This window comes from Falco punctatus, assembly GCF_963210335.1.
Source record: "Falco punctatus genome assembly, chromosome: 3".
Classification (NCBI taxonomy): Eukaryota; Metazoa; Chordata; class Aves; order Falconiformes; family Falconidae; genus Falco; species Falco punctatus.
Window position 1 is genome coordinate 78,278,618 of NC_137582.1, and position 288,358 is coordinate 78,566,975.

The 288,358-nt window shown below is 37.3% G+C and overlaps 1 long non-coding RNA gene across 1 annotated transcript; it reads right to left on the reverse strand.

Moving 5' to 3' along the window:
- Positions 1 to 5,301: 5,301 nt before the first annotated feature.
- On the reverse strand, positions 5,302 to 214,934 carry LOC308060844. The gene is made up of 2 exons (XR_013926932.1): positions 214,859 to 214,934; positions 5,302 to 22,216 (listed from the first exon to the last, which is right to left on the reverse strand). It is a non-coding gene; the product is annotated as an uncharacterized lncRNA (long non-coding RNA).
- Positions 214,935 to 288,358: the final 73,424 nt, after the last annotated feature.

Below are 288,358 nucleotides of genomic sequence, written 5' to 3' on the forward strand. Positions count from 1 at the left end.
CTCTCAACCTGCATTGATTAACCACAGGTTTTGCAAACTCCCTGTGTTGTGGAGTTAGCTCTTTTGTGACCTGGAATGGGGGATAGTTTATGTTGCAGGCATGGTGAGACAGCTCTGTGAGAACAGGAATAAAAGAGGCTGGAGAAGAAATGTCTTCTGTTAGACAGGTGGATATCAATGGAGCAACAAACCAGGTGCCAGACAGTGACTTCTTCAGGTCTGCAATAGAAGCAGCCAATGTGAAATGAAATTCAGCTTTTCTGTCACTACCCAGATTTGTTGACTTGTAGAATAGCTCCAAGATACAATTCTCAGTGTAGCAATTTTAGCTAGATTTAGACTGAGCAGTTAGCAAACATAACTACCTCTCCTGTGATCCTCATTTCCTTGTTGCCCATAACCCCCTGCAATAAGCTGCAGCTCTCCTGAGGGAATCGAGGCAGGTGATGAAGGACAACTGCCTGCCATGGCCAGGCCTCCCACTGCAGGGAGCCACAGTGCCAGTGGAAGGCATGGCTGATAGCAAGCACTTGGAAGCACTCCAAGGCCCTGGAGTTTCTCAGGTCCTATTTCATGGTCATCCTTTGCATGGGGAGACAAATTCACCTGCAGTGCAGGATGCACCTGCTAGACCACATGTTTGCACACAACTTGTGAGTTCAGAGAGAAGCTGTAGCAGGGCAGGGACCAGAAACTGGGGTTTCTGTCTTGCATTTCTGTTTTTACGGCTTCTTATTTCTGCAGGGTGCACAGGCTATTCATCACGTGCTTCAACATGTGAGATTCTTCTGTTTCTGAAGTAGCATATCAAAGTTCATTTTTGGTTGCCTAAATACAGGCTTCCAGCACCATTTTAAATGATCTGACATATCCCTCCTGACCTACAGCTGTTTTCCCTAAAGGGTACAGGTCTCTTGGAGGTTCTGGATGATGACTGCAAGCCCTTTGTTGATGTCTTTAGGGCTTTAGGGTGTTTTCAATGTCACTCAGCATCCCTACCTAGACACCAGAACTGTCCTCTGTCTGAACTGCTGAGGCACCATTTGCTTATTTGGTTTTTTTTCTTCCTGTAAAAAATATAATTATTTTTCAGTAAAGCCATACCATTCAGTTCAAGCATGGCATCCTGCTTCTGTGAAGCTTGTTGTAACAGCATTGAACCAGTGTTCTCTACGCAATCACTCCCCCGTTGAGTACCACCTAGGTAAAACCTAAATGGTTTTGTGGGTGATAGTGCAAGTCCATCCTAACCGAAATAAAGTAGAAACAGTTTCTAGTTTCACAGAGAGTGGCTATGGAGTTTGGAGGTTAATCCTGTCGAGGAATGAAGGCAGTGGGTTGATTAGGTGTAGTATGGTCTGGCCTCTGGAGGAAGGAGAAACAGCATAGAGAGTAGAATCTGACTGACAGTAAAAGGCTTGTTGCAGTGTGATAGTTTGCTTGTGCTGCAACAACTGGCACCCCACGTGAGGCTGACACTCAGACTGCAACAACTGGCACCCAATGTAGCTGAGACAAATGTGAGAACCTGCAATCCATAACAGACACTGAGGTGAGCCGTTGACTCAATATGGGTGTATTGCAATATTTGTTGCCCATCTTAACTCAGATTGCAGCTTTTGGTGCCCAATGTAGATGGGGACTAATTATTATGGGTGCAGAAGAAGAAGAAAATTCTATGTTAACAATGCTTATAGATATATTTTAAAAAAGAAGCATAAAATATAGAAGGCAATAAGAACTTCACTAGGATGATGCAGAGTAAATGATGTGCTAGTTACGCCAAAAAATGTCTCATGTGTTCAGACATGGCAAAGCACTGGAAAACTACTTTTTGAGGCTGCCTTGAGGGGGGATAAAATTGCAACAACATCGCTAACAACATGGAGATTAGTCTTAGACTTACTAGAACAATTAAAAGTGGACAGGGAGACAAATTCTATATTTGCAATGCTTATGGATATATTTGAAGAAAGAGGTGTAAAGTATGATAAAACAGCAATAAGAATTCTGCTAGTGTGGTATCAAAAGTGTGATTTGCCAGTTATGGTGAAAAAGGTTTTCAGCATTCAGACATTGCAAAGCGTTGGAAAGGTACTTGAGGCTGCCTCGAGGGGAGACAGAATTGCTACAGCCTCATTAACAAAATGGAGATTGATCATAGATTTGCAAGAACAATCAGAAGTGGACAGAGAGACAAACCCTATATTAACAATGCTAATCAACCTACTGACTTCATTCCTCTACAAATCCGATTCTTTGTAACATAAAATATCTACGAAGGTCAGTCAATTTCCTTTTATATTGGTTTCTTATTTTTGTAGACATGAGTACTGAAAAAAAATCTGACCAAATTTGATTGCACAGTTTATCCGTGGGTTATTTGACTTATTGCTGTGGTTTAATTCCAGTTGGCAGCTAAGTACCATTGCAGCGATTCACTCGTACTCCCCCCGGCAGTGGGATCGGAAAGAGAACCAGAAAAAGGTATAACCCATGGATTGCAATAATAACAGTTTAATAGTTGAAATAAATTAAAATATACTAATAATAATTTCAGTGAAAAGGGAGATAAAAAAAAGAAAATGAAGTAAAACTCAAGGCAAAAAAAAAAAAAAAAAAAACAAAACAACAAACAAACCAAAAAAAAAACCCAAGTGATGCACAATACAACTAATCACCACCTGCTGACTGATACCTAGCCAGTCCCCAAGCAATGACCCCCACCCAAGCTAACTCCCCCCACTTTATACATTGAGTGTGATGTTGTATGGCATGAAATATCTCTTTGGTCAGTTTGAATCAGTTGTCCTGGCTGTGTCCCTGCTCAGTTTGTTGTGCCCCTCCAGCTCTCTCACTGGCAGGGTCTGAGAACATGAAAAGTCTCTGACTTAGTAAAAACGTTACTTGGCAACAACTAAAACCATCAACATGCTATCAACATTATTCTCATACTAAATCCAAAACACAGCACTACAGCAGAACTGGGAAGAAAATTAACTCTATCCTAGCTGAAACCAGGGTAGTTATGTAAGTTACTTGTTCTTTCTTAATTATGCTCTGAGGTTGGTTACTTAATTTAGATGTCAATAAATTTATTGGTGGCAGAAACCTCTCCAATGGAAGACTGATCACTAGCAAGCGTTGCCTGGCTCACAGTGGACTCTAAATAATGTATACATCTGACTGTGCAGAAATAACCCCGTTACATGTAAATCAGCATCGTAGCAGGAGAAACAATCATTCTCCAAACGTTTGTACAAACAAAAAGGAAGCTCCAATTTGTAAAAGGAAAATGTAGCATTTCTGCAGTGACTACCTGACATTAACCACTGTGTGTTTTCTGCTTGCTTTGGATAAGTGCTACTTTTTTGTGGTTTGGGCTGCCTGTGAGCTTGTGGTTGAAGTTTTGGGTTGTGTTGTGGTTTTGTTTTTTTTTTTTTTTTTTTTCCTTTTCACTGACTATCTTGAATCATTTTTATTATCTTTTCCATGTTATGCTTCTGACTGGCTGGTTGCCTTCTAGCTATCTTATTTCAATTTTGAAAGCACCCTTGTATTTTTTGATGGGTATTAGACAAGTGTTATATCTAAGAAAAGCCACTGCAGTGCACTGTCTTTACATGAAACCATTCATTCTGTCTTACGCAATATCCCAGCATAAACTTTATTTCAGCAGACTTATTCTTGATTTATACTGGTGTAAGTGAGAAAAGAATGTGCAATACATCGGGGTCTAAACCCTCAAAATAAATACCTGATCGGGGGGGGGGGCGGGGGGGGGGGGGAAGCTGGAATTTTTGGAGGTGCTTGGATTGGTTTGCTTATTTCCTAGTTGAAATTCCGTAGGTTTTGTGCATATAGAGCTACGCTGCATTTTCTGAATGTACATATACAAAGTTCTAAGGTGGATGTCTGGCCCTCTGGACTAAATGGCATTAACATTAACCAGAAATTCCCCATGGGGTCAGCCAGCACACAATTGTATATGCATGTGCACATGATGTTTATTAATACTAGCTTTGCTTTCAGACCAGAGTGTTAACTTTAACTAGCAGAATGCTCTAAGAAATTTTCAAGCTTTTTCTGGTGCCTATTTCTCTATAATTTTTTTTTTTGGATCATGCCTGGAAGAAATGGTTAGAGAAGAGTGAGACCTCTTTGGGAGCATCAGTTCCCTCCAGTAGTTGTGTGCAGGGGAAGCAACAGAGAAAAACCAGCAGCTGCTGCATGATGCTGAATACCTCTCAGGTGCAACTTGTGCTTGTCTGGGAAAGCAGCTCTCTTCCACTTGTCCAATGCACAGAAAGACGAGTCAGCTTAAGACATCTGTGGCCTGACTAGGTTGAAACTGAGGTGTATCAATAATCTCAGCTAGGAGGTCACAGATATTGCACTTCGCTGGAATTTAGTGCCCATAGGTCGTCAGAGGAATGCAAGTGTTCACCACCCAAGACAACTGTGTGAAAGTCAATTCCTCTGCTTTTCTGAAGACTGGAATAGTAAAGTAGTTTTCATGTAGTCCAGTCTGCTGTCAGAAAAGAAATGGCAGCTGCCTCTAGCAAGCCATTTGGCTGCAATACTTCACTTTCAGTGTGTTTTCTAATTAGGATACAGCAGTGAGGGTTAGATCATTGCCTGACCCATCTCTTTGGCCTTGGGCCGAATTCAAACATACAATATATATATACCTAGAAAACTGAACTTTAAAGGCATAGATTTACTCAATAGATCTGTTTGTCAAAAAACGAGTAGAGTAATCCTAAACAGATACTCTCAAAATAAATTGCCTTTTTCCCTCAAAATGATATGATTTCAATAAGATTACCAGAGTAAAAGGTTTCTACTGTTTGAAACATTAGTGTTGCAATGTTTGCTGTTGATTTGTTGTACTCCTTTTTGATCCATTTCCCTCCAGCTTCAATATATACACAAGTATGTCAGGAATAATGTTTCCTGTGCTATTTCTTTGCATTGCATTTTTTTGCTTTGTATTGAAGTATTAAAAATGCATTGCATTTAAAATCAGTATCAGTTTTTAAATGGGTACCAAATCCTAGGAAAAAGCTTCAAATTATCTGTGGACTCCCCTCTCTCCATGAAAAATAAAGGTGAGGATTTGCAGTCTTTACCTTTGCAACTGCATTAGGGATTAGGATAATGAGCACTAGCATTGCAGACTGTAGAAACGTGTTTGTTTTGACTAAAGAAACAGCATGGAAAAAAATAAATTAATCAGCAAAGGGAGTACCTTGTTGAAGTCATGCACTGGAAATTCCCACTCATCAAAAATGTTTGATATTTATTTCTTAATAAAATAGCAATTTCTTCTTTTCATTTAAGTATATAATAAAAAAGTGATTAGTTTGAGGCTTTACCTGTGTTATACTCAGAAACGTCCAAGGACAGGATTTGGGCTACAGCTGAAAGGTCTTTTTCAGTCTAACTCTACTGGCTCTACTTACAGGTGTAAGTAATCTGCCTGGGAGCTATTCAGGCTGTACTTCTACAAACATCACAGCTGAGCTGGCAGGCATGTTACTGGAGGTATTGTTATTGCTGGAGTCATATCCCTTCCCTCTGCTTACTGCACTCACTTTATCCTGAGAGGAGACCAGAGGCTTCACTGCTCCCTTGTGTTGTGTTTCTTTCAGGAGACTCAGAGGCTGATGGTCTCATCTTTATTTTAGTTGTGGACTGACACAATTAACCAAGGGTACCCTTAAATAACTTCTGAAAAGGAAAGGAGACTTAACTTTTCTTTCTGCAGTTTTTATCTGCTCTAAAAATCCTGTTCACAAGGATTCCAGCACTGTTGCTTGACCTGAGTTCAGCTGTGTGAGAAGCCATTAGATCTCTGCCCTCCTCTGCTGAAAGCCTTCACCACTCGACAGCTTCTCAATAGGCAATCCCCCGTGGTGCTCAGTCATGGAGAAGTACCAAGAGTGAATGAGCAGATGAGCAACAGAAAGGAATGAAATAAACATGCTTTGGCTCCAGAAAGTATTTAGCTGAGCAGTATTTTTGTGAATAATAAGCTTTAGTATCGGTTAAATCAATATTTCCAGGAGGATTATAATTTCTGTATTATTCAGGCATTTTAATTATTCTACAGAAAATAGCCCAAATGTTATCATAGAATTGTTGGGGTTGGAAGGGAACTTAAAGATCAGCTAGTCCAAACCCCCTTCCATGGGCAGGGACACCTTCCACTAGACCAGGTTGCTCAAAGCCCCATCCAGCCTGGCCTTGAACACTGCCGGGGATGGGGCATCCACAGCTTCTCCGGGAAACCTGTTCCAGTGTCTTGCCACGCTCACAGTAAACGTTTTCTTCCTAATATCTAATCTAAACCTACCCTCTTTCAGCTTAGCCCCCCTTCACCTTTCCTGTAGGCCCCCTTTAGGTCCTGGAAGGTTGCTATAAGGTCTCCTTGGAGTCTTCTCTTCTCCAGGCTGAACAACCCCAACTCTCCCAGCCTCTCTTCATAGAAGAGGTGTTCCAGCCCTCTGATTGTCTTTGTGGCCCTCCTCTGGACTCACTTCAACAGGTTCTCATGTTGGGGGCCCCAGAGCGGAATGGAGCACTCCGGGTGGGGTCTCATGAGAGCCAAGCAGAGGTCGAGAATCACCTTCCTTGACCTGCTGGCCATGCTTCTTTTCATGCAGCCCAGGATTCAGTTGGCTTTCTGGGCTGCAAGCGCACATTGCCAGGCCATGCTGAGCTTCTCATCTGCCAACAAGACCGAGTCTATCTCCTCAGGGCTGCTTTTAATCCATCCTTCATACAGCCTGTATTTTTGATTGGAATTCCCTCAACACACGTGCAGGATCTTGCACTTGGCCTTGTTGAACTTCATGAGATTTGTATGGGCCCACCTCTCAAGCCTGTCAGGGTCCCTCTGGACGGTATTCCTTACCTCCAGTGTGCTGACCACACCACAATCTTGGTGTTGATTGCAAACTTGCTGAGGGTGTACTTAATTCCACTGTTGTTGCCAACAAAGTTGTTAAACAGCAATGGTCCAAATACCACCCCACGAGGAAATCCACTCATCACCAGTCTCCACCTGGACATTGAGCCGTTGACTGCAACTCTTTTTGTATGACCATCCAGGCAATTCCTTGCCCACTGAGTAGTCCATCCATCAAATTGATGTCTCTCGAATTTAGAGACAAGGTTGTGCAGGTCAATGTTAAATGCTTTGCACAAGTCCAGGTGGATGGGTGTCAACAGAAAGGCAATAACGTTTTACTGTCACACTCATAGTGTCACATGTTCAAATAGGTGCTAGTAACAATTAATAAGTGTAGTAGACTTCTTTTAGAAGAAGATCTTTCTAGGTATCAGCCATGTTAGCTGATTTGCTTTGTGAGAGCAGGGATGTGAAAAGGAAGCTTAACGCTGTATGTTCTGCTGTTATTATTCTGTTCCTGATAGAAATGGGATAGAAAAGATCTTGACACTTATAAGTCCACCAGATTCCTCCTGAACTACAGCAAATAACAGGCCACGTCAGAGCCCATTTAATGTTTCCATCCTCAGGGCACTGGAGTTCAGGAATCAACAGGTACAGGGATGGTTATGATACAAGGGAATTTCAATGCTGCTGTCCTTTTCCAGCCTATAACTGATGGAGAATAAAAGCAACTTTGTTAGCCCTGTGCCTCCAACATCACATTACAATGGTTCCTCCAGTAAAGAAATCTCTTAAAGATGATGAGGTTTTTTAGCACTGTCAGGGTGTCGTGGTGTTGGGGAGTAGGAAATGGATGGATTCTTTTTGTAACGTTTGGCCACTTTCCAACAAGTAAACAATATACATGTTGAACATGGACAAAGGCTAAGGGCAGCCAAGAAACTGGCAAGAAACTAGCAGCGTAGGGTGGTTTTCATTTTTATTGTGGCATTTTAATGAAAGTCAGAAGGGATAAGACATTGTTGAAGCAGGAAAAGGAAGGGAAAGGCAAATGAGAAAAAGGGAATGTGCACAGGGGGCTTGAGCCTGCCTTTTGATGCCATTAACTTTCATCAGACTTCATCACCACCCTGGGTGAGGGCTTTACAGTAAGCCAACGTTTACGATAAGCTAGGAATCACTTTGAGGAATGCGGAGAACCACAGTCAGTTCAGTACAGCATGGGGACTAAGAACATCTGTAGGCTGATGACTTCTTGCTTATAAAGGCAGGTACTACTGCTGTTCTCCCTGCACTGTGTGTTTGCTATGGCTGTAAAAATGTTCCACTGAACGTGGAACTCAAAGGCAGAGAGAAAATGTGCTACAAATTTTGCCTTATTCATCAGCTGATTTTGCACATAATGGCTGGCAACTGCAGAGTGTGAATCATTCTCCAGTTATGGTCTTTAGCTAAGAAAAACTTGATACTTAAAGGATTTATTTGAAAATAACTTTTTCAAAGTAATGTTTGTTTATTTTTGAGTTGTCTTCAGGTCAGTATCAGTCACTGAGAAGTTAAGAGCAAGACAGAAATCTAGGAAACCTAGAGCAGGTCTGGGGATCTCAAAGTGACAATGGAAGACCCTACAAGTAGACAGTAAAGCCTCCTTCAGACACATTCTGCCCTTCCTACGAGTTCTTCAAGTCTTTTTGTTTCTATCAGTGGAGCAACCACAAGCATTTTGTTTTGGGTGGACCAGCTCCTTTGGTCAGCTTTTCAAGGAGGGCTGGGAAGGGCACTGACCTCTCCCTTACAGACTTTCTCACAGTCTAATGGGAAATGTTCATGAAAGACTGGAAGCATGGTAGAAAGGGGTATTCTTTTTCTTCCACTGAAGATAAGTAAGAAGGCAAGGGGTAGCAAGAACTTACTTAGTACAGTAGGCTCTTTGAAATGTATGTCTGCGTGACGCTGGCAAGAAAAGTCAGTCTCGTACATTTGTTAGATGGATCAGCTGTAAGCATGTGTTTTATATATATAATATATGTAAATATTACTTAGGTAAACTCTCTTCTAGAAGCTTTTATTCTAGGAGTCATGAAATCAGTAAAGATTTTGACCTTCTCCAGACCATTATTACAACGATCACTGTATCATTATTTTTACTCAGAAATTAATTTACACTGTTAATCATGATTTATCTCCAGTTAAATACACTTGGCAGTTGCATATGTACGCACTCATATATTTTGAGATACTTTATCATTATGGTGCAGGTCTGGAGGTTTTGTCTGCAGGTTTGTTCATGACCTTTGTTGAGAGAGACGATGTTCTGCTTACTCAGCTAAAATTAGAAGTTTTAAAGCTAGATGTTAGGTAAGTATTAGTTCATCATTTTCAGACCGAGCAGATATAGTTGAGTCCAGGCCTGAACTTTAGCTTGTTCAATGTTTAATGTCTTAAAGATACCTTATTCCCAAAGGCTATCTTTTTGCATTTGAGTCAACGTTCTAGTCACCCAGGTCCTACAGGGAGGAAAAAAACCCAACCATCAGCCTTAAATTGGAAGTTTTAGCAAAAGCTGTATGCACCATTCATAGGTCTCCAATCCTCACCATGGCCTAGACCTCTTTCTGTATAATCCATTTAACTCTGGGAGCCAAAATTGACAAGGTAAAGCAAAACATTTTTAAAGCATTTGGAAGTATTTGAGTGTCATTAACTTTGCTTGATTTAGAAAACTTCACATTCTGCAGTTCAATATCTCAAAAATTCATTAACTGGTAATTAATTCAAGCTTTCTACTTTTGATAACCCACAGTGCTTGATATAATAAAACAAAGAAAGCACTGTTAATCATTGAAATGCCCTATAAATTGATACTGTTACATATTAAACATTTGACTCAGGAGAGCTAATTACTAAATGTCTGCTATAGCCTTTGGTTACTGAAATCCTGCCTATGTATTTGCATGAACTATTGATTTCACGGTTACAGAAAGCTTCTGTAGGCTTCCTATTTTCTGTACATATTTTTCTCAGAACCCCTGCCAGCACTGACTGGAACAGGAGAATTCAGTCATGCAACATAATATTTAACTCAGTAAACCAACAACTGGCGAATATCCAATATGTGACTCTTGTTTTAATGCTAGGTTCAACAGAGGGTTCTCTTCATCAGAACAGGTGAGCAGCGCTGCCTGGTTAGCCTGGATGAGTGTTTCCTATTTGCCACTGCTACTGGTTCCAGTACACAGTTGAGGACAAGGTGGTCAGTGCATAAACTACTCAATTTTGATAGAAATATTCATACTTACAGAAAACACACTTTATAAAACATTGATTGTGAAAAAGTATTTATCCCTTGATCTTTTCTGCTGCAAGATTTTGTGTGCATACAGATTTTAAGTACTATGTAAATTAAGGAAAAAACCATCTTATATTGGCTAAACGTACTTTCAATGATACAAACACCCTTAGTGTTTTTATCTTTTGAAAAGGAAAAAAAACCCAAACCAACAAACCAACTTCTGTGGATGTTTAAAAAAGTATTTCCATCCAGAATACTCTTTTATAGTTGTCCTTCCCATACGTCAAAAACTTCCACACTCAGATGTAATTACTTCTGTCTTTGCAAAAGCCTCACAGACTTTAATTTCTTTGCTTGGATGCTCTCCAATGTTGTCTAAAGGGAAATATGAATTTTCTATGTGTTTTTTTAACATTCTTACAGGCTACTGTGAAATTGTAATAAATAAATAAATAAATAAATAAATGGCAGTCTAGCTGTTGTTCATATATGCCACATGCAGGATGCCATACAGTCCCAGTGCATGCTGCTGTCTAATGAGAGCTGAAGGTAGCTCCTACCTTGAGGGAAGCTCTGCTCCAGGGCAAAACTAAAACATTGCTGTATATCCATGCTGAGAGCTCTGTTTACTTATTTTCCAATTCTAATAAGGAAGCAAACCCAATTAAGTGGAATAAGCCACACAATTATGCTACGGAAGATTTTAAACTGAATATCTTAAAAGGGGCTTAGGGAGCTGGGTGGCTAAGCTACCTTACCAGAACTACCATGGTTCTCAGCATATTGCATGCATCACCCTATCTGTTTGACACAAATCTAGTCTCACAATTGACATATGCAAATGGCAGATCTATTTCCAAGGACACATTAGCTATTTTACCTTAAATACACCACAGCAGAGAACTGGTGTGTAACAGCTGTGGAAAAGGAATGAGTGGTTGTGTTGCTTGCTTCTGGAGTTATTAAGGCTGGATGACTTTAATTTCCAAAGTAGCTGCAGTTAGGTGCAAGTAAGTGCAATTCTCATATTTTGATTAAGACTGTAGGAGACTGTTCACTGCAGTGGCCTTAGCACTATTCATCACTATGACCTTAATTGTTGGGTTGGGTGGTGTTTTTTTTTTTATAAATAGGAACATTTTTGTTCATTATTATCTTGTTACGGGATAATCTATTTTGCAATTAAATCCACAGGAAACTAAAATTCTGTCCTTAGAAAACTTTCATGAGAACAAAACCATAATGTATTTAAAGATTATTTTTTAATGAACCCCCCCCCCCCCAAAATACTGTGAACAATTGTAGATGGCGCATTTGTTTTTCTTCGCAATTTTTAATAGAACACATCTATTAACCAAGATAATGTTATTAAAGACAGTATCCTGTTTGATCAACATTTTTTCAATGTAGAGAAACAAAGGAGGAAAGTCCTAAGCAAAAAAGAAAGCAAAGGAAACCTTTGTGTAGTTAACATTTCCTTTAAAAACCCCACAACATTAAACAAAAAGACTTACAGTACCTGTAATTTTTGCCTTATTTCATTACAAAAATAGATACAAGTGAAATAAAGAGAGCAGAAATATAAATGAGATACTTTTTTCGTTTAAAGAAGATACAAGTGAAAGATGCAACTAAATTTTTAAACATTGGTAGCACTAGTTCTACACTTCATTAAATAGGTAATATTTAGTATTGAGACTTTCATGAAAAAAAATCAGATTTTTTTTTCCATACAACAGTAAATGAAACATTTATAATTTTGACTAACTCTAGTGTTAAAGAGAAAATCTATCTCTAGAAGTCAAAGTATAATGTATAATCTGTTGCATGATACTTCAGTAAAAACCCAGATTTCTCTTGCATCATAGTCCAGTACAAAATTGGTAAATAGTGTATGTTTTGAAGTTTTACTTCCTACTTTCATTGATATATTTTAATATTGTGAAGCTGTAAATTGGAGTTCACGTGGTGTTTGAAGCTAAATAAGATGTTCTGGTTTTCCCAACAAACAGGCATGCTATCTTTCAAAGGAATGTTTGACTGGTGGCTAATGACAGGTTATTTTGTAATGATGCCAATACATTTCAGATGTAGATTTATTTTTGGTTTATGCAGTATAGATTAACACAGATAGCTGTTGGTCAGCCGACAGTCATCTTCAAATAAAAGTGCTTGAAATCGTGTGTGTCTCCACATGTCTTCACTCTTGCTCAGAAATATTCAAGAATTTCAAGACTCCACTTGCAATGCCTTTCAAAATCACAATTCCAAGACACCTGGGGTCAAAGCAATTACCACTAATAACTGCAGTGACATACTAGTTTCTAATGTATAGATGCAACACCAACAGGGATATTTAATCTAGTGAGTCTACCTTCTTCATGCAGGAATCTGTGTTTTCAAAAGTCATCTTGGTACAATGAGTAAGTGTGAGAAGTGCAGCACTTCTGTTATTAATGCTTGATGAAAAGTTAGACTTTATATTTTCTAGGCTGCCTTTGCCATTGTCTTAAAGTAATTGCCATGTTCCAGTCTTTCTTTTGGCTGCATTCATTACCTTGGAACTAAGTCTAATTATGTTCTGTGGAATACGTGTTTGTGTCCCTTTTGGTAAGCACCATAGCAGGTTCCCTGTGCCCACCCACCATTCATGGCATGTTAGGATAGGACTCCTCTAGCTGAGGCAGAAGTTCGGTGACTTCTGTCTTTGAGTGTAATACTTCTGAATATATTTCTAAAGCTATATCTACATATTGAAGTCTAGTTAGACACATCTCAATTTTTTGCTTGGACTTTGTTTTAGGGTGCCCTCACGCACACACCTCCTGCCTCCCTTTCTGTTCCTCTTAACAGCATGGTAACTAAAGCAAGACCTTGTATAGTCTGTTTTCATGGCCAGATCATGCTCTATGAAAGTGTAATTCAGGCTTCCACAAAACCTTAGTAGAACTTGTTGGGCAGTTTGTAGGAATTTGACATACATCTCTTGGGAAAAGCAGGAGAAGCCCTTTATTCAGACCTTTGCACATCCTTCCATCACTTGCACTTCCCTTAGCTGCATTCTGGGGCCTCGTGGAGGAGCTATAGGATAGCGTGGGGAAATCGATGGTGGTTTGAATAGCTCTAGTGGTGGCTATTGCAGAATTTAATTGGGATGATAAAAACTGGCATATATACTTCAGGCACTGTTTCCCAGCTATGTAGAACTGAAAGGGTTTTTAACTTTTCTGGAAAAGAAAAACAAAAAGCCTGTGGACAAGCTAACATAGTTTAGAAAAGAGTAAACTTGGAATATTTGTTTCTTAGATCTTTTCTGGTATGCTTTATATTTTGCAGTCATCTCCCAGACTGCCATTTGATGTCCAGTGAATTATCAGTTTCATAGGCTAAAGATTAGGGTGTGCTTGTATAACTTATGTAGTAACAATCAAAAATATCTGTCAGTTCTTAATAATGTTTCAACTGTGCCCTTGTGGAAGAAATGGTAAGAAACAGGTAGCTGTTTTGGGGGATAAAGAGTTACTGAAGTAATTAGTCTAAGCTGTAAATATCTGTGTACTATCTGTGGTTAAACTTCTCTCTTTGAAAAATTCTAACTTCATGTGACTAACATAGACCTAAGACAGCCAGAGTGAACTGTTTTTTTTAAAAAGTATATGAAAAAAACATCAGATCAATAAAAATGGACAAAATGCCAAACCGGAAGGAAACTCAAAGGAATCTCTAAGGAAACTGAAAAGGTTAATGAAATCTAGCCATATAATGCTGAGCTAGTTTCTGTGTTGCTTCATAGTTCTTGACTTCGCTGGTGCATAGGGAGAATTTATCAGGTGCCTGAAAGGGTGAATGTTCTCTTTCTCCATTAACATTATGTAAGGTTGAAAGACTGGAAAAGTGGATAGGCCAGGGTGCGTGTCACTTGTGACATCTGCTTTGCTGCCAAGGCCAGTAAAATGTCGCTGAGCTAAAATATTTGTCTGTGTAATTTAATGTAGCCAGGAAAGAGTAAAAATCTGACCGCACAACAAATGAGCAGAAAACAAATCTATTGCATATAATTAGCTGTCATACCATTTTACTGAAGTCCTTCGAGGTTGTATTATAAGAATTAGTACCAGACATGTTAATTCAAATAGCTTTGTATTCCAATGCCTTGAGGGCTGGGGGAGATGGGGAGGGAAGTGCTGAAAGTAATAGGTCAGGTTGTTTCTTTACTGATGGCTAGGTTGAAATATTTATGTCAAGTACTTGCAGGGATGTATTCGTATCATTGCACCATTTGCCTTTTTGCAAGGCATTGGGGTAGGTATGTTTCCATCCTGACAAGATTCATGTTATTGTCAACACTTAAAGGCCTTCCTTTCCCTTAAATTCTCCAGCAAACACAATTGGTTATAGAAAATAAAATTTATTCTTGAAGAAGCCTTTTGTTCCATGTTTTTCTATTACTATGACTAATTTTTGTCTCAAAGGGTTTTATTTTCTTGGTTTTATTTCATGTTTTTGGACCTTTTTTTATTTTCTGTCATTAGGACAGTGCTAATACTAGGTCCTATACTAGAATCATCAAACTGAAATCCAAAGCTTCGATATCAAATGATATTAAATTAAAATTTATATTATATTAAATTTTATTAAATTATATTAAAATTATATTAAAAATAGTTCAGCTTCCACAAACGTTTTTGCCTTATTTGTGACCTTTCATATATGGTCATTCATATCCAAGCACAAATTCAGATAAAAGTTGTTTATTCATGCTGTGTGCAAAAGAGAGAAAAAATCCTGAGTGAAATTATTAATAAAGAAAAAAAGAGGTAAAACACTGAGTCAGTCATCTGATCAAGAAACTTATCACAAAACAAGGCTAAGGGTTTAGATACTAAGAATTAGCACGTTTGCTAATTGCTAACCTCTGCAGTGTCAGGCAAATATGGAAGCATGTTTATTTTCACTAAAATAGATACAGAAGGAATTATGCAAATCTGTCTTTTTTCGAATTTGCATGATCAGTTACGTAATCAAATTGTTTTTTATAGAATATCTAAAGAGTTATAAAGGTAAGTTTTGTCATGTGTTACCTTATTTCTTAATTACATTTTCTGGATAACATTATATTCACATCAAGTACAAAACGCTAGGAGATATTTTAGTGCCTGCAACCTACATGCTTCTCTGGCTCCTGCTATTGCCTTCTGCTTCAAACTGCCTATGCAAACAAACCTACAGTCGTTCCCTCTGGGCCACTGCAAAACAGGCACACAGCCACAGTTAACCACAATTAACTGCTTTCCTCAGAAATTCTTGGGCTGTGTTAGCCCCTTTGCCTAGCTATGGCTTTTTCATTTAAAAGTAGATTCTTTTAATTATGTAACAGAAGATCTGCTTTATGTATTGGGACATAATTCTTTTTAATGGAATCTAAACTCCAACACAAACAGAGCAGTCTGGACAGTATTTGTGACAAGATAATATAAGATTCTATATAAATGGGAGAAAAACCTGCATAAAACTTATATAAATACATAAATTCAACTTTCACGCTTTCAAATGTTTCACAGGTATTACCTAACAGTAAGAAAATAATAATAATAATAAAAAAACCAAAACCCCAAATGACAATAAAATGGTTTTTCCACAACTGATAATAAAAGTATTGATTTTATATCCCGTACAACTCTCAAAATTGCATCTTTATATTTTCTAAGAAGCAGAATGATTACAGCTGTGTCTGAGATGCAGGCTATTGTGAAACTGAACGAGTTATATGTATTCTTTTCTGTGTTGTACTCAGAATTTATAGCCTCTGCTATTTGAAATTCACACCAGATTTCTGATTGAGGCTTCTCATCCTAAAAATCCATAGGTCAACAGAAGTTCTGAAATGATTTTTTTTGAACAATATCTAGAAAGCTTCATGGAAAAAAACCTGGTAATATCTGATGTCTGCACTTGTTTCATGTTTCTGAACCCTTTCTTGAGATTCAAAATTACCTTTAAATTTAATTTCTTCTTGATTTGTTCCTCTGATTGGCTGGACACAAGGCAAGACTCCTCTGTAAAACACCAGAGCAGAAGGTGTTTGGAAAGAGTTCAGGAATTTTATTGGGCAGCACCTTCTATCAGGCACTGAGACTTAGCAGCAAGCTCAACTAGCATCAGCCTTCTTGACCATGCCTCCATTTTTTTTTCATGGCTTTGCTTTATCCCTTGAATGACAGGCACATTTCCTTATCTTTCTCTCCTTTCTTCTTACATACTTAAGGAGAACCTGTGAAGAGAATAAGATGTTTCCTTTCATCTCTGTAGGCTTCTTGAAATCATGTGGAAGCAAGATTTTTTTTCTGTGGATGAGTCAATATATTTACTGTGGTTGCTGAATATCATTCTCGGGTAGTTATGCTTGATATGGTGTGTCCAGTAAGGGCAAACGAAATGCAATAATAAATAGTAAAAAAATAACCATGCTGGTTTGTAGTTGTAGCCTCTTTCTCACAATTCTGGGCTGGATGTCTCAGTAGATGGATGATTCACTACATCCTGAAGCAGGTAATTGCTTTTCCCAAAAGTGATGCACTCTTAGGAGTACCACTGGCTGCTTCTCTGAAAAAGGCTCAGAAAGGCAAACATCAGAGGAATGAGTAAAGGAGGCCTACTTTCCTTCTAGCAAAATTCTGAATTCACTTCATGAATTTTTATTCACTTGGTTGACATTAAGAGTTTCCTTGCCTTGTGTGTTCCTCAGTTTTTTTTTTTTTCCTCTCATTGCTCACACCATGATGCAACTCTTCCCTTCCTTCTCCCTCATTCGGTCTCAGTGGACAATTAAATGTTTAGTGTAGCTTTGGGGAAAAATCTCTTATCTGGAAGCAAGAATCCTCATAATTTATAACAACTGTCAAAACTTCAGGCACAGTGGTTTTAAAAGTCTTTGCTGATAAAAGTTCCCACTTATTCTAAGGTCTGACCTGTGTGAGAGGTACAGTGCGTTTTTGAGCTTTGCTTCCATGCCTGAGGGGTACTGCAAATCAGAGACTTCTCAGTGCAGGAAGACATGATGACTTGTGCCGAGGGACTAGGCCATCAGCTTGTGCCATTTATGGATAAACCTCAGCTTATTGTAAAATGTCAAACCTCATAAAATGCCAGACAGAAAATATTTTAGCAAAGTCAAGTGACATGTTAAGAAACTGGATGCCTTTTTTGAAGCATTTTTTTCCTTTCTTGATAAGAACTTACTTTTGCAAATGACTTGTGACCATCATAAGAGGTTGGGTGGGGTGTGTACTGAGGTTTCTGTGGTCCAAGCCAGATGTGTTCATCTCATATTGCTGGGATGGTGGGAAGAGGATGAGGATGATGTCTCATTGCTTTACTCTCTTTGTAATTCCTTGCTAACCTGAGCCAGAGTCTACTGTAGTAGAATGACTGGATTGCTGCAGCCATAGATATTTAGGACTAGGAGGTGGAGAAGAAGATTGTCGCTATTGCATGGTACTTTGTAATGAATAAAGCTCAATGGGTGAAAAAAAAATACTTTGTTTTCTAAAAGATATTTCTTCTTGCTGAACTTCCAGTGGGGGTGTGTTTCTAGTTTAATGGTGGACTGTGCTTCAAGCCATCTGTCAGTGGACTTGAACAGATGTGCAAAGAATTCACTCAACTTTTATTGTTAAAACGGAAACTGTTTTTCTGGTATTCATACATTTCATGATTGCATTGGCAGCCCCTAGGATTTCTGGAATTAGTGGACACTTTCGCAGTTTTGGTGTGGTTGTAGTTACTGTTTCCCTAAGTAACCTGTACTAAGCAGTTTGTACTATTTCTAAGATAATGCATTTTTCTGCTAGGGTCTTACAGATCTAATCTTAAAAATTTCCTTTTGATGTTGACATTGGAAAGATGTTATTGTACTGGTAGTCCTGATACAGTTGGCTCCTGTTTATGTTCCGATGCATGGTTAAATTGCACAGTTTTTAAATGTGGCTCTGTAAGGTAATTTTGGTCTTGACTCTGGCAGCCATTTAAGTGAAAGATACGTACAGTGAATTAGATACCAGACCTCAAAACACACACTTTGAAAGCTGCCTGACCTCTTTGTGTTTGGATGTAAATATCAAGGGTAAAAAACCTCAAAACCCAAAAAAACCCCAAACAAACAAACAAAAAAACCCCAAAACAACAACAACAAAAACCCCCAAACAAACAACCAAAACAATGTTGTGTCTCTCTTAAGAATGACTTGGGACTTCACCGAGACTCACAAGATAGCTATTAATTTCCCTGCTTATTTTATCAAACAAATGCAGGCATGTCTTTGGTTCATTTTTTTCTAAGAAAAACTCATGGTTAAAAAAGTCACCTGGATTATAGGAGGCAAATGGGCAAATAAAAAAAATCCCACATGTGCTTGATTTGACTTGAGGACTGGGTCATGTCTTCCACTATACTGTCTTAAATTCCAAGTAATGGGGTATTTCATGGTTGGCATTCTCTCAGCCTCTGCTATGGAAGTCATTCCAGGTCACAAGAGAAAAATGGCATATTTATTTTAGAGTGAAAATAGAGCAGGTACTTTGGTAGAAAGATTATGTGGGAGACATTCAATAATGGAGGGAGAGCTTGGTTTCTGTTTTCTGTTTCAGTTAATTTAAAATCTTATTCTAGAAAACATAGTGAAGGCAACTGCTGAGATAGAGGAATGCATCTTGAGCTTCAGAACAGTCTACAGCCATGTGACTGGGCTTGAATGTTGGAGAAATAACTCTTCAGGAAAAAGAAAGATTTAAAAGTAACTCAGATGTGTGGAAATGGCTTTAGCCAATAGAGCATTATGCCAAGGAACAACCCACACCAACCAAACTGAGCAGTGACACTTTGCTTAACTGGCACCTTTGATGTTAAAAATACTCTGTGCGTGCATAAAATATTTTGTTAATAAATATGTTAGTAGTTATTTAAATCATTTTGGTTTAGGGCAAAATTATTGATCTCAAGCTAGGAAAGAGGGATAGAGCTGTGCTCCCTCTTTTTATTTCCCTTCTTCCTCCATTTCATTGAAAATAGTTTTGGCTGGACAAACAGCTGCACTGAGACCTTACTGGCAGAACGCACAGAGCAGCCTCATCCAGGCATACAAGTCGGCAGGAAAAGACAGGGTGAGTTCCAGACACTGAAGCTCTTATAAGTGTCAAACTCCTGACAAGTGATTTCAGCACCTTATCCTGCTGCATGTGAAGTGATGCTCTAATTTGCAATTGAATGAAAAAGTCCTCAAGTCATCCTTATCTCCTGAGTAATTGAAGAAAGGCTCTGCAGTGTAAAAACTCATTATGATTCTTCTGTGTCATTTTGCACCTTTGGAAAGGGATTTTTTATCATTACATCACTCTGGCATATTTTTATTAGCACTGAGCTGCAAAATATGAGATGCAACTTTACATTATGTGCTTGTATTTACAGATAAAATTGAAGATTAAAAAGAGAGTTCATATTGTATCTGTGCTAATTCTGCAGAGCCTCTCTGCCATTGATCTTTACATTTTATAATAGTTTCTTTCAAGCTCTGATGATAAAATAAAATGTAACCGTTCTTTGTGAGTGTTATTTGTTGCTGTCCATACCAGAGGAAGAGACGATTTTATAGTCATTTTACAAGTGGAGCTCAATCTAATGAAGTAATTAGAGTAAGTTAAGATAAAAATCTAAGACCAGAAACTTTGACATGGGAGACAGAATATTTTCTACTGTCTGATGTGCTTCTCTCCATTTACTGGAGCTGGAGAATGGTAATTTTTGGAGAACTTTCTGCCCTGTTAGAACTTGAAAGTAGAGCTGGAAGCCTTTCAAGAGAGGGATTTCTCTCTTTGGGGAGTTTAAAGAAGGGTCACTGGTCACTGGGTCTTTAATTTGTAGAAAGTAGATTAGGAATTAGCTGGCAGCTGTTTCTGCACCTGCAGTGAGCTAGATCCACTGATAGGCTATGGGTACTTTGTGCCATTTTGGCTAAGCAAGGGAGCATTTGTGATTGCTTTTTTTTTTTTTTTTTTCACAGAGTGTCTGAGAGAAAGTAAGACATGCCAGCATGTTCTCTGCATTATTTATGGTATTTTACAAGTTACTGTAGGGATATAGCATGCACAGAAATGAGACTTGCAAGGAATGAGGAGAAAGGTGAGAAAACATCAGGGCCAGGAGGGCTCTGAGGTCCTTCTTCTGTAACAAAGTTATAATGGTGATGCTCCAAGGCCTGATGTACCTCAAGTCTCAACCCGTGGTTGGATGCACTGAAGGATGAATTTAAAGGAGAATGTGTTGGCAGTGGAAGCACACGAGCCACTGTGTGCCGCTCTGGATCACGAGCTGCAGAAGAAGCAAAACAGATCCCAGGCTGAGTTCTGTAGCTTTGTGACAGAAAAGCATAAATTTACTCTAAGCTGTTTTGACCTCTTATTTTTTATCTTCTTCTAGAACTGGCTGTTGTTCTACCTCTGCACAAGATGTTTATGCTTGCCAGCCCTGAGACTGCTGAATCCTGCATATGTTCCAGGTGAGTCGTCTTTCCTTTTGATGGCGTTCTTCCTTGGGGATAAAACAACAGTAGATATTTACTTTAGTTTATAATAATGTTATGTACAGAAATTAGAGTCCCTGCTTTATGCTGCTTTTAACAATCAACTGTGATCAATTCACAGCACATGGTATGTCTTCATGACCATAAGGCTGGTCATATTGCAGCTTCTCTGCATTGCTTAGGGAACTTGGTCTACAAGTCATCCCCTGTTCTGCAAGTTGATATGTAAGAGTTGTTTTGGTTGCTGTTGAGACTAGGATTTTCTTCTTTGCAGGAACTTCTTCCTGGGTGAGTGCATTATTTTCATGTCTGTGCTCCATTGGTCTATTTGCACTGGAACACAAAACAATGAAACAAAAGTTAAAAATGTTTCAAGGTAGTTATTGGTCTGGGTCTGATACATCTTCAGGGTTTTACATTTTTTGTTTTGGATTCATGACTGCTGTGAATTGGGCTGTGAGTGTGCAGCATCTCCAAAACATTGTTTAGCACACAGGGGAAGCATTCCAAAGGAACAGGAACTACTTTGTGACCCTAGTAATGTTTATAACCTCTGTGTTCCAGATGCTGTGAGGCATGGTAATAGGGTTTCTCAGTCCAGTGAGTGAGATCTCAGTTTAGGAACTTCTGCTTGGAAATACCCTGAGGCATGGCTAGTTCAGGATCCTCTCTATGGAAATGCATGCATGCGTTTGTAAAATGCTTTATCTCTACACTAACTAACTGGGGATTTGGCTTTACCTTATTTAGTGCTAGAAAATATTTTGCATCTGGGGATTTGATAACCTATCTGAGAACTGCACTTTCTGACTCGCTGTTTGAATTTCTATGCATTTTCTGTTCATGTTGTACAATCAGTTTTATTTTTGGGCATGAGCGGTTAGCTGTACCTTAAATCTGCACATCATGCAGAATAAACCAAATAAAATTAATTTCTCAGTTCTATATTGTTTGCTTGAGAGTAAGCAGTGTAATATTTGCCTTATGGGAATGATAGCTCTGTGCACAGCTGCCATAGGACATACTTTTTGGTAAACGTGTATGGCTGAAAAACGTGAAGTAAACATCAGTATATTGTTAACCATGGACACATAATTCTTCAGAATTAGTAGTTTCTGAAACATGAACAATGGGGTCTTTGGAAAACTGTTGTGGTTTAACCCCAGCTGGCAACTAAACCCCACCCAGTCACTCACTCACTGCTCCCAGTGGGATGGGGGGGAGGATTGGAAGAGTAAAAATGAGAAAACTCATGGGCTGAGGTAAAGACAGTTTAACAGGTAAAGCAGAAGCTGTTCATGCAAGCCATACAAAACAACGAATCAACAAATTCATTCACCACTTCCCATGGGCAGGCAGGTGTTCAGCCATCCCCAGGAAAGCCGGGCTCCATCATACCTAAGAGTGACTTGGGAAGACAAACACCATCACTCTGAATGTCCCTCCCTTCCTTCTCCCCCCAGCTTCAGGTGCTGTGCATGACACGTATGGTATGGAATATCCTTTTGGTCAGTCAGGGTCAGCTGTCCCGGCTGTGTCCCCTCCCAGCTTCTCATGCTCCCCCAGCCTGCTCACTGGTGGGTGGGTGAGGAGCAGAAAAGCCCTTGGCTCTGTGTGAGCTGCTCAGCAGTAACTAAGACATCCCTGAATTATTTACACTGTTTCCAGCACAAATCCCAAACACAGCCCCATACTAACTACGATGAAGAAAATTAACTCTACTCCAGCCAAAACCAGCACAAAACCAAATGGCTTATGCAATTGCACACTTAAGTTTGGAGAAAGTGCTGCACAAATATTTGTCTTGTTACTACAGGGCAGACATATATGCCAGCACCTTCAAATGATGGAAACAAGTCTTGTGAGTAATTGATTAAAAAAAGACCACTGTTGTAATGGCTTGTTCCTGTGATAAATGGGACAGGAGACAGACTCTCTTGCTGCTGCCACAGTGATAATGTCAGAAGAATGATAATCTGTGTTCAGATCAGCTCCTCTTGGGCAAGACCATGTTCTCCCAACTATCCTGTGCTGTATTTTCCACCTCATTCCAGGGTGATGTGAAGAAATGGTTATTCTGACCTGGGTTCACCCATTGCTGACAAAGGTAATAAAGCAGCTGAAGTTTATGTCTTGGTATTACTTTACCTTTGAACAGTCTTTGCCTCCTAGAGGCACTGTGATTGGGATTGAGTTTAAAGAAGATGTCCCAAATTAATGAATGAAATTCAGGAATTTGGCCTAATTAAAAAGGTGTCCTCAATCTGGGTGCTCTAGATTATGCTTTGCTAGAGTTTACATTCTACACATTATTCCCCAGGAGACTGTATCTCTCTGCAAGGCACCCAGTTACGTACCTTAGACTGAATGACCTGACCACCTCTGCAATTGTGTTATAAGGAAAGATGAGTATAAATGGAGACAGATACACCCTGTGTGGGTGAAAAAGATATTTATTTCTATTTTTTGAGGTCTTTATGCACCTTTTCATCCTTTTCAGAGACTGTGAGCTGCCTCGTGTAATAATTGCTATGGTACTATAAATAGCAAGGAACTGCTCCCCCCCCCCCCCCCCCCCCCCCAGTAAAAAAATTGTTCTTGTTATTCCTGAAAAGTTGTGGTTTTGAAAAGTCTAAGGCCAGCAGCAGAGGTATAATACATAGATTTTGATTTTTTTTTTTTAATTTTTATGAACTTTATTTCAGTCAGGGACAGTAATCAGTAAGCTGCAAAACTGGTGAAATAGCAATGCCTTGCTGTGCCTCCAGACTTGTGTTTGTATATGAGGAGCATTGATTTATACTGACAATTTCAACCCAGCTGCAGTTGGGTCAGGGAGTCCTCTTGTCACTCAGTAATGACTTTCTTATCACATTGGGCCAGAAGAGCCCTTGTCGCTATTTTCAGATGTCAATAGCCTCTGGTATGGTGGATCACCAGACAGCATTACATCCTCCGGGAGGCTCTGCTACCAGCTTGGATGTTCTGGAGTGTTTCTCATCAGAGCTGGTTGCAGCTGCCTAAATCTACAGGGGAGCTCTCATGAGACTCTGCTTTGGTTATAGACAGAGATCTTAGGGCCACCAATAGCCTCAATGCACTTCATTTTTTCCCTAGCGCTGCCATTTACAGATGTATTACTAAAATTTGGCCTTTGATGCTGCTGATAATAGGCAGCAATGTTCCTCTCGCTTGCTTTCCAACAGGAGCAGGATTGGCATGTTACAGATCTGTTCATTTGTGCTGTCAAAAACTAGGTCACTCAGAAGTAACAGGTCTGGCCAGTGGAAAGACTAGGGAAGGATCATGAAGGAGTTCTTTTTCAGTATGATGCTCAGTATAGGGCAGTGTTATACAAAAGTATACATATTCGAGATATGATGTAAAAAAATATATATTTTACTCTGTAATACTGTATTCAGAAACTTACTTCTATTTAATAAACTGCAATATTTAATGCACTTAGTTATATTTTTAGGGGCTTTTACAAGAGGCAATTGGACCTAGATTAGTGCTTCAGTGGCCTGTGCTGTTGCACACCTGCCTGGCTCGGCAGTGGAGCTGAGCAAGGCAGGCACCTCCCTGATGGCTGCTTGCCATTCACCAATTTCTGCACAGCACCAGATCTACTGTCGGGTCTACGGGAGAAATCCAGGCTGTTTTGTGCATAGGAGATGATGTTATGGAGAACACAGAGGAAAAAAAAATAAAATAATAATCTCAGTGAGTTTTAGCCCATGCCTGGGATTTTCCCTCTCAGGAAGACTGCTTGGCCCTCACTTCCCATGTTGTTCATTCATTGGATGTTCATTTGCTTGAGCTCAAGGCCAGACTGTTAACAACATGGTTTTGCTGAACTGCTTGAGTGTTTGGCCAGTGTGTCCAAGTGCAGTAATTATTATAAAGTAGAATCATAGAACTATAATTTAGGCAGCCTGAGAAGAGAATAGGAGATTCTACTCTGGATTCACAGCTGGATTCACTTTTTTAGCTGTCAGTACAATTATGCATCATCAGATTTTCTGTATGGGTCAAGTAGTTTAGTAGCAGCTTGATACTCAGGTTGTGCTCACCTATTTGCAATCAGTTGTCATGGCTCTTGTCAAGCTGAAGGAACAGAGATTTAGGCTTAGACACAGGAGTTCTTAGTTGTGTTTTTGCTCTTGGCACTGCCTTGGAGACTGAATTTATGAAAGTAACCTCCTGTCTCTCTGATTTCCCTTCCTTCCCATCTTTATGTGGCTTGCAAGTTGTGACACGGGTTTTTACTCTTTGCAATGGCCATTTCTGACGGGGAGAAGAGGTTCCCCTTTAATGAAGTCAAGGACCTCTGGATGTGACGGTGCAAGCTGCCATGGCTCAGGTAAAAGTCTTGTGGGGGGTGACAGAAATGGCCCCCTCCCAACACAAGGCTTGTGCCATGCCTCTTGCCATGTGTCATGTGCACAGTGGTTAGTTTAATGGAGATCTGGTCCTGGGTGCTCTTACCTTCTAGGTACTAAGGTAATGTAAATAAGAATCACAGGCTCTTTTCCTCTGAAAGCTTAAAAATGTGTTGCTTTAACACTGCAAAAGATTACAAGAGTGCCTATATCTTTATTCTTGTGGCTTTGGTGCATTGGACAAAGTTTTCTCCTGGGACTTGAAATGGCACTTAGAATAGGTTCTTTTAGGAAATTAGCTTTACGGGATTACTGTAATCATAATGCAGCTTTCAAGGCACACTGGTTGTATTTATTAGTTTGAATTATGTTTCATAATTTCTGTTTTCCTCTTGTGCATACATTTTTATCGTGTGCTTTGCTCTGTATTTAAAGTGTCTGGGATGCTTTCACAGACAGGTGCTACATAAATAAAGTGTAGTATTTTAATAATAAGCTGCAGCAGGACAGCCACTAGAAATGTCCATATGTTCATATTGTCTTTTTAATCATTGGTATTGCCAGGATTTACTGTTTGGGGAGAAAGGTAAAGTGGAAAGGATCTTTGATGTGGGGAAGAAAAACGTTCCTCTCTCCCATATGCCCATTAAAGCAGTCTTTCTTGAAAGCATTAAAATAGATGCAATAGGTTATGTTTTAGGATTATGTCCAATCTTTCTCTTCCTATCTTTTGCAGCATTGTGGAAAGGGTAATGAGCAACAGTCAAATGTTTGGCTGATAGGGGAGGCTTCAGGGCACTGGTGAGACCAGTGATGGCAATACAGCCACGCAGGAAAACATGCAGCAAGCTATACTCAATATGTTCATCACGTGTGTACCAGCAGGAGGGTTTCCAATGTGCCTTGCATTAAATACCTAAACCAAACATTTCTGAAAGGTCAAAAATGTTTTGTAAGCTGATATTCTTCTGTTTCTTTGTTATTGCTGCAAACCTCTGTACTTCCAAAAGCAAGCTGGTCTTGAAAGAAAAAAAAATACTTAAAAGATGACAAGAAAAAAACACAAAGTACTATTTCCAACTGGGAATACTAGCAGAAAAGCTAGAAATCTCTTGAGAAATATTGGGGTTTTTTTGTGATTTCCAGCTATAAATAGGAAGTTATGGTGATACAAAGCTGGGGGTGGAAGACTGCAGCAGCAGGCATGTTAGCCAGGACCTAAACTGTCCTGGGGTTGACTTGCTGCTCTGCAGTGCCTGGCAGTGCTGGCACACCTGCAGCCAGCCACTTCACTGCTGCTGTCTCTTTTTCTCTTTGGACCGGTGACTGTTTCTATGTGTGTATTTTTATGAATGCATGGTAGAAAGTGACCAAGATCTGAATTGATGTCTAAGCTTGACCAGAATTCAAATAACCCCTCTGATGTTTAACTGGTGTTAACTGTAACCATGAAGATTTTTTTTCTGGAGATAAACTATGATTTATACTTTGAATTTCTGATTCTGTCTGGGTTCCTTTCTGACTTACACTGCTGTAAGTCAGACCAGATTCTGATACTTTGTACATGATACTTCCCACCTGTGCCCGGCCTGCCCCGCCTGCCGCCCCCGCCCCCCCCCCCCCCCCCGCCTTGTGAAAGTAGAAAACTAGATAGGGCTACCTAAGTTTTATCAAAATCCACATAATTGTATATTGCATTTTGAAAACCAGACAATTTTTTTTTACATGTAGTTTCTACAGTGTAGTAAAACATGCACATAACCATGCCTAAACACCGATTCTGTACTACAGGAGTATAGAATTTCCACTGGAGGTAGTATTTCCATGGAAACTCTTTCCTTGCGGTTTTAATTGTAGGCTTTTTTTTTTTTTTTTTTTTTTTTTTTGTGGTTGTCAGAATTTGTTACACTAAATCTATACTATTTATTGTGTAAAGGGTACATAAGGCATTTTGTTGTTGCAATCTGAGAAATCAGTTATAACCTCACCAAAGTTTTGTTTTGCTTGCTGGAAGATAGATTCCTGCTTGGAGATGCACAGCTAGTCTCTTGCAGAAGGAGGTCAGCCTGGCTACCCGTTGTGGGGTCTGGCTGCCCACAAGGGAGGAAAATGCACTCATCTCTTAATCCTGAGACCAGCAATGTCATATCATAGCTGTCTCCCAGCACTGGGACCTGTTTGCCTCAGCCAAGCTTACCCTAACATCTCAGGAACTTGGGACAAAGGTGGGAAATGCATGGTCCTACCAGGAGTATGTCATATGACTGTGACCTGTTCTCAGTACAATTTGCTCAAGCCTGAATGAAGGGTCAAATTCAGCATTTGAGTAGAACAGTCCTATATTACAAAGCCTGGTTTGTGAATATGGGGGTTTTGTACTTGGTTAAAACATTAGGTTTATTTATGTTGTTTGATTTGTTTTCCTTAAGTTTAGAAAATATAGGGAGACTGAATATTTCTTATCACTATTATAAAACACATTCTTTTAGAGATATGAGATTTCTTTTAGTTCTACACCTTTGGCATTAATTGCTTCCATTGTATTTGTGCCTGCATGCATTTAAAACAAATAATGGTTTAACTGTAACTCTTGCTGTCCAGAGAAGCTGGATCTGATGTACCTCACTCCTGCAGCATCTTATTTTTGGCTGGAGAAGTTGTCCAAATGCAGAACCAAAAATGTTCATCACTCTGAGTTTGCATTTGAGGTACAAGGTACAACTGGCAGGCACAGGCAGATGGGAAATGCAAGTGGTGCTATTAAGATGATAGTTAGGACCCTCAGCACAGCAGAAGTTTAACCATTGTTGTGTTATGCAGGCATTGGGAAAGGCAGCACTCTAAGGAGATTTGAAAAACAGCAATAAAACAGATTGCAGATGTTTCTGAGATGTTGAAAGGGGGAATAGAATGGAGCACAAAGGTGATTGTTTTAAAACTGAACAAGAGTTTGGTGGGGGCTGGCAGGAGTTCAGTATTGCCCAGCCATCCTATTCATTTTTGATGGTGCAAAATGGGAGAAATTTGTTATCCAAAGGACTGATTCCAATGCGCCGTCCTTCTGCAGCCTCTGGATGTTGTCTAAATTGTGCCACTTTGTAACAAATGTCTGTATGACATAAAAACTGTCTTTCTGCCCAAAGGAGAGATACAAATATAGAGAAAAGGCAGTAAAAACAGGTTAAGAAAAGAAACATGCTGTGTCTTTAAAATATTGGAGGAGGGATGGGGGGGGGGGGGGGGGGGGGGGGAGGGGGGGCGGGGGGCGGAAGGGTAGTGGGTAAGCAGCAGAAATGGAAGGGAAAGTTGTTGTGACACACCTGTGATGTATGTTGCTAATTAAGCTTAATATATGTAATTTGTTTCCTGCACCTTCAAGTGCTTCCTTGACTGTGTTTTGTGGAAAACAGCAGTTCTGTAGCAATGCAGCACATTATGGAAGCCTTGGAATCCAAATTTAGCAGTATTCCAGGCAATCTGTTATGAAATGTAACTATAGCAACTAAACCTTCACTACCAGATGATAACACAATCTTTGTTTTAAAAGAAACCAAAAAACCCCAGAAAACATCTCCTGTCCTTGGTCCCCTGCTACACATGCTACACGGCATATTATCTACTAGTTTGCTACTTGCACTATTAGATACTTAGATCTGTTTTAAAAACTGAACAAGGCAAAGAGATGTAGTTACCTTAAAAAAAAAAAAAGAGTTTGTGCCACTTTGTAGCAACTTTTCCTCACCAGCTTTATCTGTGTCACTGCAGTTGCTGTTCCGGTTGCAGTCACATATTATTTTTATTTCCCCGGTGCCACACGGTGGTGCTGCTGACTCCACATTGCTCAGAGGCCTGAGCTGCCTGACAGGAGTTGCAGATGCAGTATGCCTGCCAAAACTGATTTTGGGGAGAGGGCTAGCACTCAGTCCTGTAATGAAGGTGAATTATGCCATGCGATGGGGGATGTACTTTTATCCCAGGACTCGGCTACTAAGTCAGATGTGGGAAGAAAGAGAGCTGCATAATAGCAGCTGATAGGAATCCTCAGTATTGAGCATGTATGCACACATATACCCATATTCTACCTCTTTTACACTTGATTACTATGTGAATTTTGCATGCCAGCTTTGCTTTTGTAACTACTGTACCTTCCCAGTTTCTCTGATCAATAGAAGACTGATGCAGGTTCACAGCTCAGTATCTTTCTGGGAGCAAGGACAGCATACTTTCCTCAAGGTCTATTATAAAAATGCAGGGAAGCAAGGCAGAGGGAGAGGAGATGCACCTTCTTCTCCATCTAAGGAGAGACTGGTACAGAATCAGGAGCTGCCTTGGTGGCCCCAGGCAGGACCCCGAAACTGGAAGGCAGCCAGTGGTGGTGCTGGACTGGTGTCAATTGAAAGATCACTTTTTCTCATACGAAAAGCTCTGTATCTAAGTGGACGTTCTTGTCTGTATCAAGCCTACAGCTCAGTGAAATTGACAGGAGTGATTTAATTGGCTTGTGTGTACTTTGAATCCAGTCCTGTGAACTGTAGCATTCTACCAGTTAAAGTTTAGCTGTATGCATTTAGGAATCCACTGCATCTCCCACTGAGAGTTTCTGACAGCCTTACTGAAACGTGTATCAGGCATTTAGATATTTATGGGAATCTTGCTTTTCAATTGTGGGAAGCAGTCTTTTTAAATAAACCTGATAAAAACAATTGAATGCATAACCTACAAGGATAATTACCTGTCTTCTGCTTTGATTATTTAGTAAATTTGTGGATTTGTAAACTGTACTGCACTGACATGTGATCTAAAAGAGGAGCTCTAATAAAGTCCACATACATACTGTAGTATGAACTTTTTAGGACTGGCAGTCATGTTGTTTATATAAACACTGTATCATATAGCTTATTATTATTAGCATAACTTTTTAAAGACTTATCTTTTCTCTCTTTGCATGTATTTGGATAATGTACGTACTACATGTAAATCTTCCATAAAGCCATAACCTGGCTGTTGGAGAAGATGTCTATAACTTTAAAAATACCTTACATTGGTGTTCAATTTATGGATAAATCCAATAGCCTTGTGTGATGGAATCTGAGAAAGTGTGATTATTTTCTGACCAATCCTATTTCCTCAATAGCTTGTTATCCATTTTGCATAGTCTCTATGAACAGCTAATGTTAAGCGGAGTTCTTTAGTATTGTTACATATAATTGTAAGCAATTCTCCAAATATGAGTACGTAAAGGTTACAGATGGAAGCTGGTCTTGAGTGAAAACCAAGACATGACTAGACATCACCAGAAAGCACCTCTTTGTTATAGAAATGGACTAAGGGACAGGGGCAGCAGCATTAACCTTGCCCACCGCTGACCAGTGACCATTTTCCACTTCAAGTGCCACATTACATATCAAAGACAAATGCTGAAAATAATAAAATATCATTCACACGGAAACTACAGTTTGATATACCGAGTTAGTTCATTCTAAGCAGGAAGAAACAACCAGGGGTGTATTTGCGAGGAACAGTGTCTTTTGTGAGTGGTGGGTACAGACAAGAGAAAAGATTCAACTGAAGATCAGCTGTGTAGGGAGCGAGTGCCTATAGGACAAGGCTGCTTATTCTCTAACAGGCTTGAAAATTATCCTGACAGTTAGCCTTGCTTCGTACCCTAATTAACTGAATGACCTATGCAGAAACTGATGATGCTGAAGTAGCAGGAAGATATTAATATATTTATTCAGTTATTTCATTGCGTCTTTTTCCACATGGAAATGCAAGCTGATTCTGTCAATACAAAGCCAACTACTGACACCATCACAGGCTGATGTTTTGCTGTTGATGATGTTTTGTGAAATGCTGAATTGAATTTGTGCTCATTGGCAAGAAATCCTGAGTGGAATTTTTGCCCTGAGATGGATTGAAATGGAATTACCCAGACCAATCGAGAGACCTCTCTGTTGTCTATTCAATAGTCATATAAACTTCATAGCAAACTCAGATACTCACCCACTCAAATCCTAATGAATGCATTAAATTGTAAAAGCTTGTTGCCAAGGAGTCATGAAATGTGTATAGTTTTTTATATATATAGACTGGTGGAGACTTGGTGGGTTTATTTCCCTTGTTTCTCTCCCCACAATGGATAAAACCCCTAATATTTTACTGATCCCAAACCAGGAGATACTGTGGAGGATCAAAATAAATTGTGAACAATGAATTAGTGCCCAAAAGATGGATTCCAGTAGTCGTTAAAAATGTATAACTAAGTAAAAGCAGCGCAAGTTTACAAAACCATAGAACTGTGCCTGCCAGTGTGTCCTGATGCAATCAGGGTTGTTTTCTGCACTGGCTTACAGCTGACTTTGAATGCCATTTCAAGATCTCAGTAAAAATTCTTACTCAGATCTTTGATGTCTTCCCCTCTTAGGCAAGAGCTACATTTTTATGCACACCTGAGAGGACTCCTTAGAAGCACAGGGACCCACATTTGCTTTTTCTAACCTAGCAGGGTGTACCCTCAGCTCATCCTGGAGCACAGCTTGTGGCCTGTTTGCACATATCACTTTATGCTCAGGTCCTGCTGCCAAGGGAACAGCACAACAGAAAAGTTTGCTGATTTCACCACATCCTCTGGCAACAGACAGCTTGAACAGTAAAACATATAGATTGTTTTGCTTACATGAAGATAAAGTATTGAAAACCAAAGGTTACAAATAAAACAATTTTAGTAGGGTTTTTTTGTATGCCTTCTCAGTTGTTCTGGCATATTTTACTGGGAATGCAGTTCTTGGGGTTAGCAGTGGGAGGTCTGGTCGTCCAGGTCTCTCACATATATTCTGTTCTCTGAGCACTGTATAACTTTTCTGTTTTCCTGCCTAGATATACTACACTCAGTTTCTCCTTGATTCACTGCAAATGGAGTATTGAAGGCTAGGAGAGAGGGAAGGTATAATGGTCACTGTCAGAAGGAGATATGTTGTCTTTGCTGGTTTTAACTTTCTGCTCTTTGCTCTCTTGATATACCTGCCTTGCTGGACATCTTTGTATTTGTAGTTATAATGATATTTTTCATGTCTAGATGGTCTTGCATACTTCCTTCAACTTTTTTTTTTTTTTTTTTTAAGTTTACAATATTAATATAATATATGCTGGAAACATCTATTCTCTATAACATCTGTGCAGCTGATGATCTCCTATACCATAGTAGTTTTCTAAAAAGATCACACAAAGGCATTTTAATGAACCTATTTAGAACAGATGGAGGATATTGACATATGATAAATCCATGTGAGTGAAAGCCACATGTCTTTTTCTAGTATTTATTCTTGGGGTTTGTGTTCTAAATCAGTATTTTTCCCTTAGTTCCCTTGCTGTCATTTTCTGGAAAGGGAATAGAATCAAAACATTAGATTGGATGATACTTGCAAAAATTGAGAAGTTTGTGTGTGTGTTTATGCATGTGATAATAGCTTTAAAAATGTAACGGTACAAGAAGGATTGGAATGCCTTCTGCATGCGATGAGGTATTGTCAGATAGTTTCTAGATGACTATATTTAACTAAGTTATGGCATAGCTGAGCTATTATGGGGGAGCACATCCCATCTCTCTTCCTGCATTTCTCAGAAAACATTCAGACAGTAGCACATAGAAAAGATAACTATAAATCCTCTGGTCAGCTTGAGCATCCAAAAGTTTACCCTGCTTTGTTGTCTAATAGAGATGTTTTCTGGATTCTGTATGTGACTTTGTGTCATATACAGTCAGCAAGTGGGAAACTTCAATTAAACTGTGGATGTAAATTTACAAAGTGATTCACTTGAATTTATTAACCAGAGCTATGAGTTCTGTGGGTAGAGGTTTCTTATAACACCTATGTATGTGAAGAATTCACCATTATATGAACCATCAGCCATAGGACATACACTGTGAGATGTTTCTTTAATGATCTAGAAAGTACAAATTACTCTGTTTGTTGTAGCAGCAGTAGTGTTAGCTTAGGAAGCCTGTTTTTCCACAAAAAATGTGTTTTGAAAGGAAGATAACCATGCACAACTAACCTCTGAGAAAAGTGTGGAAAATGAATGACTAAACTGGGTCTTCTGAATTCACACAATGTACTTAACTATCTCATTTGGGATCTCCAGGATTGTAATGTTTAGCCTTTGTGACTACTGTATGAATCAGGGAAGTGCAGCACCAAGGGAAGAAGATAATGCAATCTGTCCACAATACTAAGCAACCTAAGCTACGAGAACACATTTATTGTTTTCAGCCACAAGATTAGTGCATGTGCTCCTTGCAAAGCAGTTATGTATTGACAAAAACTTTAAAATCTGGTGGTTCTGTAGCAAGCTGAATATATTTTAAAGTATTTCATCCTCATACACACACATATTTATATTATTAATATGTCTTTCTGTATAGCAAATTGGAAAAAGTCTATGTGTTTTTAAGTGTATATGTAACTATAAATATAGATGGTCAGGTCCATACAAATGGTCATTTAAATATTTTGGTCAGTGAAATATATTTTTGACTCCTCTGTGAAGAATACATGGAACTAATAGTTACATTTTAGGTTTGCATTGTCTTAAATGTATTCTTACCAGCTGGAGGAGTTTATTACTCTATAAGAAGGCTGTGCCTCCAGCTTTTGAGTATCTTGATAGCTTCAATTTGTGAGGGGATGTAATTCACAATCATATTGTCTTTTCTGGTATGAAGTTCAGCATTACTGTTTGGTGATGTGTAAACAAAGCTTCAAGCTTTATCTTCCATTAATGAAGTGAAATGAGTTAATATAAAGTGAGAAAGCCAGAAGACGCCAATATTAATTTTTTTTTTTATTGCTTCTGGGGTTGGAACGAATGAAAATGTCCATTATCATCAATTTGTTTTGATTCCCTTACTTTTCCCAGTGACAATTATTTTTTAATACAATAATTTGTTTGACATTGGAAATGTCTACCATTAGTACAAAAATAAATGAAAATGTGGTCAGGCTTAGGAGGTTATAAGCATAATGTGGGTATTTTGTTTCCAGAGAAAATGTAAAGTCATCTAGTAAGAACAGAAGGTAGGTTAAGACGACTGCATTAGTGTGTTGGTGGTTAAGGTTCCTGGTTTTAAAACAAAGACTAATTTCTACAGGTTTAATGGTAAATATTTGTTACCATTCAATATTCATGGAAGCTTATAAGAATGCTTAAAATAAATTGAACCCATTAATAAGACTTAAGTCAGCCTTCAGCTTCTGCTGTGAGGATTTTGTCAAAAAGATACATTCTGAGTTCCTTATTTATCCTTGCTACCAACCGCAGACCATGCCCAGCTCTTTTTTTCTCTGCAAGTTCAACAAGGGCCTCAAGTGCCCCCTTGGGAGAAGCCTTTGCCAGCACTTTGTGATGGGCTAGTCTGACCAAAACCCAGCCAGCTGGGAGGAATTCACGTGGTGGTGTGCTGCTGCTTGTTCATGTTGTTTATGCTTGTGAAATGGCTGCAGTGTAGTGTCCTGATCCTTTAGCAACAGAGCGCCTATTCCATCACACACAGTCTTAATTAACATCTGATGTAAAGTTTCATTGCAGTCCAGATGCTTGCAAATAACTGAGCTATGAAGCATTTTCACTATGTCCATTTTAAGTGAAGTGAAATTGGTGCAGTTCAGTGTAGGAGGCTAAGTTTGTACTTTGTTAAGCCCTATCAGTCCAGGTATGGGTTTGCAGAGGAAAAGAGGGAAAAAAAAAAAAAAAAAAAAAAAAAAAGAAAGAGAGACGAATAGCATCTTGTCTTCATTTTATTCAAAGCACAGGGGTTCTGACAGGAATAAGAGGAGGAAGGAACAATTAAATACAAATGTTCAGCTTTTGACTTAGCTTGAGTTATAGATTTTGTAAAATTGAATGTAAATAATTTGCTATGGCAAGAGTAAAAGTAGTATTATTCTGTGAGAATTTAAGAGAAAAAGATACATTTCAGAAAAGTTGTTTAATCTCCTTGCATGTGTCCCTCCCCTGATAGTACTGTAACCTTTAAGCCTTTTCGCTGGCATCTATACTTTACAAATGAATCTTTTTGCTCATTTTTATTCTTGCAATAGTCAGCTAAGGTGTCAGTCTTTGGAGTTCCCAGCATGAAAACTGACCAGCTTCCTCCCCTGTCTCGTTAATTCCCTTGTTGTTGGTATCACAGAAGCATAATTATATATTTTTTTATTTTTATCAATAAATTATTATTTTCTGCTGTATACCTTCCATGCAGATTGGGCACCTTTGCAAAGAAAGGGAGGAATAGTGAGTGGAGAGTTCAAAAATATTTGAGGTATATGTGATTGAAGTCAACGCCTTGCCTGATGGGAGAATTATATATTTAGGACAGAGTAGCTAATTTTATGTGAATGCAGGAGAATAAATGGTCTGCTTATACTGGTGGTATGTTTCTGATAGGAACATATGTCATACCTAGTTTATAGAAACACACCTCCAACATATTTCACTCAAAGTTGTTTGTGTCAGATAGCAGCAGTGAAAGAGGCAGGCTTTGGAGGAGTATGTGAAGAGCTGCCTGCTAGGCTGAGAGTTTTTAGAGATGTAAAAAGCGACAGATATGGCACAAACATATGCAATTGAAAATAAACCAGTTTTACCTCATATGCAGACCCAAGCGGTGTAATTTCTTGGTATCACTGCTATATCTCACTTTTGTGAACCTGAAGGAGGTGGCAGTCATAGTAATACACCAATTTTTTTTTCTCATAAGATTATGGGAATTTTGGTGACCCTCAAGTGAAGGGAGTGGAGACACTGCACCTTTGAAAGTTGGGGCCATGAAGAGTGCCTTGAGGTGAAAGTTTGGGGAGGGAGGGTTTGGAAATCTCTGTTCCTTTTTGCTTTCTTTAATGTAAGATCCATTTTCCTGAGATCCTTCAGCGTCGGTATTGGTGAAGCAGAGTTGGGGGTGTTTCACAGTCAGATACTTGAGGCTGGGAGACAAGAGCAAGATAATAAAACAACCACCAAAATATAGGTGAAATTTCTCAGATTACTTCCTTTTCTTCACTTTGATGATTAACACAGCAGCTATCCGGAGCTCCCAGTGAACCTCCAAATTCCAACAGTCTGCTTAACACTTCTCCAAATACCAGTTTTCATTTCTGAACTCTTCTTTGTGCTGCTAAACAAGCATGAGAAAACAAAATAATTTTCTTCTTGTTGTTCTTCATGAATTTCACTCCTCTTGGGTTTATTGACTCTTAGCATGTTCTCAATATTGCAGACTACAAACTCTAATTTGTCACCAAAATGTTTACAATAATTCCAGTACCAGAAAAGAACACTTCTTGGAAACAACTATTCAGGCTTTTCTGCATCTATCTTTCCTTTGTGAAAAGATTTTGTCTTCAGATGAAAAGTCGTTATGTTATTGTGCTAACACTCAAACTCTGTTTAGTCTAAAAAAAACCCCACTGTATGCTAATCCTGGAAACCTGTTTTTTTCAACTTTTTTTTTTCCCCATTCAAAACCTTTGAATGATGCTATAATAAAAAACAGTTATTGTTGATTATTGCTTTTGTTAGCTATAATTTGAGTGTCAGAGTTGCATTAGAATAAGATTAAAGAGGTTCTTCCAAAGCAAGTGTGAAAACTAAACTGGTTCTTACTTAGTTGAAATATTGTCAGTCTTTGTTTTAAGGTAAGATGGACTACTACTCCATTTCTTGGATTAAAAACTGTTATTGTATTATAAAACTGTAGATACCATCTACCTTAAACTTAAAACCTTAGAGAAAAGTGGAAAGATTTACTAGAACCCGTCAGATCACCACAAAAAAAAAAAAAAAAAAAAAAAGGAAAGTTTCATACCCGAGGGAATATTTTAGAAGTTATAAAGACATGAAGAAGCTTCAGAATAAAGAACAACTTGCCCATTGTCTCCTATTGCTTAAGCAGTCACTATGGTTCTTTTAGTAAAAGTAGACATAGGCAAGATAACATGTATAAAAGTGAGTGTCTGCTACAAGGTTTTTTTAGGTGGTTTATATGCATACCCGAGTTGTAGGACTATTTGAAAAATCCATTTACAGGAATTATTTGCTTTTCATTTGGTGACAAAAAAAAAAAAAAAAAAAAAAAAAAAAAAAAGTACAAATAAAGAAGAATGGACCATGCAGTATGGTAACAAATAGCCTGGTTTCCTGTTTGCTTCAGGTTTTTGTACCAATTCCACTAAATTGCTACATTTGGCTACCAAAATTAAGATGGCTAAAACCCCACAAAGGTTTCTTTTACATAGCTGATCAAGCTCAGACACAAGTAAATAAAATTTTATATGAGGCTGTAGAAGCAAAATTCTTAGAGAAACATTTTAAAAAGAATAAAATCATTCAGAATTTACCATTACTCAAATGTTTGTGGTTTGTTTATTTGTTTTTAATTAGAAAAGCCATCAAATCCACCTACTGCAAAATGTCAAGAAATAAGTTACATAAAATTGGAAGTCAAGAAAAATATTTGCTTGAATATGCATTAGTATAGATCTAGAGTACTCCTTTGTTTGGGATGGGATTTCTCAGAGGACCAATCTTCCTGTAGATCTGGACACAGAGTAGATTTTGACTGAAAGTCTCAAAGGACCTGCACATGTTTTATGTTGATAGCCTAGTGAGGAATTCTGAACAAAATGGCATTTCCCTCTGTCCCTCTCACTGTGAAGGCAGCACATAGCATCCAGTCTCCCATTCTGTGGAACAGGGTAAAATTAACCATCAGGTCCCTAATAAAATAATATCATTAAATAGCTTTGAATTGAAAAGAAAAACCACCAACAAAATACCACCTCCACCACCCCCCAACAAAAACAACAAACTAAAATCCTGGGGTTTAAAACTGAAACAAAATGGAAACAATGTGTAACTGAATTGCACCACTAACAAATTGGTAGTAGAATATATGAAATTCTATTGATTATACTGTATTGGACTAGATGCTAGGCTGAAATAAATTACTACCAAGTATTGCAACAGCTACAGATCTACACTGTCACCTCTGGGAAAGAAATTGTCAAAAGTTGCTAGGAAAGTGAGTCAAGAATGGGAGAAGAAATGAAGAGGAAAATTATAGATCTACAGCAGAGTAAATTATATCCTCCCCAGTGCAAATGATCTGAAACCAAAATGAAAATGAAAATTGACCTTGTCCCAGATCTATACACGTGGCTATACACCACTTGCAGAGACTCACCTGAGCTTTACAAGCCATTTGCATTTCTTTGCATTTCAACTACATCCCAGAGACACTGACATTCCCTCCCCCTCCATTCACAAAGTACATAGAGAAATGATAGATAGTACTTGCCCTGTTGATATTTTAGAAGAGCTTAGAAGCCTTCTTAATGGGATTCAAAACTCTTACACAATTCAAAAGACAAGAATTACAAAGACTGACATGCACAAAAAGTTTCTATTAAAAAACAGGATGGAGAGAGTAAAGTATTGAGAGCAATCAGCAGGTTCTCAACTAGAGTTAACCAGCCCATTAAAATAAGATAAAATCATGATCCAAACGATAACTCCTTCAGGACCTCAGCATTAACTCCTTATACTTTTAGGCAAAAAGGTTTCAGCTACAGCCTATGTACTCTACTGAGATTTCAGCATGATCTTTGATGTAGCTATGCTATTTCAGTGTGATCTATGATGTAAGATCATTTGGCAGCAGTAATAAAAAAAGCAACCTGGCAAGAAGTCCCTATCTTCATCCTATCTGGTAGAGTCAGTGAACCTGAACAACAGTGTAGACAGGTAGGATGTTTGTCAATTTGGTTTGTGTCTTACGTGAAAGTAATTCAGCTGAAAAATGTGTCCTGACGATTGGCCAATGGGACATGAGAATAAGATGATTTTTTGGTGAAGATATTCTGGCAAAATTAGTTGGCATAAATAGACCCCTCTTAAAAAAATCATTTCTGTTGATTTCCTATACTTTGTAATTGGCTATAACTTTCAACATAGATTAAATGTCCCAATTTGTACCCACAAGCACAACATCTAAGGAAGAAGATGGGGCTATTAACAGCTGTGTGCAGGTGCTTTGGTATCACATTCAAGCCTTCTGAGTGACTTTCCAGTAATAGCTCCTGTCAGCCCCCAGGGGAGAGGGGGCCACCAAAAACTGTGCAGAAGTGGCCGACAGTGCTTGGCACCGACTTTAAAATGCAGCATGCCATCCAATTTTCAAATGAACCCTGAAGGGTTAAGTGGCTTACTCAAATCTTTTCTTAAGTAGCATGCCTCTGTGAAGAATGCATGTAAAATAACAGGGAGACTTAGGGGGTACTTACTGCTTTCTGGGGAATTCTGGAAAACAGTATCACATGGTAAGAGAACTGTTCAGTACCTTGACAGACACCTGCTTCATGCAGTGTTTGTTTTCTACACAAAACAGTCCTCTGTTTTACAGAGTGTGACATATAATTCAGCTGGTTTATGCCAGACTTGCTCAAAGGTACAATTCTTTACATCTTTGTTTCCCAACCAAATATATCAGTGGCAATGAAAATGAACTTAATTACATTTCAATTATTCCAATAACTGAATTATATAGCTAATACATTAGTTATACTAAATAGGCTTTGTGTCCTGTGCTGCAGCTTCCACTAGAGGCCAAGTTAAGTTCTATCATCATAAATTGCTAAGAACGCACAGAGCAACATTTACCACAGTATCTTCTCTGAGTTTTAAATTATATTTAAAAACATCTCAATTTTGAGAGCTGTTTCTAGTCCTATTGACTGGATGGAAATGTTACAATAAAATAAAATTATAATAATAAAATATCTTGCTCATTCCAGCTCCTTGTAATCTCTCTTACTCAATGCTCACCTTTCCCATGCCGCTTTCAAGAAATTACCTTATATGCTGATTTCTACACTAGGAGAATCTGCTGCTGTAGCTTAGGACATTGGTTTAGCAACAGCTATGAAAGGTCTCAGCTTTTAATCAGATGGGTTTGGAATTCACAATAGATGTGTGTTTACTATGAGAGAGAGAAAAATAGTCTCTGAACTAATGCAGTCTGGGTTTTTTTTCTTTCTCTGTCAGCACCACACCAACACATGGATGCTTACAGGCATTCATGTAATATCCCTCATTATTCACACACACACCCCCAATACAAAGCTCTCTTTTAACGATAAGACATTTATGAAATATTTCAGGAACTTCAGCTATGGGAAATTGACTACTTGAACCATAAACTAGGATATTATTGGCCTACAGTGAACAAAGAGAAGGTTTTAATCCAAAACTGGTGCATTTTGTATGTTCATAATCAGTTTGATACATAACTGACTACATAAGCATAACCATATAACTTTTTTTAATGTATGAAGTAGGGAGCACAGTTTAGCATTGTTGTAATTAAGTCCCTGCTGGTTTAATTGCCAGCCAGTTCTCTGTGGGGCATACTGGAGTTGTTTATAGCTGCTAATTCTATGTTAGAACAAAAGAAAAAAAAGGTAGGGGGCTGCAAAAAACATCCACTAGGAATACAGTTCATTGCCAAGTATCAGTACAGTAGAAAAGTCCTGACGTACCCTAAAATCATGTAACAAAGCTCTCTTCAGTGTGTAGATTCAAGTTAAACCTGACTGATGCACATTTAGATTTATGAATTCTTTAAAGGTCCAGTAAGTTGGAATTCATTTGCAATTGTAATAGTGTTATTTGAAAGTCATTCTCTAAAAAGGGGGAAAAAAATGAAGAAAGAAGAGCTTTTCTGTTGAAGAGACTCAGGCAATAAATTAAACCTCTTCTTGAAATAGCATAAGAGCTTACAAATAAATAGTGGTTATTATCAGGAACAAGAGCAACAGTGACAGGAGAGCCACATTACTTTCCAGTGACAAATTAATTGATATTTAAGAGTTGTTCAGAGCATAATATTATAACAGCACTAGATAGTTTAAAAATGAAGAAACCCAAATTATTTCATTAGCAGACTGCAGTCTGCTGTACGTTTCCCCTTGTTCCTTTTAGCTTCTTGATTGGAAAGACCACCTCTTGCTCAGAGTTGAATTTTTCAAGGTTTCACTTTAAATGACTTCACAGGAAATTATTCCAGAAAAACAGATGTGGTACCCGTTTACCTGTTATCTGTATAGTTTAAGATGGGCTAGAGATGAAGGTATTCCTACTATTTTCTGATTAAACTGGGGGGGAGGAAGTGATAAGTAGCAGTTGTTAGGTGTGCTTTCAGTGGTGCGAGCACTGGAGGAGGGACATTGAACTGCAGGATTGTGCCGGTGACTTTCAGTCCACTGTTGTAGAAGACATTTCAACAGTGTTCTCTTAGCTTACCCACTTTCCAAGAACGGTAACATTGTGTAACTATATCAATGCACCTTCTGCAGTGGCTGTGGGTTATTTTTGCATTGCTCAGCACATGGAGCTTACCAGTGCCCTTTCAGTGGTTTGAATCAAGGTTCTTGTAAGTTCTGTGACACTGCAACCACTTCACAGTAGGATTCATCACACTTTATCTATCTAGTTTATTTACTGCTATGGTAAACGGGAAATCTCCGTTATACCTACACTGCCGATACTAGACATTTATGCAGAGTAGGGTAACTACACTTACACTGGGGTGTGTGTGCCTCTTTCTCCTACTGTCTACAGAAAGAGCCTAGACAATTAGCTTAGACTAAACGTGTAATCTTTAAACTTCTTATGAAATTAATACCGTGCTCAGTTCAAATGAAATAGTGAAATCAGAAAAAAACAAGTGTTTTTTGTCAATTTATTTGGAATTTATTTTGTTTTGTGGTTGTAGGACACATTGATCACTGCAACCCCCGCTTTCTGTATCCCCAGAGGTGAAGGTATATGCCTGATCCGCCTAGAGAAAGTCTCTTTACCTGGGTTACTCACAAGATATGAGATCTGTCCAGAAGTTTTTGTGAGAATGCACTGCAGTAGTATGAAGAATGGAAACCTGAAATGTAATGATGAAGCAGGTTTTCCATAGGACAAGAACTCTTTAGCTCATGAATTTCCAAAGGCTGAGAGCATTGTTAGCTCCAAGACCATAATTCACTGGTAAAAATTGTTTTTATCTGTGAGATAAAACTTAGGGATTTTTTTAGAACATCTGTCCTCTCTGACAGGATTTATGTAGCAGCTTTATACCTTTTACTTCCCTAATAATGTAACTCTTAACACCATCATATCTAATAAGTCCAACCTGCCTTTTAGATTTAGTCTTTACTAATGTGTTGGCCCCTGTTTTCATTAACTTATATTAATTTTTAGTTCACTTCTTTCATTTTATTTTATTTAAGCCTTAAATCAATAAAAAACATAAAAGCTGTGTCATTTCAGATTGGAGAAGCTGTCGAATTTTACTAGCCTCTTTGAAGATATGCTCTAAAATGTAAGCTATTATCACCATTACAGCTGTAAGAAAATTTAATTTTTTTTTTATGGTGTGGTATGTTTATTTGGAGAATTACTATTAAAAAATCCAGTATGGTAACGTGGATTGACAAGCTTCATTTTGCAGTATTAAATTTAATTATATAAAAATTAATTTGTCCCATTAAAACTCTAGGGATAACAAAGTACTTTTAACTTTGATGTCTGCTGTAACTCTTGATGAAACATAAAAATTAACAGTTTATGTAGGCCTTTTATTTCTTTAAAGACATACTATAGCTTAAAAGAATTTTGTGAGCTATTTATGTAAGCAGGAACGATTCTTAGAATTGCAGAAAATAGCTCATTTTTGGATAAGAAGAAATTCAGTGAGATTTGCTTTAGAAATACGCTAACTAGTCCTTTTTTGATTAAAAGTCAATCAACAGCTATTGCAAAAAATAAAATAATAATAATAAAAAAAGAGTGTTAAGCAGTTTTTCAAACAAAACTCCTGACATCACTCGACATTCTTTCTGTTTTGCTGTTCAGGTATACTTGAACATTGGGAAAAATTAATGATAAATTTATTCAGTCAGGAAATAGGAACAGCCACTTGGCAAATTGTTCCCAGTGGCATAGCACAGAGGAGTGCCCCTTGCAGTACCCAAAGCTTTTGGGGAAATTTGCAGACAGTTCATTGGTCAAAAATTGGGGGCTTTCTGTGGAGGAATGGAGAATTAACAAGCACTTTAGTGTCTCTAGTGCACTCTAGGTTGGTCCTATTAAATCTCTTCATTAAATCACTTTTGAGAGAGTAGAGTTGGATTTTGGGTACAGAGCTTACATCTGCCTTTGAAGCAGAGCACTACACAAGTTACATAGTATTTTGAACAAAGATTGGAGTCAGGTTGGTCCTAGGAAGCAGAGAGGACAATTCTGAACCTTGCTTAAGTCTTCCTCAAAGTTTGGGACTTCTGATGCCTGTATTTTACTTAAGAGCTGTCTGGATCAGCCAGGTACTAATGTAAATTCTTCCCAGGCAGAACAGGTAGAGCCAAATGACAAAGTGCACCTCCAAAGCAGAAAGCCCTATGCATATCTGTTAGTTTTGCCATGGAGGCTACTATACCTGTTTAGATGACAGTCAAAATAGTAAACTACTGTCTCTGAGTATTTGCTCTAATAAAAATGCTGAGGTTATTTAATAACTTGAGAATGGTTCCCAAGAATTACAAAACATTTCTGTATTTAGCTTACCTCTAGGTGATTTGTTGGTCCCTCTCTGTCGCAGCACTCTCCAGGCTATCAAGCTGTAACAAGGTCTTTTACCATCTCATACCAGCATACTCCTCATGCTAGTCCCTCTGCTGCCTTCTCATCTCACCTCATCCAGGGTGTGTGTTCTCTCACTTCTTACTTTCTCTGTTTCTTCCTTGGCTGCTCTCTCTTCTCCGATTCTCAACCCCTTAACAGAACCAGCCACAGCTGCACCTTATCTACATCAGCCAACCCACCGCCCCTGAAGCCAACCCACAGTATATTATCAATGCTAATTAACCCAGCTTCATTCTTCTACACCTCTCTGAACAGTTAAGGACAGAAAGGCCTTTGGTGTCAAAAGCTGACAGGCAGGAGTACAGTGTGGTGGAAAGAGCTTCCCTAGTTCTGCTTGCTTTGTTCATTCTCTCTAGCTTTGCTACTCAACCATCACTACTGTGAGTAAGACATTGAGTTATATACATAGGAAAAAAGTATTTCTAGGGCAGAATATTCTATTCCTTTCAAACAATTATGAGTAATAACCCTTGAAAATACCTGCCTGCACAGGAAACTTTCCCGTGATAAGCAACCATGCTACTCCAAGATTTGGTTGGATTACCAGTTCTTTTAAATTTAACTTATTAAGAAGCAGATTGTCTCTTTTCTCCTGTGTGCTTTAAGTGCCCTTCTGCTAAAGGTTTACCTGCAGGAAATTCAGTTTATGTTTAATCCTTTCTTGTAGAGAACAAGTTACTTACCATGTCTAGCTATGTCCCCTACACATTGCAGGATAAAACATTACTTTAAAAATTCTCTTAAAAAAAAAGCAAGCAAAAAAAACCCTCAACACCAAAAAAGATTAGATTTGGGAGATAGGAAATCCTTTCTAACCAGGTCTAACTATTCCTTCCAGTTACTTAGTAATCTATAGGGAGAGGGAAAAATCTGCTTGGCATGCCCTGTGAAAACTGCACATGTGGCCAGTGAGGTAAAGAAAAGCTTTGGGAGCTGTGACCGGCCTCCATTATCATGCCCCAACCTAAGTGGTCTCACTGGCTTGTGCACATGTGCTGCTGCTTTTTTGAAATATTGTGATGCTGGCGACAACTTCATCTGTATTTGGGTATAGAATTTAGGCCTTCATGTAAGCAGTGCAAGCTAGATAAAGTGGCTGCTCCTCAGCAACACCTCTTCATAAACTGCTCATACATTCCTATCTATTCCCATCCGAGGATATTAGCAAAGTGGTATTGAGAGCATTAGCCCACCAGCACATGGACATTGCAAATATCAGCAGGAACTGCGTGAGCTCTTTTGGCCTTTTGCTCTGTATTGTTTCAAGAATCCAGCCTTAAGCAAGACAGGCCAGTAGGTAAGCTTTCTTGGGAGGGTCTCAAACTCTCTTCTGGAGCAGCTAAGTGTGTCAGAGGTCTGGTTTATTAACACCTGTCACTCTTCCTGGCTTTTGTTTTATTTTGGGTGTTGTGTTTTTTTTTTTTTTTTTTTTTTTTTAATTTAAGAAAATGGTGTTCAGGTATCAACAGTGCCACAGAGACAGTATTGATGGTTGTATATAAATGCCTGAGGTTTATTTGGTTGGCAGTTATGGTTCTGGATGTTATCCTTTGATAGATGACCCTACTCTCCAATCACAAAATATGCCAAGAGTATGACATACAGGAATCCTCAGCCTTGAATCTTACCACATTGTCAGATACAATCACCTTTCTTTTATACATGAGAAATTAATATTTTTGTAGTAAAATGCTGACCCCAGCAAATGGTGAATATAATCTCCATAATAATGATATTAATACTTCCAGGGAGGGAAAAGAAGGATCATAGATTATCAAATTAATTCTTATAGTTTAATCCTTGTTGAACAGATTGGATTTTTAACAGTAAAATGAGTTAATGACTGCTGATTACTATCTTAACTCTTTTTGATAAGGTAAGGCTAAATGAGAGCAGATTTGCTTACTCCTAAGATAAATATTCCAGGTTGTACTGAAGTAATAAAAAGAATGGATAGCTCTTTCTATTCACTTATCCATATAAAATATAACAAACTGTAAAAAAATAGTTCTGCACTAATATTGAGGCCTTTTAGAGCTGGGTAGTAGTTTGCTGTAGAGAAATCAAGGTTGTCTTGAGACCCTAAAGCTGAAGCCCTCCAATCATGTGCACTGAGGTCTGATTTTTGTACTGAGCTGTGGTCAGTTGTGCAGCCATATGAATGCCCATGGGATTAAGTCGGTTCTTTCACAGTAAATTAAAAGTTTGCATGGTGGATGCAAACCAATATTTCTGAAGTAATAAAGGTGCAAAGGAAGCCTTTTTTCTTGGGACTTTGATGAAGTTGTCCTTGTTCTGTCCCCACAATTCAGCCTGTTTGCTTGTCCTTTGTCTCCAGTGTGCCCCAGGGTTGTCACTTTGTCACACATGTTTCTGCTGCTCCTTTGCAGACCCTCAAATGAAACGCCCTAGAAGTCTTGCACCTTTGCAGACATCTGGAGAGGTGACCTGCTCATTAGCTTCCTCTGCCACGCAGCTGCTTCGCTGTACTAAAGGAGATTTTGTAAAGGTTGCATTTCTGAAACCTCTGGGAAAAAGAAAGCTTTATGCACTTAGTTGAGGTGCCTGGAGTGCAGCACTGCTGCGGATGAAGTCTGTGAAAATATAACCAAGGTAAGTTTAAATTACTATATGTATTACTTTTAATGTAAGAGCTGTGCATTATCTGAGGTGTGAGTTTGTACACACAGAAAAAGTGCATTTATTCAGATGCGCACATGGCAATGGAGGAGGGAGCAGCTCAGGTGCCTTTTGCAATGACGATGTGGCCCAAGGGAAGCAGTGTGTGGCCCTCCAGTAAAATGCTGTCTGTTGTACATGTGTGCAGCAGCAAAAGGTGCAGAGCATGGAGTCATCACCTGCTGCTCTGCAAGAGCCCCCAGTCCCACAGGGAGAACCTGGGGCAGATACTGCCTTGTTGCTTCATAGTTCAGTAACGTGGTTTTGCCTGGAGCCACACACTGGTGACCTGTAACTTCCTCCTTGTGGCAGTTTTTTTTTTTGTTGTTGTTATTCACCTATTTTATTTAGAGTGGAGGAGGCTGGAGGACCTGTGTGGAAGGAGAGGTTGCTTGTTTCTTGGGGAGCAGAGAGAGACTGTGAAAGTCTCAGCAGAGAGACCTGCAGGTCAAGTGCAGAGCCTGAGAGTGCCAGGAGGTCCTGATGGCAGGAATGGCCTGAGGCCTGGGGGGATGGAGCAGAGCTTGCTACAGCTCAGGAAATATTAAAGATGCTAAAATGAAGAGTAGGACCAATGTCTTCAACAACAGTGACAAAAGGGGCAGTATAGCCACCTTTTGCATCTGTTCAGTCTTTCCTAATAACTTTGAAGTTTCTCTGCTTAAGAAGTTAACTCTTCTAGTTCATATTATCATAAACCCTGGGGTTTTTTAAAGCTTCAAAATGTTTTGATCTTCTTTCAGGATCTCACTGATATGAGTTCCTGTCATTCTACTTTGTGACATGAACATAAGATTTCAGATGTGGTATTTGCAGCTAAGAATATTATCACCATTGGTAGCTGTATAACACCAGAAATTAATTATCATAAGATGTAGATAATTTGGGATAGAAATTTGTTCCCTGCATTGTTAATATTCATTGTATATTAGAAGTACACAGATGAGCAGGCCAGAGTTTTAAATCTGTTTTGTAAAACTCCAGCACAGGGAGAAAATGCAAATTAATAAGAACATATGGTTAAACTGCTAATCAGATTAAAGGATTTGGAAATATTGACAAATTTTATTCATTTACTTCTGGAATCTTTATTATGAAATTGCACATTAAGTGAGATATGATTGATTGGCAGTGGGGAAAAAATTCACATGTAAGCTGAAAGACTGGCAAAGAGAACATACCCTACCTACCTTACAGGATCCTTGATGGTGGGAGGGTCATATTAACTATATTTCCAGGCTGAACAAAATGAGGTTGGAGATGGAATTTGAGGATCAAAACAACAGAGATTCCCTGATCTCACCTAGAGGAAAGCCCTGTCTCCAAAGCAATTAACATATTAAACATCTGAAAAAGCACTTAGCAACAGTTTGTTTACAAAACTATTAGAAATCCATGGAGCTGTGTCCTCTGTTTTTCTCCCCTTTGCATTACAATGAATATAAGAAAAGCAGAAATATTTATAAAGCTTTTACTGGCAGAGTGCATGGCACGGTTTCTAAAGTACTTTCTAATATATGACCTGCCATTTAGAGTGATTGCTTTCCTGTATGTGAGTAGAAGAACTTTATAAAGGATAAAGGAAATAAAAATGTCTAACCTATATGCTTGAGATATAAGAAAAAAAAAAGCCCAATGTGTGTATGCACAGATAAGGCCATGGGTTCTCTTCTACTGTAGTTCTTCATATGCTTTTACGTAATCTCAGCCAGAATACTTCCCTCTGAGTTATAACTCTGTGAATTGTGATTATGGATAACGTCCAGTAGCACATTTTCTAATGTGTGTGAATAAGAGAACAGTCAAATATGTATTATCCAAAGTCTAGGGGATCTTTCTTCTGAAGTTTGCTTTTTGACAACTGCTAAAAGAGTAGTTGCTGACAAAAATATTATAAAGGAATAAATATACCCTCTGGTTTTTACCTGGGGCTAGTGTATGAATATTCATAAAGGGATGGAAATAAGGAAAAGCACCTAGAAGCATGCAGAGCATACAGAAACTAAGCAGACCACGTCCTTTCCTACTCTGTTGTGGTGACTGCAGGAGGAAGGAGCCATGTCCCTGTTCTGGTGCATGAGCTGCTGCTCACACACAAGGGAGCTGACACACACACTCATGTGAATAAGAACAGAAGACACACGTTTCAAACAGCTATTCACTGCTGCAGAGGTTTTCATGCCCTGCCCTCAGGACTACATTCCGCCTTTCTTTATGTATGACTGAAAAGCTATGTGCAGGCTATATTTGCTAAAAGGTGACCTTCATGGTATAAACAGGTAGAAAAAGCAAAAGAGATCCCCCTCTTTGAAGGGGAACTTGCCAGAAACACACAGGGCACAATTAAACGCAAGCAGACCAAAACATGGAGGACCTGGAAAGAACTGGGTTCAACCTTTCAGTCTTTTAGAGAGCTCCTGTCAGTGACTTTGCTAAATTAAATTGCTGGCCCAGGGGAGCTCTAACTTTGTCTGGGGTGATGGGCCAGAAGGAGGGACGATGATTTTCCACTGCACTTTGACACAGAAAATGTCTGGATCTGGGATCTCACATTATTTACAAAGATCTGCTGTTTATTCATCACCACTGTGGATCTGTCTAGAGTTTTGCTTCCTGAGCTGAAGAGACAAAGCTCTGGTCCTCCTGCCTTTTGGGACATTTAACTCACTGAGATGAAAATGTCACCAAGATGGAAAATGAAGCACTTAATAAAATTAACTCTCTTTATTTCTTTTCTGGAAAGTATTTAGCTCATTACAAATAGCTGCAGAAAGATTTTAGTGTAGATGCTTTGAGCAATATGGTTATTGCTTGCAATTTACTGTTTGTTAATTATTTTATCCAGAGTTCTCTAATTAAAAGCTTCTGTCCTTTTCTACCTGTAGTAACTCAGATAAAACAGATAACAATAAAATAAGTTTTAATGAAAAGTATAGAATCCAATAAGTCAAGTGTACTTTACCACTAAAACAATGTAATAAAGACTAGCTGAGATAAACATTCAATGTGTTATCATTATGGTATGCCCAGAAGGACCAAAAAGATGAAACAACACCATCTGTTTATAGCTGAATTTTCTATTATTAGAAAAAAAATAATTGTGGTGACCCCAAGGTCAGAATAAAAACAATGAAGAAAAGTTAAAGTTTGCTCCTTCTACTACTTCAGCCTTGGCTCTTTCAGAGCCTATAAAAATGTGTCTCATACCTGTATCCTTTTGCAATGTAAACCTTACAGGATTGCAGTGATAATCTGCAGTATTGTAGAATGGAAAATCCCCGTTCTGTCCCTTAAAATACACCAGTCAATTAAGTACTCTTGCAGGCCACCGAATCATAATGCACTCTCTCATTCTTTTCTCCCCCTATCCCTCCTTTTAATAAGAACCTATATAGGGATTCTCTCTAAAGGATCAAGAACTGGGATTTCTTTATGCTCAGCCTGTAATCTAGTTTGTGTGTCTGTTTTCCTCTTGCTTTGTTTTCTGTATTTATGACTAATAATGAACCCATCAATTAGAGTGGTTTAGTCAGCACAGAATTCCAATAGCGTAAATGGAACTGGCAGGTACTCCTAACGTACAAATGTGTGACTGATTATAGGATCAAAATCCAAAGCTTTGCACCATCCATGCCTGGTTAAAGCAGGCATACATTTTCATTCTTAATCTGAATATATTAACCTCCCTTTGAATCAAGGTCCAGCTGAGGTTCTAGTGGTAAATTCCAGGGAGATTACAGAACAAAAAATAATGGTGAGATTTATGCCTGTCTGAAAACATTTGCTGCCATCTGAGAGAACAACTGGAGAGTTGCCTTTTTGTCTTTTTCATTCATGTAGGTGTTTCAGAACTAGTGTAGTTACGTTCCATGTTGAACAGCATTTTTTTTTTTCTGTGATTCGATCATATCTTTGAGAGCTGGGTACATCCTGTGTTTTAGCCTCTTTCTTACCATATTCTAAGCCTGGATTTATTTTTATATTTTTCAGAATGGGACCTGCCATGTAAATCACTCTAACAGGAATCTGTAATGTTTTTGAGTTTGGGTTTTTGTGGGTGTGTTTTTTTTTTTGTTTGTTTGTTTTTTTTTGTTGTTTGTTTTTGTTTGTGGTTTTTTTTTTTTTTTATTCATGGTGAAACAGTACAGAAGCTCAGTCCAAAATCCAGAGTAAGTAATTGTACTGGGTCTGGCTGTTTACCAGTAGGATGGAGTTTACATTCTTCATAGCAGCCCCTATGGTGCTGTATTTGGATTTGTGACTAAAGCAGCTGATAACACAAGTGTTTCGAGCAGTGCTTGCACAGCATTTTCTCTTTTCCCCACTCTTCCCACACAGCCATTAGGCTGTAGGTAGGCAACAGGCAGGGAGGGGACACAGCCAGGACAGGTGACCCAAACTGACCATAGGGGTGTTCCATACCATATAATGTCGTGTCACACATAAAAGCTCAGGAAAGGAAGAGGAAGGGAGGACATTTGTGGTGATGGTATTTGTCTTCCCAAGTAACTGTTCCGTGTGATGAAGCCCTACTTCCTGGGAAGTGGCTGAACAGATGGCTATTCACTACTGCTAATATGAAGTAGTAAATAAATACATTATTTTGCTTTGGTTGTGTGCACAGCTTTTGTTTTACCTGTTGAACTGGTTTTATCTCAGCCCACAAGTTTCCTCATTTGTACCCTCCCGATTCTCTATCCCAGCCCACTGTGGGGAAGTAAGTGGTTGGGTGGGTACCTAGTTGCTGGTCAGGATCAGCCCACCACAGTAATATGCATAGCTTTGATAACAACCATTGGTGACACACTGAAACATTTCTAATAAAGTCAGTTAAAAAATAATTGCAAAATTTCCTTTCTCAAAATATCTTAAAATATTGAACTCAAAGAACAAAGACAATAAAGGATTTTGATCGTAAAGAACTGTCTAGGAGTATTTGGTAAGCCTAGATGCAGAACTACAGTCCAGCACCTGGCTTGCACTCATTTCTTCTGACCTTGCAGACATCTCTGTGATGTTCCCCAAAAGTCTCTGTGCCTAGGGTGGAATCTGCTCCTACTTTGAGCAGCAGAGTTCAAACTGTCATCTAAATCAGGATTCAGAAGTTAATTGCTCCTGCAGAGCTTTAGCAGGTGCCTGCTTTGGTGGGAAGATACAAAATAAATGAAAAGAAACCCCAAAACAGTAGTTGAATTAGTCCTTTTCAGACTATATTCTTCTTTGAAAAGCAAGAAGATGAGTGTAAAGCAACGGAAGTGGTGATTTTAAATATGTGTTATCATGCAAATCCTAGAGCAGTTGTGCAGGAAACAGGTACCTCAATTCAAATACCACTTTTGCTTGAAGGAAGTTAAACCTATGTTTCTCACATTCCCACAGAGCACTAGCTGAGCTATAATTTAGCCTAGATTGAGATGAGAGATTATAAAGTGGAGAACATTACTTTTCAGTGTTCAGGCAGTAATTTGCCTTTACCTTTTAGGGTCTCTTGCTAACATTGCAACTGCTTATCAGATCTCTTATTTATTTTCAGGCATGCTTGGTCTATACTTATTTCTGTTTTAAACATATTCTTGAAAGAATTTCCATTTTCCAGTGCCTGGATACTAAAGAATCGACTACTTTTATGTGCAATGCTGTCCTGAGATGTACCTCACTGGAAAAGTTTGAGTGTGCTTAGAAGACAGTTGAAGACTTCAGCCCCGGTGCCAGACCCACCTGAGAGATTATTTGATGTGAGAACCTGTACATGTCTCTTTCATAGTTTGTTTTCAGATTCTTTCTAGTCTTTGCCTTGAAAACTGACATGAGTGACTTGCTTGATACATTCACATATCATTTTTCTTGGGTTCAATATTCAGCTGCTTTAATTTCATGTTGGGGAGCTGCTCTTTATTGTGCAGCTTTCTCCCTTTCTCATGGCACACATCTACACTGATGTGCTGAATATCCTTTGAAGGACTGACAATGGTTTTTAAAACTCCTTACTAGTGGTTTATGGTTCATAGTTTTCTGTCCTTGAGCATCCTTGTCAAACTTACCACAGACCAGCACTGTTGCAGTACACTTCAAAACGGGTTCACTTTGCTCAGGTCATGCTGATGTAAAATTTTCTGCCTGCCCCTGTCCTTTGAGCAAAGTTCCAGGCCCTCTTTCTCTCATTAAATGGTATGCATGCATCATCATTCATGCCAAATATTTTTAGGATTGGATAGAGGATTATCAACCCCTTGATGCTTACAGCGTGGTTGACTCACGATCAGGTCATTATGCCCACACTATGTAGATGAGGTCCAGTAGTCATGGAAAGTATTACATATAGCTGAGGCATTTGGTTGAAATTATGTGAGATAGTCTGAAGGCCTTTATTAATCTATGAACTCACTGAAATAAGATCACCTGCTGTACTGGTTTTACTGCTTTTGGAGTTTAGTCAGGGTATTTTGGAAATTGGCAAATATGCTTTAGTTGGTAAAGGCAGCTAGTCATCATTTCAGGTAGTTTTAAATTTCATATAACTTTAGATTAATTTTCTGGTTTCATTTTAATTGTGTGTTTTGGTCATGAAAATGAGGGAGAGGACAATTCCCATGCCAGGGAGAAAGCTTCGGTCATAGACTTAATCAACTATAAAACTCAGATCTGTAGAGAAACAGTGAACAGTGTGTTCTGCTGTTTGCAGAACTACTTGTTTCACCTAAGCCAGTCAGGTTATGTTCTTTGATTGTTTGTGTGCAATGTTTGTTTTAGGTTTCCAAATGTTACATTCATTAAATTTAAGGTAAATGATAAATTAGGTTCATTGATGTTCAGAAAAGTTGTGTGTACAACTGGAATTTTCTGTGTATGTATTATGCTTGATTTTTTTTTTAAATTAATTTCTTTTGTCCTAGGTTTTTTTCTTTTTTCTTTTTTTTTTCTTTTTTTTTTCTTCTGTGTGTGTGTGTGTGATTCTGTGGCTATAAAGTGGCTTTAATTGATTGTGGTTTTACTATTTTCATATTCCACTTGCAATATATTCCCATTTCAATCTTGCCAGTATCCAGTCCTAGCAACACCCTTTACCACATCCATTTGCTGAGGGACTTTGCCATTATAATGGTTATTCCTCCCCTGCACCTGTTTTTCCCTAATTTTTTTAATATCTAATGTTTGCAGGAGCTTGAATCATACTGGGTAATCAAGGTTTAAAAAAAAAAAAAATAGTGCAATATTCAAGCTTGATTTCTCTTTCCTGCCAATGTAAACACACCCTTAAAGAAACGTACAATATGCTACCATACTGTAAACACTCTATTAAAAGCTAAACTGTGCAACCTCTTGTGTACTACTGTGCAAAATTTGCGTATTCTGAAAACATCATGGTGTTGCTAAACCATAGCTGACACCATCTGGTTTTAAAAAGCAAAGAGTAACTTTGGTAAGCTCATCTAGGCCTTCCAAGCTGTAAAGCTGAGGTCATTAATCTAGGAATTTCACTTGAGTTTTTCTGATAATTGGAAATACAGACTTCTGAAGCACTACAGTGTTTCTTCAGGGTTAATATAGAGGTGCAGTTTTGGACAGACTGTGAATTAATCCTCATCCAAAAAAAAGAGCCACCACCCTCACCCCCTGCCCAAGCAAATAAAGAACAAATAATAAAAAAACAACTCAGCTTTTATGTTTCCTTGCTATCTAGAAGGCCAGAGTTTCTTAATCTTTAAGTCATGTTTCTGTTAGTCCCAGGTTAGAAATTCATATAGCCTTTTTCCTAGTTGTGGAAACCGTTTCATACAGAATCACTTCAAATTGTAAAAATAATCATGACAGATAGAAGAATCCTTTATGTCCTCAAAACCGAACTTTCCAAGAATGGAGTTCTTGAGCATAAAAGATTAATGTTGGTTGTGGGATTATTATCCAGAGTAGCAATGTCTGTAACAGTAATTTTATAATTAAATTTAGCACCAGTTAGCACTCCTTCAGAAACTAACTATAAATCTCTATATAGACAGGGATTTATTATAATCAACTTAGAAATCCTTTAGTTTGTCTCTCATAAATACTGTTGTCACATGCACAAATAATAAAATTACTATGGAGATTTTTTTAAACATTTATATTTTTCCATTTTCATCCAAAATCACTCCAAATCAAGAAAATTATTGACAAGGGCAGGGCCAGAAGGGATGTACTGGAGGTGGAGAAAGGACAACCAACTCCCTAACAGTGAATCTCCATAAATATCGGTCTAGTGAAAAAAGCTTAAAGGAACAATTTCAAATGATACTTGACCTAACATTTAAAATACATAAAAGGAATCTCTTATTAAGCCTAAACTATTAGAAATAGTTGTTTGGTTTATTTTTTTGGTTTGTGTTTGGTTATGCTTAATTAGCAAATGCTATGGTTATGTTAAAGTGAGGAAATAAATGCACTATTCCCATTGAACTGTGATTTGAAGGACTTGAATTCCAGGTTCAGATCCTCCATTCATATCTAGCAGAAGGGAAATATAACACTAAACTTTTGGTAAAATGCTTTGTGATCAGATGATTAAAGGAACAAGCCAACATTAAAATTAAACATTTCTTGCTGTGACAGGCTTGTTAACGTGTATGACAGTAGCAAAGGGACTGGAGAGTGATGTAGAATAGAAACTGTTGTAAAGAAAAAAACATCTGAAACAGAAGACACACAAGAAAGACCCTTAAAAATGTCCCTGATGACTTACAAATCTTCCTGGTTGTTTTAATGCTTGTGTTGCGAATGTTGAGGGGGTCAGGAACTGTGGTGCTTGAGGAAAAGGTAAAGCCTCGTAGGCACCCCCTTGAGAGTCGTAGGATTTGTCTGGGTGTAAAAAGGCTGTGCTTCTGCCAGAGTCAGTGGGAGAGTGAATTCCCAGTGGGAAGGTGTTGTCTAACACCCAGGGAGCAAGCTGCTGTCCCATGCCCAGTGAGGGCAGCAGCTGTGTTCCTCCCGAGTCCTGTGTCTTGTTTGCTCTATAGGGATCTTGTGCCTGAGCAGTGTTCCCAACTATGCCAAGCAGATGACAAGTACATGTGAGGGGTATGCAGCAATTTGTGCTATGAAGAAAAGTTTGGGGGTTCTTCTGGGAAGGAAGTTGTAGAGTTTGTGTAACTGGAAAACTTTATTTAAAGTCTTTCCTGTTAAATATGAGTAATTTCTCTAGTGCTTAGGAGTTCCTAATCAGGGAACCCAATGACAGCCAAGTAGCATCTTATACGTCTCTCTACTGAAGTGCCTATTACCTGCAAAAAAAATTCCAATGGAACAAACTCATTGCTGATGCAAAACCAACTGCCTATTTTTTCCCTTTGGAAGACTAAAAAGCAGGTGTTCAGAGTTTTCTTGCTCTCTACTATGGACTGAATAGTTTGGAACAGCAAACCCGGTTGCATTAGTGGTGACAGCTGTGACCAGGAAGAGAAAACTCTTCCTGGTAAATGCTCTTAGGATAGATGCTGGTGCATTAGTGTCAGGAAAGCTTGTGGTGTCAACAGCACAAGGAGCAAATGGATTATAACCTTACTCCTGAGATAATCTCTCAGGAAAGATGCAGTTGGAGAATTTAAAAAAAAAAAAACAAAAACAACAAAAAAACCACAAACAAAAAAAAAACACCAACACCAAAGCCTGTTTATCCCTTTCTGACTCCTGATGTCACTCTTGCTCCCAAATCCTTCTCTTCAACATATCTTTTATTCCTACTACATGGACTGGCAGAACAGAGAGGTTTTCTTGAACTGATTAAAATAAGATAAGAAGGATTTCTGGCTTCTTTTCACGCTGAGTGAAATCAGGATATTTTTTTTCCCCTGGCTCAGAAGGCTTCAAAAAACCAACTAAACCTCCCATATTTACCCAAAGCAATCTTTTCCTTTCCCCTTTCTGAGCCACAAAGCAGCGCTGTTGTTTGGCAGACTTTTCTGTTGCACCTTGAATAACATGTGTGACTTCTAAGAGAAAAATGAAGTAAAATTATACAAGCCAACACCACATCTAAATGATAAGTAGCATTGGAAACTTCTAACTCAGATAAATGCTTATAAAGGCCTCAATAAAAGTTAATGCTCCGGGTGTTTGATTCTGATGGAAAAAAATTGTAAAATGTCAGCCTTGTAATAAATGCACTAAAGGGTGAATGCCACATTTAAATAAATAAAGCCTTATTTCTGAAAAGCAAGAATACTAAAATCCATGAGTACGTAATAAGAATACATTAACCTGATGGGCCTCATCTGCTCTTGCTTAGAGGATTGTGAAACAGGAGTAAATCTGAAGAACTGAAGAGAGTTACACACACAAGAAACAATAAAGATTAAGCTAAATGACATGTAGGAGCCACAAGTTACTTGGACTTTTTTGGTGGTTGTTTTTTTTTTTTTGTCCAGCTGTAAATGTCTCTGTATAAAACCATTTCTTTCCTTATTTTCTGGTGTGTTTAAACATGCAGAGGGACAGTTTTTCCATGGTTTTTGTATCACTGAAAACATTTAGGTTTTCAGTAAAGCTATAAGTTTTGCTAAGGTATGTGCAGTCAGCTCATGATGTAGAAAGTACCACAGTACATGTTAAAAGTTTGTGTAGCTATTTTGTACGGCGGGATCAAAATCTGGTTTCAGAAATCATTTTTTGATTAACAATTGTAAGGTTCATACATTTAGATTGATGCATAATCTAGCTGCATGATGATGATAGTGTCACAAGTCTATTTTGAGACTATCTCAAGATTTTGACATTTGAGAATGTTCTCTGTTTGATCATCAGTTCACTACATGTCGCTTGTCATTAGTCAATCCAAATATCATACTGCTATGGTGTATTTGTTGTACAACCTCATTGACATGGAACAGTTTGACAGCAGATATTAATTTTTCTGGCTGTTGACTTAAAGCTGTTTTCTTTTCCCACTATTAATAGCATTTACTGCAAAATTTGAGGCATGAGGTTGTGGTAACAGAGATGTATTTCCCAGCCTCATAGAGGAAATTATACTTTTTTCCTCTTTGGTCAATGAAAATGCTGCTGTCAGCATTTGGTGAGCCTTGCTAACATAGGCAGGTGTCCAGCAGATGTCAGATGGTTGAGGTGTATAACTATACTCCAAGGAAATATCCTCCTCCTGTTTCAAGTCTGGAGCGTTTCTCTTTCATTCGGATCCTCTGGAACCTGCTGAAAGACTTTTCATGCTCACTTACCTAGCTAACATGAAAGGCCTTCTGTGTGACTTCACCATTCCACATAGAGGAGGCCCTTTTCTTGTATTTTACAGTGAGGTCTGGAGTGGGTAAGAGACTTCCAGAGAAATTTGTTTCTAGAATAAAGCCTGCTGCAGTTACTCTCAAACACCCTTTTTCTGTATGAGCCACCAGGTACGCTGTGTGTGAGATGCCTTTCCTTCCCCCTCACTCCTGGCTTTACCTTGTTCTACACCAAACCAATGAAACCTGAAACCTTGAGGGAGATAGTGTAGTAATGATTCTTTTGAGAAAAATCAGAGTGAAATTGTATGGAAAGCAAGCGAATGCGCTCACATAATACAATATGTGAACACACAGTAGCATGAAAGTTTTTGAAGTGTTTGTGTTTTACCAAATATTCAGGAATAAAGCAGTTATGTACAACAGAAAGCAGAGAAAAAGTGTGGCTCGTGAATTTTAGAGTTTGCATTTGGGTACCATCTTAGCTGCTTTTCCCTGAGTAGCAAGCACTTACTTACCTGGCCTGTGTGCTGTGTCAGGCATTTCTGCTTTTCTGAGTGAAAGAAACTTGGATACTTGAGAAATTGTTCTGCTGCCTCCTCTCCCCTCCCTCCTAAACTCCTAACCTGAGCTTTATGTTGTTGACTTTCAACCTGTTGATATGACACAGAAGCTTGTAAGGTGGAGAGGATTTATTGTTTTACAATGTGATTTGTCAATGTGTGATTTTTCTTTCTATCAGTAGGTTACTTTATTGAGATCATAAAATGAAAATCAGTTTTTTATTTCAACCTCCCACTTGTTCCCCCTTAATTTATTGAAACAATTCTACAAAGAGTAAAAGAGATTAATTTCCAGTGTTTTTAAAGTAGGGGAGCAGTTCTAAGGATGAGAAAAAGTGTTTTACAATAGAGATGAAAGAAAAGTTGAGAAAATGGAAAATTGAATAACCTCACACTGTTTTATTGAATATGTTCAACTTTGATGAAGCACAAAGGCATTACTATGTATTTTAAGTTGGCAGTTAATAAATTTTGAGGGACATAAGAAAAGGCAAACTACAGTAGTTACTTTTCCCCTTTCTGATCTGTTGATGAGAGAAACATACAGTGCATGTCATTAAAAGCTGGACATGTAATTAAATAGACCATATTGTTTATCTGATATCTTAGGCTTGGAAATAACAGGAAAAGTGCAGCAAAAATAAATGCTTAATGGTGCTATTTTATGCCCAAATGAAGAGATTAAAGTGCAGCTAGAAATGCCAGCTAATTATGTGACCGTTAAATAAGCAGTTAACTATGGAAATGTGCTATCATTTAGTCACCTTCTTTGTAATGTGAACGGTTCTCTTATTGGTCCTCTTTCTGATGTTTCTGTATTGACTTCTATTGGTAAGTGACATGTCAGTGATCTTAAAAGAAGAATGTAGGTGGAAACAATTTGGGTCCAAGGACTGCCGTTTTACTGTGTTTGCATGATGCCTAATGTAACAAGGCAGTTTTTTTGACTGGAGTTGCTGCTATAAACACTATTCAAAAGAGAGACCTACCCTTTTCAGTGTGTGCACACAATGTAAGTGACAGGAAGTACACTGGGGAGCCAAGCAAATCTTTCGATCTTTGGAAGTTAAATTACAGAGCTGTTCTGGTTACAAGGCAAAGTGTCAAAGGAAAACTCAGTTGGCTAATAAAGTTGTTGTTAGAAAAACATTTCCAGTAGATTTTGAAATGGAAATATTTCTGAAAGCGTAGCCAGATGGAAAGAGCTGCATGATGCTGATGTCTGCAGGACCTGAAGGAGACAGATGGTCAGCAACTTAAAAGGTTGAATACTTTCAAAAATATATGGGACAGAAAGAAAGAGAATGAGAATCCAATGGACAAATAACCCTTGATGATCATAAGTCTCCAACTTATTTGAAGTGTGTGAGCCATCTGAAAGTACTTCCATTCAAACTGAAAGCTTTCATGAGGGGACCCAAGGCTCACTAGACACCAAAGATGAATTGGAATCTCAGCTGCTGCTCATAAAACTGTGCATTTTTAGATGAAGATGACAAGTTAAAACAGAATTTTAATGGGATCATACCTCAGAGACAGATGAAAACCTATTAACTGTAGATGGCCTGACCCTAGAGAAGGAAAATAGAATGGAATGAATGCACAAGACTCCACAGAGCTAATAAAAATACTGAAAAATGCCTGTGAGAAGCATCTGGACAGTCAAACGTGAATATAAGTGTCATAAATACTAAATGGATGATCTCAAATACTGATAAGAATGGAAAATTAGGAGCATAGAAAAGATGAAGAAATAGCTGTAGTGAGTATGAGTTATGTGACTTTAATTAAAAACATGTAATGTACAGCACAAATATATGTGCCTAGGAACAGAGTATATATGTGGCTTTTTATTTACTTGTGCAGATCTGTTAACTACAAGATCTCAGAAACAAGGGAGTATATACCAATGATAAAAAGGGAATTGGTAATTGAATCTAGGTCATGGAAATTGGGCTTGTATTTGGTATAAGTCACAGAAACTGAGGTCCATGGCACAATCAGAGTGAAAAAATCTAAGGTGGCTGAAATGTTTTGAAAAGACCCTAAGTATTTTGTTTAAATCATTTATACGGATGCCACCTATGGTCAGATTACTGAGATGGAAGACATTAGCTCTGTGAATAGTAGTGGAAACACAGCCAGACAAATAAGAACAATTTTGATTATCTAGACAGTCACCAGGAGTTTAACCAGCAACTTTGAAGGCCAAGTTATAATTGTAAAGATGGATCACAATTGCTAGACTAAGTTCTAAGTTGCCAAGTCACTGACCTTTGAAGTCCTTTTTGGCTGTTCTTGAAGAGACTGAAGTTGATATATAGACCATGAGGAGATGCTCATTGCAATCTTTGCTTCTACAGCAACTGAGATTATGACAGATTCTTCCAGACTCAGAACCTGAAGAAGAAATGTCACAAGGATTGAGAGAAGACTCTTGTGCTAATTTGATAATGATTTACAGTGCTCTTCCCCTGTCAATGCATTCCAGCTTGCAGAGTTCCAAACCAAAGCCCTTTCCATTGGGTTTGTCACCTGCAGTGAGCTCACATCAAGGTGTGTCATCAAAATTGCAGCAGGGATCACTCACAGGACAAGTAGTCAGCAGGAGAAGAAATTTAGGTTCAAGTAAAAGAGACGTTTTCCTTGTGACCCTTAACATCTTTATCAGCTTGAGGACTCTAAGGACACAAGGAACATATATAAAATCAGCTGTTCTCAGTGTAACTTCAATCATTGTTATTTAAACTATGATACCAGACTGAAGTGTTACTTGTGGAGTATCAGTCCCAATGAACCCATAACAGTAAACTGTAAAAAGTATTAGATGATGATTTCTTCAGACAAAAGATATTTGTGCATCTTCCTCCTGTTTCCATTTGTTTGAGTGAGATGTTTGAACAGCTTTGTGAATCTGGGATTTATAACCATATGAAAAAAAACCCCAACAAATAAAAAGAAGATTGACATTTACTGGGAAAGCACATTGTGGTCCTGTACCCACCACTCAATCACTCTCAAAAAGCTGTAGGCAAAAGTTAAAAATAGTACAGAAAGGGAAGAGCAAAATATGCCATGATGAAAAAGAAATTGTAAGTTTAGAACTACTGCAGAGTATCTATACCTAGAACATCTCATCATTTGATAGGCCACTCAGTGGAGCATGCTCATATGAGATGTTGGCTCTTCTTTCATGATCAAAGCTCATAAACTAATTGATTTTTAAGGCAAAAAAAATGGGGAAAATTAAGATGATTGAGACTGATCTTTTCCATCTTATTCTGCAGAAATCATCACCTAACACCATCTATTAAGAACATCCTTACCCTGCACCACCACCCTTGCCAAATTCATATACAGCTTCTTTAGGCTGTTTTTTCTAACCTACAAGATTTATTTAAATGGCAGTGTAATATTGTGAATTTCAGTGTTAATTACAGCTTTCAAACCTCAATCTACCAACTTTGCCAGCATATTACTAACTACAATTTTTAACTTTCACCTTCAGTATTTAGAAAAATTGACAGCTCATTCCCATTTATACTCATAGCAGTCCATCAAGTATTTTGTTAGATAAGGATCTATAGTTTGTGTTTGTTAAATACCTGACCCTTCTGTGGGCCCCTCACCTTCATACAAAACCACAATGCATTAAACTTAGCAGCATTTTGTTTTTCTTCCTCAGGTTTTACCTTGCAGACTGATTCACACTTCTAAATTTAAAAAAAGTCACAAAACCTATTATCAAGGTTGTTTCCAAGGCAATTACACTGGTGTCAAAATTAATAACCATTTACCATTTTGTTAGCGGTAAGTGGTAAATTCTGCAATAAATTTTGTCTTGATAGTTGTTAAGACTAATTCTCTTAATTCTCAAGCTGCTATCACTTTTGAATATGAACATCTATATTGCTAGTGTGTCCTTGTATTTATGTATATTTTTATTTGATATACATTAATTGTGGAGATTAACCAGAAAAAGCTGGTCCATTGTCCCATGCTGGTTTTCATGTCCAGTTGAAGAATTATTTCTAAAAATTAAAACTGAATTATTCAAACACAAGTGTTTCCAAATTACCCTGTGTCATGCGAAAAGTGGGGATGGGGGGGAAATCCTCTCAACCCCAGGTGCTTGACATGTCAGGAAAGCAGAGACACTTGTGCCCAACCAGTCTGTCCGCATCCTGTTACAGGGACACTTCACCAAACAGTCCCACTGGATTGGAGGGCAATTCATCTGCCTTCTTCAGGGAAACAGCATCAGGGGACCCCTCAGTGGGTCTCCAAACTTTATTTGAATGTGTTACCTGCCACCAGCAACTGCTAGTGCCCACAAAGGACTCACATTAAGTTTACAGCTTGGGACCTCAAACTGTTTAACCAGGCGGATGCAGTGGCAGGCAGCCATCTGCAGCTGCTTGGTTTCCCCCCCCAACCCCCAGCAGAGGGGTTCTGTAAATACCGGGGCCCAGAGTTTGAGGACCCAGGGGGGGCCCAGAGTTTGAGGACCCTGGTTTACAGGGATGTGGGAATACGTGGTGCATATCCCAGGCTGTGTGGTCTAACTGGAGCAAGCTGTCTCTGAATCATTCATAATGACTGGTACAGGCAAAACATCAAGGTTCAGCTAATCAAAAAAGGCACACAAGCTCTGTTAATTATTTGACATATATTGAGAAAATACTTACTCCATTTTCACCATCCAAAGTAGAGAGGGCTTCCTTGATACCATAACCACGGGAAGATTACCATGTTGTAGTCTGAGTTCAACTCAGTCTCATAATCTGAAGGTCCTGAGTTCAAGCCCCACACAGGGCACCAATTGTTGCTGCACAAACAATCAAACTGCAACAAGGCTTTACTGTTGGTCAGAGCCTACTGTCTGTGCTGTATCTCCCTCCTCCCAACCCAACCCCCACTCCCACTCCCACTTAGCAGGAAGGAGCTACAGCTGCACATCATCCATGTCAATCAACCCACTGCCGCTGAGGCAAGGCCACAGCTGCATGTTATCAGTGCTGATCAACCCACGGCCTTCATTCCTCTACATTACCTGTCTGTTATATTTAGCTTGCTTTGTGGTTACTGTTGTTCAGGTTTTGACTGTCACATTCAAAATATCCTATTTCTCCACATCAAATTCACATCATCTCCACCTTGAGCAGCTTCATTTTACTATCTTATAATCCCACATAGTGAGTGCCGTGAAAAATTGGGGGTGTTAGGTCAGCACATCACAAGAAGCTCACTCTCACTTGTCACCTTTTAAGTCCATTGGCCAATTTTAACCAGAACTGGCAGAAGAGTCAAGGACATAGATAACCTTCACATGCTGTGGATTAGAGAGACACCCACTTAATAGGAAACAGAATCCTTATGGAAGATTAGTCCTGAGACACAAATCCACAGGAAAATGAGACTAATTCTGCTGCTTGTAGAACTACTTGGTAATTAGCAGACCATGTCAGAGACAGTATGCCTGAACTGAGTCAACTCAGTTCACCCATTCATGGCAATATCAGTCATTTGTTGTTGTGGATGAAGCCAGATGATGTGGTGGCCTTGTTCTGACACGTGAATAAGGGTTGGAGTTGCTTTCTGTGAAACATGAGTACAATTGCACTTTTATGGTTGCAGATTTTTGTAGAAAGATTAGAAAATGAAGTCTTAAAATGTCCAGGAAAATTTGTGGGTTGGTTTTTTTGTGATTTTTTGTTGATATTGGTTTTTAAATTCCTGTTAGAAAACTAAATAAGCATTGTGTTGACTTGATTTGTGGTATAGTTTTAACATGCTAAAAATGTCAGACCTTAATCTGCTGAAATAGCTTCCAGGTTTACCAACATTTTTTTTCCAAATAAAAAATTACAGAAAAAGTTTGAATATATATCTGCTCTTTTGCATGACAATAATTCAGACATCATAGCATGTAAGTATTCTTTTAAAAAAAAAGATATTTTAAATATTCAGAAACTGAAACTGTTCTTGGAAAATATTACCAAAATATTACCACTTTTTCTGATGAAATTAGCTTTTTACTGTAAACAGATTATGAGAATGATTTCATTTTTCTTTTGTTCCTTTCCATTTTTGTCATAAAATAAAAATGACTACTGAAACATTTCAGTTCAGAGAACTATCTTTAGCTCTAGCTTGCAGAAAGGGCATTATGTTATCAATTCATAGAAAAGTGGTTACACTATATTTCATCAATCCAAACTACCACTTTTTTTTTTTTTTTTTTTTTTTAATTCACTTTAGGGACTCAGTTTTGCTGTCTTGAAATGTCAATTTTCCTGTGTGGGGATGTTCCTATTCCTTCCACTGATTTCATTATTTTGTCACTGGGCTGTGGATGTGCTCCCAATTGGTTCCTTACATGTATAGAACTAAAGAAAATACAGATTTTGAATTTTATCAAGTACAATTTAGATACAGAGGTTAACTTTGATCCTTAGTATGTAGAGTTGCATCGGTGTGGAGCAGAGTGGTTTTAGTCTTGCTTCATCAAAAGATGCTTAACTTCATTTCTCCTTTGAGTGGTAGGTTTTTCTTTTCAGCTTTCTTTGTGACAGAGACCAGATGACTGTTGGCACTTTTCATGTTTCCACTTTTTAGTTCTGTGCTCTTTTAGTAATTCCCCCTGTTCTTCAGTTTTTTGCTTTTCTTTGGTATTTGCTACTTCCTTAATTAATCCTTCCAGTTGAACTAGTTCCCTGCTAAAGTGCAAATACAAAATCATATTGTTTTCAAATTTGCAAATTTCTTTGTAGTAAAGGTAACTTTTATCTATTAGCACTTGCTCTTTGTGCAGTGCATCATTAAAATCAGAAACTGCAAAATGAGGCTGGCACATTGTTCATAAATATGTAGCTAAAAACTGCTTAGTCCCGAGGAGCTCAATTTTCTTGGTTTTGTGCTTTGTTGTACTGAGCATATATTTTCTCATTTGTATTTTCTTTGACCTTTTCTTGAATCTTCTTAACAACTATGTTGCTCTTCTTGATCATTCCTCAACCAACAGTGATAATTATGATTTTTCTCTGCCTCTTCTCCATTGATCAAGAGAAGTAGAGGCAAAAGACAGCTGCTAGTTTTACTCAGATGTTAAAATCATGGCTTACTTTGCAAGGATGGAAGGCAAAAACGCTGAAGGGGGGACAGTTTTTATTAGGAAAAAAACCCTGACGTCTAAAATATTAGGCACCTGAAATAGTCTCCTGATCTACAGATCAGGAGTACGGACCACTTTAAATTTCCATTGTATGAGTGAAGCATCTAAGAAATCCTGCAATTTAGGCATTGTGTTTGAAAGCACAAGTTTGTCCTTTGGTTGATTTTAATTTTTTAAGGCATTATATTTTTACCTCCTCCCACGTGACTTTAAGGGTAAAAGGGCTGTTTTATGGCGTGTTTTCCAAGTTACCAGTGGACAAGCAAAGGTCTACATTAGTCATTTGCATTCTAAATTTAGGTAGTGGATTTAAATAAATTATATAATTTTAAAAAAAGGAAAAAAATTAACACAATATAACATTTTTATATCCTGAAAAGAAAGCAAAGTTGTTCACATTTTCAGTTTAATTAGATTAAGTTTTGGTCCACTTCTTCTGTATTTTCATAATAATCAGTATTGGGATACATATATTCTTCTTTATTTTCACAGCTATACTACAGATAAATTATTTTTCTGTGACTTTCTTCTAATTACTTTGAATGCACTGTTTGAACCTCTGCTGTGGTTCAGAGACTAATGTAGAATGAATTTGCTAGTCATATGTTTCATTGCTACCACTTTTTATGTAATGTTGATCTACTTGTACATTGTAATAATTTATTGTAATATGGGTAGGAAATAACTATCTGTACTCACAGTTAACTGAGATTGCTATAACAAATATTTGATGGAGATGAAGTAATGACAAAGAATAATCTAGTACATAGGAACAGCTGGGTAATGGTTGATTTTCAGCATAAACATAAACAAAGCCCAAGCTCACATAACTCTGAGGGTGTAGATGTGGTGCTGAGGGACATGGTTTAATGGTGGACTTGGCCATCCTGGGTTCATGGTTTAACTTAATGATCTTAAAGGTCTTTTCCAACCTAAACGATTCTGTGATTCTATGATTTATTAGATGATACTGTGTCATGCAGTACTGTGACCGTTAAAATTCTGGTCTCCAAATTTGTTTTCTTACAGACTGCAATGGGAAGTTGGCTGTCCCTGCTTCAGAAGGGCTGAGATACTTTGTATTGACTCTGATGACAGCCTTCATGGAGCAGAGGAAAGAGACGCTCACTTCTGTGCTTTCCCTTCTTTAAAAGTAGATAGCTTTTCCTATGACTTTTCAGATCTTCCTGGAAGAGAGGATTAATATGCTTGTAGCGGTAACAGCTCCATTTTTCCAAAGCTGCAAACATTAATCCCCATCAGAAAGGCTACCTTGGAGCCTACCCATGTACCTCTCTAATCTAACAGTGACATATTTAGTACTAATAATGGTGCAAATGCTAAGTTGGTTGTGTTAATGTTTTTTTCCCCAGATATGCTCACTACATGGGATTAGAATGTTCTCCTTTACCATCTGTGTAGCTTCACATACCATTTGTGAGCAGGCTGATTGCAAGCTCCATAAGCTATTTGGTTTCTTTAGTACTTTTCCAAGTATTGACAGAGTGTTGTCTTCCATAAATATCCATATAGTTATGATGACTTCTTTTCTTTGTCAGGGTCTATTGCTTTGCCTAAATTTTATTCCATGGCATTCAGCACACTTCTCCTGAGGACACCTTTTTCTCACCTCCAGTTACCAATTATTTTACCGCTTATGAGGGATCCAATTAGTTTTGAAAATTGTGAGAACGGCTCACCAGCTTCTTATCAATCATAGATGTACATGCTTTCTTCTTTTTTTTTTTTTTTCTGATTAAACAGATCTCATTCATTTCATTGTTATTTGGAGTGTAGCATTACAATTCTATGATTTAGTGTCACTGTTGGGTTCCTTTGAATTAAAAACATAAACCACTTCATAGCTTGTGTCTGACTGTCCTTTTCTGCTCATCTGTTCCCTGCACATACACAATTAGTATTCTTTGTCCCATTAACAAAGTTTTAGCTTTATATTTCAACAATTAATCTTTCTTTTGATGGCTTACCTTTGGGAATTAAATAGTGGTCATCAACCACTTGGTGCCAATGAGTCCAGAAGAAGTTTGCTTTGTTCTGTGGCTGAGTACTGGCATTTCCAAGTGTGTCTTGGTGTTTGATCAGGAGAGTGTGACACAGGTCTCTTCAAACTCAGGAATGGTCAGGCAACTGTATGTTTTAATAACAATATTGTGTCCTCAGCCTTTTTTTGAGTATTATCTTCACCAAAGTGTTTTGATCCTTAGTGAGTCTCCTCATAGAAAAAGCATCTAAGTTAAAAAAAACCAACCAACCAAACAAACAAAAAACAAAAAAAAAGCAAAAAACCCCACACAAACAATTTGTGTTGTATGTGCATGAATATACCCGGTGTTAGTGCACTTGTTTTGCTGGAGTAACTGCATAGTCTTGGGGAAAATTGTTCTTGCTCATGTGGCTCAGGAAAGAGTGGGAATCCATTCTTCAAAGAAAGAAGTGCCTGACAGAACTAGTAAGTGAGGTGATTTCTGTTACTTTTTTTTTTTTTTTTTTCCTTTTTTTCTCTTAAAACAAAGCTGGTTAAGCATAGTTTGTAAGTGTGTTTCTTGGTACATCAAGCAAAAACATTTTTCTCTGCACAATTAATAAGCCTTACATTAAGTTTATGTTCAGAGAAAAATTTCAATCAAGTTTATGTTCAGATCAATTAATTTCAAGCCTACATTTGGAGTGCCTGGCAAACAAAAACTTCTGAGAAAAAATACTGGAGAGTAAAATGGGTCTGGCAGCTACCTCCCTTCCATAAAAGCCCTAGGATAAGATTTGACAAAGAGGTTAACATACACCAAAACTTTGTGCAGCAGCTAGATGCAAGTGGGCAAATGCCTGAGGGAAGGCTGAAGTGCCAAGCAGGGAACTGCAGATGGTGATGTGATGTTAACTAGAAGGGCACCATTGCCTTGTCTACAAAGGATTTGGGAAGCCAGGCAGTGGAAAATGTAATTTCTACCGTAGCAAGGAAGGTATATGAAGGAAAACTGTTACTTCCACCAATAACTACATTTCTGTTAGATTAGTCATACCTTTTGCCAGGGTGAGAGACATTTTAATCAACCTAGAAGGCAGAAGCAGAATAACATTAATTCCTGTGGAATTAATTGATACACTGATGATAAGTGTGTACCTCAGTGATGCTGTTGCATTTGGGAGCTCCTACATGCCCCTCTCTACATACTTTCTCCTTTCTCTCTCCACACAGGCATTTGCATGGTTTTACTGTCCCTTTAAGTGATATTTGCTTCTTTGGGAACAAAAGTTTTAATAGCTACTGCTAGAACAGAGCTAGAGTGGTTTACAGTTGTGACTCAACCCAGTATATTAACTGAACACTGAACAAAGCAATGTCAGCACTGGTGAGATCAGTTGAGAGAACACCCATGTCTCACCATACCTTTCATATATTTTATGATGCAATCAATGGAGAATTCCTTTTTTAGAAGATATGTGTTGGGCTCAAGAATGTCTTTTGTTCCCTGGTAGAAGCCTTTTGTCCTTAAGCTGCTGTGCTTTCTTGGTACATTCTTTACCCTTACATGGTGAGTTTCAAATCTCTGCAGAGCCATACTGTTATCAGCATTAAGCATTACTTTCATTTTACTGTAAAAAATGGACACTGTGGAATTTCATAATTAGTCCCTTAATAATTTCCACATCACAAATGTGGGCATATTTTATTTCCTTTGGCAAAGTAGGCTTTTTCAACCTTCTGTGCTGCTACTAGGAATAATACAGCCCAAATTATGCAGAAAAACCAGAAGTAGAGAAAAAAACAGATGAAAACACTATGTTTAAGCATGCTTGAAACTTGGAGATGTGGAACACAGACTGGACAGTTGCAAGTGTCCTTTCCCTCAGTGGCCATTATTGCGCACCTCAGGCCTGATCCATGTCTGGCGAGTCAAAACCAGACTTCCTTTCCAACCCCTCCCCAGGTTTTGGATCAGCTTGCTCTACATGCAGGCCTGTATGCATATATACTAATTTTAATCTGTCACTCTTACGTTTGGAGGTCTAGACTACAAGTGTCTGCATTGGGTCTGGCTGAGCCCCATAGCAGCCCTCACAGTGCTGTGCTTGTACTGGTAGCTAGAAAGGTGGTGATAACACACCAGTGTTTTGGCTACTGCTCAGCAGGGCTCACACAGCACCAAGGCTGTCTCTCCAACCTTCCCCACCACCACCAGAAGGCTGGGGGTGGGCAAGATCTTGGGAGGGGACACAGCCAGGACAGCTGACCCAAAGTGACTAAAGGGATATTCCATACCATATGATGTCTGCTCAGATATAAAAGGTAAGAAAGAAGAGGAGGAAGGGGGGAACATTTGTTATTAATGGTGTTTGTCTTCCAAAGAAACCACTATGTGCACTGAAGCCCTGCTTCCTGGGAAGTGAATGAACATCACCTACTGATGGGAAGTAGAGAATAACCTCTTTCATTTTCCTTCACTTTTAGGTGCATGATTTTTTTCTTTTGGTTCATTAAACTGTCTTTACCTTGACCCACAAGCTGGGTTTTGGTTTGTTTTTTTTTTTTTTTTTTTTTTTTTTATCTTATTCCCCACCCCCGACCCCCCCATTCTGCTGAGGAGAGGAATGATAGAGTGGCTTGGTGGGCACCTGGTATCAGCCAAGGTCAACCCACCACAGTGTTTTTCCCTTTTAGAGAACAATTATATTGTAAGCAGTATCCTACCCTTCACAGTCTCATTTTTATCAAATCAGTATTATTGGCAAAATCCTTGTGAGAGATTTAGACAAAGTAAAACTGCCCTTGACCAGTACCTTCATTCTCTTTCAAAAGATGCCTAACTGGTTCATTTAATTTTAAAAGCAGTTTGAACAATCCTATTACTTATTGGAAATGTGTGAAAGAGCTTTTAGATAAAGCCATGCAAAAGCATGTTTTAATGCTCAGAATTTTTAGAAAGAAAATCTCTTTTGAGAGTCTTGCTTGATGTATGTCTAAAGTAGACAATGTAATAGTTTATACTGGAAAAGAGAACGATAATACTTCATGTGACAAAAGCAGATTTAGGTAAGCTTACCCAGGTTAGGGGTCTTACATAAGAAGGTATGGCACTCAGAATAGGTGGTGTGGGGGAATAAGGCATGGGTTTAGGAACAGCTGCAGCAGGAAGGAGGGAGAAGGTCTGAACTTTATGGGGGACCCTAAGTTACAAAAACAGAGAGTAACAAGGGATAGGGGTCTGCAAAGGCTGAAGTGACACAGGAGAAATGATAGGGAGGATGTGGGTCTTGTACTTCCTTATTGTATCTGCAGTAGGTGTGACCTTTAGGAAGCACAGAGGGTTTTGCTCAAAAGAGGTATGCAACAGCGGGTGTCGAGTTGGGGAGAAAGAAGCTTGGGGACAAAATCAGAATTCTGGAGAAGAAAGAATGGATTTATCATGGGAAATGTGTATATAAGGGGGAAGAAATTGACAAAGATGTCTGGGAGAAACACAGAATGGAAAAAGGGGGATAAGGGTTCAAGGGGTGAATTTGGGAGGGGAGCTTTTAAAGGAAAAATGAATGACTTGGAAAGGAAACAGTATTCAGTGGATGGATACCAGGGGATTTTCAGAGCAGAGAGGCAGGGAGGAATTAGAGATAAGGAACTTTACAGAAGATGGAAGACACAGGAATCTCTTGGGTGAGTGGAAACATGAAAGAAAAAGAGGTATTTTGGGGGAGGTCTAACAGAAAGATTTGTGACAGGAGAAAGATTAAGATAAGTATAAAATGAAGAATAGGGGAAGTAAAAGAAGGAGTACTCAGTACCTCTTTCTGACTGTGGCTGGCAGTAACCAATGCACTGTATGACTGAGCAGCTTTCATTGACTCTTACATTGTCAGTTTGGGAGTGTCTAAGGGTATCACTACTGTATCACTTCATCTTATCTAACTACTTCATTCTCATAAAGCTACGCTGTCAAGAGGAACTAATTTTCCTTTGTGGGTGTTTTGGCGTTCACTAGCTTTACAGTGCTGTGATAACCTACCTGGCCTTCCATGGCGGCAATCCTTCTTCTTTCTGAACTTGCTTATGTAAAGAGTTTAAGCACTGACAAAATTTGCCTTAATCATGTTAGATGAGAAGAAAATCCTGGGAATAGTTTACTTTTTATTACAACACTAAAATATGAGAGTTAGAAGAGAAATTACAGAAAAGAACATCCTTTAAGAATTACAAAATAAATGTAACTTGGGCTGTTACATCTGATGAAACAAATCTAGTTATTTAAAATCTAAAACGTCTCATGCTTGTGCAAAAGTTATGTTACTTTCTCCTTTAGAAGTAGCAGAGTAGATCAGTCTGAGTTCAGAGTGGCCTGAAGCTCTTCGTGTACTGAAATAGTGATTGGCATAGAAGAATGGTGATTCAAAATATGGCCTTAATACTCTTCATCTTTCCTCTCTGGGAAAAAAGTCAAAGTTCAAGTTTGGCAGTTTCCTCTCAGAGGAATGTTGTGTGGTAATTTGCTTAGCTCTGGAACAGCATCCTTAACAGGCATCCTCCTGTTTAGTGGTGGGTATTCTTTCTCATTGCCTATTCATTCTTCTCATAAACTCAACATATTCTAGGTCTGGGTGCTGTTATTTGGGGTTTTTTTGTGTGTTTTTTGGGTTTTTTTTTTGTTTTGTTTTTGTTTTTGTTTTTTGTTTGTTTGTTTGTTTGTTTTTTTACAAACAGTTTTCCTGATGCTGTGGTTATGAGAAACAAGCTATTTAAAAATTACTCTCTCATAGCCTCAGGACTGTGAAATGCCATCATGAGGGAAGGGTGATACAGTGATGATGACCCTCTTGAGCCATATTCAGTGTGAGAACAATTCAAGTGCAGCTCATTGTTGGACTTACCTGGGATTGATGTTGCTGCCCTGGAAGCACAGGTATCTGGAATTGTCTGGAACATGCAGCCATTGCCAGTTCCTGGGAATTATGCCTCTAGCCCTTCCTATAGTTTGCTCTCCAGTTTATATAGTCAGTGTTCTGTCGCTTTTATCGGTGTAAGAATCTTAGTTGCAAATTCCAGAAGACTGTAACTACTTCTACTGCTGTGTATTACTCTCTTAGGAAAAAAATGGTTGTGTTGTGTTCTGCCGGGGTTGATTTGGACAACAGCCCAGGACACAGACTTCCTGGTACAGGTCTCTAATGTTTGTGTTTCTCCTTTCTTTATGTTTTGGGGTAGAGCAAGCAGATTTTATTATATATATATATATATATATATATATATATATAAAACACAAAATGCTAGTATTGTCCCTGTTGTATTCTACATTTTATTCTGCAAAGTACTTTTTCTTTGTTCAGCTTAAGCACTTCCTTTTTCCTTTTTCCTTTTTCTCCTTAGTATCTTGTTTTTACTTTTCCTCTGTGGATTTTCTCAGGTGCCTGAATGCACAACCTAAATGGCACTTTGGAGAAAATGTGTCTATCATAGGTATTTTGTCTGCAAACGTAGAACTTTTTTATTTCTGTCTGTTAGACCTCTGCTTGAATAATTAAGTAACTGATTATTTTTGTGTTGTTTTTTGCTTCTCAGAATAACAAGCTGCCCAAGCTGGGCTTTATTGTGACTGTGGTCACAATAAAGTGGTTCCACTTCTTACACAGCCATTCCCCAAATTCTCCTTCAGATGTTTTTGTCCCTTTGCCTTTGTAAAAAATTACACCCTCATGAAAGAGAGAGAACATGGGCTTAGTTTTAACCCGATAAATTTTTAAAGAATTTTTTCCACAATACTATTACAAATTGCATTTTTACCAACTTCAGAATCGTATTTAGTTCATGAACTTAAGAGGTTAGATCAGTAGTGCAAGTTTTATTGTTTTGTTTATTTCTTTTCTGTGGTAATGTAATTGACAGGAGCTGATAAGTCTGTAAACTCAAAAATAAATATCGAGTGTACTTCAAAACTAATAGCCCATTCATCTTCATCTGCACTGTCATCTGTTGTCCCTGTGAAATATCACTCTGAGCTAGTTGTGTTCTTAATCCTAGTATGAACCTTTTCCTGATACCTATGTGCTTTTACAGAATAATGCGAACAATTGTTCTTGCATATTTTTCAAAATATGAATTTCCAAAACTATCATAATTTTCATTGTCTTCTTTACCAATGTTTTGGGCCCCAATTTTCCAAGAGTGACTTTGTGCCTTTCCCCAGTTGCATGGCACACTACTGTCTGCCTCCGCTCTTTTTTTGCAGAGATATTCTTTCACAGGAAAATTCTTATTATTTCATCAGAATTCAGTCTCTAGTCCTCCTCTAATTTGTGTTGTCCTGGAACCTGACACAGCATCAGAATAGTAAAATTATGCTTTCTATAATTTATAAGCTCTTTATGATCATCATAAGCCATTATGAATATAAGAAACTTCCAGTTCTACTCAGGATAGAAAAGATAGCCAACTTATTTTACAAAAATTAAGTATATAATTCTAGGCCAGTGCTTCAAAGCTATATCCCATCTTTCTTACCCTCATTCTTTGTTGATAAAGCAGAAAGTAGTTTAAATGTGCTTTAGTTACCATGATGTTTCCAAGGAGTTTGAGACAAATGACTAGCAGTTATAACTGAGCCTTTGCCTGCCCCATCTTTCAAACCTGAGATTCCACCAGGTGCACTCACTTGCTGTCAAAGAAGGCATGATTCTCCTCTCCTGCTAATGAGTCCAACTTGCCCCAGTACAGCAGCTTTCTCTCCAACTGCTTGCTTCCAATGGATCTCCATCTCTTTTTACCATATTTTTAAAGTTACAGTAAGTGCGTCACAGGTATCTCCATCATTGGCAACTTTGACAGGAACCTATCAATCACTTCTTTATGTATGATCTTTTTATTATATTATCCTCATGCTGAGAGTCTAAAGTAAACTAAAAACAGTGGAAGAAAAAGTACATATTTACCATAAGAAGATAAACAAATCACAACAACCAGTATTTCAGGATTTTAGAGTAAAACCAAGTAAGAGAAGTCTGCAATTGTCTCTTTGCTATGGAAAATTCTCATAGAGACTAAGCTGTTGTATAGTTGCATCTTAATATACTTAACTCTTGCCTCTTCCAGTGCTGACACTTTTTGGGCACATCACTCTTGAAGATTAATTACAACATAAATAATTTTAAATACAGTAATGATTACATTCTCACATACTGGTTTCCTGAAAGCAGCTCCTGGAAAATTAGACAAAGAGTGATTCTAGTTTATGAAAAGACCTTCCTGGTGTTTCTGATATTGCACAGTTGCAAAAGAAGGTTAGCACTGTACTTCAAACATTCATCATGGTAAGTGCAGAAAATAAATCATCCTGACTGCAGAAACACAATTTTATAGCTATAAATTATTGGACCATAAATTACCATCCTGGAAAACATACTTTTAGCAGGAATTCTCTTATAAGGAAACTTTATGCTTTCATTAGGTTTCCCCTATGCAGCAAAAATTTAAATAATTTATGCTTTGATTATTTATTCATGGCAAAGTAATTTGAGAATGTTTACATTCTATAAAGCTCATCCATTAAATTATTTCTCATCTGGTATCATTTCAATAGGTATTTGTTTAATTTTTCATGCTTTACATACAATGCCATTAGCAAAATACCCCATAGTGTAGATTACTGTAGAGAAGCTCCTTATTTTTAAGCAGAAAGATATAAATGAATAATTTCAAATAATATAACATAACTTTTTTGTCCCTTCTGCTTCTATCTCCCCACATACTATGTTGATAATATGTGCTGTGACTTTCTACTACATTTACCACTGGAAATTACTAGCAGTATGGAAACAAAATCAAATGTATAATACTTCTGACAAGAGGGATTTATAGTGGCTATTTAATCTTGTTTGCAGCAGTAGAACTTGGTTTGTTTATAGTGAAGTGCCTGGAGAATCAGCTCATAGGTGAAACAATTTAATGAGGCATCACTATGAACAAAAAGGAAACTTGGTTCTTGTAATTGGATACGAGGTCAATTAATTTTTGGGTCACTTATGAACTGGAAAGCTGTACACATGTCCAGAGTGGGATCATTGTGGTAGGATGGGGTAGGCTTTTTTATAATGAGAGGTTGTGTATTTTAACAACTCTGACCTGAGTCTTAACCCCTTGCATGTTGTAGGACTAACTTAAGAAAATATTGAAAAATCAAAGTAAATTGGAAGTCTGAAAAGACTTAAAAACTTCCACAGAGTTCCTGACCTGGTATATTACTGATAAATAATTCAGCATGTAAAGACTGAGATTATTCTGGTTTTTGCTGTATAATGTAATAGTCTAGGAAGTTTCCTTCCTTAATTAAGTATAAAAGCAAAGGGTGACCCTTGTTAAAGTATTCTATACATTCTTTTTTCAGAAGAATGACCTGAATATGAAAGTATTTTTGTCCCACTGCCATCAGTACTTTAATGTAAATAAAGCTATCTTTGACTGCCCTTATGGATCAGCTGTGATTATCATGCTTATGAAAGTTAAATCCTGCTTGCATACATTATGGTCTTCGTGGCTTAACAGCCCCATCTGAACAAGATCATCCTAGACCAAATCCTTTTCCTTCAATGCTGTGATGCATTCGCATGTTAAAAATATATGTTACTGGAAAACATGCTACTAAACTAGTAATGCAATTGCAATTATACAGAGACTGGACAAAAATCTATCAAAAATGAAGTGTTTTCCATGACATTCAACAGGAAACAGTGTTGATGTTTTTCTACAGGACAATCAAGATCGTGCCATGAAGGACTTCAGTTCTTAACTCTTCTGGTCTGAACCTGAATCCTGTGTGAAGGACCATAAGTAAAGAAATTAGTTATTTCCAGGAAGAACACAGGCAGTGTAACTTACCCTTTACACAGCAGGGGGAGAAAACTGCGTAGTAAAGCTAGAGCTTCTGCAGTTTTCCGGGTATTTTAACTTCTCCTCGGGACCCATCTGGAATTTTTGGCTTTGACCTTCAATGAGATTGAGGATGATTTAACTGGCACCTATACAAGTATGTGGATGGGAACCTAAGGCTTCAGTCCTGAGATGTCCTCCTCTTATTTGAACTTCATATTCTAGGGAAATTTTTTGGACCAAGATAACCTTTAAAGCCAGGATATAAGGAGGAAAGTTGAGAGTGTGCCATTGCCCTATCTTAGTATTTTTAGGTTTACACTGAAATGCTAGGGCACAGTGATAATGTCTGTTTCCAGCTTTCTAAATGTACTGCAGACCCATGTCTCATCTCTGATTGTAGCCAGAGCTGACAGATTCACAGAAGGCAATAGATTAATACTTGCTTGCATATAAAAAAAGTTTTATGAAACTAACTTTCAATAAACCAGAAATAAAGTCTTTGATCTTCCAGATGTTCACAGAATGGTCAGGGGTGGAAGGGACCTCTGGAGATCACCTAGTCCCATCCCCCTGCTAAAGCAGCTTCTCCTAGAACAGGTTGCACAGCAGTCTCCAGAGAAGGAGACTCCACAACCTCTCTGAGCAGCCTGTTCCAGCACTCTGTCAACCTCAGAGTAAAGAAGATTTTCCTCATATTCAGGTGGAACTCCCTGTGGTGTAGTTTCTGCCTGTTGCCCCTTGTCCTGTCACTGGGCACCACTGCAGAGAGCCTGGACCCATCCTCTTGGAACTTGCCCTCGAGGTACTTGTAGACATTGATAAGTTCCCTTCTTAGTCTTCTCTTCTCCAGACTACACAGGCCCAGCTCTCAGCCTTTCCTCATCAGGGAGATGTTCCAGTCCCCTCATCATATCTGTAGCCCTCAGCTAGACCCTCTCCAGTAGTTCCCTATCTCTCTTGAACTGGGGAGCCCAAAACTGGACACAGTACCCTAGAAGCATCCTCACCAGGGCAGAGGAGAGTGGCAGGATCACCTCCCTTGACCTGCTGGCCACGCTTCTCCTAATGCCCCCCAGGATCCCATTGGCCTTCTTGGCCACCAGGGCACCCTGCTGGCTCATGGGCACCTTGCTGTCCTCCAGGACTCCCAAGTCCTTCTTGGCAGAGCTGCCTTCCAGCAGGTCAGCCCCCACCCTGTGCTGGTGCATGGGGTTGTTCCTCCCCAGGTGCAGGACCCTACACTTGTCTTTGTAGGCACACTCTTTTTCCACATTCTGTAAACTTTCTTCTTCTGTTTGAGTTTTTCCACAAGCTCCTTGCTCATCCATGCAGGTCTCCTGTCCCCTTTGCTTGATGCTTTACTCATAGGGATGCACAGATCTTGAGTTTAGAGGAAATGATGCTTGAATATTGACAAGCTCTCTTGGACCCCCCTACTTTCTGGAGCCCTAACCCATGGAATTTCTCCAAGTAGGTCCTTTTAGAGGTCAAAGTTAATTCTCCTGAATTCCAGGGTTGTAATACCTGTTTACTGCCCTGCTTTGTCCACACAGGTTCCTGAACTCTACCATCTCATGGTCCCTGCAGCCAAGGCTGCCCTCAACCTCCACATCCCCAGCCAGTACTTTGGTTTTGAGTATAAGGTCTAGCAGCACATCTTGTCCCATTGCCTCCTCCAGATCCGATTAGTTTTAGCCATGTAAAGTGTCCCTATGTCTGAGGAAAAACAAAAGGAATTTGTTTTTAACTTTCATCTGTTGGACCAATCTGTGGTCAAAATCTGTCCACAGAGGTCAGATGAGTCACTGTATTACATGGATTTGGGTTTTCACTGGTTTGCATTTAAATGAGACCATTACTTTTTGCTCTCCCCGACGCTTGTATTATTTGTATGGGTAAGAAGAATAGGGTTGTTAACTGAAAAGATTTATTGAGGGGATCTGTTTCTGTTTTAACTAGCAATTAGCAAACTGATCTTTCACAGAAGGATTTCTAACAAGCATTGCCATAAAGCTTTATTTTTGAGAACACTTAAGGTGTTTGTGGCATTGTGAGAATAGATACATGATGAAGAAAAAACCCTTGGCAAATGATGCTTTTGTCACTCACTTTCAAATAAAAGAAGAACTTAAAGAATAATTAAAAGCTAGAGAATCCTGTTCTTCAAACCAAGATGAAGACATGAAAAGAAAACATGAATATGATTGCATTTTAAGTGTTTTCTCTGTGTATATCTGTACCAGTACCTTTTTTAGTGGGCTCTACCCTTTCCAATTATCGATTTTTTTACATGTGTGCACAGAAATGTGTTGTGAGAGCATATATATGTATAAACAGTCTGATAGCTCTGTCTTGCCTGTTGAACAGTTTAAAAGGAGCTGTAGTGTCTCTACTCCCCACACATATTTCCCTGTTATTACAGAGAATTCATCTTAGTACCTATGCTGTGAGGGGGCTATTCTCTGAAAGTCAAACTCTCAAAGTTCTTCTACTGCACTTGCAATGTGAAGGCTGACATGTTTTCTGAAAATTCACTGATACTGTCCAGTGGGTAAGCAACCCTCATTGAAAAAGCAGCATTTGCTGTTCTGCACTGCTGTTGGTAATGATCTTTCTAGACTACTAGTTAATTGTTTCACCCTGAAAAAGAAGGCCTTAGATACGTCTCTTTCCTGAAACCCTTGAAAATACAACTAATTTCTGTGAGGAATGTCCCTGGGAGTAATGCTTCTATTCTCTGCAGTGAACTTATTGTTTTCCAGTGTCAATCATGATCTGAGAATGTGTCCTGGATCAGTCCTCCTAGAGCAATTAATCTCATCCCAGCTAGGTTTTATTACTTAGTTGTTACAAGTCTGGCTAGGAACATAAGATTAAACTTCTCTTGAGTTTACCCTCCTATATAACCAGCCTGGTACTGAACAGTTAATACGTTACAGTTTTCCACTGGGCAATAGAAATCCTCCAAGATGTGGAGGTCTGTGTCCCACCCATCATCACAGCACAAGTATTCAGTGTGTACTAAGTGCACCTCAGGTGATGGGTTAAAACATGCTAATTTTCTTATACATTTGAGTGAGCGGACAGTACATAGAGGTCACGATTGCTTTTTTTGGAAGTTGGTATTAACTGAAATCCTTTGTGACACTGCAGCTGTTGATGTAAGCATTCATTTCTAGGGTCCCAGAGAAGAGAGTAGAGAATATATAGAGTCTAAGAGATACTGTGAGGGCCTGGATTTGAAAGGGAGAGTGTGCTTATGATGTGTTTTAGTTAAGATCAGGAGTGTGCTTATGATGTGTTTTAGTTAAGATCAGGAGTGTGCTTATGATGTGTTTTAGTTAAGATCAGGAGTGTGCTTTTGTAGTTAACCTCCTGATGGTCTCCACTTACTGACATTTGAATCACGTTATGGAGTTCTCTCAGACTGTGTGAACCAAATTTTTGAGAAGTCAAAAATGGAAGATTTGCTTCAAGAGTAACTTTTCCTTCTTGTGGACATTCAATGCACGCCACCAGATTTGAGCCTGTAGGAGGTGAAAACCTCCTGAAATGCATACTGTTCAGTTCCTGGCTCTTTAGTGATAAACATTTCACTCTGTATCTGCTGCCATTGGACCATGTTCTTGTTAATATAATCAGGTTGTGACTGCAGGAGAGGATTGGTATCCTGCTAGAAGGACCTAGAGGGCACAGGCAATGATTATTGTGTAGTCTGTTCTACCCAGATGATCTAGGAGTTTTCCATCACAAACATTCATCTCACCTAGAGATACAGAGAAACCAAACTGCTATTGTTGTTGTTTGTAGTCTAAAAAGAAATTAGTTTTACAAAGTGAAAGCCATCAGTGTGTTCAAGGTTGAGACAGGCTCAAGGTTTGGAACAGATGTTAGGATAAACTGATTTAGTGGAAGGGTAATGCAGCACTGGAACAGGATCCTTCTACTCCATAGGATTTCCAGGTCTTGGTTAAAGAGTGCCATGGTTCTGGTGCTGGCACTGTTGCTTTGAGCAGGCCCTTGCCATCATTCTGACACTGGATTGGTGTATAAGCTTGTGGTCTGAGGGGGAAAGATGAAAACCTATGGTAGTTCCAGCTAGGCTGACCAGGTTAGAAGCATGTCCTGGCTGAAGAACTGTTTCCATTCTCTGTTGCTAGGTTTTACTCAATTATTTTTAACCCACAGTTCTACACAAATGCAACTAGTTTTTCCAACTGAGCATAGATAACCTTCTTAAAGAAAACTAATCAGTTATTCCTCTTATAAAACCATTTTTCCATAATTTTAGCTTTATACCTATGCTGTAGCTATAGTTATGTATCTGATTGCAGAGAAAATATGAAGCTGTACTTTGTTTATAAAGTTTGATGAGAGTGTTTTTTACCCCAGGAAAATCTATCTAAAACTGAAATAAATTATGTAAATGAGCTCTCTATAGTTTTCACTTTACCTGTATTTCATATAGAATCTGTACTTGGATCTCTGCTCTATTCAATGCTAAGAGACAATACATCAATATTTTTCAGACTGTGGGTAGTACTCAGCCTTTATAGGAAGGCATACGTGCCATTTTTTAAGTGTTTTTCCTAAAGCTTCTCAGTTTAGTTGCCCCATGCATTTAAAATTCAGGCCCAAAAACTCACTAAAGCGTGTTTCAGAAATGTTTTTATTTTTTTAAATGCTCACTGTTTGACAGCACAAAGCCATTTATGAACTCAGTATGTTTTACAGTTATGGAAAACTTGCTAACAGTCCAAGTTGCAGATGCTGTTCTAAAGGGTAACTGTAAGATTTGTTCTTTCATTTTCTGTTTGCTTTGCAAATAAGTAGTTTGATCCCTTTTCCATCACCTTTAAGAAGGAAATAGTGATATGAGTTGGTTTTTTTTTTTTAAAAAAAAAAAGCTGTTACTGGTCTAAGTAATCCTTAAAAAGCGGAAGAAAATGGATGTCCTCTGTCCACCTGCATCCCCTCTTTTTCAGGGGTGCATCCCTAGAAGACATCATGTCTTCATTTAGACAATTTTGGTTTGCTTCCGTCCTATTTATTTTAACTAGATTTCAGTAAACATGTAGTAGGCCAGATGTGCTTGTTCTGAAATAAAACCTGGCATAGCTAAGTTTCAGAAAGTTGGAAACAATCATGGTTGGGTTACAACATCACCTACTGATCAGACAGGCCTTTGTCGGGACGAGGGCAGCCCTCAGAAGGACAAGGTAGAACAGTGAAAATTTAATACTGTAATTACAGTCTCCTGCTCTGACGTTGTTGAAGTTCTAAGTGTATTTATTTATGGGAAAGAAAGTATGCAGGTCATTTCCAAGTCTAATAATCATATCTGACTAAAATGACCTTACAGTACATCTAAAATATTAAGTTATTTAAATTCATAGTTCAGTGTTCTGACAGGTGGCTTTCTTTTCCATTTTTCTTCTGGTAACTTTACTTTTTTAGAGATACTGACCAGAATAAGCAATTTGGAAAGGTTTTGTTGCCACGAGGGTGGTGGGTTTTTTAATACTGAAGAATCTGCTGTGCACACAGAGGTAATTCAATTGAGTATGTGTGCACATGGTATAAACAAATGCATTACTCAATACATAAAAATCAATTTGCCTTATTCAGCTGACTAAATTAAGTCCAATGATAACTATTTCAAAAAGTCCTAAATTCTTGTGGGTATGTTTCACTGTTTTGAAATGGTCAGAGGTGAAACTGTCTTTCATTTAAGACCTAGTATTCACAAAAATATTTTTAATGCTCCTAACTATGGTGTGAGTAACTGGGGCAATACAAAACCTCACAGTCTGCAGGCAAACACCCCATCCCTACTTTACTTTCGTATAACATTTTGCCAAATGAGTTGACAGACCTGAGCAACCTTAAAATGCATAAGTATTTTAAGCTTCTCTGTATTTGATAATGATGATGCTTGATTGCTGAATGAGTGCAAGGTTATAATCATCTCCCTTGGCTTTTTTGTCATTCATAAACTGCTTGAGCTGCTCTATGCTAGTTTATGACATTTCCAGGTTCTCTCAAGTGAATTGTAACCTTGTGTGTGCTCAGTGAATTCCAAGGACTGGTTCTTCAAAAACGCTTTTAAATAAGACAGGCTTTCTTCCTTTGTAACTTGAAGTGGGGTTTCATGCCAGACAGTTTTTTTTCTCAATGTCTTAAAATGCTCAAAAAACAAGGTTTCTGAATAGGAAATGAGGAGTAATTGTAGCTAAGTCCTCTTTTTGCTGCTTAGAGATTTTATATAACTTATATATCTAATGATAACCCAGCAAATATGGCTTTAAAAAGAGTTTTGGAAGCTTGTCCTAAAATATCTTTACTATTTTCTTCTTTGTGCTAATCTCTATTTTCAAACAACACCCTGCTTTGTTATCAGAGCATTTTCCAACAGAAACCAATGTGTATTCTCCTTGGAGTAAGAAAGATTGAGCACACCATTTCTTAATTGTTATTGACTTTTTTATTTTCACCTAGGAATCAATAGAGTATCGTTCCTATTAATTGATGGAATACCACTATATAACCCTTAGGTATTATAAAGTTATTCAATACTTTTATTACATTATTACATACCATTATTAGAACACACTGATTTTTGTTGTTAGCGATATGTTAGCCAGCATTTTCAAAATCATAGCAATAAAGAATTTAGTTAGAGTGGTTAGAATAATGTCCTTCTGCTTTTGAACAATGTACTGATATCCTGGTGAGTAACGTGTAATGTGATATGAGAGACTGCGTATGAAGACAGTGTCAGCTTTTTGCCCAGAAGGGAAGCTGGCAGCTTGTTTGACCTTATAAAAGCCAAAGGAAATCACAAAGAACCTCACCAGGAAAGATGGTTAGAAAAGGCTGCAGAGGGAGTATGCTATAGCAGATATAATTTGACAGAATCTTCTGCACTGTTGGAAAGTCACGGCCATGACCCATCCTGGATTCACAAGTAGAGTACCTCTGTCTCCAGGGAGTGTTGTACATGTCAGCAGTGCATATCCTCCATTTCTTTCCTCCTCCCCTTCTTAGTAAAATCAATTCCTTGAGACACCATTAAATTACATATATAATGCTATGATGAGAAATTTTCATGACTTTTTTTTCTTCTGCCTGTTACTTTCAGTTGTTCCTTTGTGCTTGGCTATATGCCACTTCTTCCTGAGCAGCTTGGGATGTTAAATAGGAGTTACGTTTAGCCTGTGACTGTAAAGGTCAGGTTGAATAAAAACCTGTGGCAGTTGCATGAGGGAAATTACTTCTGCTGGGCTAATTAATGATCACAGGTCATATCACTTCTTGTGTTAAGTGAGTGTAATTCCCTTGGATTTGGCCCAGACGTGCAAGCAATGGATTTGTTTCTCTGTATCTGCTTAAACTTCACTGTATAAACTTTGTGTATTTCACTCTTTTTTCACAGTCATGGTTTTTTTTTTCTTAAAGTTGCTTTTTCTCTTTTAAAGGTATAGCTCTGCATCTTCTCTTTTGCTTTGTATTTTTTTCTTGTTATCTGTTTCACAATTCTACGTTATCTGTCTGATAAGGGATAGTATGACTTTGTAAGCTTTGTTCTCTCTGTCTCTTTTTCTTTTTGGCTATGTCTCAAGCTGCAGGAGTTGAAAGAATATTTGAAGACATCATTCAGGAATGGACAGTTGCACTGAGGAAGAAAGACTGCCTGTGGAGGAGAAACTCCTCTTGAGCACTAAAATGCTCTTTCCTAAATAGTGTTTGGATAATCATGTTTGAACACACTGTTCATGTGTTTTCTTTGGGGCACACATAATGAATGACTGTTTTTTGTGGTCTCACTGAATGAATATGCAGAGGCACTTGTTTATATACTTGTAATAATTACACTTGATATCCTCAATAATATATTTGTGTATGGAATTAAGACTCACTAAGGCCTATGTTTTGTTTTGTTTTTTTCTGGTTTGAAAATTGGTTGGCAAGGCATGGGAAGGGCTGCTCCTCAGAACATGGTGGTCTGCACACCTTTTGGCATACACTGGCTGGTAGGACACTGGCTTCAGGGACCTTGTACAGCCCTGAAAGGGTGCTAGAAGTCTGCCTCTTTGCTGATTAAGGCTAGGAAGACTCAAGACTCACTGCCAACTCTGTTTAATTGTCAAGAAATTACATTTTCCTCAAGTTGAGTCTATTTTGCCTGTGAAGGTAATTGGTTAGTGATCTGTCTGTCCTGACACATGAACATTTTTATCTAATTTTCTTCCCTGTACTGTGGGGGAAGGGGAGTAGGAAGAGAGTGGCTGGGTTGGCACCTGTCCAATCCCAACCCACCACAGGTGGTAAGTAGATTTTTAAATTTCTTCATTAAATTTGGCCTGTTTTGTGGGATTTTTTAAGGCAGAACTTGACCATACAGGCTTTTTGTAAATGGCTGGGTTTGCATCAGATTCCTTTCATGTACATCAAGGGTTCTTTAAGGCTACTTAATAGCACAGAACCTGTAGTGTTTCTAAAGATCCCCATTACATAAGCAAGTACAAAGGGACATGTTAGCCTCCCCTACCAACCCCCCATTCCATTGCAAGAGCCTCTTGTTACACCCAAGACCCTTCATGTCACTTTTTTTACTTCTCAGCAGAGCCAGGTTTAGCCAGACAGACTGAAATTTGTACTGCCTGATGAAGTACAGTTTGGAACAGATTGATCTACTCTAACAGAACTATATATAGATTTAAGACCATTTCTGTGCTCACAAATTACTATGCAAGCATAAATTTGTTTGAAGAATAGTTTAAGCTTACAAAGCTATCTCATATTTCATACTTTCAGAACATCTACTGTATGTTTTCCAGCTCAGAAGTCTTTGGGGGCAAAAGAGTGCTACTGCTCTCATTCCATATATAGGGGAAGTTTGGTATAGCTAAAATACATCTTGCAGAAAAACTTCACCAAGCAGAGCCCCAGTTAGCAATTCCAAATAGCTGCTTGTGCATCTACCAGTCAGGACTTTGTAGCTCCACATGCATATCTTGTTCTCCATGCCTTGTTTGAGGGTTTTGAATGTAAGACATTTCAAATCTGAGTGACCCAAGACTTTGCTTTAGCAATGGAAATGCACCCAATGTTCAGAAAAGTTGAAGTTTGACTGTAACTATTACTGTAATTGCTTCATTCAGAAGCACTTGTCAGAAATGAAAGTATTAATTCCTGGAATATCTTTTAATAAATTCGACTCACAGCACAGTTATGTGATAAGCCTATTGGCAGTCATACTCTGGCCATGGTCTGATGACGAGAGCCATATGTGTTGAAAAGTCTGAAGATGACTAATTTGATGACTCCACAAAAGGGACTGAATGAAGCTATCTCAGAAGTGGAAGATGAGCCTTATGGCTACTTAAAGTTACATTAAAGACTTGTTGCTGAATATTTCTTATTCTGGAAAGAAAATAAGTGTGATAGGTCAAGAGAGACAAGGATTTTAAGTGTTTCTTCATATTGGCACAAGAAGCTGTGTGGTAAGTAGGCTACAAAAGCTCCACAGAAGCTCTACAGTGAAACCAAAACCATATCTGAAAATACTCTTTGCTTTATTTAGACAGACATCATTAATGATTAGAAGAAAGTTCCTGATCTGAAAAAAAAAAGCATAAATGTTGAAGCAGGAAATAAGTGGAATTTGACTCCAAATTTACAGTTCCAGTAAGTCTTTTTGGTATGTGTCTGAAGGTCTCATCTCTATTTACATAAGCAATTTACCTCAAAGATTCTAAATATTGTAATATTATGCTTCTGTGTATGTCCACGACACTTCTAGTCTTGGCCAGATAGAGTTACTTGCTGTGTGTCTTGCATCCAGATCTAACCACAATCTGACTAGAACACAGCCCTTCTCTGAGCATACTACCATGGGCTCACAGGATCAAGCTTTGTACAAAATGCATCAATTGTTATTGTTTCTCTTTAAGAGAAGAGGTGGAGGAGCTGATGATGCCTTTTTTTAAGCAACAGCTGAGAAACCAAGCAGTTTATCTGGGTTAATTTCCCTCCCCTGGCTGAAGAGTCTAAAATGCAAATTTCTTCCAGAGCATGTTCTGCTACTATGCTGTGGCTTGAGATGGGAAGGGCTTTACCATTCTCACCACTCATGTTCTATTGTTCTGAAAACAACTCTGAATGTATCACTGGAAAGAAAGGCAGAGCATGTGGAAAGGAACATGTTTTGCAGGATTAGAACATACCTGCAGAAAGCGATGTTGAGTTCTCGTCCTTGCTGCAAGAAGGTCCTGAGGTTCATTGTAAGGGAAACAGTCACTGAGAATGCTATCTATTAGCTCAGACTTTCTTGTAAGGTGCAAAGTAATCAGAAGGAGAGGACTTAACATGAGTTTTACCCTTGTTGACTGGCTTTTCTAACCTCTTATTGTGTTAAGAGCTCTCTGCTGAGACAAGGTAAACTGTTTAATCCTCACTTCAAATCCTCTTCACTTTATGCTGTATTATTTTTATTAAACCAAACCAAACCAAAACAAACTAAAAAAAAAACCCCAAACAAACAAACAAACAAAAAAACCAATCAAAACCAAAACAAGCAACATCTTTCTCAGGATGAGAGTTTGTAATCATCACTTGCTTAATAATTTTGACTTCACAGGAATAATGTTAAAACCTTTATCCAAGACAAATTATGCAGCAGTTGCTATTTATTGTGTTAGATGTGCACCTGAAGTGTGACTAACTGAGGACCTCATGTTTCTACAAAGAGATAGTTGCATACTGCTGTATTACCCCCTACCTGATGTGAAAACAGTAAAAGAGCCATTGCTTACATGCTTAGCTTTGGGTATTAGGTTTCACCAACCTCATCCATTCTTTCATTGCAAGGTCATGTTGACTTCTAAGATTCCTGAGGGATAAATGGGGTGGAACTGCTTCATGTGAACATTACTGTTAGGAACTTTGTAACTATAATTTGCTTCTTATCACAGGTTAATCTGGAAGCACAATGTCAAGTCGCAGGGAATCTTTTCAAGGGCAATTGTAGTCTGATCTTTGGCCCTGTGAGGATTTTCCTGATAATAAAGGATTACTAGACCTTTTGTAGTTCTTTTATTTCTTTATGTTTAGAATGTGTTTTTTCTCCCTTGCTCAAAGAAAAAGCAACATTTACAAGTTCTTAAGATTGGCTTTTTTGTTTGTTATTTTTTCCCCACCTCTCTAATTTAAATATAAATGAAGGTCAGAGCTCAATTGTTCTCAATGAATAGCAGAAATAATGGAAAACCTACCTCATGGAGTGTTCCTTTTAAATAGTGCTGCATTAGAGCTGCTTCTGAACTAGATAGTGTTTTCTGGATATACACAAGATTCCAAGGTATTAAAGGTCCTCATAAAAATAATTCATAAATTTCATTGAGCTCAATGAAACTTAGTGCATTTGTGAATGAATAAAAATGTTGCTGAAAATGGGAGCTGATTTTTTCCCATGTATGGTTTTCTTTAGCTAATCTTTTAGTGAACTTCTAATGGTGTTCAGTTACCACAAGACGAACAGAAAAAGCACTGGATATCCTATAGACCAATGTTAAACAGAAGAGTTATCCTTGACCCTCATCCTATCATCTGTGATACCTTCTGATTTTTCTCAGGAAGAAGTTGCTCCAAAATCACCTTGTTCTCAGACTAAGATTAGCTGCAGACCAGTCAGGTAGAAGAATATCAGAATTTCCATACCAGTCCCAATATGAAAGCATTCTAATCTTTTTTTCTGCTCTCCATTGGATCATCTAATTTTTGAGACATTGTTATAGTGGATCACTCTAGCATATGTAATTTCTTAGCACTTTCTGATCCTGCATAATTGCAGTTCAGTTGAAAAACTCCTGTTGACATCAGTGATGCAGGTTCAAGCTTAGTGTTTGATCCCATTAAGTTAAAAATGAATAAAATTAAATGTCAGAATGAAATTAACCTAAAGAAAATAAATTGATTTGCCGTTAAACTTTGGAGACACATTTTTCTACTAGGTTCTGAAACATTTACAATTTTGCTTTTACAGAAATGTGATGTTGCCATAGTTCCTTCATTTACATTCAAGGAAAAAGCACCAGTCTATTTAGGTTTCATGTGTATGGGATGGACTTCAGCAGACAGGTGTCTGATTCCCACCCTCCCCCTCCAAACCTTGTAATGCAGCTGCTAACTTTTGAGAGACAAATTTAGTATGTATTTTTTACTTTGTTTTATTGATGGCCTGCAATGAAGTTGGCTTTTTGGTTTCTGGGGTTATTTTTAGATAAATATCCCCTGAACAAGAGATTACAAAGAAACAAGAAAAGAATATGGATTTCAATAGTCATGTAGTTAATCAGTGTAGGGTCATCTATATCTTTGCAATGCATGTGACTACGCTTTCTTCTCCATGGTGTGTTTTTAATGAAATCAGCACTCAGCTCTCCTTTAAGCAATCAATCTGAAGGACTAGGTTGTGAGGGCTCTTCCTATTCCAATGTAATGCAGCAAGAACATGTTGGATACAGACTGCTTTGAATTTTGAATATCTGTGCATTTTTTTTTGTCTTCTGTCTCCTCAATTATCAGCTCCACTTTACAGCCGAGTGTGTTTTCTGGGGCTTCAGGTTAGGGTACTGCACTTCAAAACTCTGGCTGTGCTGTAGTCTTCCATAGCAGTTTGTGTTACAAGGATTGAACTCTGCTTGTTATACTTGGAGAACAAGTTCACTCTCTTGCACAAGATGAATGCCTGTCCGAAGCTTTCTTTTTAACAAGTTTTACGAATGCAGTGCAAGTAAGATTTGCCTGGAACTGTTCATTTCTTTACATGTAAGGGTCCTTTTTTGTCTGGTGCGTATGGTTTCCTTTTATTGAAGGTAAAACAATTCTTTTATAGTACTTCTTACATTGACTTCTCACACTGAGACGAGTGTGAGCTACATAGTAATATTTAACAAAAATTAAATTCTTTCTGATAGCTACTCATGTAATAAGACACACTTGTTCTCCTTAAAACCTTGGGTATTACACACTTTTTATAAGCATTACATATTTCAAAAGACTTTTAATTCTTTCTAGGCTGAAGAAATTGGTTATTTTCAGTAGGATGCACCAGGAATCAGATATCCTTTGGCCATTTTTCAACTTCTTCTATGTGAATATTAGATCTTGATTATTAATTTTTATTTTATTTTATTTTAATTTCAAGGTGATACTCAAAAAGAAAAAAAGAAAGCTGAGTTTTATAGCCAAGTTTTACTGAGTTGACTACAGAAGAAAACAATAGGTCTTTAAGGTAATTTTTATAAGACCTCATATAGAACATATATGGAATTATATGTCTATGATAGAGATACACATTTTTAGAGCTGCAAGTGCAATACAGAAATATGTTATTATGTGTATGGAAGACTGGATGAGAACATTAAAATTTTGTGGAAACTGTTGCATGAGGGAAGAAAGAAGGGTTATTAACTGTGATAGTTAAATTATAGCCTTTCAAGGGGCTGGGGGGTGAAAGAACAGCTGACCTTAGGGTTTAGAACTGCCCACTGCAGAGCTGACACAGTTATCACCCTTGGTTGTATCTAGGGCCTATAGAAATTCAGTGGCCTTAAACACTTTATAACTTCTAAGTCGGAAATAGACCTGAGGCTCTTGTTCTCACTCTTAAAAGACTTTTATGAACCATATGTCAGCATTGTTATTGGCAGGAACAGTTTGACTTTGAAATAATTGGGTATTGCTGCAAGTTTACAGAAATTTTGGTTCTATGCTTGTATTTTTACCTTTTGGGGTACTTAATTTTAATTTTGTTTTATTTTATTCCCTCCTAAGGGTTTCTTTAAAGCATGGAAGTCACAGAGCAAATAATGGATTAGAATTACTGTTGCTTTATATGGATGATATTTACTTTAAAGGACAGTATCTCTCATATCAGTGAAAGAACAAACGCAAGGCACAATACTCTGAGAAAGTTTTGGTGATAATTTTAGAAGAAATTAAATCTCTTCCAAGGAATTGAATTAAAACTGCATGGAAGAGGGAGAGATTTTTATCTGTATTTAAGCTGTATGTCTTATGGTGGGTGGTGATGTTGCTGTGTTGCCATTCTTGCTTCTATTATTTCATTGATACTGTAGAGCTGAACACAGCTTAGACCAGCAATGTTGATTTATCTAAGAAATCTTTGTTCAGGCAAACTCTCAGGCTTATGTAAAATAATATTTTAATTCAACAATAGATGTTTATAAATCTTTTGTTACCAATCTCCTTTCTTTCAAGTCAAAACCATTACAATTACAGAAAATAGTAGTTGAAATGAGATTTAGCTTCTGATTTATTATTTTTTTTGGGGTGTTGCTAAGCATCAGGATCTGCTAGTGAGTGCTTTTTAAATCTGTGGGCTATTGCAGATCTTACTGAATAATACTAATTGTCTCTATTAATATTTAAATGAGGGAGCAATTAAGGGCTCTGCTTCTTAGTAATTGTTAAAAGAATAAAAGTTATTGCTTAACGTACAGGGAAACTACACTGCTAGGTTTTTGTTCACGACATGAGAAATTTCCTTTAAGACATACTGCAAATGCAAGGGCTGTGCTCTTGACTCTGTTTTGAATGTGGTAGAAGCAATCGCTAAAGGCATGCAATTACTAAAAGAAAGGAAAGGGAGAAGTTCCTTTGGAGTTAAACTTTAGCTGAACAGGTAAGTTTGGAAACAGAACAAACAAGAACTGTCCCTTTTTCTTCTGTTCAGGAAAACAGAGCTTTGTTCTCCATAAATAGGATTATAGTAACTCAATACCTTCTAACCTTGTTTTCTTGTCCTGAGGTAAATTCCATACTAGTTCAGTAGGACGGCCTTGAGACAATGCAGTTAAATATATATTTTTAATTTTCATTGTGGCTTAGTAGTTTTCTCTATGAGGGGAAAACCTTGTGTTTGTGAGATAGCTCGTGCAGGCAAAGTTGGAATCCATAGACTAGAAAAGAAATAGTTCTGAGGTTTTCTCTTTCTGTTTTCTTCCATTGCTTCACTCGTCTAATCTGTCCTTCCCCAATTATTGGGGCTCTGTTCCTTACAAGCCAAAAACCAGACACAGATTACTTGGTCAACTTTCTTTGTGTTTGCAGAAGTAAAATTTAAGAGGACTGAAATGGGGATGTGGTGCTTCTAAACTGGGAAAGAAGCTCTGACCACTTGCATGTGTTAACAAAAATAAGGATCATTGCTGGAGCAGCAGTTATGAGTTACTCCACCAACGTGCTGTTGTCATGGTTTCAGCTGGGATGGAGTCAACTGTCTTCTTAGGAATTAGTACAGTGCTGTGTTTTGGCTCTGGTGTGACATTTTTCAGTTCCTTAGGCCTTGTTAATGAAAAGGCTGGAGGGGCACAAGGAATTGGGAGGGGACACAGCCACGACAGCTGACCCAAACTGGCCAGAGAGGTATTCCATACCATGGGAAGTCATACCAGGTATATGTACCTGGCGGGTTGGCTGGGGCAGGCTGACTGTTGCTCAGGGACTGGCTGGCATCGGTTGGCAGCTGGTGAGCAGTTGCATTGAGCACTATGTTCCTTTCTTCCTTTACCTCTGGATGTTATTCTTTCCCTTCCCCTTTCCATTATAGCTGTTGTTGTCATTATTGTTATTATTGTTCTTTCATTTTTATTCATTTCAATTATTAAATTATTCTCATCTCAACCCTCAAGTTTCACATTCCTTTCCAATTCTCCTCCCTAGCCCTGTGGGTGAGGGTCACTTAGTGAGTGGCTGCGTGGGGCTGAATTACCAGCCAGGGTTTAACCACAACAGCTGCTGTCTTCCAGATACAGATATGGGGACAGATCAGTCTAGCTGTTATATCTATCAGTTATAGCTTTGAATAAAAAGTGGTCTTTTGGTCTAGAGTTGCAGTTTTATTGGGTGAATACCATCAGCTTGAACTACTAAGAAATATTGGATTGATCGTAAGTGCAAAATGTCCTGCAAAATGTCCGGCATCAAAATGTGGAGAGGAAATACTTGGTCACAATTTCACTTTCAAGGACTGTCATTAGGAAGGATCCACAGTATGAGGATTAATGTGGATGTATTGGGTGAGAGTACATGTGGGAAAATGCTGAACATACCTTGACTCTAAAAGGTTCGAGATTTGAGGACTGTTGGAGTTACAGAACCAAACTTAACTAATGTTCTGTCTAGAATTAAACTAAAACATGGTATTTATGGTTCCTAGATTGAGGATACAGTTTCAGGTCTAGATTTTTTAAGCTTGTGCTAGTTTTTAAAATTTTGCCTAGCTAGTTTTTTTTCCCACCTACCTTCAAAATTCTATGCAAGTACAAAAAAATATTTTCTATTTCCACACCAGCCATGTAAAAGTCAATGAAACAGTTGAGTGGAACCAAAGCGAAGCCTGGTAGAAGAGACTGAATCCAGAATACAATGTAGTACATTATTTTCGTACATATCCTATACCCATTATACAACTTCATATTCTATTCACTTTGGGAATCAGATATTATCCTGACAGATTCAATGATATTTCAATCATGTAAGCCCAAGAGATAGTAAATTACTTGAATCTTGTACTCATCTGTTCCCTAGATTTATTTTCTTTATGGAACCATTGATTAGCTTTATTCCTGGGCACGCACTGCCCCTGTGCCCCCCTATATTACAGTGATGGTAAAAGAGAAGTAAAAAATTGCTAGTGATTTCCTGTATTCTATTACTCAGTTTGTTGCCTGTAATAGAAACCAGTCATTTTGAATTTGCTAAATTTAATTCTTTTTTTAAAAAAACCTCTCAATGCTAAGGGGGGTGGCAGAAGATTAATACAACAAGTCTAAGGACTATAACACTAATTCATTCTGTTGTTTAGTAGAATAGGTAAAGAAATTTAAGGAAAAATGATAAAAAGTTGAGAGTCACCTAGCTATGTATCATGTTCAGTAATAAGGCATTGTTTGAACATAATTTATGTAATCAAATATTTATTTTAGTATGAAATCCAAGCTCTAGTGCCTCTAATCCTTTACTAGAAGTGTTTAGATACTGGACTTATGCTATGCTTTTTCTCTAACATGGCCAAGACTTAATGAATCAATACAGCTTTTTTATTATAGCTGTACCTCCTATGAAAGTTTAATTTTCAGTATCAAAATCCTGAAATGTATCTATTGAAGGTTTGAATGTGATTTTATTATCTAAAAAAAATAATAATATATATGTAGTACTACGAAGGGAGTCTTTCTTGTAATGTAATGTCTTGATCTTGTAACAAACCCTGTATGACCTGATGCTTATGCCCATACAGAGGCACACCACAAGATAGATGCCAATGTTAGATATAGCGTGGCTGCTGATCAAGGAAAAGGGGAATTAAGGCACACTTGTATCTCATTAATTCATTTTATTTATGTAGCATATTTTGGGGGAACCTCTCTGTAGGCTGCATGATGAGAATAAGCAGAAAAGCAAACAACAAAAAATTGAGCTTAGTATTTCACATCTTTGTTGCTTATTGTCCTCATACCCTCTTTTTGAAAATTGCTTCAAAGGAAGCAAGTCACATCGTAATCAATGAAACAGTTATATTGCCCTTTGTGGGAAGAAATCTGGCCCACTACAGCCTATAACTGTTAACATCCATCCTGCCTAGCTGAATACTTCATACCACTCTTGAAACTAAGAAAAAAATATGCCACTGGAGCACCCTGCCTTTTTAACTACTTGAATTATGTGAAAACTGATACTATTTAAGGTCCCTTAATGACAAATTGCATATAATTTCAAAATAGCAACTACTCCTAAAATCAATAGGTTTATTAAAATTCCAATTACTGTGACTTTTTTTTTTTTTTTTTTTTTTTACATCCAGTGTACTTCAATGTTTTCTTCTCTTATGGAACAAGAACCCTTGCTTTGTTGATCTTCTAACACTAACCAAACTGTGTGCTAATGCAATTAAAGACTGTAACTAAGCTGAAATAACTTAAACTCTTTTTTCTGCTGGAAGATGAGTATTTGTTTTCCTCTTAGTTGTAACCTCTCATGATTCACGTGTAGCCAATAAGAAAGGATCACGGTAGGTTCCCTTCTGCCACAGATGTGCTGCTGCTTTTACAGCTTTGCAAAATTAAATTTCATGAAAATCAATAAAGTAACAGTGCAGTAAAATTGACATAAGTGATGAGGCTCAACATGTTCTCTGAAAAATCCTTTTCTAAAAAAAAATAAATAAAACGGAAGCATAGCATTTGAGCTATTGACTAACATTTGCAAAGGCTTAGATTTATTTGCCAGTCCTTACCTGCGACTTCCAAGCAAGTCTGAAATGTCACAAAAATTATATCATCTGTTTAGGAAAGGCTATTTTTCACTATGAAATTAAGATAGTGAAATATTTAAAAATAACTTTTTGAAAAACCACAGTTAAAGAAGAAACACTGGCAAATAGAGTAAGTGCAGTCTTAGTTTTGAATAAGTCTTTGCTTTTTGAGGAATGAATACACTTATTTATGGATTAATTGAGAACTTAAGAATTTTACTTCAAAAAAGCTGCTATATGGGAGAACCAATTTCCTTAACTGGGGGAAAAAACCAAAACCCCCATATGAAACTAATGAACTGTATTTTAGCATTTGTTCCACTTTCCTGAAGTGTAAATGTTAGGATAAAGATGGTATTTCAGAATTATATTTTCAATAGCGTCAGCTTTTTTTGTCCCTGCCTGTAATACCCTGTGTTCTTCTACAAGATAATGTTTATTGTGCTTTCTTGGCTATTACTGCTAACCCCCCGAAGATCTGAGAAATCAGATGCTATGAGTAGAGTCTTCTTCAAATGTAACACAAGAACACTTTCTGAACTAAGTATTTCTGGAAACCTTTGAAATTCTTGAGTTTCAGTTGACTGTAGGTAGTGTATTTCTGATTCAGCCATGCAAATTCTGTTGCTTGATGGGGTGAAAGTGGTCATTTTGGGATGGTACTGTCTTTAGCATAAGTGGACAAATGACTTCTGATGGGGGAAGTAAGAATCTGCAGGCTGATAACTGGTTAGAATGTAACTTGAAATCTAACAAGGTATCTAAGTAAAAACAATTCCAGTTTGCGTAAATTCTAATGCAGGTAATGTTTCTCCTCCTAGGAAGAAACGTTCCCAGAAGTAAATGTAGCTGTAAAGTTTGATGACGGGGAGAAGTGTGGCAGTTGACCTGTTGTATCACATATTTCTTCCTAGTAAAAATGAAACCGGACACGGAAAAGTGCTTTTAGGATAAGCACTAACTTAACTTTGAGTAGGTGCCTGAGCATGCTGCAGAACTGGGAAATGGGCAACGGAAAAAGGAGTGAGAAAGACAGCTGTTAGGAAACTCAAGGCACAGTTTTGGAGATGTTTGTACTGGACTGTGTCATTGATAAGGAGACAGGGAATATGAGGATTTGGGATAATTGGGGGTGGGTGGGGTGGGTGAGATGCAGGTCTGTGCAAAAATGAATAAATCCTTAGGACAAGAGGGTCAGAGAGAAACAAAGGCGGGGGGGAGTAGACAGGAGTGGGGCACAAAAACGGCTGGTAATATATAAACAGTTGCTAGCCCATACACCTTGTCTGACCAACACCTGACCTAATCACTGCAGTCTGTCCTATTTCATTAAATCCTTTCTGATCTCTGTAACTCTACCCTGTCTGAGTGCTGTAAGGACTGGCTGCCAGCTGCTGGGGGGACCGACACGATTGGATTTGGGGCCAGCAGCTGGAGTCAGACTGGGATGAAGGTGCCCCAGGGCCTGTCCTTCTCAACTGGAGCAGGTGGAGGCCCCAGTGTCAGCCACCAGTGTGGGACTATGGGATGTCTTGGTGGCAGCTACTGCAGGGGCTGGAGTGGTCATGTTTTTCCCCTATCCTGGTATGCATGGGGGTTTGTGTGTATGTAATTTGGTAGCAAACACCAGGCTGGACCAGCTGGTCATCAGGAGGCGCTAAGTTGGGGTAGTGGTATCAGGCAGGTGGAGGGTTTGTGTTGTAATGGGAGTGACCTGTGGCTGTGTGGTGCCCGTGTCTGTTTGCTGGCAAACATCAAGCTGGGCTAGCTGGCGAGTGGAGACCTGTGGAGGCCAGAGGGCAGGCAGGCGGGTTGAATTGGAAGAGTGCTCCTGCTGATGTTCACGGAATCTGAGAAGGTGCTTGTAGACCTAGGGAGCTAGGGGGGGTTGAGTTTTCTCTAGCTGAACTTCCACCCTAGCCAGCTGGAAAGGAGGAAGGGGATTTGGCTATCTATGCTGTGTTTATGTGAGTCCTGGTAGTGCTGTATGTGGATGCTGTTAAAAGGGAGCGCCCAGCTGCAGTAGTCTGTGGCTGGATGTATTGCTTGCTTTCCTGTATGTGCACGCCTGGTCACACTGAGCATCACTGCTGACTTAACCTGCAATAGGGAAAGAGCAGCTGCATCTGTTGGCTTGGAATGGAAAAACAAATCCCTGGGTTTACAAGGTGCTGGGCTGGGCTGCAGAGGCTGGAAAGGAGCAGTTCCAGAGGCAGTAACATTAAATATCCAATAAACGACATCTGAGCAATCCCTCTGCTCCCAGTTAAGAACTAAAAAAAAGTTATAGCTGTAAATGGCAATTTAACTGTTACAATATTTTAATACTGCTAAGAAATAAACTTTTTCAGGGCTTCTTTAGAGAAAAAACTTAGTATTTGTTTTGAGGTTTATTTCTGGAGTTTCTGTAAGGAGTCATGTAAAAGCAATTCAAATATAGGTAAATGAATAAAGAGAATACTTAGTTCAAAATTCAAGGGAGTCTTTGCTGTGGTTGAGAACTGCTCGGTTTGTGTATGCTACAATAAAACCCAACATCACTAGTCGCACAACCTCAGGTACACCAGTAGCATATGCTGAAGGGAAAAGTGAGTAAATATAAAAATTACATGTGAAGGAAGAGTAAAAGTTTTATGCAAACAGACTATTGAATTGTCCAGTTATAGCAGCAAAGATGTCAGGTTTGAAGAATGTCAGTAACTGACAGTTTAAAGCAAAGCAGAGGGTCTTTTGGTTTGGTTTGGTTTGGTTTGGTTGGCTTGGTTTTGGTTTGTTTGTTGGGGTTTTTTTGTTGTTTTTTTTTTTTTTTTTAATTTTACCTTAGCCATAAAAACAAAGATTTGAAGCTTCAGATGTCTGGGCAAAAAATGTTTCTCAGTTCAGTTCAAGCAATAGTTCCATTAGAAAACTGGTGGTGGTAGTGACCTGTAAAACTCAAAAAGCAGTTTCTGTAATACATACTTTAAAGGTCAAGACAAGTCAATAAGACAGAAATGAGATCTCTTTCCAGGAGGTAAACTTTTTCATATAAAAAATGACCTTGAAAAATGGTCCTTTGACAGCTGGAATGCATATTGTGGTGTCCATCCAAGCAGGTTGTCTTGGAAGTAAAAAAAAAGTATACTTTTGCACAAGTTGTGGGGTTTAAGTATGTTTTTCTTATACTTTTGCACAAGTTGTGGGGTTTAAGTATGTTTTTCTTATGTTTTAAAGGAGAACAGAATCAAAGCTGTGGAATAGGAATACTTTAGATGGTGCAAAGAACAGTGTAGAAAAGATTCCATATAAGATACTGCAAAAGCAACAATCAAAGAAACCATAGGCAGGATACAACACTAACATAAGGAAGATTCTAATAAAGGTCAGAACAGCTTTTGAAAGAACAGCATGGAAAATAATTGTGTAGAGTTTAGAAGCTGAAGTACTCATTTACAAAAAAAGAAAATTCAACAGTTTCTTTAATGTTACTAGAATATGGTTAAATACTTGCATGATGCCATTCTTGGTGCAGGAAAAAATAAATTAATTATTTCAGTCTTCTTTCTTAACTTTGCATTGTCCAGTCTTTCCTGACCATGTGCAGCTTCATTTGCCTAAAGTTTTCTACTGTGTTAAACATGGCATTTTCTTTCTGAAACCATATTGCATTTAAAGGCTGAGTGATGTCACTTGAAACAAAATCCTTTATCTTTCAAACTGATACAGGTGAGGGAGTTGTGAGTTCTCTTTCCTGTATCTCCTTTTGCTTTCAAATGAAGGCAGAATTCCTCTTTTACTCTTTCTCCTGCCACTTCTCAACTCTTACCTCTCCTTCCAGGATGGATTTTCCTTAACTATCTAACTTTTCTTGCCTTCCTCTTGTCTTGAATTCCTTTCGTCTTTGTAGCATACACCTTGGATGCCCTACCCTGGCTGATGACACACCAAAGTGAAAATGCAGCAGCTGGAAATAGGGTTATGCACTCAGGGCGAGGCATAGTGGGAGGTCACTGAGTAGGAGTAAGGACAAACTGACAAGTTGAAGCCAGCCTTGGTTTGCAGCCATTACAGGAATGGAAACTATTATCATTGGTTCTGGAGATGAAAGACATGGGATCATTGCTAGGATATCAAAAGATGTCAAATAATTATAGATAAAAAACCCTGTAGCAGTATTCCAACACTGCATTAAATAAAGGGAGTGTCTAAAATGTTCTAACAGCTGCCTAAAGAAAATAAAAAAATATATATGATATAATATTTTCTCAGCACTAGTTTCATGGTTTTTACTGTACATTGTATACACTTCTTTTTAAATCTATACTCATGAAAACCTAATTTATTATTTCTATATCAATAATTTCTAACATTCTTCAGGTCTGCTGAAGCACTCTATATTCCTTGTCACCATTTAATATTTCTATCATGATGCAGCTTGGGAGCGAGATGGCTGGATTAGGCAAAGTGCAACTGCAATTACAAGCAGAGTGGCTGCTGCAGTTTGAGTGCCCTTGCACAGATGACACCACTGAACAACAGGGAAACAAGGCACTCGTGACAGAAAAAACAGAAGCTGGTACCAGACTGTACTTGGTGGATACAAGACTAGAATTTGAAACTAATACTTGAAAAAGAAGAATAATGGGTAAAGACATATGAATTGTTTATTGAAGTAGCAGGGTATTCCTTTTAAAAGTTGACCAGCACATACATATTCCTGTATAAAGGAATGGCAAACGAGAAGTGTATGTTGCTGCTATTCACATAATTCAGGGGTCCTCAAACTACAGCCCGCGGGCTGGATACGGCCCCCCAGGGTCCTCAATCCGGCCCCCGATATTTACAGACCCCCCCGCCGGGGGTTGGGGGGGAAACCAAGCAGCCGCAGATGGCTGCCTGCCACTGCATCCGCGCGCCGGCCCCCTGGTTAAACAGTTTGAGGACCCCTGAATCATGGTTAATTTACAGGTAGTTTTTAATAGTGAAAGGGAAGAAATGGAAGAAGGTAAACATGAAAACCTGAGGGAGCCTTCACACATTCATATGAATGTGCTTAAATGCCTCATTGTGAGATCTTAAAATTATTATGTATTATGAAGTAATTTATCTCAGGTGATTCTTGGTGATAAATGTTATGAGAAGTTTGCTATTGGATAGTATTTAGTCTTGATACCCAGAACACAAAATGTCACTGCCAGTGACAGTCCTGTATTCAGCTCATGCTTATTTATCTGTGTAAATGCTATCTCAAATGAAATAATCATTCTGGTTCCTTTCATGACCTAGTTAGGTCTTGACTTCTGATAATTCAGTTTCCAGGACAGCAAACCGATTACAATAATTAATATACTGTATCCATTGATTTGTTTCCACACTGACTTGAACAACCACCATTTCTTTCTCTTAATATTTTTCACTTACTGTATTGGTCAGTTATCTTAATTTTGGATGTTTCCTCTTTCTGCTTCAAAACCTTAACAGAATCATCTTTGTGTGAATGAGTCTAAAAACATTTCAGGCTGAAAGTGTACATAATCATTGCTAGCAAGTCTCTTATCTGCCACCCACCATCTGAGTCCCTGTGCGGTATTTTGTTAGAACTTCAGAAGTTGCTGCAGAAGCTGTCAGAGAAGATGCATTATCTTGAACATAAGAACTAGTATTTTTTTTTCCCTTCTGCTTGATAATAGACAGCAGCTCAGGCTGGAGAAGCAAACTCCTGCTGAACTGCTGTTGGATTCTTATTCACATACCACTTCACAAGCTCTCTTGTTTCATTTGTGAAGTAATATGTAAAACTGGTTTAAAACCAAAGGGATAGAATCTCAGTATTATATTGGCACAAAGCTGATTGACATCCAAGGAGAATATTTTTCATGTATAAGCATCTGCCTTAAACTCTTTGAACTTAATTTTCATTTTGTGAAATGATTTTTTTTTCCCTGTTTTGTGTCTGATTATGTTTTCTTACATGCAGCACAAATGAGGCTGTGTTCACTGTGCCCCAGTGGTTTCTTCCTTAGTGACTGCTTTTCAAAGGGCAGACCCACCCTCTCATACTTTTGCTTTATTTAATTCTATATGTACATAGTTAATTTTACCTGTTTTATAAAAACACTGTATTCAATGGGTGCCTCTTAGAGTTCTTTGTTATGTATACCTTCCCTCTGATTTCTGTTGCTTAATGATTTTATGTTTCTCTGCAGTCTGTGAATTTTATACACAACATTTATATAACATAACTATTTTACAATTATGTAGTAATCTTCATGAATGGTGAAAATAATGAATTAAAGCAGGCTTCTTCATGTTTTTATTTTACTCTTTTTTTCTTTTTTGAGTTCAATCTATGAACTTTTCATCAGTTACTGTGCTTTGATATTGTATAGTTGTTGTTTTTTTTTTTTTAAAAAAAAGACAAATTCAGATTCTTTTGTGGCACTAAGTCTATGTGTATGTTTCAAAGACAAAGCTGTATTTGGTTACCTAATCATGAGCTTGGACTATGGCATATTAATACAGAATCACTTAATGAAGACTTACAATACAAAATAGTTTTGTACTTGGTCAGTTTTCAGGTTGGCTCATGTTATTTATTTTTCCAATGAATTAAATCAAATTCTTTGATGGAAGTGAGTTTGGCTTGTTAAGCTATCTCAACCATTCTGCTTCTGAAATATTCCAGGGTTATTAGATCTGTCCAAAACATACATCAGCAAGAAGGTATCCTCAGCCATCTCTCTTTTTAGGATGCCTGAATGCTGATTATGATGCATTTCTTCTTGGTAATGAAAATTTCCAGTGCCTAGCTCAGTTCATGTCATAGACTTGAAGAGTTTCAACTCAGAACAACTTAAATTTACATAGCCTGTGTCTCTGCCTTCAAGCATGAATACCTTTCCTTATGTCATTCTGATCAATATTTATCTTAGCCTTTTAATAAAGACCTTTAAATAGACTGATTGCATGACCTCTCCAGGCAATCTGTTTTAGTGCTTCACTCTCTTTACCCAGAAGTTTTTTCTTAATTTTTATCTTGAATCTTTTATACTGTGATGCCCATTACTTGTCTTATCTATCACAGGTAAGAGAAAAAAAATTAGTCCCTCCTTTGCAGAAGCCATGTATTTATTTAAACTGTGTTTGTACTGTCCCTGCTCTCTTTAAGATAAACTACATTCATTCAGTATTTTCAGCTAGGTAAGCTTTTGTAGACCTCTGATTATTTTCTGTTTTTCTTGAATTTTCCAGTTAGTACATATTAATGAAGTTCAGAACCCAAATCTGGATAAGAGATTCTAGCCGAATATGAGATTCTTCTTGGTCTTATGTCTCTCTTCCCATAATTTTTATCAGAAAGTACAATGACTCAAGTACACTTGAGTGATCCCACCAAGTAAGGCTAATAGAAGAACTTCTTTAGCTGTTCTTTCTTACTCCGTTCTCATTATGTTAATTCTACTAACAGTTTATCACAACTGGTCCTTCCATTGATAATACAAGCCCAGTTAGATGTTTCTGTTTCCTCAAGCGTGGCTTTTGATGCTGGTGATATAAGAGCCTGCAGGAAGACTTTTTTGCAATGACTTTTATTCTTATGGAGTAACTCCATGCATTGCCCTTTCCTAAATTGTAACTATATAATTATGCTCCATTTCTGTATGTGCCCTTAAGAATCTGACTTCTTCCATTTTGTGTATGCTTTCTTCTTATGTCTGTGGTAAATGCAGAACTCCTTATTAGCTATATTGATACTTTGATATGGTTCTAACCTTCCTTCCATAAGAAGATTATTTGCTTGAAATATCTACTTGAAAACAGGATTGTTAATGCTGTTTCTTTTCCCTTGTTTTCTGAGGGGTTTGACTCTTCTGTTTACTTATAGATGTCATGGGAAGAAGTAATTTCAATGAAACTTTGCTCAGCCATTTTATCCTTGTTCAGAATCCTGTCTAAATACCATCTCTGACTAGATCAAGAAACATTCACACAGCACTCCAAGAATATGGTGAACATCTCACCTGCCAAGTTAAGTGAAAGCTAGTCACCTAGACTTCTGTAATTAATAAAAGACTAATAGGCCTCTACAGACCATGATGATAATTTTAAGAAGTATTCTCAATGAAGCTTTTCAGTTACATTCTCTATAGGTACAGGGTTTAGATGACCAGATTAGATTTTGATGAGTAACTTTTTAGGTTGCTGAAGTTCAGTGAGTTGAATCATTCTCTCTGCTTTTTTTTGTATAAACTTTTTTTTATTATTATTTTGAGCTGATTTTTGGGTAATTGGAATTGTTTGTTACTACTAAACCTTACATTCTGAATAATACTGCCATTGATTCTTATCAAGCCTTATGTTCTTGATGCTTGGTTTACCCTGAGCTCTGAGCATGATGGTACCTGGCATTAGAGTGCAAGGCAGTGCCTGCCTTTACCTTTTCAAACATTGATTGATTAGTTGATAAATGGATTGATGAACCATTAGCTCAGAACTTTTGTTTCTCAAAAAAGGAAAACATAAATTAAATCAACCAATAACTATCAACAGAACTAATGAGGTTCAGGCCAAAAGAATGAGACGTAGATGTTTCAGGGAACAATTTTTTAATTTACCTCTTAAGTGGACAAACCAGACACTTGATTTGTATACTGAGAAAATATGGAAGCCTTGTTTTTTCTCTTAAAAGAATTGTGGAGTTTCAGAACAGTTTCATTTCAGCCTCAAAATACCAAGGTAATTTGCTATAGTTGTTCTTATTTTGGCTGCTAGTAGTAAAATAAAAATATTTTATATCCTAAACAACTCGGGAATGGTAATTTCTGTCATTGACTGCTTCACAGTCCAAGCTGTTTGTCAAAGCTGCTGTCACAATAGGTTCTTGGGGTAATAATTTGAAGGATCAATAGTCTTCTTTCATTCTCTCTCTCTCTCTTTTTTTTTATGAAACCTGGCAACTTTTCCATTGATTGCTTTTCTTCTTCCAGCGCTGCATCTGCTGCCTTTTCAATTTCTGATTAATTTTCTAGTATCTCAGCTCATTCATATATTCAGTATAACACGGTGACATGGGCTTCTGAGAATATGTTGGCTGTTTCTTTCCTGCTTGGATGCTGTAACCTAAGTTGGCAATATGTGCCATATGTTGTATATGTAATACTGAGTGGTTTAGGTAACAAAAAACCTGATAGATAAAGGTATAACTCTTTCCTGCATGGAAAGAACAGGAATTATAGGATATTATGATTATTAGAAACAAAATCGAACAGAAACAAAAAATATTTAATATAATTGCTAGCTAAACATGTTTTAGATAGTTAATCAACAGAAGCTAACTGTGTTGTCCAGGAGAATGTCTTCTGTTTTTATTTTGTGCGGTATATATGGTAAATAACAGTGAATACTGTGGAGTGTAGTAATTACCATTACTAACAATGAATACAGTGTTTGCTATGGCCATCACCAGAATAGCCTAACTGCATTTCCCTTTTGGGTCTCTTTTCAAAGGGAAGATTTCAAGTAATGACAAGTTTAAAGCTCATTGGGTATTTCCAATTGGAATACAATTTTATGTTATCAAGTGCATATTCATTTATTGCTAGAGGAGCTTAATAAATGAACGGTGGATGTTATGAACATTCACAGACATGGCATTTTGCAGATGACCAAAAATTTGAGTTGAAGAGTTCTCGATGGATTTAAGGTTACAGTTAATCTATGACTCTAGCATTTAACCATAAAACAGTAATCATAATTTATAATGTTTGGCTAGCAGTGTCTTAATTATTGTTCAAAAAGCCAACACCATTCATCTTTCTCTAGCATTATCTCTTACCATCAGTTTCGGGAATGAACCATTTTAGATCAAGACTCACTCAAGTGCCAGGGACATACTGAATCCTCATTCATGATAGCTCCTCTCTTCTTCTGTCCCAAACTGCGAATCTTACTGTTACACTGTTTCCCGTGTACTAATCTTTAAACTGCAGCTTTTGTTTTGTTTTTTTTTTTTAGTTACTTCTATTGCTTTTTGCTTTTTGAGAGGCAATTAGATTTTTCTGCTGTCTCTGTATGTAGGATATGGCATGAGTCCAGCTCTAGATGGCCTAAAGTGTGCATGTTGAGTTGGTAATGATATCTATCCAGGAGTTGGAGGAGGATGATCTTACATATGTGTACAAACAATATTACTCTAATTGCTATTGCAACACCAGCTCATTGCATGTTAGCAGATTCACCTTTTGCCACCTTTCCAAGGTAAATATTCTGTTTGTTTCCTTTTCATCACTTTAAAAGATGAGCATCCATCATTTCTAGTAAGATAACAGGTCTGACAGTCTTTCTGGTAAAATGGACAGCATAACACACGTTTATTGTTTCTCCTGATGGAATGCAGGAAAAAGATGTTTATAATCAAAAAATTAATGATAATAAAAGCAGATGAGTTAATAATAAGGTACAAATATCAAACTAAATTAAGTGCAGACATCTGTGTATTAATTTAATTTGCTGAGGTGAGCTTGAAGTTAGGGAGGTTATTAATATATATTTTGTCTATTTATATATTCTTCTGACAGAACCCCCTGAAAACCTGAATGTCTCCCTAGCCTTAAATGTTGCATACTGTCATGAAATATGCAAGCAGTCCAACAGAGACCACAAACATATCTGTATTGTTTTCACAGTAGGAGTCCTAGTGCAGGCTATGTTAAAAAGGAAGCTCTCCCTAAATTCGTTGGCATTTCCACTTCTTTTTAATCAAAGGGGAAACTTTTTGTATGTTTTATTCCCATCAATGGAAAAAAAATGCACTCAGGTTGTTTAGCTTACCTATGTTATTTTCCTCTAATAAGAGAGTTTACACTTTTAAGACCTAGCAAGTTAATATTGACAGGTGCAGCTTTAAAAACTTGCAGAAAGAGGGTCTCTGGTTAAAGCAGATCATTAACAAACCTTGCTTTCCTCCTCAGGGAGTCATAGCTGTTCAAAAGATACTAAATTCTGATGTTGCTTACCTGGATGATGCAGCTGTATATGTTTTTAGTTACTTCAAGTTTTTCAGCAACATATCTGTGAAGCCAGTCTGTACCTGGTTCAGATTAAAAATAATCAGTCACACCTTAGATTTCAGAGACTGTAAATGCCAATATTATATTGAGTTTTCACATATAGGATGAAGAAAAAGTAGAGATAATCAACATGGGTTTTTGCATCAGTCTTTAATAATACTGATAGATCTTGGGCTGCCTGGTCCCCTGAGTTGGAGGATCATGAGCATGAGAACAGTGACTTTCATTTGTGGACACTGAAATTGTAATGGACCAGCTGTATCAGCTGAATGTTCACAAGTCCATGGGGCCTGATGGGATTCATCCCAGAGTACAGAAGACAGTGAATGTTATGGCAGGACCCCTCCTGATCACCTACCAAAAGTCTTGGAAGTGTTGGGAGGTCCCTGCTGACAAGAAGCTAGCCAGTGTTACTCCAGTTTACAAAAAGGGCATGAGGGAAGACCCAGGGAACTACAGACATGTTAGTCTAACCTCAGTTCCTGGAAAAAAATATGGGGAAGATTATACTGGGTACCTTTAAAGGCATTTAAAGAATAACACAATCATCAGGCACAACCAACAAAGGTTCACAAAGGGAAAATCCTATTTAACTAATTTGATATCCTTCTATGATAAGGTCACCCACTTAATGGAGAAAGAAAATGCACTGGATGTAGTTTTTCTGGATTTTAGTAAGGCTTTTGATACTGTCCATCACAGCATCCTTCTGGACAAGTTGTCCAACTGTGGAATGAGTGGGTTCATGGTGTACTAGGTGAAGAACTGGCTGAAGGGCAGGGCTTAAAGGGTAGTAGTGAATGGGACTACATCTGGCTGGTGACCAGTCACCAGTGCTGTTCCTCAGGGTTCAACTCTAGGGCCAGTTCCGTTCAATATGTTTCTCAATGTGTGTTCTCAATGATGCAGGAGTTGAATGCACCATTAGCAAGTCTGTTGATGATAGTGAACTGGGAAGGGCTGTTGACCCTCTTAAGGGACAAGATGCTTTGCAGAGAGGGTTCTAGATAGATTGGAGCATTGGGCTATGATTAATGGGATGAAATTTAACAAGTTCAAATGCCAGATCCTGCACCTAGGATGGAGTAATGCTGGGCACAAGTGTAAATTGGGAAAGGAGTGGCTGGAGGGCAGCCCTGCAGAAAACAATCTGCAGGTGCTGGTTGAGAGCAGGCTGCCAGCAGTGTGCCCTGGCAGCCAAGGGGGCTAACCGCACCCTGGGGTACATCAACACAGCAGAACAAGCCAGTAAAAAGGAGATCACCCCGCTGTATTCAGTGTTGGTGCGGCCTCCCCTTGAGCACTGTGTGCAGTTCTGGGCCCCCACAATTCAAGAAGGATGTGAAGGTCCTGGAATGCATCCAGAGGAGGGCCACAAAGCTGGTGAAAGGGCTGGAAGGGCCATCCTATGAGGATCAGCTGAGGATCTCTTGTCAAGTTTCGAGAAGAGGCAGCTGAGGGGCAACATCATTGCTCTACAGTTCCCAGAGGAGGGGACATTGAGAAGGAGCTGCTGATCTCTTCTCCCTGGTACCCAGTGACAGGACACACAGAAATGGCTCAAAGCTGTGCCAGGGGAGGTTTAGACTCGACATTAGGATGCATTTCTTTACTGACAGGGTGGTCAAACACTGGAACAGGCTTCCTAGAGAGGTGGTTGATGCCCCACACCTGTCAGTATTTAAGAGGCATTTGGGCCATGCCCTTAACAACATACTTTAACTTCTGGTCAGCCCTGAATTGGTCAGGCAGTTGGACTAGGTGATTGTTGTAGGTCCCTTCCAACTGAAATAGTCTATTCTCTTCTAATATAGTAATATTTCTGAAAGTTTTAAGGCACATGTAGGCAGTGTTGTTTGTTTTTTTTTTAAAACACCTATTTACTTCTAGAAAATTTTCAAGGGGTTTCTGTATTTCTGAAAACTCTTGCTAGACAACTATCTGTATTCCTGTGCTCATGAAACACTTCTACAAAATAGGTCCTTGGGGAATACCATGAGCTTCTTCAGCAAATTCTACTGTGTAATTTAATGTTAGCTCTACCCTGTTCTGCAATCACAGCTGTAATTATCTAAGTGTTCAATCTAAGCTTTTGAATATAGACATTTTAATTAATATGGATCTGTTTGAAAGTTACAGACTCAATTGTATTTTACATATAGATGCATTTTCAAATTCAGCTGTGGTTGCCATAAACAACATTTTGTATTTTGAAAGCAAAACCTCATAACTGTAACCTTCATAACTGTAGGAACGAGTAGTTCTGCAAATCAGAAAGCTTATGCTCCTAACTTCTTTGTTTGCAAAGGCAGGTAGGTGGGTAGATGCACAAATATTTAGGTTAGTGTGTTTTTGAAATGTGGTTACTAGACTGAATGCAACGTGGTTACTAGTGAATATCATCACACTTGAGAAGGAAAAAGATTCTTAAAAACATACTGTGATGTGAATCCATACTAAATTTTGTAGTCATTCCATTTTCTTTAACTGTATATTATTGGTCTGTCTATGCAGGCTTACCAATTTGATTGTGGTGGGAATAATGTCTTACAGTGCGAGACTGCTCCTCTCACCAAAGACCTTCATGTCTCTGTGGACAAGGCATAGAAAACTGAAAATTCATACAGCATTCTCAAATAATTCTCAGCCTGATTCACCAGTAAATTATGATCCCTACTATACCTGGGATCTGTTACTCTGTTAATCACTCAGTGTAAATGATGAAAAATATGAAAGAACGGTGTCTGTGCTGCTTAGAAAACTTGTATTGATGTGAATTTCTAATATTAGTGGGAGTTTTCTGGGGACTAGTGGAAACATTGCTTCATGTGCAATTACTTTCTACTGCCAGGTAGCATGTAGCAAAGGGGATGAATGGCCTGGTAAGGTTGAATTTCTCAATCATCTGGTGCAGTAGAAAGATATAGCTGTGAACACTGGTATTCTGTGAAAGGTTAGCACTGTTGAGGAATTCTAGAACATTTCTGAATGCTCAGAATAGACCCTGAATGGGCAAATGTTATCTGGAAAAAGGATAGGACTGCTGCTAAGAGGTGAAGCAGCACTTCCATTTCTTGAACTATTGCATCCAGTTGTGCAGGGATTTGAGAAGGCTATGGATAAATCTGAGAAATCCCCGATGGAGAAGATGATTTCTGATGGTACTTTGAGCCCCAGGATTTAGTTATTTCAAGCTCTGTGCATCAGATAAGAACCTGAGTGCCACTGATTTTGTGTGTATATGGATGTGTGTGTAAAAAGGCAACTATCTGATGGAAGTACCTGTATAGGAATACCTTGGTGATTTTCATTAATTTGGAGGTATCTACCAGTTCAGAGCTGTTTCTTATGGTCATTAATTACACCTCACTAGCCTCAGTAGCTGAGCAGAGATAGATGGTTCAAACTTCATTCAAGACAAATTATTATTTTGAAGATAATAAGCAAGCCATATGGAGCACAATTCCCATGTAGATAAGGACAGCAATTTAAAGTCAAGGGTTGTGTTGATGAAATCAAATACTGGATTGTTGGGAGTTAGATGGCAGTATTAGCTTATTCTTTTGTTCAGGTTTTTGTAACACTCGTCCCTTTACTTTTTCTTTAGCATCTCAGTGTTGTGTTAAAGCAACATGACTAATCTGTCATGCAGTTCACTTATTTCTTCCCCACAGGAAAAATGTGTGCAGCGGTGTGACCTGTTTTGGTCTTTTTCTTTTACTTTTTTTTTTTCTTTTTTTTTTTTTTTTTTCCTTCCTACCTCTTTTTGATTTGCAGTCTTAATTTTACCTTTTTGTAGGAACTTCTGGAAGTCATCTGAATCATGTTGCTACTCTGCAGAGACTGAGCCATATTTGAGGATGAGTAATGCAGCCTGGGAGACCACTGGGATTCTAAACTGATGCAACTTACAGCTTCCTCTGCTGTCCCAATACATCAGCTACACTTAGTAAAATCTCTGCAGATAGTTTTAAACACAGTATTTATATTTAGGTTTATTTGTCAACATGTAAGTCACACTCCCCAGCTCATTCTCTTTTTCCATAGAATTCCAGTGCTGAAGGGCCCAAAGAGAGAAGAAAGAAAGAAATTAACTTTTATTTCCTCCTCGTGTAGCTATTCTTGTTTTAATATTCTCTTTTAGCACTTTCACTATGAGAGTAGCTATAAAGGTGACTGATCTAACTCTGTAATGCCTATTTTGTAATGCTTTACTTGCCTTTTCAGATTTGACCCAAAACATAGTGTGGAAACAGTTTCTCCTAACCATTTTTGAGTTCATGACATTTCAAAAATAAACACACTTTAAGTCTCAAATAACTTGTTAAAAAGTGTTCAATGAAGAAAAATGATTCCTAATTAAATTGGCTTAAACTAAAAATTTACAGATGTTAGAATATGCACTGTTGATTTTCCTCTGTAGGTGCATTCATAACACTTGCTGAATAAAACACCACTCTATCTTGTCATATGTAAAACTGTGGCTTTTTTTGGATTATGTTATCATAAGAAAGTTCCTCAGAGTCCCTTAAATCATATTTCCAGTGATACGATTCAGTATCCAGGACTATATTCTAGAAGAGATACTTCTTCTGTAGAAGAGATACTTTTTCTCTGAAGACATAAGCATGAAGGCACTTCAAAAACAATGTCTATCAGGGAATGTGGATAGAGACCGATAGATACAGATACGTGACATACACTTTGGATCCATGCTTATGCCTCACAGAGGGCTGGACAGCCCATGTGTTGCAGCTTGTTTCAAGGCTGCAGCTGATGCAAAACTAAGTTACATGGGAAGTGGGAGGAGGATGAGAATAGCAGATACGCCTTCTGCCTTATTGCTAGGACATTTAGGGAAGGATGAAGCCAGTTCTACTTGTCAGAGTAGCTGGTCAGGTTGGAGGGCACCAACATGGCTTCAAACTGTATTCATTTCTGAAAAGCTATCATACTTCCTTCTACCAAACAGCAGATGTTCCCTCAGTTATGAAATATGCTCTCATTTTCAGCAATGTGACCACTGATGCATGCAGACACATACAGATGCTAGTATCACCAAGTTCCAGGAACTGTGTCAGTTGGTGGCCAACATCATATATTTGCAGTTTATACTTGAGATTTATTCCAAAACAAACAAGCAAAATGTTATGGAGGACTGTATTCTTTTCAGATTGACCATTAGTCTTCTGGTTACATGTGTGCAATATTTATACTTTTTTTTTTACTTTTTTTTTTTAATGAGGAAAAAACCCCAAAACCCAACCCAACCCAACAACAAAAAAACCCCCAGCAACAACAAAAATACAAAAAAAAACCCCACCCAAACCCAAAACAAACCACCACTCCAAACCACCCCAAAGTATATTACCTTCTCTTGGAAAATTCATTCAATTCTCAATATATAGGTTGACTGCAGCATCAGCGCTATCTTCATTGACACATATTTCTTGCGCTTAAATGACTGCATCGTTAATGTGAAAGTCTTGGATTCAAATGTTGCTCTCATTGCATTCGTTTTTGGTCCACCTCTTAAATCTCAGGAGAAGTAGCACACTGGAACTAAAAAAAAGGCAGCCTTATTGCAGATTTTCCTGTATTACAAGTTCATTTGCAAGTATTCCAAGTTCATTTTTTTGGGTTTGGGGTTTTTTTTTGTAGTTTTTTTGTGGTTGGGGTTTTTGTTTTTGTTTTTTTTGGTGGTTTTTTTTTTTTTTTTTTTTTTACTTTCTTTCACTACATAGCAGTAAAATGCCTTTTTACATTCCTTCCCACACCTCTTTGGAATCTTTCTACTGTTTTCCTTCTTTAGATAATTGTAGATGTAACTTAAATCCTTCATTTAGTTCATAGATAGAGGCTTACAGTGGAGAACAGTAGCTTTCTACATCTTCCCAGAATTATAGACCTAGATCTTCTAGGAGTCTTGCAATGTAGAAAAACTTGTGAGATACCACTTTCTTAGCATTCAAAATTCTCTGACTCTCTCCCTACATATAGTAATCCCTTAGTATATACTTCGTTGTGGAAACACGACACATAAAAGAGGCTTCAGGAAGGAGGGTTCTAAGGTTACTGTTCATTGTTGTTGAACATTAGTCCAACAGGAAACATTGTTAGTAAGCCTCAAGATAACCTGAGTGTTGTCCAATTATGGAATTGTTACCATCAATAAAAACAACACAGTGAGAATGACTTAGTAAGGAAATAGAGTTTACCTACTGAAATCTGAAGAATATGAATGGGGTGTTAAAGATTGTTCCTCCTATTTTGTATTCATATGTCAACATTTTAAGGATTTTATTTATTCATTAGTTAGAGGTGAGAAATAGGTCTTAAATTATTTCACAAAAAAATAAATGAACAAAGTATGTTTGAGGAGTAACTAAGAGCTGAACTAAATGAAGAAATATGAAATTGGCTAAGGGCATCCTGCAGCTGTGCATTGCCGTAAAAATGACTTGCGTTACTTTGTGTTTGCTTTAATGCAGAATTTCAGCTCCCTACACTCTCTTATGTGCCTTAAGCATTGTATGGGTAGAAGACTTGCTTGCACAAATATGTTTTTCTTTTGTCCAACAGCTAATTTTAATGAAATTTACAGGAATGCGTATTTCTGAGTCCTCTTTCCTTTCTGTTAAATTTCAGTAAAAAGTATTACATACTTTCAAAGAAGTCATGGTTATACTGCAGAATAAATATTAGAAAAAGTCACCTCTGAGTCAGTATTTCTTAACTTGGGAGTTCCTAATTGACATTATGATGATGGTGCACTCTTCAAACTACCTAGGTCTTGATCCTGCTAGCTGTTATATGTCTGCAATATTCAAGCATGTAGACAAGAGATGATCTTACATCCTCACTTTATCTTTCACTAGTCCTAAGTTTGGAGTCTGACCACAAACATTGAAACCTGGAACTTCAGAAATATCCTTTTTGCTTCTTAAGATTTTTATTTTTTTATTACAGCTGTTAGCTTGCTGAAGCCAGCACTTTTACATTTATATTAAGACTAAATGAGTACCACATCAGACACTGAACTTAAGGGCATCTTTTCCATAGAATTGGTTCTTTCCCAGAACTAGACATTGGTGGTGGTGAGGGAAAGGAAGAATGAAATAGAGCAGGAGAATTGATAATTATTGTCGGAACAACTCAAATGTTATTTCTTTCTTTAAAGTTTGTCTGTTTGTTGTTTTGGTTTTGGGTTTTTTTGTTTGGTTGGTTGGTTGGTTTTTAATTGTATCATTCACAACCACACTTATCAGTTGTTTGGGTTTTTTGTGGGTTTTGTGTTTTGGTTTGGGTGTTTGTTGTTATTTTCATTTGATTCTGTTTGGGGTTTTATTTATTTTTTTCTCTTTTTATTTTTTCCAGAAGAATAAACAGGCTTTTTAGTATTTTAGCACTGTACTCAGAGCGTGGATCAAGTATTTGGCATTGGTGAGAAAAAGGCTTATGCCCCTATCTCGACTGCAGAACAGAATATAAAGCACCCTTGAGCTGAAAGCTTTTATCTTTGCTTTTAACACTTTGGGGGCATTGGTAGTAAATGTTTCTTTTATCTTGAGAGGCTTCAAATAAAGGAAGAAAGCATCCAAGAAAGAGAGAGTTCTGGAAGACCCTTCAAAGTGCATCTGTTCTGCATAGGGCCAAGTATTGCTCCCTTTTTAGTACTAGATTGTACTCAGAAAAGTGTTTTTTCTTGTTTGGAAAAGGTGGAAAGCTATGTTTATTTATCTATTTACCTTAATAAAAAAACATTTTTCAAGGGTTGAGGTCTAATGTAAGGCAAAAAAAAGTGTCTTGGTGTGAGGATCTCCTTTTTGGTGGGATTTAGTAAAACAGCTGCATTTAGAAAGCTTGTAATTAAGAAGAAAACACATGTTTACATAGATCAAGCCTAAGACATGCTGCTACTTAGTTCACAGAAATGTATAGTGGGGAATATGTGCTTATTTGGATTATAAAATCTTAGTTCATTAGATTATCATGGTTTGTTTTCTGTCTTTAAGAAATAGTGCATTAAGTATCTTAATTTTAGCTACTCATCATCATTTTTTTATTCCTTATAAAACAGGACATATCCACAGGGTGACAGAGCTGTACACAATCTCTTATTTGTCCAATCTCAGCTCATAAATTGCTTAAATCAGGAATTCTCTTTGCAAAAATGAGCAGCACTATCCCTGATCAGTAGCATTAACAAAACCAGGCATAAAGCAGCCTTTTTAATACTTAATAATTAAGGGCAGATGACCTTGAACCTGCTAGTCCTAATCTCAGGTTACTCTTCTATGTCTTGTACTGTTATGAGACTTTCCATGAAAACCAAGATACTGACTAGCATATAGAATGTGAGGGAAAATATTTACCTTCAAATACTGGTTGGTTTTGACCACCATTGTACTTTTGGTCTTAATCTATTTAGGAAAAAGCAAAGCTCACATTAAGCAATTGTATTCCGTAAGTTTCTGACAGGAAGCATAAAGGGTAGTGACATTTAGAAAACCCTTGATTTATGCCAAACCCCCTTATTAATGCCATAAAATTATCTTAGTCGGTTGCATGGGTAGAAGAAAAATAAACATGATTAAAATAGTCAGTGAGTCATAGTTAGAAATTTCAACTGTTGACTCCATTAGGTAGCAAGTTCCAATAATGCTTTTTGTAGCCATCTAGGTGTTTGCAATTTGTTTAGCTATGATAGCTGTCATTAATCAGTATCTTAATAGGGAAAATTATATTATAAATTATGATCTCTTCCTGTGATGAGTATATTTTTCTTTGTGCTTCTCAAAACTAGACTTTTTTTTGTCAACAAGGTATTTTTGGTACAAGTAAAGAAAAAAAAAAAGTATAATAGCTATTTAAATGTATGGTAAGTAATTTGTCTGTTTACCTTGAAAAAAACCCCATTATATTCATTGTAAAATATTTTTGAATCAGTAGATTAATAATTCCAGTCATCTGAATTCCCCTCCAAACCTTCACTGAAATTAACTTGTATAGCCTCTTCTGTCCCTCATCAATTTTTTGGCCAGCCCAGGGTTTATAGTTTGTATATCTTTAAAGCATCTGAGCTGACTTCTAATGCCTGATGCTAATTCACTGATTTGGCTAGAACAGGCAGATTTCTGGGCTCATGTCATAGATGGAATATCCAGTCCTTTTCCCTTGGTACGGACATCAAGTCAAGCATCTCCCACAGATGTAAGAAACTTAAAATGCTGTTAGTTTTCATAGTCATTATTTTATGAAGTAACTAAGGTATATTTAGAATATATGCCCGGCTCATTTGAAGACAACTCAAAAAAAAAACTCCAAACCTTTCAAGGACTGCAGTACAAAGAATTCATTTATCACAACCCTTTATGATTCATTCCAAGTGAGTAACTACTACAACAATTATCTGGTAGCTGTGGAAAAATACTTTCCATGCTAATTTATGCCATGTGTAGTGTTAATTTCTGCCAAGTCAGAAGTAACAGAGGCAAAAATGGTTTTGAATACAGCAATGCTACAGGTGGGAGTTTGTGGGTAGGGTATGAATTCCTGATGTGTTAGAGCTGAATCAAGGCTCACTAAACATCCTACTTACTACTTCAGCCTTGCACTTTCTTCAGACTGTCAGAGGTGAAAGATTAGAGGTCACTGATAGGGTAGAAAAACTGATTAGCTCCTTCACCTATTTATGCAATTAAATGGTGGGGGTGGTGGGGAAATTTGCAAAAACACTCCTAATGATTCTCAGAGTTTATTTTACTAGCCTGAAGATCATGGTTTATTCAAAAACTGAAGAGGCTGATGGTTTGGGTTTTGCTTCTTTTTAATAAATGGAAACTTTGGTTCTGTTATTTCTGGGAAGTGAAGGAAGAATAGAATGCTAGAAGCTATGAAACCGTTTACAGGAAAAAAACCCACACATGACTGGGAGTAGTCACAACTTGTCAAGCTTAATATCACAACAATATGATCTTGCACATCTCCAAGGTGTACAGTTAGGGGACATGTTTTGCAGTTAACTTTCATATTTAGGAACTGTTGACACTTTAAATAGGAAGCTGCTACAAATAAGTGCTGCCAAATCTGCTACCTATCGAATTTTGGGAGGGAAGGAGAGAACTATCTGTAGTGCTGGGAAGAGGGGGAAGCATGCAGGAGAAAGAAACGATCCTTTCTGATCTTTTACCAGCTTCCCCTACACCCGCCCCGCCCCAACCCCACCACCCTCACCACCACCACCACTCTGTTGTGTTCATAAAACCAGCATGGTCTTTTTGCAGTGTTTTATTTTCCTTATTCCTCTTATCTCTTGGAGTGGTGACCCAGGCCTTTTTCTTACTATAGATTCTAGGCAACAAAGCTGCTATATTACCATAGAATCATTTAGGTTGGAAAATACCTTTAACATTATTGAATCCAGAACAGTTTCCTTGATATCCAGTTCTTCAAAGTGAGTGATCTTAATAGTGTTTCTTACTTTTTCTTCCTTCCCCACCAGTTCTTCTCCTTCTCCTCAGAATGAGATTTTCCTGCCTTCGCAGTTGTTCTCCAAGGCTTTGGCACATCTCCTTCAACCCTCTTTCTTGTTTGTTTGTTTGTTTGTTTATTTGTTTGTTTTTCTTAATATCCATTTGTGGTTTTTTTCCCCAAGGGAATCCTGGCACCCTGACATCAAACCTCCCTGACCTCAAACTTTTGGCTCAAGCCTAAAACATTTGTGGGATTGTACATGCCCTCAGGCTATTTCATGCTGCAGCTGTGACAATGACTTTGAGTGCAGCGGGGGAACATCAACAATTTGGATACTGTTTAGGCAGGCTGTGAACACCACTGGATTCACTAGTGTCTGAGAAGCCTAAAGTTGGGGAATGTGTCACTTTATGACTGTGGGGGTTTTTTTCTGCATGACAGAATAAATGTATGCACATCCTGTAAGATGAGGCATAGCCAGAACAGAAATCTCAGCTTTGTCAGCCTCCCACTGCAGGTGGGTCACTCCGGCAGTGCAGACTGTTCCGGACACTGATAGAGTACTGTATGATGAGGAAAGCTTGAACCTTTCCTCGGTGTGGAACTGCTCTCTTGGGTTTGTCCTTCATTTTTCTTCCCAGTTTCTGGAAACAGGAGGAAGGCAGGTAAGCCTGTGGAATACTCCAGTACCAAATTTTGCTGTGGTGCAGCACAGTAGCACAGACCGACACATAAATTTGTATGTTTTTTGGGGAAGTAAAGCCCAAATTTTTAATTTTCAGAGTTTCTTTTGCAACTGTAGGTTTGTAGACAAGATAGCCAAGTGTTTGGAGTAGTTCGATACCTTGCAAGGACAGATAAGCTATCAATTCAATCCTATCCCATTAGAGCTGCCCAAGCTATAATGAAGAAATGGAGCAATCCCTTCCTTCTGCACCAGTGTGTCCTAGGCAGGGTCAGAACAGGTCTCTGCCAGCAACTCTGAAGCTTGTAGTCAAAAATAAACATCCAAAGTGGAACATAGTCTTCCTTCTTTAGGAGGAACTTGCGGATCAATAAAAGAAGAGCTGTCTTTGGACTTAAACCAGCCTAAAGGCAAGGTTGAAAAGGGTTGAGATAGACAAAATCCTTCATCCAGACCCTCCACACTCCCGATTATCTGCCCAATTATTTGTTTCTTTTCTTATGCCTGCATGTACTGGACTTAAAGGACAATTGCAAGATTGCTAGCATGTGACTTATAGGAAGAGGATGTTAGCACTTTCTGTTGTGAAAGAAAGCAGTATTTTTCACTTTCATATGTAGGCAATTGTTCCCTTCCTATCTTTACAGCTGTTTGTCTGCTATGAAGTAATGCATGTTTAGATTCCATGGCATGTTTCGAGGGGAAACTTTCATGGTGTTTCTCCCAGAACATGTGTGCTGGTTCTGACAACCTGGAGGACTGCTTGTCTTCTAAGTTCAGGCAAGATCTATTTTTAATACACCTGTACTTAGGACTATCTCCAGAAAACCAGGAGACAAAGAACATGCCTAGAAATTTACTCAGATGTGCGAGTGTAGCTGTAAAGTCAGAGGCCATCTTAAACGGAAAATGTTCTTTAAGCCAGTGGAACCCTTTTTATGGCCAAAACAGATTCCAAACGATGCAGTGGAAGTGGGAAGTACTTGCCCACATCTAAGGAGTTGACCACACACACTGACTCAAGGAGTGATGACAGTGATTTTGTTCAGAATTCTCTATATCTTTAGATGTGTACCCTGCTGGGATTTTTATATCAGGGCTGAACTGCATGTCTAAGAAATTCCTGTGACAAGTCCACATTCCCTTTTTTGGCTTCTGACACCTGTTGTTAGAAAATCAAAGATAAATGTCAAGGTGTGATGGCAGAAAGGAGTGAAACTTTTGGAAGGAGAAGAAAGTCCTCTTTTTACTGCCAGTTCAGTCAATATTAAGGGAAGGAATACTGTAACCTCAGTGTGGAATCTGAGTCAGATGAGCTCTGGATTTTTGTTTGTGTAGAGCTTCTCTCAGACTTTTTGAAGAATGGTAAACCATGCTAAGATGTTGAGGAACCTTTTGTCATGTACCTTTACATTCACATGCCCCTTAATAGGAAACTAAATTACTGTGCATAGAAGTTGAAGGAAGAGTGAGTTTCAGCTAGACATCCCAATAGTTGAAATTATGTTTAGTGTTTGGGGGGCAGTTGGACTAAAAAGCTTCTCAGATGGAGAGCATGTCACTGCAAAGAAGCTGGATTGATGAGTGAAGCTGTGCTGGAGTCACCTTGGAATAGTGGACACTGTGGAGTACCATATGCAACATGGCCACAGCAACCTGGTGAGCCCTGAAGAACAAGGGTTTGAATAAAGTTTTAATGTCATTAGCGCAGCCTCGAGGTGGTACAGATTATGTGAAGTTCAGTGCTTGGACACAATATTATGTTGCTTTAGAGACAGTATTGCAAGTGAAAATTATGAAGTTAGTTGGGCACATATATGTATTTTTTAAAATCTTCTGTTAATATCTTTTCAGCTAAAAGTGTGTGTATGAGCTTTGCTTTCCTGCGTAGCTCTCTCCACACATTCAAACACTGTTCTATATCCTTTGTTTTCTCTTTAATACTTAGTTATTTGAACTGCTTTGTATCTTGGATAGGTCGCTATACATATACTTCAGGGTCAGGAATATCCATGTAGCTGCTTAAAGGGAGAGTTTGGAGACAGCAGGAACCTCTTTCATTAAGGAGACTGAGTTACCTTTCTAGATCTACTGAGTAAATAGTTCAGCCACTTAAAATATCAGTACTGGAAGCCACTGATTCCCCCCACACCCCACCCATCAGCACAACTTAGTTACGACATTATACAGAGGTTTCATAAACTCTGATTCCTGTGCATACAAGGCTTCTGGTACCTGGTTTATAGCCCTTAAGCAGACCTTATGGCATAAGATGATCTCTAAAGCCTGTTTTACTGAGCTCTAGATTGTGCTTAAAGTTGAAAATTTGAATTGGGATATCCGTGTCTATAATACAGCGTTAAATAACATACACTTTGGTCTAGATATTATAGTGTAATATATTTATGGCAGAGTGTCAATAGCTCACTTGAGAGAAACAACAGGAAAAATAAAGCTATACAGATATACAGACAAATGGCAGCATGAGCCTGTAAAGCCATGGGAAGGAGTCCTGCAGCTCATGGTGTGCCTTCCTCGTTCACATGTTACTTACACACTTGATCTTTTTTTTAGTATTGCTGGCTCTGTCCCTTCAATTAATCTGACTTGTCCTGGGTATAAGTGAGCATAGGTCAGTTTTGTAAGTAATAATGTCTATTGGAAAGCATTCTGATAAAGCATAGTGAGCTCCTGCGTATGTGATCCCTTCCTCATGTGCTTGAGATACACAGAGCTCTGTGAGAAGGCAGATGGAGAGGATGGAGGGAGTTTTTTTATTCCTTAAGTTCCCTACAGGAGCTCTTTCTAGCAAGCTGCTCTGCAGTACTGTTATCCCAAATCTGAGTTCCTCATCTGGTGTGCAAGAGCGATCCACACACAGAGCGAGACATTTCTTTATTGCATGTCTGCCCAGAGATGGGTGCTAGGTGCTAAATCCACAAAGCTAGCACCCCTCAACACATGGAAAAACATTCTATACACTTTGAACAATTGTTTACAATTACCTTTAGTCACACTTAATTCTCACTGGTTCTTACAGTCCTCCTCTCCATTTTAAGGTACAGTATACTTTCTCTTCACTGGGCATGTTCTGTGGGGAGGGGCTTTATTAGTAGGGGGCTGGCTTTGTTTGAGGGTGGATCTTTTAGTGTGCTAATTAGGGTAGTTCACTTATAGTTAAAGTAATTTTCTGTTTGGTCTCAATAACTATTTGGTTCTCCTTGAGCTTATCTCCATATTTCTTAGCTTGATGTATTTCTGGTGTCTATTCCTTCACCCAAGGCTATGTCTTGTTAACTATTTGTAGGGGTTAGTTAGCATTCTCTGGTTTTGAAATTCTTTCTTGTTTTCTTTAAAGTAAATAATTCTTGCACCAGTACTAAAAGTCTGAGGTTGCTAGTTTTTCGAAGACAGTACTTTTTAAGTTATAATTCAGTGGCAATGTTAGTTTAGGGTATTCTTGCTCAGCTTTGCTGGCAGAACCGGTTGTGTGGCTGTATTATATGATGTTTCTTTATTTGATAAAGGCTGAGAGGATAAACTGTGACAGAGGATGCACTATTGTTGCCACTGAAGGTATACTATGAGCTGTGGCCAAAGTAAGGAGAAAAATGATGAGTTTTGAAAGTAGTCTTCAGAAACTGGAGTTCAGACAAGTATAGAGTTGTAATGAATATTCTTCACAGTAGCATTTACAGGTTTTTGGTGGGGTTTTTTGTTTCTTTTTTTTTAAATCATTCAATCCAGACAGCTCTATGAGGTTAACCTACCCAGTAGGGTTGCACACATGTTGAAAGTACAGGCAAAACAAAAGACAAGTCTGGTCTATAGGAAACTTGTTGTAACATCTCCTCATTAAGGCACTAGCAAAATATTCTGTGGTTTATCAGGCAGATTTGTTGCTGTTTCACCATAGGGATCCAAGCTTGACTCTTAGGTACACTCATGTTCAGCGTGTGCAAACAGCAATGCTGGACATCAGGGGACTCCTGTAATTGCTTATGTTGGCACAGCTGTCTGGTCCCCAGCTGGCAAACATTAGCATCCTGACCCAGTGCATCACACCGTGTCGTCAAGATTCAAAGTGCTTAAATTTTTATTTGTAAAATGAGTAGTCATAGCAATAAGAAGCCTGTTGGTTTGCAATGGATAGCTTTTGCTGCACTTGTTATGCAGGTTTGGGAGCACTCACATCCTTGTACGCTGACAAGCTGCCCTGGCACAGACTGGCTTTTTTAAAGAAGGCTTCCTAGTGCCAGCAGCTCTAAATCTTTATCTCACACAGGAACAGATGGAAATCATTCACACATCTGAGCGGCAAAAATCTCAAAATGGACTGGGCATAGTAGCTTACATTTGGCGGGCTATTTGTTGTTTTCTTTGCTAGTTGATTTCCAAGGCAAAGCACATATTGTCAGGCATCTGCACACAGTAGGCATAAAACTGTACTATGCCAAAAAAAAAAAAAAAAAAAAAAAAAAAAAAAAAAAAGAGAGAGAGAGAAAAAATCAATCAGAGCACCTGATATAATGGTAGTTTCTTCCAGCAGGAACAATTGCATGCTGTCAGCACTACTGAACAATGCATAAACAAGATACTGATCTCTGGAAAACTTGTGAGTATTCACTGGTTCAAAAGTTCAGTATGTAGATACATCCTGGGGGTACACCTTATCGCTTGCTTTGTAGCCAGCTTTTAATTTTGCTTTTGAATTGAAAAAAATGAACTGGTGGAGCAGTGGAGTGAATTTCAGCATTGCTACCGTTGCCTGTGAAAGAAACCTTGCCAAACGTTACCCTGCTTTCCTTGCATGCAGACGGAGAAATAACTATTTTATTGGTTCAGTGACAATGGTTTTTAAGGGCTCACCTTTCAGAGTATTTAATAAGTATAATAATAAATTCTAGAATGAGATTGGGGTGAAAGCTGGAATGACCTGAACAGAGGCAAGCATAAAAGGGATGAAAGCCTTGTGCTCATGTTTTATAAAAATAACTTTCTTAAGTGAACAAAAAACTATTTTCTTTCAGAGTACTTGGGAATACTTCCCAGAAGTAGCTTTTCTATCACCAGGAATTGCTTGTGTCAACTTCGTTGTAACACGCAGTGTTTTTTAGAACTTTGTGCTTTTCACACCTGTAGCACAGACTTCTTAGATAAGTCCACGTCCATTACGGTTTGCTCAATTACAGCTAATACATCTCAGGAGAAGCTAAATTCATCTGAATCTGAAATACAGAAGTATTAGAAGTGGGGAAACAATTTGTTTCAGGTTTGGACCCTTTTGTGACTGTCTTTTGTTTTCCTTTTCCTGTCCACTTATTTTTGCTTGTGTTGAGCATAAGTTGTGGCCTCAGCTCATGATCTCTTATCTCTTCCACGTATTTTTCTTTTCTTAACCAATAATTTAACTTACACAACAGTGAGCTCCTGAACAAAGAGGCTGGGTACTTGACTCCCTTAGGAAAAAGATGGAACTCTATCAAGAATGTGGTCTGAGATATCTTAAAATATTCCATGTAAATTATTTTTAAGTTATGTAGTTAACTTGGGGAGTAAGGGAGTTGTGAATACCATGGATGTGACTGTATAGCTGTATCATTACATGGTGTTCAAAACTGTATTTCCTAGCTCTTTTTTTATGGCCAAAATACATTTGGAACACAAATATCCACCCTCAGATAAAATAACACCTGATCCAAGAAAGATGTCTTGTGCAGGCAACAAAAAGTTAGGTAGCTATCTAGCTTTGAATTCTGCTATAGACTTGTTTTTTATATATGACCTAATTCAAGGTCAACAGTATTCTCTAAATAGTTGATATAGATGCTAAAGCATTTTGTAACTTATCAAATTATTCAATTAATGTCAAGTTTCCATTAGGAATCCCTTTGGCAGATATTCTTAAAGGAATCCCCATAAAGTTTCATTTATTCCAGAAACATCTGCCAAAGACAGCTATTGGACTTTATCAAAGACTAAGGAGCCCAAGACTGGTTAACATCCACTGAGGTGTGTCATTTTAAACCTTAGTGCTTTATGTAAGAGACTCCTGCTGCTTGCAGTGGATTTGAATTAGGGCCCTTAAGAATTAAAACAGGGGGATAAAGGAAAGTATTTGGCTGATGATGAAAATATCAGTAAAGAAGAGAATGTTTCTAACCTTATTTAGAGGTGCCTGTGTCCAGGTCATTGGTTCAGGTAAAACCCCAGAATTTTACTAAAAACATTAGGCCTGAAGATAAACCTCTAATTTCCATCCTCTTGAAATTTGACTCTTGTAATATGTATTTCTATCTACATCAAGATGAAATCTGGCAACTTCACAATTTCAGTTTACTTACAACTGAAAAAAAAATCCTTTAAATTTGTTTGTCTTAACCATGTTTCTCTCTAGTTGCATCATAGAGTATTGGGTGGCTGCAGTGTGGGACTCTGGTGTGCTCACTCTTTCTGGGAGCTGGGCTTCTGCAGAGGACCCCACCCTGTCCCCATCTTCCGAAAGAGCTCCACACAGCAGTGAGCAGCAGCCACCTCAGGCATAGTCCATGCTGCTACTGAAGCCAAGTGATTCTCACCTGCAGCAAGGTACTTTGGGTCAGCTGAATGTATCCAGGTCTCTCAGTTGGCAAAAAGGTTAAGCAAAGCAGTGTAGCAGGGCTGGGTATTTTTCTGGCAGGAAAATGAATGGCAATTGTCTGAAAGATGTTGGAAGTTGCAGCTTTTCCTTTGATCTAAGATCCTCCCCTGTTTCTTTCTAGATATTACAGACTCTGAAATCTAAATCCAAGTGTCAAAAGGAAAAAAAAAAGTGGTTATTAGTATACTTTCTCAGAAACTTAATTAGCATAGCCAGACCTTTACTTACCAGCTGTTTCTATTCTGTTAAAAGATGGTAAAATGTTCCTCTGAATGGTTCATGCAGACCATTTGGCATCTATAAATTAGTGAAACCCATCTATTATATAACGATTGTAAATCATCAATGATAACCGTGTCATCTGGGGCAACAGAAAAAATACGTACTCAGTGGTTTATTCAGCAGGAGGCTATTATAATGGTACCTTAGTGAACAGTGAATGTAGTTCTCTCACTCTACATAAAATTTGTATTAATTGCATTAATTAGTATATTTTTATTTTTAATGCATAAAAGCCTTCTTATTCCAGGCCCTGAATACTTGTATATAATTTAAACTTAGCATAAAATGTCATGATAGTCTGTCTACTCATTTAACTTCAATTATATAGAAATATGCATAGGCAAATGTAATAAAATAGACACATTCCAGAGCAATCGTAATAAACCATCTTATCTATCATTGTGCTTTTCCCTAAATACCAGAAAGAAACAGCCTGGTGATGTGCTAGGAAACTAGTAACTACTAATAATATTAGGAGCAGGCTGAGGAAGAGTAATGTTGTGAGTCTGTTAGCAGATGCCTTTACACTGATGTGAATTTTCCTGGAATCAGGAATTTAGCCTTCAGTGGATGGTGTAATCAACACAAACTTTTATAAAGATGTTATCATTATTTATCTGTTAAGATCTTCAGATTTCATGAGGTGCTGTTTCAAAGCTTCATTTTTGTGTAAGGTCTTCTCAGGTTCTCTAGATAATTATCTTCAAGTCTTTCACTTTTGTCATTAATCTTACAAAAGTAAAAGCTACATTTTCTGATGGGGTAAACGGTGAGAAAAAGGTGACTTTGGTGGGATTTCAGTAATTTATGATGAAAATAATGGTTGATCTTCAGAGGCAATGGTAAACAAATTGTAGCAGATCATAAAAATGCTTGTGTGTATATAGATGCATTATATGCGTAGCTTATATATATACATGTGTAATATGTATCATATATGATACATATTACATATATATATGCTTTAAAAAGGGATCCAACCCCAGTTACTCACTTCAGTTATGAAATCTGAATGACTGCATCTTCTGGATTCAGCAAGACCTAAATATCTATAAATATCCTATGTATTTTATATACAAAGAGGTTGATTTAAAAATTTGAAAGGCTGGAAATAACAGTAAATATAAGTGCACGTAAGTAAATATATATGATTATAACCATATTGAATTACCCAATATATTGTTTTTTTTCTGGTTTTATACCTGCAACTAGTGAAATAGCTGCTTTTTTTTCCCCCTTCTCTTTCTTGTCAGAGTTCCCAAAGACTTTAACTTAGTTGTTTTCCACAAGCTAATGGTAGTAAAAGTGCAGGTCTGCTGCAGATATATACAGCATAGGAAGCCCTTCCTTTGCTGAGGACTGCAATGATTAATGAAAACATTAAATCTCCAGAGAGTAGCCCTCTAGCGAACTTCTCACTAAATATATCCATTAAAAGCTGGCATACAATATGCAGAAAAGACTTAAAGAATTATACTGGAAAGTCGTCTGGGATTTCAGTGTTTCCCAGTGGGCAATTTTTTGATGGCATTAACGATCTCCTGTAGAGAAATCTGTGTCTAATCATTCTCTGTCCCTGCATGACTCTATGCAATATGACATTCTGCAGTATATATTACCACATATGTACTCTAGGGTATTCAATAGCTGGCAAATTACTTGAGCGGGTTATTTAGTTTTGCAGAAGTTATGACTACTTCAGCTCCTGATGAAAGAAATAACAGTTATTTTCCAAAGTTTTAACCTTGAGATTATCCTGATACTTGGTAGCCTAAAGTTTGCAGTCTTAAAATCACTGTAAATACTCTTTATTGTATCATAGTGAATGTTCGCTACCCTTCATGCTTACCTAGAAAATCGTGATCAGAGAAATGAGTCTGAAGTAGTGGTAACTCAAGCTGATCTAAAGCTAGAAAAAGAAAGAGGGAAGAAAATCTTGGAGGACAATGCAGGTCATAGCCAGCCAGCAGCCTTGCTCGGTTCCCTGCTGCCTGGCAGGACAATGCATGTGGCAACCTGTCAGGCATAAAAATTCAGAATTATTCTCGCTTTCTTTCCTTGAAACCAAACAATAGAAAAAGTTCTTATCAGTAAAAAATAAAAATGCACCCTTGTACCCACTAACTCTGCCTTCCCTCTGTAGGCTGTGCTCATTTCAGGGGACCAGCATCGGAAAGCGATCCTGCAGCAGCCTTCATCAAGTTGGGGAATTGTTCCTTAAGCCAGCATTCATCATGTGCAGCTTTTTGTGCCACTAGGGAGGGGGTTTTGCCCATCCAGGTCTTGTAAATGTCCATACTGCTCCTTGCAGAAACTTTCAGAATTTTTTTAATATTTCACTGGCCCATTTCTATTTTGGAAAAGAGATGGGAATAAGAAGCAGATGGTTTCAGTGACAATTTAGTTTGTTTCTTGTTTGGTAAAGGATGAGTGTCTCTGCGTTCTCTCTTCAAGCTCCTTGAATTTGTAGAAAGCACACATTGCAGCAATTAATAGAATAAAACAAAACTGTGTTTGCTGGATTTTTCATACAGGTTTTTAGAGCAGAAATGGAATCAATATTGCAAGCACCTGCTACTATAAACGTTCTCTGATAATTCTCAGTTTTTATTATTTTGTTAAAGTACCTCAGGCTATGGTTCATCAGTGTTGTCAAACTTACCAGTAAGGTATGAATATATTATAGAGATTGGCTTAGACTTTCTTCACACTTTACAACAAAAGTGAGTGACATTCAGAAAGTGTGTGTGTGATGGAATAAGGAAGGTATTTTATTTATTTCTCCCACATTTTTTATCCAATTCCATTAAAAATATTTTAAAATAATTTATTAATATGAACATACTGAATAAACATATTTCTCAAGTAGCAGATTACATACAATTTCACTGCTGCATATCAAATGTACAGAAGAGAAGAATTCATTTTTCAGCTGTGCTAGCCTTCATTTAAACAGTCTGGCCTTAGTGGCATGAGAGGAAATATTGCATTCCATTTCTGGCCAAATTAATTTTAAAATTTGAGCCATAAATATAAATGGGAAAACAACAGAATCTTTATTTTCCCAACTCAGAAATCACTTAGCTTGTTTCTGAAGAAATAATCCTTCTCAGATCTCTTATCAAGTCTTTGGTGCAATCAATCATAAAAGCAATCTACTCCATGATATTTTCAGCTATGTATCATGAAAGGTTTTATTCTATTAATGCCAAGCTAATCTAATTATAACTGAGCTTCATTTTCTGGAAATCATTTAGTATACCTATTCACAGCATCTGTAACATTGACTTCAAATTCTTTTGTAAGGCATTTTTTGTGTTGTAGTAGTGGGATAGGTTATCAGAACCTGCTTTAGCAAGCATTGTGTTGTACTATTTTCAATGGTGTAAGAACAATACCTAAAGGTGTAATTGCCCTTATGTTTTTATGGATTCTTTTAAGATCAAAGCTATCAATTATAAGAGACAAAGACATTTAGACAATAAGAACAAGTGTATACATCAAGCAAAGTCAGGCAAAGGTAAATCTGAAAATGCTTCAACTTGCAAGAGGAAACATTTAGTGTTTGTACTAATATACTACTTAAAAATAATTTTAAAATAAATAACCATAAAATTATGGAGAACAATCGTGTTTCTCTGGGACGACTATACAAAGCTAGATTGTGTCTCTGAACCACTGTATCAGTTGTATTACTGTTAGACTTGATTTCTGATTGTACAACTAGCCAAAAATTCACCTCCTGCCTCCATAAATGTAGAGTCCAGCTAGGCAAATATAATCCCATACTGCACAATTAAAATTTTATTAAAATTAAGCTTTATGTAAAATAAGAGAAATTAATTTATATGAAACTCAGTATTAATATATTTAATTGTAATGAGAAAATAATAAAGAAGATGAGTACAATCAAAAGTTTCTGTTTTCATAACATAATGACTTTTAAAAAGACACAAAAAAGAAGGAAAAAATCCCTCTGTCCTGTTTTTTGTTAAAAGGATGGCCAGTATTGTTCATATTCTTTCCTTTCTTCTTGTGTTATGAGTATGCAGTAATAAACAGGAGTTTACATAGTGAAACTTTACATAGTGAAAGATTTAAAAATATAAACAAAGTTTTCTGGCAGCATGAAGTGTTGAAATACAAATCAGTATAATTTTGTACAAAAAATAATAGTGTGGTTTTGGCTTATCCCTGTTTAATTTTTGCACTTAAATCGTTTGTATTTTCAATCAAGAAAATACAGTTTGGTTTAATAGTGTGGTTTTGTTGTTGCCTTTTTTTTTTTTTCCCCCAACCTGAATTCCTGGAAGAATTTACTTTAATAGTCACTGTCATCATTCTGAAAAGAATTTGAATTTTTAGCATTTACTGTAAGTTTCTTATGCAAGACCTGCATATGAATCTGCAACATAAATATACTCATGCCATCATAAAAGTGTTTGATTAAAACTAATCCAAGTTGCTCATGTTAAGTTGATGTAATTACTTTTTGTAGTAAATCCTTCTAGTAAATCTGGGAGAGAGGGATTATAAATTAAACTGTCTTTGGTGTCATAGCTACAAATCTCACCCGGAATAGCATATAGAGTAACATTAGGAGGTAACAGCTCCTGGAATACTGGCTACCAGTTCTCTGCACTGGGGAGCAGACCAGACTTACAGTTTACGCAGCCACCATTTGTGGGCAAGGCAGAGAAACACATTTTTGGTTTTTACTGTCTATGGGCAAGCATGACAAGTAATCCTCTGGTTGTTCTAGCTAGTTCTCCACTGAGGCTGTTTTAGAAACAACTGGCTATATAGGTGCCTCCATCAATATTGTGATGTTTGAAGAACCACAAGGGTTCTCAGGGACTTGCAGTCTTGCAGTATGACCAGAGTGTAAGCCCAATGTCCCCTGTCATACAATGTATGCTTTACCCTGCTGTGCTCCACACAAAGGAGGCAAGTAATTTAAACTCTGACTTCCCTAGAATTTTAAATGGAAATAAATGCCTAATGCCATTTGTAGAATAAACATGACATGAACACTGCTCATGTGACAATTTTATCTCCCTGAATCAATTTTTGATCCATACAAGAAACATTACAAAATAAGTTATTTTTATTCTAGTAGAAAAGACTCCACTGAATGGACTTTAAAGACAAAACTTTAGAAAGAATGGATTTAAATTTACATTTCAGCTTCACTTACAGGTTCATTCAACTGTGAATGATGGGGGAAAACTGCAAATGTAAAGGAATGTCTATTAATGGTAAGGCACAGGTTCTAGGATTACTTGAATGGTAATAAATTTACATCGCAAAAGTGATAAATCTGCAGTTCTAATGCTACTGTAATGACTATCAGCTGCAAGCATGAGGACAGAAGAAAGCTGTTAAATGCATACTCAGTGCATGGAAAATGTACTCTCTCAGCAGTTTATGTACTGCTTGATATTCATTTATGAGTGCTTCTCTTCACACAGGAACTTTCATTTCTATAGAAATTTACTTTGAAATGTTTTATTTGTAAATGGCACTCTTTAGTTATTAAGGCTGAATACCTACTCATTAAGCTTCTTCGGGATATGAACATGTATGGGAGTTGTGCAGGGTACTTTTCATTCTCAAGTTACTTTTCAACAGCTCTTTTCTAGCAGTTTCCTGCACTGCAGCAAAGTCATTGCTGACAAAGCAGAAGTCAACAATGCTAGTGAAAATGGGAATCTGAGAGATGGCTGATATGAGTAGTAGCAAATTAAATAGTGTGTCTTCAGATAATTGTGTTGGTTTTTTGTTTTTTTTTTTTTACCTTTCCTGTGTGCTGTTTGGCTATCAAGACAGAAAGCTAATAAATGATGCACAGCATGCTTGAAAATCAGTCCTGTGCAGTCAGCAAAGCTAAGCTAATGCAGTTTCCAAATGTCTTGTATAACATGAGGTTTCCCTTACTACTGACTGAAATGTTGAGTCTTTCACTAAAGGCAGCTGTAATATGACTTTCTTGATATTTTCCATTAAATTTCCTGCCCCAAATAAGCACAGAGGCAGCCATCTGTGCTCTATGGGAGCACATATGCTTAGCACGTATGTGAATGTTGGGGCAGTAATAAAGTGAGAAGCTGATTAAGCTTCCTACCCTACTTGCAGCTATGGAAGCATCCTCCTTACCAGGGAGCCTGGATGGAGGTGCATGAAAGCTGGAAGGGCTGGATATCAGTGGGGTTCTACTGTGTCCTCACAGAGCTGGGAGATAATCCCCTATTCCTATGCCTTCTAAGCTTCTGCTGGCCTCTCAAGGGCAGCAGCTCCCTTGCACACCCCATATGTTTGATTGTCTGGAGGTGTCTTGGACAATGGGGAAGCAGGAGGCCCTGGAGGAAGGTCTGCTCTGGGAAGTGGTGGTTGCTCACACTGTCTGCCAGGTTGAAGGCTTTGAGCCTAGCCAAAAAGTATGGGTTTATGTGGTTTGGTCTACTGCTGCTACATAGGTGTTCATAATTAATATCTGTAAGCTTGCATCTCTTAATCTTTGCCCCAAAATATCGCGTTCCTCTGTCTGAAGAGTATTGATCCTTCTAAGTTATGAGCTTGCAGAAAGCCAGATTGTTCAGCCTCTCTGGCTCATAGACAGAACAGTTTGCATGCAGCATGGCCTTTCCTCAAACTTAAATCAGCAGGCTAAGCACCAAAGCAAGAAGCTTGGTCACCCCACCTCTAAGTCCAGCAGTTTGTGATCAGGTATTTGTTTTAAGGCTGACCTGCTGCTGCTGCAGCTGACAAACTACATCACTGCAGTAACTGATAGCCATGCAGTCTGTGTGACAATGATGAACAGATTGCACCCCAACATGTAGGTAGCTTGTTGTATCTTACTTCCCCCCCCCCCCCCCCCCCCCCCCAGTTCACAACAGTTGTAACTTTAGAGGTATCTATCTGGCCTGCTTGCTATATGCTGTGATTTTCTGCTTACTTTTTAAGCCACAGTGCACAGAAACCAGGATTCAGGCAGTCTGTAAGGGACTCTGGGGACTGACTGGTTCAGTTGCCCCTGCTTGTATCAGGGTCGTCTTCTGAGTTAGATCCATGTGTTACATCTGTTTGTCTGAGCCTTGTAATGCAGCTTTGTATTTCAAAGCTGCTGTCCTTAAACCTCCTTCCCACTTCCCCTCTGCAGGGTAGGCTTGCTTGTTTTCTTTATGAAAACGAGAGGTTATGACCTTTCCCCTTCATGGGAAATGGAAGAGATGTAAAGACGTGGTGCGGTATGCCAAAGGCTAGAGTTTATAGTGAAATAGTTAATGTTACGGCAAATTGTTTGCTTGGTAGACACATTTTATCACTCCAAAGTAAATGAAATCAGTGGTTTGGAAGGCTTATCAAGTAATGTTTTTCTCCAGGTAAGGAAAATGAAATAGAAAAATGCAACAACACACTTGTCAACTCTTAGAGATTAGAAAAAAATAATCTCGCTATTAATATTGGATGTAGCTAATACTTTGAGTATAAAAGTTATTCCTAGTTCTAAATTTCTTCCTTACTTCAGAAGGGTAATTCATTGTATTCACCCAGGACCCATTTCTACACATAAATACACATGGTTATTCTAATGTTGTTCAATGTTTATTAAATCTATTAAAACCCAATGCTATTATTTGATAGGCTTGTTTTAATAAAGCCCACTTGGTTTGGACAAATTAATTTGGTAAAAGTAGACATTAATAGCTTAGTTGACACTTTTGCAAGGATTTTACAGGCTAGGTTAATTATAAATATGAGCCTATAGCTACTGTGTTTCCCCACATCTTTGCCATGCTTTAAAATAACAGATTATGGTGCTCCAGAGTGATCTTGCCATTTTACCACTCTCAGAGGCTTCCCATAATATCCTTCACAATATGGGCCTCCCATTTGCTTTATAAATATTATATAATAATGTCTGGAGTCTTTGTGATACCAGTATTTCCCTGATAGTAAAAGCTGTGCTGTATCTGAGAACACTTCTTCATTTAGAGAAAACTGCTTTTTATCTGAGAAAAATAAAACGACACTGGGTACGTCAAAATATGTGATCGTAAAGAGGAGAATAATAAACTTGTAGAAGTTTACAATCTGGCTTCACCAAAGCTTTTTCAGCAGTAGAAAAAATAAATTAAAGGTAAGGTTCTTTAATAATAAACGGAGTTTGGGGAAATACTAAGGGGGAGTGAGGGGAAGATTTCGGTCACTCTGAGAAGTTTCCAAGTGAAAGTAGTCCTTCCCTTGGACTGCCCACTTCCTCACGGACAGAGCAGGCATGAGATCACAATCTACTTCTATGTCCAAGTACAGAAGTACTCCTGTGTTTTCTCACGTACTGACTTACATGTGAGTGAACCCTGATTTGTACATGGGCACCCAATTTTAAACCAAAGATCACTGTCTATATATGTTATTTACAGTGAACAAATTGATTTGAAGCCACGCTTTCAGTAGTTAAAAATCAGACTCGTGCTGCTGAGAAGGGGTGGGTTAAGCTCTTTGCCTTTGACATACCAAGGTTAATACAATAGCCCCTAGGTTAGTACATAGTGAACTCAGGAGATGCCGAGCACTAGGGCAAGGCAGTGGCAGATTAAAAAAAAAAAATATTTCTACTATAGCCGTAAACCTATAGCAAATGCAATTTCACATAAAGGCAGATCATCTCTATTTTAATGTTTCTGCATGGATCAAACGAAATGAAGGAAACATAGTAAGCACAACTAACAGCATCATTGCACCAGGTTGAAATATTAATATTCTCTACTCCAATAACTGTAGTTTTTCTTTAAACTTCAGAAACTCTCCCTCTCAGGGAAAAATACAATAGGATTAAAAACAATTCAACATCTTTCCCTCAGTACAGCCAGATATATTCCTTGACACCTCTGTTAAGGTTTATTAGAAAAAAGTAAAAAATATTTTAATCAGCCATGAAAGGTTTTGCTTGTTATTAAAAAATTGTCTAGATTCATGATCTACCAGGTTTTTTTTAAATCCCATGTTTTCTTTGATGGGAAGTCCAGATCATATTTCGTTCACTACCGCCATCAAAAAATTTGGCTTAGTGTGAATCCTTTTTTAAAATAGTATCAAATAAATCAAGGCAAACAATTATCATTTGCATTATAAATAGAATAGACATGAATATCTCACAAAATTAAGTATAGCAGCATTTTGAATAGATTGCATGGGAAGGAGATTTTTATTATTTTCCAAGATTTATTTTACTTATTTTTAGGTGCAGTATGCCTCTTCAATGCAAGTTCCTAAGCAATGCCTTGAACAAGGATTAGAGTTCAGAACTACTTAATCCCCCAAAGGTATACCAAATGCTGAGGCATAGATTCCATCTTTCTTACTCTTATGTATGACTCTTCAGTTCTTGCTAAGCAATGACAGTGCCTCAACAGGAGAGACAGGTACAGGTTAGCTGTCCTGTCAAGAATAGTCTACTCTGGTAGAGTTGGAGCAGTTTGTGAGAGTGATTTCTACTACCACCTTCAGTTTCTTCTGTTTGTGGCAGAGATATGAAGACCACTTTTGAAATTCTGTATGGAACAGTGACCTTATCCTAAAAAATAAAAATAAAAAGTACAATGCAAATGTTGAGATTTCATATCAGCAATCTTATTAATTACAGTTTGAATAACCATGTTACTTTCCTTTTGATACAGAAAGGCATGGACATAAGCTTTGTATCAACTTCTTGTTGAGTATGTTGGTGGATTTCCTTATATCCATGAGAAGCAGGGATATTTTTTCCCCTCTTTTTAATGAAAGTTCAGATTCCTAAAATCAAGATGCATTCAAATCAAATTCAAAACCAAAACACTCAAATCCTGACCAAGTATGACTCTAATTCTTAAATATGCAAACTTGATAAAGAAGAATTAGTGAATACTTTTATTTGCATATAAATACCCCTTGTTACATAACTTGCACAGTACTAGTTTAGGTAGGATGTCATTAGTTCTCCAGGAAGCAGCAAGGAGCAGGGAAAGGGGAGCTGAAGAAAGTGGGCTGTAATGAAAAGGTTTTTGGAGCATGCTTTAGCTCACCTCCGCTACATTAACAATCTGCAGATGTAGTAGATTTGTCCTTATTTATTTACATTCAAGAACACAGAATTCTATAAAAAGTTATTGATTTACTTTTAACCTCAAAATTGCCTGGTGTGAGGACTACTCTTTCTCTTCTGTTTTGATTGTACAACTAGTTCAGTCAATGTCTGTGTTCCCTGGGTATATTGTAGTAGAAGCAAATATTCATTATAAAAACGAATAAATTATCTCAATTTCTTGTAAAAGCTTTTAGTGAAAGAATGGCTTTGTAGGTAATTTAAGAAGGGGCTAAAAAATGTAAAAAATAATAGACAACACAAGAGTAAATAGTGGAAGTAATTTTAGAATTACCACCCATATTGGGAGAACAAATATGAACTGTTTGCAAATCTTGTTTCAAAACTGATTTCATTTAAGGTAAAACAAATAAACATTTAGTTCTAGCTGTCATTAGGGACAACTTGAAAATATCTATGTAGCGTTTAGCAGTGTGTAGGAAAGTGTCATCACATCTAGAGAAGGAGAATACAGGGGAGATGTTAGAGAGTAAAAAATGTTTAAATCACTTGGATTAAGGAAATTGTGTGGAATGCTGACTTCAGTTCTGCTCACCCTATTTCTTTCCTGCTCCTCCTCACCTAAAAAAAAAAAAAAATCCCAACCAAAAAAACAACAAAAACCCAACCTGAGACCCACAGGATTAACTATAATCCTTGTAGAAGGTGGACTCATGTAAACTAAAATCTGGATGAGGTGAAATTATTTGAAATTTTGTTTAGGTCAAAGGAAGGTCAGGAAGATACCTCTATACACTCACTTTTAATGGGACACAAAAAGAAATTGAATTATAATACACATGAAACTTAAAAAAAATTCCTTTTATACAGTGTATAATTAACCCAGGGAACCTGGTGCTATAATGTATTGTTAAAGAAAGAAGCTTAGTACAGACAGAATTAACAAAAGACTTTCACGGGGATATAAGGACAACCAGGATTCAAAATATTGCTGAAAATAGTTCAGGGGACATAAATGTTTTTGCTTTGGGACACAAGAGGTACACTAGGTAATGTGTTTAAGATTTCTTCTTGTGCATAGCTTATCCCATGCTGCATTCTTATGTGGTTTACTATAAGCTGGAAAGCATGGAAAATGTGATACTGGTTGTTGTTGGAGATGCTTAATCTCGTACGGACTACAGTCCTTTTCTGATGATATCACCTCTCTTCTCGACCAAGGTAGAAAGTTCTTTTGGATCTAAGAATATCTGGCATTCTTAAGCTTCTTTTTAAGAATCAGAATTCAAGAACAATAGAGAAAATGTAGTTGTGTCTTTAACACATTGTTTCACCATTTTAGCAGTGAAAGAATTAAGGGAGTAGGAAAAAGGAGTTGGTACTAAATGAAGTAGTAAATAGTAATTTACTAGTCTTTTGTTTATATGGAAGATAAAACAAAACAAAACCCACATCCAAACCTACAGGCTAAACAAAATCAGACCTTTCTCTTTAATATCTCTTATTCTGGGTCTAGCTAAATACAGGATACCAATATTATGTAGATGCTGTTCTGCAAGTGCAAATACCAATTTATAGTTCTGTTCAGGTATATTAAAAAAATTAATGAACAGGGCTCGAAGAGATCAGAAGGTCATCTTGGACATCTCTTTACTTCAAAGTAGTATCAAAACTACCTAAATCATACTAGTCAGGTGTTTGTAAACACTTCCAGGGAGAGTTTTTGCAATCTTCACTGGTAATCGGGTGTTTCAGTCTCCTCAGTGTTCAGGGAGTTTTCTTCCTAATGTCTGGTGCTAATTATATTGCAGTTCTATTAAATTTTAACTGGCTTCCAATTACATGTAATTTGTAGAAGTTGCCTTAGATTGAATGCTGCAGTTCAGACTGACTCTTAAAAAAAAAAAAAAAAAAAAAAAAAAAAAAAAAAGGACACAAAAAGAAACAAAGCTTACTAACTGAAAAAATAATGATTTAAATATGAGCAGGGTGAAAATCTATTCAGTGTTGTCTTACTCTGAATGCTGTTCTGAGGAACGTCAATTTTATCCACCTCACTCCAAAAAGGATTAACTCTGTAACAAACACTAACGTTCTTAACATCAGTGGTGATGAACTGTTTCACAGCTTACAGACATGACAGAAACAAGCAACCAGTGTGCTACTCTACAGTTTCATCAGTGCTTTTCTGTGTGAGAAGTCCTAACTGGCTCTATACATCAGCTAACATTTTTGAATATTTTCTATTTACTTTTTGGGGTACATTTTCAGTATGATGTTCTCTAGAACTATGAAGATTAAGAATGCAAGAATATTGTAAATTGAAAATTTTATATCAAGCTACATATTAGAATGAATATTTTAAAAGGTAACACTATTTTTCATATTTGATTCAGTAGAAAATCTGGGGGGTTTACACAACAATACAGAATTCAGTAAGTTTGTCCCAGGTGCCATGTTTGAACTTATGATGATATCGTAGGTTTTGATTGTAGTTGGTGACGTGAAATGTAGAAAACCTATATGACACATGGAATGGGGAGTGAGATGCACAAATAAAGTTACCAAAAAAGTAGTGATTTTTTATTAAATAAAGGCAATCTTATTCATAGTTCAGTTAGGCAAAATTCAAATTCAGCATATGTAGCCATGTCACTGTTACCATGCCATCTGTTAACAGAGGGGTGATTTCTGCTGAAGAGGGTGATTGGGGTCTGAGAGAACTTCGAAAGTAAACAGTCTTCCTTAGAGCCACAAAGACCTGGAATCACTTATTTTTCCCTTTATGCTTCTCTGTGTAAGTATTTTTAATGTGGGTCTTGCTTTCCAGAGTCTTACTCGGTGAGAGGCACAAGAAAACCAAGATTTTTTTATAAGGTCCTTACTGACATGATGAAAGATAGTGAATTCTGCTCCTGCTCGACATAGTTGTCCTTGCTGATGATTTAATCTTACTATCTTGAGTCTGTTACAATAAGGACACAAATTCTGATTCAGACCTGTTAATCACCTTACCTGCCTGAAAGATCAAACTATCAGGACAGAAGCTGTCTCTTCATAGATGTACATCATGAGTTCTTCTGAGTGGGTCCCAGTTTCAGCTAGATCCTAGATGCTAAAATAATAAAAGTGGTGGCACATATTAAAACACATTCTAAATGCTTTATGACTGTTGTGCTTTCCAGTAATAATTCTAGAAGGGTTTTAAAAGATAGAGGGGTCCAAGAGAGCTGGTCAGTATTCAAGCATTTATTCATCCAAAATCAAGATAGGTGCATCCTTATGGAGTAAGACATCAAGCAAAGGGGGCAGGAGACCTGCATGGATGAGCAAAAAGCTTGTAGCAAAACTCAAACAGAAGAAAGTTTACAGAATGTGGAAAAAAGATGCTTGGGAGGAATATAGAAATGTTTTCAGAGTCTGCAGGGATACAACGAGGAAAGCTAAAGTCTGTTTGGAATTATATCTGGCAAGGCACGTCAAGGACAACAAGAAGGGCCTTTTAAAGTACACCAGCAGCAAAAGGAAGACTAGGGAAAGTGTAGGCTGCTGCTGCATGGGGTGGGTGGCCTGGTGACAAAGGACACAGAGAAGGTAGAGTTACTGAATGCCTTCTCTGCTTCAGTCTTCACTGCCAAGGCTGACCCTCAGGAATCCCAGACCCTGGAGTGGTCTCACACACAGAAAGTGTGGAGGAAGAACCTTCCCTTGATTGAGGAGGATCGTGTTAGAGGCCATTAGAAGGACCTGGGAGTTCTGGAGGACAGCAAGTTGCCCATGAGCCAGCAGGGTGCCCTTGAAGCCGAGAAGGCCAATGGGATCCTGGAGGGGGCCTTATGAGGAGCATGGCCAGCAGGTCAAGGGAGGTGATCCTACCCCTCTCTTCTGCCCTGGTGAGGCCGTATCTGGGGTGCTGTGTCCAGTTCTGGGCTCCCCAGTTCAAGAGAGGTGGAACTTCTGGAAAGAGTCCAGCAGAGGACCATGCAGGCAATTCAGCTGTGGAGCATCTCCCTGATGAGGAAAGGCTGAAAGAGCTGGGTCCATTTAGTGTGGAGAAGACTGAGAGGGGATCTTATCAATGTCTATAAATACCTTAAAGACAAGTGTCAAGAGGATGGGTCCAGGCTCTTTTCAGTAGTGTCCAGCGACAGGACAAGGGGCAAAGGGCACAAACTGCCACACAGGGAGTTCCATTGGAATGTGAGGAAAAACTTTACCTTGAGGGTAACAGAGCACTGGAACAGGCTGCCCTGAGAGGCTGCAGTGTCTCCTTTTGAACTAATCAAAATGCACCTGGACCTGATTCCATGTAACCTGCTCTAGAAGAAGCTGCTTTAGCAGGGGGATTTGACTAGGTGATCTCCAGAGTTCCCTTCCAACCCCAAACATTTTATGATTCTGTTTGATAAGTTTGAGGCACAAACTATTTGCTGTTTCTGGACACAGAAAAAAAAGGAGTTTGAATTCTAATAGTATTGAAAACTGTCAACCCCAGATTCCTAAGCTGCAGAAAATGTTATCCCTGCTGTAGTTTTACTACAGTAAAGAGAAAAAGAACAAAAAGCAACACACACACACAAAAAAAACCCAATAGGAAATCAATCCTTTTTACTTCCAAGTATTTGCAAGGAAGAATTTGAGTGCGAAATGATGACAAATTGATTGTTCTTGTATAACTACTGTAGTATTTCATTGCACAGTCTGTTGTTCTGCTCTGAGATCAGCCATTTAGAGTAAACTTGTTTGATACTGCTTGTCCACAGTGCTATCAGAATCTGTACTCAGAAACAGAAAATGCATTAGGGAGTGATGTGTTTTCCAGATGGGGTATGAATCATACTTTCAGGGATTGTGTTTCTAAAAAAAGTTCAAAACCAAGCTATGACAAAGAACATGAAAAACCATCATATGAGTCTGTAGCTCCTAGACCTTGTGAATTTCAGGTTCTAAGCAGATTCTTGCCTCAATATGAAGATTACTAGCATTTAGGTGTAGTTGGTTCATTTATCATTTGCTTCAGTCTGTGCTTTCATATTCATGAATCAGAACGTGCAGTGTTCATTGCTGAACTTCTGTGCTTCTGTACTTCACAGCAATTAACATCCCTGACATGTTATCTCAAGAAAAGATGCTCATTTCTGGACTGGTAGGACCTGACATGCAATCTGTCATATTTAAGTCAGCTCTTTGATAATAACCCATTCTAATAAGGATGAAGTCCTTTTCTTTCCAATTCCTAACCTCATGTCTTTGCAATTTACATCATAATTGGCATGCTATCAACAATATCACCTGTGTATCTCTGGACTTCACAGGCTTTTGGAAAGCTAATTACCTACAGAGAGCTACTCCAAGCCAACTTGGAAAAATGGGATGCAGCTGCAGCATGTACACATTTTTAATATGCAGCATGTTCTTTTATAGTTAGACTTTATATGTGAGGCATTTAAGGACTGATGGAAGGGGAAGGTCTGCAAGTTCTCATGAGCATAGCTTTGCATGGCATTCATACTCTGAGCCAAAACCTGTGTTATCAGTTGCATGTGTTTGCTGTCCCATTATTCATATGGTGGTTGCATCTGTCTTTGCTCATTCAAAACCAGAACAGATAAGATACCTGAGTGCCCCTCCATGCATGATATCATGAACGTCAAACACCATTCCTGCTATACCTTACCTATAAAAAGGGTCCTGGTGGTATCTGCTGGAAGACCTTTTCTGATGGATCCAATAACAGAATCATAGAATCATTTAGGTTGGAAAAGACCTTTGAGATCATTGAGTCCAACCATTAACCTAGGACTGCCAAGTCACTAAATCAGATCCCTAAGTACTGCATCTACGTGGTTTTTTTAAATATTTCCATAGATGGTGATTCCACCACCTCCCTGGGCAGCCTGTTCCAATGCTTGACCACACAGTCAGTGAAGAAATTTTGACTAATATCTGATCTAAAACTCCCCTGGTGTAATTTGAGGCTGTTTTCTTTTGTCCTATTGCTTGTTATCTGAAAGAAGAGATCAACCCCCACCCGCCTACAACCTTCTTTCAGGTAGTTGTAGAGAGTAATAAGGTCCACCTTGAGTCTCCTCCAGACTAAAGAACCCCAATTCCCTCAGCTGCTCCTCATAAGACTTGTGCTCCAAACCCTTCACCGGCTTCATTGCCCTTCTTTGGACATGCTCCAGCACCTCTGTGTCCCTCTTGTAGTGAGAGGCCCAAAACTGAACACAGTATTCGAGGTGCGGCCTCACCAGTGCTGAGTGCAGGAGGACAAACACTTCCCTTGTCCTGCTGGCCACCCCATTTTGCATATAAGCCAGGATGCTATTGGCCTTCTTGTCCCCCTGGGCACACTGCTGGATCATTTTCCACCAGCCATCAACCAGCCTCCCCAGGATCTTTCCCTCCAGGCAGCTTTCCAGCCACTCTTTCTCAAGCCTGTATCTTCACGTGGGGTGGTTGTGACCGAAGTGCAGGACCCAGCAGGACACAATTCTCCTTGTTGAATCTCTTACAGTTGGCCTTGGTCCATCAATCCAGCCTGTCCAGATCCCTCTGAAGAGCCTTTCTACCCTCAAGCAGATCAACACTTCCCCTGCAACTTGGTGTTGTCTGCAAACTTACTGAGGGTGCGCTCAATCCCCTCATCCAGATCACTGATAAAGATATTAAACTGAACTGGGGAACACCACTTGTGACTGGTCATTAGCTGGTTGTAACTCCATTCACCACCACTCTTTGGGCTCAGCTGTCCAGCCAGCTTTTAACCCAGCAGAGTATACCCATTCCAATCCATAAGCGACCAGTTTGTCCAGGAGATTCCTGTGGGATACAATGTCAAAGGTTTTACTAAGGTCCAGATAGACAAAATCCACAACCTTTCCCTCATTTACTAGACAGGTCATCTTGTTGTAGAAGGAGATCAGGTTCATCAAGCAGGACCTGCTTTTTGTAAATCCATGCTGGCTGGGCTTGATCCCCTGGTTGTTCTGCACATGCTTCATGTCAGCACTCAGGATGATCTGCTCCATAACCTTCCCTGTCACCATGGTCATGCTGACAGGCTTCTATTTCCCTGGATCCTTCTCTCCTGCATTTCTTGTAGATGGGTGTCACATTGGCTAACCTCCAGTCTTCTGGGGACTCCCCAGTTAGCCAAGACTGTTGATAGATGTTGGATAGAACTATCAATAGATAGGGTTTTTGTTAATAATATTAGTTGTATCTTTAATTCCAAAGCGCATCAACTGCAGAGCCAAAGAGTCTTCAAAAAAGGCTGGCTGCTCCCTATATTGTTGTGGTGAGGACTAATCACTTACAGAAGTGGGGACTTCTGAAAAGCACACTCTGGAGCAGGCATGGCTGAAAATGTTATCCTGACTATAGCCTTAGTGCTTCCCAGTTGAATTAAAAGGTGGTTTTCAATGAAAGATTTCCAGATGAGATTAAAACCCAAGAAGCTCAGATAGCCACCCAGTATTTTTCTACTGTTCCTCCAGCTTAAGTGTCCAAAGAGAGTGTTTCCATAGAGAAGTACTATTCTAGATGTTAAGGTATATTAAGAGAAAGTTTGTTTTCCTTTTTGGTTTTATTTCTTTTAATTTTTTGAAAGAAGCCAGTGACACCAGAAGATCCTGGGCCTTCTCAAGTTCCAGCTTTCACCAGCATGAAGGGTGTTAAAGGTAATGGAGATACAAATCGATGCACATTTTTGCAGTAGTGTCATACAAATATAAACAGACTTGTGGCAATATTTGTTTTCATTACACAACTTTCATCTATGTATCCATTTACTGCTTTACATTGAAGCACTATTCACTAGAAAATTAGTATCATAGAGCTGACAAAATAAGCAGTGCAATTGTTTTGTGTATCCTAAACAGTTCAGTGGCTCTGAGTTTAGTATTTCTGTCAATTCTTTCATGCTGTCTTCTCACCAGCAGAATCAAGGAGAGGCTCTGAAGGAACTTCACATTTTGACAGGCAATCTAAGCTATTACCTAGCCTGAAAAGTGATGTGAAGATGGGTGTGGGAAACTTGTTTTCCCTTTAAGTCACTGTGAATGTCAGGAATGTTCTTGATAGTTGACAAATGACATTCAGTCAAAGCAGTGGTTGGAGTTGTTAAAAGTCATCATAAATGGGTGAGTAGAGCTGGCTTTAATTCACTAGTGAAAATAATGTAAAGCTGTTGTTGTCTTTAGGAGGTAAAGGCCACCTGGAAGTGTTCTGCTGCTGTCTGCTTTATGGACATATTTCCAAAGAAATTAAAATCCACCTAACTAAACAATATGCAATAAATTCTGAATTCTGGTAGTGTCAGTGCAGATGGAATGGCTGTAGTATGTCACAGGTAAAGAAAAAAACATGTTTAGAGATTCTCTGAAGTCTGAGTTTGGCCAGTATAGTTTATTATGGGGCATTTTTTTACAAAGCAGAGAATATAATTCCAATTCTGTACAATGTATGGGTTAATGAAAAACTTTGTGAAGACTTCTGTTCATTTGGGAATGTTTTTTCTTCTGGTGAGTCTTGATTTTACTGAAAAACCTGAACTTAAAGTACTTATTAAAAAGTTAGAAAAATCTCTGAGAAAATTAAAAAAAAAAAAAAAAGAAGAAAAAAAAAAAAGACAGCAACAATGTTGTTTATTGGCTCAAATGCTTAGATTGACCTAAAAATTACCTATTAAGCTGCCAGGAAATACATTTACTCCCCCACCCCCCCACCCCTGATTTTTTCTCATTGGGTCAATCACCACCAGCAGCGATTGAACTTCTTGCTAATTCTGTAGCCTGTTTCCATAGAGGTGGTTACCTTCTTTGTATAGATTATCCCCCTAAAAATCTGTTTGTGCGATAATGGGGAAACCAAAACATTATTTTGACTTCATTTTTCATGTGTATAATATGGCTAGATGAACTATTTTATTTTCTATGCAACATCCATGTTTTATATTTCTAAGTTCTGGTGGTTTGAGGATGATCATATTATGCTTTATATATTTTAATATTAAAAAAACAAAGTCAGAAGTTACAAATAATATTAAAAGGCAAAATGTATTTACTAAGAGGTGTTTCTGTAGTGGAAAAACTATTGGTGCAGAAACTACTTCAGCTGAAAATATACCCCTTCCCCACACCCACCCTCCCTCAGAATACTAACTATTTAGTAAAGACTACCTTTTTTTTTTTTCCTTATGTAGAGCTGTTTTTTTCCACCCAGATTAATTTAAAACATGTGGGAATGTCAGCTGATCACAAACACAAAGTAAATATTAATAATATTTTGTTTCTTGAATTACCAGGGATACTGTACTTCCTGCTTTGTTGTACTTTGATTTCCTTGTTAGTTGACTTCCTATTACTTTCTGAAGTTTTCCACTGGAAATTTTAACTGCACATAGAGGCTTGTTTCAAACTAGTTGATGAACACAGGTGAAGATGATTTAGAAGATCCAATTCCAATTAAATAAGATGAAGTGATTTTCATACAATGTTTTCAACCAGAGACCTATAAGACAGCATCTATATATAGCTCTGGGGGTATGAAACCTTCTTCATGCATATTTATTAGATGCATCTGGCACTTCCTTATAATTTATATGCAGTAAATTTCTATAATAAATACTAAATATACATACCACACATTTACTATCCTGCTATTATGTCTTTTTGATAATTTAGTAGTAGATATGCCTTGCATTTCAAATATTTTCTTATCCTCACTTTGTATAACTATGAGTGGAACTGTGTCTTAGTATGACTATTAATTGCTTAGGAAAAACATTCCTCTTGGTATTCATGAAATCAGAAAGAGCCTTTTGGTTTTGCTATGCATGTTAGAAGCTGCATAATGATGTGGTAAAAAAGACAAGGAAAAACCCAAACAAATAATAAACAGTAAGGTATAAAGTTGTTTTTTGTTTTGTTTTTTTTTTTTTTAAATATTGGAATTGAAGGAAGAGTTAAGCTAGAGAAACCTATTACAGAGTGTTTGCCAGCCAGACTTTATTCATGTTGCTTATTTTACCACGGACTCCCTGCATGACCTTGTTTGAGATGCTCATTGCCGGAGCTTGCTGGCTTTATCCATTGCGTACCCTATTTACTTATTGTGGAGACTGCCTCTGCTCACTTCCCACCCAGCATGCTGCAGAGATGGATCCCCACATTCAGGCACGGGTTGCTATGAGGGGTGGTGTCCCTGAATCTCCCTCCTGTGTTTCTTACAGATAAATTATTGCACAAGAATGTATTTTAGAAGCTATGGTTTTCTTCACCGTGAGAGATATGTCCCTGTAGAATAGTTTCTTTGGTTCAGCTGAAAGGACTGCTACATTTACCATTATTGCTGCCAGCCCAGCCTTCACACCATGAATGTGTCATCAGTGCCCTTCAGCAGAGACTGTAGTCAAGCAGAAACATCCTGTGTTTTTCCTATGAGGAAGACTCATTAGCAAAGAAGTGGAAATTCAGGGTGCATGCCGGTCCTTCCTGCTGTGGCCAAGCAGCAGGAACTGATGAGAAAAAAGAGCAAGTGGTTTGTGCATACTGGACATCTGCAGCTGCTCCTGGGTGCAGCCTCAGTGTGAGCCTGCTGCAGGAGGGGGAGAGCTTCTGCTTCTTCCTAAACGTGCTTTGGCCAGTATGAGAATTAGTCCCTGACAATGCATGCAAAGTAGATAGCCCTGTACAGACCAAGTTAAACTGCTGCTGGAAAATGAGAGAGGGAAAGAAGAAATAGTATTGATTTGAGCAGTGCTAAAAACTAGCTAGCTCTCCCCTCTCTTTTTCAACAATTGAAAAATCAGTGCTAACGATGGCAGCAAACACTTTTTTGAGTGCTTTTCTATTATATGATGTCTGAAAAATATCTGGTTAAGACTAGCAGGTGGGATCTGCTTGCTGTTGTATGAGTCCCATCAGTTATTAATTCATCATCCTTTTATTTTTGTTCTGCATGCATCAATAACTCTGGCAGTAATAAGAAATAATTACAGAAAAGCGTAGTGTTGGTAACGCTGTTATCACCCTGATCTCCAGTGAACCAGAATCCCAGTGTCACATTGGTCTGTCTTCTCCTCTGAAACAGCTACTCAAGAAGTTGATGCTGACGGAATGTTCAGGTTAAGCACAGTCATATATCAGGAGCTCACCCTTTGCTAGAATGAGCAGGAACTTAATTTGGAAACAAATGGAACAGGGGACATAGAGTAGCTGTTAAAAGATGACAGAATAACTGAAATGTGTCCATAACACATCTAGGGAAGTGGAACAGAGGAAAAAATTGAAATCATAAATACACTGGGTGCAGACACTGATTACTCAAAGGAAGGTCTTGGAAACAAAGCATCAGATTGAATTAGATTCATGCTGCTAGGGTATAGAGGGCTAGTGGGTAGGGGTGCCATAAGGTTATTATTTACCACCCTTTTTGATACTGAAATGTATGTTACTTGATCTATTAAAATGAGAATTTACAAAGGCATTCCTGAGAGTCTTTGATTGCAGGACTGAGGCAGCTTTTCTATGGGCCAGACGCAATTGGTGGCTCGCTTCTCACAAATGGGATCTGGGATCACAAATAGTGCCCTGCAATAGCGAGGGGACAAAAATAGTGTAACATGTGAATCTATTGTTTTGGGTCCTGTCAGTTAATGTTTCTGCCATTGATTCTGTTCCTACCATGCAGGAAGTTTGGATTCAATTCTCCAGCCTGTTAAATGGATGGATCCTCGCAAAGGGAATCTGCTGCTGATCAAAAATTATAAACCTGCTTTGTGAGTCAGCATGTTCACAGCATAAGGAATTATTTGTTTTAATGTTAACTCACAGGAATGTACCAGTTGTTAATTGATAGATATTTTAAAATTGTCCAAGACTTTCAGTTGGTGGGGTGTGTGGTTGGGTGTTTTGGGTTCAGTAAGCTTTTTTGTTTGTTTGTGGTTTGTTTTTATTTTTTGAAACAAATGGGTCCCCTGCTGCACCCCCTCCACATAAACCACCCAAACTTCAGCACACCGGTGCCTACCCACTAGAATTAAGACATCATGGATTTACCTTGCTGTGTTGCTCTTAGTGGATACTGTTTATCAATTTAGTAAGAATGAAAGCAAACCAAAAATAATTCATGGGCTTTAGGATGAGTTCAGATTTTTGCAATATAACACTTAAATGCCTAATTTAGTAACTTTTGTTGAGAAAATTAATATTTCCTAACTTTTAATGCTAGGATTTTGCTGTAAAATTGCATCCAGATTTGAATGAAGTTGATTTTTTACCTTCAACTAGTAGTCTATACAGTTTTGTGCTTGAGTGTTTTTATGAAGAAAGAAAAACAAAACATTAATATTTATTAAAATTGTTTGCTTTTGTAAAGAATATTGCAGACTGATCTATCTGCAGAACTATATGGAATATGCTCTATATCCCAATAAGGTGAGAAACATGAAAATAATGGTGGTTTTGCCAGTGTAAGAACTTTAAGGCTCTGAAAGTACATAGAAGCATTGACAAATGTTGCTTGCTGTGCTAGAGACAAATGTTTGCACTTTAAGACATGCTCCTTGTCTCAAATGCACATAAGATCTAGCATAATATAAAGTGATTCATTCTGGTCCACAGAATCATTCATTACTGAGATTCATTCTGAAATCCTTGTGTTAGCTCACGAGGAAAGCTGCTGTTGGAAAGTTAGTGTACACTTATGGCAAAGCATGTTCATTTTTCATATCATGGCCCTTGGAGTGCATCATGTTCAAACCTCTTATACTATCCTACCTCAGGTATCATTCAAGACATCTTGCCCTTTTTCTCTAAATTTCTCAACCTTTGAATATGTTTATTTCTCATGTCCAGGGAAGCACCATCATTGTTTTAAAACACTGACCACAAAGTGTGCCTAAAAATGCAGCAGAATACATTCATTCATCCATTTAGTTGTTTACATTCAATCTGGAGTGCAGTTGCCACTGTTGTGCTGTTTTATCTGTGTCTTTTACAATTGTCTGTGTCATCTTAATTGTTTTCTGAGAAGCCTCTGTTTTAAATCTTCAACTTGTATTATTTCCACTTCAACTTTCTTCATTGAATATTCTTGTCGCGGGTGAGTCTTACTAGTGCTTACAGGCATCCCAAATATTACAATTTTGATCAGTTATTTCTGATTCCAAATGGTTTTATTTTTGCTTTTTCTCATAGCATGTCTTGGCAATCAGATACTGGAAATGTCTTTAAAACAGCAGTTTATGAAGATCTGGTTGGAAGATCTCATTAAGTCCCCAGTTTGCAGCTCTGCATAGTGAATTTTTCTTTATATTTTATTGAATATGCAGACTTCAGTATCCAGAGGTTTTCTTTTTGTCTAGCTGGATTTAGTATTACAAAGGTTTATCTTTCATTGCTATTCTGACCTTATTTTCATTGCTCATTACATCCATTTCATTCCTTTTGTTGCCAGCACACCTGAAGTGCTGAAATTCTTTATCTCTTCTCTCATTGCTCAGATTTCTTGTTCTGCATCAGTGTTCAATGTTTAAGGGGTGGATTTTTCATGGGAAGAGGGAGGGTTGATTGTGGGGGTTTTATTCTGTTTGCTTGGTGTTCTTTTTCCAGTCCAGCGTACCTGGTATAATGCATCTCTGCTGGTATTTGTAGATGACTTAAATATATATAAATATTACTTATTTCCTAACCTTTCATATAATCACAGCTATGTTAACATTTTTTTTGTCAAATTCCCTAGTAGCCCAGGTTTTTCTTTAAATTTGTTCCATAAATTCTACTAAAGCCTTTGTGAGAAGTGTATACAAAAATTAATGCCATTTGTTCATTTTTGTGGTGACAATGAGGCAGGTATTTAACTTTGTATTTTCTATGTGAATCTTGTTATTGTGAATTTGCATCTGATACTTTCTTTAACTACAGATGTAGTCTAAAATAATACATTGAAATACTATAGTTGACTTGCAATCAATGGAATTTCTATCTAGATATTGCATGGTTAAGCTTTCTTATCTCAGGCAGCTTTATTGTCTGAGAATTTTCCTTCTCATATCATACTTTTCCTCTCAGGAAAACTTTACCAAAATGTCTACTATATCCTTCAGAAATTATCAAGAGGTTACTATTGGAAGTATGTCCTTGGGTTGTTTGATTTCCACTCTTTAGCCATGCTATGGTCTTCTCTACTTCCTCTCTGCTACTAAATCTGTTTTAACCTCTAGATACCTCTACTGAGTTTAACCACACTGTTCTGTCCTGTACCTCCTGATTAACTTTTAACTCCCTAAGAATGCAGTTTGGGTATTTTTCCTGGTTTGCCTTTATGGTTCTGTACTTAGCTCCTGACGTTTGTTTCCATCCATGACTACTGTTTTGAACGGAGGAAGTCTATGCAATCAGCCATTTACCTATCATATCTCTTAATTTGTTTCTAGTATTTCTTGAATTTGTATTTTTTGTCATTCTCCTCTTGGAATCGGTCCTTCCTTATTTTTGTTGATTAAACATTAGTTTAGTTTACAGCTCTCTCCCACTTTCTGCTGTGCTCTGACAACCATTTTCTTTTCTTTTTCAGCATTTCTCTATACTTTTCTGTATTTAGGTCTGTTTGCCTCTTACTGTACTCCACTGTATGGTCTTAATCCACAAGTTTTAGCCTGATACAGGGCTGCAAATAAATGCTGTGTATAAAGTTGACTGTTTATACTGTTTTAATGCATATATTTTTTTTTGTTTCTGAGTTCTCTAAAACCCTAGTTGGCTTCAAAATTCTGGAACATTCGCTGTTCATTTTTATGCTCTGCCAAAGCTATCTGAGCTATCTAAGGTTATATCTATCTAGGTATACATTCATATATACTTGTCTAAAGCCATATGCAAATAACATTTACATATATAGAAGCTTTGCATAAAGCCTTGTCATTAACAGATAAAAACCACTGACTACTGTGAACATATGGCAACTCCTGGCTTCTGCAATAATCTGCATTTAATTCCGCAGTATGAACTGTCAGTGGACCTCATACATATGGCAGATGAAGTTTTGCTGCCTTCATAGAGTCCATAATGCTACTGATTTTGGTGGAATGTTCAAAGCAATGGTAAGAGGATGAAGATTTGATTCAGATTCTCATATTTGTCTTGCAAAGGGTATTTTACCTCGTGCAGGACAATCAGACATAGCTTAACTAGTGCATGCTTAACTAGTGCATTGTGGAAACAGAAGGAATAAACCTTTATCAGCTGCTGCTGTGCAGCCCAAAGTAGTCGGGGCCTAATTTGATCATCACCCTGCCTATCCTTATTGCTATAAATTGATCCTCTGGATATTTTTAGTATGTAAAGGATAACCAATAACTTCAGTGAAGGTATGACAATTCAGATATGTTTATATTATCCCAGTAGAGACATCAGTTGGTTGACAAACATGTTAGAATGATGTGACAGAAATTTCTTCTCCCAAAAGTGAATATATATCTAGCTAGCAATCCATGGTCTGCAAGAGACAAACTTTTGTTCTGTCAAATTAAAAAGTTATCATTGAAAGGAATCTTTCTAGTATGTTTTCCTGTACTTCATCACTGAAATTGCTGCTTTGCTGCAAAGTTGGATGCTTTCAAAAGGAGAATTGATTAAGTCTCTCAAGTAAATTACTTTAATCTGAGTTGCTTATGGGGGAAGAATTCTTACCCTGTCCCCAAAGCATTCTCATCCAAGAATGTGAGGGTGTGCAAGATATTAAAATATTTTGTAGGACAAATAAATCCTGTATTATTTCAAATGTATTCTTCAGCTATGTTTTTAAGAAACTCTTAAAGCTAAGTGTCTACATTATCATTTATATTTCATTAGCACCTAAAGGCCCCAAGTCAAGTCATGCTTGGAAGCATTTGGGAAATAGAAAAAAAGTATAAAATACTATCCTACTTTCAATCATCTGTCACTGTTAAGATGAAAGAAGTAGAAAGAGGAACAGTGGCACGCTGCCTTGTGAAGGGTGGTGCAGCAGATCCCTGTCACCAGAGTACAGGTTTCCTGAATCCCTGTGCCATGCCTTGCTTGCTAGGATATGTGAATGCTAACACATCCCAGACATGGAAGAAACAGAGTTTGGGTAAAGTGGAACACGAGTGCCCTAAAAATTCTACCCACCCCACCCCAGCAATTTTCATAATTCTGTGCTTCTGAGAAAGTAATCTCATAATATTGCATAGCGATTACTAGGGCCAAACACATAAACAGTATCATAGTTATTGTAATTTTAGCTAAGTGGATAAACTAAACAGTTATAACCCATAACTAGGTCCTTCTTCTGTCATTCAGGGTACACCACTGTGGCCATTTTTAACACCTTTCTGGAGAAAAAGCTGAATGGTTGTTTGCATATGTGCTATATTATATGTAACCAGTAAGTACTTAATCTGAAATTGTTGAAATTGGAAATGATGACTAAATACATGTGGAAAAATATGGTGTGGAGCATGTATAAAGTCCTGGTTCTGGGGGAACTTTGATTCCTTTCTGTACTGCTTTAAGAATTAGGAGAATATATTAATTTTTGCCCGATTCTGCTTCTTTTGCAGCCTTTGGAAAAAAAGGAACAAAAACTTTCCTTGTGCTCCAGAATCTCACACTTGCTTTCTGGGTGTTTTGTTTAATGCAGTCATGCAACATATTTCTGATAAAGTGTTCCCTTAGGCAAGTCAGAGTAACCACCTTCATCCTCTGTATGAGGAGAGGATAAAAGGAAGCGGATGAAACTGGATGCTTTGAAAGTAAAATTCTCCTTGGAGCTGCCAGGAGTGTAACAGTTCATACTCATGCCAGTTGGACCAGGGGGGAGACCTGAAAGGAAAATGCTATTGAGATTAGCTACCTGTTTTCTAAGAATATTTTTGGACTTGTTGAAGTTGTAACAGAATTTGGGGAAAATTATTCCTAAAACATTAAAAGATTAGAAAATATATAGCTAAATAACAATGTTAAAAATGTTAAAAAAAATTTTGGGGGGCCTTTGTACTCCCCAGAATATGAATCCCAGTGTACAGTCAGTGCTATTCTGTCACTCCTTTCTAACCTTCCTTTGAAAAAATGTCAGCATTTTCCTGTTCAGAACAGGAAAAAACATTTCTTAGACAACTTCAAAGCTATTTGTTGAATGACATTTTGGGAAAAAATTTAAAAAGAAAAAATTAAAATGTTCCTGGCCTGCACAGCTCATTGGAATTCCTGTTTATCAAATCTACTTCTGCATGCTTTGAAACAACAGGGAGCTCAAACCACAGAACTGTTTTAAATCATGCTGGAGATGTTGTAGCTATTTTACTTGCATATCAATTCCAAATAAATTTTCTGTTATCACTTAGAAAATTGAAAGAAGTGAATGAGGAAAAGATTACCTTTGTTTCCCATCTAAATATGTAGAAATCAAATAGTAATACCCATTAAAACCACACTACAAATATTTGATGGTATTGGTTGTCAGGTGTTGTGCAACATTATACTAGCCTGTTAAAGTGGTTTTCCTTTAAAAAGTGTAACTGGGGACTTGGTTTTATTCTAATTTCTGCAAAATCTTTTATATCCCTGTTCACAGGCAAACTTACACTGGCTAGCTGATACTGAGAAACTCAAGAATTCTTTTTAAATGTCAAAGGAAATGCTTCCTTATACATCCTCACCTACCTAAAATTAAACATGCTTGGGAGGGGCAGATGATAAATTTATGCTTTCTTGTTTCTTTCTTTTGTAACTTTAGATAAATTTTTGAGGTCTGTGATGAGTACTTTACTGAGCCCATACATAGTCTGCATGTTGGATAGTATTTTATCATGTAATGATATTAGTTACTGTATTTCATAATAAAAGTAGCTTGGTTGGTAAATCATGGTTTTAAAGACTCGCAGTACTCTGGAGACCATTGTGGGTGGATACATGAGTAGGTTGTGCAATTTTACCTCTAGACCTCCAAGTACACTGGAGGGTATGTAAAACAACTATTAGGCAGACCACACCCAATTAATTAGTTACATGAAGAGGATTATATCTATATATATATATATTCATATATATGTGTTTTTATATACATTAATATATATTTTTTATATTCTATATAAATTCTCTGAATCATATAGAGAAACAGAAATGGGTGTCTTCTTGTCCTTAGAAATTGTAATACATGTAGCAGCAGCCATGTCTCTGACCTGGATAGAGGTCAGGAAGGGAAAGTGTCTCACCTGCTGCGTGGTGAGGTGTGTGCGCCTGCACAGGGATTGATGTGCATGATGGGAGGAAGGGAAGGAGCTGCTGCCTGTGCAGTCTGTCTGAGTGTATCTGTGGTCTCTGTGTGCTCTGAAGTTCTTGATAAAATGCCACCATTTGAAGGAGGGCAATTAGATGCTGTGGCATTTGATATAACTACTGTAATAGTCTTGGGGAAAAAAGCACTTTAACGTTAACCTCATCCCACTGTAAATGCCTCCTCATGATAAGAGTCAAGTGCAAATATTGAAGTCAGCATGAGAAATGTTCTGGTTTTCCATCAAGGTGAAAAGGTCTAAGAGGACAGTGGTCAAAAGAAATTACTCAGACTTTTTTTTGATAGGGTATGAAGTTTTAAACTAACCAAACTTTTTTTTTATTATGGTAAAATTGGAATTATACATCACAGGAAAGAAGTCTGAGCATGGCATCTGAACCACAGAATAAAGTCAAGATGAGAGTCATAAGAGCTACATATTTCCCACACAAGCATTTTTTACTTAGAGTGAAAAGTTTGAAGTTGTTATACTTTTGCTCTTGTTTTCTCAAAAATCATTCTGATTTCCAAAACAGCCCGTTTGCTATAAAATCCTTTGCAGGAATGGGCAGCCTGTCAATCATGATGTCCTCGTATCTCACAAACAGTCTGAAGGTGCTACATCATGCAAGAGGCAATAGGGTTGCCCTGTCTCTGTGGCTGTGGGTGACCTGTCTGCGAGAGGTAGGGAGGCAATAAGAACCATTGCAGATCTCATCACTGGATTTTGCAGTGACCCAGCTGTGCAGGAAACCTACCTACCTCCCACCCTGAGGTTGAATTCAACATCATCTGTAGCGGTGAACCCATCCAGATCTCCTTGCCAGTAAGCTTTCTGGAGTATGCGACAAGTCTTGCAGCTCTTGGGCTATAGAAAGCAAGGCCAGGAATCATGGCTGTAGCTGCTATAGGTCAAAAATATCCTGTGATAAACAATGTTTATTCCAATTAAGTTATGTAGATTTTGTTCTGAGTTGGTCACATTGTGCCTGAATGCACATGCATAAGTTAAGGGGAACAACAATATATGTGATTATCCCAGTTGAGATTAAGCTACCTGTGACACCATTAGAAGGTGCTAATGAAAATGTTTTTCTATGACTTTTGAACTACAGGATCCCAAAATCTTTCAGCAAGTTTTACAATTAAGATGCGTACATCTGTATATTCTTCTTATATTACTGTTTTCATTTTTTTTTCAGATTTTTTTTTTTTTTTTTTAGAGCTTTTAAATAAATCCTTTGAGCACAAAACATGCTATTTTTACTGCACAATATAGCTTCATAGGCTGTTTAACACAGCGGGCCATATTTCACAGCTGGCTGGATCTCGGGAAGTTAACCAAATTCTGCTTCCATTTAGACCAACAATAAAATTTAGAATGATTAAAATGGGACTCAGAGTTTGTGGTTGGTAAATTTGGTTGTCTCAGCACTTACTGATAACTATACATTCTGTCTATATCTGCTCTCTGCCTGTCACTAAGGGAGCTAGTCACTGGCAATCCAATAACTAAATCTGTACTTAGCTTTAGCTTATGCTTGTTTACACAAATTTATATTTTCAAGTAATGCTGCAGAAAATAAACTTCAAAGGATGAGCTTATTTATAAAAAACAGACATGTTGAGATACTCCAGTAAAAATACCAGTAGAGGTGAAATACTAAACCAGTTCTGTAGTTCTTTGTCTCTATTGTATCGGACAAGGGGGTCCAAATTCTCCAGGATGAGCTGAGGGGTCTTCCAATTTTTGATTTATGCAACGTTGTGTAAACTTGCAGAAAATAGCAAAATTTTTGGTTCAGAAAATGCTACAGTCCTCCTTTTTGTCTGCTCTCCTGTATTCTGAATCCTGATAATTTTTAGATGGTAAACCATGAATGCATTATTGCAATGTGGTAATACCTGAACTATGTAACCTAACATATTAAACTGCCATTATGCCTCTTTAATAACACTCTTTAGAGCTATACATGAAGAACTGCTGGATACCCAAAGGTATGAAGGCATATTTAATGGTTTGGGAACCCTTCTATATAATGCATAATAGAGTCAATATTAAGTATTTGAATAGCTATGTAAATATTTTAGGAGGAATGGAAGGAGAGAAAATTTGTTTAATTTCATTGAGGTTGCTTTACAAAAACCAAAAGTGACTCCAGCACCTGCTGAAAAACAAATCTAGGGTTCTGTTTTTCTACTGAATCTTCAAGTAGTCAGTGCTTTTAAGATTATTGATTGTACAGTGAACAGGTTTATACGTGTTGTTTTGCTAATTTGTAAACTGGCTCAAGAACTGAGCCTTGTTGTGATTTATTTTTTTTACACATTTTTTACACATTAAATGAACATATTTAGTTCTTGGAAAAATAGAGGCTTACACACATTAGAAAATAAATTCTATTTATATAATTTTCTACCTGTGTGATGTCTTCCCTGAGGTTACTAAATGTATTTGTTTATGTTTTGAGTTTGTGAGAAGACTAACAAAACTAGAGAAAAACAGTCTTCTCTTTGAATGGCATACCTTTACAGTCGGTTCTTCTTACAGTTTCATAGATAAGATAAGTTGCCTATTCCATGGTTATCATTGATTTGTGCTTCTTGAGTAAAAACTGGTATTGATTCTTAAGTCTGGAAAAAATGGTGAATATCCTGAGGCAGCTTTTCATTAATCCCTGCTTCATTTTACTGAGTGGGAAAATGCAACATAATTATGGAACAAGCTACTTTAAGGAAAAATCTGTACCGAGTGATTTGAAGTTAGGTAAGTTGAAAAGAAGGAATAAAAAAATCCAGGGACATTTGGATTAAGTAGGAAAGTAAATTCAGGTGTTTGCCTGAAGTGATAGGAATGCCTGTTAAGTTACCTCAGGAGACATGCTGTGGGGTGATTTGAAGGAAAGTATGCATGGTAGTATAGGAAAGCTACATATATATATATATATATATATATATATATATATATATGAAGCTAAATAGTTAGGAAATAAATTTATAATTATCTTTACATTTAATTTCTTCCAAAATTTCATGCTAGTTGGTAGAACTGGGAAAGGTGAACTAAATAAAGATCTCAGCTTTCAGAATAATGATATTTTAAAGTACCACTCAGGTGACATGTAATTTGAGAAAAACATGGAATTTTTTTTAGCCAATTTTTTTCTGTATGCATACATTTCATAGTCAGAAAATAAAGTGCACGTGGGTGTATCAAAAAATGAATCCAGAAAATACTGGAGTACTGCAGAATGCACAGATATGTACTGTATTGGCCTGCTTTTATTGAAATACAGTCAAATGCCACTGTCAAAGTATCCCTTGTCATTTTCCTACAGAATCCATAAATCATACTTAGTACATACAGATAAATAACTGCATTTTTACTGGAGATGAACCAGAATATTCTGTATATGCAAATGCTGTAGAAATGTCTATTAGAATTGCAGGAAGCCCCTTTGTTGTTAAGACTGCAGAGTGTCTTTGCATATCTCTGAGGAAATCTAGCTACTTGCATCTTTTTTACATGCCAGCTATGTTTGTTCATTATTTGATTTTTGTAGTTACAACCCAGAGAACACGAAGGAAGATGAGAGAACAGTATTACTGACAAAAAGAAAAAGATGAGTTTATGTACAAAGAAAAGCTAAGGCATACATTTCAATGAGATTTAAAATGTGACGATTAATTGAAGTTCCTTAAGCTAATTTTGTCACTGTGTTTGAGGAGTAGCTTACTCTTCAGACTGAAGGAATTAGTCTGCATGGATTTACAGCAGAAATTAACTTTTTGAGACTGAGTTAACACATCTGTCATTAATTTCTTGAAGGAATAACTTACTATAATTTGCTTAAGAATTCACACCTGGTTTTGGTACTTCATACCTCATTTAGTGTTCCTATAGCTCCTATTGGTCTGTTTGGCCCTGAAGACTGAGTACTGTTTAGCATGGTAGGGTCTTGAACTGGTTCAGTCTCAGCTGAACAGAGTTCTCTCAGTTACATAGACAAGGTTGTTTGTAGAGATATTCATTTATAATGGGTTAAAACCAGACAAACCCTCAGTGATAAATGGGAGATGAAAAGAGAGGAGAGCATTACTTCCCTGTGAAATTGGTAAGTACACAAGCTCACAAACTGATTATGCACAGCAGTGGTGTATCCAACACCCTTATATCTTTTTTGATCTATGTTTTGTGGTGGTGGTCTTGATTCCTTTTTAACCTTTGGAGATACAATTATTCTAAATGCATGCATGAGAAATAAGTTTTTAGCAAAGAAATTGACTGAAAATGTTATAATAATACTGTACTTTTAATGCTATTTAAGAAAGCAAATATTTTTTTTTTTTTCAGTTATGTCTCCAAATGGCAGATATTTTGTAATGGAGTAAGTCCAATGTAGTGGTAATAAATTGTTTTCAACAGAATAAGAAATGAAATTGCAGCCTTAACTTTACAGAAAAATTGTTCATGTAAGATCAGTGGCCCAAAGTCTGTTGTGTCTGAAAGTATAAATCACTGCAGCGCTTCATTTCATGATATTTCTTAATAAATATAGAAAGTGTGACACAGGTCTTCCTTTCTTCCGCCAAGACATTGTGGTAGAAATCCACTCTAAGCAGAAATAACATCAAATTATTAAATGAATTATTAATAAAATCAAATGTATTATTAGAAGTTTAGCTTTAATTAAAATTGAAACAAATTAATTATTAATGTTTCATTCAAGATATAAGTATTTTTGTATATCCTGGTAAGCCCATCATTGAGCACAAATAAATCCTTTTTCCAAAAGAGTAACTTCAAAAGGAAGCACCCCCACAAGATAGGTGAGCTGACTGGAAGCTCACCATGAAGAATGAGCTCAGCAAAAACTAGAGGAAAGGTAATTCTGGCAGGGGGAGATGGCAACCAATGACTCATTAACCAGACTCAAGAAATCCTGCAGACCCAAAAGAAGTTGAGACTGAGCATGCAAGTTAATTAACATGAGGAGACAAAGAAATACTTGACAAATAGGAAGCTGAATACTAAGTAACAAAGGAATTAGGTAACTTGTAACCAACAAAGGCTGATGTCTTTGCATGCTAAACTGTATAAAGAGTGTGAAGTTTAGGCATTTGTGGGCTATCACCTAGCTTCCTACTTTGTGCAAACTAGAATAAAGGAACAGAAACACCTCGACTTGGTGTGTGAACTGGCACTGCACAGTGGGTAACGAGCCTGCCTATGGGATAACAGAAAGAGGATGTGAAATATTTCTGACTCTTGTCAGCAGCTGCTTTTCTTCCCCAGACAGGTGTTTCTTGATTTAAATGGTAGTTTTGTTGATAAAAAATTGCTCTATTAACTACTTTTCTGTTTTCATAGAAGTAGTTTGAACAAAAAAAAACCAATTTCCTTGTAGAGCTTGTGGTACTTTTTATTCTCAGTTCAGGTAGGTGGAAAGAAAACCTGCATGGAAAACTAAAAACAAACAGTAAGTTGTTACTGTGTATTAGTTAAGTGTTGGTTGTGGGTGTAATGTGATGCATTTTTGTAAAGGCAGTTGATGCTTTTGTAATTTATTATTTGCAATATGCATACTGATCAATTCTTTATTAAGCTGGCTACTTACAGAGGATAGTATCTTTTATGGGAGTTTCTCTGACTAAAATTTTGACCTGGTTCTTCATAAAAGTTGTGCCAGAAGATTAGACCTGCTTATAGGAAAATATAGGAATCTTGACAAAATTATTATCCTTCATCATATAAGAAAGATAGTGAAACATAAATCCTTAAAGGTTGAAGATAAGTGCACATTAGAGACTAATGTACGGAGAAGTGTTTTATTGTGACTTTTGAGGTACAGTTCTGCCCACTATCTTTACACATGGTGTTATCAAGGTAGGTGCTAGTTCTCCGTAACAATGATCCAGGAGTTGCTCATAATGAGGTGTACAAATCTAATTGATCTGTCTATGTAACCGACTTGTATCTCAAGGTCCATGGGTTAGAGCTAGGAGACCTAGATTCAGGCTAAAAGGCTTTGCTTCCTTTGTTTGGGAGGGTGATGGTGAGGGCTCCTTCCAGAGTGTGCTGGAGATGCTTCTGGAACTGGTGCTAGAAAAGACAGTTCCCCCCTCTCTCCAGCTGCACCACCCCAGAGTGGCATTGTACACACGCTGAGGATGGAGATTTTTGTATTAGCTACATCTGACTAGCTGGGATCTGGAGCAAGCCTGGATAATCTGGAGACATGCTGCTTGCTACCAGGTACAGGGCAGGTCACAGGACTAAACCCTAAGGCTTTTCCCAGCCTTTTGGTCATGTATGTGTGTGTTGCCCATAGTGTAAAGATACCTGATGGTAGGCTCAGCCTTGGTTTCCCTGCTCGGTGCTCTCCAAAGCACTCGGCATACATATTCATTTAGCTGTACAACTGCGAGTGCAATTCCAGCAGTCCACAGACATGGACTTGCTGATTGGACTTCAGTGAAGGAAAAAAAAAATCGTAAGGGTTAGGCTAAGAAAGAGAGGGCATAGCTGATCTTGACTGCAAAAAGGATAATGGTACAACAAGTGCTATGGAAAGTATATACAGAAAGAAGAGTGAAGTGGGAGAACAGAGATGGTAGTTACAAAGCTGGATTTGTAAGGGAGAAGGTACATGTTAAGAGGGAGTGGATGGTGAGTGTAGGGAAAAGAAGTCAGTGAAGGATTTTGAGAGAGAAAGAACCAAAGACACATTTATGAGCAAGAGGAGATAGAAGAAGAGGGTGATGATACTGGTGGAGGTGCATTTGGAGTGGGTAAAGAGAAAGGGGCAGCCAGGAGGAGATGGGAGAGAAAGAATAACTAAAATGAAGGATAGGTTTTTGAGTGGGATTAGTGGGGAAAGGAGAGCAAAGGATGCAAGAGCGGAAAGAGAAACAAGCTTTAAAAAATGCCTCTGACTCATCTAAGGCTGCAGTAAGCACTGTGCTTTTAAGCTGCCCAGGATCCATGTTCATGCTTAATGTGTAAGGTTGAGAATTAGAAACACATGAAAACAAACAGAAGTATAACAATTCTGACATCTTGTCCAGGTCACATATAATTCTTTCCCTTTCTCCTTATTTTTATGCAACAGAACTGTGGGTATATAACTCACTTTCCCCAACAGTGCTTTTGCACTTTTCATGGCACCGCCTTGAAGTACTGGAGCTGAAGTAGTTTTAGGTCCCTGAGCTTTTTTATTCAATGTGATCTTGGAAGTGCCCACAGGGCTGCTCTGCTCAAGTGCTTTAAACTCCCTTGGAGAAGACTAGGAGACTGAGAGTTGTTCCCCTACTTCAACACCACAAGTGAAAGCTAGTGGGCAAATGATCAAAAGTAACAGAGTGTTTACAATGTTTGCAAAACAAATTCAGCACAGAAGGGTTTAGCACTTAATCTATTGCATTCATCTGCTTTTTGTAAATCCAAGTCTGATTGTATGAGTGGTCTAGGTCTTTAGGTGAGAACCATAACTGTTGGCTATACAGCTAGAAAGCTGCCATAGTGACCTGCATTTTCCCATCCACTTGGAAAACTTGTCCCTACACAGGGCCCTTTCTTAAAGATAGTTTGTGTGAGAAGAACCTGTGTTCTTGATGCTGTCACTTGGACAATGTTGCATGTTAATCTGATCCTTTGTAAACAAGAGTTCTTATTTTGTCTCCCTTGCTCTATACATTTTGTCATGTAAACAAATAAAGTTGAAGACTCTTTTCAGTAGAGCTAACATAAAGGTTTCCTGTGAGCTCTTCCATTTGAATGAGATAATCACGGTTTGAACATGAAGCAAAAGCTGAGTGCCACACTTGACATTAATAGTGAGCTGCAAACAAAGTGATGATATCTGATTATATTATTTGCTTCACACTCTAGTCTTTATAGAGATTAGGGTTCTATTCTGCTAGATAGATGTTGTAAAAATGTTGTTGCCTAAGGGGCTTACAGAGGAAAGAAGGGGAGACAGAAAAACACATAAATCAGTTGCATGAGATTGCATAGTAAGAAATGGTACATCTGGGGAAATCTGTCTGCTGACCCTCTTCCCAAGGCCTCCCTGTAGGGCAGCACTGCCCAACCTGTAAGGCACTTGTACCCATCAGGCTTTACAAGCCATAAAAGAGGTGGGAAAATGCCAGGAAGAATTCCGAATTGCTGGAATTGAGTTATGGTCTAAGAACATTGTGAAGCATTGTCTAGACCACAGAGGTTATATTTATATTCCAAGTTTGTCTTGACCAGCTTCTGTGAGACAGAAACAATAAATCAGCTGTGCTTCCTAAAAAGCTGAACAGTAAAGAGTGAATTGAAAATGGTACCACACAGCAGTATTCAGTAGATTTCATATTATCTCTCCACAGCAGAATAATTTTTCCCCACAATTGCATATCTGTCATTTATTATTTTTTTTTACACTCATGTCATTAGGCCATAAGGTATCAAATCACAAAAATTAGAAACATTCTAATGAGAAAAAATAGGTGGAAAAATTGAGTATTGACATATTTAATGTTCCTGTTCTTGTTTATGTTTTTGACTTAACCACATTTGAATAATAATGGCACCTTCATGGAACAGTATTTTTAGCTTTTTAATCACTAGACTGACGGGCATTCAGGAAAATAAAAAAGATTGAAATGCACTTTGCAGTCAAAAACACCCTCAAAGTCCAAAGGGAATAAATATACTTAAACATTTTTTGGAACTAAATGCAAATTTAACAGCATTCCAGACTACAGACCTTTGGCTATAAAAGATACTGTCTAGCTTTTGTTATTATTATTACGGATGAATTAAACCTAGAGAACTGTAAGATCAGTTTAAATTTTAATATCAAGGGTTTGCATTGTTTTCTTGCTGTATTAATTAGCATTAATTAGTTAACATGAGTGTACAGGCTTTTAAAAATCTAAAGTTCTTTATATAATAGCCTTGTGTTATCTTTACACATATCACATTTGATGACATTCTGGTAGTAATTATGCAAAAGAAGCAATCTGAGTATCTGAAGAGACATATTTATAAATATGTGTGTATATATAGATATCTCACTTAACTACAAATGTATTGCAGAGTAAGATGTTAATTGATTGTCTTAATTAAAGAAAAATACCCCCCAAAACCTAAAAAAAATAAAAAAAAAACCAAAACCCAACAAAAACCTACAAAACCCCAACACCACAGGAGCCAGTAACAGGCTTTTGCAGAAGTGGGAATGGTTGATGCTCTGGTTATAGTAAAATAAACAAACACACCCCTAAACCCCAGAGAAGACTAGAGAAGTACATAATAAAAAGGTACAGAAAGACATAATTAATGTTTATTTTGTACTTGGGAACCATATGTGGCTTTGAAATAAAAATGCCAAACTGACAAGTTGCCAGCAGGGATTGTAGTTGCTAACTGTCTTGGTTACAAAATAAAACTGCTATCTTTGGGAATTTACTAGTGTTGTCCATGTGATATTAAGGCTTATCTATTTTTATGGCTAGCCTCATTTATCTTTGCAGGAAGGTATGTCTATGGACAGGCAATATAGAATATGAGAAGCAGAGCTGGTCAGTTTATTTGCCTCAGATAAATATTGATTTTAAATTAAGCAATATTTTCTGCAAATGTACTTTTGCATTGTGGGAAGATAATAGCTGCTGATTATGCCTGGTGTCAGCAATTACCAAGAACCATGCTGTAGAGGACTCTTCTGAACAGGACAACAGGCCATTGATCCCATACATCACCTGCCCCCAAAGAACTTTAGAAATATTAGAACAAACACACTTAAAACATGTCAAACAGAAAATTTAAAAATTCAAAACCCACAGTGTAATGAAGACAGATCAATAGCTTTGCTATTCTCCTAGCTTCCTGTGGTAAAGAATTTCTTTAGTTAACCTACCCCAGCTCCCCACCCCCTCCCCCTCCCAAAACAAAACCAAAACCAACCCAAAAATAACAAAAAAAACCAACACACCAAACCAAAACCAACCAACCCAAAAGGCACCAAAACCAAACCCAAACGAAAAACACCAAAAGAAGAAACAGGAAAAACCCCAACCAAATAATAGAAAAAACCCAACCCCAAAAAACAAGCAACCAAAGAAGAAAACCAACAAAATCCCAAATCCCAAGTATTTATTGCAGGTACAATCCAGTTCTATTATTTCCAGACTATAGAAGTAAAGGCAGTATTACCTTGAAATTCAGTTGGTGTTTAAACATAGTATTTATTTGTAAAAGTGGTTACTGGTCACAGGCATTACGTGATACTGATTTAGCCTTTTCTGTGGTTGGATTGGACATTTTTAAGATGAAGAATTATCATTGATAAATAGTGGATATTCAGTAGAGGATAATCCAGTTGCAATGCAAACTTTCAGATGAATTATCATTCATGCTACAATCCATTGAATTCTTGGGATTCACAAATATCTCCAGAAATGCCTAGTAGTCACCTGAATGCTAACGAGTAGTGAATAATGTGAGCTTTAAAGAGAAAAGTAAATGAGCCACTTCTCAAATTATATATATTTTTTTGTTCTTTGAAGAGCAGATTCTGAAGAGAGCAGAAGAATAAACAGATGAATACCTATTTTCAACTTACTGAATTAGAGTTAAGAACTCATTCACAAGGGAAAATGACCTGCAGAGCTTTATGTTATTGTAGCTGATAATTATACAAAATTCCTTAGTTAAATATTACTATTCTAAAAATGGTTGCACATCCAGTTGAAACAGAAAAGTCCCGTTCACTTGTGCCAACAACGGGGGCCTAAGTAGATGTCATGTTATCTCCAAAGGGATTTTGTTCAAAGAACAATATTATTTTTAAAGCTAGAAGCAAGAGAGAAAAAAATGGAAGGCAATATTTGGACCATAAAGGCTGAATTCCATGGAAGTGTAATGAAAGCGAAGAAAAAGAAGGTGAGAACACAATTACTTGGTTTAGAAAGTCTTAGGAGATACGTGTGGGTGAAATCTGCTTAAGTTTTTGTGGATGTTAATGTTTATTTTGCTGTAGCATTAGAAAAATTAAAAATAAATAGAGCAGCAGTAGAAACAGTATACCAGATTATTCATAACCATTTCCAGATATACAAAATGTAGTATGTACTGGATAATATGGGCAAATATGGCTCAGGAAAACGTGGGAACTGCTAAAGTAGAACTCATCATTGCTCCATCTTGTCTGCTATCTTGCTCTTGACTGTATCTGTTTTTGTGAGATACCACCGTAAGAGCCATACATCCATACAAATATGTCTCTCCAGGAAATAATACAGACTACATGAAAAAAGTAAATTCTTACTGCCTGAATTATAACATACATTAGAAGTCTAACATACATTAACAGACTGAATGAAAACTTGTAGTTTTGAAACAATTCAAGGTGTAAAGAGAATCTGAGTACAGGCACTATGGAGTAAGAGGAAAAATATATCAAGTTTTCTCTTTTTAATAGACTAATATTGGGAAGATATTTAGTATTTGGTTGAGGGGAAGGCAGAGATGGTTCACCTCTGAATATAACAGAGTACTTCAGTTCCTTTGTGTAGATTCACTATCACCTTTCTGAGAAAGATGTTCTGCAATGACCGAGGTATCCAGTTCTTCTGGGATTTGTCTCTTTTTTTTAGACATTAAAAAGAATAGTTCTCTTGCAGCTAATTTATCCCAGTAGCTTGGGTATATTGTTGATTTCTACAGGTAGCCAAACATGTATAGTATCTCAATAACTATAGATTTCTCTTGTTTAATAAATTATCTCTGTTTAAAAATAATGAGATTTGTAAATAACAGACAAAGGAGAATTTTGTAAAGGTGAAAGACATTGCTGAAACTTCTCTATTTCCCTGTCACTCATCTCTGCTGTGAGAATACAGCAATTTTAAATCCTGTCTGAAGTAGGCGTAGTTCTGCCAATGAAATCAGAGTCAGCAAGCTTGAATTGAGCCAGTTTTGTGAGGACTTTTTATGCCTAAACCAAAGGACAATGTTACACTTGCATTGGAGAATATGCAAAATGACTGAGAAACAGGAGATATTCATGGCACAGTCTTGTTTCTGCACTTTCAGTTCAAGAGGTGCCTGCTCAGTAGGTGTCAGTAAAAACAGTCTAGATCAACCTCTGCAGCCACTGGATCCTGATAGTTTGAAAATCTCTCTGCTGCATTTTACCTACAGAGTCTGCTTTTGAGAAAGGTGGTGATCCAAATATTTTGGCCAGGAGAGCTGTTCAACACCCTTGTAAAACATGGTTTCCAGAAGCTTATATTAACATACTGGATATTAATGCCCTCCTTAGCAAGCAACTAAGGAATACAAGGGAGATTGGATAGCTGATACCAATGTCTTGATATTGTATGATACTGCAGACAATAGCAGTGTATATTTCCATTCATTAACAAGTAATTTCATTATGAAACAAGGTTGTGGGTGTGGGTGTATTTAATTTTATTTTTATTCGTTATTTGCTCCTACTGTTGGGAAGATCTTCCTAAACTTCAATGATATTTAGAAATCTTCATCTAATTTGGAGCTTTATTTCATTCATGGATAGTTTATACCCATTTGCTTTGTGTCCTTTAGCTTAAAGAGTGGTGGTTTGGTTTTTTTCTCCGACTCCCTGATCTATTCATAGATAATAAACTGATGGTTTCCTAGTATAATTTTACTAATTGATGGAGGGATGAGTAGTCCTTCTAGCTACTTCTACTATAAAATAGTGTTCTGTTGCAATGTCTACATGATGCTAAGCGCCAAAATGGGATTTACAGCAGCTTGTTTGCCCACAGAAATTTCTCTGGTTCATTTAATATTCAAGTCTGTGTATCCCAAAACTTTGGCTGACATTCTAGCCTACACGTGCTCATAGTGCTGTGTGCAATTGAGAAAGACCATCTGTTCATCACAACTTACTCACATGATGTCAAAGAGCAGATGAACGTTCTTTTTACCTGAAATAGGCTACCTTGTTGGTAGGCAGTGCATTTCCTACCCTTCCATAACAGCTGAGAAGCACATGGACAAGGCTCATGAACTGCTCAGACAGCAGTTCCCCTGTTGTCACTCTCCCTTTCTGGTCTACTGGTATCCAGGATTCTCTTCTGTTTCTTAAAAAGTGGCTGTACATACCACAGGTTTTGCTGGCAGTTGACAATGGCTTGCGACATTGCTGCAGAGTGGTGTGGGTTGTTGCTTTTGTTTGTTGGGTGGGCTATTTCAAAATATTTTCCACCGAACTTCATTTGCAAGAACATAAGGACCATCATAATTTTACTGGTAAGATAGAATATAAACTGGTTGTTAAAATAAAGATAACTGTCATCTGGCTGGTTTTTAACCCATACTAGAGTCTAAAGCTTAGAGGTGAATTCATGAGCCTTGGTTTTTTTAGATATTGTTTGACTTTGGACTTGCTCACAACTTAAGAGTGGATGCAGTGGCTCAGATTAGAGGTTTGTGTAGCCCAGGAAATGTTCTCCCACAGCATCACAAGTAGAGCTCAAGGCATTTGTGCAAGAATAGGGTTAGCAGACATGTCACTTTACCTGAGCACACTGTAAACTTTTGAGGAATAGCTACTGTGGGCCTGTTTTCCATGTGTTAGGATGTAATGGACTTATGTATGAGGATTTAAATTCACACCCATGTAAGTGACAGTCTGTATTTAAAATATTTGTAATAGCCTTGCCCCTTGCTTTATTTCTGGTTTACTTGGCACAATCACTAGTAGTGTAGGGGAAAGGTGAGGGATGAAAATGGATAAGATTAGTGAGAAATTATATGTGGCCTGTAGAGCCTTGACTGGTGACCTGCAGAGACCTGGCTAGCTGAATGCATGAAGTCATGTATGGGAACGGCTGCTTGCAGAGCAGTTACTGGAGATGGAAGCATATGGAACTGCAGGCTCACTAGGCTTCGCTGGACATGATAGCCACAAGTTCTTGCTCTTTAAGTTGGACCTGTTATGGAAACTATTATGGCTGCTTGATTTTAACAGTCATTCTGTGTTGGTTCCTTTCCAATCATGGATGAGAACACTTTGAGACATATTTTAAGCCATACCATCTGATCTGTGCAGTTCTAATTGATGGTAGCTTCTCTGCTCCATCTTCCTCCTATTTTTGTCTTTGTTTTATTTTATTAGGGCAGTAAGAAACTATGAACTGCAATGTGGCTTGATAAACTAGGTTGTTTGATTACTTGCTAAAGATTCTAACTGCATTTTTTTAACCTGAATTCTGACTTGTATAACCGTGCAATTTACCTGGCCTGTCAATGTTATAATCTCAAAGTAGTACCACCTGTTCTCTTTGGATTCCCCTGCAGGCTGATGGAGGACTGAGAATAGTGATATTTGAAACATTCAAACATTCTTTTATTCCTCATTTTTGGGTTACTTGTTTATAAAAAAATAAACCAACCCAAAGTAGATTTTAGTAGGGACACAGAATAGAACAAAACAATTAAAGAGAGTAGGTAGAGATCCACATCTAAAAGCAGAACTGTGTGACATCAAGCAATTTTTTTCATGCATCAAATGGGCTAGGGAGGAGTAGTCCTGTTTTAGAAGGAAGACTGTTGGCATGCATTAGAGATGTTGGGTGGTGGAACTGGCCTTTCTGTTGTGGGAGATTTCTTGTCAAGGAGAAACAATATCAAACTGTACATAAAATGGAATCTTTGACAAACTACTTAAAAAGACAGATTTCTCAAAAAACATTGCTGTAAATAGTGAGGTTCCACAAAATCCTTTGTAGAAAAACTTCTTTACTGTGGTGTAGGTGTATAAAGTAAAAGGCAGTCAAGTATGCATACAAGTGAGAATTTCATGCCTTTCAAATGGAGTTTGACTTTTATTGTGGAACTTTCCATAAGATACTATAAAAATAATGTTTGGGTGGAGATGCATAAAATTTTAACAACCAAGCTACAAAATGATTTGATATGGAAACTGTCATACATTCCTTTTCCATTTGACATTGTTGTAAACTGGATGATGGTGAAAAGTATAGGCAACACAAAGTAAAGCAACAAGGACAAATGCCTGTCTCTTGACCACACAGCAGAGCAAACCTTCCAAAATAACCAGAGAATGAGAATTGGTAAAAAGTATTTGGGAAAAGCAGTACACCCAATTGGACTCAAAATTATGCCAGAACAAACGTCCTTAAAACACCTGGTTAAGAATGAACAATGCTCCAGGAAACATTTTTCAGATGGACAGAAAATGGCTGACTTGGTTTGGTTTGTTTTTTTACATTATTGGAGACCTCAGGAAAGAAATAATATCAACAATACAAATGCTTTCATGGCCTTTAAGCAAGTCAACAGCATATTGACATCAGAGACAGATAATAGACTAAACTGAGTTTCTAGTTGAACACTGACTTCTATATAGATGGCCTGGTTAAATATTAGTGAAGAAACTATGTACCTTTTAAAGCAACTATACAGCAAATTCTTAGCACAAGAATCTAAGAAAGGCAGTTGATCCATTTAGAGCATATACACATAGTATTTGAGCCTTTCTGTAGAACACAATAGTTTGAGGAAAAGTCTCAACCAAGACACACTTTAAAATGAACCAAGACAGGTGAACAACAGACATTCAGAATTTAGTTGATTTGTATTTATTTATTTATTTAAAAAATTATAGCATGAATGCAATCCAGTGTTACAATAAAACATTACTAAAATAGAAAAGTCTCCAAGATTCTTGCCTTGGGGCTGGGCCTCTGTTTCAGCCTCTGGCTTTCTCACCTGCTTCCCTAAATACTCTTTTAACATGCTTCAGAGTAGTTGCACCAAACTCAAATAATAATAATAATAAAATACTAAATAGGAAGGTAAAGTTTAATGAACTGTTAATTTCCAAATGCTATTCTGAAAAATACTTTTCTCTGAAGCATATGGACTGATCATGTTCTGCCACCTGGACTTTCAGAGTTGTGGTGTCAGCACAAGGATGAAAAGCAGATTCTTCTTTCCACAGGGCTTTGGGAAGAATACACAAAACATACTCTTTTCCTCTCAAAGTCTGCTAATTTGGTTCTTAATGTGCAACAACTTCTCTACACACTCTAAGGAACTTTACAATATTAGGTAGCGTCATTAGAGAGGTAATTAGGAAAGTGTGTAATAATGGGATGAGAGAGAACTGATGCTTTAAAGCCTGTACAGTATAGCCAAAGCATTTTCATTTCATGACTAAATAAATCAGATTAATTTCCACTCATAGAGATATCTCCTGCTCCAAATGATGTTGGACGCTATGACTTAAAAGTCAAAATGGAGGTATGAATCATTGTCATTGTGTATGACTTGAAATTCATTCATTCTTACAAAACCACCCAGAAAACAATGCAGAATGGTGTCTTGTGGTGGGTCAGCACTAGACCTTGTAAAGCCTGCTGGGAGGAAACATGAACAGTCATTTTTGGTAATGCCAGCAGCAGAGAGCTTGTGTACAAACCATTGCCCATATGGGAAAATGGATAAACCAAAAAAGCCATCAGAATGGATGCAAATCTTAAATTTTGTCATGCAGTGAGCAAGCGTGAGGCTCATAGGTTGAGAAAGGGCTTTGTTAACGTGAAACCTGCAGGGTTTTGTCCAGGAATCTACATATAAAGACTGCGAACGCAGCCTGCTTCTGTAGTACCCATCAAATTACTTTGTACTCTCTTTTTTCTTGGCTTTTGTACAATGTTTATAGTGGGATGCACTGGGTGCTGCTAGGACCTTTCCTAGATGTACCTACTTTGATTACATCAGTTTAAGGATGCCTCTACACTTTCTGAAGGAGATGTGTTTCCCCAGGCTACTCACAGCCTATTCCCTTTGCCAATTACTAGTCCCTTTTCCACATACCTTGATCCTCTGTTTGGGTTTAGGCTTGTTTCTGTGTTCAGATTTAATAATAAACCCAAAACAAACAAAAAAACCCCACCAAACAAACAAACAAAAAAACCATTTTACTGATCATCGGGGAATACAATGAGGTGGTGGTTGCTTTTAATAGTGATCATTCTAATGCAGTAAAAAAAAAAGTACATTTTCAAAACAAAATAAAATCTACTTTTGAGAAGTTTTTATGTTGCCACACAATCACTGAATAGATCATGTCCACAATCTGAATGTTAGTGAGCAGCTGTTCTGCACTCTGCATGTAATGCACAAAACATATATATGACTTATTTATATATATAATATATGTATGTACATCATACATCATCATCACACATCAATACAACCCATCAACAGAAATCATGATTTTAGTTGTCTGCTATAGAGGATGCCATTTAGCATATACTGGGTACACCCAAACAGCCCAGTTCTTAGTAACTATGTAAAATCATGCTATTGGCTGACACAAGAAAATCTAAGGTCCTCCTGAAAACTGCACATCCTTCTACAGCTTGCACTAATAGGCATAGCCTGTTTACATGGAAAAGTCTTGAATCCATAACATATGGAGGTAGGAAATGATTACGCTTACATAGGTGAAAATACAACTGCCTTCTGTGAATTTCTGAAAATTTGCTGCTTGTTTGGCAAGACATTCTTGTTGCTATCAGGAATATAATATATTTAAAAATGTATGAAGTCTGATCTGAGGTCTGATTCTGTGAGTTATTGGGCACCCAAGGTGTTTTCAGGCACCCTGAGCTGAAATTTGTTTATCAGAATAGAAAACTCTCATATCTTATGGGTCAGAATCCTTGCCATCTTGTTTCCAGGATCATTATGGTCTGGGACACACCATCATGCACAGACGGAGGATATATAGTGGCAGGTACTATATTGCCATAAACAAATAATTAAGTCTCTTTGCTGTTATGGATAAGGAGTTGCATACATTTTTTTTATTCTGCAGAACACTGAGTCTTATGTTTAATTGTGCCACCATCTTTTAAGAACATTAAAATGAAAAACAGATCTAAACTACATTTAGAAGCAATTACATTAAGCTGCATGTTTGAGTTCCCACATAACATTTCCATTCAAAAGTTTTCAAATTATGAACTTCAAAACACCTTCTGTACTCTGTTTCAGTTGTGTATGGTATTAATTTATTGACTTGAATAAATGAAAATGTGGTTTGTCTATAGGAAAACAACACACTGTTCTTGGAACATGCATTTAAATAGTACCTATACAAAAACTTTTTTTTTTTTTTTCTGGCATAGGAATACTGTACACATCTGCATTTCCCTAAATCATATTGATATTGAGAGTATACTTTTGATACTCACTTTTCAGCAAAAAAATGAAGCATCTACAGATGGGAGCACAGCATGCAGAGTTGAATCTCACTTGTTTTACCCACATGATTAGAGCCAATAATATCAATGTGAGAAAATATATGAGTTGAAAATGGTGTTAATCTAAAAATAAGCTAATAGCTTGATAAATCATTAATATACTTACTGTAGCAGCAAAACTTGCTGTCCACCCTAGTTAACTTTCTGTATGTGTGCAATTCTGGACTGCAGTGAAGGTCAAAAATATGAAGAGACAGTACTGTGAGAAAAAACACAGTTATTAACTATCTGGATATTCTGTGTATACTTATATAGAAAAATATCTCTTTTTTTCTGAATATATGTCCATATGTATTGTGCATGGTTTTCCAAACATCCTAGAGGCTGAATGAATATTTGACACCCTCTCAAAAAAAGTTAAGTATTTATGCAGGAAGGGAAGAAATTAATACATTCATAACAAACTTTTTTTTTATTCCACCATATGTTGCAAATAATGATAGTTCCTTTATGCTTTGAGTTTCTGTCTATCATAAGTTGTAGTACCTGAAGGGTATTGTTTAGCTGTAGTAGAGTATCGCAGCTCATGTAGAGCTGGAAAAACATGGTGCAGAATAATGAATGATTGGTGTTTCCAACTCTTGGCTTGGTTGTTTATGTAACTCCTAAATTACACTTTCTTACTGCAGTGTTATTTATTTATATTGTTTTAACATCTGAGCTAAAAGTGGGACATGGCTCTCCAGAGACCTTTTCTAGTTTTCTCTATCCACTGTTTGATCGTTTCCAACTGCAAGTCCCAGGTCTTACTGGTAGAGACCTAAGCACACTGCAGATGAGTATTTGGGGCCAGGCTGACAAGCTGTAGGTGCCCTCTTCTGTTACAGGGGCCATGAGGAAATGACGGTACTTCTGGAAACTAGACATGCTCAACAAGAGCCACTGGACCCCTGTGTCATGTGAAAAATAACTAGATACTGTGCAACAACAACAAAAAGTAGTGGAACCCTTTCACGTGATGTTGCCCCTTATTTTCTGGCTACTTACCTATAGAAAGTGGAACTTCTTACCAAAACAAATCTTCCTTGGAGTTTTTTTTAAGTTAATCTGGCTTTAGAGTTCACTTCAACAGAATGATTTTTATGGCTCACAAAGCAATTAGCTAAGGCTTTAATTTTTACTGGCTTTGGGGCTTTGTGTGATTTAGGCGGTCCCCTGCCATTTTTTGGGCCATTTTTGTTTCCCTTCCAGACATGTCACCTAGAAAAAGGAGATTAGGGGAAAATGTGTACACTTGAAACTATACTTCAGTAGGTTTTACAGTGCTAAGGCTCTGTCCTGGGCTTCCAGTGGGTTTTATGGTATGAATGCTGTGCTGTATCAGATGCATAAGCTTCACTCAGGGTTGATTATATGAGGGACCTGAACCAAATCCAGGAAAAAGAAGTAATTTACAAGTTTTTACATTTTTATAAATAGCTAACATAATTGTAAAATGGGTACGGGTGGGCAGATAGACAGTTCTTATTTCATATTATCTTAAAAAAGGAGTCACCCAGTTATACTCCTGTTTTAGTTTGCTATTTCTGGAGCCATTTTTTTTGTTTGTTTGTTTTACCCTCTCCAAGTTTTTTTTCTCTCCTATTTATCTCTTAAAGCACCATATCTTCATAATTAAAAAAAAAAAAAATCAACAAAAAAAACCCCAACAAAAAAACCCACAAATGTTCATTGATTCTAAACTCTGCTAGTTTGGACTACTTTTTAAACAGCAGGCATCTCAAGAATGAACTGCTTTTGTGACTTTAGACCAATTGTGTGAGATCTCTAAAGATGTATAAAGTAAGAAAAATAAAAATGATTGGCTACAAGAGAATGATCTTCTATGTTCTTACTGCTGCAATCAGTGTTGTAGATTTCAAGTCAATACTTATCCTGGCCTATATCAAATGAACATCTGATTTTTTTCACATTTCATGACATACTATTTAACATGATCACTTACCATGATAATACCAAATTTATTACAAGATATAAGTCAATTCTGCATGCTAAATAGAGTGGTCATGTTCTAAAGCAAATTAGAATCTTGTTTTACTCAATTCAGAAACTTGGAAACTTATTTGCTATTATTGGTATAAGCAAGAGAAATTACTGTAAAACCAAATGTTATACACATTTGCAAGTCATAATAAAAATTTGTTATCTAGAACATTTATTTTTATGCTTTGAGCTAAAGCTGAAGTCGTATTTTGGCTTAGTCCATTTACAGCGTTTCATACTGCACATTTCATAAGTCTACAGTCCCACAAATACAGAATAAGGGTGTGCTCTTAAAATGTCAGACTGCTTCCATAAGCCAGCCACTCATGAAAAATCAGATCATGTCTTGTTGCAAAGTATAGGGTTAATGCCTGAAAAGAGTGTTACACATAGCATTTTTTTCACATTGCTAGCTCAGATTCTTTACGCACAAGATGGCAGGTTCAGTTTTGCGCTGTTAACCTTGTCAGAAAATGTGGAGTGAAAGTTTTGTTTCATGAAGTTCATTCTTACAAGTCTCTTTTTTTTCCTACATCCTTTTAAAGACTGAATAGGTTAACTGCTTCTACATAGTCAGTAAATCTCTGCCCTCCAGTTTTTCTCTGTCTACAAATGACTAACATGGTAAACTGAGTTGTTTTTTTAATCATTTCCTCCAATTATTTGTCATCTACAATGCAATCCATTTGGAATCTTCCTGTAACTCATTATATTCAGAGAGATTAATTATTCTGCCAGAGTGGCAAGTGGGCATGATCTATGTCATTGTAGACACTTGTGTGTGTGCAATGGGAGATTGGAAGGTCTCCTAAGCTTGGTGTTACGTTTCTTCTAGTTTGGACCCATTGGATTTTTTTAGTTTGCTGGAGGGGAGGGCTGATTCTATTTTTAATTTTTCCCAATTTCATGTGTTTGGAGGTTTACACACATGAAGAAACATAAATCTTATGCTAAAAATCTATAGGAATTAAACTAAATACAGACGTTACAGTAACAAAGCAGTTCTGTTTATTATATAGTTATTGTCTTTTTAAATACAGAAACAAGTTATCTAGGACACTGGTGTCTTTAGAAATCCCACTGACTGGCAATTCTGCAGTCTTTCTGAAACAAAGAAAAAAATCTTCACATTAAGTGACAAACTTGACAGGCAGTACTATTGATTTTCTTAGATCGATATCCAAGTTACAATAAACCTCTTTACAGTTTAGGAATACACCAGATTTTTGGGTTTGTGTGAGCAGACTTTCAGTGGCAGTTGAATTTATCAGTTCAGAAGCACTGAGAACCAAAGGTACCTTTTATATTTTATTAGCCAAACAAACATGAAGTACTGCTGTGGCACCCTTTTGAACCAGATACAATCCACTGAGAACCCAAAGCTTGGTTTTAGTACCACTGGGTTCAATGCAGCAATCAGTATTTACAGCAAACATAAGATTCAGTTTCCTCTGAATTCCCTAGAAGAGCTTCACTCTCAAAAAGGATCAGAATGTCTCCACAGGAATAGAAATTTTCAGTCCTTTCATTGTGCTTACTTCAAATTGTTTTTCAAGTAGCTGGAAAATTGTGTACTTATACAGCACAAGGAGCATTCTTAAAAATAAGTAATACAATTATCTAGTTAATCAGATGAGGGGTGTTTTTTTTCTTATTTTCAAGCTAGCTGCTTTTCTTCCTTCCAAGTAAAGTTTTTGCTTTCATCTGTGCATAGAAGGTCTTGCTCTGCTCCCTAAGAAGGCACAGCAGCCACAGGCACACAAGTCTGCAAGGCAGATTTAAGGCCCCATTTGCTGGGAGGAAATTTGCAGGGTTCAGTACATAATTCTTAGAAGCCATTTGAGAGGAATGTTTACCTTTTACATATGTGTGTTTTGAATACTGTATGAACAGCTTGTGCATTCCCACAGCTGGGTGGATGTGTGCAACACCAAGGACACCACCAGTGTTTTCAGGTTCAGGGAGGCAGAACATATCCATCCTTGGTACCCTATGCAGCTGGCCAGCTCCCAAGGCCAGATTGAGATCTTTCTGCATGACACTGCTTTGGACAGTAGAGATTTATTTAAAAATGCTGCCAATGGGAAGTATGTCAAAAGCACTTCTCTACTTCCTCAGAATGACAGCTGCAAATTGATATCTGGATCTTTCACCAGCTGTTTGGAGCCTCTGGCCTGTTCCACGAGAGAGGATTGTGCTGGACACACATTTTCCCTTCTGACCCTAAAAATTATGGACTCTACAGATGAAAACTGAAGGTTCAGTCTAAGATAAGCAGTGTATCATAAAAGTCAATTAATGCATGTTGCAACTGGAATTTAGAGAAAACCACTTAGCTCGAATGAATTCGAAAATAGAATATCCTAGCTACTTTTTTTTTTTTTTTTTTTTTTTTAACCAGGTATGCCTTTCATCACTGTGCAAGTAGTGTACTTGACAGAGGGAGATGGGATGATAAAAGAAGGTAAAAAGTGGTGATCTTGGCACAATTACCTAATTGTCTCATTTAGTATTTATCTTCAGTATTAGTCTTCCCTTCATCTGAGTGGGGGTTTTGTTCATTTTTTAGATGTGGAACAGTGACCAGCTGGCCAAATAGAGCAAAATAGCTCACAAAAACCTGGAAGACAGTTTTCTTAGTAATGCATTCTTAATGTCTGGTAGTCAGATACCAATCAAAGACATTTTAGACTCAGGAGAACCTTAAAGGGAATAACATAAAATTGGGGTAGGAAAGGTTGGGATGGTTTTGCCTCAGATGAAGATCTTTTGCTATTTGAAATTATATTTAGCGAAGCTTGGCTCTTTAATGGTAGGACTTTAAAAAAACTCTTCTGTAGTGCTGTTTGAAACAAACTAATAATAACATATATTTTGTTTTTCTAAACTGTCAGAATGAAATGTTTCTGTATCTTCAAAACCTTAGTCTCCATATTTTAAAGCTGAATTCACAAATAGGCTCAGTCCTCCTGAAGCTGAACTTCTTGATTAATTTGCTATTGCTTAAAAATTTTTGGCTCCTTGGAGCCAAAGGATACCACTGTTCCAGTATAATTTATTAGACTGAGTTATCAGAAAGGCCACAGAGCCTGGTATGGAAGTCTGGCATATTTCCAGTGTTTGTAAGGAACTCAGTTTAGGAATTTTGTATGTGTTAGGCCATGTTGCAATTGCACTTTTGTGCAGAGTTGAATTCTTTGGAATTTTCAGAGCTTTTATTTAAGAAAAAGAAGCAGGAAAAACAAGGTTTGTGTATGTGTGTCGGGTGGGAAATGAATGTATCTAATTAGCTCCTAGTGCTCATTAAAAAGAAAGAAAAAGACATTTTATATGAAGTGTTGTCTTGTGCTCTTTTGCAGTGAGCAAACAGAAAGCAAAGTAATCTTGTGATTGGGGCTCTAGATTGCATTTCAGGGAGCAAAGTGTTTTGTGTAGGTGAAATAAGTCACTCCATGTTATTGTGTGCACTTACTGTTCTTTAGCCTGATTCTCAACTAGATCAACAGACTTGCTCAATCCTGACATTGCTTTGGCCACTTACTTGGTGTGCAATGCAGGTATAGTCATTTTATACTATAATTGTTGAAGGTGGTACTCACTTTTTAATAGGGGTTGTCTATTTTGCTGTGGGATTGCACAGCAGGGTCTTCAGCCTGCCTAGAGCTCTTAGATACTCAGAGAATATAATGGCTACTACGCATTGTGAAGACATCTTTTTAGGGACAGTTCATATCCAAACATTTTTCCCTGTTCTGGTGTTCTATCCAGCCTCTACTAAAATATATCAAATGTTCATTCTCTGAATTGAGCCATATCAAAGCAAAATGTTAAGTTTTGTTTATCTTTTAGATAGTAAAGTGAAAGAATGATAGGTGGATGCCATTCTCTGGAGGCATTCAAAACCCACCTGGATGCAGCTCTGTGCAACCTGACCTAGGTGAACCTGATGGCCTCCAGAGGTCCCTTCCAACCCTCACCATTCCATGATTCTGTGGTGGGTATCCTCGCTACCTATCATACAGCTATGGTAACAGAAACAGCAAATGAAACAACTTCAGCATGGGTTTGGGGCCCAAAGGGGCATGTGAGGTCCTCAGCGGGTTTGCAGTGAGGTATTACATGTAACATTGCCACTTTTTTTTTTTTTTTTTTTCTGTTATCATTATCCCAAATGATTAGATTAGTGCTAGAATGGATTTATTATATGTCTGTGTATATATATATATTTATTTATATCACAGAAACATTGTTTGCTGTGCACCTACAGCATAAAATTCATTTGCTAATTATATTCAGAGAGTATTTGAAAGCATCTCTCTTCCTCACGTACAGTTATAGGCAAAAATGTTTCTGAATTGTTAGGAACAGGTTTTAAGCTCAGTTTTGGGTTTTGGTTGTGTTTTGGTTTGTTTTTTTGGTTTTTTGTTTGTTTGTTTGTTTTGTGTTTTTTTTTTGTTTTTTAATGTTTGTTAAATAATAAGTTCTTTAAAATAAAGGGTTTTTTTAATTTGTAGATTTGGCATTCAGGTTTAAGCAGCAGTTGCTACTGATTATTTGTACCTTTGAATACTCCTTTCCATGTCTACATACTAGTTTATGTGTAATCCCATAAAAATCACCAGATTCCTTAGAGAAGATTCTTACGGGAGAGTGAGATGGAAATCTTCATTGGAAGTTTATTTTCTTTAGTTTAACTGATGGAAATACCTAGACAAGGCCACTCTTTCGTTACTGTAGTCTTCAAAACCTGTTCACCTTAATCTTCTTTTACCTTTTTACTTGGGCTTCATTAGATCAGCTGTGATCTGGTCAGGGACCAGTTCCTGTTGAAAATTCTGAGACCAGATCTCACTGCCTATGTAATCCTCATTTTTCTGCTGTGTCAAACTGATACAACAGTTTGAATAGCCCTTCCCCTCTGTCTTTTCATCCTTATGCTATTTAGAAAGGTAGATATGTGTAGAATTAAAAATTTGCACCAGATCTTATTGTGATATTAAAATAAGAAAATAATAAAATGATAAAATATTGCATTTTATTGAGTTATATATTATGTTACTTATGTTACTGTTAATTTCATTCTGTTTGCTTTATTAAATTAATTATCTTAATATAAAATAATAGCACTAGTATATTAAACCTACTACCATGCTAACATGAAAATGAAACATTTTTTTCATGCCTGGGATGAAATATTTTGATTTTTCCACCGAAAATGTAATCTAAAAACTTATTTTTCTGCAAGATGTTACTTCAGTGAAACTGTACTTTTTGGTAGAAAACTGTCCACCACAAAATAAGATGGCCAGATCTGCCCTGAAGTTTTTTGGAGAATGTCTTCTCCATGGTAGATAGTGTAATTCAACACGTCCATGTCATGTTTGTTAGCCCTTCTCCAGATTTGGATTCCAAACCTGTTGATGTACAGGAACAGACTCCTATTAATTTCATGAAGGCAAAGAGGAGAAATTGAATCCTGTACTTAATTTAGAAGCCCACTTCTTTTGATTTAATTAAACTCACTTCTACTAATTCATGTGAGCTCCGAAATGATTCTTGAAGCATTTTTTTTCAGAAATGTAAAGTGTTTTATGTGGCTTCCTGCTGTGCTTATGCATCTTGAAAAACAGCATAAAAAAGTCAAAACCCATTAAGAGTCAGAGATTACTAAGTTTCAGTGCTTTAAAGGAAGAGAAGAAAGTAGGTAACTTTTCTGAGGCAAGGAAATAAAAAGAAACTGAGAAGCAAGTATTGTAGATCTATCTACCTGCTTACAAGGCTCTCAACAGTGACCTGAACTCACTATTTCAGCTTTAACTCTACCAACTTAATCTTTGGTTTCTGTATTGTTGACAAAGTCCTTTCCATTCAGTCAAATAATTTGAATATGTTAAATTCTGTCAGAGGCATTGTGAAGGTTAGAAATGGGTCATGTAACAAACTGACTAGAGCTGAAGTCTACATGAACTGGTCCTGTTCAGTATCTGTCTTGAAGATCATCTTTTTTCCTCTTGTCAATGACAAGAAAAAATGAAAGATTAATTTAAGGATTGTTTAGTGAGTTCTCAGTTATTTGTGTTTATATTTTGTAGTATCTGCCTATTTGCTAAGAGATGTAGGGAACCTTACTAGCAAAAAGTCTTGTTAAAATATATATCATTTATGTAGGACAGCTCCTCTAAAGGGTCTTTACTTTTATCTGTTGAAATTACCACTTCTAGATCATTGGATCAGCTCTTTAGTGGAATATTGGTGTCATGTATGATCCCAATCAAGGAGGAAGATAATTTTAGAGGCAGCTATTATTTATTTTCTTCAGTTTCTAAGATGGTGGATTCTGAAGGAATGATTCAGATTCCTAAACTAAACATCTAGTGCCAATTTAGCTGTTCCAGTAACTCTTCAGATTTCATCTGCTTCACCAGAAGAATGTGTATCTCCTGTAGTTGCTTGCTTATAGCTGTTGTATTTTGGACACCCTTGGGTCCTGAAAAAACACTGTATATCTGTGATTAGTCACCTGTGTCACACTTACTTCCTGAGGGGAGATGCTGATGGATTATTCCAAGAGACATTCACCTCATTAAATGTCATATGCAACACCTCAAAAATAAAGCCAGGAGAGTGCACTTTTCCATGTGTTCCCTGTATTGGACTCTTTAAGTGAACTACTAATTAAATAAGTTATTTTTATAGTTTTGCATGCAAGAGATATTAGCACATTCTTACCAATTTGTGCCTGCTTAGTACTCAATAAGTAAGGTATATTCAGTAAAACTGCCATCCACAATCTGTGTAAGGCCTGGTCAGGTATTAGAAATGTTCAGCTACTTCAGGATTTTAAAACTTTTTGCTCAGATTATAACTATAGCTACCCTCTTTCCAATCTCTTTCAGGAATAAATTCACACCAAAAATCAAGACTGAACGGCTTTACTTAACTTACTTAGGGTCCAAGCAATACTTTACATAGTGTTTTGTTTCTTCTCTACTCTTTCCCCAGAACCCCAACCCCCGCCCACCCCACCCCCCCCCGCCCCCGAATTTTCCCTAAGTAAGAATTATTGATTCAATATTAAGTTGGCCTACATCAAAAGCAGGTTCAGTTGATCCATGTAGAGAATCACAGACTAAAGATTTGACAGGATGATCTAGAATACAGGATGCGTACATGCATAGTTGGAATGAATCTTGCTATAATAAACATCAGGAATAAATGAACATATATTAATTATTGATTTATCAATGTAACATATATTTTAACCAACATCTAGACCAAATAGTTGCTTATGTGCTTTCACAACAAGTAGCGGAATGATTAGTTAGTGGAAATAAGTATGATGGCAATGACACAATCAAGGTATATGTAGTATTTGATCAAAACTATCTGGGAAGCCAGGTCCCTGAGAAATCATTTGACAATTGCTACTTTGCTCTATTCAGCTCCTTTTCTTAATTAATGATTAATATTTTGAATCAGAGGTTCCCTGAGCTATGGCTCATAAAGACATTGTTGGTGAATGGAAGTTGCATGTACCTTCAGGAATTCTGCCGTAATGAAAATTAATTAGAATAAAGCATCATTTTGCAGTTCCCCTTTGTATGCAATTACTAAACCCCATAAAATACAGTTGCAGACATTTTGCCATTACTCCCAGCAAACTACGGAGTTAAGAAGACAGATGGTCTGTGAGTTATATGACAAGCTATAGCCCTGAAGATTGAGAAAGATGGCTTATTAGGTATTCCTTCATCTTTTTTATTTCAACTTTCCAGTATGTGCGCTCTTACATAATTATGTTCAGTATTCACTAGTTTACAAACATTTCCTTCTGCCCTTCAACACCCTCTTTTCTGTAGGGAGCTTGCTTGGTGTCATAAATTAAAATTTTAAAAAAGGTGTTTTGACCCTGGATCTAATTAACACCTTTCATTTATTTGTTTTAAAGGACATCCATTTACTTTACCTTGTCTAAGCAAACATTCAAGCAGGAGCAAAAGTGTAGCTTACTAATTATTTTTTATTCCAGGTGGTACCTCTGCCTCTGGGTAGTGTGAGCAGTTATCTTATGATTAATCCACACTTCCCTTAATCCACTTTTATTTACACATCAAATAAGTTCATGATGCCAGGACTTCTGGCAATTAGAGACCCACCAAAAATGTGTTCTTGGGTTACTTTCAGTTAGAATTGATGAGTTGTCTTTAAGCCACATACCTGAATCCATTTCCTGTAAATACAGACTTGTATCTCTCTGGGGAATACAGTTATATACATGCAGGTATTTCTAAAGCTTTTATAAAGGCACCCGGCCTTTTGCATTTTCTTTATTTACTTTGCTTTTGATTAATTTATCAGTGATTCTCCTATTTGTTCTGTTGTTTTGAACATTGTCTAGAATACTTGGCTGATACATCAAAACCAAAGAAGTTAAAGCAGTATTTTGAAAAGTCCATGTCTTTGAATGGTTTATTCCTAAGAGGTGGTTAAATGTATTCACATTCAGTATCTCTTCATTGTACTGAATTTGTGAAAATCCACTGTTAGCATTCCATCTTTTTGAAAGCTTAGAGTTATCTGAATATTTGGTTTTACTAATAATTTGCTTTAATATACTTGAAGTATTTTCTTATTTTGGTTTCTCTGATGTAAATAGATTTTCCTTTCCCTGATGGATTATGCAGTATTGCTTTCTTAGCTTTTTCTTTTTGATCTGTGCCTACTGTTTGTACTCCATTCACATCATTATTGGCTGCAATTGCTGTTTCCTTCCAGCAAATAAATTTAGGTATTTATTTCTGTATCTTTATTTCCATCAGATAAGTAACAAAAAAAAAAAAAAAAAAGTTCCTAGTATGTAGAGGACTAGCTACTAGAGAGATAAACCTAAAAATCTTCTCTTTCTGAAGGTCCTTTATTTTATATGTATTCCTTCTTTCTCAGATAGTCATGATCTATCTTGTCTAGTGTTCATCCCTTACACATTCTTCCACCTACATTCTTCTATGTAGTTGTCTTTCTTTCCTAATTTCTTTTTGTCATGTTCCTCTTGTGTTCCCTCAGTGCTACCTCTAGCACAGTCTGGCAAAGGTCCATAGGGAAAGGAGACTGAGCTTCAAATAGCCATCTTATTTTTCATCCAGCTAAACACATTAGATAATCATATGGGCTACTCTGATTAAGGCAAATTGATGGAAAAAGAATTTACAGCACTTGACAGTAATGCTGCAGAATATTGCAGCTTCACAAAGACATTACTGGTGAACACTACTGTACCTTAGATATGTAGTTTTACCTACTACTAATTTTAACTCATCCCCAAACAGCCTGCCAAGCAGTCTTTTTATTTAATAGCATTATGATATCAGAACACTTCACTAAATATCTTGGCAGAACTGATGAACAAAAACAGGAGGGAGATTAATTTAGTCAGGAGACAATGCAATATTGAATTGCACCAACTCACAGTAAATCTGAGCAGTTGAAAACAAACTTGTCTTATCCCGCAAAGAAAGCCTCTGACTTAGAGCTTGGAACTGAATGGTACTGGGCTTGTTAATCAGAGTGACTAGGATAATAAATCTCTTTCGGCAGAGTTAATAACAGCTGGAACATTGAAGGTGCAGCTAGGTATGAACATGGGATGCCCAAGATGTTAGGTTTATATGGCCTTAAGATTTTATTCATTAAATGAACCATCAGTCACATCTACCAGCTGAATTTGATGGAGTGTTTGAAAGTGCCATATCAGCTAGTTTTAGCTGCACAATCTCTCTCTAACTTTGAACTATTATAGACTCTCTTTCATAGATCCAGACATACTGGACTGATTCAATTCCATGGATTTTAAATGACTGCATGTGTGATGTATCAGTAATGCAGGCTTAAAACAGGAAGACTGTTACAGTTCTAGGAGCTCTGGATGTTCTTATGTCCTCAGTGAATGATATTCCAATATGACCAATATTGAAGTTATTGATTTTTTTTTCCATTTGCATACAGATCTCATTGTGATAAATCATACCTCGGCCACTATACCTTGCTCCACATGGAATATGGTAAATATATGTTCGTTCCACATGGTGAAGGCTTTGTGAGAAGCCTTTGTTTTGTTTTCTTCCTGTGTCCTATAGCTTTGCTCTTACAAGAGAGCATGGAGCTAATAATAAAGGGCTGTTGATTTAAGTGTTCTCTTACTGAAATAGACATAGCTGTTTTTTGCTAGGAGACATCATTCATCAAACAGAAGTTTCCCAGAAAACCAGCCCATCAAACTGGAAAAGACCATGTGAAAACCAGGTCTAATGCTAAGCTAATAAAAACTGCTAAATGGTGAGCTATTAAAATTATTTAACACCTTCACTTACTTATCAAGATCCATTTTTATCTCCATTGCTCCTATACTATCTCTATTCTGAGAAACTCCATTTCCTGGTGGTTAGGTACTCTTTTCTAAGTTCTGGGTTAAATTGATTTGTAGTCAGGGAATATAAATTTTTTCATATAGTAATACTGTCTCTGGATGTAAGTAACTCTGCTTTCTCCATTTTCTCATACTTATCTACTTGATATATTTCTAGTCAGTAATCATATCCCCTCTGAATCTTCTTTTCAGGCTCAAATAAATCAGCCAACTTCTAGACATCTGTTCCTAGACATCATCTTTCTTCCTTGATTAACCCTTCTTTTGCTCCTTCCACTTCAGTCTGAAATAATCTTAGATATGTGACTTGACTTGCACCTAATATTTTAGGTGAAGCCTGTCTAACCAATGTTTTATTCAATGGTATTATGAGCTTCTCATCTTTCTTAATTTTTTAATTATATGTATCGTGTTTTATGGTTCCGTCACACTGATGGCTTACAACCCACACCTGAATGGATGAATTAATCCAAGTCCTTCTAACATGTCTTATTCCTCTTCTTCTGTGGTGTGGTGATAAAAGAAATTCTCATTAAAAATCTGCCTTTTTACACCACTCTTTTAATTTCATGTCATTTTTGTATTGCGATCTTCAAGGCACTCAGTTTTCTAAATTATATTGCTAGTCACCTCTATGTTAATGATGTCTTCCATGTATATGTTGTCAGTGTGTATAATTTTTAAATGCTAATGTTTGGGTCAAAGTTACTATTCAAAGTTTTATTCTGACTAAGGAACTTCAGCAGTAATTTCTTAGAAGTCCAGAGTCACCTGGCAGGAATCATCTGTTGACCAGAGATCAAGATACTTCATGACAGGGAAAATTACGCTGTTGAAGTACAGAAGCTGCATTTCACTGAGTCTGAAGCAAATTATCATTATCTCAAATTCAGAAGAGGGAAAAGTGTGATAAAGTTCCATATTGTGTAATAAAGGAAGGACACCATGCATACATTAAAAATATATATATTCCATTGGACTTTCTTCCTAAATGAGGAGTAGGAGAACCTTCTTGTCAGTCTCTTTATGTTAGTTACAACATGTACTATACCTTGCCTGTTCCTGTGTGGATGTACTATAAACTAGAAAATCTGCATATTAACTGGAATTATGAAGAGCAGGCAAGAGTCAGAGACCTATGTAGAAAGGAAAGTCTTCATTTCAAGAAAGTAGTATTGTACTGTGAGAGCCGAAGTGCCAACAAATGTACAAAACATAGTGTTTGCTCATGACAGCTTACTTCCGTTGCTGTAATTTCTTGAAGTCCAATCCATCTTTTTGCTTCCTGTGATCCATTGCTTCTTTCCCTATAGACTGCTTCCTCCATCAGGCAGTGACTTTAACCTCTCTTTGCCTAAAAGTCTGCTTGATACAGGAGTTATCTTGAGGGCTAGGCACTATAGATGTGGAAGAATATAAAAAATTCACTAATAAGAAATTGGTAACAAATCTGGTGTTTGTTTTTTTTTTTCCAGTTTTATAAATTATGTCTCCATAAATATATATATATTTTCAGTTTCTAAAACCACAATTTAGTTTAAGGAAAATAATGTATGGGTTTTTTCCCTTCATAATTACCTTATTCCTGAAGAAAAGGCAAAATTCGGCCCCATAGAAGCATCCCAGAGGAGATGATTTATATTTTGATGTGCTCTTGCTCTATTCTGTGGCTTCCAAATTACTCAGGAGTCTTTTGCAAACTCTTAGCAGCATGGAAGCGTGTTACTTAAGCTTGCTTTTTTTTCAAAACCTGGAAATTAAAAAAAAAAAAAAACAAATCCAGGGAAATTACTCCCCCCCAGCATATCTGCTTCTGTAAGAATTTTCTCCTACCAGGAAAAATGCAAACTAAGAGCTATTCTTCATGGCACTTTGTAAAACTTGTCCCTTTGTGATTGCCTTCTTGTCACCGGATGCTAGAGTGCTCCTGATGTTGTATCCTGAACACTACATGTGTTTGTCACTTGGTTTTGCCATTTTTGCAAAGGAAGGATTTCCAGACAAAAGAAAGAGAATGAAAGTCTCACTTTCCTTCCTCTCTCCAGTAAAAAACAGTTGTAATTCTAAATTATGTAAGGGGCACACCAGATGGACTGTGGAGACTGCCTTAGGAGTCCATGCAATAATAATAACATAATTAATAATTAATAGTTACTCTGGACTGGGCCTTCCAGCATTGCTTTGTTTGAAACTTACCAAATATTTCTGAATAACATAGGTTCACTTTAATATTCAGCATGTCAGCTGTAAGCCTATTACGGAATTGGCTCAAGTTGAAATGGGCCTGATAATAAATGTGATGTCAGTCACCTCATCAGTGCTATAGGGAAAAAGTCAATCCATTTTCTCTGAGCATCTGGAACAGTTACTGAAATTAGAAAAAAAGTGGTGTGTGATATATGATACCATACATACCCCTAAGAGTCTTCTCAGTTGTTACTGAATTAAGGAAAATCTTAGTGAGAGTCTGAAAAAGTTAATTAGCCATCTGGGAATCTGTGAAGCTTTTGACCATCTGAAAGGCAGGCATAGGAAATAGAAACATCCCTGGGTTTTAAGTTCTCTGCACCTGCAAAGGGGGAAAAAGGTATATCTTCATAAGTCTTGCAAATACCAGCAAATCATATTCTAACTAGACATTAATCTGATGCATACTATGTTCCAGTTACGATTGCCTGGATAAAAGGACTTGTTTAATCTCTACCTTTGAGTTGACTGGTTTCTTTTTCTTGTGGTTAGTAAAGCCCTTCTTTTCCTTTAGCTGAGTGGCTTAAATTTTACTATTAGTGAATTTTAAATCTGTCATTATAAACTCAATTTCCAAAGCTATTGCAGAATCCTGCAGGCTTCCCTGGTACATGGGTTGGAAGTTGTGGGAAGATACTGGGGGTTTCAATACTGTTGCTTTCTTAGGCTGTGTTTTAGCATAATTGTTAGACAATTCTGTATGCACTAAGGAAGATCTCTCTTCTGCAAATCTGGCTCTTGAACAGCACTGGTTCCTAAGATATAAATGCCTTTTGTTATTTTCCCTACATTTGTGACATTATAGTGTTTTTGTCCTTCCAGAATCTCTGATACCTCAAACGCTTCTGCTTGTACCAGATTTGCTATCAGAGTGGAAGGGTGACTCTTTTTTTAACCTCTGGAATTTGAATGGTATAGTTTATTTTTGGTCTCTTTTGCTCAGTCAGTTTGGGCTTGTTAAATAGTTATAAAACTACTAAGAAACACACATGAAGTATAATCAAACAAAATGTCCTCACAGGAATTCTGGTTAAAAATCAGATAAAATCAGTTAGTATTGATTAGCTTAATGGAATGTGTTTCAGGCTATTTTTGTGTCCTGTCCTATTCCCCCCACTTCTCAGTCTCAGTGCTCTGTGACTTTGGCAATCTTCATGATTTGTCTTCTACCTAATGACTGTAGAACCTGATCACCAATTTGACCTGGGGTGGAAATTACCAATATATTTTATTCCCATTAATGTGATTACAATAGATGCCCAAGTAAATTAATTTTACCACTGAGCAAAAAGATATACTTTTTATTATATATCAGAGAATCCACATTGGAAAGAATATGCAGAAACGTGCTTGTTTACCCCTGCAGCTCACAGAAGAATTTATTTTCCCACCAGAAGGAAAGAATAAGAAAATATTTTTTTTAACTTTAATTCTTTAACATTTGCAGTAAATCTAAGAGTCAGATACATAAAAATGGTGGTGATGTGCTCTGTTAGCAAGAATGTATTTTGAATAAGGTCCTCCCAACTTTAGATCTAAGCACTGCAATTCAGGGGCAGCTTCAATGTTTCAGGCTCAATGCATATTCATCATGATCCTTGTAAAATAATGACAACAAGAAAGAGCAATCTATGCTTTCTTGTTTTGTTTTGTTACCTTTTTCAAATGTTTCACTATAGTAGACTTCACAGTTCTGGCTGGAAGCCTCACAGTGCTTTGAAGGTTTTGTTCAGAAAGATTCTTTTGCGTCTGTATACGTGGTTGGTTAACATGAAAATTAACTAATTAGGTTCTAGGAACAGATAATTTTTCTGGTGTCTAAATTCAGTGCAGTTCTGTGCTGACAAAGACTTCTTCAGTGCCGCTTTCAGCATGTTGGATGCCTGTTGGCACATGCTGCTAAGCAGCTGCTGAATTACTGCAATCTCAGGTGATTGCTGTGTACAGCAGCAGCAGCCAAGCCAGGATGTGGCTTTGCCAATCACTTGAGTCATGCCATTGATGGGAAGGAAATTTAAGTTAATTCTTTCTTACTCTGGGCAGGCTCTGCCTTGTTGGTTCATCAGGGCATAAATCTGGATTGTGGGCCCTACGATGAACCTTACCCCTTCTGTGTGCAATTTCTTTTATGTACTTCAGGAACCAAAAGGAAAACTTTCCGTATTGCTCCTATCATTTGGTTTATTTTGACATTTCAGAAATTGCTTTATATAGAATTTATTCAAGTTTTTTTATTACTGAGGAGCTGTGGTAAAATGACATTTTCTCATGTATTAAGAGGTTGTTTGGAAATACAATGGAAAGATATCCCCTGCACAAGCCAAATTGTATTCTGCTGAAAAATATGGGTTATTTTTTTCATATTTGCTCCACACTCAGAAAGTAAGTTCCTTCTCTCAAAGAGCCTTTCATTTGGCATTTTTAAGTGACTGGTCCATCATCTGTGACATGGTACTTGCAGAAAAGTAGGGGTTTCACATTGTTTTGAGAGAGATTTTAAATTTTTCCTCCATATTATAATTTGAAAAATCTGTCAAAGGTTCCAGTCTGCTTTTAATTTTTTTGTAATTTATGCCACTTATGAATGTAGAATGAACAGGAACAAGCACACTAGGTATGTTCAATTTGTATTATTTTTCTAATAAATTTCAAAAATACCAAAGAGAATTAGGCATTCAATTGTCATCAAGAATAAAGGAAATTAAGATCCCCTTTAAAGGAGTTAAGGGAGCTTTTGAAAATGTAGTGTACCATTTTTGCAGACTGTGATAGTCTAATGCTTTAGATTGATTTTAATAAGGGAGAAAGAGCTCAGAAGACTGAATATAAAGATTTCTGATGAACTATCTGCAAGAATTGTTGTATACTACTGTGACTATACTATAGGTTTTTGTTACTTCAGAGTAGTTCAGTATCTGGAGAAGAATCATGTTCTTTCTCTAAGGTCTTTTTTATTTTGAAAGTTAAACAGACACCTCTCCGAAAAGCAGAATTTATGAAGGCTGGTTTCCTACAGCTCCCCTTGTGCCGATTCTTTGGGACCTGATAGCACAGCAGAGCTAATTCTGCAACGTTTGCCTTCTCTGAAGGCATTAATGTCTTCTACTAAATGCCTTTTTCACATAAATCTCAGCAACTTAATGATTTTGAAACCTCAGTTCTCATCAGTTTTGATTGAAAGTGGGGATTTGAGAGACAGACAGATGCAGGTTCAAAATCTCATTTCCTCGGCTCACAAGATTAAGAAAAGTAGCTAGTGTTAGTAGAGAGTTTGGAAAGGAGGAGAGTAAGGGATGAAATAACTTAGGGTTACAGCAGTAAGTGTGAGACTTCCAGAGGACCCGTGACCTTTAGCATATTCAGTAGATGAACCAGTTTTTTGGGTAATATTCTTCCTCTATGGTTAGACACCTGTGACTTTCCATTTTCCCATGGTATCTTTATTTTCCTGTTACACAAATCTAGGATTGAAAATACCATGGACTTTTTCAGCATTAGCTTGTTATTTTACATGGGGAATTTGCTTGAGTAATAGTGACATGGGCTTGTGATTTTCCCATATGTTATCTAAATGAAGACTTGTCATATAAACAAAGATAAATAGAATGAATCTTAAATATATGATTTATGTATGGTACTCTGGAATAAGTTAGCTAATTTGTCATCTTGTTACTCTGTGAATTGATATTATTCTGCTACACTTCCATCAAGCAATGAAGTAGAAGAATGAAGTTATCTTTTGTTTCCAATAATTATTTAATATGTTTTATAGTTTTTCTTCTATTTCTTTTTAATTTTAATTTTATTTTGGCAAGGGATTTGTGAGTGGTGAGGGTTTTTTTTGGGTTGGATATCCCCCCCATCTAGGAAATTTCAGGGGAAGATTTATTGTCCTTAGGTTCCTTTAATCAATGTCACTGACATTACTGTTTTCATAATAGTGACAAGGTAGCATAGGACGAACTGCTGTTGTTCTTGGCTATAAAAATTATCTCAGGATAAGCTACAGTCCTGTGGCAGTGCTGGAAAACAGTTCAGAGGGCCCAGAGAAGAAAGGAGTGCAAAAAGGAGTTCAAAGCATAACAGAGAAGGCATTGATTTGACAATTAAACTGTGTGGAACAAATCTGGGTGGAAAAAGATCCAAGAACAATTAAGGACAATTCTGCTGGTCACAAAAATGTCCAGAAGAGCTCCTGGTCTCAGAACAATTTTTCAGTCTCATAAGTCAAGCCTAGCACTAAATGGGTGTACATCTGGCCAGTGGTTTCTTCTTCAAAGTGAATAATGGAGGTGAAGACAGGCCAGATCAAGTTTTTTCCTATTTTTTCTGTGTGAGGAAGGGATGTGCACATATGAGTTTATGATTTGACCTGGGCTTCATATTTGGGAAGAGATGATCTCAGTGCTGCAGTGCTGCTTACAGATTTGCTTTTGATATTGCTAAATGTGGGGTTAATTGACTTCCAGAACCACTTTGTACCCCCGCTCAAAGTCATCTACTCATGCTAAAACTAAAAACATAAGTAATAGAATTATTTAAGTAATGCAGTCCATGGTAATGAATGTAAAACATACCATGTTTAGCAACTTGTTAGCAAACCAGTTTCCTGATGTTGATATCCTCTCCATTGTAATCATTACTCTGTCAACAGTAAATTACCTTTCTGGAAGAAGTATGAAAACTAGCTAGGGGGTTGTGTGTATGCAGTGTGCACATCAACTGTGAAGTGTTGTACATATTCAGTCCTTAGAGTAAGAACATGCTGTGATGCCTGGGTATAAAACTTCGCATGTTTTCATAGATGTGAAGAATTTCTTATGGACTTGTGTGCTCTTAATCTCTCACTGGTAGGAATATGTCGAAGTACTGGAAGATAGTAGGAAGAATCTTTTTTCAGTGGTACTTCTATATGGTCAAGCTGTATATAAATATAGTCACACAGTTCATTAGCTATCTTAATTTAAACATAACAGTATAACACTGCAGCTTGGAAGAAGTAATAGAAGCAATCTGAGGAGTGAGCCTTTCTACTGATGAATACAGCAGTGATGATGCCGCTTGTGTAGATGATATCTTAGGTATGCTTAAACAGTTTTGAAGTTTTTGAATTACTTTCTGAGCTAGTTTCTGAGTTTAATGTTAGGGATGTTGAATCTTGACAGGAAGGACTACGTATTGACAGTTCTTGCTGAGGTATAACTAATGATATGAAAACTCTCATTATGTATCTCTGCTCTGACTGTGAATTCACTTCTAAAAATATCACCTTTAAAAGATTTGCATGTCTGTAGAAGATATTTCTATTTTTTATAATACACTGTGGGAACACACATTTCCTCATCTAGGGTTTCTACATAGATTCTGTTGGATGATTGCATTTGTCTTGTTTCTGACTGAAGGCAGAAATTCACATTGGATTGCTCTGCTGTAGTCATAAGTAGGACATCTGGGATAAATGTTGCATGTACAAAATTTAAAATTTTAATTTATTGTTTAAAAATAAAAAGAAAAGACACCATTGTCCGGTTTCTTTCATGGATGAATCCTGAACTCTTTTCTTCTGGGATAAGTTTAAAATCTTTGATCTTTATCAGGCTGTTGAGCACTTCTCTATGTATTGTCCCTGGGTCCCAGTATATTTCTTTATTATGGATGTCATCACATTTCGATTGTCAGCAAGTTCATCTGGCAATAAATTAAAACATTTTGATGGTGTTCTATATGTAAATAAGGACCAATGAAATACTCATTTTAGATAGGAGATACTGAAGGCTTAAATAATTATCATATAAACTGCCTCATTTTCAACATATTAAAATGAAACCTATATTTGCTTAGATAAAGTACTTCATATAAATAAACATAAAGAATTTCAGAACAGGAGTCAGGGAAAATAATAAAGCACCTCTAAATCCCCTTTCAGCCTGTGGATGGAATCTATGGATAGGCAGAATACCAAGGCTTTTCCACACAAAAAAAGATTGTAACTGAAACTGTAACTTGCAAAAAACTTAAAAATGTTAATGGATTTGTTTACATGAAAAAACTTTCCAACAAGCCATAAATGTTAATGTTTTAAAAACAATAGACAGAGGTAATCATGGTGTTATAAAAGTAACAGATACAGAAAGCAGTGGATTTATATATATTTTTAAGCAATAAAGCTGCCATTGATTTTAGTAGAAATCAAGTTAAGTCCTGAAGAGAGATTTTCTTTTAACAGAGAGTTCTCTGTCAGTCAGTGTCCACCACAAAAGCTGACTTGGCCTTCCCAGAAGGAAACATGGAAGCCTAGAACGGGTCTGGAATGATACCCATCTTTTACATTTAGATACCTGTGTATATGCAGGATCCAAATGGAATCCCATGGGTAGGAGCTGAAAACCTTCATTTAAAAGAATTCAGCACAATCACCTTTTATATATCATAACGAAGCTGTATGGGAAACAGTGATAGACATATAATTAGTGCATTGATAACACACCAATATTTTAGCTATAGATGAACAGTGTTTACACAGCATCAAAGAATTTTCCCACTGCAATTAGGCTGGGGGTCAGCAACAGATTGGAAGGGGACACAACCTGGACAGCTAACCTAAACTGACCAAAGCATTTTCCATACCATATGATACCATGTTTACTAATGAAAGTTGGAGGAAAGGAGAAGGAAGAAAGGGATGTTTGTGATTATGGTGCTGGTCTTCCCAAGCAACTGTTACACATACTGAGGACCTGATGTTCCAGGAGGTGGCTGAACATCTGCCTGCCAGTGGGAAGTACTGAATGAAATCCTCTTTGTTTTGCTTTTGCATAAAGTTTTTGCTTTCCTTATTAAACTGTCTTTATTGTGATGTCAGGGTTTCTTGCCTCCCTTCTATTTTGTCCTCATCCCATAGGAAAGGAGAGTGAGGAAGAGGCTTGGCAGGTGTTTGGCTGTTGGCAGATGTCAACCCCACCACATCTGGTTTCGAATCCATTCTGCCAGGATTGTTTGTTCATTTTGTTCAGACAGCTTTAATGTAAAATGTACAAACTATTCTGAGTAAGGGCTAGAACCAGGATACCCTTAGACTGCCTTTTCTGGTGAGCCTCATGGACATTAGAATCTGGAGTTGTTCTCTGTCTTGTGATAAGAACTCCTGTGTCTGTATATATCCTAATTCTTCTTTAGGAGGGAGAGTAAAGAGTTTTTCTGCTTGCTACAAAATCATGAAAAGAATCTGGCTTAAATTGACACTGGGATGTTATTCTGGCAATGAGCCTCTGTGTGTGCTACCCAGGGGGTTGTGTATCATCCAGCAAAGCTCAGGCTTAATGAGAGATGCAGCAAGCACATTTCCTTTGCATTTCCTCTTGAGGCGAAGCAGCACTCCATGCCAATGCCAGAGGAAATAGTCTATCCCTTCTGAGTTTCAACTGGGGAGCTTCTTTTCCTGATTAAGGACAAGAAAGGAAATAAAACTTCCATAACAAATAAATCACTCACAAGGTTCAGGCATTTAGGGAGCCACATAGTTGCACTGCAATAAATATAAATGTTTTTGCAAATTATTTTTGTCTTCAATTGCTAAAAGTATCATTCAAGATTAATCATGTCTGCATTAGCAGCCCTATTATAGATGAGAAGTTCAAAGTAGATAAATATCAGATTTACTTGCTTTAATTTAGCCTTAAGAATAATTCTTGTCTCACTTGAATCTACAGTAAATAAGATTTTCTTATAACTTTTCCATTTCTATTATATTTTGACTCTTCTGTTTCCAAACAATACTGGTGATTTTAGATGTTATATAATTTTTTTCATTTTAGTGACATTCTTATGAAAAGGAAATGCTAATACAAAGAGGCAGCTATTATTCTTAGTTATTTCCCTCAGTCAGGAGTATTTACCAAACATTAATAATAGATTTTTGCATTCTGAATAAAGAGTCATTAGGCAAAAATAAATGTGTCCAAGAGACACATATGCAATGCTAATTGACAACTGTGTACACAAAGAGCTGCCATTTATTTTATTACAGTCAAACATAACCTTTTTAAATGTCAGCTCTGTGTTCTGTTGACCAGCATTTTAATTTAGACATATTGTTCTTCCTTTTTAAGTGATTATCGGTTTATTCCCTTCCAACACATGGTTCACTCACATTAGTTGCAGCTGCATATTTCATGCTTCTTCTGAAAGTAACAATCAAATTATGAGTATGTTATAGAGCAAATTATGAAAAAAAATGAAAATGGAAAAATTACCTTTTTAAATTACTTCAGTAGAGAGTTAATGGCAGCTAAGGTCACAGAGGATGCAACATTTGCAGTATTTAACCAATAAAGAGATAATTATGATAATAACAAATTACCCAAACAACAATAACATAGTGAACAGAGATTAACAGAGTGGGCATTTCAAACTTTTTTTAAAAAAGTGTTTTCGAAGTCTGACTCAGGAAAGGTAACAGAAGTGAAAAGTTCCACATTGTGCAGAACTGTAATGAGTCATTCCTTAGTACAGAAGAAAACCTCATGACAAGTGTCTCACCTGGTAAGTTGAGACACAGGTAGAGGATATGGGTAGCAGCTGTTAATTGTGGTTTCTTCATCCCAGATCACTTGTCCTGGGAAATTTAACAGGGAAAATAAAAATCAACATAACTTACACAACTCCAAGATCATGTACAGCTCTGTACTGGAAAGCTCCCTTCTTGATCCTACCACAATGCATCATTATTGTTACTTTCCCCAGCCCCCCACCCCCCACCCTGGGAATGGGCAGCTAGCTGAAAGTTGTGCTTGTATGCCATTTCCCCTTTTCACAGGAAAACTGTATTAAAAGCTTTTGTGTAATACAGTACAAGATTATATGGAAGCAGAACCCCTCCTATATTTTGTAAGTTATTCAGGCAAAATACCATTTATGGTCACGCTAAATTGCTATTGCATTTGATGAGAACTTCTATGATATTAACAAAATGTCTTGCCTCACATTTATGGAGAAGTGTGTCTTGTCTTCCTTGAGTTCTGGATGGCAGAGTGCAGCAAAGAATTTACCTATTTAATGTTTAAAAAAACCACCCAACTTTGGATTCTATTATCTTATGGCTTGAAAGACAATTCATATGAAAACTAATTTCTTCAAGATTTTGATTCTAATTCATTGGTTTCTGGTAAGATGATAAATTGAATATCATCAAAGCCATCTTTAGACCCAAGCAAAATTTGAAGACAAGGTTCTGAGTCAACCCTGAAGAGAACAGGCTCCAATTTCAAATAAAAATACTGTTGTAATAAAAATACCCTATCTTTTTTTGTCATTTTTCTACACTGAATATGATTTGTGGGTTTTTTAAGACATGTAGGAAAAACAACTACTGATTTAATTCTGAACAGTTTCTGAAATCTGGTTGACATTTTAACTAGAAAGGTTGTAAGTATTGAGCAGCCACAGTACACTCAAATTCAACATCATTGGAAGAGCCAGAAAACCTTTTGAAATACATTAGTATTTAACCTTATAAGACAGCAAATTGCCAAGCTTGCATGCTGTTCACTGTTCAGTAGGATATAGTGAACAGAAGAAGGTACAGAGAGTAACTCTTAAAATCTATTAACTCCTGCAGAATATAGTGATGGGCCTAAAACTATAATCATGTCTAAAAAAAACCTCTTAAGCAGACTCATAGCAGAAATGTATATTAAAAGCTATTGATGGGATGTTGTGCAGATGACCTCTAACTTATTAAGTCCCTAAACTGCTAGATGCCAAAAGATGAGGACTAGTAATGGGGTACTGTTTTCCCTCTCATCTTAGGCATGACCTGTTAGTCATGCTTAGGGAGAGGACACGTGATTAGAAGAACCATTGGAAAAGCTGTATGGGTGCTCAAAATTGCAGATGTTCTACTGGAAAGTTGAAGTAAGTTGTCATAACTTTGTTACAGAGACAGCTAACAATTTTAAAAAATTAAATGGTAAGAAAGATATTAGAACAATAATGGTTAATGATTTTTTTCTTCCTATGACTGAATTTTTTAAAAGTAGAAACTGCAGTAATAAATGCTAGGCCTTCCAGTAAGGCAACAATGCTTGTGTTATGCATTACATTATTTACAGCAGAATATACTAAATATTTCAATACATTGTTTCTAAAAGTTGGTAAGTAACATTGTGTGCGGCTTGCTACTCGATGATGTAAAACGCTAAATCATTTATAGGACAGGATTTTGAAAAATATTCTTTTATAAAGGCTGTTCTTAAGCAATCTTCTGTTGATTAATATCAGGGGTCATACAGGTTTTGGAAATACTGGTTTCAGAAGTTTTAATAAGAGAAAGTGATCACAGATTCCACCATTATAAAAAACCCTAAAACTACATTTCTTTTCTCCTCTGTAATTATACCTCACACATGCAACACATCCACCCACACAACACCACTTCCCCACCAACCCCCATTCAATCAAGCTATTTCTCCTCAAGGATTAGCAAGAAGAGAGGTGATAATACAGATTTTCTATTTTAAAATGTTGGAATATTGTTCAATTCCTGTGGAACTCAACTTAGTTGAAGCATTTAAATAGGCAAAAGACAGGTTTTATATAAATGTCTGGTGTGGCAAATCACACTGAAACTTCTCTTTTGCTTAATTTTGCAAATAACTATTTTGCATATTCAGTACCATTTTTTAAATGTGGCTGGTAAATGGAGACATTTAAACCTGAACTCAGCATTGAAATTATTATGAATAACTCTAGACGATAAATGTCGCATAAAGTGGGACCATAGAAAATGCATTTGAATTGTGTTCTAAAAAAACCACTGTTGTAGCTAAGAATATAAGGGGGTAAAGTGTATGCAGAGAGATAATATGATTCAGTAATTTAAAATCTAATACCTTTGTCAGACCATAAGATATCACTGAAGGTGGTGGTAGGGAATGAAATAAAGCCAGCATGCTGTGGGCTTTGACTGTCTTCTGACAAGTCCAAAAAGAGGTCACAAAATCCAAACTAAATATCACTAAACCACAATGTTTTCTTTAATTCTGTCAATTTACCTCACTTTAATTTCTACGAATTATTTCACCAAATCCAGTACAAAGCTTCCATGAGTGATGTACAACTGCTTCTTGTAATTTCTTGAGTAAGTACTATAAATTCCTTTAATTTAAAAGTATATAACCAAGGTTATGTAGTTTCTTTGTGATTGTAGGTTGTGACAAGTAATTGACCATATTTTCTATTAAAATTTCTGAAAACAGGAGGTGAGAAAGACTTTTCTTGATAAGAATGGTAACTGTACAGGTCAAGACACCAATTTCATAAAGATAGGTGTGCTTCACCTTACACAGGTCAGTAACCTCACACTAAGTGCAGGAGTGAGGTCTCAGAGGATGCTGGAGGCAGAAGCTTTTGGGAGAAAACCTTGTGCCTGCAGCTCAGTTTTTAACGGCCAGCCTTTCTATTTTGATCATAGCTTTTTCTAACTGTAGATTGGAACTGTGAAGAGATCACAAAACTAATTTTCTGTTTGACCTTGCATGAGTGCAGGTTCCCAGAGGTGAAAGGCAACTGTGATTATCAGCTGTAAAACTTAACCTCCCATATTCCTTCCATTACCTGTGAAAACTTCACCATTATATCATATACTACTGTAATGAGGTCTGTTTCCATACTCTCTCTCACCTCTCTTTCCCAAACACAATTCAAAATACCACCACCCCCAAACACAATCAGTATAAGAAATTTTCTTCTAAGGTAGGCAGTTATATCTTACATGGGACTGGAGTAGTAATAAGTACTGCTTTCAATGAATTGTGCTCAATGCTACTAAGAAAGATAGTTTATTATATTTTAATTCTGTTTCCATACTTCTAGTCAATTTTCAGATGAACAGTTCCTGAATTTTAACTAGCTTGTGTTGTATTGTGAGTGATAACTATTATTTGGTTGCTTTATTGGTTAGTTATCAGAAGCATGCAATAACACAGCAGTTTGTTTCTGGACTGCTTATTTGTAGAAATCACCTAATAAGGTGAGAAACATAAAGGTTGCACAGTAAAATCAAAACTTATGATATTTTACTGAGATGGTATTCTACTTTTTAAAGAGTACATGTTTTGAGTAAAGTAAATCATCAGGTACACAGGTAGAAAGAAGAAAGTGATCTACTTATTAGCCTTCATCCACTGTTACCTTAGAATGGGTTTGTGATACCCTGAAAATTGTGAAATTACTTTGAAAAAAAGTCTTCACCTTCTAGTTTAAATTAATTGAATTATGAAAGTCATGGCTTTTAAAATCAAATTTAGAGTAAAGATCGTTCCTTTCTAATCAAAAGTCATGTGCTATCAGTTCTGTTTCTCAAAAGTATGAAACCTCAGCTATCACTGTGACTAAAGGAAAAAAAAATTAAAAAAATTAACTTTTCTGAAGGAAGGTGCTGTTTGGTTTCCTGTCTATTCTTTCATTGAAGGTGGATGGTTTTACTTTTCCTGCAAGACAGTGCCATGCTGCACTTCATTCTTTACAAGACACAAATCACACTACATTTCTACATCCACTGAATGTTTTTCAACGCCTGTTCATATTTTCCTAAGTGAGTTTTTTTCTTATGCTTCCCTGCCCAGATATTCCAAGTAGTGGTGGCTTCAGGAACTCCATTGCAACATTTCTTTAAAAATACGGAGATATACATTGATAGAGACACACGCAATCACACTTTTTTAAAAAAATCTTTAGATCAAGAGCTTTTATAGCATCCTAAAAACTTCCATTATGGTTTGTGTTAAAACATTTCTATTCTCACTTGCAATGGAATAGAAGATTCCACATGACCAGAAATGGAGGATGTCCCATAGAGTAGTAACCCATTAAGCTGTAGTGACTTGTTTGAACGTGAAAGTTTAAACAATGTTCATTCATTAGCTTAGTTGGGGATGTCTAACAAACAAGAATGCATTTGAGGAATGCATTTTAGGAATAGATCCAGTACAAGTGAGAAAATAGGATTGGAGATGTGAATGAAACAAAAATGTCACAGGGTATTTTGGTCATTTAAAATTAATTGTCATTTTTATTTGGAAACAAATGCTAATTACTTCGTTTTTCTCAACAGAAATTTGAAGTTAAATGATTACTTATTTTTATCAGAATAATCTGATATACAAAAGTGACATTTTTCTTTCATAAAATGTCTTAACCGTATGTTGAAATCACATCAATGTAGAAAACGTGACTTTCTTTTAAAATACTTGTCTTAAATTACATTAAAATTTGCTTCTCCTTGTTGGAAACCAAAGTTAATTGAAGTAAAAAAAGTGAAAAATCTGATCTTAGTGCAACAGCCTGATGAAATGCAGAGATCTGAACTTTTTTGTTGATTGACTAATTTGCAAAGGCAGCATGCATTTTCAGTCACCTGAAGATAACATGTATTGTTCTGTATTACAAATACAGCAGAGAGAGGAAGCAAGAAGGGTTGCACTATTTGCTAATGTTTAAAGTATTTGGTGTCTACCAACATATTTATTTCACTCTATTCTTATTTTTATTCTCTATTCTGCTTTATATTTTTTAAAACATTGTCGTACATTTCCTGTATTTTAGTTTATTGCAACTTGAATATTTTGTTAAATAAAACAAAAAAAAAGAAAAAAAAATATTATCCATGAAAAAAGAAGCCATGTTGAGAAAAAGCTAAGAGTACATTTCTGAAGTAGCTTAGATATGCAGTGACTGACCTAATGATGCTACATGACAAGTATGAGGTAAGGGCTTATAACCTATCCTATAAGTTTAATAGACTTTAGTCATTAGTTGCTTGAAGTGGTTGTGTTCAGGTAAGTCAATGTGTTGTGTGAGAACATCGGAGAGTACAATTATTACCCATCTGCAGACAAAAGCAGATATTTTCATATCAAGGATAAGGTGTTTTTTCTATCAAAGGTCACCCTCGGTTGTAAGTGGAAGTCTCTATACTTTCAGAAAAGTAGGCAAAAAATGTTAATGATCTGAATTTTATTGAATGGATTGATCTTTGTAATGAAAAGTGCTGTATCATTTAGAAGGATTTCTTGTTTTTCAAATTTTGACTGATATTTTTCTTCCTTCCTTAGACTGAAAACCAACTCTGATAATACCAAGGGTGACACTTGAATACCCTAATCATCTATAAAATATTTCAAGAAATTATGTCCTAACACTATAGATGAAAAAAGGGACACAGGTTAAGTGTTTATGTAATTTATAGGCTTATATTTTTATCTATCCTGCAACATGCTAGAATAGAAATATCTGATTTAAATTACTCTGGCTAAAACAGAAATTTCTAAACCAAATATAGAATCTGAAGAAATGCTTACTTTGGCTACAATTCCATAGTCTACAAAATTTACCATGGATGTTTTAAAAGAGAGAAGGGCAAAACTAACCAGATGACCTTATAAATAATTTCTATGGGCAAAAATGTTACATAAAGAGGCTTTTCTTTTTCTTTTACTTTTTTTTTTTTCCTTGAGCGAAGTTTCCTGTTTAATTTTCTTTATTTGTAAATTATTGTGGGGGAGCTGCCAGATGGCTATTATGAATATATATATTTATATATATATATATATATATGGTTTAGTGATATTTAGATTGGATTTTGTGACCTATTTTGGACGTGACAGAAGACAGTCAATGCCCAGAGCATGTTTATATATATGTGTATATATATATATGAGTCATAGTGGGAGCTAACAGAAGTGAATAGCATAATGATATGTCCAGCTTCCATGCAATTTAAGTTGGCTGTTGCATTGGTAAATAACTGTTCCTGAAATACACTATAGTATTTCTCTACTAGCTTAATTCAACCAGAGATAATTGTTAGGCACAATCAGGATAAAGCCCTGGGGAACTTCGAATTATTTACTCAAGCTGGTAGGCACTTGGAAAGTTTTGACCTCTGTATCCTTACGGTTAGTAATTTTTCTTTGGCTATGTTATCAGTTGTCACCTTTACGTTTTCATTTAAGAGGGTACATATACATTTTTAAAAGTGATGCAAGTCTACCTGTTCAGTAATGAGTACTTTTCTTGCCTGCTTTATACACAGAAAGATGCTAGCTGGTTTGGGTCAAACAGTCATGTAGTTATAATTTCTGCAAATAATTCCCAGGTCTTACTGCTCAGACATATTTGTTCACAGTCTGCTACTACAGCTGCCTGCATCTGCTCAGGGCTGAGCCAGACTTTAGGTTGCTCCCACACAAAGGGTGAGAGATGAGGTGTGTTGGGCAAGGGGAAGCTTTGAATTACTCTTGTTTTGTTCAGTTAAAATAGAAGTGGCCTGCCACGCAAAGCCATAAAAATCTGGCTTTAGGGAGAAGTGCTGCAGTTCATTCACCTCTAGAAGTGGAAGGCAGAATTATCTATGTCAAAAGGGGTAATTGCTAACAAATGAAAAAACTTATCTTTCCAAAGCTTATTGAGTCCTGTATGTTTATAGTTTTATTGAGATAAAGGAAACAAACTCTGGAAACAGAAGGAAAGTGCAGCAGTTTGCTTGAGAAATAATTCCTGTATAGACTTTATTTTGAAAGGTACAATAAAATAGTTGTGTGTTTGGGTTTTGCTACTTTTTTAAAAAAATCATCATTCATTTCATATTTTTACTGCTGCAAAATCTATTATTCTCATCATCGTTCTTTAGGAAAAACAATCCGTTGGATTATATATTCATCAACACATACATATGTAGATGAAATCTGTCTAGCATAAAATCATCAAATAATTTAGGTCAGAAAAGAACCATAAGATCACTGAGTCTGACCATAAACATAACACTGCCAAGTCCACCACTAAACCATGGTCCTGCGCAGCCCACCTAAACAACTGCTAAACCCCTCCAAGGATGGTGACTCAACCACCTCCCTGGGCAGCCTGTTCCAGTGCTTGACAATCCTTTACGTGAACAAATTTTTCCTAATATCCAGCCTAAACCTCCCCTGGTGCAACTCGAGGACATTTCCTCTTGGCCTATGATTTGTTACTTGGGAGAAGAGACTGACTCCCACCTCACTACAACCTTCTTTCAGGTAGTTGTAGAGAGTGATAAGGTACCACTGAGCCTCCTTCGCCCCAGGCTAAACAACCCCAGCTCCCTCAGTAACTCCTCACAAGACTTGTGCTTCGGACCCTTCACCAGCCTCGTTGCCCTTCTCTGGATGCACTCTGGCACGTGTCAGCATCTTTCCTGTAGTGAGAGACCCCAAACTGACCACAGTATTGGAAGCGCAGCCTCACCAGTGCCATGTACAAAGGGACAATCACTTCCGTGGTCCTGCTGGCCATACTCTTTCTGATACAAGCCAGAGTGCTATTGGCCTTGCTGGCCAGCTGGGCACACTGCTGGTTCATGTTCAAGTGGCTCTCGATCAACACCCCCAGGTCCTTTACCACCAGGCAGCCTTCCAGCCACTGTTCCCCAAGCCTGTAGTGTTCCATGGGGTTGCTGCAACCCAGGTGCAGGACAATTAGGGCATCAGGCCCAATCAACATGGCTTTATGAAAGGCAGGTCCTGCCTGACCATCCCAATCAGCTCCTTCTATGACAAGGTGATCTGCTTAATGGATGAGAGAAATGTTATGGATGTTGCCTGCCTAGACATTAGTAAAGCCTTCTACCTGGTATATTCAGACTGACAGTCCTGTAGTTCCCCACATCCTCCTTCTGACCTGTCTTGTAGATGGGCAGTCCATTTACTAACCTTCAGTCAACTAGGACTTCCCTGGTTAGCCAGGACTACAGATAAATGATGGAAAATGTCTCAGTAGAGCACTTTCACCAGCTCCGTTAGTACTCTTGTGTGGATCCCATTCATCTCTATAGGCTTGTGTGGTGTCTAAGCAGTGTAGCAGTTCACTATTTCCCCTTGGATTATGGGGGCTTCATTCTGCTCCCTGTTCCTGTTTCCCAGCTCAGGGAGCTGAATATTCTGAGAACAATTCGTTTTACTATTAAAGACTGAGGCAAAGAAGGCATTAAGCACCTCAGCCTTTTCCTTATCCTTTATCACTATGTTTCCCGCCATATCTAGTAAAGGATGGAGATTCTCCTTAGTCCTCCTTCTGTTGCTAATATATTAACAGAAACATCTTTTATTGTCTTTTATGAGAGTAGCCAGATTAAGTTCTAGTGGGGCTTTGGCCCTTCTAATTTTCTTACTGCATAGCCTCATGACATCCTTGTAGTCCTGAGTGGCCTGCCCCTTCTTCCAAAGGTCATAAACCCTTTTTTTTCCTGAGTTCCAGCCAAAGCTCCCTGCTCAGCCAGGCCAGCTTTCTTCCCTGCTGGCTTGTCTTTTGGCACACAGGAACATCCTGCTTCTGTACTGTTGCTAGCTACTTTTCTTCTAATGCTCTAGTCCTTTATGCTTAATTACAAGAATCCACATGCTCATGGGTTTGTTCCACCGAAATATATCTTAAAGTAATAAAAAGAGAATCTCAGAGAGGTCCTTATTCAAATGGGGTCACCTGAATCCCTGGGAATTATCTTATTCTCCTCAATAGAAGTCAAATCTGGTCTATAATTGCTCTGTGTAAATTTTGTTTGAGTTCTGAATGCTTAGGCAGCCACTGGGGCACAGATACACTTAAGATTGGCATAGTCTTAATACTGAACAATGTCTGATTGCACACCTTCAGTCTTGCATTAAGAAGGCAGATAAAATTTTTAGTAATTGATATTTCTTCCTATTTGATCCTTTTTTCAAACAATAATATGTAAATGCTGGAAACTCTTTCCTTTTTACTGCTGTATCCAAAAGTCTTAAACTATGTAACATATTAGAATGGGAAACAAAGATAAAGGGAAATAGCAGTTTCAGATATAAATACTGAGGCAGAGAAGGATGATTTCCCTCTGTGGTAGCCTCATACTTCCTTTTATCTATTGACATTTATCAATGGAGTTAGTGGAGTCAGGAGATGAGTCATCTGAAGAGCCAGCAACAATTATTTGATATGTGAAAGTTCACTGTAGAAGATGCCTTGTTAAATAATGTGGTAGCCAGATTAACAGTCCTTTGCCTTTGACACATCCCATTACCCCCCAGCCGCCCCTTTTCATTGCATTTCCCAATGCAGGCAAAACTACTAAGAAATTAGTACACCTGACCCTACTTAGCTAGTCTTAAGTATGTCCATCGGAGACAAGTTGAGAGGACTGGTCCAGACTAAAATTATATATTTACAGACTGTCTCTATTGGCCTCACACATTTACATACATAGAATTTCTGCAGAAGAAGAGTAAAAGTAAAGTGTGCATTTACAAAAGAGAAGATAAAACTGTTCGAGTTCATTGTAAGACACTGACAGACTTCTCAGTAAAAAGAAATACAGTAGGCAAAACGATTACCTTTACAGAAATAAAAATTCTGATAGACGTTGTGGAGTAAGCTGGGAAAAGGAAGTGTGTAGCATAAAAAAAAATCCATCATGAACTGGAGTACACAAAAATATCTACAAATCACAAAACATGAATTGACCTTAGGACATTCTATTAACTTGGACAACAAAGTAATAGCTACTGCCTTCAACTACACAGGAAAGAGAATAAAATGCGCTTTTGCTGCAAGGTTGGCAAACTGCTCATAATAAAGTAAGCAATAAAGTTTTTTTCCAGCGTCACAAGAACTAAAGCATAGAATTGTAGGAGAACAAAAAGTTAAATCTGGAGTCTTACTAGATGTTACCTTTGACACTTCCTCAGTGGTCCATTTATAACTGAAAAATGCAAGGAACCAGGGTGCAAATCAAGAGCAGTTTATAACCTAGTTAAGTACGGTCCTGTATATACAATCATAGCTCCCTGCATAGTTAGATCTTCAATTTTGAAATATCAGTAATTTTTTTAAAGAGTTTACAAATATCTATTTGCTTAGCACTTACTAATGAATAGTTTCCTAGAAATCAGCAGTTCTTTAGTCTAATGTTCTTTATCCTACTAAACATTCTAAAAAAAATCTTTAGCATGTGTACAAAGATTAAGATTTGTTTAGTAAAGCATTTCATTATGTTACCTGAGAATAAAGGAAGAATTATATAGCTTTTTCAGCCTTCTGTTTTCCCAGTCAATTCTGACAGTCTGGAGTATTTGTTAATAGGTGCCATTTTTCAGATGGAAATCCAAGACTATCCGTTCCTTACTTCATATTTCACATCTTCTTTTTGTACATAGCTGTGGAAAGTGGGATTTAATAAGGCAAATTTTTTTCACAAAGTGTTTTGTAATTCTGTGGAGTTTTTTCCTTGCAGAAGCATGTGGAATTATCCTCAAAAATGGTATTTGAAGAAGAAGTTCTGCTAGTAGCCTTAGTAATTTTTGTAGAATTAGATGTTCAATAAACCAAATAAAATTTAGTTCAATGAGTGTAGACTACAATGGGGGAAAATTACAGGCCTTCTTGGAACTTCAAGTATCAAGTCTTTCACAATCATTGACAAACCTAGGTTTCCCTGAGTTGAGCCCCTACTACTGTTGGTACTGTGCATGATTTTATTGTTATTTTGCTCACATTTGCACAGTATTCCATTGTTGATTTTCATTGCTATCTAAGGCTTTACGTCATAGTGTAGTTTATTAATTTACTTTATAGATAAACCCTCTAAATTGCTAGGCATTTTCATGACTTGCTCCTCTACCCTATCTACTACTTTGTTAACTAGTATTGATTTGTAACAATGGGAAACCAAAAGAAACTTCATAAGGTTTTCTAGAGCATTAAAAATTCTTCATCTTCTATATGACCAGTGTTTTAATGTCAATGGCAGAAAGGAGATGCCCTTCAATTTTTCTCTAATTATTTTAATCATATTTTTTTTATTTTTGTTTTTAATATAATTGTTAAAATATTTTGGTGGATGTCAGATAAATTAGTAATAACATCTACAAATATTCATGCCTAGGGATACAAGATCTAAAAGAGAGAACCAAGAGTAGTACTGACATGCATTACACTTCCCTACATTTTTCTACAACCTGCTACTATATTAATAAGATTGCATTTTAATTTTTTCTGCTTGAGTGGAAGCACTCTTTTTTTTTTCTGGCACATAAGACTGAAAAGATCTAGCTTTTCCAGTCCAATCCATGTATGTTAAGGATGCTGCAAATATTTAACTGTTATTACAGTGAGCAACCATGATGCACTCAAACCTACCTTCCTCTGAATCGCTTTCTTTAACTGGTCATCGTTTTGCAATATTGAACTGTCCTATTAATAATTTCTATATAAACTCATTGAGATCCCATTCTTTAGGTATCACATGAAAAGACCTCATGGCCTTGAAAATGTGCTGCCTTTTCATAAAAGTTGTCTTAGAAGTTGCTCTTATAAAATCCATAGATTTTTCTCAAATAAAGTGAAAACTAATTTTATCTTCAAGATCAGGAAACAAAACTCATCACCAACGCTATTAGAATTGCAAATGGGATGATTTGCTTCCAAGCTAAAGAACCTTATTTGTGTTGTATTATGCTAAAGTTGGAGTACTGTGTAAGAGGAAGCATTTAAAAATCAGAATTTGTAGCCATTTCAATGTTAGGTACTGACATTGCAAACTTCCTAGCCTTTAACTAGTGAAAGCAAGATCAAAACTCCTTCCCCTATACTTATAAAAGGTATGGCCTTGTTTTCCTTCCTGGTACAGTACCAGAATCTGCTTTAGAAACTATTGTGCACTGTGTCTGTTTCACAGAGATCTTTACTGTATGTTAGACTGCTGGAACTGAAGTATGAAAGAGAAACATAGCAGAAGTAATCATTTTGCCTGTGTAATGAAGAATGCTCTGTTAATATTAAGGAGACTATTCCAAGAGCATTTTAATTACTATAATTTGGAATACAAAGTAAAACTCCTTAGGCATTCAAATTATTCAATATGAAAATCCTACAGTATTTAACATCTAACGTATGAAATGTTTCTACATCTATCCGAAAATGCAGTCAACCTATTTTCATGGTGTTAATCACTTTTATTGCATATTCTGCTTCACAATATCCAATTTGTCACATAGAAGCTTGTATTTTACAGTGTATGGTAGATTCAAAATAGAAAAGACCCTTTCTTGGAAGGAGAAATGTATTAATTTCTACCAATTTAACTACCATGTAATTATTCTCTATAATAATGTCTGAAAGGTAAAAAATGATAAATGGCTGCAATGAAGAGACATCACACATGCAGAGTGAAGGTTCAGAAGGACTCATTCAACCTTCATTTTACCAGCAGTTTGTTTCAGCCACTCAGCATTACTGATAGATTCTTAGAATAATCTAGATAAATAGTTAAAATAATAACTTACAGTTCAAAGGGACTGAAAAGAGACTTTAAATAAAAGGGACACTTGCCTTAAAACTGTGGTGAGATTTCTGGCTGTGAAACACATGGCAAAATACAAATAGTTATTAATAATTAAAATTTATTTTCTATATTGTAAATTGCCATATTTCTTTTTTTCTACAAAGCCAAATGCCACCCACACATTTTGTTTCAGCTTGTGTCTTGTAAATGGCATGGACCATTTAAACCACTAATATGGTTCTGTTTTTTATGAAGAATTACACTTGTGAGAATCAATTACTGTAACAATGATGCAGTGGGGGTTTCTTGCCCTCCTTGTCTCTCTCCACCACTTTGTGTAACAAGCAGGGGAAAACATGATCATCTTCAACTGTTCTGTAATTTAAAAGATTGTTCCATTCGTCCAGGTTAAGTACATGATTTGTAGTTGGGTAAGGGAAAAGATACAGGTAAAGATGAATGGGAACTGTTAGTTTAGAACAACTGTTGGCACCGTGCAGATGCTGAGGATACCACTACTGGTTAAAGAGAACAAACATAATTTAGGCTGAATTTTCTTCACCCCTAAGTCCTGCTCTGTAGGGAGGGTGCCCTCTTTAATGCTGTAATAAGGTGGATGGGAGTTTCAGGAGGTATAGACCCACCAGGCAAAGGTGCTCACATCTCTCCTTAGAAGAAGCCCACCACTGCTGGAGCTCACATCTCTCCTTAGAAGCAAAATTATTTAGTCCAGCTTTGTGTGCAGAGGAGGAGCCATCCTTCAGAAGTGGTCTCTCAGGTTGAAATTTAGCTCCTCAGTGGGGGCGGTCACATAGCAGTTTGTGCCATTGCCACCAGCTTCCTCTGCTGCAAACAATAGCCCCTGACAGCAGCACATTCCATTTTCTCCATGGCCGGTTGGGCAGACAAGGAAGCCCTCTGTCTCCTGCTGCAAGGGCTGACTGCTTGCCATTGCCTGTCTGGGCTGAAGCAGCGATTTGCTATTCGAGGAATCACCAAGCAACTAGATTGTGAGGAATATTTCAAACCGTTTTGTGGCTCCCTGTTTCAAGAGAGAAAGTCACTTTTGCCTGTACCTGTGCTTTCCCTTTCAACTTGGATGTAATGACTAAGAAAGAACTGTCAGTGGGGACAGCATAATTCATCTTTTCTGTACAGCTAGAAACTCACTGTACTGCTTCCAGCTGCATGGAGGGAAAAGCAAGCAAACTTCTCTTGGGTTATACTCTTCCCCATAGTGCCTTATGTGAATATATATGTTTAGTGACCACTTGAAATTATTTCTTTCCATACCAGAAAACCTAGGGTAAATGTTTCACCCTTATAGTTTTCATTTTTGCTGTTGCCAGCACACATTTTTCACTTCACTTAGCGTTGCTTCGGTCATTACATCACTGCTAAGAACTGTGAGCATCAACTAAAGGGCACTGTGTCTCCTTGAAGCACAGTACCTTCCCATTGTCACATCTTTTTACCTGTAACAGCCATGAAAATTTTATTCTTCCCCCAGGTCACTAAATGACCTTGTTTGGCGGAAGAAAGGTTGGACCTTAAAGGTTATTTTTTACATGCCTCTTTTATAACTTAGTCCATCTAGTAAGTATGCATGAACTCATTTTGGCTAATAAAACATGTGTTTAGTAATCCATGTTGTGTGCTGTGGAGTTAAGGTTCACTGGCATGTGTCTGTTATGGTATCATTACATATGAATGGTGAAGAAATGATACCCGGCGTTGTCAGAAATAGTCGTGCTTTGGGAGATACTGTAGCATTTTTATTTTTAGAAACTGTTCATTCAAACATCTGGAAAGGGAATAAGGGCCTACTCCTGAAACTCTGTCTCAAGGCCTATCTTTCACATACCTAGCTAGACTCAAAGGGTTTATTCATAACATTAAGGATCTGCAGAATTTGCTTTACATTAATTTGAGTGTCAAATAACTAGAAAAAGCAAATAGTTTTCTCCACAAAAAAATATCTTGAGTTTCGGAGCATGTACATTGCTGAACTTGTATGATGAAATGATTTATTTTTTTTTAAATACCAGATAATTAGATGCTAAGTGCTGTTTATCCCCTCATAACAGAGCCTAGTCTTCTGTTGGACATTTCTGTACTGTATCGTCACAATAACTTTCTGGTGTGATAACTTAATAGCTTGATTTCTTTTTTTTTGTTCTTTTTCTTTTTTTCTTCCCTATTCTCTTCTAGACAGTACAAAACACTGTTCTGTTTGGAAGAGAAATCTCTAACTTCTAAACATAACTTATTCTACAAAAGAGATTCTCCAGTGAAACTCAAGGAACCGGCTTATGAAGGAGTTGCTCCCATCACCCTTTAAATAACGATGGCACTCTGCATCTATGCTTTGATAGTTTGGACTATAAAGTAGTCCTAGTTTCATAAACTTCAGTTCTAAAGCAGCCCCATTCAAATGTTTAGAACTAACTAGACTGTTTCTCAAGCCAGAAATACTAGATATTGGTGCATTTGTGTGTGGAAATGCAGTTTTCCAGTTGATCATTTATGTAGTTTCAGCGGAGTTTTCTGAAACATGTTAATGAGACCTGAAGGCATTAAAATATCTTTGGTTTATAAGAGTATTGTGGATGAGATAAATATTTATCTATATCTAGTTTCTAAGCCTTCACATATATTTTTATCTTGGTTTCTGTCTACAAAGCAGGCAAGTTTATGCTTGCCTTGTAATCAATTTCTCTTCCTCAGTGAACACCCTTTTCAGAGAGCAAATAAAGTCATGTTCAGCAGTTATGGAATCAAAGTGTCTCCATCAATAATTTGTACAGTTTGTACTTTGTGTCTTAACCTTTAGCAGTCGTTCAGCTTAACCTAAAGTAATTACAAAAGTTCCTTAAATGTTTATGATTTGTAGCTTAAATACAAGGTCTTTTAGCATATAGCTTTTCTTTGAATATATCAACAATCAATATAAATCAGGTTAATACTAACTGAAGTTCTCATACCACCTAGTGAAAAGTTTTAACTAAACACCTTCCAAGTTATACTTTTATGCAGAGCAGTGTGGTTTTGTACAATGAGTTATCAGACCCTGCAGCCCTCTAAGCTGATGGATTGTTACTATCAGACATGTAACTGTGGGTAGCTATTGAGTGATTGATTTATATTAGCCACTGGATCTTTGCTAGGGCCAACAGAATTATCTGAAAAGATGAAAGACTTGTTCAAGAGGCAGAGGTACCTGAGTATGGTTAATGGGGTTCTACAATAAAAAAAACCTAGGAGCAGGTTAAGTTTATTATTTTTTTATAGCAAAGCTACAAGGAAGTGAGAAGGATAAACTCTTGACTTATGTTGAAAGTACTGAAGGAGTTCTACCTGCTTCTGGTGATAATAGAATAATATGTTTGAAGCTGAATTTTAACAATGTTCATGGCTTGATTATCAAAGTGGTCACTTTGGATTTAGTGTTCAGCTTGATAGAAAACCAGAGAAGTCTCACTTAATCTACTGGGCCATGTGATAACCAAACTACCGAATTTGGAACCACTCCATCAATGTCTTATGGGCTGTCAGAATTTACATTCAGCTCAGCATTAGAAGTGGACAGCTGGCTAACAGGAAAATACAGGAGCAATTGCCTACTAAGAGTAAACCTTTCTAAAGCCAAATTGCTTGGTAAAATAACTCAAATAGCTCTTAGGAAAAAGCCCTAAAGGATTTAACAGGACTTAAGCCATTAATGTTCAACATAAATGACTCTTACTAACCTGTAGGACTGAATACAAAACACTGGCCTGTCACAGTTTTTAACCATATGATTAGTATTCTATAGAGAAGTAAGAAAGATTTTATCTCAAATTACATACAGTTCTCCAAAAAACTTCAGAAAAATAATGATTTTCTTGTCACTATTAATTCTGTCTTTCTGCAAGTGCATTTCCTGTTTAGGGAAAAAGAAAAAGGGAAGAAGAAACTGAAGAAAGAACTGCTATTTATTTAAACTATGAAGTTTTTTTATGTAAAGCTGATAAAAAGACCATCTTTTGAGCCTGTCTCTTGATTCCCATTGAAAGGCTCCATTTTTAATTACTAATAATTTTATTAGAAGTTAGCCATTTTGATTGAAATGCTCACTGTAAGATATTTGCATAAGGCTGTCTTGGAAAATATGATGGTCAAAATGGTTAACCAATTCATCAAGTAGCAGAAGAAGTTATACTTTTTCGCACATAATCACAAAATGGTCAGGGTTGGAAGAGACCTATAGAGATCATCTAGCCCAACCCCCTGTAAAAGCAGCTTCTCCTAGAGCAGGTTGCAGAGTCATGTCCAGGTAGGCTTTGAATGTCTCCAGAGAAGGAGACTCCACAATCTCTCTGTTCCAGTGCTCTGTTGTCCTCAAGGTAAAGAAGTTCTTCCTCATATTCAGGTGGAACTTCCCGTGCTGCAGTTTGTACCCACTACCCCTTGTCCTGTTGCTGGACACAACTGAAAAGAGCCTGGACCCATCCTCTTGGCACTTGTCTTTAAGGTATTTGTATACATTGATAAGATCCCCTCTCAGTCTTCTCCAGGCCAAACAGGCTCAGCTCTCTCAGCCTTTCCTCATCAGGGAGATACTCCACTCCCCTCATCATTGTTGTTGCCCTCCACTAGGCCCTCTCCAGTGGTTCCCTGTCTCTCTTGAACTGGGGAGCCCAGAACTGGACACAGCACTCCAGATGTGGCCTTACCAGGGCAGAGGATAGGGGCAGGATCACCTCCCTCAACCTGCTGGCCACGCTTCTCCCAATGCCCCCCTAGATCCCATTGGCCTTCTTGGCCCCAAGGGCCTGCTGGCTTGTGGGTGAATTGCTGTCCTCCAGGACTCCCAGGTCCTTCTCCACAGAGCTGCCTTCCAGCCGGTCAGCCCCCACCCTGTGCTGGTGCGTGGGGTTGTTCCTCCCCAGGTGCAGGACCCTGCACTTTTCTTTGCTGAACTTCATGAGGTTCCTCTCTGCCCAGCTCTCCAGCCTGCCCAGGTCTGGCTGAATGGCAGTGCAGCCTGCTGGTGTGTCAGCCACTCCTCCCAGTTCTGTATCGTCAGCAAACTTGCCGAGGGTACGCTTGTCCCTTCATCCAGGTCATTGATGAAGAAGTTGAACAGGACTGGACAGTGCTGATCCCTGGGGAACACCTCCAGCCAGGCTCTGTGAGGCTGATCACAACCCTTCGGGCTTTGCCATTCATCCACATCTCAATCCACCTCACCCTGCTCACCTAGTCCACACTTCCTGAGTTTACGTGTGAGGATTTTGTGGGAGACAGTGTCAAAAGCCTTGCTGAGGTCAAGGTAGACAACACCCACTGCTCTCCCCTCATCTACCCAGCCAGTCGTTCCATCATAGAAGGTCATCAGGTTGGTCAGGAGTGATTTCCTCTTGGGGAATCCATGTTGACTGCTCCTGATAACCTTCTTTTCCTCCACATGCTTTGAGATGATCTCCACAATGAGCTGTTCCATCACCTTGCCAGGGATGGAGGTGAGGCTGACTGGCCTGTAGTTCCCTGGGTCCTCCTTCTTGCTCTTTCTGAAGACTGGAGTGACAGTGGCTTTCTTTCAGTCCTCAGGCACCTCTCCTGTCCTCCATGACCTTTCAAAGATGATGGTAAGTGGCTTGGTAATAACATCTGCCAGGTCCCTCAATACTCATGGGTGCATCCTATCAGGGCCCATGGATTTGTGGGTGTCAAGTTTTCTGAAATTATCTCTAACCCAATCTTTCCTAAGGGAAAGATTTGTTTTTCTCCAGACTTCCTTTGCGCCTCCAGGGTCTGTGATTCTTGAGGGCTGGCATTAACAGTAAAGACTGAAGAAAAGAAGGTATACAAAATGGCACACAAGTTAACTTAGGGAAAAAAATAAATCTTAAAAGCTAGTAAATATGGAAGAATTTGAGGCAGTAGCAGGAAGAGAAGTCTTTGGTGAAGTTAAGGAGGATGGAAGTAAGATTTGAGGAGCAAACCAGGATTAAATGGATAAAGACTGTAATGAGAACAGGGCCTATAAACTTTGTTTTATATTCTGGACATGGGTCCTGTGACAATCTAATGTTTGTTTCTCTAGTGAAATGGGACCTAGTAGCAACACACCACAGATTCAAATGAAGTTTGTGTCACATGTTTCATCATAACCATGTCTTGACTTCAGAAACATATAAACTATCTTCCTGTGGGTTTTGGGGGTTTTTTTGTATGTATGTATATGTGTTGTGTTTGTGTTTTGTGAGCATATAATAAATATCTAAGATTGAAAATGATGGTGAAGTTCTCTATAGCATAGATATCTTGAGATGTCTTCCTATCACTTCCCATGGGCTAAGAGAGAGCCAGGTTCACACAGAAATAAGGAAATTCATAAAAATGTCAGTTTAAGTACATGCCATGCTAACCCAATCTAAATGCCCAATCTTTAGATTGAAAATTTGATTATTAGTGAAATTATTCTTGTTATTTACAAAGGGGTAAGACGAGGTTTTGTGGCACAGCACAAAGGGAAACCAGATGTCCTATTCCTAGCCCTGTGTTACTACCACAGATTCATCTTGTAGTAGAATTATAGGTGAATTATGAGAATGATTTCAGTTGTTATTGTCCACTCTGAATGAACAGTCTCCTTCATATAATATCTTGTTAAAAAATGGATTTAAACTTCATTGTCATTGTCTATGGGAAAGGTCTTCTCTGCAATCATTTCTTCATCCCATTTCAGACAAAATACAAGAAAACCCTGTTATGAAAGAGATGTCTAACAAAGAGGCTGGTAACAATACCAGTTCATTTCAAAAGTAAAGAGTGGAAAAGCCACTGGTTTGTTTTTTTTTTTTTTTTTTTTCTTTTTTGCCTCTTTTTTACATTATAGTTAGGGCAAACACAATATTCTGGCTCTTGTATGTGCTTTGACATTGTCAGAGACGTGACTGCATTTCATGTTCTCTGAGATTTGTTTTTGATAACATTAAATAGCAGTGAAATCAAAGGACAAAACACAAGTGATAGTCAGCTATGGAATCCTTAGACCTCTTTATACTATGATTTTAAGGTCTCATTTAGACTTTGCTAAATCATATATATAAAACACTTAATACTGAGGTGATGGAAGCAAGTGTAACGTACACTAAAGTACATGTTATATGCAATCTGTGGTTCATTTTTGCGCCAGGCTTCTGAACACTGGCTTGTATGGCTATTAAGGGCTTGAAAGCTCACTGATTTCTCACTACTCAGTCTTCAAGAGAGCACTGTGAACGTTAGATTTGGATGATGTCACTGGCATCACTGTACATGTACATGTCAAAATTATTTGTTTACTTCCATTAATGAGACAGCACATATCTCTTACCTTTATGTGATAGGAGATGGGTCAGAATATTTATGCTCTTTGACACAAAGACAATAATAAAACCAGGTGTCAAAGAAGGAGTGAGCAAGGGGAGAACATGAAATAAGATGACAAAAAAGTATCTGTCATCTTGCCCAGAAAGAGGTGATGAGATTAACTAAGCATAATGAGCTGAAGGGGCAGGAAGACAAAGATTAAGGCTGTTAGTGAGGTAGCTTAGAAGGCTGAGAATTTCTTTGAAAGTTAGATAATTAACTTTAAGGCCGCTCATTATGCGGTGAAGTCCCTTTCAAATGGAAAGCTTCTGTTCTACTGAATTTGCAGACATTGATACTGTTCCCAAGTGCTTAGACACAAAGACAGCGCCTGTCAGGGGAGAGAGATACTATGTACATATTTAACATATCAAACCATTTGTTAAAAAATAACAAATCATCAGGAACAGCAACAGTAAATGGAAGGTAATCCCTTAACCTAGTCCAGAATGAAATTGGTTGACTTTGCATGACCTTTACTATAGAGTTAGTGTTTGATGAGTCTTTAAGAAGGAAAAGGCAGGAAGGCCATGAAAAAAATAAGTCACAGAGCTTTGTTTGAGCATCTGTTGTGGTTTGACTCCAGACAGCAACTCAGCCCCACATGGGCACTTGCTCATTCTCCCCATGGTGGGATGGGGGAGAGAATGAGATAGGTAAAAGCAAGAAAATCACAACTTGTAGGTTGAGATAAAGATAGTTTAATAGGTAAAGCAAAAGCTGCGCATGCAAGCAAAGCAAAGCACGGAATTAATTCACTGCTTCCCATGGGCAGGCAGGTGTTCAGCCATCCCTAAGGAAAGCCGGGCTCCATCATGTGTAATGGTGACTTGGGAAGACACTCTAAACATCCTGCCCTTTCTTCTTCTTCCTGCAGCTTTATATGCTGAGCACAGTGTCATATCATACAGAATATCCATTGACAAAATTAACTCTACCCCCGCCGAAACCAGGACAGTATTTGATATGATGAATGGATAAGGTAGATGTGACCAGTGAACATTACAGTCCCTCTGCAGAGGTGGAAAGGTGACCAATTAAAAACAAAACCAAAGCATATGGATGCAAATCAGAACTTAAATGGCTAAAGATCCTTGACCTGGTATAGGATGCCCTGAAAGAAGAGCTGAGCAGTCCTTCACCAGGCGTCCTCCCCTTCCTGGCTGGTCATTTCTATCCCTGCACTTTCTGAAAAAAGTGTTGATACTGAATGTATGGTAGCAACCTATGGGAATGACTGCTTGCTCCTCAATGGAACCTGCTGATCTCAGAAACGAGCAGACAAAGGGTGAGACGGGGGGAGAAGGACAGTCTGCCAGAATACAGGTCTGAAGTATTCTCTGTTGAAGAAAACCTTCAAGTCTTCATCCTTCATTTTACCTGGACCTCTGGGTCATGTAACAACTTGCCTGCATGTGTTTCATGGTGGTGTTGGTTGAAGGGGACACAATGGCTGTGGCTGAGCTGAAAGGCAATCTCCCTTTACTCTGTAATGTCCTAAGAGAGGCACTTGTAGCTCTTCAGCTACTTTTCTGATGTGGCTAATGGATCTCCCTCTTTCCTGTCAGTTTTATTTAGTAGATAGTGGTTGTCTTTGCCAGCCAACCCATGTTTCTGTGACACAAGTAGTAAACATTCCTGAATACCATTAACCACAAGGGTTTGGTTGTGTGGTTTTTTGGGGTTTTTTTGGTTGGTTGGGTTTGTTTGGTTTTTTTTTTTTTTTTTTGGTTTTTTTTTTTTTTTTTTTTTTTGTGAGACTGTGTATTGGGTCTGACTAGAATGGAGTTATCTTTCCCCACAGAAGCCCTCCTAGTGCTGTGCTTTGTATTTGCAACTAGGATGGTGCTGATAACAACAGTGTTTTGGCTACTGTTGTGCAGTGCTTGCTGGCCATCGAGGCTGCCTCTCCAACCTTCCTCAAGCCAAGTTTAACTCACCTCAGACTGAGAATGGAAAAACTAATCTCAGGCAATATGGCAGTTCAGACCTCTAGGATGGGTATTTTTTTTTGTTGATAAATAGTTAGTAATATTTTTTTTCAGCAGTTATATTTGCTTTTGGAGAAATATTGGAGCAACTGTACCCCATATGAAGTGCTAATGAAGAACAGTACTGCCTAGCACCATTTCGGCCCCAGCAGATGGAGTTCATCATTTATTTGTGCACAAAACTATGAATTTATTTTTCCTTTTATTGCTTTTTTTAGGCCTTGCTCAACTATTATTGGTTGTTCTCTAATATATTGTAGATGAGGGGAAGACCTCCAGTGTGCTTTAACATTGTCCAAGCTGTGCTTTGGATATGTTTTCATATCTACTTATACTTTTTAAAGCTGCATAACAGTCTGATGTCTATGGTAACTCATCAGTGAAATAATATTTCAGAAAGATTTGTATTACTCAATGCATCTGAAACAACAAATACATTCAGTTTTGCATTTATATGTATTTTTAAATTGGCCTACAATTTTTTTTTTTTTTTGAGCTTATAAAAAACATATTTTCATGACTGAAAAATAAGTGTTACTAAACTACTGTCGGATCTCAAAAAACAACACTGCTAGTTAGGACTGTTTCAGCTGTAATGTTTTAAGTAATAACCTTTGTAATCTAAGAAGAAATCACACTGACTATGTAGAGGAATGAAGCTGGATTAATTAACATTGTTAATACACAGCTGTGAGTTGGCTTCAGGGGTGTCAGGTTGGCTGATGTAGATAAGGTGCAGCTGGGGCTGGTTCTCTTAAGGGGCTCGGCAGCCAATGAAGAGAGAGTAGCTGAGGAAGAAGCAGAGAGAACAGAGAGAGAATGTGTGCCCTGGATGAGGAGAGACTAGGAGAAGGCAGCAGAGGGATTGGCATGAAGAGAATGCTGGTATGTGATGACAAAAGACCTTGTTGCAGCTGGCTAGTTTGGAGAGTGCTATGACATGACTATGTTATGTGAATTTAACCCAAATAAATCAGGATTTATTTGATCATACCATAATTTCACATTTAAATATTTTCAGCTTACATGCTGCACAAAAAAGGCTGTAACCTCCAAAGGATACAAAAAGATGTGGTGGTAATTGCTATCTTTCTGCCCTGAAGAATGGTGGGAAGGCCAATCTCATGTAAGTAATGTGAATGCTACACGTTTCTGAAATTTTAATACTGGACTTTAATTCAGATATAATACAGATATTTAGGACAGAGGGAAACATAAAACATATTTGCTGTTCAAAATGAATCTGTTTAAGCCATAATGAATGTCTATTTTTTTTAGTATAAATTTTTGATTGAACAGTAGACAATGATTTAAAATCCTTCCTACAGGGTTCCTAGGGGTTTCATGCTATGCAAATAAACAAGTCGCCAAAAGGATAAAATGCTTGCTCGAGTCTCTTTCAAAGGATAAATTATAGGTTCCTTGTAAATGTATCTATGAGGGAATGATGAGCCTTGTCCTTCATGATACAGGAGGAGGTCATTCCCAAGTTTACCTGCTCTGCCCCTGGCAAAATGGAAAGATCTACCAAGGTGTTTGTCTCCTGGGATCTCTGTGTGGTGCAAGACAGTAAGGCAACCTCTTCTGATTAAAAGACTTGGTTCTTGTGCCCTTTCGTGGAAAGGGTAACGCTGTCAGAGACAAGAATTGGAGAATCCTATACCCGCTGCCTCTGTATCTGATTAGATGCTGACATTTCTTCTGCTTGAAACTGGCTCAAGCATGCCAACAGCCAAATTAATTCTTTCATGCTTTATAGAAAACCTCTCATCTCATTTGTTCTACTGAATACACAGAATAACTCCATTGGAAATACACTGGTGTTTCAAAGGTTAAAAAGTTTTTAATTAATTTGATCACTATTGCTGCCTGTAACTTATGTGAATTGCCAAATGTCAGCTTGCATGGCTTCTGTGAGACTGCATCTCAGTAAAGGAATGAAAAGTGGGTAATTTAATAATGAATCACACAGGATACGTAAATTATGAACCCAAGTATGGACCGAAGTACGCAGACTTTGATGAGGTAGTTTAGGTTTAGGTGCAATCAATCCTAAAAGTTAATCCATTTTTCAACCAGCTGCCGTGTTTGAAACAACGAGGACTTTTGTTTTGCAAAACATAAATTGGAGTGATATCATGGACTATACAAATATGTAACAATATTTATGTGGGCTAAACAAGTTGCATGAATTCAGTAGTATAAGGATGAATGTAGGAATGTTCAAATGCATACATCTCAGGTGCCTGAAGGAAATTAATGAGTTTGTGTAGCAGCTCTGAATGAAGGTGAAGAAGCCTATGTTCATGTCAGGCTTCTTAGAGGTTTGAAGTAAGGGTATGATTCACTGGCCTCCTAAAAGAGACTGTGGAACTAGGTTGGAGTTCTCACAGTGCCAGAGTTTTATGAGAAAGTCACGGATGCCAAATGTGGCTGGCCTTGTAGAGGGGCTGGTCTTTCTGCTTGACAGCAACTTTCCCCTTGTATGTTTCAGGTGGGCCACAGAGTTTTTCCATAGAAATAAAAGAAGAGAGAGAAGGGAAACTTCACAAAATCTAGTAAGTTGGAGGCTGCTCCATATTCTATTATTGTCAACCCTATAAGGTGTTTGGATAGTTTCTGCATCATAATACTGTTATTTTAATATATAATAATTTCCTTATTAAATACAATCATTATATTCTAGTTTATTATTTCAGCTGAAATACAAGTGCAAAATAATTTTCTTTATTAAGCATTTCAACTTATTTTCCATCACAGTTAAACATCATGGAGAAAATAATGTAAACTGCAATTTGTAGACGCTGATGATTTCTTAATATAAAGGCATTAAAAGAAAGCTTAACAGATTTGTAGCCACATCCCAACAAAAGGTAAAGCTTCTATAAAGAGTTTTTGAAGTAATCTTCTAAAACCTTATTTCACGTTACCTTGAACCATAAAAAATAATGTGCACTTGTCAAGAGAGGCAGTCAATAAGCCAGGAGCACTATACCACCAATAGTACCACTCTTATCATGTACTTGTCAGGTGCTAGACAGGAACAGTAACAAAATCCAAAGCATTTCCCAGGAAAATGCTGCCTAGTAAGCTGTGCTGTATTTCTACAGGGGAATATTATATTCCTTGACTACCCAAGTTTTCTGCAGATTATTGTGGTTAAAATACACTTATGGCTAGTACATTTTTGCAGCTAGAAAGCGAATAGCTCCTTCTGCCCAACAATATTTAGTCCAGCACAGGAGGGGCACTTTTGGGCATACCCCAAGATCCTGGTCACCTTTACTTGGGATCCTGTTTCACATGAGAGCATAGTGCAGCTCCCTTCTGCATCCAGGCTTCCTTCCTACAAATGCTAGGATACAGAGGAGATGGTGCAGTACATGCCTTTTTCTACCTCCAGCATGTAGGCAATGTGAGCATCTGAACTTGGCCATAGAAAAGAGTTTCCAGGCCTCACCATTTGGATGTAACTTTAATATTTTGCAGTCAAGTGCAAAAGTTTCACTTGAACCCAAAGCAATATCTTTATGTGCATCAACCCAAAGGCAGTACTTTCATCATAAACCTGCATTATTTCAAACTGGGCGAGCATGTCCTATTCACCTCCTGTTTACTGTCTCATCTTCTGTGGCCCCAGAAATTATTTTCTAACCCCCCACTGATGTCTCTTGATAAAAGACATAGTATGAGCAACATAAAAACATCATGAGCTCCATTTTAAATAAGGATCTCTGAGCTTTGCTAATCACAAAGTGTAAGATCTATTGCACTTCAGATTTATAGGCTGTGTTAGGGTTTTTCTGATACAGGTCACAAAAGCTTTAAATTGTTGTGATTGCTATTTGTTGATATAGACAATACAGTCTCATTTTAGAAGTCTGAAAAGTTTTGCAAAGCACATGTTTAATTGCTGTGCAGACAATTCAGAGCAGAGAAGGTCCAAATAAGAATCAAGGTGTCTGTTCCTGTTACACTGAGATCAGAACTCACAGGGTCAGATTTCCTTATCCTTAGGGCAGTTTTATAGCAACATAAGTCCACTGATTGTTATTGGTTGCTTGCTGCACTGGTTTTGGCTAGGGCAGAGTTAATTTTCTCAGCAGTAGCTAGTATGGTGCTCTGTTTTGGATTTGTGCTGGAAACAACGTTGATAATGCAGGGATGTTTTGGTTGCTGCTGAGCAGCTCACACAGAGCCAAGGTCTTTTCTGCTCCCCACCTACCCACCAGTGAGCAGGCTGGGGGGCATGAGAAGCTGGGAGGGGACGCAGCCGGGACAGCTGACCCCGCCTGACCAAAGGGTTATTCTGTACCATGTGACACCATGCTCAGCATATAAAGCTGCAGGAAGAAGCAGCAAGGGGGGACATCAGAGTGATGGCATTTGTCTTCCTGAGTAACCATTATGTGTGCTGGAGCCCTGCTGTCCTGGGGATGGCTGAACGCCTGTCTGCCCACGGGAAAGCAGTGAATTAATTCCTTGCTTTGCTTTACTTGCATGCGTGGCTTTTGCTTTACCTATTAAACCATCTTTATCTCAACCTACAAGTTGTGATTTTCTTGCTTTTACCTTTCTCATTCTCTCCCTCATCCCACCATGGGGAGAATGAGCAAGTGCCCGTGTGGGGCTGAGTTGCTGTCTGGAGTCAAACCACATTTGTACGTGAAAGGAATGAGATGTATCTCTGTAGAGAATTTTGTAAGGCAAGGTCTTGGCTCTCCTCTACCTTGCTTGCAGACTGCTCAGACAGAAGCGGTCTGAAGTCAGTATAAAAACAGTAAAACAATCACTTTTCCACACAGCCTGAAAGCTAATCACAATGATCTGAAGTAAAAGCCAGAAGTGGCTGGGAGCCACTCGTTTAAAGTGATAAAGCTTCTCTCAGAGCTTTTATTTGTGAATGTTTTTTTGAAATGCAGAATGCAGCTTAAAGATTTTTAAGGAAAAGACAAAAACCCCACCCAACCTGTAATTCCTGCTTTGCTCTGAGTAGATTTTGAAATTGAGCAGAAGAAACAAAAATCTAGATATTCACTTAATATTAACAGGTTTATTCGTTGTTTCCTTGCTAGTGAAAAAATGGTGATGTCTTATATCCAGAAATTAATCTTTGACAAAAAATAAAACTGATTTACATGTACTCCTGGATGTTCTGAAGTTTCTACAGGGATCATTTCAAAATTTCAAATAGCTAGATATAAAAATGGGGAGTGAAGTGTTCCAATGTGATTCAGAAGGAGTGCTAACAGAAGTTGAGTGGATCAAACTCTTCTGAAATCAATGCACGTGTCTTTATTGCCAGTGTCAACAAAACCATACAATAGAACACCGACCATTTAGTATGTCTGCCTGGAATAAAGGGACTCTGCTTTGGTTAGCCGTAACCTTTGTGCGATTTCAGTTCAGATCTGCTTTAACTTGAAAGGCTTGAACTGGAAAGGACAGATGGCTGTCTGACAGAATGATAGCAGGGTGGGATCTGACATTTTTCCAGCATGATGGCATTCAAGTTGCAGCACCTTGTCATTCAAATCTCCCTGATATTCAGCCAACGTTTGCTTTCTCATTTATTTTTCTGAGGCTTTATTAAAGTTTGAACAGTGAGGTTCAGGGGGATGCCACCCGACTTTTTACCTTACCTCTTGGTGAAATCTGCTTCTGATCTCCAGTTGTCAGAAACTATACAGCCAACCACAGTCCCAATATAATGAGAGGTGATTTTCTAAATATTGCTTCAACCCCAAATTTTGGCACAAGGAAATGGTAACTAACTTCTTAAATATTTATAATACAGCCAGAATAATTATGAAGTAAAGGAACAAGCAGATTTTTTAATGACTTTCTGCTCTGGAGAGAGAACAAAAGCTATTGAAAAGAATGCCCTTGCTAACTGTACTCTTTCCTTTTTTAGAAAAACATTAATGTCTAGGCAGTGTAGCCTGTGGTTTTGAGACTGGGGGAGGGGGCAACTGATACTTATTATTTAAATATGAGCTATCTCAAAATATAAAAAAAATACAAAAGAGAAAGCCCTAAAATCAAGAGACTTATGATATTTTGAGGATCAGTCCATAGCATTAAACCATGGTGTCACTTATGCTGTGGTAATGCCACAAAGACAGCTTTTGTCTTGTGATTAAATGTAAAACTGTCAGCTGCAGCTACTACATAAGGGTATCAGATATTGCAGTGTAGATGAGAAAGGTGCATTTAATTTTTTAAGAGCGTTATTAGCCTGCTGTGGTGTATTTTTAGCCAAACTACAGAGACAGTGTTGCATCAAACTGTGTGCAGCCTAGTAGCATCTCGTACAATTCATAGTAGGTTCGTGTTATATTTCAGATGGTAGTAAGTTTCCTATAAACCTTGTTCAACTCTTGCTTATAATTTTTATGAGCAGTTGTAGGAGGCTCAGACATGTGGCTTGGGTTGTAGCATCACAGATGGCCAGGTGATACTAAGTTTTGAATTCATATTTCCTCAGGCTGAGTCAATTCACCTTAAATGCTTTTATCAGTGACCACCTGAAGTTCAGACTGTGATTAACTAGAAGGTGATTAATTCACAAACAAGAGAGAAGGGAAGCTGATGACATCAGGGAAGTATGTAAAGAAGGGTATTTTTGTCCAATTCTTTTAATGATTCCTTTGTCCTCAAAGCCAGAGAATATAATCTTCAATGGGCCTCATACAGAAATGGAACTCAAAGGAAGTTGCTCTGTGCTTTTTTGGAATTTAGTTTTGTCATAAAATGTCTGATAAAAATGCATGGTTTTCTCCTTTCAGGATAGTCTGACAATGAACCAATCCTTTTTGACTTGGTATTTAGAATATTGCAGTGCACTTTGAATAGGGCAACACTTAAAGAGAAGTCAAAAGCCGCATCTGCAAAACATTCAGACAGTGCCTGTTTATCTGCCAGGTGGGATGAGAGGAAATTCGTTACAGAACACCAACATTTGTATTGGCTTTCCCTTCTTTCCTGGGTACAATTCAATGGATTGCATTTGATCTAGCCCTACAGAGGATTAAAGGAGGATTAAGAGGATGAACAAGTCAGTTGGTGGAAGCTTGCCATTGATTTCAGCAAGGCCAGGATTTCACCTCCAGTGACTGCCCCCTGTAATTAGAAAAATGTGTCTCCTCTTGGGCCTGTTACAAAGAACGGGAACGAGAGGATTAAATTTTTGCAGTAAAGCAATCAAATGTCTATAAGTACCAAACTCAACAGCAGGTATGAAATCATTCCTTCCCTCCTTTATGACTGTGAATAGCAGAGAAGCCTCTGACTATGTAATTGTGCATAGGCTGGCTCGGTACGTAGGAGGGAGAGGAGCATGAGCGTGGGAAGAAGGGAGTGATGACCCTGGCAGTGAGTGCATTCACTCCACAGAGGAAACCCCAGCCCAAGTTAGTGTCTGAGTGGGAGTCCTTTCACTATAAGAAGGGCAAGTGACAGCAGATGAAATAGCCTATCTGATAAAATTGTGTGAAGGAGCTCTAGCAGAGAAGTATAAGAGAGATCAGTTATTACTAGCAACCCAAGCAGTTAAAATCCTCTTTTGCTTGTAGGATGTAGCACTGCTGACCTCATGGCAGCTGCTTAATACTTGTCATCCCAGAGGCAGAGGGGCCAGAGCAACCTTCTTCTCCACTAGCGGACATGCAAGAGAGCTGTTCTCATGTAGAGTGAAGACATGGGTGCCAGGAAAATTTCATGGATGGTCCCACCTCATCCTGCTGAAGGGTAGCACCATCCTCTTCTTTTTATTATTATTTTATTATTATTATTATTCCCTGTATTGAGATGTCTCTGTATGGTGGCACCAAAAACCAGCTTCTGATAGTTCAGCCAATGTTTTGTCCTACTTACACTTATCCTTCAAAACAGGACAGTATATGACCTGATATGTTGTGTTGCATTTCAATAACAGAACAGCCATGTCTTAGATTTTAGTGTTATCATATATCTCAATTATATCATATAACTTTTTTACATTAAATTTGATTTTTTAAAACTTATCACAGAAACCGAACAAGATTAGTTAAAATAAGGTGGGTTGAAATGGGATGACAGGTCCTTCTGGTCAGTTGCTAAATTTAACTGGGTTAGATTGGCAGCTTAAAGAGACTGATTTTTCAAACCTACAGGGATTTTTCTTTTTGATGTCTCAAAAAAGAGGACAAATATTTCTGTTTATAGAGAGTACATGAAATTGTGGTTGTACCAAAGCTGGTGACAAAACTTCAAGAGACAGGTTGCACCTTGACTTAATCAGATGGGCTGGCACTATTTAACTTGTAGAGTACAGCTTTTTTTTATCTGATTGGGATAACAGTTTCATTTGGCTTTAGTTTTGTTGTGAAATGGTCACTTTCTACTTTATCTGTGTGATACTAGTGTTGTGAGGAAAAAACTTAGCAAGATGGCAGGGAAAAATACTAGCTTATTCATTTATGTCTTCCAAAGGAGTACTAGTTTAGTTTTTATTCATTAAACAACCAAAGAACCATACTTTAATTGAATATATTGATAGCTTAATTTTCTTTATTTGTGCAGTAATAAATTAAAACCTATTTTTATGTCCATTAATGGAAATGAAGGTAAATGTACTTTCAAATTCATAATGACATCTTAATTTTGTCACAGTTTTCTCTCGTTGAATATGTATGAACATTTTATTTCAATGCAAAGCATTAATTAATTCATTAGAAAAGGATTATTATTCCATTGAAGACAAATATATTTGGCTTTAAAAGGAATTTTTCATCACATTATTTAAGCTCGTCTAGATACATGGTGTATGACATAACTTCTCACATGTATTTCTAACCCATTTTCTGTACACAGATTGAGAATTTTAGGTTTTTTTCCAGTCCCATGATTCTTAAATGTAATTGTATTTCATTGTAAATCTAAGTTTAATCCCTTTGTCCAATTGTGGCATTCTTTTCTTGATCCATCATATTTAAAATAAGTAATGATTACTAAGGCAAGTTATGGCTGCAGGTCTGGCTGCCTCTGCATGTGGTGCATGTTTCAACAAACTTTGACAGAGACATTTCAGACAGTGACTCTCATGATTTTTCATAACTTTTCCAAGTGCTGATCAAGACTTAGATTAAATAAAATCTCTAGCTGGTTAAAGAGAAAGAAGGATTTCCAAAAATATAGTAATGAGAGAGAGAGGCGTACACCCTCCATAACATTTAGGAATTACACAGAGAACTTCTGTATAGCTACATGAACAGCTAGCTCGATGCATTTGAAAACCTAGCCTGCACACTAGACCTGCAAGCTCTCACGTCCCAAAGTCTCTTTCTGAAAACAAGACTAGGTCCAGATCCACAAGGGCATTTTTGCCTGACCTCCGTGGGGAAAAAAAACGCAGGTAATGTATGTGGTAAAGGTTAGTCAAGGTGCATTGGTTTTGTTAGGAGAACTTGATGGAACTTTTGGCAGTAAAGTATCTCAATATCTCGGGGGAGGGTCATGGACCTTACAGACTTTATGCACAACTGGTTCTGGGGACATTTTTAAATTATGCTAACAGTTGGGGTCACAAATATGCAGTTTCTGTGGTTTTCTCAGCCCCATTTAGGCACACACACTTTCATGAAATAGGATGAAGGCATGCACGCAATGTTGTGAACTTCACATGGTCTCATAATATTACTTTGAATCTGCTCTGCAAAATTAATCAAGTTCTTTATTTTTTAAAAGTAGCAGTGGAGGAATTTGACCTCATTTTTATGAGGTAACAGAAAACCTGCTTGTTCTTTAAGACCCTAAAGCTCAACAACTTTCATTTTCTTTCAGTTTATTTTTATAATGTGTGAGTGAAGAAGGGGAAAAAGCACCCTGAAAAAATTCAGAGATTAAATTAGTAATGTAAAGACAACTTTTTTATGGCACTTAAAAGTGCAGGAGTCAAGAGGTGTGAGACGAGGAAGAAAACAGCTGTATCTATTTCTTAAGGACTGTCCCTCTAAGTACCATGGGAGTTGTGAGAATGGAACCGCAATAAAAACAGGCCTTCAGCACATAATTCTTTGTCTTGTTCACTGACATCAGGAGAAAATAGCCAGCACACTGTGTGGCAAATATGTTAAAAACTCCAACAAAATCACAGTAGACAAATGCATTACAGGGCAGGAAGTTATTTGAGTTGTACATTACAAGGCAATACTGTGGAAAAAAATGCTATTGTATTTCTCATCCAGTCACATAATCCCCTGCTACTGGCAATGCTAACAAGTAATGCTGGAGTCTTTACAAAAATCCATCCTGTACTTTCCTGGATCTTGCTCACTTCCACAAGTAGTTGCATGCTAAGACAAGTCAGAGGATCCTGACATGCCTCTGTGAAAGTCTCAAAGTCACAGCTCCGTAAGAAAGCGAATAAATTGCAGTAAAACATGAAAATAGCTCCATCTGGATACTCTTAATATAATAAATCTAATGAGCTCTGGGGTTTTTTTTGGGAGCGTGATGTCATCAGAACCCTTCAACAGAATTATTTTGCTGTATCTCATCTATTATTCTATATATTAACAGAGAAACAGCTGTCATTCTGATTAATGTCCTGAGGGCATTCAAAATAATGGCATGTGAAAGTGTAGCCAAAAATACTTGGCATCAGCCACAACTCATTACTGGAGTTCAGCATCCTGATCAACATTTAATGAATTATGATCATTTTTAAGTGACCATTTGTCATCTCATATTGACTGGCACTTTAAATCTTTGACAGAATAGCAAAACAGACCTAATTGCAATTGTTGCCGAAGTCTATCTAAGACCGAAGACCCTTCTACCTCATGAACAATCCAACCGCAGCATTCAAAATATAGCAAACTCTGACCCCCACCCAGAGGACTGTTCTAACTCTTGTTGCTCTAAGTATAGGAATGATACCAAAGTACGAAATGGAAGTGTTAGAAACTTTATTTTGCTAATATTCAGCATTTTTGTATGATAGAAATAATGTAAATTTGGCAGGCAATGAGATTAGCTTCCCCACTAAAAATAGATCATTTCTTTCCAGACAATATCCTATTGACTTTACTGAGGCATTCTCTCCTCAATTTGAATTTCTCTTCTGTCTTTCCTTTCATATTCATGCCTTCTTTATTCATATGCAACATCAAAATTCTGTTTGATTTTATGACCTCAGTGTGGTTTGTTTTACGACAGCTGGATTCCAGAGTCTACTGCTGCCTTTGAAATAGGATTTTGATAAAAATGGTGGCTCACCTCTTTGCAGAAGTTTTTTGAAACACTCAAGTACAGGAATTTAGACTTGGAACAAATACTTGCAAACCCATACAGCACTTGTTTTTGTCCAGGTAGATGTCTATAGCCTATAATACTAGATTAAGACTAGACAGACACCTCAGTACAGATATAATGGTCCAAAGGCTCTTACACTAGCTCATGACATGGTAGTGATTTTTATTTATATTACTTGTATATATATCATAAAACTTTTTAATGAATAAGTTTAGAGTTTATATCTTACAGCAAGTCTCTGAAACTTGCAATGTGTTGATGGCAATGATTTTTATAGCACTATTTATGGTTATGAACAATCTAAGTCCTATCCAAATTCCAGTGTAGTCATACTATGCATACCCTCCTTGAATCCTAAAATAGCTTTTTTCTAATGCAATATCTGAAGCTCATTCTTCATTGGTCCCAATGGAACTAATCCAAAACCTGTTTAATTTACATATTTCCTTAACAATATTGCCAGCAAAACCATAACCTTCCTACAAGGAAGTCTTTACAAAAACTTAAAATGTGCAAGAGAAGAGACTGATATATACTGTAAAGAACTGTGTATTTATTTGCATAGCTTTTAAAAGCATAGGAAACACCATTCAAGATGGAACAGACTAGCCAAAAAAGCCTGCCTGAGTGGAGAGTAAAAGAGAGGAAAACCAGCTATAATTCCTCTGATGCCCTGCTGCCAGTAATATGCACTTTAAGAACATACTTGTTTATAGGAGACATCATTGGTTTCTTCTTTCCTGAATTTGTATTACTACCATTTAAAATCATCTAAATGATTGGAATCCATAATATCTTTTGGCAATGAGTTTTCATGAAACAATTAAAAATAGCTGAAAAAAAACCCCTTTTCTTTGTTTGCAACCTGACGCATCATCACTTCACGTGATGCCCCCTTCTTCCTGCATTGTGTGGACAGTGATTAATGCTTAACTTCTCTTCATCATCTTTATACTGTTTGTAATTTTATAGTCCTTTTACCTTCTTTTTCCTTAATTGTTCTTTTCCAGACAGACCTTTACAGGCATATTTGCTATTATTGCTATTCCCTTAGCTTGAATGAGTTTGTTTGGATGCAACAGAACAGTCTGGAAACTGTTCACTATGTGCATGCAGGTTAGAAATATAGGAGAGAATTTCTTGACACTGGACTGTCTTTTTTGTCCTATGAGCCATCAAAGCTAAGTTGTGGCTCTGTAATCTACTATTGGATTTGACATTGTACAACTGTTACTGCCGTCTACTGCACTGTGAAGTTCTTTCTCGTTAAAGGCATACATCACTGTCAAACTGAGTAGGCTGCCATAGATTTGTTAAGATATCCATTACGGCTTATTACATGGAAAAGCATGTGGGCCATAATGTTTTATTCAGCAAAATTATCTCACAGGTACCTGGGGTTTGAACAAGGTGCTTAAAGAGGAAGGTTTCCTTGCTGACAAATATTCTTCCTTTTTTTGTGTGCATTAAATTAATGGGAACCATATGGTGAAGTACAGAAAAAAACATGTGTTAATATCCCTTGCTAACTACAGCCACCTGTTATAATGGCCAGACTAATAAAAGGCCTGTTGGTGGTTGCTATTAACATACTCAGAGCCATTCTCAGCTTTTTTTGACAGTCGTATAAAATTGTGTATCAGTTCCATCAAAATTGAAAATCCTATGGCTAGTTGTTTTACAGATCCTGAAGGCCAATATGGGGCAGCTATACATAACCTTTCCTACTTAAAAATCTGCTTTCATTTTCAACAACCTTATAACAAAGTACAGTCTGGTTTTGTGTTTATATGCCACTCAGCTTAAGAGGCCCGTGTCCACCAATTCCCAAGTTCTCACATGAATGTGTCATTGTGGGGTGTGGGGTTTTTTCCCACTACCATTTTATTTAGTCTTCTTCTCATTCTCTGTGCCCTATTAGCTGAGGTCATGCCTTAGCTGACTTGATTCTCTAATTTCAGTTGTTTGTCAACATGCCTAAAAGCAATACAAGTGGATCGACGGGTAGATTAATAATTGGGACCTATTGAAAATGTGAACTCATTCTTTATAATCACATCTGTTTCATCAGTCTTGTTTTTTTTGTGATAAACAGGCTGCAAAATAGTTGTGTGAAATGAGCTTCATGTACTAGTTAACCACTACTGTTAATACAAGAAATGCGTTCTGCCATATGTATTTAAAACAGTAATAATGCTTCCCTAGCAGATTTTAAAGTCACAGGAGTGAACCTGTGAATGAAAAGGGCAAAACCAGCTTATAACACCTCTGTATCTGCTTGGTTGTCTCTGCTCCTTAAAGACCCACCAAAACATATTTTGAAAGAAAAGCAACAAGCTAAGAACTGTTAAAACTAGCAGGGTCAAGGGTATAGTTGGTTTATAGCCTTTCCAGTCACTGAATTGCTTCCCAGACACTACACCCAGTGAGCAGCAGCAGTTAGTGCCATAATCAGGAAAGGAGCATTTCAGTCACTGTACTGGATCCAGCTGAAGCATAGAGGAGATTGGAAACATCCTGAGTGTCTTGAGGAGATGTTAGCTCTGTAGATTGCATGGTAAAAGTGTATTCTTAGGACTCAAGCCAGGAAAGTACGCCCATTCATGAAGAACAACATGAAACACACTCACTCCTAAGAATCTACTGCTGCACTTCTGGAGGTGAAAAACATGTCACCATTGACCTAACCCAGTGTGGCTGTACTTGTGAGTCCTGCCCCATGCTCTGGTCTTCAAGAGCACAGTTTTCCATACATTTAATGACTGATATTGAGGTTAGCCCATTAGTTTCTTAAAAAATTATTTCACGATACTGCTCTCACAGATTATTTGACTTACTGAAGTATGACAATTCTTTAGAAGATTTTAGGGAAAGGAACATTTGTCCTATTCAATGTATATCAGAGAATAAGCCTGCACCTAATGACCAATCAGTTCAAAATCTGGAGCTCAGGATACAGTGCCACTTAATCGTCATGTATAATAAATATTGCCACAAATATTGCTTAAATTTTATTTTTTTAAAATGCTGGAAGAGTAGAGAAGCATGAGCTGGCAGAGTGGGGCTGGCAATTCTGCACAGGTGCCCAGAAGCCCTGAGCAAATTGGCCAGTTCAGGTTTGGAAGCCCCATAATGTCATTTTGATCAAACTGAACCTCATTAGTTAAACCCATAAAAGAACACACAGAGGAGGCAGGGAATTTCTTGTGGCAGTCCCAGCTTTATGAAATATTTATCCATTTTACATTGGCTTTAAGAAAGAGCACAGAGACATTTAGGGGAAAAGACAGGAATCTAGGTTTTCTGTCTCCAGTCATCTCTTTTCACTTTGAAATTTGAGCGTCTTTCTGCCTCATAACTTCCATTGGCTGGAGAAGTCGTATTTTCAGTGAGACTTGTGGTGAGGTATTTTTCTGGATAAACAAGAGTTAACCCCTGGTGTTAAGAAGTTTTTTGGGTTTGTTTTTTATGTGAACGTGGATAGCTTTTGGACAGAATTACCGATGGATATTTAACTGTGTTGGAGATAGTTTTGTTCATTTTTTCAGCATTAATTATTGGCTTCCTTTGTTGTTCTCTTCTGCATGCTGGAGAGTGCAGGTATCTTTTCTTGGCATGTAATTCTTGCCTTTTAGTATACAGAAGTGTTAGATGCTTGACTCAGGCACATGAAATCCACTCAGTAATTAATATCCCTGGGCTATGACCTCATTTCTTTATAATGAACATCCTGGGCTATGACCAAAGCATTGTCCCTCTGTGCATACCAGTACTATTTTCATACTTTAGAGAGTTATTATGACTATGAATACACTCAAGATTGTGAATTGCTAAGATAATAACAGGACCTGCATAATAGAATGCGTATCTAGCAGAGAACTGGATGAAATTATTTGGCAGTATTTTTTTTCAAAGAAGAAAAATAAATTAACACATCTTTGGTGACACTGAAATATTTTCTGAATTAATTTCAAGTCATTGAAGTGTTTGTATTGTAGAAAAATGCAAAGTAGAAAATGTCAAATTTTTCATTTTGACATTCCCAGCTTGAATGCCTAATTTACTTCTAAGGTGAAAAATAGTCTTTTATCTTCCAAAAGTTTCAGTACTGTTTGAACCAAAACAAAAGGTAACAGACAAACTATCATCTTAATCTGAAACAAATTTTGGTTTTGTTTTGTTTTGTTTTTCTCCAGCTTCTCAATTTTCCATATTTTCTAAGAAAGGTAATTTTTTCCAGTTATGTGCAATTTTTTTTCCCATTTGTTTTTTTCAGAACTGCTAGGGAACCAAAGCATATCATGTATACTGAATCCTACTCTGTAACTGACATCGTCTGACAGTTGTGTTGTGTAATGTGCTGTCCTTAAGGTCTATTACTTTATCTGTTTTCAAGCATGTGTATTTAATACAATGACAGAAAAATTGCTATGGACAGGTAATTAAGAAGTGTAGAGTAAAATGTCACCCTTCTCATAAGACTTAGTAATATTATATTCCCGCTTCAAGCCAAAATCCCTAAGGAGAACTCAATTTAAGACAATTATAAGCTGAATTATGTATAAATATAACTGACTTCCTAAGATAGTTTATCAACATTTGTCAAGATACAACAAATATATTAGATAGCAGTATTATACTTTTTTCTCCAATGGCATCATATAGTTTTTATTATTGTTTTAAATTTAGTTCTGCTTATTTTTATGTATCAACAGAGCATTTTATCATATAATATTTTCTTCAGATATTGCGATATTTTTACATGGGTTAGTTTTAAATGTAGATTTCCACCTTCATTTCATCATCAACCTTGTTTATGCAGGCAGAGTCTATTATTACTGCTTTCAATTTCTTTGTTATTTGCTTAATAGCAGGTTTCAGTTGATGTGACCTTTTACTTGATAAAAAGAAAATAGAGCATCAATGGATTGATTTCATCAATAGGATACAATTAACCAGGCAATGATTTAATGAAAGAATAATGTCAGAAGAACTGTGTTGGAAAAGCTATTTTAAGACTTGGAGACAATTTTATGCAAAAAGCATATGCAGAAGCTAGTGATTTCATTAGCATAGTGCTTAGGAGTTGACAACATCCTTGATTTTCTCCTCTTTTGTCTAATTTTATGCTTAAGTGATCATTGAGGTAAGTGATGTGGAAGAGAGAAGTACTTCTCCTTTGTCTTTAAAAGATGAAGCAAACATTTAAAGAGTAAAAGGAGGCTTCAGTCATCTGCCTTCCCAAATTATTGTAGTTGCCAAATAATGAAAGCTGTGACCTCCATCAAATGCAGCATGATCTTTGCTTCCTGGGTAGGTAGTACCTGATCCAAACAGTCCTAAGTAGGTAATGAAAAGATGCCCTGAGGATTGGTTTTAAGGGCATTATTTTATAAATCCCACCACCTTTCTTTTAAATAAAAGAGGTTGAAGAAAGTAACCAAGGGTGTCTTGACACCACTGAAAAATGAAACTGTATTCTTTGTCACAAGTTTTGTTATGGAAGTATTGTGTGCTGAAACATACTTCATATAAAGTTTTCACTTTCTCTCACTTTTATTTTACTTTTCTATACCATCTTTAACTTGATGTTGTCATTCATATTGCAAATGTCTCTCTTCTCACAGCTAGAAAAACTTAATGTCCCATCCAACTAAAATACAATACAGCTGGACTAACAACTCATCAAACATCATTAATTCATTAATTAGATTTTCAAAATAAGAAATATTTTTTATTAAATCAACTGTGCATTTATTAAACTTTTCTGCAGAAGTATCTCCTGTTAGTTTTTTGTTGTCCATATATTATGCCCACGCTATGATATTCAAGTTTAAGCTTTCATTGTAATAAGAATTGCAAATAAACATAACAAGGATAGTCTCAGAGTCCAAAATCTTGCACATAGAGGGGTTAAATGAGAAAAACACAGCAGAGAAACAGGGGAGGAGGGGAAATGATATACCCCACAACTCAGTAAAAAAATCAGTTATGCCAAGTGTAGTTTCTGCTGATGCAGGGGCTTTTATTGGTCTGAATGGGGTGGGTTATCGCTGCTGTAAAGCACAATGGAAATATGGAAAAGAGGAAGTGGATGAAGCGACCAGTTAAACTGGCTTCAATAATTATATCAAAAGCAAGGCCGCAGAAAATTGCACTCCAATTAAACATTAAAATGTTCGTGTTTTTAAATAAGGGTAAGTTCAGGAAATATAATAGGAATTATTATTGTGCTAGAAAGGCACACTGTTAGCCAGCAAAGTTTTTTTCCCTTCTGAAGGTATTTGGTTCATTCTGGGAATTCAGAGCATGGTGGCTTTGGAATCCACATTTCAGACTTCCTACTCTGTACAAAAACATATGGACAAGAAATATGGGCAAAAAAGTATGAGCAAGCCACCTCCAGAAAACTGTCTAATGTGTGTTAATTTGCCCCTCGTATTTTGAGTTAATGGCTGTAGTTGAAGTAGAATTAAGAGCTCTGTTAGGATTTGAGTGAAGGTATCTTAAAACAGCAGGTTATATATAATATACTGAGCTTACAGCTCAGGAAAAGTCATTGCACTGAAATCTCCATTTATGCTGAGAGAAAGCCACCATCCTGCAGACATACAGGATTTACTCTTTCTAACTTGCTTATTTAAAAATAAGGTAACAAAATAATCTTTGCAACTTTTCCTGTTCACACATCACGTCTTGGAGTGGTTCCCTTCAAGTTACTTTGGTGTTGCTCATGCTATGACTTTTAAAAATCTGTAGCATTGCTCTCTCCCAACAATTATACTGATGAAATTACTAGTGTAGTATCAAAACCAGTTGAGTTCGTATGAGCTTTTTTTTGAAAACGATTTTGTATCGTGTTTTAACAAATCTTTTACTGTATTTTGGGGGGTTTTGTTTGGGTTTTTTGTTTGTTTGTTTGCTTTTGTTTTGTTCTGTTTTTCTACTGCTAGCCCTATTTCTGTACTGACTTCATGGGCTATTTGTTTCTTTTACTGGACTCATGAGTCTATGTAACAGCTGAAGACTCATCTGGAGTCTAGTTTACTAACTGTCCTTAAATGATAGATTATCTTTTTTTGTTGTTGTTCTCTTTTCCCCTCTGCTACTCTATATGTGGTAAGAACTATTGATATGTTGCTAACAATTTATTCAGGCCTGAAAAATATCTTCATGACTCTGCTTTCCAGGTAAAACTGCAGATGAAAGAATCAAACAAATTATTAAAAGACAGGCACTATCTTCTGGTTTACATTCAATTTATTTTTTGTTATGACCATATTTCCATTATAGATTAATACCATTCATCTGGAGCTTTATATTGGACAACATGTGAAATATCAGCTTCTTACAGGAACACATATTTTGACATTACGTTGACATTTCCAAAGTATCAATAACCAGCAGAACTGACACAGACCAAGGAGTCATTAAAAGTAAGTATTCGGCACATTACTGAAGAAAGACAGAAAGTGAGCACAGTAAGCAATTATTCTTTTGTACTATAGTTACATCGTTGTGGCTCTTGTTGTCAGGTGAGTAATTCTTTATTTACACCTAAAAAGGAAAAAGAAACTTACAGTGTATGAAAACTTTGGAAAGTGAATGGTAAACTTGTACTTCCAAAATGTAGGGATGTAATCCAATATGCTTAAGTTAGGAGACTAATCTCTGTGGGCACCTACATAATCAACCATGAGAGAGAAAGGCTGCCACAGTGGGTGATTAAGAGCAGGATATTAAATAGGTGTCTCAAGAATACACCATTTTATTTCAATTTTTCAATTCTAATTTTTATATATATATATGAAGTAAAGTGACTCCATTTTAATGATGGTGTTCTTTTTCATTCTAGTACTGTAACTTAAATATGATAATATTCCTTTCTATTTGTTTGTAGTCTAGTGAGAGGGGAAGATAGGCTAATACTACATAAATTTTTACCACATAAAGAGCCAGGAGCTCTCTTTTAAAGTTGTATGTTCTGAATCCCTACTTGACCTGGAAGAACAGCTTGTTACTGAAGTGAAACAAATGCAAATTCAAAATCTAAAAAAAAAGACATTTAATTATTTGCTTCTGGCAAAGTGAGCTTCCAATTTTCTTCTATTTTTTTCATTCTCTGGAAAACCTGCAAAAATGAGATAACCCTTAATCCAAAACTCATTCTTTTTATTTACTCTCTGCTTTCCTCCTTGTCTTGAATTTCTCTTTTACCAAGTATTGCATATAAAGGATGTCAGAGGCTTCAACCCAATTTCTTTCAAACAGGGAGTGGTTCTGACTTTAACTATGGCATAAGAGCACTGTATTCCACGGAAAAAAAGGTGGCAACACATGCCAACCTCAGTAGCCTGTTTAAGAAAACATTTACTCGTACACTCATAGAATTGTAGAAATATTAGGTCAGAAAAGACCCATAAGATCACTGAGTCTGACCATAAACATAACATTGCCAAGTCCACCACTAAACCATGGTCCTGCGCAGCCCACCTAAACAACTGCTAAACCCCTCCAAGGATGGTGACTCAACCACCTCCCTGGGCAGCCTGTTCCAGTGCTTGACAATCCTTTACGTGAACAAATTTTTCCTAATATCCAGCCTAAACCTCCCCTGGTGCAACTCGAGGACATTTCCTCTTGGCCTATGATTTGTTACTTGGGAGAAGAGACTGACTCCCACCTCACTACAACCTTCTTTCAGGTAGTTGTAGAGAGTGATAAGGTACCACTGAGCCTCCTTCGCCCCAGGCTAAACAACCCCAGCTCCCTCAGTAACTCCTCACAAGACTTGTGCTTCGGACTCTTCACCAGCCTCGTTGCCCTTCTCTGGATGCACTCTGGCACGTGTCAGCATCTTTCCTGTAGTGAGAGACCCCAAACTGACCACAGTATTGGAAGCGCAGCCTCACCAGTGCCATGTACAAAGGGACAATCACTTCCGTGGTCCTGCTGGCCATACTCTTTCTGATACAAGCCAGAGTGCTATTGGCCTTGCTGGCCAGCTGGGCACACTGCTGGTTCATGTTCAAGTGGCTCTCGATCAACACCCCCAGGTCCTTTACCACCAGGCAGCCTTCCAGCCACTGTTCCCCAAGCCTGTAGTGTTCCATGGGGAACAGTACATGGTGCTTTTTCTTTTTGCATGTCATAGAGCTGGCCTCAGTCCATCAGTCCAGCCTGTCTAGATCCCTCTGTAGAGCCTTTCTACTTTTAAGCAGATCAACACTCCCACCCAGCTTGGTGTCATCTGCAAACTTATTGAGGGTGCACTTGATCCCATTGTCCAGATCACTGACAGATATTAAACTGAACTGTCTCCAGTGTGAGCCCTGGGGAGCACTGGCTATGAGTGGCTGCCAACTGGATTTAATTCTATTCATCACAGTTCTTTAGTCCTGGCCATCCTGACAGGTTTAAACCCAAAAAAGAATACACCCATCTAAGCCACAAGCAGCCAATTTCTACAGAAGAATCCTCTGGGAAACTGTGTCAAAGGCTTTACTAATGTCTAGGTAGACAACATCCACAGCCTTTCGCTCATCCACTAGTTGGGTCACCTTGTCGTAGCAGGAGATCAGGTTCGTCAAGCAGGACCTGGCTTTCATAAACCCATGCTGGCTGGGCCTGATCCCCTGGCTGTATTGTATGTGCCAGGCAGCTTTAATCTCTTAAAATAATGCAGACATTTTTTATTGACATTTGTCTTAATGTGTCCATTGTCTGAACATACTAATAAAAATGCTAACCTATAAATTCCCATTTGAATTACATACCACATTAAAATTGGCAAAGCAATAACAATTGTCCAGCAGGAAGAGCAAACTGTCATTTTTTTCAGGAATTTGAAAGATTTCTGCATTTATTATTACAGACAAGAGCTCACTCCGAATTTCTTTTGTTTCACTCATATAGATGTCTGACTCATGCGGTTCATTTAGCATTTACTGTTTAAATCTCATGGGCATGGAAATATAGGGGGGGTCTTGCAAAAAGAGTTGAACAACATGAGATGATTGAAAGACTAATGATCAGATTGTCCATAAGTGTTCATAATAAGGATAAAAACTCAGAAGCTTGTTATTCACTTTGACTTCAGTACTGCAAAACTGAAGTCAATACCCCGTAAAGTAGTATGATACTTTTTAAATATAAAGACTTCACTTTTCTGAAGAAATTGGCTTTTTTTAAAGCATATACCTGGAAAAAATAATACAATTGGAAGATTAACTTTGACACAGATCGATTTATGTATCTTATCTTTAGTGGTTCATCTATTCATCCTCTGAAAAGGGCCACTGTAACCCTTAGAGTGGAATAAATGTGCTATCTAGAGGGTATTTTGAAATTGCTTCTTAGTTGTAGTTAACACACAGCTCCTTACAAAACTCCTGTACATGTTTGCATTTCCATGCAAACTGAATGCTATGTAATTCTTAGCACATATTTAAAGAATGAAGAAGGATATTCAGTGAACGAATCAAGAATAAAGCAGTTTGCTAAGCATTACCTTCTTTCTTTGATGCAATTATGGAATAAGTTTTGCGTACTGTTTTTTTATTGCTGTTTCTAAAGGCATGGATTCTATATTGCTTTCCTGTTACTTCTCACTTACCTGTTAGCATGTATGGCTCTGCTTATGAAATTTTCTCTCCAACTTCTAAGGTATATATGGGACCTGTTTAAATCCAAGAAGAAAATTTATTGTAGACCTATAAAATCTCCTTGGAAATTTTGATTATATGAAAGACATAATTTGCATCTCTGGAACTTCCTTAAAATATTAAATCTCATTGCAGACAAAAAGAGCCTAACATTTTGTTTAAAATGTCATGATTGCTTTGTTATATTGGTGAGTGGAGGCAGGAAAACATGTTTAAAATGCAGTCAGAGGAACAACAGTAGTGTATTTGAAAATCAAAAGATAGTAATCAGAATGGGTTATGTATTGAAATGTAAAACCAGAGAAACACTACAATATGCTTTATGTGCATCCATCAAAGCAACTTTTTTTCTGTTGTTTTCTCAATCCTTTATTTGCTTGAGGGGGGAAAAAAAGTCCAAAAACCAAGGGCAAATTGTTTAAGTTAAAGTCAAATTGTCTGCAAAAGCAGAACCTCTCTCTAGTGATATTGCTTTTATCAAATTCCAGTCTCATGCCTCCAATTTTTAGTCTAGGTACTGTACAGTTATACTTAAGTCTCTTAAAATCAACTGCAGTCTTTCTTTCCCTGAAGAAAATGCTATTCTCTGAGGTACAACCAAACTGACATAGAGCAAAGTGAGGAAAGAAGGCATTTATACGTGACAACACTGCTGAATGTACAGCAAACTCTTAATGGATTAGCTGAAGGTAGAAAATTTTTAAAGCAACATACAATGGAGGTGGGTAAAAAACCCTGGGGTTTCATGAATAAGAAAATTTGTACAACTTAGAGGTCACACTGCTCAAAATATCCCTGGAAACCTAGGCTCAAGAGCCAGGAATTATTTAACAAATAAAAAAAATAAAAAAATGAGACACAGGAGTTTTCTGTGTCTCTTAAACTGGAATTGGATGTGCTATTTTATGGGTTCAATTATCAGAACAACATTGAGACCTGTCTATCTACAGGTAATAAAACCTGACAAAGTCACCTACACCTGTCACTGCCCTTCAATGTGTGGCTGGCATCTTGCATCTCGTGATGGGGGGAAATGTCTGTCTTCTTGCCTAGCTGAAGTTATTGTTGCAGACTGACCTAAGGTGGAACACTAGCTTTACAATAATTCTGCATTTCAAACATAGGCATGAATTTCACAGGGTCTTACTGGACGTTACAGGAAAATATTTCCCGCAGTGGCTTTTCCCAATTGAGTGTGGTAGGCTTCGACAGGAACCCAAGGAACTAAATCATATCCTCAGCCAAGATGAGTACTCATCCTTAGGCTATAGTGGGTGGCTGGACACCTGATCCAGCACTTCCAAGTTTCTTCCAAAGCACACTGAAGACAGTGGTTACATTCCTGTTGACGCAATGGGCTTTGAAGTGTTCTCTAAATTTCCTTCACTTAGTTCACACTTTGACAGCTCAGTGGAAAGGAAAGACCTGGACTTTTATCTCACTAGCACAGCTGTACAAAAGAGATTTACTCTGAGAAAGATGTAAGTGACATTGTCTCCCCCCTTCTCTCACTAATACGGCATTTGCGATTCACACTGTTTGTTCATAAACCACACACAAACATGCAGGTCATGTGGAGTGGGGAGAGACAACCTTAGAATGCAGAAAAAAGTATCATTGATAATGGTGTGTAAATTACTTTAAGTCTAGTCTAACAAGGAATCTTTAGAAATAGTGGTCTATTTACTAGTTTGATAGAGCTTTTAGCTCAGGTTTGCCTTCCTAAATTTGTTCTGTAGCCCAGAAAGCAAAGATGCAAGGAACAGTTAAGCGTAAATGCAGATTTATTGGATGTGGCAAGCTTTTTGACCATGAAGCAGAAAGCTCAAAAGCAAATCCTTTCTTCAGCATAATTGTCAATCAGTCAACAGTCAATAGGGGAAGCTATCCAAGCTGTTGTTCGCCTTACGTGAACATATTTTAGCAGTGTGTTGAGGAACAATTCTGTTTCAAGAATTTCTGTCAGTAAAAGAACAATGTCCAAAAGCTGTTCAGAAGAACATCAAGAAAAGAATAAATATATAGAAGATGTGGAACAATGCAGCATTTGATAAGCAGGACAAATTTTTAGGAAGAAAACCTGTTTAACAAAACATTTTTTAATTCTCATTCTATACTTCCCAAGATGTAAAGGAACAGTGAATTTCCCTAAATAACACTGCATTAAGTGCTGCATTTTTAGAAATGCTTGATGTGCAACTCTCACTTGACAAAGTACTTTATCTGCCACGATTAAAAAATATTCTATTTATTTTTTCTTTAAAATTTGTATTAATTCCAAAGTTACAAACAACTTTTTCTTACTGAGCTCTCCTCTGCTAATCCAAGCATTTAAATGCAAGGTGGTGGAAACAGACAACTTCAAAAGCTGCAGTGAACACTGTTTTGGTTTTTTTTATGCAGAGTCCTTCATCAGTGAAATTTCTTAGGAGCTCTGTAAAAGAACATAATGTCATGTCATGGGTGGAGTCATGCAGTTCACTCACAAGAGAGAAGTAGCATTATGTTTATTGGTATAAAACAATGATTTAACAAAGTTCAACAGTAAATGCAATGGTGGTTCAACAAGATTCGATGGCAAGGTATACCTGATTATTTACTGCACAGAGGACAGAGTCAGACAAAACTGTTAAGGACACATTCCCATTGAGTCATGAGGTTCAAAGAGGACCGTCTTGTGTTCTAAACTCCTTCTCAGAGGAGAGTTTAGATGCAGCTAGATCCAGCCTTAGTCTCAGACTTGGTCAACAATTTATCTCTAAAAGATTATATGTGCACATTTTAGCTAAGATTTCAAACTTTAGCATGCTATTAATCACTTACCTAGAATCTGTTGCAGCAAGGAATCTCTCAACCTTGAGGAGTAACCTTGAGAGCCATCCCTACTCAAGAGGAGATCCTGGTGCACAGCCCGCTACCATGCAGGAGAGCTCAGCGGGCCCTGGGCTGTCCGCTGTGTATGGGGTAAGATAATTGACCCATAGCCACCTTTGCATACTGACTGCAGGAGTGAGTTTCTTTCATACTTGGCTTGAGTCGAACCTTGACCAGCACTGTTATCTGGGCACAATGTTCAAATTAGCCCTTGACTATTGTATCATTACCCACTTCGAGTCAGATACAGCCATCATGACCAGACACATCCATTTTGACTGCCACTGGTGGTTATCACTTGAGCATTGTCATGGAAACAAAAGTCAGGATTGGGGAGGGGGAGCCCACTGCCACAAATGGTGAGCAGGTAGTGTCACAGGCCAGAGTGCTGTTCTTATATCATAATATACAGCTAAAGACTCCTCTGAACTGTAGCAGTAGCTGGTGTAGCATATGCCATATGCTGGTGGTGGTGTTGCTCTGCTTCCACGTTATGATCTTGCAATTATATTCTTCATATCATAAGACCATTAACCCCTAAACCTCCTTGCCCCCACTTTCTACTCAGTTCACCGTCTAAAGCTTATGAAATGTTATACATTCATCCCATGTGGGAAGACCTATGACTTACTTGCTGCCAGGCCACTTTAACAACAGCCAGTTCCTGAAGGCTGCATCTGGACTACCATAAAATGAGCTCAAAGAATAAAATGCGAATAAAAATTATGATCAGGCCTATGAAAAATGGCTAACAGTTTTGGATATGTAGATTGCTCAAACTCTTCAAAAGGGCTTTGAATGAAAGACAAAACCTGGGTGTTTCAGCCTGGAAGATTTAGTAGTTTTCTGTGAAGAAGTCAGGTTTTCCTTTTAATTATCTACAGCTAAGACATCCCAGAAAGCAGTTATATGTCAGTATTCTATGTTAAGAACATACTAAGGTATTAAAATATTTTGGGAGAAATGGTGTATATTGCTTTTCATGTGTAAAGCAAATGATTACTTATTGAGAAGCAGTAATATTATGTCCTTAATATTATGCCTTTGCTATTCTTCCTGACTGAATGGCAAAGGAACAGTAGCATATTTATGTAGTACTTCTGTTACAGTGGTTTTCATCTTTGTGATTGGGGAAATAAACCATAAACATTCTCTATGGGTCTTCTGGACCTGTTAAAAATTCCCTATATTCCCCTAGTCAGCTGCTTTAATATCTCATATCTCCATATCACCTCAGGATATCATCTCCTGTCCTCAGGAGATACACGGACTGAAAACCAGTGCCCTGAATGTGCTGAATATTTTGTGAGATAATAGTCAGGATGCTTAAAACTCTGAAAATTCTTTTGTAAAAGAGTAGCTGACTCCGAAATATTAATTACAACAGGAGGATTAAGACATACTTTCAAAACGAAATTGATAACTGAATTCTGCACTACTTTTGAACATCCTACTAAGGACATTGACATCTGTTATTTAGCCAGCTATATCCCAAACACAAATGCTAATCATAAGTGGTTCAATGATGCATGGTAACAGATGGAAGAAACCTATTGTGTCTGCTAATGCTGATTCTTGACATGGGCAAGCAACTATTAAGTAAGTACCTTATGAATTTGAAATGTCAGTAAAAGTTCAAGCACGTACCATGATCATCTTCATAGGACTCATGCATTGATATAAACTGTACAAAACCTCTTTGGCTACTTGATGATTTACTGTGACCTAAAGAGATTCAGTTGCAAAACTATGAAACTAGAAGTAAAGAGAAACTTTCCAAGACAAACTATAGCCATATAAGAATGATTATTATTAATATTTTTTTATTATTATTCTAAGGATAAGGTGTAACACCTTTAAAATAACATAAAATTTAGTGTTTATTGAAAATTTGTGTTTTCTGGTTAAAGGTATGTATAAGGACCTTGTTGCCACATTTTATTGTAATTACTACTTTTTCAGTTCTTAAAAAGGCTGTCTTTTCCACCTATCTTCTCACACTTGCTTTTTTCCTCCTGTGCTCATTTCAGCCTGGTCCTCTCTTCATACTTCTGCAATGAGTGAAAGTCAGTCAGAGAGAGAAGAATAAAAAGGTTAGAGAAAATAAACAAGCTATTCTTGAAACTATTCACTATGTGAAACTGTTCACCTGGAGCCATTCAAGAGCAACTGCTTTGAATCCCTTTGAAATTCCATTCAAACTTTTAATTGCACTCACCTCGGTAAACAATGCAGTAACTTACTTATTAATAACTATAAGTAATTTACTTACAAGTTGATAAGTAAAAATTTGCAGCCAGGCCTCGGGCACAGATAAACAATGAAAGAAGTTGGTACCAGACAAAAATAAAAAAAAATCTCAGAAGCAGAGGAAGAGAGGGTTGGAAAGGACTATCCAGGCCAAAGATTAAAATTTATTTCCACTACATGCAAACAATCTTAAAATTCTTTTTATACACACTAGAAAATTTGATCTTAAAAATCTATTTACTTTCTTCTCCTCATCATTTATATCAGGAAATTAATGTAGAGATTAATTTGTTACCAAAAAAAAAAAAAAAAAGTTATTTCCATTGTAATTTTTACTCACCCCTACAGGAAAAACAGGCATATGACTACACCACATTTGGCCCTCTCTATCCCACCAATTCTTCCATAGCCCCAAATGCCTGCACACAGTGCCCATACCATGCACGTGAAATGACACATGCACATCACACTATAAATACCACTCTGAATGGCTGAAAAGAAGCCCTCATATTATTTTTACATTTGAAACTGGAAAAAATATAACAAAACAAAACACAAATTTTGCTTAAGCACCACAGAAGTACCACATACAGCTGGGAGGGGACCAGGCTGAACACCAGGCAGTGTGGACAGGGCCAGCCTACTCTGGTGGCCTTGGTCTCGGAGGTACTTCTCTGTCCCTTCACTTGGGAACTTAGAGGTGACTAAAAAGGGGCCACTGGTCTTACAGGGTAGATACAGTAAGAATGGCATCCAGCTACTAGAATAACTGCTTCTAACCTAATACACAGCCTTCTGTTCCTCCTTGGAATTCTTTTAGGACTTTATGAACATTTCTCTTCCTGTTAGTACTAACTTCTGCCAAAGGCCACTATCATTTTAACATGCCATGAAATTTTGCCTATGTAAGAAGAAAATAAAGGTTAATTCCATCTAGTAACAAATATTACAAACTAATATGCAAGTAATTTTAGTAAACTTTAGTCTTTTTCCACTTGCCTACGGCTGTATTTAAAATAAAATGAAGTTTTGAGACCTAACTAATTTCAAAGGAATTAGCTACAAATTTAAAGGAAATTGTGTCACCATTTGACTTATTTCAGTTGATCCAAATATGATTTAGATGACATTGCCACTCTTTTCACTATAACCGAGCCAGGACTTGACAACATTACTGAGACCTCCGTCTTAAGAAGTGAGTATGTGTTGAATAAAGACTTCAGAACTACTTTGTGAGTGAAGGCATCTAATGAATAGATTCAGCAATAACCTGTACATTTAAACAGTTTAACATAACTTGATGCGTAAAAAAAATGGGAAGGGTGAACAGAGAAACTGAATTTTTGTTTTGTTTTTAAAAATAAGCTTAGGAAATTTTATATTGTTTTATTTGTACCTGTTAAAAAGATAAAATCTTTCCTTAGAGGGATGATTATCTATTCATCTGATTCCTAGAGGGTTTTTTGCCTCTATCAATTAGTTCTTTTTTCAGGCTGTGATCATCTGTGTTTGAACTGAACATACCATCAGTCAATCAGTCAATCATGCAGCTAATGCAGCTGAATGACCATTTAGGGGAACAGTGTATCACTGCAGTTGGTAAGCAACCAAGTTGAAGGGTAGGTAAAAAATACAAGTGAAAAATAAATTCCACGTTAGCAAGTCATTAAATCACATATATTTTTAATTGATACAGAAAACAGTAATTGTAATAATTTACAATTGCAGTTGTATAATTTATTAAAACATCCAGTAATCAAGGTCCTTAATATATCAATTGCTAGTGCCTAACATATTATATCTACTTATTATTTGTGCAAACATGTTTCTGTGGCACCTGTCATTTCTTTTTCTCCAGAACATCGGTGTTATATGAAGTATTAGAAGGTAACTAATCTTGCAGTATAGTGGGTATTGGGCAGATTTTCTCATTGCACCTAACTAAACCCACAGTTGCTCTGTTTAGTGGGACTGCACATCTGTCTGTGTCAAATCTCATTTTAGTTAAGGAGGGTGGAATCTGATTTTTGTTTGGAATTAAGCAGTGTAAAACCAACTTGGATCATGATCAGATCAGAACTATATTTCAACAAGGCATAATGTGAGCTGCTAATAGTTGTTCTATTGTAACTGCAGTGTCTTTAGGTTCTTCTTTGACTACCAGTAATATTATTAGGAAGATGGGCTGGATGGGCAGAACAACAACCTTGCTATCATAACCTGTAGATCGAGAGGCGAGAAAACTGGCTCTACTTTGGGTTTTGCTCTCCCAGAATTCAAAATTATACAGCAGGCCATATATGACTTCTTCAAGGACATATCTGCATTAGCTGGCACTGCAGCCCTGTAGAAGCAGACATACATATAAAGTGAAACACCAACACTAGACACCTCTAGAGGATGTACTTTGAAGTAATTTTAGTCTGAAGCTGCAGACTGATGCCTGTTACTGGCTGGGGCCTGTTAGTTTTGCTCCTAGAGAGAGTCTCCAGGTCTAGTTTCACCTGAAATAAATCTAGTATTTGCACTGAAACGTCAACTGAATTGTGGCAAGTGGGGACATTTGGGAGATTCATATCAAAAATGTACTTCTGATCTGAACTGAAATGTAGCATAAATGCACCTATAAGTTGGTAGTCAATAGTGAAGTTTCTTGTAAATACACTTTCCAGAAGAGTCAGGGGATTATAAGTGCTATTAATGAATTCTGCAGTTTAACACAGAATCTATATGCAGCAAAGCTGGAAAACCTTAGGCAGCCTGAACAAACCACCTTCAAAATACATATTTCCACATCTTTGTCAGCACTAGATATTTGGCTTTTTTTTTCCCAATCAAATCTTTGCAGTTTAATATTTTACCTATAAGAACAATTATGTCTTTTTTATTTGTCAATCTCTGTTTAAAAAAAGATACTTTGGATACAGCTTTAGATTTAACTTTTTGATATTTCAGTAAAATGTATTGAAAAGTTAAAACAAAACTGTGTTACCTCTAAGTTAAATAAAGATAAGATTGATACACATAGATAATTTTGAACTATCATGCAGAGCATTGGTCCTGTTCATAGCTGTTCCTCTAATGTAGCTCCAGGCATAATGGTATTTTACATCTGTAAATATAACCCATGATCAGATGAAAACAGAGAATGTTCAGTACAAAAATCAGAAAAGGAATGGCAGAGTTTACATTAAGGTACTTTTGTTATGTGAGCATTCCTTATTGCCAGAGTGGGTCTGGTTCCACAAGTTGTTCAAGGTCTTTCAAAGAAGTCAAATAGCAGAGTTTTATATATATATATATGTATATATATATATGTATATATATATGTATATATATATATGTATATATATATATATGTATGTATGTATAATTGGACTTTTACTGTCATAAAAAAGTCTCATGTCTCAAAGAACTCATCTTCTTTGAAATAATTCTAAGCATCTGAAAAAGGAATACCCTCTGTATTCTGGCTTTTATTTAAGTCTGATTTATGAATTATTAATTTTGATGACTTAATTTCCAGTTTCATTCTGCACTTGTTTGCTGTCATGAGCTCAATGTAGTCAATGGTACAACCATAACTGAAGGCTTTCGTGAAAAGCCAGTATGAGCTACATTGTTGTGATGGTTAACTTTAGAGCACAAACCTCTGAAAAGATAAGATCATCATAAACATACCAGCCAGCATCAAAAGATATTGGGACCTTTTTAAATCAGAAAAAAATCCAAATTTTATACCCTAGAACTGCAATTTGTAATTTCCTTTTCATCCCTTCTAAATTTCTGCAGAAAATACTGAATGCTTTCGCTGAAGTGCAGTGCAGGTTTAAAGTTCACTGTTCATAGTGAACATCAGCCATACGGAAAACTACAGAAAATAAAATTCCTGCTGATTCTGGTATGGGGTTTTTTTGTGAAAAAATATTTTATTATAAGGATGAATTTACAAATTATGCTTTGGTTTTATTCCTTTTTTATTTTTGTAGGCATGATTCCATATCTATGCATTTTTTCACTTAATCCATAGCAGCTAAGTTATTACAGTTGGTAAAATGGTGAGGAAAAAGAGTAATATTAAAACTATTCTGTCTTTCAAATTTCAGTCTGAATTTGTAGCAAATTTAATGTTATGTATTTGTACAGGTATGTGAGTGTAAAATGTTCACTGCTAAATGCACATAAATATAATGAGTCTGATTATTTAACAGATGAGCTGTCCAAACTGATTTTTATAACACAATGCTAATTCTTCAAGGCTGAGTAGGGATCTTATTTGATATGTCAGATTGTCAGCTTGGGAAAAATGAGCATTCACATATTCTGCAAAGTATGATGTGTATACAAGGATGTTATATTATATTCCAGTTTGTTTCAAATATGGGAAAACAAAAAAAAAATTATAAACACAAGCATTGTCATCCGAAGTTTACTAAAAAGCTCCAAAACAATTCTCTTATCCAACATAATAACACAGAAGGTAATGGTTACTCTAAGAAGGTATACATATACATAGATGGAGGATCTCTGTCTGCCTCCGTTATTTGTGAGGATATAAAAGTTCTTCACAAAGAGGGTTTTTTTTCTTAGGTCACTTAGGAAGTGGATTACTTCCCGTGAACACTACTGATATGTGAAACTGTAGAGGAATAAAACCTCTGTTTTTCCTTTAACTTAGCATATTGCTAAGTCACAGCTCTTCTGAAATGTTAATAACTGACATGATAGGACTGAAATAATAAGCATCTGCCAGCCTGGGGAAGATATCAGCAAGGAACCCTGAGCCTACAGATGCGCTCCTGTAATATTCACAGCCAGTATAAGTCTACTACTTGAAATGCATGGAATGGGTTGAAATATTGTCCTCTTATATTTTAATAGCAAAAATGGTTAAAATAATTGCTTACAGAATTAGCTTATACCTTGTTGCTGCACAGTTATATTAATGAAAAGGAGTTAGTTGTAATTTAAGTAAACTGTTGAAGCCATCTGCAGGTCACACCTGTTTCAGGAGAAGTATGTTCTTTCTTCCTCAGGGATCTGTTCTTTATAAACTAGCAGGTCCCTGAAATAAATGTTTCATGTGTTCTGATTCTGTATGTAATATGATGAGCTCTAATCAAGGCCTGGAGTGAAGTTGCCTACTGTTGCTACCATCAAAGGAAGCAATTTTTTTGATCTTGTATCTATAAATGAATCTGAATTGCTCTGTTCCTCATTTCCCATTATAATGAAGAAAACTAGAGATAATTTGCATATTTTGTGTTTATGCATATATTGCAAGCCTCCTTTAATAAATAGTTGAGACAACTGAGCTGAAGGAGTTAAAAATTTGTATGTCAATAGCAACTGTCCTCTCGAAATGGACTACAGGGCTAAGAACAACTGTAAAATGCTCTACTTGTTTACAATACTTGTTTCAAATGTATTTGAAAAAGGAAGATCTCTGAAATTGGTGGGTTTGTGTCCTATGCCATGACCAGGCCTCGAGCGCTCATATCCTTCTATGTGTAGCCATCAGCTGGTGGCTGGATTAACCACAGCTTTATTTCTATGGCTGTTTTACCTTGACAATCTATCATCTGTTTGTGAACAACAAAGAGGCAGCAAGCTCCATATCATCATAAATTTTTTATCACAGCTATTTGCAGGTCTTGGAGAGCTGATGGTGGGGAGAATGGTGCATGTGCTCTCCTACCCTTGGAACTCGCACAACCTTAATACAGCCAAAGGGTACAGAGGCTCCACAGGCCCTCAGTGAAAATGGTCCCTGAAGCCAGTCCATGATCTTGGTTTCATACCCTACTTCCCACCTGCATTTATTTGTCTAAAAAGTCCTTCCACTCCTGCTGCCTGTCAAAGAAATTTTGTTACAGTAGTCCTAACCTGCTTCACTTCTGCAACTTCTTCAGTTTTGCAGAATAACATGCTTAATGGTTGAAGTATGAGCAGTTGCTATCTTTCCTTAAAACACAGTATGTTGATCACTTCATCAGTTCTGTTAAGCACCTGTGGCACAGAATGTCTCACAGCACATAAAATCTTGGCAGCTTATCCTTTTCTTCTCTTGCTGGTGGACGCACCCTTAAACTCATCTTGTTTTGCAGGCTGCCTGCTTCACTTATGAGTGCAATGCTTGTACCTGAAAGGGAATTCAAGGTTTAGCACACTTTCAAAATGTTTCTTTTGTGCATCTGTGATGTTGTTGCAATTTGTTGTCCATTCACCTTTTCCAATGTTTGCATCACTGCCTAGATTGTTTTCCCATGTAATGTAGGTTGACACTGTGTTAGTACTTTGGTTCTTGGTGCTTTTTTTAGCTGCTGAGCCTCTCTGTATATTTTGAAAGCCCAGCCTTTGTACATTCTGTGCTGAGCTATATGATTCTTTTATCCTTCCACTTATTTAGCAGACATGGATTATATTTATGGTTATATTTACAGATCTATACACATAGATAATTCTGAACTATTATGCAGAAAATTGGTCTTGTTCGTCGCTGTTCCCCTAGTGCTGAAGCTAATGTAGCTGCAGGCACAATGGTATTTTGCATCTGTAAATTAGTTTATTAAATGTCCCAATTTGTCCACAGGTTTTTGTGTGTGGGTTTTTTTTGTTTGTTTCTTCCATTATTTATTGTGTTATTTACTTTTTTTGTTCATTCTCCATTTTACATACAATATATTTGTAAATAAAAAAAGTGGATCCTAGCTTTCAAGTTCAAGTGGTGATATCAGTCAGTATGAAAGGCTGTGTTGGTTGATTTTACATAGATAAATAGCCTGACAAATTTTTTGAGGTATTTCACAGATCATGCTTTGTATTAACTAATATATCTCATGAGGTATGTACTTCTGCTTGCTGGAAGTTGTTTCAAATGTCTGCAAAAGGTATTATAAGCTGTGTCAAAGAGTCAAGCCGCAGGACACGTTTTCTTGAAATTAATGGTTAGGACATAGAAACAAAGAGTGACTTACAGACATTTGCAGGTATTTGCAGAAAGTAGCTGGGAAGGAGTTTATAAAATAATCTCTTCAGGAGTATATGTGAGAAGCTACGAAAATAGAGGAGGGGAAGTGAGAAGGAGAGTGAACAACTGGAAGGAATAGGCAAATATATATCTTCCTTTTGCTCTAATAGATGTTGGAATGGCCAATAACTTTAAAATGTTGTGTTTTCTCTTGTGCTTTACTTTTCCCCAAGATTTCCTGAAGGCCTTCTAGCTCTCATAGAAGACAGTGTGAGAAGAAAGTCTCTAGAGCAGTCTCCAGCATTTTCAGAAAATTCTCAATAAAAATAACAAAGAAAATTATCTTGTCCTTCACAAACTGCTGTGAAACATATCACAGCAAATGCCTTTGGCTTTCCAACACATACGCAGTTCTTCCTTGATACACCAGTAAATCTTGGTTCACTGGATATCCATCAACACCTCTGTAAAACCAGTAGAAGCACAATCAGGTAAGCCAAATTTGTAATAGTAATGTAACAATATTGTAATAGGACACCACACTAAAGTTAAACTCATGTTTATAAATGAGTTTATGTAGTTTATCAGAAAAGCATTTTCCACTTCATTCTCAAGTCAGAGAAAGAGAATTAAATTAATTAAGAGGGTCTCACTCTGTACCTTACTGTTCATATTACTGGCTCTACCCCTGCTTATCTGGTAGTGCAGTTACTCTGATAAAAACATAAATATGAGGCAGAGATGCCTGAACGGATTACATCAGTGGTCTAAATCTCTTTTTCAAGATTCTACTCACAACTTCAGACTTTCAGAACTGAAGCCTATCTCAGGTGAATATTATGCTTCTAAATAAATGGTTAAAGTAAGATTACCAAGAACAGATATTCTAGTAAGATTTGCATTTCTTTCTTGAAAAGTTCCAGCACACAAAGTACTCTCTTTACATGTGAAAATACACTTCCATTTTGATTACTGCTTTAATCCAGTTATATTTCTTAATCTTTCTCATGCCTATTGAACTCAGCTGCAATAACTGTTGTTTTTATGCAGTTACACTGACCTAAACCTACAGTGTCATGCTGGAATCTCAGGCAGGTAGAGCCTGGGACTGTATTTTCTCTTCTTCTGCATCTAAATTGCAGACACCCCACTTCACTTTTTGCTGAGTCTGGATGAAGGAGGGTCCTGAGGATACAGCTCAATTGCTGTTGATTCAGTGGGAGTCTCTTCACTGCTTCAGTGGGATTATGATTGTACTTTATTAGAATATATACTTGTTGGAATCTTATCCATTGCTTGTTTGTCATGTTCTGAATGTAAATGGATCAGGTGTGTTTGAGAAAGATATGGGCAGAATGACAGCTTCAGGGTGTAGTTTACATTTCTTGACTGTGAAATAAACCTTGAACTATCTTTTCTTCAGCAAACCTTTTTCCTTCAAAAAGGATGATAAACCAACACACCTTTAAAAAGAATTACCTAAAAAATTGCATCATTCATCAAAGAGCAGAGGTACACTGGGTGTGAAGACCTGTAGTGCAAACACATCCACTGATAGGTAACAATAAAATGTGCAGCAAGCACTGCAGTGAATTTAACTAGCAGCGTCATCTGTTAATTACTGATAAAAGCTTCTTGTTATTCAACAATGAGTTTGGCATCCATCTAAAAAAAATCAAATGAAATGTTCTGAATGTGCTGCATCATGTTACACTGGATGGTTTCCAATGATAAAGCCTTGGCCATAAGTCTAAAGTCATGACTGTAGAGTGTCTCAGTACAATGTGGCAACGCATTTTGTACTGTTTGTTTTTTTTTTTTCCCCCAGCTTTTTATTTGACTTGATGCCAAAAGTATCAGCTGTTAATTTAGATAGGCACTATCCCACCTTTTTTGAATTAAAAAAAAAAGGAACCATGGGTAATAAGAACAAAACTATTTTCTCAAATTTATAGCGTCACTTTTCTGTCATTTTGCCTCTCATTTCTCCTGTTCCTTTGTTAAAGGTAACAAATAAAGCGCTTATCCTCTTCTAGTTGTTCCCTGGATGCTCTGGTGCTCCTTGAAGATGTGACAGCATTTGTGCCTTGAGCTTCATTACCAGAACAAATAATAAAGAACTAGCCCTCAAACAAATGAATGCATGTTCCGTAAAGCCACAGTGCTTTACAGGAGTACTTTGAAATAAATGTTAATAGTTAATCTTGAGGTGGAAAGGCAATAGATTTAAGCTCTTTATTTTTGATCTTTTTTTTCTTTCCTGTTATGCTAAACATCAGTCATGACTGACTGCTTGAATTCTGAACACCTACTTCTTTCAGCAATATTAATACAAGAGCAACAGATTTGACCCACTTAGATGAAGGACTAGTTTAATCTGTTACAGCCGTTCCTAAGTTCTAGGCAATAATTTTAAGACACTGAGACAGCTGTTTGCCAGAAACAGTGATATGCAGAGGACATAAGGTCCTTGCACCAAAAGCCAACCAACAATGTAGGAAAAAAATACAGACAAATATCAAAAAGCCAAAATAAGCTTCTCTCTAATGAGGTCAGAAAAATGGAAAGGAAGATCCCACAGGCAAACTCCCACCAAAGCCCCTCTGTAAAAGGACAACAGCTTAATGGCTCCCACTAGGAGCACTGGGGAATGACACTTCAGTAAATACTTTCTGAAAGGGAGGGTAGAAAATAGCAACTTGAAACAAAAACTGGATGAATAATGGAAAATTTTATCTCTAAATACTGCCTTGAATTTTTTCATTGAGAGAATATTTATTCCCTTATCATGTTTGTTCGTAAGAATTATTTCACTGATACATTTTAACTGTAATGCATCCGTGTGTGAAGTGAAGGAAGCATTTCAAGGGGAACTTCTGGATTTCATTTATCAGGAAATCAGAAACAATATCATGTGACTTACCTCACAGTGCAATAATTTACTTTTAATTCACATGTCTGTAATAAATACAGAACAAACCCATTCTGAAAGCCACTTCCAGAATGCATCTGCAGAATCAGTACGTTACTGGAAATCAAGAGCTATCCATGAGCATCTTGTAGGCAGAAGAAAGGCCTGAATTAGTCAAATAAATGCTTTCTTGTTTATTTACCCACTAGGCATTTCCTTAAAAATAGGTCTTAGACAATGAAGGTGGTATGGCATTTTTACCTGACCTGAATCCTTTTACTGCCCTACTTTCACGTTCATATCCATCCTTAGCTCACAACATTAATCTATTCTTAAATTTCAAGGAAACTAATATTAATTCTTCAATTGAATTAATTTACAACTGAAAAACTGGCTACATAAAAGTAAAAATGAAAATAATTAGTAGAGATGGGCAAACCTCAAAAGATTCAGAAGAGTCATTCAGAAGAATATTAAAAATCTGATAGACTGTGTGCAGTGTTAGAAATATCCCCTGAACCAGTTTCTCATTGCTTAAAACAAATCTCACACATATTTCAAAGGCAAAGATGCTGCAGATTTCTCCGTGTTATTTTCTGGTTTGTGTGTCTTTGAAACATCAGTAAGAATCACTTATATCAAAGAGAAAGTGATGTCTTGTATTTCAAGAAAATCAAAAGCCTTTTTCTGATTTGATAGAACCATTTTGTTTCAGGTATTGCAAGTATTTGGATTTAGTGAAATATATGTGATGGCAAAAAGGTAACATGCATACGGCTTTATGCCTGGGTTTATGGGTTTACAGGCCCCAGATATCTCCTCTAAGACAGGTGTATTGAAATTCTTGACAAATGTGACACCTGTCAAAACTGACTGGAATTGTTAAATATCCAGGATGATATAGTATGAAAATAAGGAATTAGTATTTAACATATCAAGGTGTTCTTTCAGTTAAATAGAGTAAAATTTAACATTATTATTATACTTCTCAGTATCTCAGAACTCTTACTGGAGAAATCAGGGATAGTGCCTATAAAATGCATTTTACTACATTGAGTGTTTTGGAAATGAAAGGGGAAAGCAAAAGTATTTACAGGATGGCACAGCCCTTTTTATTTATTTTTATATATATATGTGTGTGTGTGTGTGTTTGTGCATGTATTTCTTGAGAATTTATTATTACAACTTCCTGAATATTTAGATTTATGTACAATCCCAGTGAAGCCAAATTACTATAATTTTGCAATACATAAGTAGTTGCACTCAGAAGGAAAATTATACAGCAGTCTGTTCCCTTTTAAGTGTTAAGGATAATTTGACACATGTCTATTGATAAACACTTTAAGAGAGGATATTATCCATCTTTTCTGACCAAGCTGCAGTGCACTGTACTTGGAATACAGCAAAGGTGGGGCCTGAAGTCACTTTCCTACAGAAATTAATTCTAGCATACCAGCTTTCCAATAAATTTTAAAAGACTTTCCCATAAGAACAAAACTGTGTTTGTATCACATTCTAGTTTAGAACCGCAGTTAATTTAAAGCTTTCTAGATGTTTTTTATTTCTCTTTATGAAAGATAAAGAATAATAATAAGCTTGTCACAGAAAGTATACTAATAACATTGATATTGTTTAAAATTATCTTTCATTTTTCCAGGAATATCTAATGGATACTGTGTATACTCTAAAGGCCTTGGCTTCTCATTGCATGGAAGTGAAAAACAGCAATTTCCAAGAAGATGAGAGGATGACATGGTAAAGAGGTAACGAGCTGCACTGTGTTGTGTGCAAGTTATAAAATATATTAGGAATCAGTATGTCTGCATTTAAAGGGATGCCAAGGAATTAGACTGTTATAACTGATGTTGCTTTGAAACGTTCCCATTTTTTCTTTCTTTCTTTCTTTCTTTCTTTCTTTCTTTTCTTTCTTTCTTTCTTTCTTTTCTTTCTTTCTTTCTTTCTTTCTTTCTTTTCTTTCTTTCTTTCTTTCTTTCTTTCTTTCTTTCTTTCTTTCTTTCTTTCATATTTCTTAAACTTATCTTCCACAAAGGGGAGCAGTTAATCTCTAGAGAGGGGCCACTGTCATTTAATGAACAATCTGTTTTCTGCTGAGCTTCAGGTTTGGTATGTTGTATCACCTAGCTTCAGTGCTGCTATTTCCGAATTTCCAAATTTTTTTTTTTTTATTATTTTTTTTTTGTAAGACATAATGTCATCAGGCGTTTACATGCTACAACTGTCTGGGTTTTAAAAGTGTCTCTCCTTGCAAGTTCAATTGAGTCTTTCTCAAAGTGTAAGAGAGTAAGTATGAACCCAATGTAAATCAGATACAGAAAAATGAGGATTTGCACTTTTTCCACCAGTGAGACAGGTGTAGAATAAGATAAATAATATTAAGTATTTACTGCATATATTTGGTCTCATTTTTGATAAATTTATTGTGAATATGCACATATTTCCCTTTGTATTTTATTTAGGACAATTTCTCAGCAGTGGAGTTTTATTGGTACCCATGTTCTCACAGCAACCATATGTTAGTTTTAAAATAGCACATATAAAAATTCATTCAGATCAGTCACAATGAAGCATGTAAATACTTCAAATATATGGAATGACATTCCCAGCCTGTAATTAATAATAATCCCAAAAGATATTAATCTGTTTATGGTTAAATATCAAGTATTTAGGGGAAATAAACACTTAGGGAATCAGAAACAGAGGTTATGACCTTGTCAATGTTGGAATGGAAAGTGAAATTACTGTATCAGTTGTCAGGGCTGGGCTGGCTTTTTGCAGTTCAAGTCTCTATAGTAACACTGGCTTTGGAAGAAGAGTCATATAGTTTAAATCCCTAAATATTATGTAAGATACATCAATAGTTTTCGGGGGGGGAGGGGGGAGTCAAAAGTTGCTTGGTCTCATGGAAACAGAGGTATGCCAGAGCCTACCGAAGTCTAAAATGCCTTTCCTTTGCAGTTCTGATAATCTGCATAGGAGATGCTGCTCTCCAGTCGGACTGCAGCCGAACAGCTTTTCTGAGCTGTGACAGCAGTTGCTGCCCCCTGGTCCGTCTTGGGCACGTTCCTGCTGAAAGTTCCTGATAACTGCTGGAGAGGCTGTGTGAGCATTCACCTCATGCAGAGTAGCACTTCTGCTGTTTTCATTTAATTGAACCAGAATGCCTTTCTTTCCAGCAAAATCATCGAGTGAGTGAGCTGCTCTGCCAGGTCAGCGGGGCTGGGGTCCTGTAGTGCCGGAGAGTAGCTGGAGAGTCTCTTGCCTCAGTGCAACTGACGCTGGGGACGGTGTGTCCAGAGGCCATTCCCGGACTGCAAAACAACCACCACAGCCACCTTAAGTCTGTAATTCTTGTGTGGGTATTAGGACTTTTTTAGGCTGAAATAGGCCAGTCTACAAAGCTTTTAATCTGTGAATAGTGGAAAAACCTGCATTTGTTTTTTTTCTGAGCACATGGATTAAGATAAGGAAAGAATTTGGAGGGCTGTCAGCACATGGATGGTACTAGCCAGTTTATCACATTCAGTAGTCACAATAGCAGCTGTCAAATGATGTAGCTGCCATTTTAGCACACAGCCTTTATAGGCTGACCAGTGGGGCACAACTTTGGGTCATGCTTGAGATGGAATTGGCATAGGTGCAGCAAAAATGAGCTGTTGCAGGAAAATGGAAACCTTGTGGTTACATCCTCAATAACAGAAGAATGAAACTCATCTTCTGTCTCTGTGCTTACCATCCAATGAACAATTCATTGCATTTTTCTAGTCCACCTCCTCAGCTAGTGTGAATTGTTGAGTGAATCAGAAAAGCTATACTGCTTTATACACAGTGTATGGATCTTTCCACTCACTAGTCCCTTCATGTTCTCTTTGCATAGTGGGAGCTAATCAGTACATATTTTTCTTAAACTTTTTGATAATTTCACAGGAAAGATGTTGATAGACATTAAAATAACCTTATAAAATTGAATTTTCTGATAGTATTCTCTAAAACCGGGGCCTGAAGCGCTCCCTTGGTTTTATTCTGGAATTAAGGTCTCATTCTTCAGAAAAAGATGAATGTAGAATAACTATAATGTATTTAATTGCTACAAGATAAACTTCTTAAAAGACCCAGCAAAGTTTTAAACAGTGAGGATAGCTATCCACAGAAATACTGAAAGTTAAGTGACTGTCCAACTACAGCACCACAGTCAACATTTTCATTGACAAATTCTGATTCCCTGTAAATACATTGCATACAGTTCCAGAATACGTAGTAAGAGACTAGAAGCTTTTTCTCAGTGTGACAGTCACGAATCTTTAATGACATGGAAAGCAATACTAACATAGTTATCCATAGGAATCCATGCACTAGTAAATCTAATGCGTTACTGTTTCATGTATAAGGTTAAGGCTAAAATCTAACAAGGCACCTTCTAACAAAGTGCTTAAGTACTTTCATCGTACACTTTACCAGTTATCCAATAAAACATCACTGGCTGAACAGTTTGCTGAATCAAAGGTTAATGCTAGCTCATATTATAACTAGAAGTAAAATGCCAGATGAATAACACTACAACTTTAAATATTAACAGAAAGATCATGTGTACTCTTATGGTTGGGTTGTTACACAGTGATTTCTTCTCTTGTATGTTGTAGCACTGGGAAAAAAACGGTACAATACAGGCCTATAGTAACAGTAGAATTTAAAAGGAAACAGAAATGCTTGATAAAAAGAATATTTTCCCAGGTTTTTTTAAGAAGTATATTTCCCCAAGTGTTCTGTATTTACCTCAATAGGACTACACAAACTGCTGAATGTTTAAAAAATACAGTCTAGAATACTGCCTAGAATAGACTATCTTAATACATAATCACGAAGTGGGCCATAGGCATTTCTCTTTGCTTTTTGAAACTGGTACAACTGGGAGTTGTTATTGCCATCAATAATTTTAGCCTTTTAATCCACAAAATGTTAATATTCTATTGCCAATAGATGATAGCCTAAAGTGGATCATAATGAACAGGCAGGAGAGCCAGTATTTATCAGCCAAAATGAGTATGATGGAACATTACCTAATAAACAATAATAGACAGTTAATAAGAAATAAAAATCAATATGCTGTCAAATAGGAAGCCAGTGCAATGAAGCTAGGTTGAAAAAATATGAGTCCTAAGCTGTTGCATTCCAAATGAGCTGCAATTTCTGGACAGCATTCTGGGAGACACCTATAAATAGAGATTCGTAATAAATCCCATCTGGACAGTAAAGTTCATAGATCATGAGTGTGCTGCTTTTGTGACCATTTAAATGCAGGTTATTGAAGGCATTTATTTTAAGAGAAGAAAATTTACTTTTTTTCAATAGAATAAGGCTGGTAGGACAGCGTTCACAGTTCATAGCCTCCTACACCGTTGCGCCCATCCTCCTAAATGGAAAGTTTAGACAAAGGGACATATAACAGACCTGACTAAGAGAAATCCATGGATTATTGTCATCCTGCTTATGCCAATAAGAAATCAAAGTAATCTCGTAAAATCTAGATGTAGTCTATTTGGTGTTTTCATCCCTATGTAAAATAATAGCTTCTCTCACAAAGTACATTACTTTTTCTAGATTTCAGAATTTTTTAAACAAACTTTTAAATAGATTGAAAGGGCACAGTGAAAGCGTTCCCCACCCCCACCCCCACCCCAATTCTTTCATCTACAAGAAAATAATGGAATAGGTCCTCTGTAATAATGAATAGGTCCTCTGGAAGGAGTACTTTTTTTTCTGGTTTTAATTTGTTGCTCCCTGAAGTTAAAAACCATAACAAATAATGGTTTGATTGTAGACAAAAGCTTGCAATAAAACACAGGAAAACCTTTTCTAATAGTTTTGCAGTTAGGCAAGGGAGAAATACAATGTTCTCCTTCACCCTGTCTTTCCTAGTATTTCACATTTTCTCACTGGAAAATAAACCCAAACAAACCAACCAAACTTTTCCAATGGGAGTGTGCCACATGAGCCTTCTTCATGTACATATTCCTACCAGAGAATTTTCTGTTTTTACGACTAGCTTTGACGTGCAGAATTAGACTCTATAACTCGAAAGTTATACAGTAGGTATGTTTATTGCGCGCAGATGCACGGGGGATCGCTCCTCCACAAGCGTGCATACCCGAAGTGACGAACCATCTCACATTTATACAATGAAACAAATGAATATTCAATTAACGCCTATACATATTCGTTACCTAAACCCCGCTTCGTATGTTAATTAGCTTATCAGTCCTTTTCCTGGAATGTGGTGGTCTTGCAGGTTTGTAGGTGATTCTTGTTCTTGTGACCATCCCATCTTCTCCAGCAAGGAGACTTAGCACTCCCTCCCTCTAGATAGCATTTGAATGTCTCTCATCCTTTTCTCATTCTCTTTTAAATAGCCCCTTTGTTAGAGGAAGAAGGGCAGGTGTCTCCTCAAAACTGTAGGCCTCTCCTCAAAGCTGTGTGCCTATGTGACCAGACATCACACCCATGACTAGTCACCAGACCCACATTCCTGAGCAGACATATACAATCACAGTCGGTGTCCATCGTCCCCATTTCACACTATTTGTCCATATCAGCTTCACTGGATGTGTGAATCCAGAAATCAAAGGCCAGTTTTCTTTCAAGAAGTATTGCAAGGACACTCATTAAGCCTCTTTCCAGTATAAATATCAAGAATGAAAGAATCTTCCTCTGTCATGATATTAAAAAATCTTGAAGTTTCTCTGTGCTTTTTGACTGGAGTGGCTACAACTCCAAACTCTGCAGAATTATTTTTTTTCCTGATATGACAGTGCTTCTTCCCGAGAGAGCAGGTATATAGACTGGGGACTGGGGAGCCTTTGCCTAGTCACAAAAGCTTTGAATTCACTTAATCATTTAATGCCTTTCATGAAGTGTGGTGGTTTGGTCAAGGGGTTATACTCTTTAGCCCTCATAAGAGGTGTTGAGAAGAAAAATGAGTGTAATGAATAACTATTTCTGATGACCAATATAGTTACAGGAATCATCTAATTCAACGGGAACAATTCCATAGCACTTAAAGAGAGAGACACTTTACAATTTGTAATTGCCAGACGACAGTTTTTACAAGGAAATGTACAATTCAGAATGGGCATTTATCTGGAATATGTATTTGTGTATACACGTCTGTTCCATAGTCTCTTTTCTGTAAATGTTTGTGTTAATTATTTGTTATCACCCTCAGATTGCCAAAGAAAGGAAACCACTAAGGTTGCTAAATACTGTGATATTAGGAATTTCCTTATTGCAAGTAGCTGTATTGACTATATTACAAATATGTTATTCTGGCCTTTACTCTGTGTACCTCTCAGGCATCTATGTGATGTAAAATGATTAGCATAGTTTAAATACAGAATAAAAATGCAAGTAATGTATATATGTGACAAGTCACTGCATTAAGAACTTTAAAAAAATACCACTAACTGATCTTAACTCTAATGAGAAATAGTGTAAACAAAAAACAAACAAACAAAAAAAAAAAACAAACAAAAACAAACAAACAAAACAAAAAAAAAAAACAACACAACCAGAAAAAGTCAGAAATTCAACCAGTGTAGTGCTTTTTGAAGTCCATTCTCCTTAATGGATTTTCAAATTATTTTCTGAAGGACTGAGGCAACTAGAATCCCTGAATAGCTACAACATTTAAAGATTTCATTAAATATAGCCTGTAGTGATAAATGGGAACATCAGATTATATTTGGCTAGGGGTTGGTTCAAGATGTGGAAATTGGAAATGGAACAAACCATCATCAAATTCAGGATGTGTAGGCTCTTTCTCTCTGTGTGCACCCCCCCAGCCCCTACTCCCCAACCCCACCCAACCCTTTCTATTTTCCTTGCTCTCTTTCTTTTCAGATGCTATGACTTTGACTTAGGTTCTGCACAACTTCTTGGAGGTCTGGAGCTGTCTGGTGATTTATCCCATCAGCTGCATTAACTGTCTTATTAACAGAAACAAAGAAGTAATAAAGTCAGAGCAGACAAGCATTTGCAAAGGCAAAAACCTAGTTTAAGGTTTATATGCATGGGGTTTTTTTATATATATATATGTTTGTTACAAACAATGCAATACAAATCAAGGGAAGATGTAGACATTAATTCATTGTATAGGGAATTGAGATAGCATTTGCAGCACCATTTACATTTACTTTTTCTTGGAAGTTGTCACCTGATGTCTGTATAGCTCATTTTCTGTGCTCCGTATGAGTAATGACACTTCAGACTTCCCTTTCCTACAAAGCACTTTGAATTCTGTTTTGAAAAGTTCACCGTAAAAGCTAAATGATATTTTCTGTATGTTGCCTTGTGCATTTTCTGAGTTCTATTTGTAAGAATAGTGATGCTTTCTTTAAAAAAGAAATAATATCCATTTATAGATTTGGGAATGTGAAGCTACTCAGTATCTTTTATCTTTCCTTAAGGGAAAAAGCCTTAAATAACCTTAAAATATAACATACAGGAAGACAGCATACTAGGGAAGCACATTGTACTATTCACTATTCAATCTCCTATTGTTAAAAACTGACTTTATATGCTTAGTTCCAAAGTTCAAATTCAGGGATGTTCAAATGTGTACTTAATCTTTCAAGATTCTGATGACTCTATTTATTTTCAAAAACAAAACAAGTTTTCCAAAATAGGTATATTTCCATCATAAATGGGGTAGTATGGCACCTTTGTGACAGGTAAGTGGAATATATCTAGGTCCAGGCTGCAGAGGAAAATTGACTAATAAGTTAACGAAGTGGGGAAAGATTATTCTTCCACAGAAGTTTATGCCTCAATTATAGGAGGCCATTCTTCACAATATGCCAAAGAGAGTGATTGGGAGCAGCAACTTAATGTGGGGCTGCTTGATATATCCTGTTTATGTGCTTATTCCTTTTCAATAACTGCAGAGACACTGTAGGCAATTAGTTGGCTAATGTAGATACCATGTTTGAATACAGTGAATACTTCCTTGACTGCACACTCTGAATGACCCTTGAAGGATTTATGTGTCTCCACTGTCTATATAGGAGTGGAGACAGACTACCCTCCTAAATTAGGTGTTGATGTGCTGGTGCTGTTAATGCTTTTCACAGTCTCAAGACAGATTCACTTTTAGTATATTTTCAAGTAGCAGAGATAAAATACTGATGCCAAAACGGCACAGAGTAACTGCTTAGAGGCAAATTTTGTCTTTAAGCAGCAAAGGTATTTATTTCGTGCAACCTTAGGGAGCAAGCCGATTTGCACCGGACAAACTAGCTCCCAAGTTTTCAGTGAAAAGTTATGTATTGTATACAGTTTTCGTGAGAGGTTACACAACATCTTTATATACATATTCATTTGATTTTGACACTTAATCATTCTATTCACAATAGATGGGATCTAGGTGGAGTAGACCTTTCAATTTTCTTTGTTCAACGATTTCCTGACTTGATGGTCTCCTTATCTCCTCCAGGTGCCCACCTTATCTTTTCTAATTATTCAGAGTACATTCCTTTCTCAACACAAACACAGCATCACCCAGAGCATTGTACCAAACTCATCCTGACTAATCTTTTTATTTTAAGACCTTGTTCTGTTTCAGTACATATTCCAAGTGACATAACTTTAGCCTATTCCTAGAAACTTCTTCAGCTTTTTGAAGATATTTGCTGATACCTAAGAAAAAACCCTAGCAGCAGCTTTACTAGTGGTCTTGGGGAACAGGCAGTCCACCTGAAGAGATTTGATGTTGATAATTCTTTCTGTGGCTTGTATACTTGTATAAATAGAGAGGGAAAAGAAAGGTTATTTAAAAATAGATGTAAAAGTTCATCCAGTCGATGGTGTTGAAAAAAAGCTCTTTTTTGAGCTTCACTGAAAAACTCTTATCACATAAGTGTCAGCACCATTGCTCAGGATTGGTTTTTCTGTGAAATAAAATGGGTGCTAAGATAGTACAGAACTTTAATATACCATATATGGCAGCAGGGTTCTTTAATAAAAAACATAGTTGGATTTTAAAACTTGATAATAATATTAATAACAAAATTAAATGAAACAATGTATTTCACCATGATCTTGCTCTACCACACATCCTTCTGTGAGTTTCTTTTCTAGAACTGATTACTATGAGATGTTACCCTCATTTTCTGATGTATTGGCTGATATCAATCAACACAACTGTCTGTAGAGTATGATATTAATCACAAGAAGTAAAGGTGGCAATTCAATTCCACATTATAGCTTGATTGTGTGAGGTACTCAACATCTTCAAATTATACTGACACTAATGATAATAAAGCATGTTAAACCTTTGACAGATGTGTTCAATTCCTTTCAAGGCTGTAGTTTTGTTTCAAGTGGTGTGTTTTCAGTGTTTCTGATGAATGGAAGAGATAAGATTGAATCAAAATGTGGCATACCAGAAAAAATTTGGATCTAGAATGCAAGTTAATGTAACAGAGCCATTTGAATTTTTTAATATCTATATCTAAATCTTATCTGTATCTTTATATCTATAGGTAACTAACTAGCAATATTTTTAGTATTAAGAGCACAAAACGTTACAAATCAACCCCAGGGTATAAATTAATAAAGTAATTTATTGAAGTTTATTTTAATTTTACTGTTAACTTAGAACAAGAGAAGAAACACTAAAGGTAGACCTTATGTGGAAATGCAAAGCATATTGGAACAGCATTATTCCCTCAGTAGAATGTCTTAAAAATGTTTAAAACAAGTAAATTCCATTTTTCTTCTCATAACTACCCTTATCTATGTATGAGATGCAAAATATGATAATAAATCCTAGAACAGGCTATTACAGTTAAGTTGGTATTGATCACAAGGAGTGAAATTGCTATATTACATGTTGTAAAACGTATTCATACCCCACAAAAATATTACATTAAAAGTATAATAAATTGCAATACTTTAATCACTTGGCAAATGATTTGACTCTTTCTGTTCAATTTATAGTATCACTTCAGTAGCACCTGCTTTATAAAATGTGCATATTACTGATACTCCTCTTATGGCTTTTATAGGAATGTTATTGGAATAATTTATGCAATTGTTCTTTTTAACTAATGATTCCTTTTTTCCCCTTTCCCAGTAAGCTTAACTTCTACTTTTTCAAAATCTTTTCTATTATCTGACCTTATTTTTCCTTATATTCACCATTGCCACTTTTTGAGCTAAGGAAGTACCTTTTATTTAGGTAACTTAATCTTTCATTGAAATAAAAAAATCACAGCTTTAATATTTCTACTACTTGCCTTAATTATAAATCACACTAATATAAGTTTACAAAATATGAGTGTCTCTAAGATTACACTTCTGTTTCAGCTTTATGGTACTACATATTTTATTTTTAATTAAGTTTTTATTGATTTTTCCATTGAAGAGTAACAAACAAACCATAAGCCGTGTATTATACATGAGCTGAAACATTCTGCATTAGTCAAATGAAAAAAGAGTTCATACTTATTCAATACATATTTTCCCTCTAAAGATTATGGATAGAATCCTACCTTAAAAGAAGATATGATCTGTTCCACAAAGTGCATTTATAATCTTGATCTCTCGTCCATATTCTGAAGCTTGAAGAGACAGGAGAGCATGATATATAGAGCTGCATTCAGATTTGATTATGGCCTTCTAGAATAACTTCAACAACAGGAATACCATCAAAACCCTGGAGACCAGTTGAAATAAGATTATGCCAAAATACATGGACCAAATACCAGGCTGTCCTGGTTTCAGCTGGGATAGGGTTAATTTTCTTCTTAGTAGCTGATGCAATGATGTGGTTTGGATTTGGTGTGAGAACAATGCTGATAGCACACTGATGTTTTAGTTGCTGCTGGGTGATGTTTATACTAAGTCAAGGACTTTTTGGTTTCTGGGGCCCTGCCAGGGAGAGGGCTGGAGGGGTGGGAGAAACTGGGAGTGGACACAGCCAGGACAGGTGACCCGAACTAGCCAAAGAGGTATCCCATACCATGGGACATCATGCTGAGTATATACACTGGGGGAAGAATAAGGAAGGGGGGGACATTTGGCATTATGGTGTTTGTCTTCCCAAGTAACCGTTATGCGTGATGGAGCCCGGCTTTCCTGGGGACGGTCGAACACCTGCCTGCCCGTGGGAAGTGGTGAATGAATTAATTGCTTTGCTTTGCTTGTGTGCATGGCTTTTGCTTTACATATTAAATTGTTCTTATCTCAACCCTCGAGTTTTACATTCCTTTCTGATTCCCCTCCCCATCCCTCTGGGTGAGGGGGAGTGAGCGAGCAGCTGTGTGGGGCTTGGTTGCCAGCTGGGGTTAAACCATGACATGGATCCAGAAAGAACTCAAACCTGTCAGGAGAGTGCAAGATACTCCCCTGGTCATTCAGGTTGCTCTTAAGAAAAGCAACAGAAAATGTTATCTGTGTGAAAATGGTATTTGTTTGAAATTATTTCAATTGTCTGCAAAGTAAATATAAATCCTAATGAAATAAATATATAATTTTAAATAATGCAACCTGTTTAAATAAAAAAATAACATCTGAATATCCTTTTGTTCTTTCTTTTTTAACAACCATTCCTTGAAGTTGAACTAAAGGACAGAAAGGAAAGAATGTGGTCAAGACACCACATTTTCACTATAATTCTCCTAATCTCAAGACACTTTCTCTTTAGAAAAGACTATCTAGAAAGCTGTACTGTGTGACATGCACAAAAAGGGATTCCTTTCTGTAATCCTGCCCTATTCAGATCCCCCAAAGGGTCAAAAAGAAGGAAAAAATAATTTTGTCCTATCAGTGAGGCTTGATTTGCTCTGTCTACAGGAAAGAACACCAACTTCCAGTAATAGATATTTTTAAATAAATCAATGCAGGACATAAAGGGAGAAACAAATAAACAACTACTAGTATAGGAAACAGGAACTTTCAACCAAAATAAAACCCCAAACTGCTCTCATTGTTATGAAAGGGAGAGATTTCTTGAAAACGAGGTCACATGATTGCACTCCTTTACCAAGGAACTAGAAGGGTAATTTTGAGAAAGTGTAATTTTTTACAAAATGACCGCTATAACAATCAGTTGCTATTATTTTGTGTGTTGGAGTTATACAGAGGTGAGAGAAAGATATTTTGGCCTACCTAATTCTTTTTGCTGACACCCTCTAATTATATCTTTCACGATAACTGTATGAATACCTCAGGAGTGGTAATGTTCTTTGTCTTGTCATACAGTCAGCTCTGTCACTGCATTTAATAACATAAAAGGAAAGAAGAAAACATTCTAAGTAATTAAATCACACAAATTAGGCACCCAAGCTGGAGTAATTGAATATTTAAATTAATTACAGGAAACATGCAGAATATACATCTGATACTTAGTTTAGTTGTGGGGGAGACATGGAAGGGAATTTGAGGTTCACTAAAGGAAAAGATGTAGAGGAATGAAGCTGTGTTAATTAACATTGATCATATACAGCTGTGGGCTGGCTTCTGGGATGGTGGGTTGGCTGACCTGGATAATGTGCAGCTGTGGCTGGTTCCTGCTAAGTAGTTAAATAGCTCCAAGGGGAATGGAAGAGGGGCTTTGGATGAAAAGAGACCTGGAAGGAGCAGAGAGAGAGAGCATCCTGAATGTAGGTGAGACAAGGAGAGGCCTTGGGAGAGGCAGGAAGAAGGGAGCCCCAATGAGGAGAGGCTGGCTGGAAGAGGACCCTGGAGATGGGACACAGCAGAGGCAAGAAGCAGGGTAGACTGGCCTGAAGAGGATGAAGAAATAGCATGGACAATAGATGAGCTTTTGAAACCTTGTGGGGGTTTGGTGCCTGTGCTGGGGCAAGGTGTGGAAACTACTTGTTGAAGTTAACTTGGTATGGGATGGTAAAAGCCTTGTTGTAGCCAGCTAGTTTTGATAGTTCTGTGACAATTAAGGCTTTTGCTATTTAGTCATTCAAAAGAATAACCATTCAAGTGATTAACTTGGCATAAGAGATGCATATATTAAGCAAAAGCCTCATAACTATGGTAATATCTTACATGTATAAGTTCATCTAGTGCTAAACCCAGACAAAAGTTCCTATTTGAAATACACTGTAAACATAAACAGTTCCACTATAGCACCAGCTCTGTTAATGTGTTTGAGAATGCTCATGTGGGTTAAGAGTCGACAAAAGGAGGCTGATGAGTATAAACTGTACTGTGTTACAGTGATATGCTAGACTGACAGTGTTACAGATACATTTTACTGAAAACTCAGCAATAATACAATGAAGATACTTTGATTACCTTCTTCTCAAAATGAATGCAGACATACCATATCGTTACCTGCAAGTTATAAGATAAAATTAACCCATTATTATTATGGATAATGAATGGAAGAATATTGTTCTAAATAGCACTGACTACTACTAACATCTTGGCTTTAAATGAAATAAGTTTACGATAAGATTGTTTTAAAGCCTCAGCAGTTCTGTGATTTTTAAACAGAGCTGGAAATAAAAAAAAGATGGCAGGAATAGCCTTTAAGTGGTCTTTCAAAATAGCAATAGCAAAAAATAAATTAAAAAAAAAATAATAATTTGAAGGATATCAAGTCCCTAAACTGTGATTCTTTATGAAAGAGAGTTACAGAAAAAGAGGCTTCAATACACTCTGAATATTCTGCTTCAAAAATAAGAGTTCACCGACAGCTTATTAAAAACTTTGCTAGCAAAAATAATACAGGAAGCTGGTTGTAGAAAACCTGTAAGTGAGGGAATATCAGAAAATGAAAGATGACTGCACTTGTACAAAAAGAAGGAACTATTCTGAACAGGGAGAATCATTGTGGAAAAAAAGGAGCAGGGGAGGGGAATCTTCTAAGGGAGAGATGACAATAAAGGAACAGCAAGAGAGACCTCTGGACAAGCTGTTCCCATCCTGAGTTATGAAAGAATAGAAATTGAGCTAGGTTCCAGTTTAAAAGTGTTCTGAAGTCAGTCAGTTTATCTGGATGCTGTTGTAAATGAGATCAGTATTTTGTCCATTAAAAAAAAAAAAAAAAAAAAGCTGTTTTCCCTCTTCTGTGATAGAAACAATAACATCCCAGACAAAACAAAGTATGTACATTAACAAGGCCACAGTTTAACAATTTAACACATTTGGGAAGTTATCTAGAATATGCCTCCCAATGTTAGTCAACTTTCTATTTAAGAATTAAGATTATAGTTCATCAAAATGAATTTTTAGGGAGATAGGTTATGCCTTTGTTTCATCTCTTTGCTCATGTGAGGAATTCAGGTGACAAAATTAGGAAACAGAGCTGTCAGTCCAAAATCAGTCTTCTGACCATCTTCCATAATAGATTATTTGGATAATAACAGGTTTTTAGAAAATGCAGAAGTAGGCATTCCAGTTAAGACATTTTAAAGATGTACAATCAAACATAGATCAATTTTTAGTGCAAAGAATGAGTGTCAATGATCAGTCTTTTCCAGAATCATTTAAATCCTCCCTGATGCTGTAGAAACTGTCAAGCAAAGTTAAATATTAAGAATATGCAAGATTTGACATTTTTAAAGGTGAATAGGTAGACCTTTACACTACAGATAGCTCTGTCTCAGACTCTCACCTCTGTTGCTGCAGATTGCAGTGTCAGTTCTGACAGCAGTTTTGATGATGGGTGAGTGATGACAACCCATGATAGGGGGCTACAGTTGGGATGGAAATTCACCTGAGTCCTGTAACGCTAGCACATGACTTAAGCAACTCAAATGTCTTAGACATATGTACTGTGAGTAACAAAATCTACATCTGTGACTTAGGTTTGTGATTTATGTGCTAGATGGAAGCTTGGTATTTTAAATTCCTTTTTTCCCCAGACAGGTATCAAACCTAAATACTGCTTCCAATATTAAGAAAGTCAACACAATAAATGAGCAAACACAACACTTTTCACAAATTTTTCCTCTCTTTTGTGCTAAATTACATTAAAAAGTGTTTTTCTGCTCCTTTACATTTTTCAGGCTATCGATCCAGAACAGAACATGATAGAAGCTTTGGGCCTGACCCTGCCTCAGTATAAATCAGCAGAGTCCCATTGTCCCCATTAGCACTATGCTGATTTATGGGGCTGATGATTAGATTTTTCTTTTATAGAAGAGGAGAGAACTAGCAGAGCATTGTAGAATGTTGCAGGGAGACTTTAAAGCAGAAGGACCTATCACTTTGAATTTACTTTAAACTAAGATATTCTTCTATCTCTAATAAAAAATGACTCTCTTAAGGAGTTTATGGCATGTGTTTCAGTGACACACTTGGTCTCCTACATGGAAATTATTTTCATAAAGACTTCTTGTTCCTTATCAGACAAGGCAAAGAAAATGAGCAGTAATATCATAAGAGGTAAGAATTTAGCTGGATTTTGTTTTGAAGCATTAACAAATATCTATAGAACTGACTTAGAATGAGTTTTCTTAGTCTTTTATGGTGATTTATAGTAAGTAAATGAGATTGATGAATAGGGAAAAATAGGGGTTGTGGATTTTTTTGTTTGGTTTTTTTTTTTGTTTTTGTTTTTTTTTTTTTTTTTTTGTTGTTGTTGCTTTTTTTTAATGAGTCCTACTTTCTAGATGTAAGTTTACATTTCATAGAAACTTTTTTCCCAATGTGCCTTTCTGGTGATTCACTCTTTCAATTGGATAGTAACTAAAATTCATAACTTCAGTGTGGTTCTTTTGTGTCTGGCTAATACAGCTTGCTCCTTCCAAGTGGTTGTTGTAGTACTCTTAAGATTTAATCCTTTTACTTTGTTGGTATTCATCAGGAGAGTCTGTAGCATCATAGTTACCATTGGAATTATTTTTCTGGAATATTCACTTATTAAAAGTAAAAAAAAATAAATAATCAAAGCTTTTGACTATTCTAAACTTTGGATTCCAGCTACATTCATTACTGGTCCTTTTAAAAGAACTTGTAAAGCAAGAAAAGAAATTCATAGGGCTATGTTTTTTTCCACTCTACATAAAGGTTTAAGTGGATTGTTTACCTGAAGGTCACTGGATTACATATCAGTATCACATGATTCTGTCTTGAATGTTCATTGCTAGAAATTTCCAGGTAGTATCACAAAAAAAAAAAAAAAAAAAAAGACTTTCCATCTTAACTATAAAAGCAGTTTTGTCACACTAGCATGGTTTGTTTCTTAGCCTGGAAATCACTAAAAATAAAGTGTTGGGGTACTTAAACTGATAGTAACTGATTAATATTTCTAGGAATGCGATGACTTCAATCTACTGTCTGGTGCAAAAATCTTACAGCAAGATACAGTGATATATCATTGTATGGGATAAATACAGGGAGAGAGAAGATAGGGGATGTTGGGGATTGGTGTTGGGGACAAGGATGATGCGGAGGGCACACACCTGAAAAAATACTAAAACTAAGTGTCTTCACTATTGGGAAGACACCATAGACTTGGTGTTCGGACCTGATGTCTATCCAATTCAAGACTTCCGTCTAAGAAGAACTGAAATGGTGGGAAGTTCTGCTCAAATTCTGGGTTGCAGCATTAAGCTCAACGCCTGTTCTCAGTCAAACCATGTTGAATAAACTTATAGATTGTCCTTTAGGATTCAGGGATGTTTCAGCACTTTTGCCTATATTTTGTATAATGATATACAAACTGTGCAGAGAGCAAGCAGCCTTCTAAAAAACAGAGGGACACAGAGGTTCTCTGTTTCTGATGTTAAAATCTTACTTGCCTTTTATATTCATAATTCTAGAAAGTAATATAATTCCACAGAAAGAAAAACACCGGGGTTTTTTGTACAGTACTCATTCATCATTCTGGCAAATATCAGCTAAGGAAAAAGTTCACATAATAAGAAAAAAAAGTGATCAGCTTTAAAACTAAATTAAGCAGAAACCATTTGTTCCTTAATCATAGCTATTTGTTCTATATAAAATGTCATATCTCTAGCAAGAAATGAGGACAATTTTTAATGAAACCAAAACACAAAATATATTCTTGTTTAATTTTTTCTGGCTATAACCCAGCTTGCGGCTGCATATATTATCTCGATATGTCACTCTGTTTACCATATTGAAAAAGAAAAAGCAGATAAATTAATCACACTGTATTTGAACTGTATGCTGTCTGAGCTATTTCCTTGCAGCCCAGCACTCGGATATGCTTAGGTGAGACACCTGATTCACTGCTGGATAGAAGTAGGGTTGTGTGATTTTTAGACTTCTTTACTGCTCTCCAAAACATACATCAAGGCAATTCTTCTGTACAAGGTGATTTACTATGTAGTTCAGCTCTGCATTTTGCTGAGAACAGCACCTTTGAAAACTTCCATCTCCTGTTGATAGCAAAGAGGCTACACTTTGTACTGATGAGGAGGCTGGGGTGCTCCACTGGTATGTTGCTCACCAGGAGCATTCTGAAACCTGCTTATACTGCAAAATGGAGGACTATATAGAAATAACTGAGCAAATAACCATTGGAGCTAGCAAGTCCATGCAACAGTGCAGACAGTAGTGTTTTGGTCCCTATAGAAGTGTATCTGCCTGGATTTCTGCTTCAATGTAAGTTATCTGCTGAGCTGCAAAGATGTACTGAAATAGTTATAGTGCTTTCGCTTCTGGAGCAGGCATGGCCTCAGCTTGCTTTAAAGTTTCTGCTCTGCTTTGTGTTGCATGATGTAAAAGTGGCCAAATATTAGCCCTTATATTATTATAATGCAGATAAGGTCATGGGTTATATATATATTAGTAAGTAAACTGCCTTTTATATATACATATATGCCACTACATGTGGCAGGTAATAAGAAACATAGAAAAATACTTTCAAATAGCTAAATAAGCCTTAATTTTGGCTATGAAAATGTTTCATTTTTAATGCCATGTAAATATTTACATTCAAAATCAGTTTTATTCATAAATGTTTACAACTTTTTTTACTAAAGCATTAGAAGTTCACCTGTGTTTATTTTATCCCATGTGGTGTCACATACAATAGATATGTAAAATCAGGGTTTTTTTCCCCAGCTTCCTCATTAATAAAGTTCACATTTCAAAAAAAACCCACAAATCTATTGTAGCCCTCAGACTTGCAGAAAGAAGCAGGCTTAGCATAAGGTACAAGTAATCATAGCTAATAAATGTAACTAAAAGAGTGAGGAGATTCAGGTTTGAAGTTTTTGGATGAAGGGCGATAGTGAAAGAATATGCCTTCTCAAACCAGTTTTCCCTGCTACTGACATTCTTTATTGCAAAAGGATGGCTGTATGTTGCTTGTTTTATCTGTGAACTGATATGTCACCAGGTGACAACCAATCATCCAACCAGTGGCTCGCTACCCCCCACCATCCAACAGAAAATAGGAAAAGCAAGAGTGAGAAAACTTGGGGGTTGAAATACAGGCAGGGAAATGACAAGTATTGGCATAGACAAAACAGACTCAATCTGGGGATTTTAATTTATTGCCAATTAGCGTAAATAAATTAGGCTAAGTCTCACTCTGGGCACCTCTCCTCCCTTTTTATTGTGGCCCTAAGTTGGAATTGGCTGTGCATGGCACAAGGCAGATCCTGACCTATTGCCATGGATGTCAGCCCTGCAGACCCCCAGCTCACTCCCTGCTATGAAGACCCTGCCACCTACACTCATTGCACACCTAACTTCTACCTGCTGTCCTTGAGGGCCTGAGGTTTACTATCAAAACTGCTTTACAGTTATCACTTCAGAATCCTGGGGTTTGGTGGTTTGTTTTTCTTCAATTTTTACCATGCATTTTCGTGCTTTCATTGAGCCAGATCATAACCTATGAAATGGAATTTTAAAATCTGGTCTTAGTAAAGAGAGAGGTCATATGACAGTTAAAAGAAGAAATAGAAAATTGTGATTTGTAGGCTTATTTTGTTTTACTTCCTCTATCTCTTTTTCCCAGTCTCTCTATATCTCTTCTCTCAATTGATTTTCAGATTTCTTGCCTTCAAAAGCAACAGCATCTTAAACTTTGACATGAGGCTAGCAGCTTTCCCCTCTTGACATTATATCAGTTTCTAGCCAGCCAAGGAAACTAGCAGCTTCACCCTAGCTTACGCTAGCATTTATTCTGAAAGTACAGCATTAATGATGCTATACTGCTGTGCATTTGGGCCACATGTGGAAAATACCTTACTTCGGATTAGTTCTTATACTTACTTACAATGCATTTAAGGAATGACTACTGGCGAGTCAGTGGATTTAAAATACTGCATTTAGTTCAGACATGTTTAAATTGTATGCTGCCAGGGAGTCTTCCTGAAAATGACCTGTGACTTGCACACTTCTACAACAAGAATGTTGAGCTCAGGGTTTCAGCCACAATCTAATGTAACTCACTTTTCTATATTTGTGTATAAATACTAAATATATGTGTGTATATATATCTATCTCATATATTTGTATATCTTTACTTGTGTGGAATGGGAACTAAAACATAGATGACTTTATATTTTCACTGTTGTTTGATATATGCTGAAGTTTAAATTATCTTTGTGTTTTCCAGGAGTTAATATTTCTTAGAATGTTTGAACCTATAATAAGACATCCAGAGCAACGAATGGGTAAGCATATGACAAAGTTAATTATATGTATGTATTTTCTAATTTAGTCTTTTCAGTAACAGCTAGTTGATTAAAAAATCTGCTAATAGAATTTAAATATAAATGTGGTAAAAGTAATTCCTGTATCTAATGTTCCTATGTAAATACCTATCACTAATCCTTGAACAGTTTTAGCTTAATCAAATTGCTGTTAGATTGATTTTGGATTATTCATTTCTCCCCAAGCGTGCTCTTTGGTATTTATTCTAAATCATGTTATTGAATCCAAGTGATTGAATCCAAATGTTTGGACGTAATTTGATTTAAATGTTGTTGAACTGTAAATTAGTCCAATAGTGTTTCCCAACTACCTGAATGTTACTTTCAAGACTGAAACTGTAGAAGGCAGCTGTTTAAAACCAAAATATTTTAAAATAGACTTGAATCCTAGTATCATACAACTAACCTGTGAATGAGAAGTGTGAAAAGAATTGCTATAGTAATAGTAATTCTTAGAAAACTGATAGTTTTTTCCAGTCTTTACTTTGGATGACACTCCTGTTTGTAAGTTCAAGTTCTCAGTTGCTTATAACTGCTGAACTTGAAATATTTGAATTGAAATATTCTGTGCTGGGTGTCTGCCACATGATGATTTTGGGTCGAGTATAATCTAGTTGTTCAGATAATTCTGAGAATGGAATGAGGAAAAAATATGTTACTTTGGCTATGATAAGAACAACTTACACAAGCTTTCACTAAAAAATTTCTTGTCCTATCCTTTTAAGAAGGGACTGAAAATTTGGCTATGCATTAGAGTTAAGGATTTTATTGCTCCTGTCTAAACACTGACTCTTCACTGAATTTTATAGGCCCATTAAATTTGAGTCAAATGGGAAAAAAAAAGTAATCCATCTGCACTGAGCGTCATCCAGTCTTATATGGCTCCTACACATAATTTTTCTGAACAGACATATCCATGAAGTAGCTGAGTATGAAACCAGTACAAGGTAGAAAGAGCTGGGCAGAATTTCCCAAGTAAGTTACTATTTTAGATTTGCTGTGGGCTGCTTGGGACATATGCAAAGAAACTGAAGGGAAATAAATAAATCATCTGTCTTTTCTGAAAGATGCCATGCTAGGCTTGAATAGCTTGAAAGAAAATCAGTTTGACTTTGCCATGGAAACCACAGGGAAGACTTAGTACTATGGTGTTAGGATGGAAGTAATAGACTGACACAGAAGTTCACTCTGATGAGGAATGAGATTGGCATAGTGGTATCTGGGGCAAGGCTCATGGGGAATTTGAATAGTAACAATTGGTGGGTTGAGTAAGATCTAACAAGAAGCCAGGAAGAGAAGCTGTCCTGGCCTGGACAGTCAAGTACCAGAAGATGCCCAGCACTACTCTGTGGCAACCAAGTCCCCAAATTTTCTTCGTGAGGTATAGTCCCAAGAATACCACCAGCATCCAGCATAGATCGAAGCCGGGCTCCTGACCTGGGTCTTTAGCCAGAAGCCCACATATTGACATTTCTGTCCTAAAGTACCTGGAATTAGAGTCCTATTGGAAAGATGGCAATTACTTTATAGCTAGATTTTTAGTCAGTTGCAATTAATTTTACTGACCTGTCACAAAACACATTCACAGACTTCAGCTTCTTTAAACCTTAATTAATATTTCTTATGCTACAGTTAATTTTTCAAAGCTATCTACACTCTGCCTAACATAAGTAATTTTGGAAATATGAATTTGCATATTAATAACTTCTGAGTTTCCTACTAACAGTGACATCTTTCATCAAACTCAGTTTTATAACATGTGAATGGACCTTTTCCTTTCACCCAGAAATGGGAGTAGGCTCGCTTTTAGGAATTTCCATGAATATGTTTATTTTTATGATAAATTGATAAAGAGTGCATGAATTTGACTGAAAGCATATAAAAGGCACTGAGTTTGCTTGGATATGTAACTTTAGCATGGGCTTTGCTCAAATCTCATGATGTAAATTTTCACTGAGGACTTATGATCCCAGGTCTGCTCTGAGTTTCCCAAACTCATGCAATGATGCAAGAGTTCAGAAAATATCAGCATGGATCCATACATGCAAATATGCCTCCAAATAAAATTATCTATTTGGATTGGAGAATAGTATTCAAAGGTAATATAGGTCCAGAACAGTCATCCTAGACAATATGCTTTATCATTGACTGGATGCATGGCTGGAGCATCTCCCTTATGAGGAAAGGCCGAGTTGGCCTGTTTAGCCTGGAGAAGACTGAGAGGGGATCTTATCAATGTATACAAATACCTTAAGGGAGAACACCAAGAGGATTTGGGCCATGTACTTTTGAGTAATTCCCAGCAACAGAACAAGGGGCAATGGGCACAAACAGAAACACAGGAAGTTCCATCTGAATATGAGGAAAAACATCTTTACTTTGAGGGTGAAAGAGCACTGGAGCAGGCTGCCCAGAGAGCCTTTGGAATCTCCTTCTCTGGAAACATTCAAAACTTGACTGTATGTGATTCTGTGCAACCTGTTCTAGGAGAAGCTGTTTAGCAGGGGATTGGACTAGGTGATCTCCAAGCATCCCTTCCAACCCTGACCACTGTGTGATTCTGTGATTGCTTATTCTGTGACAGTTTCAAGAATTAGCCTTTTGCAATAATTACATTTCAAGCTGGTTTTGTTCCTTCAGGGACCTGTCTTATCCACGACTCATGATCTGCAGTTTGTTAGGATATCAAAGGAGACCTTTGACAGGAGAATCCATGCAGTGCTATCAGTTTTACCCTGGCAGATCAGGGACAACATCAGTCACCCAGTCTTAATAATTACTAGGTAAGGTAAGGTAGGCTGTGCATATTTTGTGGTTAAGGAGATGATAAAAAGTTCCTGGAGGCATAAGCAAGACCCCAAGACTGTGGTTTGAGCAAAGAGACCAAATCTGATTTTAAAGGCATCTGGGATCTTTTCTGTGTCTGTGTGAGTGACTGACTGCTGGCCCCCAACAACCTACCACACATCTTAATGCTGTATAAAGGTACACATGTGCATTGTGTTCATTGACTAATTTGATAAAAATGAGGGCACTGTGCTTACTTTTGCTTCAGATCATATTTGTTCAGTTCTTGTGCTAGACAAATCAAGAATCATTGACTATAGGACTTCAACCCAAAGCAGAAGCTGATAATATTTTGGAGCACAGGTTGCCCTTTCAACCAGATAAACCAAGATCAGGTGAACTTTAATCAGTGACTCCATGGTTAGGAGAGCAAACTGGAAGCTGCATGAGCACAGAAAAAGTAGAAAATTTAAATAGGAATTTAAACTGAAGTTATTGTTTTGCTGAGACTAGTACATTTTGTGGTGGGGAAAAGATTATCTGTTTAAGAAATCTATATGAAGTCTGTGCAGGGACTATAGCTGTACGTGCCCATATTAAACTGGGTGAAGTGTCTGTACAAGCTGTTGGTGATGGTCTTTGAAAGGGAGGCACAGTAAAGACTATAACATCACTCTTCATAACCTATGCCATCATAACACAAAGGAAGCATATTTTTACCACAGAAAATTTGTTGCAGTGTTGAATCCCAGTGCAGTCAAAGGAAGATTAGGCACATGAATGATATGTTGGAGAGGAGCCTAACATAGCCTTGGGATGCTCATGCAAACAGAGACTATAATGTGTCCTGTTCTTGTAAATGATCTTTCAGTCACTGTAGCCTAGCAAGAAGCCCGCTGAAATTCCCACCTCTCCCTGAGCTATCCTGCTGGGGACATAACAGATACACATGTTCTGTGGGTGGGGGACAGAGACCGGAATGCATTCGCTGGCGGGTTACATTTACAATGACTGTAGGGGTTTTTTTTATTATTATTTCTAAACTCTGTTCACAATAAAAAAAAGAGTTAAAAATTTCACAACAAGCATGTGGGAAACCATGAAAAGTTATATTTGCTAAAAATTTTAGGACCTATTTGGTTCAAGCGGGTTACTGTCTAGATTACTCTCCTATAAAAATCAGACTACTTTCCATGTGTTCAAACGAAACTTGGAATGCTGGGGGCAGAAATATCTTTCCAACCTTTGAAAACATCAAAGGCACCAATTTCTGCCTAATCTTTGAATATGAAAGTCCCAAGGAGAACTGCAAGTGAAAGAAAATAAGTAAGAAAACATTGGGACTAGTTAGTATTTGAGGAGCTAGATTTGGACCATGAAACAAAATGACAGCTATAGGTAGTTATTTATAAACTTAAATCCTACCAAGTAAGAGAATAAACATCATAGGACCCCAAACAGATGTCAGAGGAAATAAAGCAGGGCAGGAGAAAGGAATGACAGCACTTTATTCTGTTCCTTTAGAAGTCCATGGATTCAAAACACACACTGAACGATTTATAACAACTAAAGGCCACTGTGCCAAGAAGCTTGCTACTGAATCCTGCTTGCTGGATTTGCTTCTTTCTCTTCCACAAAACAGAGGTTACTACTTCGTCTGTGCTGCTTGAGACAGAAAGAGCTAAACCATCTTCCTGTCATATTACACTTGAATGATTACATCAAAATCAGTGTAATCCTTTATTATTTTGAACTGAAAACCCTCTATCATTTTTCTTAAAAGGGTCTGGAAATACAGTGGCCTGTCTTTGTATTCTGTCACCTGAAATACTCTGAAAATAGATAACTTTTGATTAGATCCAGGAGAATGAATTGCAGCAAACAAATCTCTTCATAAATTCGGAGCTTTCTGTTGTTTATTAATTGTTAGCAAATGATTGCTTCTTCCTAGAATATCTTCATTCCTTGGAAGTATTCAACAGCTATTTTATGTTAATATATTTCAACTCAATTCAAGATTGAGACTGAGAAATTGTCAGCTAGGAGAACTGCTTTAATTATTTTACATTAAAATTTACATTTTAAAACCCAAGTTTAGTTTAGATGCATACGTCCATGTTAAAATTCTGTTTAACAATTTTATGAAAGTTGACTTCAGAATAAGGTTCCTCTGTAATGTTAAAAATAGCTTTGACTTTAAGTATGGCCTTACAAAGAACATTGGAGAAGAGGAAGACTGTCATATTGTGGTTTTTATTTGGATGAAGGGTGCTTTTCTTTGGTGGTAGTTTCTTTCTGCATTAGTGGCAGAATAAATTCTCGAAAATGGCTCACAATAATGAAGTGAAAGTCTGTGATGCACTACCAAAATACGCTGTTTCCCAAAAGAGAATAACAGTGCAATATATTTGAGTGACTAATTTTCCTGTTAGATGGAGTTTGTTAGACTGTGAATTGCAATTAAAGAGAAAAATTAAATTTATATTCAGAGGTAGCCAATTAACTGTTTGTAGATGTTTAATTTTTTTTGAGGAAAAAAGAAAAACAATTTTACTTATTAAACGACCTTGATAAGTTTGCCTCTTATTTGTCAAAATATGAGCTTTGTATAGTAATGTATATGGAAACAGTCTTTCAGTTCTTAAATATAGATTCAGTTTGCATGAATTAATTTATCCTGTGTTCAGCAACATGAATAGCAGTGATTAGTGCACAATTAATAGTTTTGCAAAGTGAAAGTCAAGGTATATAAAAATAAGCAAAAATAAACATTTCTTATTTTCATTTGGGAATACGAAAAACACTGAAATCACTTCCGTATGTCACTGATGGCTGAATGTCTTGACTATTCTGTCCACCATTTATGTTTTGAGAAATACCTGTAGACAAGCTCTAAAAAGGACTCAGGTGCCTAGGAACACAGTGTTGCCAATCCTAATTCTTGGCTGTCTGGCCACAGAGCACAATGTCAACCTCTGCAGATAAGTTCTCCAAATGTTGATGAAACCTGGCCTGGTGAGGCTTCTAAGCCATGGTTGGTGTGCCCATGGATCCTGGACTGATCTCAGGCAGCTGAGCTCCCTGCTGGTGGTGCAGAAGCTGCCGGGGTAATGTCAGAGCTGAGAAATGGAGGGAAAGATCAGAAAATGAGCAAGCTGTCCCTTCTACCTCCTTCTCCTGCTGTCCCTCACACCTGCATGCAGCGCTATCCTCATATATGTGTCAAATGGCTTGGTGACAGCTTTTAAACTGCCAAAATTGGTCTCTTCTTGGTCCTGAAGGCACTAATATGGCCATCTTGGCGCCCATCATGCCCACCTTAGCTCGGGCAGGGGCAGACTTTCCTGCCTGAATTGTGCTGTCATTGCCTTGGGAGAACCATCACCCACCCCAGCTCAGTGCACCCAGCTCAAGCTCTGGGGGATGGTGGCCCATGCCTGGACTGCCTAGGCTCTTGGCTGAGCTTCCCCCATGGAGTTGCCCTGCTGGCGCTGCATCCTGATGTAGGCTACAAAAAAGTGATGACTAATCCTGCCTTGATGAGCTCAGGTTCCTGTGGCCCCTGAGAGATTACAACTCCTGAGTCAGAATATTAAAAATCTGTGAGTCCAATTAGGGCTTAAACCCTGGATCTGGCTTGGGTTTACCATAAAACGTGAACTCACCTGATGGTGAGGGTCTTAACAAGCCAGTGTGTCCCTGAGCAGGAGGTGCCTTTCAGGGGTTTAGTGGGTCAGATGATGACAAGGCTATACCTACTGCTCTGGAAATCTCCCAGCTCTGGCTGTTTGAACTACTACCCTCCATCAGCTACAACCCCACTCTACATGGAAGTGGTGGCTGCAACTGCTGAATGTAAAAAGCCTCAGCATCCCCCAAGCATCAGGTGTACCTTAGCAGGATGTATCCTCCAGGGGGCATATCATGAAGAATGCTGTATCTCTGGAATAAAACTGGATTTCAAGGATGAACTCAATGCTTTGCCCCGTCAAGAATGGACATGTGCAAAGACACTAGCTAGTCACTTGAATTTTAAACTCAAAAAACAAAGCATGTGTAGAGTTTAGAAAGCAGATGATCAGAGATTTTCATGGTTATAACTTCAGATTCACTCAATCTGTCCCACTCTAGATAGCCCTCAGTGCACCACCAAAACATGATCAGTCTGGTTATTGGTAAATGAAGTGTATTGTAACAAAAAAAGTTATGAAAAGATAATGAAACTCTGATCACTCGGCGTAACACACCTAGTGACTTTAACTTTCTAACCAGCATATTCAGTCAGGTAGGAGGAATTTGTCTGAACAAGCAGCTGAACTGTAATTTTATTTTATTTTATTTTATTTTTAATATATATTTATCTGAGTTCAGGGAAAAGTCCTCTGGCAAGGTTATATACAGTGATTAAAGTGAATATTTAAAACAACAACAAAAAAAATCATTCTTATCCATGACCATTCTGTCAGCAAGACCTATCTTTTTCAAGAATGAGGCTTTATAAAAAGTAGCGATAGGTCCTTGGTAGTCTTTTCTCTTTTTAAAGATGGAAGACGTGGAGTGTATTTTATGTCTTTCTGTAAGAGTACAGGCATGATGTGTCACGGATGTATCGTCAGGAGGTGATAAGGGTTCAGTTGTGAAAAGTATGTCTTTGACTGCAGATTTTATGGGCTTCAGCTTGCATGGTGACCATTTAAAGAGTGACATTAAAAACTGAGAAGGAATGTGCAATTTTCTGCTTTTTTGTAACATGTAAAGATGTGTGAGTGAGGCAGAGTGCAACAGAGCCTCCATCATCTGAATGCTTTTCTTAAGGGAGAGTGGGGGAGTTGGGGGGAATGGTGGTTGTGAACAGAGTCAGCAAGCTGGGGTAAGATTAAAATACCATAGGAAAAACCACCTCTGGGAAGAAAAAAGTAAATTTGGAGCACAGAGCAAAATACATTCACAGGCAGGAGAAACAGGAAAACAGGGAGCTAGATGAAAATTTAGACAGATTATTTTGTAAACTACTATCTGCTCCAATAGGGCCATCAAGTAGGCACAGGTAAGAGATGGATTTATAACCCAAACTAATTTCTGGGATAAACTTACTGAGGAGTGACAGAAGTGAAGGGTAGTATTATAATCATACTCAGAAAAGATACAATTGTTTTCCAGCATTAGGGTGCTGGTGTTAATTTGCTATAGCTGCACAGACAATGAGTGCACTAGGTAGGACCATATGCTTTTTGCTTCCTTTCTCTTTCAAATTATGCCTGGCATAAAACAAACATAATTTGCAGGGCAAATATTTTTAATGAAGTTTTTAAAATCCTTCACTTAGTACTTGCCAATATTATATGAGGACTGATCATATCTAGACAGGTAAAAACAAACAAACAATGGAAGTTCAGACATCTATTAATTGTATATGACACAAAGAAAACTAAAAACTTCATTCAATCACTCCATCCAAACATAATATTTCTGTGTATAAGCAGTTACTAGTTTTTGCTTTATTTTGGAAAATTATACTGCAATATAACTGCTTATGTATGACTATATTGTTAAATGTACTGGATGGCTTCTAAGATAAAAAGCAAAACAGAAAAGGGAGTGGGTGATTGACCTGATGAGAAACAAAAATATCCAAGAGGTTTTAGAGATACAATTAATTCTTCTATGTACAGATTTTCTTGAGGCTGGCACATATTTTCATCAAGGCACTGTTTCATAATTAAAATTGATGCCAGCCCAGGGACTCTCACCACAAAATTCAGGAGCTGGAGAACAACAGAGAACATTGTCAAAGTTCCCCAGACAGGCAGTGCCTGCAGTTTTGTGCAAGCCTACTTTTGCTTTTGTTCATTGAGGTTTTGGAACAAAAAATGTATAGCAATTTGATCAGTGAAGACTTACTGGTAATATTTGACACACTGGCTCTACTTCATCTGCAACAGAAATATCACTGTAACCATGTAATTACAGCATGGCTTTTCATATTTGTGAAAATAAGTGCTAAGCCTTTTCACAGTTAACATCCCATAATTGCATGCAATAACCACTGCCCTTTTCTACTCCGGTATATACAGAGCAATACTTTCAAACTGGGGTGTGAATATCTACATTCTGAAACTGTGGCACAAAGGCGTGGTTCACCACAGGGTTAAATACTTGTACTGGCATGATTAGTCTGGTCCCAGCTGTTGCTTCTGTATCTGGAGTTTTCCACAAAGGGCATGTCATCTTCCCAGCAAGTCTTTCCCATCACGTTGAGATGGAAGTGTCCAGACTGAGAAAAGCTCACTTGTCTAATTTTGTTATGCACTTCTCCACCATGTGTAGCTCATGACCTAGAAATCACTGATACCCCTAAGCAAGGAATTTATTTCAATTGGTGTGCCATAGTAGAAAAAAATCCCGTGTGTATTAAGCAATGTATGCCAAAGGAAGAGAGGAAGAAAATCAGACTGGTTTTCTGTGGGGGTGACTATTCACAGTTTCAGTGTTTGTTCCTCTTTGAGCAGTCCTACATAAAGCTGAAGGCATTCATTTTTTCCAAAGGAGATGGAAGAAAAGCTGTGTATGTTCTCACCCATATGAGAATGGGTCAGGAACTGATAGAGGAACAAAGGGAAGACCTTCACTACTGACTTCAACATTCATAAAAATACAGATTTCTTCCTGGATCAGCAGTAGACGAATGGACACATGTATATAGACTATCACAAAAAATATACTTGCCCCACAGAATTACATGCTATAGTTTTACATAGGAAAGTTTACAGAATTTTAAATACTGCATATTACGATAAAAACCACTATGAAATTATTTAGTGTATTGTTAGCCACTTTAAAAGTGTTTGAGTTAAATTTTATACATGTGCTTTTAACAACATAAACAAATAAAAATTTTCTCTCATCTGACCAATTTTTAAATTGATTTGCAGAGGATTTAAGTATCAGATTATTTGGCTATAACATAGCACTGCAGCTTTTTTCTGAAGAGCTATCACAGATGTAATAAGCTAATACTTGCGTAAACAGAAGTGCATCAATAAAGTATGCATATGACTGATTTATCAGTTTCCTGTAACATTTATGCCACTACATATAAAACTGCACAAGAGTATTCCTAACCCATTAAAAGGAACTGTTATGTAAAGTTCCTTTTTTTAATTTGCTAATTACTGGTTTTTAAAATGCTTTTCTATTAAGACTAATTCTGCCTCCAGGACTAGTCACCTATGTTTCTGATGTTTTCTCTGGGTAAAAAAGAAAAGAGAAACCAGCAGTTTTTATATCATAAGAATGCAGAAATAATCCTGCTGTATTGTTTAGGAGACAAATAGATCTAATAACTTACCTGATGTCTTCCAATATATTTGTGTTCCTAAATGCCTGAAGTATCAAATATACTGTGTTTGTTTGTATTAGGGGCTTTAGAAAATAAAGCTATGAGAGACTTGTGCATTGGGAGTATATTAGTTTTGTTAATTCATGTAATTTTAAAATTTATTTCACTCATAATTCCTAATCCATTGTTAGCAGTCAATCAGCTTTTACACTAAGTGGGATGTTCTGGCTCATCCAGGCAGTTGAAGCTTGCCTAAAATACGGTATTGATTTACTGAAATGCAATTTTCATTGTAGAATGCACATAGTGGGAAGATATTATGCAGCTGTATGAGTACTGGATGACAATAGCACAGGAAGACAACATGTGAATATTGTATAAAAAAATTACTACAATGCAAAGAGAAGAAAAACAAAACACTTTTTATGAGGAGAGGAGGCTAAACAACTTTCCCTTGTCCAATTTGTCTTTTAGTGAGCTTTCTGGGATTTTTCTGTGCATACGCAATACACAGGAATCAAAGGGTTTACAGCTAGAAGAACCAGTCCAATGCTGATAAAACAAGAACTGGCCTGAACTTTAAATCTAAAATTCAAATCAAACTTGAACCAGAACACTTTTGATATCTGAGAGGAAAACATTTTCCTTTACTCTTTATCCCGGATGTTCTAATTTTAGTTGGGTTCAGAAGCAAAAATGTTGTTATTGTGCAAGTTTATCAGTTGTTGTTTTTATGAACTGAACAAGCAAGTTTCCCAGTGAAGCCCAAATGTCAATATTTTAACACAATTTGCTACACAGTTGTTTGAACAATGTGCCCTGTAGAAAGGTGACCTCTGTTTGGCCCTCGGATAGGAAGGCTGGACAAGGACACTAATACTTTCTGCAAAAAGCCCAGAAAAATCTGTTTTCTTACCCAATGGCAAGTGTTATGCCTTAAAGAAGTTGGAGTAGAAATATGGTCTTACTCAATCCTTTCTCAATCAGGTCTCCATAAGGAGAACTAAACAATTTCTGGAGTAACAATCTTTCTCACTCTGTCGATCAATACCTATTCTTCAGTCTGTGAACTGTATTTTGCTTCATTTTTACTCCCTTGGGAACTTGATTGCATTATTAAAATGCTGTATGTTTTGGTTTATTTCCCCTGTGGCTAGGAAGTAAAGGAAGGGGTGATTAAGAGGAGAAATAAAGAACCTTGTCTTTGAAATGGAACTAATAATGCACATACCTGGTCTAGCTATTGTTCCCAGACAAAAGGTTGTGTTTTATTTTGGGTTTTTTTTCTGTTTTTTTTTTTTCTTTTTTTTTATTTTATAAATTGCAGAATAACCCAGAAACCATTTAGTAGTTATAAACAAAGTACTTAGGATGGGGCAACAGTGGTACAAAAGGAATCATGAAGGATAATGAACATATCATATGAGCCATTAAGATTACATTGACTTTGAATGAAGCTATTATTTTGTTAGCCTGCCAGCTTCATGGCGTGGCCTCTGACTGTGAGGCTGTTGAAAGCAATGACATTTGAACTAGACATTGAAAACTCAGGTCCATTCTTAAGGAGCTGAGCAAGGGGTAGTGAAATCACTGCTAGACCAACTAAGCACTCTGAGTAAAGCATCAGCTCAGTTCCCATAGTAGCTGCCTCAGCCCTTTGTAACTTTGAGCAAACTACTTAAAGGCAGGATTCCTTTATCCAGGCATGTGACAATCACCAGATTTAACCCCAGAAACAAGGCAGTGTAGCTTACCCTAAGCTCCATATCGATGCGAATAACCTTTCCTTCATTATCTGACCTAGCTCAGGTACCTCTATTGTACGCTACAGGCTGTTATTTTAATGCGGGTCATATAAATGTTGAATAGAAAGGGACAACTGGGTTCTTTATGTCACTTTAAAACCTCTTGTGTTGTAGCTTTTGTAAAGACACATAATCACAATGGGGAAAATATAGGTATCTTGACCAGGTACTAGTATTGCAGTCCCTGAAAAGAAATTGGGAGAAGTGTTTGAATCATTACTTACACTTTTAAGCACAACCTTCTTCTTTCTTGTTCTACTTGGGCACAGGCTATTTTTTAAATGAAATGTCAGTTACAAAGCTCTACTGCTCTCCCTGTTGAATTCAAGACAGTATAATGCTATTCAGAGCTCCCAGAATATTTTTTCTCAAAAGCATACCTCCATTTGTCATTTCAGAAACCACAATATGAGTGCTCCTTCTCCTTATCTGTAAAATCATTATTTGAAACACTGGATGTGTAAATAATGACCTAGAGAAACTGCTAATGCACAGCTGACACTGAAGCAATTAAAATTTGTTATCATCAACATATTTCAGCCAGCAGTTCCCTGTTAGATTTTTGCACTGATTCTTCAGCATGGCTTGTGTTATTAGATTAGCCTCCATAGTTTAACACAGAAGAACAAAGAACTAAAAATGTCAGGAAACAAATACAAATTCAGAGAATGAATTCATAATGTCATAGAGTTTAGGGAATCTGTCTTTTTACTAATAATTATTTTAAGTGTGGGTAGCAGCAAGAGCAATTCAGTAGTGAAGATTAAATTGGAGTTCAATAGCAAAACGAACCCACCTGGCTGCTGGTTGTAATGGTTTCTGCTTTATGTTGACTCTAGGGACTTCCCTCCCCACTTGGAGCTGAATCAGTGCACTAATCCATCAAACTAAACAAACAAAACAAAATTCTGAGATGGCTTGCTATGCTGGAAGGGTTCACACTGAAAAAAATGAATGGCAGAGCTGGCACAAAGGACAGGATGGTTTTGTGCTGCAAGGGGGAGAGCAGCAATCTGGCAACCAGTAGTTAGAATAGTATAGGCTTCTGATGATACTTGGAATTGCAGAAAAGAACTCAGCTTTCACTTGGAAACTATGACAGATAAAAGCTCTAGCCTTGTGGTTTCTGCCAAGCAGACTAAAGTTTACCAGGAGGAGAAGACTGAAAATAAAGCCCTGGGTGGCCCTTGACTTGCTGTAGGGCTAACTCCATTGACTGCCTCCTGCATCATGGGCTTGCAGTTACATTGCACAAAAGCTTTTCCATTGCTATAGCATCTTCTACTTTTCTTTTTGCTCAAAAGCCTTAGGATATGCCTATTGTTCTTCTTTCAAGCAGAATGAAGCTTTATCTAAAGCCTCTTCATGAATTTTAGATTTTAGAAAAGTGTAAACACTTTCATAAGACTTGGGTACCTTTTCTTTTTTTTGTGTCCTTGCTCTGTATATTATATTAACAACATTATCACATTTTCTTCAGGGTTACAGTTATCTTAGCTGTTTACCTATAATTGTTTTCATATTAGCCAGCAATAGCAGAGTACTCCCCAATAGGCTCTGTTTTATGGAGACTTCAAAAGTTTGACAACTGCTGTTAAAATTATTCTGAAGTTCCAGACCTATCCTTTCATCCTAATCATTTTCCCCCAAAGGCCCTTTTTGGGAGGAAAAAAAAATATAAAAAATTAAAATAAAATCGAATTTAAAATGCAACACTCAGGATACCAACTGAGACTAAATGTCCTGTTTCCATAGTAAAAAGCTGTTGAAGTTTATTTATTGTTCTTTAAACTTGTAGTAACGAAACTACAAAGCTACAAAGATAATTTTAGCCCCTCCTTCCACACATTTCATTAGCTTTGGGGTAAATGCCACAATGAGTTTTAACATGAAATTACTTTTCATTTTCAGAAAAGAATAACTTCTAGCCATACCAACCATCCACCTTTATTATTATTATTTTTAATGAAAATTGAATATGATAAGGAAAGGCAACAATGCCTGGAGAACAATACTGGAGGCAAACAATTCATTGTGCCATTGGAGGAAATGACATATAATGTCTGGTTTCTAAGGTGAGATTCGCACTTTTGAAGTGAAATACCAGAGACCTACTAAAATTGTTACATAAATGGTAGAAATGTATTGACATTGTGTGACATTTTCCATTATAACAGATTCTTGGTTTGACTTCTGAGTTACACCAGGTTTTCCAGTGATGGCCTCCATCTTTTGGGGTGTTTTTACTTTGTCATGAAAGTCCTTTCCATTTGAGCTATGTGTCTATTCCCTTTGTCGCATGTAATACTGAGAAAAGAACATTATGCAACCAGCAGGCACAGCTGTGATAAATGGTCAGGCTCTACGTCAGACAGCCATGACCTTTTCTAGTGCAACTTTCGTGGCTGATAAATTGTGCTGCATTCACAGGGCAGATAGAATGGGTACCTGAGGTGTACAAGCTGACCTACCTCTTCTTCATGGTGAAGAATCGTGCATGGGACTGGGGTTGGAAAAAGGAGGTAGGGGAAAGGAGAGCCTGAGGGCTTCCTTCACCGCAGCCCTGCCCGTGGCACTTTGCTAGCACTGCTCGTTCCTGTGCCTGGCCAAGAGGAGCTGAGCCATACCCTCTCTAAACCTGCAGACTCAAAAGGCCCACCCTGCCTTTCCTCTGAATCCAGCGCACCGTGTGAATGTATTCTTCTCTCTAAAATAACCATCCTGCTGCTGCTAGTTAAAATAACCTGACACACATGTCATTGCAGCTATACGTAATAGCTGTGCATTTGTATTT